The sequence below is a fragment of the Danio rerio genome, chromosome 9 (assembly GCF_052040795.2).
Source record: "Danio rerio strain M-AB ecotype USA chromosome 9, GRCz13ab, whole genome shotgun sequence".
Taxonomy (NCBI): domain Eukaryota; kingdom Metazoa; phylum Chordata; class Actinopteri; order Cypriniformes; family Danionidae; genus Danio; species Danio rerio.
In genome coordinates, this window is record NC_141029.1 from 11,544,472 (window position 1) to 11,827,584 (window position 283,113).

The 283,113-nt window shown below is 35.3% G+C and overlaps 2 protein-coding genes and 2 long non-coding RNA genes across 5 annotated transcripts; 2 read left to right on the forward strand and 2 right to left on the reverse strand.

Annotated features, from left to right (window-relative positions):
• Positions 1 to 44,626: 44,626 nt before the first annotated feature.
• asic4a (acid sensing ion channel subunit family member 4a) lies at positions 44,627 to 233,858 on the forward strand. The gene is given in 10 exon segments (NM_214787.2): positions 44,627 to 45,437; positions 210,536 to 210,680; positions 210,932 to 211,059; positions 215,673 to 215,826; positions 219,174 to 219,227; positions 222,498 to 222,651; positions 223,107 to 223,198; positions 225,992 to 226,071; positions 226,295 to 226,414; positions 233,340 to 233,858. Coding segments are annotated over 10 exon segments (1,620 nt in total). The 5' UTR covers positions 44,627 to 44,861; the 3' UTR covers positions 233,457 to 233,858.
• Positions 107,060 to 118,858, forward strand: LOC147835252 (uncharacterized). Its single transcript, XR_015499221.1, has 5 exons — positions 107,060 to 108,449; positions 115,011 to 116,722; positions 116,908 to 117,088; positions 117,549 to 117,790; positions 117,837 to 118,858. It is a non-coding gene; the product is annotated as an uncharacterized LOC147835252 (long non-coding RNA).
• On the reverse strand, positions 146,208 to 150,667 carry LOC147835253 (uncharacterized). The gene is made up of 3 exons (XR_015500152.1): positions 149,668 to 150,667; positions 149,536 to 149,597; positions 146,208 to 148,321 (listed from the first exon to the last, which is right to left on the reverse strand). It is a non-coding gene; the product is annotated as an uncharacterized LOC147835253 (long non-coding RNA).
• A 12,709-nt stretch (positions 233,859 to 246,567) lies between the features above and the next one.
• chpfa (chondroitin polymerizing factor a) lies at positions 246,568 to 267,706 on the reverse strand. 2 transcript variants are annotated; one of them, XR_015499218.1, is made up of 5 exons: positions 267,244 to 267,706; positions 262,736 to 263,300; positions 252,005 to 252,187; positions 250,048 to 251,722; positions 246,568 to 247,830 (listed from the first exon to the last, which is right to left on the reverse strand). XR_015499218.1 is itself a non-coding variant. In XM_087267535.1 (4 exons), the coding sequence occupies exons 1-4, from the start codon at positions 267,537 to 267,539 to the stop codon at positions 250,460 to 250,462; spliced, it is 2,307 nt and encodes a 768-aa protein (XP_087123661.1). In that variant the 5' UTR covers positions 267,540 to 267,706; the 3' UTR covers positions 246,568 to 250,459. The 2 variants fall into 2 exon arrangements, 1 of the variants encoding a protein (XP_087123661.1); XM_087267535.1 differs by having other exon boundaries at positions 246,568 to 251,722.
• Between the last annotated feature and the right edge of the window lie 15,407 nt (positions 267,707 to 283,113).

A 283,113-nucleotide genomic window follows, 5' to 3' on the forward strand; every position in this document is an offset into this window, starting at 1 on the left:
GTGTAACCCCTTAATAAAAACACGCATAAGATTTTACTTTATAGTTTTAAGTTTATAGTTGTCATCTTCTATATGTTGTAACCTACACTGAAAATCAAAACCCTTAGCTTTACCACACAGACCTATTGTTAAATGAATGTAATTTTTGATTATTATTTATATCAAATATTATTCATTGAGCAATAATGTGTAACAACAATAGCCAAGATAAAAGTTGCAAAGGGATTCAGTCAAAAGTACAAAATTATTTTGAAACTTCTTTTGATCCAGCATGTTGAAATATAATTTGATCTTAACTTTGCCCTCGGCCTGCATTATATGCTATAGAACAAACCATAGACCACAGATGGCCCATTAATGTCAATTCTGCACAGATAGACAACCGCAAATGTGGGCAATCATCAGGTAACCTCACATCACTTCTCAGACATTTACCAAAATGATGAGCATCGATTCAGCATGAGATCTGACAGATATTTTCTATAACAAAAAGACATTAATGTAAGCAGCAAGCTTGAGAAGAGCAAGAAGTGTTATGTTTTGCCCTTTAAAAAAGTCCTCTCAATTCTGTGACACAACAGTAGTAGTTTTTGTAAATAATAGTAGCTTTGGTCCTTCGTCAGGACACTCGCTGTGAGAAATGCTGCAGGTGAAGTGATACAAACTGTGAAGCAGTTCCTGTGGCGATACTGATATTACATGGCTGGAAAAACCTCTCAGCCAATCAGATTCTTGAACCAGAACAAACTGTTTACTTGTGTAATTACGAATAATTATCAGGTGCCTGGTGAAAACCATGAGGTGGCAAGTACTATGCTTTGAAATCTCTTTCGCTAGAAGCTTTCTTTTTCACTACTTTCTTTGTGATTGTGTAAAAAAAATAGCCATTAGTATGTGACGTCTGTATTAGGCTGTATTTCAGACTGTCACGGTCTACATTTTGGGCTTTGTGCTTTTAGATCAATAAGGCTGGTGCAGTAAATGAAAAGGAAAGGGAAGGAAAAACATGCCTGGTGACAGATGTCATCCCAACTGTATTTGATAGATGAGCGATCATATTTGTCGCTGTAGGCCCACTGATCTGTTCTTCAGGGGCTCACCGCCTGGTGCTTTCACAGCACGACTGGAGAAGCCATGAAAGCCATCTTTAAAAAAAAAAAAAAATGCAGTGCGGAAATAAACACGCAGTCTGGAGATAAAGCCATATGCAATTACATAAAACGCTCTTTAAGGTTTGTTTGAAAAGCGAGAACGAAACCCAGTCTTGAGGCTGGATCGCTGTATATGTGGGGTTATAATCCCTGCTGCTTTTTGGATGGTTCACCCCTGTCGTTTCTTGTACTCGAATTCTATTCAGGTCCAAGCATTTGTAAGCCACTGTGAAGTTTCAGAAAAATCTTCCGCACTCCTGCAGCGCATTCAATGTTTCTTTGTACGTCTCTGAAAGACGGAGAGACAGGGGCAGCCCTAGAAGTCCAGGACCATCATCTGCCCCCTGGTAACTCACTCACCTCTGAATGCACCATCATTCCCACCCTGCTGAAAGCGCTGGATGTGAGCAGAAAGCGTCCTGCTGGGTGGGTGAGTGAGTAGGCAATAGAGTGGACATGATTGACTCTCCTGCACTCTCTCGTCCCCTGCTGCCGGCCCCAAAGACAAGGAGAGACCTCTTTCTGCATTCCCCACTCCTGTGCTAATTAAGGACCATTATACGACACAGCGGGCTCTACCTGAAAGATAATTGTCCACAGCGACAACTAAATGTCCCAATCTGGAGGCTAAAGCGCTGATGGTGGTAAAGGTCATCTGGTATTATATAGTGCACTCATCTAATTAAAGCAAGCAGTTGCCGGAAGGCACGTGTTAATTCAGAATCAGAGTTTTTCGGTTAATTTGTTAAGGTTTTTGAATTGCTAATGACACAAATGCCTTTTTTCCCCACGTTTTGAACCTTTTTATACTGTTTGGCCAAAGGTTAAAGGATAGTTCACTCGAAAATGAAAATTCTTTCATTATTTACTCACCAATTAGTTGTTTCATTTTTTTTTTCTTTGAACACAAAAAAAGAAAGTTGGATGTGGCTATTGGCATCCAAAGTAGAAATAAACTACTATGGAAGTCAATGGATTGTTCAACATAAAAATAAATAAATAAATAAATAAATAAATAAATAAATAAATAAATAAATAAATAAATAAATAAATAAATAAATAAATAAATAAATAAATAAAATAATAAAAATAAACTCTTAATAGTTTGGAACCCTTTAAAGGCTAACATAATTTATATATATATCCATGTATCCATATTATGTATATGCATAGTACTGTCATTCTATGTTCTATTTTATACAACAGTTCTGTCTGGTTCTTGAATCTGATCAGTTGATTGTCATGCGATATTCTGCAAATAACAGCACTCATCCAGCCTTTTCACCCTTGTGTATTACTCTGCCCACAAAAATGTCTTTATAAGGATATAAAAAGTTTCTTTTGGAAATCCAACTTTTATCATGAAAATATTGTGAACTATATTTAATGTGTGAATGTTCAGCGTATAAAAGTAAAAAATAAAACATACAGAATATAATATTACATAGACATACACAAGATCAGAAAATCATATTACTGTTACACAAAAACATATAATATAGTCATTATTCTATACCAACAAGTCCTTGTTCCAATTAATTTATTGTTATTAATTTATTAACTTCATAATCCATATGAATCATGTTCTTTATTATATTAAAAGAATTTATCCTTGTGTAATTTGCCAGAGATAAATAGATTAAATGCCAGAGTTCGCTGTTGTGTCTTCAGAAGCATAGGCTTCAATTAAGTATTCATTCATTCATTCATTCATTCATTCATTCATTCATTCATTCATTCATTCATTCATTCATTCATTTATTCATACATTGTAAAAAAATGCTGGGTTCAGCACAATTCATTCATGTTGTCCTGACACAAATTGATTAGGTTAACTAAATTATTTTATTTATTTATTTAATTAATTAATTAATTTTTTTTTGCAATTTTAAGTGCATTGAACATGAAACAATTAAGTTTTTACCCCGAAGAACTCAAGAATTTTGTTGACTCATTTCATTTGAAACAAGTTGTCGAAACAAGAAGCAAAAAACATTTATGAGTGTTCATTCATTCATTTGTTCATTCATTATTTTTGTAGGGTTGTATATTTGTGTAAATTCAAAGGATGCCAAGTTCAAATACATGTGCTGATGTTTATTAAAACCGCTAAACAAATCAGAATCAGAAGCCTGTAAGAAACAGGTTAACACATCATACGTCTGGTAAACAATGAAAATGGAAATATTGCTTGGTAAGGCAGGTAAACTGGTAATACTTCAAACTGAGCATTTGACATGATCAATGCTGACCAAGCAGGTCCCTTGCTTGACAGGAAGTGCTCATAGAAGCTGCTGGAAATCAATGTTCTGGGGATAGCACCCTCTACTGGTGTGGCATTACAGATTGTCTATAGGCTACTGTAGAAGTATGAGATAATGTAAATGTACTCAGCAGTATCACAACACTGCGGTATTTATAGTGCCATGCTTATTTCGGTAACAGCAAACACAACATCTACAATCATTTAAAGGAACACTACCCTTCTGTTGAAAATAAACTCATTTTACCACTCCCTTAGAACTCCCCTCTTAAACACTTGAGCTTTACCATTTCTGAATCCATTAAGCCGATCTCCAGGTCTTTTATTATCATTATTATTTTATTATCATGATTATTTATTACTGTTATTTATTGTTATTTTTGTTGTTGTTGTATTATTCCTTTAATTCTTGCTCAGTTTAAACTCCAGATATTCATGCAGGGATTGTTCCAATTCAGGATATTGTGCCATAAGTTTTGGAAGAAAGCTTAAGGACTATAATCGAGGTGTTTAAGTAAAGAATAAGTGCTTAATAATACAGAGAATAACTGCATGTTCAAACGGCAACCTTACACTAAAGGTAGTGGAAAGTAACAAGCATGTTAGACCCCTTCAACATCTGACATTTTTCTTGCCTTTCTTATATTTTTAAGAGAAGCATTTAGTTAACTATATTTCTTAACCTATCATCTTATATATTACTTTTCTTTACAATGTACCTAGAGCTGCAATAAGGCAAATGACAGAATGAGCTTTTGCCAGACCTAGAACAGAGTACGCTATTCATCTATTTGATTTATTTTTCAAGTAATGAAAGACAAAGTCCTCACCCACTGTGCTTTTAGAACAAAAGCAGTCATTGTCTCCTTGTCCATAAAGAAACAACCTAATATGTGTCTCATATAGCAGTGTCTTCTCTTAGCTCAACTAATATATGCAGCATTCAGATTGAAATGGGAGTGGTGCCAGTTTTTTTTCTTTATAAATACTATAAAAAACTTTTTATAGCAGTCATATAGCATTTATAAATACTAAGACAACTACTACTACTACTAATAATAATAATAATATATATATATATATATATATATATATATATATATATATATATATATATATATATATATATATATATATATACTATGGGCGACTCGGTGGCGCAGTAGGTAGTGCTGTCATCTGAGAGCAAGAAGGGCGCTGGTTCGAGCCTTGTGGAGTTTACATGCGAGTTCCATGTGGAGTTTACATGCTCTCCCTACATTTGTGTGGGTTTCCTTTGGGTGCTTTTTTTCTGTGGATGCTCCTTTTTCCCCCACAATCCAAAGAAATGCAAACTGGTGATTTGGGTAGGCTAAATTGTCCGTAGTGTATGAGTGTGAATGAGCGTGTATGGATGTTTCCTCGAGATGGGATGCAGCTGGAAGGACATCCACTGGATAACATATTCTGGATAAGTTGGCGGTTCATTCTGCTGGAGATAAACACATACTACAGACAATTTAGCTTACCCAATTTTTTGGAATGTATAGGGGAAACTGGAGCACCTAAAGGAAACCCACAAGAACCAATGCCAACTAGTCCAGCCGGGACTCAATCTTGCTGTGAGGCGTCAGTGCTAACAACTGCACCACCATGGTGCCTATATATGTATATAAACTAATATTTGAATTATTATAATTATTTATTACATTTTTCTTTCAATTTCTTTATCTAGCTTAAACAATATATTACAAAAAAAAAGAACTGTCTAAAACAGTTTGATTACTAACATTTGTAATATGTAAAATGATATTAAACTAGTTAATTTTATTTAATTTAATTGTATTTTATTTTATTTTATTTTATTTTATTTTATTTTATTTTATTTTATTTTATTTTATTTTATTTTATTTTATTTTATTGTTGGTGGTTTCATTCAAAATGTGGACACATTCAAAAATCAGATTCTTTCAGAATGAAAATACTGCGGTTTGTCCATTGGAGAAGTTCTGTGTTTTTGCTGTGGCTTTATAGGTAACTTTCTTTTTTTGCAAAACAGACCTATAACAGACTATAATGTGTCATAAATAAATAAATAAATAAATACATACATACATAAAGTTGAAGTCAGAATAATTTGCCCCTATTTTCCCCAATTTCGTTTAACAGAAATAATATACTTTTCATCACATTTCTAAAGATAATAGTTTTAAAACTAATTTCTAATAACTGAAATTTTTATCTTCGCCATGATGACAGTACAAAATATTTTACTTTATAGTTTTCAAGGTACTGTACTAGTATTCAGCTTAAAATACATTATAAAGACTTAACAAGGTTAATAAGTTTAACTAGGCAGGTTAGGGTAATTTGTCTTCGTTCAACAATGGTTTGTTCTGTAGACCATGAAAAAAAAAATTGCTTAAGGGGACTAATAATTTTGACATTAAACAGTTAAACAGTTTTTTTTATTATTTTTATGAAAAACTGCTTTTATTCTAGATGAAATAAAACAAATAAGACTTTCTCCAGAATAAAAAAAAAAGAAAATACCACAAAAAAAAATCCCTTGCTCTGTGAAACACCATAAGGGAGATATTTGAAAAAGAAAATCACAGGAAGGCTAAAATTAATACATAATGCGTAATTATTATGTAAAAGTTCTTCAATAAACCGATGACAATAATGAATCAATGTTTTTAACAGTGCATATGAACTCATGTAGGCGAGGCAGTGGCGCAGTAGGTAGTGCTGTCTGAATGAATGAACTCATGTAAATCAGGACAATAACAGCCCTCAAGTAATAATGGACTTGTTGTCTGTGTGCCGTTTTGGTTTGTATCTGTATAAGAGGCTCATGTGTATCATGTAGAATCATGTAGTGGTACAGATCGTTCTTTTCATAAACCTCTGGAAACTCATTTGATCTAATAGACGTGGTGTAATGTGTTTGGCCATACTGTGAAGCACTCACTCCCTCATGTTAATGTGCTCCAGGTGCCTTTTCTCTTCTCTCTCTGCGATATCATGAGTTGAGACAGACTTATTGATCTGGCAAGATTGATCTGGACATAGATGATACAGCAACATTACATGATTTATTCAAGGTCTAATATCTCGCGACAGGCAAGTCCCACCAGACGCTCTTGCAAAGGCATGTCGTTCTTTAATCATAGAGGATATCAGAGGATTGCTAAAAAGTGCAAACTCTTCTGGTTTTGTTATCAAAAGGTAGCCATTGTACATTTCAATTAGACTAATGTGCTTATCCGATGTCAGCACGCATTTAAAATTCAACAATGTGGTAAATTATGCATATGTAGTTATTGTGCACATATCCTACCATCTCTGCATATGCAAAATAAAAAAAAAGATTTCTTTGGATTTATTGGATTTATTAAGTGTGTTAGTATTCGCTGTGTTCTATAAAGGTCTGTTAATAATTTTTCCAAATTGCAAATAAAATATTGTAATTTAGACAATGTTATTTTTTTCCCCATTAGATGACAGATTATTGAAAATCAGGGTTATTCTACTTAATATTGAGTGTTTAATTTTTCTAAAGTTAAAACATTGGTATTGAGTTGTCTAAAAATTTATATAAATATTTTTATGTTATAGGGAATAAATAAAAATAAATACAAATAAATACAAATAAATACAAATAAATAAATAAATAAATAATTAAATAAATAAATAAATAAATAAATAAATAAATAAATAAATAAATAAATAAATAAATAAATAAATAAATAAATTTCAGCTTAGTGCATTTACTAATATGGGGTCGCCACAGCGGAATGAACCCAATACCCATCCAGCACATGTTCAACGCAGCAGATGCCCTTCCAGCTGCAAACCATCACTGGGAAACATCCATATACACTTACTCACACTCATACACTACGGACAATTTAGCCTACCCAGTTCACTTATACCACATGTCTTTGGACTGTAGGGGAAACCGGAGCACCTGGAGGAAACCCACGCAAACATGCAAACTCCACACAGAAATACCAACTAAGCCAGCTGAGGCTCGAACCAGCGACCTTCTTGCTGTGAGGCGAGATCACTACCTACTGCACCACCCCGTCACCCTAAATAATAATATTAATACTATGTACTATTATTATTGTTATTATTATTATAATTACTTTTATTATTATTATTATTATTATTATTATTATTATTATTATTATTATTATTTATTTATTTATTTATTTATTTATTTATTTATTTATTATTTTATTATTATTATTATTTGGAAGAACTGTCACCGGTTTAAAGTATAAAACAAAAATAACATTTTGGGCCCTATCATAAACCCAAGAAGAAGTGTTTGGCGTGATTTCTTGCTATTTTCAGACCAGCGCAACACAAATTTTTGCGTTTTGCACCACGTTGTTTAAATAGCAAATCCATTTGGACCACTTTGAAGAGTCATGAGTGTTCGGGTCTAAAAAGAAGATTTGTTAAGGTGCATTGTTGGTGCATTGCTATTTTGATAGGTTGTGCAGTTGACCAACTGAAAGCTGGTCTAAATTTCAGCATAGAGTGCATTAGTTATGTGTCTATGCGGATCCAAAATGCATACCCATTCCTTAATACACGCAGGATGCACAGCAATACACAAATATCTTTACATGAGAAAAAATAACAGATTAAAATGTTGCAAAATATAGTTTTTATAAATAAATATAAAACTAAAATTAAAAAAAAAAAAAATATATATATATATATATATATATATATATATATATATATATATATATATATATATATATATATATATATATATATATATAATGAAATATAATGCCTCCATGCCTTCCTCATGCACTGAAAAAAATTATTAGAAGATTAGTCCTTGGATTTACACTTTTTTATTTTTTTTTAAATGTAAGTTTTTTTAAGTTTACATTTTTTAAGCAGTTGTGAACAATCTATTTGGGCTGAATTTAAACCAACCAAAAAATAATAATTAAGTTGAACATCAATAAATCGGGGTTTCATTTTTTAATTAATTCATTTTTTATTTATTTTTTTACTATTCATGACAATTTGCATTTGTATAATGATATTATTATCAGCTGCTTTATTTTTTATGTACATTAGATTTGTTTTAATAAAAACATGTTTAGATTTGTCCACTTTTCGGGTTTTAGAGACCCATGCATCACTATATAGGGCATAAGAAAAGGATGTGTGTTTGAATATAACTCAGTTTATTGACCACACTTCATTATTATTGTTCATTTATTTGTTTGCTGGAAATTTAAACTGAATTTTGAAATAGTTTTGAACAAACTTTTGCGCTTAAACTAAATTAAATATGTAGACCAATGGATGTCTTCAGTGGAAGACCGCTTCACTATGTACAAAAGTAAAGGAGTAAAGAGTAAAAGTAAAGTAAAGAAAAAGTAAAGAGGTCAAATGGAAGATGAATATTCTTTATCCTCATGCTGCAGATGGTTTGTTTAACTGTTTTCTCGCTAAGAAAGTGTTCGGTTTTTCTATTTACAAAGTCTGCCATGTAAATAGCAAATGTGCCATGGCGCAATGAAACACAAATGGAAGATGAGACTCTAATTAGTTTAATGCACGTAATGCTCAAAGCACACCCAAAAATAATAAGCATAACTCTGTTAAACCATGCGCCAGGGGGCGCAATGCGTATTTTCCGTCCTTAAAATAGCAAAAGTGGATTTGGACATGTCTTTTAATGCTTTTGCGCCATGCACTTAAGACTTAGCCTAGATTTTTAAAATAAAGCCCTTTATCTCAAACACATGACTATTCATAATAATAAGTCTGTATTTTATTATTATTTATTTACAAAGCTGTATATTTAATCCAGCATGTCAGTATATTTTTCTGTGTATTTGTTTTTGTCTCCAAACTCTATTGCCAAATCGCACATCTCACTGATATACTTTTCAAAGAGCAACTCTTTATAGCATCTGGCATTTTGGACAGGAGCATCTGATCAGCCCTGTTCCTCCAGCAGGACATTCAGCAGCTGCTCTCTGTGCAGTGATTGAGAGATTGCTCAAACTGAGCTGTTTCCATTGCTCTGGTCCAAAACCTAGTGAGCTGCCTACGGAGACGGCATTTTAAGGCATCGTAGGTATTGCCGCAGCACGAAAGATGTTGCAGAAGGTTGGCAACTTAATTAAGCTGCCATCTAAGATGGCTCATTTTAGACCAATTTTATTTATGTCTTTTTTTATATACTTTTTATTGTGTCTTACAAATCAATAGAAATCTCATTACATTCTGTTTACAGTGCATTCCATTCTTTTCCATCGACACAATGTGCTTTGCTGTTGTTTTGTTGTGTTTTTAACAATATATGTGAAAGTTCTTTTTACTTTTTTGTTTAAACATGATTAAAACATAAATTGATTTATTGATTGATTAATTGATTGATTGATTGATTCATTCATTCATTAATTCATCCATTCATTCATTCATTTATTCCCAGAAGGAACAAAACAAGCTTCAAAGAAACATATTCACGTAATGTTTAACCTACAGTAAAATGTTTAAGCTCAGTAAAATGAAAACTCAACATGGTCTTGGATTTTAGAAAGTTTTGCATAAAGTAAAAAATAAGCGGGCCAGTCTTAAATCTGCCCAGTGCCTCTAAGCTGCATTTCCATTTTTCACCACATTGGAAAATTGTGGGACGCTGTTGAGCTGGGCAGAGACTCAGACACCCTCTGCCCAGCTTAGTGTGATATGATTCCTGCCTGCTGAAGCCATGCTGGGAATTTTAAAATATCCAGCTCACCTCACATTAAAAATAGTCTGGAAACACCTACAAATATTTAGTGCAGAATGTTAAAGACATTTCCAAATTATTTTTGCAAACGCAGAATATGTGATTCTGATTTGTTGTGTTATTGTGTGCTTTAACACAAGCCCTTTTAGTAACTGAAGTCAACACTATATACTTTCTAGAAACTGTTATTTCCTTGTTGAAGCTTTTGTGTGGTGAGCAAATAAAATATAACTCTAAATATGTACAGTTATTTAATTACTGTAGGTCATCCAGGTAGCCTAAATTCATTCTCTGATCTTATACAAATGCAGCTGCTGTCATCTTGTATATCTGTTATACAGTGGTTACAGACATTGAAAATGAAGGAATTCAGTATTAATATTACTGCAGGATAACTGCTGTGTTTGCCTTCTTGCTAGGCGGTTTCACTTAAATATTTGTCTAGTTTGAACTTGACACGTTCTAGCAGCTGCTTTCTTTGCAGAACCTTTATTTTCATTGAGCTAATAAAATATTTAGACTTCATTTTCCAACCCAAAATGAACCACATCAGGGAGACTAAGTTTCACAACCTACAGTGTAGTACTATTAAAACAAGAAATAAATATTATTAAACCAGCGCTAGGATCAACACAGCTGACGGGAAAGTTAAATCTACACTGTGTGAATGAGATCTGCATTTAAATTCCATACTTCCTACTGCATACGTGGACATCATGTGAGTGCAAACATTTTGATTTCAAGATGAGCACTAGCAACACATGCTGGAAGCTATGGCCTTTAACACTTTTGTTAGTGTGCCCACCTTCCATGCCCAAATCACTAGATGGAATCCTCATTGGTGGAGGTCAAGGAAAATCCAGAGAGGTTACTTTCGTCCTGCACTGGACATCCAGCTAAACCTCACTCTCCTAATCTCAATAGGTGCACTAGTGACATGATATGAATGTAGAGAAAAGGGAGTGGGCAGAGAAGAACCGGAGGGGTTATACTGATGCCAAGACCTAAAGCGTAGTGAAGTTTAGGGGGATGAGTGTAACAATGGTTAACCAGCATAAGCTGGTAAACTTTACTTTCCTGATTTTGAGAAGTGCACTAGCAATTGACAATATAGGCTTAGATTACAGCTGGGAGCAGTGTGCAATAAGAACTAGACGGGTCATGTGCAAAACAAAGAAATATACCTGGCCCTCGGAGTGAGTCAACCTGGTGCCATGCCCTGCATGGGAGTGAGCTTCAATGGGGTAATTCTTAACTGATTCCAGCTAGTGAGAACTGTTTGACTAAACGTCACTCCATAGATTTCTATGGTACATTAGCTAAAAGCATTAGATGCTGTGCTCTTTAGCCTTGCCCACTGCTTCAAATCCCACTCAATGGTGTTTCCCAAAAGCATCCTTAGCCAACAAAGATTACAAGTTCTGTGATTACAAACATTGTTTGGTGATTATGTATTTCTCAAATCATTGTTTAAATCAACATTCACAAACCTGTTATTAGAAGCAGAGATCCTATTGCAGTTGTGTTCTGTTCAGAGTTATCCTCCCTATATGCCCTAGTCCTGTCAAACACTTCACCATCCTGTCTGAATGATTTTGAAAACTTGTCTTGCTCACATCTTATGTAATTTGCTCTTAAAATTATTTTCAGTATAGTTGGGATGTTCTTCAGATTGACAAGTGTGCTTCCTTTTTAGTGCACTTTGAAAACATTGACATTTTGAATGCAGCCATGACTGGTGAAGACCGATATCTGTATGTATATGCAAAAAAAAAAAATAAATAAATAATATATAATATATATATATATATATATATATATATATATATATATATATATATATATATATATATATATATATATATATATATTAAGGGTGTAACGATATGCGTATTCGTATTGAACCGTTCGTTACAAGACTTTCGGTTCAGTACGCATTACGAACCGAACAATTCGTTTCAGACTAATATCTAATAAGTTAAAGAGAATGAGTACAAATTATAATGTTTTCAGTGCAGCAACCCTCAACATGGCATTCCAAATGATGTGACAGACAACATGCTGCCTTATCCGCTGTCATGTTAAACAGTAGAACATCGCTTTTGAACTCAGAAAATCACTTTATTAAAGCATGCATTCATTAGCAGTCTTGCTGTCTTCTGTGCCAGCCTGCTTGTGCTGGCTCCGCCCCAGTTGCTCCAGCAACCCTGGACACTGACACAAAACAGCCAATCTCAATAACCTGTTAACATATCACTACACCCGCCCACCTCCTAACACTACTCCAGTCAGGCACGCACTACACTAGCTTGCAAAATGGCTAGTAACGTTAATGTAATCCCAGACATCCCAAGTATCCTGGGAATCTCCCGCAAACGCAGAGTCTCTTGGATGCCCGCAAACGAATGATAATGTTCCAGAAATTGCGCATCTCCCCCCTGGTCCTTAAAAACGTCGCACACCCCTCTAAACTTCATCCCTCCCAGCTCTTCAGGTATACGTTGGATACTCACCCCCGCCACTACATTGCACGCACACGCCTCCACCACTCTTCAGATATGTATCTGGAACTGGAACAGCATTCAGACAGGCAAGTTCTACTGATTCAATTAGATTTCGGTCATGATGTCAGGTGACCAGTATTCAATGTCTAGCCAGCCTCCAAGCACAAAGTTTTTGTGACGTCCAATAACTAATTTAACATCCAACGTCTGATAGATGTCATAGTGGTAACGTCCACATAACATCAATGTGTAACATGATTAGGCGTTAATATTTGGTTGATTTTAGCTGGGTCAATAGACATTGACGTCGGCCTGATGTTGGGTTCTGACATCAACCCAATTTTCATTTCAAAACAAAATTCAACGTCCCCACGATGTTGATGTACAACGTAAATATGCATGGGACAGTGAAAATGTGCAAATAAATGAATAAATAAATAAATAAATAAATAAATAAATAATAATAAAAATAAAAATCAGATAGCACTTTTTTGTTTAACTTTGATGAAATTATCAATTAATATACAAAAAAAATGTATAAACATTCATAAAATGTTTTTATTTCATTATAATGTGTATTACTTTATGTACCACGGCAGCTCTGAGGTTCTTGAACAGAGCTTTTGTCTCTAAATGACAATGCCATTACAATTTTATCAAGGTTTTTTTCTTGTGAAAATAATAACAGTCTGGGATTGAGGGTGTTGGCTGCTTGTTCTGTTGATGGTCAGTGGTTCCTCCCCGGCTGCGTCTGCAAACCCATCTGTCCAGGCATTGACAGCCAGCGAGCACTGGAGCAACACAGCAGCTGTCCGATAATGAGCCCACCCCACTCCGCATCAAGACATCAAACACAAACACAGAGATAATTGAACCAGGGGAAGAGATGTGAAATTAGCCTTTTAAGGTGCTTTTTTTAGTGGACGTGTCTGTTGGCATGCACCGTTAATAGAACCCTCTCATCTTCATCATCATGTGGTTACATGCATAAATAAATACTTGCGTTTTGGTCGTTTTGTCAATATATTATTGACGGAATAAAATGTGTCTGCTTAAAAAAAAAAAAAAAAAACTCTTGGTGGCACCTGACCTATTTGTTTGTGTGTTGTCTTTGTGCTGTCCTGCCTGGTTGGAGAAGAATTGATATTATTACCGCAGGAGGCAAAGTGAAGGGACACAAACAAAGGGCCCTGGCCTTACTCCCAGAGGGATGCCGACTACAACCACTTCAGTTCACACTGGGACACAATGACTTCCAGTCAACCCAGGATAGAAAAGGACTTTGTATTAAGAAGCACTTCTAAAGAGAAATGCATTTATTATTTACAGGGAGTTGTGTGTTGTAAAATGTGCATGAATGAGTTTTCTTTGTGCAAAAAAAAAAATAAGGAAAAGAAAATCAGCCCGTGACATTTAGGTTTTGTTCCAGTCGAGAGTGCCTTTCTTTCCCATTTGAGGTCTAGGAAGGACAAAGTGAAATGAAATGAAACAAAGGGAAAAAAAATAATTCCTACTATCGGAGGGCCGAGGAAGAAAGGTTACTCTCCGATTTGCTTTGGTCTTGCTGTGCGCTTGTGGAAAATAGAACTCAGATTTGATCACAGCAATATAGGTCAAAGTAGAGAATGCTCTTATTAATTGTTGAGAGCAGAATAGTTTTAGACTTCTGCAATAAATTACAATTTTATTGGAAAAAAATACAGTTTTTTGGAATTATAAAGGATATCTTTTTCAAATAAAAACACATCTAATGTAACTTCATGCCTGTGTTGTATCTTCTTGCTTATGAAACAGCTTATTAATTAAATAAAAAATACAAAGATCTGATGTATGTGTTTGAATTTAAACTATATTCATCTTAACTTCAGATGATCTTAAAGCTGCCTTAAAAAGAACCTAGCAACAACAAAAACATTGTGACAATTGAACAGCAATAATATGGGAATAATTTCAATATTAAACGCACGTGTAATGTTGTAGAGTAATTAAATTTTATTATGTAACACTTTATTTTGATGGTCAATTTGAGTATTAGTAGACGGTCTGTTCAATATCTGTTGATACTGCCCCTTTAACAAACATTTAACTGTCTATAAGAAACTTTGCAAGTACATGTCAACGTACACTAACCCCAACCCCAATTCCAAGCTAACAGTCTACTTATAATCTAATGAGAATTAGTTGCAATGTAACTTATATTCAACAAATGGACCATCAAAATAAAGTGTGACCATTTCAACTTACATCAAACTGACTAAAAATATTAAATGAAACTTTGTAAAACTTAATGTTTTAGTTGAAACCTGATTAACTTAATATAAATAAAGCAAATTAAGATAAATATTTTTAAAATAATATATATATATATATATATATATATATATATATATATATATATATATATATATATATATATATATATATATATGTAGCGCCCTCTTATCTCACAGAATTAGTTACTGTGCGTTTAGGGCACTCCCAGGTTCTAATTAGGTTGTCTCTCGACAAAATAACTGGTGGAACCCTGTTTTATAACCACAGAATTTTAAATGACACAAAGAGCTTTATGTTGAGAAATTTACAAAACGTATGCCAATTTAATAACCCAGAAAAAGAGATTGTTTAAATTAAATCACTTGTAGTATTTATTTAACAAATAAAATTAAATATGAAAACATAAATTCACATATGACAGTGTTAGTTAGTGGTTTACAAAGATTTAACCAAACAAAAAGAAATACAATAATATAAAATAATGCGGCACCTTAGGGGTTAATTCCCCAAAGAAATCCCTCCAATGAAATTATATATCCACTCTATACAAATTAACTAAAAATTATACTATAAATGGTCCTTAAATGTGTATTTTCTGTATATATATTATTATTTTTTCCCAAAATGCAATAAACTGTAACACAAACCTCCTTATTAAATATTGCAGAACTTTCAATGTGACCAATCACCGCTCTTAGTTCACGTGGGCCCACTCATGCACGCACACACACACACATACAGTTCCCCATTCCCGTTGCAGGCCTGTACCGTTGCTGGCGATCGTTGTGGCCTCAAAAGCAAATCAATAATTGGCCGCTTCACTCCGAAGAGCCAAATAAAATAAAATAAATATTGGTACCTTTAATCCACTGAGCTCTCCTGATCTAGGGCACTCGATTGGGTGTGTAGACAGCCTCTGACACCCACGGCAGGTACACAGCAGCAAATCCTCTGTATTTAGGAACCCCCGAACCCCTCGGCAGGTCCAAACAGTATATATGCTTCAAAAGCGGGAAATCCTCTCTATCGTCGTTATCCGCGTCGATGAAAAGTTCGTTCACAGTATCTACTGTCTCCCGATCTGCTAATCAATCACTTATGCACGTTTTTCTCACACACTTTTGTTAACATGTTGTTATCTCTCTACTTTGTTGACCTCTAAGAAGGTTATCCGGGTTACAAATGAGAGAGCGCGCAGGGGGCGCGCAGGGGCGGGGTTGATGAGGGAAAGAGTTCAGTTGAAGATGTCTCGTGTGTGTGCGAGGAGGGAATGAACAAAATAAAGTGTGCTTACTAAATAAACGTCGTGTTTATTCAACTTTACATGGTAGCAGAGGATGGTTGAATGATGGCAGCCAGTTATAAAGTTCCGCCGAAGTTTGACGAAACAAGACCGTACGAGTGCTGGAAAAATGAAGTTAATATCTGGACGCGGGTCACTGAACTCGATAAAAAGAAACAAGCCCTCGCTGTTGCATTGGGGCTTGAAGGCAGAGCCCGTGAGACAGCGATGGAAATATCTGCGGAGGATTTAGACAGTGATACAGGTATGACAACGCTGATGGCTAAGCTGGATGATGTGTTCTTAAAAGAGGAGAAGGATCGCGCGTATGAAGCGTATTCTTATTTTGATGGAATAACTAAGGACAGTTCGGTTTCCATGGCGGACTACATAATTGATTTTGAACAGCGATATAATAGAATGAAAAGGTATAATATGACGCTTCCTGACGCTGTACTAGCGTTTAAGCTATTGGATACGGCATGTCTCGACGACAAAAACAGACAGCTAGCACTGACAGCCTGCACAGAGTTAAAATTTTCATCTATGAAGTCGGCTCTAAAACGGATATTCGGAGGAAAAGCAGCAGGCTCGTCAAACGGGATACAAGTGAACCAGGATGTTGCGTTTTTCACCGAACAAAGACCACAAAGAAGGGAAAAACGGAATGAAATGTGGCAAAGTGGACATTCAAAGCAGCCATTACCAGGGACTAATCCACTAGATAAGTACGGTAAGAGATCCAGATGTGCTATTTGCCAGTCTACATTTCATTGGGCTAAAGACTGTCCACACAAGAAAACTGAACATGTTAAAATAACTGAAAATGCAAACATTGAGGAATGTAACATAACATTATTTACCAAAGCCTCAATGTCAGATGCAGAAATATTCATGACTGAATCACTGGGATCAGCGATTATTGACACTGCTTGCACCCGTACTGTGTGTGGCGAGAAATGGCTGGAAAATTATATTGATGATCTCACTCAAGACCAAGTAAACCAGCTGATGCAAACAGAAACTCGTAGTTGCAGACCATTTCGGTTTGGTGATGGGAACTTGGTATATTCCACAAAAAATGTGAAATTACCAGCTAAAATAGGACTGACAAAATGCCTAATCGACACAGAAGTCGTCAAAGTTGACATTCCCCTCCTGCTGAGTAAAACGTCACTAAAGACGGCAGGGACCATTTTAGACATGGAAAAGGACAGTGCAGTGATGTTCAAACAATCCATTCCTCTTGAATTTACTAGTTCTGGACATTACGGTGTAGATATCAGAGACAAAGACAATGAAAAAGATCAAACTGAGGAGAAAGTTCTAACAGTGACAGAAAGCATGTCTCCCGAGGAGAAACACAAAGTCCTTCTGAAACTCCATAAACAGTTTGGCCACGCGTCGGCAGACAGGCTACAGAGGCTCATGCACAGTTCAGGAAATAAGGACAAAGAGTGTTTTGCTATTCTACAACAAATAGTAGATGACTGTGAAATATGCAAAAAATACAAAAGGACAAAACCAAAGCCTGCTGTGGGATTGCCCATGGCTTCTGAATATAACGAGACCGTGGCGGTGGATCTGCACGAGTTAGAACCAAGTATATGGTACCTTCACATCATCGACCACTTCACACGTTTCAGCGCCGGAAGTATTGTTAAAACAAAGAAGTCTTCTGAAATTGTCAACTCCTTCATTCACACTTGGATAAGTGTTCATGGCGCCCCCCAAAAACTGTACAGTGACAATGGTGGAGAATTCAACAACCAAGAAATCAGAGACATGGCTGAAAACTTTAACATCGAGATAAGAACAACAGCTGGATACAGTCCTTGGAGCAACGGACTACTAGAGAGACATAACCAAACACTCACCGAGATCATCCTGAAGGTGAAACGAGAAAACGGATGTGACTGGCACACTGCTCTTGACTGGGCCCTCATGGCCAAGAACAGTATGTTGAATGTTCATGGCTACAGTCCATACCAATTAGTCTTTGGACAGAATCCTAACCTTCCTTCTGTTTTAGTTGATAAATTACCTGCTTTAGAGGGTACCACTGTAAGCGCTAAAGTAGGGAAACACATTTCTGCTCTACACGCTTCTAGAAAAGCATTCACTGAAGCAGAGTCTTCTGAACGTATAAGAAGGGCACTACGTAAGCAGCTTAGGCCCACAGATGACATGTATGTGACAGGTGACAAGGTATTTTACAAAAGGGCAGATTGTCCAGAGTGGAAGGGACCAGGGGTCGTTATTGGTCAAGATGGAGCTGTTGTTTTTATAAGACATGGTGGGACTCTTGTAAGAGTACATCAATCCAGGCTCTGTAAAGCAAATACACAGAATCAGGAATCTCAAGATAAGCAAAATGAACAAGCTAACAGTCAGAAAGTAACCAAAAAGGGTAGCTTAAACAGTGTAGCAGATAGCTCAGATAGTGAAGTCACAGACAGTGACCAAGAAAACATCAGTAACGGGGAATTGTGTACAGGAGAAGTGGCTTATCCTAGAATAACACAAGCTGAAACGGATCATGTTGTGTGTGGTGATCCTGTCTCTTTTGCTGATGTAAAGCTAAAGACAGGACAGACCATAACATTTAACAAACAGAATAGTGATGGTCTACATAGAGCCAAAGTTTTAGGCAGAGCAGGCAAAGCCTCTGGAAAATATAAAAACTGGTTTAATCTGCAACATATTAAACATGATGGGAGTGATGGGCAAAAGGAGTCAGTGGATATGTCAGGTGTGGACAATCTTCACATTGAATCAACCGATAGAGAGGCTGATGTGCTTATTACAAAAGATATTTCATTTGATGCTGCTAAACAGGCGGAAATATTTAACTGGTACAAAAACAATGTTTTTGAGGAAGTTGAGGATGCAGGTCAAAAGTTTGTATCTACCAGATGGGTCTGTAGTCTTAAAGAGACTCAGAACGGGATTGTGCCCAAAGCTAGACTTGTAGCCAGAGGTTTTGAAGAGCTTAACATTCATGAGTTGCAGAAAGATTCTCCAACCTGTGCTTCTGATTCTCTCAGGCTATTATTAGCTGTAATCTGTCAAAACAAGTGGCAAGTCCATTCTATGGACATCAAATCTGCTTTCTTGCAGGGTATGCAGCTGTCCAGAGAAATCTATGTCCGCCCCCCTCCTGAAGTAGGAAAGGAAAATGTTTTGTGGAAACTAAACAAGTGTGTTTATGGCCTTGCAGATGCATCATTGTATTGGTACAACAAAGTGAAAGAAATCATGTTGAGTACAGGTAGTAAAATGTCTAAAGTAGATCCAGCAGTATTCTACTGGTTGGATGAACAGTGTAAGGTTACTGGAGTACTCGCATGTCATGTAGATGATTTTCTTTGGGCAGGCTCACAGAACTTCTCAACTAATGTAATACCTATACTAAAGTCTGCATTAAATGTTGGACGTGAGGAGCATGAACATTTCTGCTATGTAGGAATGGACTTTGTTACTATTAATGGTGTAGTTCATGTACATCAACATAGTTACATTGAAAACCTACAGCCCATTCACCTGCAAGCAGCACGTGCAGTGCAGAGGGACACCTCCCTTAATGAGACTGAAAGAGAGCAGCTAAGGTCAAAAATAGGACAAATACTGTGGGTTGCAAAACAAACCAGACCAGACATTATGTTTGATGTAAGCAGTTTAGCATCAAATATAAAGCATGCTACAGTTCAGTCTATTCATGACACAAACAAGGTCATTAGAAAGCTTAAATCTGAAAAGGTGAGTCTCAAGTTTCAACATTTGGGAAACAGTGATGCTCTGAACTTTGTTGTTTTTAGTGATGCTTCCCTTGGGAATCTCCCTGATGGTGGCACACAAGGGGGTACGCTGATCGGTCTCATGGGAGAAGGAGGGAAGTTTTCTCCTCTCTGTTGGCAATCTAAGAAAATTAGACGTGTAGTGAGGAGTACTCTGGCGGGGGAAACGCTGGCCCTGTCAGATGGAATAGATAATGCCATTTTTCTGACTACTCTATTTTCTGAACTTACCACTGGAAATGCTGAACTGAATACACCGCCGTTGATCTGTGTAACAGACAATCATTCTTTGTTTGATGCCCTTAAGTCAACAAAACAGGTCTCTGAAAAACGTCTTCGACTGGAAATAAGCAGCATAAAGGAGCTTATGCAGAGTAAAAAGATCAAGAAGGTACTTTGGTCAGACACAAAAACTCAACTTGCGGACTGTCTTACAAAAAAAGGGGCGTCAGCCCTTATGTTATTGAAAGTACTCAGTGAAGGATTATGGTGCTATTGAAAGCACCAAGTTAAGGACTGAGGACACTTTAAAAAAAAAAAAAAAAAAAAAAAGAAGGGTGAATGTGTTCATTCAAAACTTTCATTTAAATATAATACTTTGTTTCTTTTAATATGGGAACTGTAATATATATTTTTTTATGTATTTTTTTTTTTTTTGTTTAAAGTATAGGGAGATTGTTAACATGTTGTTATCTCTCTACTTTGTTGACCTCTAAGAAGGTTATCCGGGTTACAAATGAGAGAGCGCGCAGGGGCGGGGTTGATGAGGGAAAGAGTTCAGTTGAAGATGTCTCGTGTGTGTGCGAGGAGGGAATGAACAAAATAAAGTGTGCTTACTAAATAAACGTCGTGTTTATTCAACTTTACACTTTAACTGATGCTGGGAGCATTTTAAAAACAACAAACATTACACAGTGATCTACTAAATATCTTATTTGTTGTTACTCACTCCCTAAACACAATAAATCTTTAAATCAAACCTGTCCGGCTTAATTGCTTAAGTTTGCTCTGCTACACGAGGCGCAGTCTCCTTTCAGTTTCGCATTCACGTTCTCTCTCTCTCTCCCGTGCAGGATCTTAGCTCCTCCCCCAAATTCCCGTGAACCAATAATGTACACTTTACCTCGAAAGTAGGAGGGTTTTATACAGCTATCAGTCTAGGTATTATACAAAATACCATCACACATATACATCTTTTAAACAACAACAAATGAACTTTTTACAATAAATGAAATATATAAACTGCTGGTAAAACTAAATTATTTATTTATTTATGCTCTAATGAAAGCACTGTGCTACACTCTCCCCTCTCTAAAATTCTCATGTCCTCATGAGACTATCCTGAAATGTATCATTAGCTTTGTATAGTGGCTAAAGTAGCTACATTAAAGTTTGTTTGAGTACATCTAGCACACTTGGCTAGAGGATGACACCAAAGTGTATTACAACATCTGTTCCTCTTAGAGGAGTTCCCAATTTGTATGACCATACCTTTGTATACAATGGTCAAAGGTTTGTCTGATGGTCTGCCGAGATCATCATAACTAAGTTTAATGACTGGCTTCACTGTTCTCTTCGGACGGCTTTCAGTAAATGCTTTCTCCCTTGTTTGAGCATTACTGACTTGATTTACTGTCTCATCTGATATTTGGTGTATCCGGCTTTCCTCTGTTACGCTCTCTTGATTAGTTTGATGTCTATCATAACTGTGTTTCAGTTTTTCCCCCAAAGGTTTAGGAGACCATGTATCCAGCGGTTGGGTTTGTATTCGGTTTCGTTCAGGTAAGTAATATTCCAGCTCATCATCGCTATCAGAGGTAGTTTGGATGTTTTCTGCTTTCTCTGACTGTTTTTTCAGTGCCGATTGAGCTCTTGTTATTGGAGGTCTCATTTTGTCTTCCCTAGCATACGGAGCGGGGATTCTGACATTGTCTCCAATTGACAATAGGTGATCTCTATGCAGTGTCCTTATCCGTCCAGTTCCTGTTTCTGGTTGTAGCTTATACACAGGTAAGTTCTTTAGCTTCTCTGTCACAATGTAAGGCACCGTATTCCACCTGTCCTCCAATTTATGTTTTCCTGTTTGTGCTAGGTTTTTAATGAAAACTCGATCTCCTTGTCCAAGCGTCTGGGCTTTTACTCTCTTGTCATAGCGTTGCTTATTTCTTAGATGATTCTTCATAGAGGCTTCTTCTGCCAATCTGTAAGCTTCTTGAAGTTCTCTTTGCATTTTGTTCACATACTGCAAGTATGTTACTTCTGGTTTTCCGTCAGGAGAAGTGCCAAAGCAAAGATCTATAGGTAGGCGAGCTTCTCGTCCAAACAAGAGATAGTATGGCGAGTAACCAGTTGCCTCATTTTTCGAACAATTGTAAGCATGGACCAATTGACTAATATATTGGCTCCATTTAGCTTTCTTTGCTGGGTCAAGGGTCCCTAACATTGAAAGGAGAGTGCGATTGAACCGCTCTGGTTGTGGGTCACCCTGTGGATGATATGGTGACGTGCGAGATTTTCGAATCCCCAAAATCCCAAGGAGCTCTTTGATGAGACGGCTCTCGAAATCTCTCCCTTGATCAGAATGTATTCGTGCAGGAAGCCCGTAGTGAACAAAGAATTTTTCACATAGAACCTTGACAACTGTCAACGCTTTTTGGTCCTTTGTAGGGAAGGCTTGTGCGTACCTCGTAAAATGATCTGTTATGACCAGTACATTCGCAATCCCTTTGGCATCTGGTTCTATAGAAAGGAAATCAATACACACAAGGTCTAATGGCCCACTGCTTGTAATGTTATTCAATGGGGCAGACCTCTGTGGCAACGTTTTTCTGGCAATACACCTTCCACAAGTCTTCACATACTGTTCTACTTTTTTAACCATTTTGGGCCAGTAAAATCTGTCTCTAAGTAGTTCAACTGTCCGTTCAACTCCCAAGTGGCCAGCATCATCATGTAAGGATTTCATTACCTCAAGATGGTAGGTTTCAGGTAAAACCAACTGACTTCTTTCTCCTGCATCTTGATGTTTGGTTACCCTATACAGAAGATTGTCTCTGATTACTAATTTCTGGCCTTGTCGTTGTAAAAGAGCCACATCTGGATTTGAACTCTTAGGCATCAAAGTCACTTTGTTCAAAGCTACTTCTTTTTTTACAGGAGCAATGACTGGATCTTGGTCCTGTGCCAATCTTATTTCGTCTTTTGTCCTCCACTCCATTTGACCTGTGTCCAGTTGAGTAGGACATGTGTACAGTGTAGGAACACTTTGTGGGGAAATGCAGAGTTGGTCTATCAACCTCGAAGAAGATTCACCATCCTGAGTTGAGCTTGTTAGATGACAAACAGCTTTCACTGCTGAATCTGAGATTTCTGTCCATTCCTCTTCAACATTCACAGGATATCGCGACAGAACATCTGCATCCACATTTTGTTTTCCTGGTTTATATTGTATACTGAAGTCGTATGTGGCTAAGGTGGCTAGCCATCGATGTCCAGTAGCATTCAGTTTGGCACTGGTTAAGACATACGTTAGTGGGTTATTATCTGTTCTTACAACAAACTTAACACCATACAGGTAGTCATGAAACTTATCAGATATGGCCCACTTGAGAGCCAAGAACTCAAGTTGATGGGTTGGATAGCGCTGTTCCGTAGCACTTAGCTTTCGGCTTGCATATGCCACAGGACGTAGCCCCTCTGGGTATTCCTGATTCAGAACTGCACCTAAACCATTGAGACTGGCATCAACGTGGAGCACATATGGTTTAGTTGAATCCGCAAATGCTAATACTGGAGCATTAGTGAGGCAGTGAATAATGCTCTGGAAAGCCTCTGAACATGCTGCACTCCAACGTTCTCCAAACGGTTCAGATTCCTTAAAGTATTTCCCTGTTGAGAATGAATCCTTTCTCCCTTTCACTGGAGGATAACCCTTGGTAAGATCTGTCAGTGGTTTCACAATTGCAGAATAGTTTTTGATAAAGCGCCTATAAAATCCACAAAAGCCCAAGAATGACCGTAAGGACTTTAGATCTGTTGGCCTCTTCCAGCGTGTTACAGCTTCCACCTTCTCTGGGTCTGGAGCTACTCCAGAGGCAGATACAATATGTCCCACATATTTGACTTTCTCCTGACAGAACTGACATTTATCTATGGACACTTTTAATCCAAATTCTTCAAGCCGATCCAGCACTTTCAAAAGTCTCTCCTCATGTTCCTCCAAAGTTCGGCCAAACACAATCAAATCGTCCAGATAAACGATGACTTGCAGTAAATGCATATCTCCTACTGCCTTTTCCATAAGCCGCTGGAACGTTGCTGGCGCTCCAGTGACTCCTTGTGGCATACGCTCGAATTGATAAAATCCAAGTGGACAGATGAATGCCGTTTTTTCCTTGCTTTCGGCTGCCATTTCAACCTGATAGTAACCACTTCGCAAATCTAACACTGAAAACCATCTGCTCCCCGACAAGCAATCCAATGCATCATCTATTCTTGGTGTTGTGTATTGGTCTGGTACAGTTCGACTATTAAGGGTTCGATAGTCAATGCACATTCGCACACTCCCATTTTTCTTTCTAGCAATCACAATTGGGGATGCATATGGACTCCGAGACTCTTTGATTATGCCAGCTGCCAGTAAGTCTTTTATATGACGACGCACATCATCAATGTCAGCTGGAGCAATGCGACGAGACCTTTCTCTAAATGGTCTAGGATCATTCAATTGAATATGATGTTCCACTCCCTTTGCCAATCCAACATCCCACTCCTCAAGAGAGAACACATTAATCCTTTCGGATAGTTTCTGTCGTAATCTTACTTCCCATTCAGGAGGAATAGCTGAAGTACCAAAGCTGAACAAATTTGGATCTATCCTCTTTGCTTTGTCCCTCTCTCTACGAGGCTCAGTGATGATATCAGTTGGAAAAAGGTGTGCAAGATACATACCAGGAGGCACTGCTATCTCTTTGTCAGTTTCATTATGCACAGGCAATTGAAAGGTGTCCATATTTATCGCTGATGAAGGCAATATCACAGGCGGTATGAATAGACCCACAGGTAACTGATCATCTGCTGAAGACTCTACTACAAAGATATCCTTCTCCAAGGGATCTTCAGACTCCATTGTACAGTTTACATACAGCTCACCTCTTGGCGGAACAACAAGAGCGTGTGATCCACTCCATTTAACTCTGGTTGGTTTTTCAGACTTTACAGGTATGCAGGCATCAGAGTAACTGCACTGAATCCTCAAAGAACTCAACATGTTGGGAGTGTTGGAATCTCCACTCAATGCAGCTAACCGGCCAAAGAAACTTGCATTTGTGCCAATTATTACGGGGACTTGCTTAAACCCTTGAGGCTCTGGGCAGACCAAGGCTAAAATAGAGATTGACTCCTCCACCCCAGTGAGAGTGGCAGGAAAGCAGGCATCGATCACAATATACCCCTTATAAGGGTAGCTTGAGGAGCTCAGACCCCAAATAGAAAGCCCTTCAAGAGACTGCAAAGGCACATCAGACAGATATTTGGAATACCATGAGTCAAAGACAATTGTAACTTGGGATCCGCTGTCTAGCAGCGCTTTGCATGGATGTCCATTTATCCTAATGGAAACCGTAGAGGAAGGACCAACCAGTCCCTTTGGAAGACAGTTATTTTCTGTGACATCAACTTGACTTCTCGCTGAATGAAAATCATGAGTTCCAGATATGGGACTGTCTCTAGATGCATCCTTACTCTTCTTCAGTGATCGAATCAGCTTCTGGATAACCAAAGGAAGATTTTCCTTAGCTGTACATTTTGTGGCTATATGTCTCTCTTCTCCACAGCGGTAACAAAAGTAATTGTCACGATCAGGTGTGTATCGTAGTTTTGACTGCGCAGAAACAGGTTTGGATTGCTGTTGTGGCTGTTCCACTTGTGCACTATAGTTCACTTTCATTACTCCTATTTGCTGCTGCAACTGAAGTATTTGTTGTTTCAGAGCGTCTACTTCAGGATCTCTCTGTTTTTCAATGGTTTGCTTAGAAAGCTTTGCTTTTGACTCTACCCTCTGTGAAGGAGCTGAATTCTTAACAGAGTTGTCATTTAGTTTCGCTTTTAATTCCTGGATTTCTGCTCTTAACTCACTTACAACTGCAAAACTTAACTTTTGTTCTTGATATTTTTGTGACTTCACAGTAGTTTTGATTTTCTGCCTGGCAGCTTCACTTTCTTCTGCTTCTCGAATCTCATTTAGCAAAGCTAAAAATTTAGGAGGCTGTATTTTTCTCTCTCTCAATCGAAGTTGAAGAAGCATCATGTCACTCTATCTACCATCTGTAAAGACAATCCACCTTTTTGTACTACTTTACTTAATGATTTCTCCACTCTACGAAGGAAATCAGAGAGTGCTTCACCTGGATGCTGGCGGAGAAGACGGAAAGCAAAGTACAAATCCTCACCAGATTCTGAGGTTCCGAACGTACTTTCTAATGCCTCTATGTACTGTTGCGCATTAGCATCTGGACTTGAAAGTCTAACAGCTTTCACAATATCAAGAGCAGGTCCTTTCAAGCTCTCTACAATTCTCCTTCTCTTCTCCTTCTCAGAGCACTCACACTCTGTGATCATCATACGTGCTTGGTCCATCCAGTTTTCCATCGTCTCTTCTCCTGAAGGTGTAGGAAGAGAACCAGAAAAGGTACGTAATCTTCTATATGCACTACTATCAGTGGTTTGTCTGCCAGTTTTGTCTAACAGGTCTCCCACAGCTCGAATTATTGATTCTGGTGAACCAGCCTCAGCACCAGGCTGAGCAAACAGAGCTTGCAACTCCAGCATCGACTTTCCTTCATTTGCAAGAAATACCGATAATTTCTCGGCAAACTCATCAGATGAAGTGTCATCCTCTGCCACTATTAAAACCTTCCATGGCTCCCCACCCTCCTCAGGTAGCAATACAGGCGGGACAGACTCAGGTTTAATAGTTTCTCTACACTCGCATAATACATTTAACATTTCCGGGCTAGCTCCCTCTTTAGTAGCTCTCACCCGTACTCTTCCCCAGACTTTCACCTTTTGTGCTACATTTTCAATTTGGGCTACATCAACCTCTACAGGCACCCCTACTAGCAAAATGGCATGCTTTTCATCTACTAGTTCTTCTTTGCACCATGAAATAAGCTCAGCTTGTAACTCAGGAGTTCCACTTAAATCCATAATAATAGTGCTATTCAAAATACATATAATTAAATGAAATGGTCACAAAAATAAAAAGACAATAATCCCGGACGAGCCCCCACTTTATGTAGCGCCCTCTTATCTCACAGAATTAGTTACTGTGCGTTTAGGGCACTCCCAGGTTCTAATTAGGTTGTCTCTCGACAAAATAACTTGTGGAACCCTGTTTTATAACCACAGAATTTTAAATGACACAAAGAGCTTTATGTTGAGAAATTTACAAAACGTATGCCAATTTAATAACCCAGAAAAAGAGATTGTTTAAATTAAATCACTTGTAGTATTTATTTAACAAATAAAATTAAATATGAAAACATAAATTCACATATGACAGTGTTAGTTAGTGGTTTACAAAGATTTAACCAAACAAAAAGAAATACAATAATATAAAATAATGCGGCACCTTAGGGGTTAATTCCCCAAAGAAATCCCTCCAATGAAATTATATATCCACTCTATACAAATTAACTAAAAATTATACTATAAATGGTCCTTAAATGTGTATTTTCTGTATATATATTATTATTTTTTCCCAAAATGCAATAAACTGTAACACAAACCTCCTTATTAAATATTGCAGAACTTTCAATGTGACCAATCACCGCTCTTAGTTCACGTGGGCCCACTCATGCACGCACACACACACACATACAGTTCCCCATTCCCGTTGCAGGCCTGTACCGTTGCTGGCGATCGTTGTGGCCTCAAAAGCAAAACAATAATTGGCCGCTTCACTCCGAAGAGCCAAATAAAATAAAATAAATATTGGTACCTTTAATCCACTGAGCTCTCCTGATCTAGGGCACTCGATTGGGTGTGTAGACAGCCTCTGACACCCACGGCAGGTACACAGCAGCAAATCCTCTGTATTTAGGAACCCCCGAACCCCTCGGCAGGTCCAAACAGTATATATGCTTCAAAAGCGGGAAATCCTCTCTATCGTCGTTATCCGCGTCGATGAAAAGTTCGTTCACAGTATCTACTGTCTCCCGATCTGCTAATCAATCACTTATGCACGTTTTTCTCACACACTTTAACTGATGCTGGGAGCATTTTAAAAACAACAAACATTACACAGTGATCTACTAAATATCTTATTTGTTGTTACTCACTCCCTAAACACAATAAATCTTTAAATCAAACCTGTCCGGCTTAATTGCTTAAGTTTGCTCTGCTACACGAGGCGCAGTCTCCTTTCAGTTTCGCATTCACGTTCTCTCTCTCTCTCCCGTGCAGGATCTTAGCTCCTCCCCCAAATTCCCGTGAACCAATAATGTACACTTTACCTCGAAAGTAGGAGGGTTTTTTACAGCTATCAGTCTAGGTATTATACAAAATACCATCACACATATACATCTTTTAAACAACAACAAATGAACTTTTTACAATAAATGAAATATATAAACTGCTGGTAAAACTAAATTATTTATTTATTTATGCTCTAATGAAAGCACTGTGCTACATATATATATATATATATATATATATATATATATATTTATTTATTTTTTTTTTTCAGTTGCAAATATATTATGACTTGGTTTGGATCCTTCATTTCAATATATTTTGATCACACTGTAAACCCTGCTGTTGTCATTACTAAAGATATTAAGTTAAAATAACTTAAAAATACCCATTTTGGCATCAAAACTTAAACAGGTGTTTAACTTACTCATTGGGCAGCAAAAAAAAAAAATAAAATAAATAAATAAATAAATAAATAATAAAAAAAAAAAAAAAAAAAAAAAAATATATATATATATATATATATATATATATATATATATATATATTTTTTTTTTTTTTTTTTTTCTAAATTGATATACACACAGGGGTGACAAGGTGGCGCAGTGGTTAGCCCTGTCACCTAACAGCAAGAAGGTCGCTGGTTCGAGCCTCAGCTGGGTCAGTTGGCATTAAGTAGGCTAAATTGACCATAGTGTATAAGTGTGTATGAATGTTTCCTAGAGATGGGTTGCAGCTGGAAGGGCATCTGCTGCGTAAAACAAATGCTGGATAAGTTCATTCCGCTGTGGCGACCCCAGATTAATAAACAGAGTAGGTCGAAAAAAAAGAATAAAAATGAATAAATGATATACAAACAGGGGTGACAAGGTGGCGCAGTGGTTAGCGCTGTCACCTCACAGCAAGAAGGTCGCTGGTTCGAGCCTCGGCTAGGTCAGTTGGCGTTTCTGTTTGGAAATTGTATGTTCTCCCAGTGTTTGAGTGGTTTTCCTCCAGGTCATTCAGTTTCCCCCACAAGTCCAAAAACAGGCGCGGCCATATTGTATGTGGGTATGTCCTGGTCCTCCAGGTTAAACGTTGGGCTAACGACCCATCTCATAAAAATGTGATGTTACAAAATACCAACATATAAACAGCCCTGGGAGTAAGCAAATAATATAAAAGCTGAAAAAAAATATGGAAGTTTAGTCTATTAACCATTTTAAGTTATCTGTACTTAAACATTTATTTTAATCCAATAAAGAGACCACATTTGGTCAACTCAATTATTAAGTTGCTGATTTCCCACTAGTCAAACAAACTGAGGGAATCACTTTCCTCAAATCATTTGAGTAGTCTCAAATTGTTAGGGTTTACAGTGCATTAAACACTTGTGTAAAGGATATTTCTCTTCTTCTTGCCAAGCCCAAGTTGTTTTAAAGCAAGTTTCTGTGAGTTGAGGTAATGTAAACATAATCTAAGATGACATAAATGTCTATTCAGGATTTTTGTATAGCTTTTTCCTGATAGGACCACCACCCATCTTTAAGACTGTTTTCTTTACATGACTGCATTACCTCTCCTCTTTAGATGACTTCCAGTGAGATAATGATACAATCCTTGGCTATATTTCAAGGGCCACTCCAAGCTTTTCCAGCTCACTGACCTTTCACCTCCCCGCCATCACAAATCAAACGAGCCGGAAAGCGTGAAAGAACCAAATGAAGTTGTTCTGGACCATCTGCCGTACATGAAACACTAATCAGATTTTGATACATTGAGTGGTTTCTGTATACTTCAATAAAACATTATTCTGAGGGTCAGAAGGGTCCCAGCGGGGGTAAAAAAATGAACCTTGACCCTTTCTCTGAAGTTCACAGAGCGAGTCCGTTTGTCAGTCTGCTGAAGCTCTCGCTGCTCTTCAGGGCAATGCATTTACACATGGTCTAAAGTGAGTTTCCAAATATTTGATGTGAAAACGGGCTCAGCCTGTCAATGAAAGCTCTTATTATGCATTGAAACCTCAGAAGATCGTGCAAGGTTACAGCACCAGAGCAGAATGTGAGCATGCCTGAAGTGAACTGATGTACCTCTCAAATCTCCCACATCCGCTTATCAAAAGTATTGGGAACAAGCAACTTCATCTGAATATGAAATAATAAAAAAGCAGTTTTTAAGTTTTAAACGAGAGATCTGTCTGCTTGCACATCAAATGATCATTAGGTTTAGGATAGTGCTACACAGAGATGAGGCGATCTTCTGTCCCCTTTTTGCTGATCTATTATGTGTGTTTACCAGTTAAAAGGCAGTTCTGGGTTGGAAAAAAACACCTTGAATATTTGTGCGTGGAACCAGTTCTTGCACACCCTATAACACTGCTAATAAAATTGTGTATTTGATGAAAAATATGCAGCTTTTTTTATGTTCTGATCCATCATGGAAGCAACAATGCATCATATCTAAAAATATACTTCATAATTTCTTCATCTTAATGACTGCAGTGTACTAGAGCTGTCATGTATTTATTTGGAATTTTGTTGCTGACACTTATTTGGCAAAGATTGTTGTGTTGTAAAATCTGGAATGTTATTTTTGGGTTGAGGTGACAGTGACTTGATTTTTCATTCTGACTTAGTGTTTCATCTGTTGTTGGTTGTTGTTTAATTAATTGATTTAGCATTTCACCAGTGCTACAGACAAAAGGTCAGCATCACCAAGAGGTTATATACTTAGATTAGGCATGGGACGATAACCGGTTAACTGCGGTTTCGAAAAGTAAGACTAAAACTGCTACAATTTTCTGTTATACCACCATTCCTACAGTTTTCACCTTATTCTCCCCCGACGAGTGGGTGCTGCCATTTGAATCTTTTTGGCTTGAGACTTCCGGTCTCATTCACCTCCATTCATTTTTTTACGTTAAAGCAGCTCGTTACGCTGCTTGATGTTGCAATTTGATATTTTCTTATTATATAATTCTACTTGGTCTGTATAGTCATGCAAACATTTGTTTGTAGAGCAAGTAGCTTGACCGTTTTCTGCCGTTTATTATCCCTAGTCATTTCTCCCATAGGCGACTGAATCGGAAGTTGTAAGACAATCGCGAAAACAGGCGCACTTCCGCATTTTAGAATAAGGTCAATATGTATATATTTCTGTGTGTGTGTTTGTGTGTGTTTGTGTGTGTGTGTGTGTGTGTGTGTGTGTGTGTGTGTGTGTGTGTGTGTGTGTGTGTTTTGAAATTACTCTTTTATTTAGTTTTTTATTAGGGCGACAGTATGTCTACATCAAAATCTACTACTCAGCCCAACATTTAGGAAACATCTGGAAAACAAATTGCTTATACACCAACATCCAACTCTAGATCTGAACAGTGCAGTAGCTTTACTTTATATCTAAAGGAAAGAAAGATATCCAAAGATGCCTTTTTAAGTTGTAAAAATTTTTTTAAACTAATAAAGACAGCAGAAGTCAATGATTTATTTAGATTATTTAGCCTGGCGTGTTTACCGCTCCAAAATATTTGAAATGTTTCTTAAATAAGTTATAATGTGTTTGATGGATAAAAAAAATGTTTTTTTTTTTTTTTTTTTTTTTACCCAGACATTTAAACAGACATGTTTTGGAGCAGTAATCACAATACTGCAAAAACTTTTTACCCAAGGTTATCATATCATCAGAATCTTTTACCGGCCCAGCTTAACTTGCGTCTGCTCATAAATACTTGTGTCCATTATTGAATGAACCAGCCTTTATGAACAAACCTCTTAAACAAATGATTTAATGACTACATAAAGATTGGTTTGCTTCAACCAGCCTTTTTGAATGCATTGCTTAAATGACTAATGATGTTTAACTACTGGATAAATTCCTGTTTTTGAATAAATCACTTAAATGAATGATTTTTTGCCTAGTTTATAAAGACTTCACTTGCTTCATTATTGAAGCATTCAATAGTCCCTTTCATGCATACGGACTTTTCCGGAACATTTCCAGCAAACTTTCTGGAAAGGGACCATGTGTGAATAGGCCCTTTGTGAAAGAAAAAAAAAAAAAAACAGTAAATTTCTTCTGGCAATTTTCCTGAAAGAGAAATTTTAACATTACCAGTAATTTGCCGAAATGCTGCGATGTGTAAACGCAAAAGGAAAATTGCCAGAAAGAGTGTGTTCATAACTAAAACAGGCTGATGTGAGACATGAACGTCCGGCCAATCAGAACATTCAGATGCATTCACATCCACCCTGCTTATGAAAACAAAAGCCTTTGAATATTTTTCCAGACATATTTAGCTGCTAGATGTTAGTCAAATAATGCTTCTTTGTTCCTTCTTAATGCTAACTGTGGAAACAGTTATAGATAAAATGCTTATAATAAACCGCTGTGAGTTTAGCTGCCCACCTTGTGTTCAGAGATGTGGCACTCATGCTACAGTGAGGGCTAGCACACAAACAAATGTACTTCTCCACATGCGAAAGTGTTCCTCCATATATTTCCATTGTTGTTGTTTAAAGTACTTATCCATCCACAGAATTTATAAAGTCGTCAAATGTGTAAACATTCAGCTGCAGTTGGTGCTTCTGCCTTTGGATGTCTCTAAGACAAAAGTAGCAGCATGAATACTAAAGCTTTAAATAAAAGTGAAACTATCAATAAAAGGCTGACCCCTATCATGCTTACAAATACAAGCACGGCCGTTTAGAGATTTTGGTTAATAATGTCAGAATTTACCAGTGTTTTAGAATGGATGTGTGATTTTTTATTTTTTTTTTTTTTATTTTATTTTTTTTTCTGGAAAAAAACTCTGGAACGTCCTTAAATGTGTGAACAGCGCTTACTTGAATTTACAGGTAAAGTCAGTCCGGAAATTTTCCAGATATTTACCGGTATCACTGTTTGGAAGGGGCTATTGTTTTGACAGATCTCTTGAGTTTTAGATTTAAGGACTTATATGAACTCATAAATGCACTTTCTTCATCACTGGGGCTGGATAATGTTAAAAACCTTGAATACTTGAACATATATTGGTACTTTAAATTTGATACCGATTCCTCATCGATACTTTTTTCAATACCTATTTTCTAAAATTGCTTTTAACAAGATTAAATTATAAATCTCTCTTTTTAAAATAATCAATCCAATTAAGCTAGATTTCACTTACCATGAATAATGAACAATGTCAGTGTGTGAGGTTCACTGCTGCATCCTTAAAGTTCTTAATAACTTTGTAAATCTTCTCAAAAAGATGGATGTAAACATGTTGCTCTGAAGACAGAGAATTCTGATATCAGAAAGGCTTTTTTGTCTAATAAAGCAAATAAAGATTCCTTATTTTTTTTATTTCTATTGAGCTTAATCAAGACTACTAGGGATGTCCTAGTCAGTTTTTTTTGCCCTCAAGTCCGAGTCTGAATCACTTGATTTTGAGTATCTGCTTATACCGAAACCCAATCCAATACTTCTAAAATGCATAAAAAAAGAATAAAGAAGATCACAGAAACAGATCCAAGATGTCCCTTAACTTTTATTGAATTCACCTTATTTTAACATTCAACAACTCTGTTAACAAAAACAGAGCACTTCTGTGAGGGAGCTTGAACAATCAAGTAATAAAATAACATAAATTCTTCACTTTTGGATTTTAGTGCAATAGTAAATATATATAAAAAAAAAATCGAACATAAAAACTAATAAAACCTCAACTTAAAATACCTGCCAGGCAATCCGCAAGATTATATACTTAATCCGCATGATCAGGCCCGATTTCTGATCATAAGATCAGATCTGGACATCCCTACTTACTACTGTTTCACATTTTTAACATGCATTTTTTTTTTCTCCTAATCAAATTTGACATATTTTAGAACATTCTGCCTCATACATTTTTTTTTGCCTCCAATACAAGATTATCAATGTCGACAAAGTTTAAATCTGTGGTCAACATGCTTCAACAGCCCATCTCATTAATGATTAGCTCAGTAGGCGGAAGGCAGACAGTGTTTCTCGGCTGTTTGAACGCATTCAATCACAGTTGGGTCCACACTATAGAGCAATCCAATAGAATACTTTTTCAACCACCTCTGACAGACTGGTCAGTCCCACAGTTGGCAAAAACAAACAAGCAAAAAAACAAAAACAAAAGCATCTCAGCAGGTGAACGGAGATCGAGCACACGCACTGAGAGACTCATTCTTGCTGATTCAAACTTGTGTTTCACACACACTGGAGATGGGCAGTGTACATGGGGGTTTTGCTTGAACAGACTTTTGCTTCTATGTGTACATCGTATCCTCTCACAAGTAATTAACCTAGTGTGCCAGCATCAGTTTATTTATTTTTAGATTTCTTGTCAAACACACGTGGTTCACTAACACAGACGTGATTTATCCATATCAAAATTTAGTACTGAATTACAAGATATTTTTTGATATTTCGATTGTTATTCAAGAGTTCACACTTAGCTGATGATTGATTATACAGCTTGTTTGGCATGCTGTCCCGGCAGAGAGCCCTGAGCTCATAAGATCTGGGGCCCCCTCCTGTTTGCAAGGAAAGAGGGGAGTTTGAGCTCAGGTAGATCTTGAGAACTCTCCAAGACGCCTTAATAAGCTCGGGACAGTAGCCGCATATTGAAGAACCCCCCAAAAGGCAATAAGTAACAAAGCAATAACCAACTGCTAAATGGAAAGTGTTATAAAGATGGTACCAAGAGACGGTTTGCAGGGGCAAAGATTGAACCGATGCAGAGTGTGAAAGGTTTAGGTTAGAATGATCACTACAACTGAAGTGGTGTATTGGCAGCTGGAGTTACAAATGGTATTTGTGCTCCTGTAGCAGTGTTTAACTGCTGGGACCGAAAGGGAGCATGAGACAGATGTAATAATTTGAACGCAGGATATATGAGCTTTGCTAGAGAGACACTTAAAATGACAGTAATGAAATGTCAGGATACGCTTAGCGGAGCGTCTCTGCTCCTGCAGATGTGCAATAGAAGTCACTATCAAAGAACTCTTACGCAAGTGTTTTAACAGCTGTGTCTGCTGGGGAGTGTAATGGTGTAAGTAAATGGAATTGTGTGTGAGCTCAGGCAGAGCGTCCCTGCTGGGGCAGTGGTTCAGAGGAGAATTTAATCTAAGCAGAGCATCTCTACAGTTGCAGAGGTGCAAAAATGGCAGTGGTACAAAGGAGAATTTAAGCTTAGCAGAGCATCTCTACAGTTGCAGAGGTGCAATGGAAGTCAGTGGTGCAGAGGAGAATTTAAGCTAAGCGGAACATTTCTAAAGCTGCAGAGATGCAATGGAAGTCAGTGGTGCAAAGGTGCAAAGAACATTTTAAGCTAAGCAGAGCGTCTCTACAGTTGCAGAGGTGCAATGGACATCAGTGGTGCAGAGAATTTAAGCTAAACGGGGCATCTCTGCAGTTGCAGAGGTGCAGTGAAAGTCAATAATAACAGGTAAATACGCTTCTGCGGAGGCGCTTAAACTGTTGTGTCAGTGCTGGAAATGTGTCAGTAGTGGTAAGTTAAATGGAAGTGTATGTGAGCTTAGGACAAGCATCACTGCTGCGGTACTGGTGTAAAGGGGAAATTAAGCTCAGCGGAGCTTCTCTGGAGTTGCAGAGGTTCAATGGAAGTCAGTGTGGCAGAGGAGAATTTAAGCTTAGCGGTGCATCTCTACAGTTGCTGAGGTTCAAAGGAAGTCAGTGGTGCAGAGGAGAATTTTAGCTAAGCGGAGCATCTCTATAGTTGCAGAGGTGCAATGGAAGGCAGTGGTGCAGAGGAAAATTAAAGCTAAGCGGAACATCTCTATAGTTGCAGAGGTGCAATGGAAGTCCGTGGTGCAGAGGAGAATTTAAGCTAAGCGGAACATTTCTACAGCTGCAGAGGTGCAATGGAAGTCCGTGGTGCAGAGGAGAATTTAAGCTTAGTGGAGCAACTCTATAGTTGCTGAGGTGCAATGGAAGTCAGTGGTGCAGAGGAGGGTTTAAGCTTAGAGGAGCATCTCTACAGTTGCAGAGGTGCAATGGAAGTCAGTGGTGCAGAGGAGAATTTTAAGCTGAGCGAAGCATCTCCACAGTTGCAGAGGTGCAATGGAAGTCCGTGGTGCAGAGGAGAATTTAAGCTTAGTGGTGCAACTCTATAGGTGCTGAGGTGCAATGGAAGTCAGTGGTGCAGAAGAGAATTTTAAGCTGAACGAAGCATCTCTACAGTTGCAGAGGTGCAATGGAAGTCCGTGGTGCAGAGGAGAATTTAAGCTTAGTGGAGCAACTCTACAGTTGCTGAGGTGCAAAGGAAGTCAGTGGTGCAGAGGAGGGTTTAAGCTTAGAGGAGCATCTCTACAGTTGCAGAGGTGCAATGGAAGTCAGTGGTGCAGAGGAGAATTTAAGCTTAGTGGAGCAACTCTACAGTTGCTGAGGTGCAAAGGAAGTCAGTGGTCCAGAGGGGGTTTTAAGCTTAGAGGAGCATCTCTACAGTTGCAGAGGTGCAATGGAAGTCCGTGGTGCAGAGGAGAATTTAAGCTTAGTGGAGCAACTTTACAGTTGCTGAGGTGCAAAGGAAGTCAGTGGTGCAGAGGAGGGTTTAAGCTTAGAGGAGCATCTCTACAGTTGCAGAGGTGCAATGGAAGTCAGTGGTGCAGAGGAGAATTTAAGCTAAGCAGAGCATCTCTACAGTTGCAGAGGTGTAGTGGAAGGCAATGGTTCAAAGGAGAATTTAAGCTTAGAGGAGCATCTCTTCAGTTGTAGAGGTGCAATGGAAGTTAATAGTAACAGGTAAATACGCTTCCGTGGAGGCGTTAAAACTGCTGTGGCAGTGCTGGGAATGTGTCAGTAGTGGTATGTTAAATTGAAGTGTATGTGAGCTCAGGGAGAGTGTCACTGCTGAGGCAGTGATGCAGAGGCCAAAAGAAGCACAGCGGAGCTTCTCTGCTGTTGCAGAGGTGCGGTGGAAGTCAATATTGAAAGGCAAGTACGCTTCTGCTGAGGCATTTTAACTGCTTTGGCAGTGCTGGGGAGTGTGTCGGTAGTGAATGGCTAAATGAAGATGTGTGTAAGCTCAGGCAGAGGATCATTGCTGCGACCCCTAAATGGGTCTTAGCTGTGGTGAATGAGAGTGAATAGAAGTATGGAATAGTTTAGGTTTAGAGGGGAAAAGTTAAAGAAATAAAAAGCGAAGGAGCTCTTATGTTAATAGGAGGGTGGATAGGAAGAAATGGCAGAGTCGTGCTTATACCTAGAAATGCATATGGGATGGAAGTCGGCTGGAGATGATCAGCTGGGCTTCCCTGAGGTGGTATTACTCTCCTGTGGTGTAAGAATGCTTAAAGGGTTTGGAATGGGTGTGTGTGTGTGTGGGGGGGGGGGGATATTAAAAATTTATTTAAAATGTTCTTTGCAAAATTGATCTGTTTGCTTTGCTTAAAAAAGAAAGATAGTTTCTTTATCTTGCAAAGTTAGACCAGATATGGTGAGGTGGATTGTGGGATTAAATTTGATGTTAGTTCAGAACTTCTCAAAAACTAAATATGGCATCAAGGGTGTGGGCTATGTGAGTGGAAATGTATCCTTTGCGTGTGAATGTATTTGGAATGGATGTGGAGTGTAATAGGTTGGATGAAGGTCAGCTTCTGGAGTCGGCTGTCATGATCTCTAAAATGAGAAATAAGAGAGAATCAGAAATGAAATATTTTGCAACGTGGGACATGTACGGCAGATATAATAGTTAGCTTTAGCTGATATCCATGCTAGGCGTCTTAATAAGGGCATGGGCAACTATAAGTGGAAGTGCCTTTTGTTAATGCATAGTACAATCGCTTCTTTGTCGCAATGTGCAAGGATGGTTGAGGTGGGCATTCGTCCTCCCACAGGGTGGCAGATGGATGGAGAGCTGGTGGTCTGGTGGTCCTGGATGTACCTCTTAAAGACTGAGTAGGTGAGGTGATAGTTGAGTGGAGTTTAAACCCTTTAGTGATATAGAAATTTGTTTAAAATGTAAATGTATCTAACGCTGTGTCAATAGAGGAAACATTACTCCATTTGTCAGAAATGTCTTTTTCATAGTAGTCAAGTGGGAAGTCTGTTTCTTTGCCATTTTGACATTCAACAGACTTGCCATTATGACACTTCGTTGATGGACATATGAGGTCGGAACCATCTAAAGTTTGTTAGAGCTCATTGGGTGGTCATGATTCTCCTTTTAGCAATTGGCTCAAAGGAGTGTTAATCAAAAGTGCAAAAGGCCAGTGGCCATTTGTTTGACCAAAATTACTAGTGTTATGACTGAAGACACCACTCTACTGAACGCAGTTCAGCGACTAGTTTGGATGATAACAGTGCATTCCATGGATGTAAATCCACATTTAAATATGTTGTGGACTATTGTATGTTTTACGGATTGAATTGCCTTCACCCTTGCAGTCGAATTACTTCATGCAATTAGAATGATATGGGTCTGTGGACACGCAGGAGGCTTGAGAGGTGACTTTCCTTGGTAGAAATCATTCTATTCACACTAGTCTTGTCTTTCAAAAGATTTATAAAATGTTTAGTCTTTGTTCAAGTGTAGTTATTTTTGCGAGGCTTCCCCTTAAAGTGTGCTATATATGTTACTGTGAGTGTACTGCTAGGAGAACGGTGAGAGTTCAGCTTCATTGCAATGGCTTGGATCGCCAACGTCTTGAGAGTTTAGACAGAGTTTGTGAACGGTGACCAAGTTTGGACTGTGATCTTGCTGGAGAATTCAGTTGAAAATGCAGCAAATGCGTTGTGTGAAGCAGTTTGAAGTGAAAGATGAAGTGGAGATGTGATTATTGTTGTTGTAATTATTGTTGTTGTTGTTTTTTAAGTAGTTGTTGTTGTTGTTATTATTGTTGTTGTTGTTGTTGAAGTAGCAGTAGCTGGCTGATGCAGAGCGGTCTTCAAAACGAAGATGGCTGTTATAAGGAACCTAGGGTATTTATAGTGGCTTAGGAATCGTCTGATTGGTGAATCATAAATTGAATAATGCGGGACCGGCTGCAAGCAACCATAAGCATGTGATCCTCTTGAAATTATTTTTTAAATAAACTTCACGTGTTGAAAAAATGTGGTCGGTATTAATCTCTATACCCAGCCCTATTTATAACTGAATGAAGCAACATTTTTGAACATATTTTCTTGTATTAATTATTCAATAAATCACTTATAAAGAAATCACTTGATTCATCACTGAATGGATCATCATATTTGAATAAATGTTTCTAAGGAATTTTTCAATGTCTCACTCAGAAATATTTTACTTGATTATTTACTTGGTTAATCAAAGTCTTCACTGTATTCACTGTTGAATGAAGCCGTGTTTTGAGCAAATCTCTTGAATGAATGAATCAATGACTAACTTAATTTATTTTTCTCTATTTTTCTCTATCTTTATCAAACCCTATAAGATTGAAATCCTTATAAAGCAGAAATATGTCAGTCAATATAATAAGGTAAGCAAAGACAGAAGTGCTATTCAGGAGGTATTTCTGACACTTCCTGAATGAATATCCCTCACTGTAGAATTATATTCTCTTCCTTACGTTGCACCTGATACAATCTGAAAATATCTCACCTTAACATCCTGCTGCAGAATAGAAATGCTCAAGCAATTTTTTTTTGTTATAAAAACAACACGTGTAAAATAAATGGCAAACACAACTGAATACAGCTATATTAGCTATATTTTATCCAATAGTATCCACTGCCCAGTCATATATTTCAGCCGATGTCTGTTATTTTGACTTTAAACCCTAAAATTGAATCCCACAGAATTTACAATAAATATAGCTGAGTTGCAAACAAATAACTGCAAATCTTTCGGTGAAGTAAACAGTTCTCACTGGCACATCAGGTCCATGTCCATGTTTTGTACCAGGGGCAGTATAACTCGGTTTAGGAGATTTCCTATGCCATATGACAGATGTGTCCTCTGAGCATGTTGCTGTCTCATATCACTGGAACAAGGTTAGGATTCATTCCTCACCCTGTCCTCCCTCCCCCCGCAGTGCATCCATCAGAACAACACGATGAAGCCCCATTTTGCTTCCAACATGCGACTGAAAACAGTCTCCTCTGGGAAAGACTTTTTAAAAACAACAAATTCTCAAACATGAGGTCGAAAATGGAAACTGTGTTGGCTTATGTGCTATATGCAGCGAGTTTGTCATTATATCGACTTTAGTTTGAACATTTAGCTGTGAACATCTCATGTTTGACTGACTGCAGCATTAGGAGGCAGATAGATACATAAATAATGTTTGGCGCTCAAGGGGAAAGGAAATCCCAGAGGCTCAATCAAGCTCTAGAGGCTCACCATCGTGTAAAGTGTTGCATAGATAAGTACGCATTAAAAACTAAACTAAATGCCATATTGTGTCGAAATGTGTCAGAAGCAGGGGTGATGTCATTGTGGGTTTGATATTCAGAGCTTAATCCAGAACTCTGTGCATGTGTAATTGTGGCATCTATTGAAGCGTAATGTTAAAATATGATAAACGTTTTTAAAAAAAACAACAACAGTGAAATATTACCAGTCAAGATTTTTTTTTTTTCAGAACAAAATCTGTCAATGTTACTGGAGCTAAAAATAAAAAGGTCCTACTAACACTTCTGAGAAAAACTGACCTGGCATGGAAACTGAAAAACAGAAGACTGGAGAGAAATGTAGCATAAAAAAGAGCTTCTCAGCTTTCTCTTGCATTGCTTAGATGTGGGAAAAAGACACATGTAATTAATGCAAATGTTCAACATGCATTATATATCCATGTCTTTATACTGTACCATAATGTCTTTATTATCACAATAAGGTCCTTTGAAAGTACCTGGGGCTATCAGTTATTTATATTAAAATTATTTTTCAGAGTAATGAATCTTTAAACTCATTCTGAAACACAGCCAGGTGTAAATGTAAGGTCAGGTAAACTTGTTTATTTATGGATGTTTTCACAGTTATAGGTGCCCTTGCACTCATACAGAGACTGTAAATATAAAGGTTGGAGAGTTTCAGTATTAAGAAAATAACAGGGAGACTTACACAAATGTCTTGCTTGTATAATTAACTTCTAGATGATTTCAAATGATTTTTACACACTGATGAGTATAAAAATTACATTTTTGTTTTCAGAATTAAAATTCTGTATATGTTGTTACAACCCCAAATCAGAAAATGTTGTGAAAATGCAAATAAAAAAGAAAAGTAGTAGTTTCTAAATTTACTTTTATTTCCATGTAGACAATAAAACAAATATTATTCCATGCGTTCCTCATGATTATATATATTTATATATATGTTTTTTTTTCTTTCTTTTTTTAATAAACATGCATTTTGGTTTTTGCAATACATAAAAAAAAAAAAAAAAGACATTTTCCACTTTGAAATTTTGCCATTCCTTTTCACAACACTTAAAATATGCTTAGGGACTCCAAGTGATGAAGTGTTTTAGGTGTAATTTGTCCCTTTCTTCCTTCAAACAAAATCTTCAAAATCTCTACTGTACTTTTCAGCATTAATGGTGCCATCACAGTAGTGCAAGTTATCTTTGCCAAGAGCACTTGACCATTTGAACTTGTTGCTGGTAACAGTCTAGATCAGAGATGTCAAACTCAATTCCTGGAGAGCCACAGCCCTGCACAGTTTAGTTCCAACCCTGCTCCAACACACTTACCTGTAGGTTTCAAACAAGCCTGAAGGATTCAATTATTTTTATCGTGTGTTTAATTAGGGTTGGAACTAAACTTTGCAGGGCTGCGGCTCTCGAGGAATTGAGTTTGAAATCCCTGGTCTAGATGATCCTTTTCTTTTTTGGTCCAGGTCACACAGTGTCCAATTCTCCCAAAAATACCTGATATACAAATTAATCTGACTACAGTACACGTTTCCACTATGTGATGGTCCATTCTAAATGGCTCTGGGCAAAGAGATTAATTTTTGGACACTGTTAACATAGGGCTTCCTTTTGGCACAGTTTTAACTGGCATTTGTGGATGTAAGTACATATTGTGGTACTTAACAAAGGTTTGCCAAGTAGTCAAGAGTGGTGATATCACTTATAGAGGAATGGGGATTATTGATACAGTGACGTATGAGGGATTAGAGATAACAGTAGTTTAGCTTGGGCTTGCACACTTGTCCTTTATGTACTAAAATTCCTCCACATTCCTTAAATCTTTTAATTATGTCATGCACTCTTGAAGGTGGAATATCCAAATGTCTTCTTATCTTTTTTTGAGAAATATTGTTTTTAAAGATTTCAATAATTTCCTCATATATTTGTTAGAAAATTGGTGATCCTTGCCCAGTCCTTCTAAAGGACTAGACCATTCTTGGATGCTGCTTTTGTACTATATCATAATTATGATCACATGTTGACATCACCTCAGCACATCATTATTTAACTAATTTACCTGATTACTAGCCCTAAATGGCTCCTGAGCCAACTTTCTTAAAATGTGTTGCAATAACTAAATTGGAATATGTGTTTATTTGGGACAAACAAAACAACAACAAATTTTAAAATATGCAATGAAATACAAGTCAAAGTAAATTTAGAAATCCCAACTTTTTCTGATTGGGGCTTGTATATTGTTCCAAAAGATAATGAACCATTTAGACTGTGTGGAGTGTATAAAATAAAACATCTATTGAAATATATGTTATGCTCCACAAAAGAAAGACTTGGAAACCTATTAGGGTGAATAAATACACAGAATTTTCTGTTTTGTCTGAACTTACCTTTCAAATAGCAACAGGATTTAGTGAGCTCTAGGTTGTATTTGGAATTGACAACATTTTGTGATTGATTGTATTTTCCACGACTGGTTGTCAGAGTTCTAGATGCTTAACATTGATTGTGGCAACCAAGAAATTCAGATCGTCAGAACGGCATATTTTATGTCTAGACTGATTTTTATTTTTTGCCAATTTAATTGACTTTAGTATTAACTTTTTGTTTTGCAGTGACGGATGAATGCAAAACAAATCTCCATTAAAAAATAAATAAAATCATATCTTGATGTACATGCTTGAATAATTGCCTTACTGTGAGAAAGATTAAAAAAGTTTGTTTTAGGTCTTGAATTTTTAAAGCCTTTCGATTAGCCTTAAAGCGCAGCTTTTCTCCCAATGTTTCATCCCGCAGAGATGTGACCTGTAAAGCTAATTGCATTTATAGAAGAAAACTATGCATTAGGGAGATGCATTTTACATAATTTTGTTTGGCAATAGCAAAAGGCTATTAACAGCATGAGAGTGCTCGCCTATGAAAGAAGCTAAACAGTGTGAAAGTAGGGTCAAGATCAATACGTTATTTCTGCGTCTTCGGTGTCATCCGATCCTGGATTGGGAGACAGGCACTAATTTAAATTCGTGCTGGAGCTTGGTGATGCTACCATTAATTCCTGATAAGAAAAGACCGTTGTACTGCTTTCCTTAATCTTTGACTGATGCTTCTGCACAATCGATATCCTTTCTTTCTCTATTTCCCTTTTTCTTTGCTTTTTTTTCCACTTGAAGATTGATCGTTCAGAGTTGTGAGCTGTTTAAGATCACTCCTCACGCCTCATTATTGTCGCAATTAGGATGTCTTCTGGGAATAAAATGGGTGTAAATAGGCTCCTGGGAGTAAAGGGGGAGCTGAGGGCTTAAAATCTACTGACCCCCCCTCATGATGTCCTCATCTAGTCCAGGATGTTCAGCGAAGCAGTTTTTGACGACAATTTATTGTGGTCAAGGGGTAAGAAAGCGCTTCAAACAAGTGGATTAAGTGAGAGAGAGCGAATGAGGGGGGGATGTTTGTAAGTACGCGTGTGTGTAAGAGTGAGAGAGAGAGAGAGAGAGAGAGAGCGGGAGATCGAGAGAGAGAAAGCGATAGGACGGAGCGCGTGGGGGGTGTTTGAGTTGCCGCTGCTTGTGCCGGTGAAGAGGAAATAATCACAGTGTTGCTTCCTCATGAATTATTAAGAAGCCCCCCAGCCTCTTGAAGCTTGAGTCAAAATGCTGCATTTTCATCTGTGGCTTTGAAGCAAAGAGAAGCTTCGCTGTATGTTTTTTTTTATTATTATTTTTTTTTTGGTTCTCACAGCTGGTAAGCAGGACTCGTAAGCGTGCCGAACAAGTGTTCAGATGAGCAGTCCGAGCGCAGCACCAGGAGCATCAGTGCTGGAGAGCTGAAACTGAGAGACAGAGGCAGTTCTCTTCACAGCACACGACAGCAGCGGCCGCTCTCGCTCTCACTCTACATGCCTTTTTTTCTCTTCTTTTCTTTCTGGAGTTGAGGTCTTGTTCGTCAGAGCAACGGGAGTTAGTGGAAACTGGGGCTCCAAGCTGTTATCCAAACATCCCAAACGCAGACCTGGCTGCCCACATGCCGATCGAATTTGTTTGCAAAATCAAATTTGCAGAGGAGGATGAGAAGCAGAAAGGCAACCAGGATGGGGACAAGGAGAGCCTGATTGAGGAGAGCTGCAGCCCCCCAACCAAGGACTTGGCTGGCTTCGCCAGTGCCTCCTCGCTCCATGGGATTAACCACATTTTCGTGTCGGGCCGGCTGGGTGTCAGACAGACCCTCTGGGCTCTTGCGTTTCTGGTGTCCCTGGCTCTCTTTCTGTACCAGGCAGCAAAGTGTGCCATCTCCTACCTGGAGCATCCTCACGTCACGGCACTGAACGAGGAGGCCACCCCGGAGATGGTGTTCCCCGCCGTGACCATCTGCAACATCAACCGTTTCCGCTTTTCTGCTCTTACAGATGCCGACATCTACCACCTGGCCAACCTGACCGGCTTGCCCCCCAAAAACAAGGACGGCCACAAACCCACTGATTTGGAGTATCCGGCACCAGACATGCAGGACATCTTCAACCGGACGGGTCACCAGCTGGAAGAGATGCTGAAGAGCTGCAACTTCAGTGGGCAGAACTGCTCGGCTGAAGACTTTACTGTGGTAAGTTTGAAGAAAGTTTCTGTTCCGCAAACTTTTGTCTTGGAAAGTAAGTTTAGAGGTGAAGGGAATTGCTTTGATGTGGGCTGTTTATTAGTAGAATCAAGAACTTGATGGATGTGCAAAGAGCAATGAGTGTCTATGATTCTATATAGTTTGCTGGAATAGGGAGTTTATTTGCACTTTAGGACTGAATGTTCTGTTCTCAGTTAAAAACCGAGGAGTCTGCAGGTGTTGCAAACAAATTCAATTCATCATTACAAGAGAAAACAATTTCTTTCATCAGTGTAGTGGATAGATACACATTTGTTTTTCTCTGCTTTTCCTTGTAGTGACAATTCATTTGGACAAAGTCATTTTAAATAGGGTGCAGACCAGGTTTGCTACACTCATTGTGTTCACAGGAGAGGTCCTGTTTCCCTATACTCATGATTTCCTGTAATGTACCAGAAACAGCAGGGGGTTCAGCTGTTCTCCTCAAAGGAGTAGAGCAGGGCACATTTTTATATTTACTTTTCTGCTTTTTGATAGTGCCAGTAGTGTCAGCTGCTGAAAGAGTGCATGGCAACAGTATTGCTTTGTAAAAAACAATCTCTCTTGCTCACTTTTCACCTCTTTTAATTTAGGAGTTTTGTCAGTGTTGCATATCAATCTTGTCATTGTCGGAATTAATATTTTAAGTCTGAAATCATACATGAATTTTGCATTAGCTAAATTGGTTAAAACAAATAAAACTAATTCCATAATCTGCCCAAGTCAGCTCCGGAAGGTTTTATATGTGTCCATCATGCCAAGTTTATTGAACTTATAAGCTACTGCTGGATGAATGGGTATTGGTTTGGTAACAGCAAAGAGCATTTGTCAAGTCTGAACAGGAGGTGTTGGACATATGTAGCTTTACCTTCCCTAGGCGGAAGTTCTCGTTCTATCCTGACGATAACATGGACTGACCCTTTGATGTGTAGTAGAGCTTTTGTCTTCTCCTCTACCCAAGGGTTCAATCTTACGTAGATACATACAGTATTTTTGATCCTATCTTCCATTCGCATGGTTCAAGAAATTAGATGTGACGGCTGAGACTTTCTCAGCTTCTCTCTACCACTGTTACTTTCTTTCACCTCTTCAGTCTCTCTCCCCGTTGGCCACGGCAGGGAAAATGCCACGCTTCTGCGAAAAGATAAAAGCAAAGCTGAGAACAGAAAAGTGGTAAAAGATGTGACAGGTAAATGTGAAGTGTCGTTCGTTGTTTGCGCTTGCTGTTTGTTTGAAGAGTTCAAGTGGAACCAGTTATCTGCATCGCACATTAAAAGACAATTTACTCACCTTCATGTTGTTCCAAATGTGCCTTCATTCTATCCAATTGGAGAAAGTCTGAAAAATTTATTTCAAGGCAGTAACATTAAATTGGGAGAGGAGCTTTCAAGGTTCAAAGAGACTGAAAAAGCATCATGAAAGTGTCACAAAAGTAGTGACTTATGCATTTATACATGTGAGCCTTCTGGAGCCACATAATAGCATGAGATGAATGAGCAAACTAATATTGAAGTTTTTACTGAATGAGAATCATCTGCCCTTGGTTTCACCGACATATTCTTGGGAGCAAATTAGAGATGTTTTCTTTTCGGCTTAGTCCCTTTATTAATCTGGGGTCGGTACAGCACCAACTTTTCCAGCATATGTTTTACGCAGCGGATGCCCTTCCAGCTGCAACCCATCACTGGGAAACATACATACACACTCATTCAAACACATACACTACGGACAATTTCAGCTTACCCAATTCACCTGTACCACATGTTTTTTTTGGACTTGTGGGGGAAACCAGAAAACCCGGACAGAAAATACAAGCTCCACACAGAAATGCCAACTGACCCAGCCAGGGCTCGAACCAGTGACCTTCTTGCTGTGAGGTATTTGTGCTCCCCACTGCACCACTGTGCTGCTCTACTTTCATTATGCACTAGTGATTAGCACTACTTTTTATGATCCTTTAATTTGCTTTGGCATCATTTTTTGTAGCTTGAAATCATCAGTTCCTGTTCAGCATCTTCACTTTTCACTGCAAATATAAAGTCAAGAAAGTTTGGAACAGTGTAAAGAAATAATAACAAAGACTTCTCTTTTTTATAAGTATTAGTTTTAGATGAAAAGATGGGCTATCCCATGTCGGGCACAGGCCTCTCGCGAGCCCCAGAAAGACTCCTATATGAATTAATCTGCTTGGAAAGTTCCCTGCTCCGCCGTTCTCTCCCATCAGCCCTGTGATCTGTGTCTGAGAGGCTGTCAGTTAGATTAGTTACAGGCATCTTGCTGTCTCCACGCATGACGAGACACTTCCTCCATCCCACGGGCTGTGCAAGCCGGGCAGAAAAACAAGGAGCGATTTTGAGAAGCATCTCTTTAGCCTTTCCAGTGTGACTAGATTGCAGATGTAAGAGCAAAAGGGATCGCCGCGACTATCCCGGAAGCCTTGTATTATCAGCAGACAGACTGATATTTTTAGCATGAAGTGTGAGAGATGACCTTAACTGAGCTGGCTGGCCTCTGGGTGCGTGCGGATCACTAGCCTGAGGAAAAGAGCACACGGCGTGATCATGTCTCAGCCATTCCAGATGCTGTGTTTATTTAATGACTGCATCAGCAGGGAAGTGGTATATTTTCAATATCAATCACATCCCTGGCATTTAGCCCTACTACTTGGTTTCAGCAACTGCACTTGTAATATGAACTGTGCATTTATCATTCCCATGCGCCATGTCCTATTGCTCTTCTCGTTCAGAAACAAACCAGCAATAATTATAACACCAAAAGAGATGAGGTACTTTACAGTTTTTGCATTGTAGATCATCAAACTGGTTTATAATCAAGCAAAAAGGAAGAAAAAAAAAGAAAAAAAAAAACGTCCATATCCATTTCATGTTCCTAAGCACAAATGTTTAATTTATGGTCTTTGAGTTATGCTGATGTTATTAAAAATAACATTTCCATTTCGCCTCATAGAGGTAAATGAATTATGTAACTGCAGTCAGTTTAATGTAGCATTTTGTCTCACTTGTGGATACGAGAATATCCTCTTTCTAGAAAGCACTAGACATGCATGGCATGTATTTAAAATTGAACGAACAGCAGCATCGGTCTGAAGTGTTCATGAAATTTGTATTTATTCAAATGAACTACTTACATTGTAAGAGGTTAAAAGAGGTCCCAATCATGTTTGAAGGTAGGACTGCACAATTAGTCACAATCTTGATCACAATTTTAACTGCTTTCTTTTAAAAATAGTCATCTAATGTACAGTCGCAGGACAGTTTATTAGGTATACCTGTCCAACTGCTTGTTAATGCAAATTTTTAACTCAATGCATTTAGGCATGTAGACATGGCCAAGAAGAATCCCTGTAGTTCAAATCAAGCATCAGAATGGGAAAGAAAGGTGATTTAAGTGACTTTGAATGTGACATGGTCTTTGGTGCCAGACCGGCTGGTCTGAGTATTTCAGAAACTGCTGATCTACTGGGATTTTCATGCACAACCATCTCTAGGGATTACAGAGAATGGTAAAAAAAGAAAAAAAAAATGTAGTCAGTGGCAGTTCTGTGGGTGAAAATGCCTTGTTGATTTCCAGAGGTCAAAGGAGAATGACCAGACTGGTTTGAGCTGATAAAAAGGCATCAGTAACTCAAATAACCACTCGTTACAACCGTGGTATGTAGAGCAAAATTACAAGAAATTACAGAAATTTTCTTGAATTAAATTGTCTGGTAAATTCCTGTAATTTAACGGATGTTATTTTACATTCTTTCCAGCATTCCTGCTGCCTGAAAAAAAGTATAATAATAAAAAAAAAACTTATAATACCATTTTTTTTTTTACAGTGTACTTGTACATCAAGGTAGCATTTAGATAAAACAGAACACTTGCGAAAATACTCGATACAGAGGAAAATAACATAATGCACTGCCAGCTATCGTTTTGGAGGTGTTATTGTAGAGCGACACAAACAAGCATAAGTATAAATGCACAAGTCATGCGCTGTGGATTATGACGATCTCTCGATGCAGAAGTATAAACTAGCCTTCATTAATGTCTACACCTACCACTTACAGTTATGTAACAACAATAATTATTCATGTACAGCCCCACAAAAAATATACTATATTAATGTGCACATGCTAAGTGGCCACAGCTGTAAACATTGTTACCTTAACCCAACCTACTTGATGCATAAGACCCTCTGAGGTCTCCTGGCTGCAGCAATATACTGTATACCTGGAGTCGGCCTACAGTTTTATTCAGTCTTCCGTACCTGGAAACTATGCTCTCTCTATCTCTCTCTCTCTCTATCCCCCCCCCCTCTCTCTCTCTCTCTCTCTCTCTTTCTCTCTCTCTTTCTATCGACTGCAAAAATTGCTGATGATCAGAATACATAAACATGTATATGTTGAAGCTTAGCAATCTCCACTGTGATATTCAGCTCAAATGAAAGTGTCAAAGAGCCGTGTGTTCCTCACAAAGCTATATACTGTAGCTATATCTGCAAGCAAACCTACTCAGTGACAAACTGTAATACATTCCACCATAAATCCCAACCCTACTGCTTTAGCAACCCCTGTACAATACAAGGTGTTTTGGTCACACTTTACAGTTTGGGTTTAGTAATATGCAGTAATTCATGTTTAACTAATGCATAGATAATCTGGGCGAATGACTCATGAAGAACTAATAATATAATTACCCCATAAATGACTCATAAAAGTCCATTAATTAATACATTAATTGCTATGCATTATGTATTTATTTAGCATATGCGTATAATACTAAGTATTGTGTAAATGAAGGTTTTAATTAGTGCAATGGGTCAAAGCTGTGCTTTTACTCTTCATGCTGTCTACTTTAATGATTAGCTAATGATTTGCAAAGATATTATGTTATGACTTGTCGAGGGACATGATGGCATTTAATTAATGGCAATTCATAGTATACTTACTGTAGTTATAGATATATTCTTTATCAGCTGCTGATAAGAGTAATTATACATAAAGGATTTATTTATTTTTTAAGAAAAAAAAATATAGAAAATAAATTGTGTTATGATTTAAGCATTTTTTGTATGAAAATATGTACAAAATATGAAAAAAAAAATTACTGAACAGGGGCATGCTAATATAAAAAAAGTCAGCGGGTTTCCAATTCATAAGTGTAAAATATTGAAAAAAGATAAATTAGGAAGCGTAAAAATGCATTTAAAGGGGGGGGGGGGGGTCCACCTAGATATCATATTTTAAACTTTAGTTAATGTGTAATGTAGCTGTGTGAACATAAACAACATCTCTGAATGTAAGATACTTAAAGTTCAATGCAAAGGGAGACAATGGTTTTTACAGAGTTAGCAAAGCCTACAGCGAAAGGACTCAACACAAAAACAGAAGTGCTTACAGTTTAATTTAATTATGTTCCAGACATTTATAAAATATAAATCATCACCTTAGAATTATAAGGTTCTATTTGCGTTCTGAATGATTGTGAGATATTGAGCTTCAATTTTTTTCCATTCCATAGCAAACAGTATGTAACAGTTGTTGTAGTTGTTTTTTTTAAAGTATTAAAACAACCTATAAAAAACATCCCATAATAAAAATAAGTAGTCATTTAATAACAATGTCAATAACTAAATTTTGACGAAAACTTTAGATAGAACCTTATAATTCTAAGGAGAGGATATAGCTAGCATTTGACAAAGGACAGCTTCCAGAAACTCTCCCTGTTCAGTGCTGGATTCGGCTAAAAACTCCTCCAACCGACGAAGCTGTGGATTGTGAGCCACAACTTGTAAGTATTTTCATTTGTTAAAATTGATCAACTACATGCACAGTATCTAGGGTTAATGCTATGTTGTTTGTTGCTAGGACGTAAACAAGGAGGTAAACCACGGAAAATGCTGTTTGACGCAGCTAAGTTTTACTATAATTCATATTTATTAGTGAAACCGCAGTAAACATCCACAACCTTCAGCTGCTCTGACGACTGTTTACAGAGTGCAAAAGCATGCACTTGTAGGGGCGTGATGGGGTGATGTGGAGCCAATACACAAATCAATTTATTATGTTAGCTGACTAATCAGAGCCTCTTGAGGGCGGATCTTTTAAAGGTTGTTTTCATGTTAGCTGACTAGCTGTATATAATCAAATTAAGATATGTGAAAAAAATTACATGATTTTCTACAAGTAAAGCAAGAGCATATGTTTCTTTGTATCTAATAACCACAACTAAGCCTTAAACATACACTGTGGACCACCTCTTTAAGCTTTCGAGTAAAGCATTTTACATAGGGTATGGATTCTGTTTATGTAAACAGAGCATGACACTACAGCAAATAGGCTGAACCTTTTTAGATGAAATTAACTTAATTTGTGCTTCCATAAAAGTGTTTAATTCAGTTTGAACATAACAATACATTTGGAAACAGAGTTTTAAGGAATAACTTTAATTCAATTTGATAAAAAATTTTAGGCCTTGTTGTTAAAACATCTAGAATCATATTGGAATATACCAAATGTCCCAGCAAGGGGGTTTGACATCAGCTTAATTACTAAATGCTGCTTAATAATTGAATAAAACATTAAAACAAAAAAATAAATATATAGTCCAAATATTTCAGTGAATTACTTTTACAGTTCAAGGTTTAGAAAACATCTTTAGTTCAGCATGAAAACAAGTCTTTGTAAACTGCTCATCATGATAGAAAAACATTGAGTGTGTGTGCGCGTGTTTGCAGCATTATTTGTTTTCTGTTCCCCTCGACATGGGGTATAATTAAAACACTCAGCTGTTATTGACTCACGGTAATTGCTCACAATAGATATCATAATAAGATGTTTAGACAATTGAATATAAATAGCTGTGCTTTAGTTTGCCTTTCCACCTAACTGTCAGCTCGCGGTGCTGAAGGGGATTGTGAGTGTTTTAGTGAGTCCAGCACGTCCGTGGAGGTCTTTGCTTCTTTTAACCTGCTCCACCAGTGTGTGTGTTTGCTTTCCTGCTTGCTCTGTTTGCGGATGCATTTTCCGATTTGGTTTTAAACAAGGACAGATCCCTTGTGCATATATTCCTACAGATAACCGAGTGACACTGACCCAGATTGATCTAAAGTCCAGGCTGAGGACAGACCAGACATTATTTAGAAGGCCACTGTTAGCATTTCCTATGTCCTTTTTGAACTGAGGCACACACTTTATTATATTAAAAGGCATAGCTCACATAAAACTTTAAACTCTGTGATCATTTACTGTCCACTTCTTCGAAACTAGTGTTGTTTAATGATTAATCGCGACTAATCACATAAAAAAAGTTTGTAATTACATTATAGCATACATGTGCTCTATGTATGTATGTGTGTATATATGTTTGTATGCAATAATGCACACATACACTATATATATATATATATATATATATATATATATATATATATATATATATATATATATATATATATATATACACACTTTAGTATATTAGTTCTGAGCAAAGATTTAATCGCGATAACCGCTTCCAAAATAAAATGTGTGTAGCGTGTAAGTTCGAACATCATGCCATGGAACAGCTTAGAACCCTATTGTCCAATTACATTTGGACCCTTAACAAGTGGGAAGCACATATGCAAACTGTTTTAAGTCTTACACCTTCACCTGATTTGGATGTAAATACCCTTAAATGAAACCTGATAGTCTGCAGTTAAAGCGCATCTTCAAATACATTGTCTTGGTGTATAGAGCCAAAAATGTTACAATTGTGTCAATGTCCAAATATTTTTGGACCTAACTGTATGTATATATATATATATATATATATATATATATATATATATATATATATATATATATATATATATATATATATATATATATATATATATATATATATATATATATATATAAACAGGGGTGTCCAAACTCAATGTCCTACAACGTTTACAACCCCAATCAGGCACACCTGGGCTAGCTAATCTACAGTAGCTCTTACTAGGCTTTCTATAAACATCATTGCAGGTGTGTTGAGGCAAGTTGAACTTAAAATCTGCAGGACACCTATAATGTAAATCCCTGATGTAGACTGACACATGCATGCATATTTTTTAGAAAATATTTATATTTAGATTTTAAATATATATATATATATATATATATATATATATATATATATATATATATATATATATATATATATATATATATATATATATATATATATAAAAAAAAAAAAAAAAAAAAAAAAAAAATATATATATATATATATATATATATATATATATATATATATATATATATATATATATATACATACATATATATATATATATATATATATATATATATATATATATATATATATATATATATATATATATATATATATATATATATATATATATATATATATATATATATTTCGGGGATGACAGGTTTCTTGTCTAGTGTGTTTTATAGCATTTCTGCTTTATTATGGAGTACATTTTTAGCAAAAGTTGTCTTTTTTTTCCTGTGGTTGGTGCTGTTAGCACATATGCTTCAGACCAAGAAGTCAAGATTTTAACTGGTTAACATGTGCTGGTTAGATGCCACAACTACCCTCCACCATCTGGAAGCAAAAAGCATTTTCATTTATTTAATTTAGTATTTTTTTTCAAGAGTCTCTAATGTCTTCAGATGCTGGATTTACATTAGTTAGCTCTATACAGTATAACAAATAGCATTTATTGTGTCGGTTTTCATTCTATTTAAATACTTATAATTTATACTGCAAAGGTGTGCTTCCAAAAAAAAAAAAAAAAAAAAAACTAAATGATAGGCACCACAATGATTTACCTACTTTAGTTAAACAGCATAATATATTTCTTATATATTAAGAAAAAAAATATATAGTCAAAAATAATAAAATTACCAGATAATGCCCTTGAGATTTAAAGATTGACCAACAGTTAGCCTTTTCCACTATTTATCTAAATTTTAAAGCATTTGTCCATATCAAAGAGTTATTAGTTTGTAATTACAAATAAATGGTGCTATGTATTTGTTTGCTTGTGGAAACATTTGCATTATGATAACAAAGCATAATAATAAACATAGACATTTTGCTTTAATACTGTGGAAATGAATAATAAAATATAATATACTAAAATATGATACAATATTGCAATTTTGGAATTCATATATTTGTTTTAGGATACTTTGAAAATGAATTTTATTTGAAATTGAATTCCTCTGTAACTGTAAATATAGACTGCATAGTTAATTTATAGTGTGTACTGAAGGGAAAATGTTATATTACATTAGCCATTTTTGGAGGGCTCCTAAAAGTGTGAAATATTTGTTGTCTTCCATATCTAGATTCTCGCTAATGAAGGGTTTAGCAGATTTCAAATAGTGTGCAGTCAATGCCAACCGTGCAAATGTCACTGAGATTAACAGCCATGTTCATGAAAACATTTGAAAGCAGATAAATAAAAATAAACAAGTAAATAAATTAATCTGCAAATGATGCTGGCAAGAAATAAGCATTTCCTTCCACCAAAATATTAAATATTTGTCATATATGCAACATGTACTTCAAAATATTGCAAACATGGACCATTGAAATTGAAAATATGTTCATATATCATGAAACATGTTACCAATATATCTACTATATATTTGTTCCAAAGGTTGAAGAAATTATGTAAATGGCTGTTTTTGATAGTTTTTTAATTACATGCTGTGTCATGTTTATTAGCCCTCATAAGAGATTACATAGAGAATATACATTTTCAAAGTATTTTCAAACATAATAGTTTTTTAACTAATTTCTAATAACTAATTTATTTTGTCTTTGCCATGATGACAGTACATAATATTTGGCTAGTTGTTTTGCAATATGCAATATCCATTGCGTAAAACATATGCTAGAATAGTTGGTGGACCCCTTATAAATAAGGACCTAAGCAGAAGAAAAATGAATAAATTTATATTTGTTCCAGTGGCTGAAGAAATACACGTAAATGGCCATTTTTGCTGGATTTTGAAATTTATGTTGCAAATATAACATACAGCTGAAGTCACATTTATTAGCCCTCCTGTGAAATATTTATTCTTTTAAAAATATTCCCCAAATGCTCTTTAACAGAGATAATACATTTAAAAATAATTTTAAACAATAGTTTTATTGACTAATTTCTAATAACTAATTTATTTTGTCGTTGTCACGATGACAGAATGTAATATTGTATTAGCTATTTTTGCAACATGCTAATATTCAGCTTAAAGTGCAGTTTAAATGCTTAATTGGGTTAACTAGGCAGGTCACTGGACAACAGGACATCTGGACAACTTGTATGTATCGCAGTGTATCAGATTTCTACATAGGTTGTTTTCTTAGAGACCATTGTTTTATACAGCTTTCACTAAAATTGTAGACTTTTTTTTCCCCAAAAATACATTAAGCTTTGGTTTCAACTCCAGCTCCCATCATGTCATGCTCTCAAAATGTCTACTTTACTAGGATATCAAAAAATAAATACTGTTCATGCTTTAAGCAAAAAAAGTGCTGTACTAGTAACAGTACAGTATCTGCAGAAGCAGCCAAAAGTTGTGGAGACTGAGCGTTGTCGTGTCTGCTTGAGGTACGAGACATGTGAGGGTTTTTGGCAGTAACAGGTGTTTCACATTGTGTTAGCGTGGTGCTGGCACTCGCGGCTCCTGAGGTAGGATGTCTTTCTCTCCGAGAGCTGTGTGAGTGACATCAGGTCCCCCTGCGGGCTCAACGTCTGGCTCTTCTCCGCGCGTTCCCCCTCTCTTCTCCTTCCTCCGTCTTCCTGACAGAAACACAGGACTGAGGGAGCGTGAAAGTGACCGTGCTCCTGCAGCTCTGTCCAAACAGCCCGTCAATTAGCCGCCCAGTTCCGCTGTCGCAGGTCTCCACAGATTATTGAACCGCTGAACTACCGATACATAAAAAGCCTCAGCCTTCAACAGTTTATCTCTCCTTCAGCACAGAGACGCAAAGCTACAAAAGCTGGAAGGCGAGACACTTTAGTCAAAAATACAGTGCTTTTCTTGTAAACACCAGTTTATTTTGATGTTTTGGGATTTTTTAAAGTGTTTTATTTCTGTCCATTGTAAAGAAAACATTTAGAATACTACCTAAAACAGTTTAAAAATGTATTTTTGTTTGCATATTTTAAGTGGTTGTATGGTTGTGCCTGTTTTCTTTAAATTATTTTCTTCTCTGCACTGAGCCACTCGAGCAACACTTACATACACTTATTAACTTCACAGTTTTATTCATAACTATAATCTGAGGGATTTTAAAGAGGTATATGTTCATACATAATTTGCCTGATTTATTAAATGCAACATGTTATTTTACAAATTTATTTATTTATGGTTGCTTGTGGTATTTGCATTAATATTCATGCAGTAGGCATGTTCTTTTATCTAAAATGACCTCCAGTGCATTTTAGGTACATATTTTATTTACTTATTCGTTCATTTTTCTGTTTTTGCTTTCACTGGGAATAAACCCAAAACCTTGGTATTACTTTTTGAGAATTTGAACCACAGGAAAGATTTATGGAGTGACTAGAAGAGATGGCTGCAAACCACTTTATAAAAACCTTTGACTCTAAAATAAATGTGGAATCTGAGGATTTAAAAACAAAAAATAATTATTGAGAAAACCTAAGTTAATATCTTAATATATATCAACACAAAAATATCTACACGCACATACACACACACACACACACACACACAAGAACTTGTTCCTATATCCTGGGGGCGATCTTATAGACCAGCCTGATCTAGAAACAGTTAGTTCGTCGAGTTCAGTCGTACGAAAATGTATAATTTTAAAAAGGAGCCGTGGTACCCAATCATGGCCCTAAACCCAACTGTCATTGGGGGATGAGCAAATCGTAATAAATTTTATGAAATGAGATTGTATGAATTCATAATAATTAGCCACAAATGTATGTGATTTAGCCACAAATTCATAAGATTTAGCCACTAAAGCAAAAGTTACGAATTGCCGTGAGTTCAGTTATACAAACATGTACGATTTTAAAAAGATGTGGCCCTCAACCCTGTCCCTAAACCCAACCATCATTGGGGGATGGACAAATCATAATAAATTTTATGAAATTCAAATTCAAATTCCTACGATTCAGCCATGAAATCTTACGATTTAGGCACTAAATCAAAAAGTGAAAAACTGCCATGATTTCAGCAAATTCAGTCATAAAAGTATGATTTTAAAAAGGAGGTGTGGCACCCAACCCCGCCCCTAAACAAATCGTACTAAATTGTACAAATGAGATTGTACAAATTCATACAAATTAGCCACTAAGTAAAAAAGTTAGGAATTGCTATGAGATTCGATATAAGATATATAAATGTCGTATAGGCATAATGAGTTTTTACTATACAAATGTATAATCTGTCCCCTTTTCCCCTAAACCTAAGCTTATGGGAAACAATCTGTATTTTTACATCTTCAAAATCTAAATTTTGGTTGCCACGCTGTCGCATGTCCCCGTGAGTCTGTGTACGTTGAAGTTTAAGTCCACACCGGCACATGTGCCCGTGAGTCTGTGTGCATTCATGTTTAAGTCCCCACTGGGATATAAACAAGCATGCATACACACACACACACACACACACACACACACACACACACACACACACACACAAACAAACTTGTAATACAAGTGAAAATGTTTGCCATTTTTGATGCAGTCAATGAACTGGGGACACATTTTGAAAAGAAATGTCTTGCTGTAAATACATGCATAGCTACCTTTTGCTATTTTTGTTTATGGTAGTATGAAGGTGACAAGGACAAGCAAAATGCACGCAAACACACACACACACAACCCAATCACAGCATAGCTGTTTAAATCCCTAGCAAATAGATCAGCGGTTTTTACGCTAAACAAATCATCAGCAGCAGCAGCTTCCCATAAGACAAACCACACCTGAGACCAGTCTCTGTGTTACCAATGCACTCGAAGGGATTACCCATTCCTCTCATCATCCTGTGATTTAGCCAGCCGACTGCATCCAGAAAGTCTACAGCTCAAGGGATAGCTTTAAACATAGGCAAAAAAAGTAGGGCCTCTAATGTTTGGACGCTGTAAACTCCCCCTAGAGTCCCCCGAAACATTAGTTCCCACTTACATTTGTCTCTTTCTGACAAGCTGTCCGGCGAGCTGTTGGAACGAGTGTATGTGAGCGAGCGGCGGGTACGTGCTTCATCATATACTGATAGACTTGGAGGAGAAGATTGATAGTAACCCCTAACTTAGGCTGTTTGCTTCACCCTCCCTCCTAAATCAATATATTCCTCTGTCAGATTGCTTCCCAGGCCTTTGCACGGCATGACTAATTATCTGGTTCCTTCGGTTTTGGCGGGAAGTCTGCTGTGGTTGATAATGAGGAAAACCTCAGTCGTATGGATACATTTGGACCTCTGCGTAAATGCAAGTGTGCCAATGAAATAAGCTAATGCTGTGCGCTTTTCTAATGCTGTAAGATGGATATACTCTTTGGCGCGCTGTTTACATATGCCGTAAGAAATTCAGTTTGGGCTTATTTTTCATTCAGAACTTCCTCTTCCCCGTGGCTTAGAGGCAATAAGAAAGCGATAAGCCCTGAAGAGGAGCACAGCGGTCGTCTGTCTTTAGTATCTGACTGGATTTTAATCGCGCCGCGCGACGAGTTTCCAGTTTCCGAGGCACACATCAAATACGTCAACACAAATCATAGCTGTCGCTGCAGGTCACATTTAGGGGCGGTTTTGCAACATGACTTTCATCTCAGCCTCTGCAAACACATTGGAATATCTGGAGCTTTTAAATAATGACAGATTGTATGCAATAGTTTTATAATACATTTTGAAAGATTAAATAATTTAAATCTGTTACTTTTATTCAGCAGGGATGTATAAAATGTGTCAAAAGTAGCAGTCAGGTTTTTTACTGTGTCGTATGTTTTCAGATAATTTCAAATACACTGTAAAAACCAATAAGTTACAGTAATTCACACCATTTGAGGAAACCGATTACAACAAACCATTTAAGTTCAAAAACTAATCTTAATGAGTACTGTGAACTTAATACATTTGAGTAAATAAGCAATTTGGCACAGTAAAACATGGTAAATAAAGATAACTCAAACCAGCTGAGTACTGTAAAACCCAATAAGTTAAGGCAACTCAAACCGTTTGAGGAAACAGATTGCAACAAACCATTTGAGCTAAAAACAATAAATGTATATGAGTATTGTGAACTTACTCCATTTAAGTTCAAGTAATGAGGTATTCAATTCACTCATTACCTTTAACACTGAGTTTAAAACTTTTTTCAAATGAGTAGAATTAACTTTCAGTAAATTTTGAGTTAACTACACTCATTTGATAAAGTTGACATTTGGGTTTTACAGTGTAAATTATATTTTTTTTCTGAACTTTATATCAAAATGCCAGAGATTCCAATGTAATAGAGCATTTAACAATAACAAATTTCCCCTGATGCTAATCTTGAGCATAACCCGAGAGAAAAACAATTTATTTTAACATTTACTTTCCTTTAATAGTGAGAAGCAAAGCAAGCTAGAAACTACAACTCAGCTCAAACTCCTTATGTTTGAGTTCTGCTAAAGATAATCAGTTATTCAGTTTAAATTAAAAAAAAAAAATTGTTCTGTTAAGTGCAATAAACTTTAAGTAATATTTAAGTAATATTTGTTTTATCTTGTTTCATTTTATACATCTCACTGTTTCACAAAAATGCGAAGCAGCTAACCAGTTTTCAAGTTTGAAAATAATAATGAATGTTTCTTGAGCTTCAATATATCACAATACAATTATTTATGAAGGATCATGTGACAATGAAGGCAGTGTTAATGATGCTGAAACTTCAAACAAAACATTGAAAAACGTTTCAACATTGAAAAAGCAATTAAATCCTTTAACGAAAAAACTTAATTTTGGTGGTTTTTGATCAAATAAGATAATGAGTTTATTGATGGGAATAACAACTATATAAATAAACAGCGATACTAACGGCAATATTTTGTTTAGTAACGAGTAATCAAATCAATTACTTTTTCCCCCTATTACAATGCCATTACTGACAATAACATGCATGTTACTCTAATTGAAAACACTGAAGCAGTTTTCATGTAAGCAGCGCCTTTCTCAGCCATAGGACCACAAGCTGGGGCAGGACACATAACCAACCAGTGATGATGATGATGATGATAATTGGAGTGTCTGTGAACGTGGTGTAACTGAGAATGTTATGTTTGGCTTAAACAGAGCACATTTCCATCGTTTGCCAATCTGAGGCAGAGTAGTGCAGGTGTTCACACACAAGCACACACCCAGTCAGTCGCACACACCAACGACCAGGAGTCAGAACAACGGCAAATCCAACAAGTTCAAAGATAGCTTTCACATGGAAATAAAAGCACTACTTTCTTCTTGTTAAGGTGAAAGGCAAGAATGTTTATGTTAATATTTATAATGATATGTTGAATTTGATAGCTGTTTCTCACATTGTCCCACAACAACATTAAAATAGTCCTGATAAGTGTACAATGTTTTATCTTTATTTTTTTTGTCATTTGACAAATAGATGTTTTTAAAGTAACACACTAGTTACATTCTGTGGTAATAAGTTACTTTTTTTAATTATGTAACTCTGTTACTATTTGTATGGAGTTACTAGTAACTATAACTAATTAAACTTTTAAAGGAACGTGCCCAACACTGATTGAGATACATACAGATCTAGACGTCTCTCTCAGCAGCATGGACTTCTAAATGTGTCAAAATCTAGAAATTTGTAAATATGCGGAAAATATATTTCCAATGTATTTCAACATCTCATCAGAAGACAAAACAATACTTTACAGACAGTAAATATAGAGGTCTTGAATTACATTCAGATGCCATTTATACTAGTGTGATTTCATTTTAAAATTGTGATTTAGAATGAAAACACTGCTCATCCAGGCTGGCATTTTCAGCCCATCTACACTGCCCTTTCCAGTACTAAAACTGGGTCTTTAGCATTCTCAAAATGTTTATTTTTTTGTGGGGGTGAAGATGCTAGAGTACACTGTAAAACATAATACCCTATATCTACTAAATAAAATCGGGGTAACATATTACAAGCAATTTTACTAAATGTATTTAGCAAATATGGATTAACAATTGATTGAATAAGCTTATTTAAAAATAGTCATCTAAAATGAGTAAGCGCAAACAGAACTTAAAAAAAGCTAATCTAAACAAAATTATTTATTTAATTGAACAGAAAAACCAACATATTTTAATGAAAATCTACACAATAGGGTGCCATGGTGGTGCAGTGGGTAACACGACCGCCTCACAGCAAGCAGGTCACTGGTTTGAGCCTCGGCTGGATCACTTGGCATTTCTGTGTGGAGTTTGAATGTTCTCCCTGTGTTCACATGGATTTCCTCCGGGTGCTCTGGTTTCCACCACAAGTCAAGACACGTGGTATAGGTGAATTGCAGGCTAAGTTAAATTGGCCATAGTGTATGTGTATGAATGAGTGGGTATGGATGTTTCCCAGTGATGTGTTGCAGCTGGAAGTTCATCCGCTGCGTAAAACAAATGCTGGAAAAGTTGGGGGTTCATTCCACTGTGGTGACCCCTGATTAATGAGGGGACTAAGCCGAATAAAAAAAAGAATGAATGAATGAATCAATAATAAAATTGGCAATAAAATTGAGGTAACAGATAACAAGCAATAATATTATTTTAATTCAACAAGTACAGATTGAATAAAAAATGTATTAAATTTAGCTCAAATTAGTGGAGCCTGTTCAACAGTGTGGAGCCACAAAACAGATCAACAGCAATCTCATAATAGACAACATGTCATATAATACACAATTAACTTATTAACTCACAATCTTAAAAATGACTTTGATTATCTTTTTTTTTTTAAACAGCATAGTTTCAAACAACTGACATTAAACAATAAACAATTTTGTTTATAAACAATATTTTAAAGTGAAATTTACGTGATTACTTTTTGTTTGACAATATCCAGATCTTAGGCAATGTATTATTATTATTATTATTTAATATCAAATGTATTATTTGCCAGAATAATGCAGATTCATTGAATCAAAGAGGACACATCAGTTCCTGGGAATGTAGATGCCAGTCATAACCATAACAAAACATGCGTTTTAAAACAAAACTTCTCTAATGTAAATGACACCATTACAGCCACAGTATTTGACATATTATTTTAGGGGATAGTTCATCCAAAAAAAATGAAAATTTAATCACCTTCTGCCCACCTTTAGGTGGTATCAAACCTTTATGTGTTTCTTTCTTTTGTTGTACACAATAAAATATATTATAAAGAAAGCTGAAAACCAGTAACCATTGACTTCCGTAGTAGGAAATATTTTGGTCTATAGTTAAACCAATGGTTAAAGATGTCCTTTTTTCCCCTTTGTGTTCAACAAAAGAAATACTCATAAAGGTTTGATACATGTAAAGGATGAGTATTTTTTTTATTTATTTTTTTTGTAATGTGAAATCTCCCTATTATCTCCTTAATATTAACAAGGATTCCTGATTTCAACACAAATCCCTTTTTAAATGTTTTCAAAACTAGTTTAACACATTTTTTGCAACAAAACCCCTACCATTTCTGATTGATACCAAACTGAGATGTTTTCATTTTGTGAGACTCACACTCAGGTAGAGGCTAAAAATCCTCTTAAACTGGAATAATGTAATCCAACCAGCTACAAATGCATGTTAAAAAAAATGAATCAGGCTTTGTGAACTGGCTTGTCCAGGTAATGGATGTTCATTTGTTCTCTGCCTTTGCCGTCATGATTTAATTACTGTGTGGAAAAAAGCAGCATATGTTTAAATATCAAATGAATCGCACAAGTGAAAATCTTTGTTCTGCTTAGTTCATGGAAATGTCAGAGCAGAGAGGGTAAAGCAATATTAAAGCGTAAAATAAAAGAACATAAATGTCACTCAGTGTATTCTGGTCTACCGTCAGCCGAGCATGAAGGGCTGGCATGTCTGCTTGGTTGGACGATTTACCTTGTGCTCTGAATTATGTCGAATGTCACACACTTGGCACTGCCTTTTGCTGATCTTTGGGGTTTGTTTGTACACATTAAGAAGCAGAGCGTACAGTTTCATGAAATTTAGGTTGGTGTTTGCAAGTCCTTTTTATGACAGGACTAATAGAAATAGCTAATTTAAAAGGAGCATCACAAATCTGACTTGACTGCAAAGACAACAATAATTCAGAGTATTATTCATTTGTTTGTTTGTTTGTTCGGTCACACATTTATTCATTCAAAACGTCTGTTCATCAAATTTCTGTTCATCAAACTGTCCTGAAAGTGATGGCTTCCACAATAAAATAACATAACATATTTTTTTTAACATAATATAAAAAATGTAATCATGACAAATATTTCTGTAGCATAAAATCAGCATATTTAAATGTTTTTTTTTTTTCTTTTCATATTAAAAGGACGATGTTAAACTGAAGACCATACCTACCAACATGCCAACATTTGTGTCTGAAATTCCAGGAGACTGGGGTGAGGAATGTTATGCAGTTGAGAATTGGAGAGGCTGGGTCGGTTGTGTTTGCTTTGTTAGAAACTGTACCATGGGTGGTGGTTGTGATCAGATACTATACTAAAGTTGAAGTTGATGACCGGAGGGTTTTACAGACACTGCAAAAAAAGATGAGGGGGTGAAATTACAGGAGTTTTTTTCAGGAGAAGTAATAAAATGGGAGGGTGGCGGAATATGGGTCTGAAATACAGGAGACCCAGGAAAAACAGGAGTGTTGGCAGGTATGCATTAAAATAATACAAAACAATGTGCCCATGGTAAACAATATTATTTACAACAGTCTATTTATATTGTTTTATATTATCTACTTATTAATTTAAGTTATTTTTTATCTTTACTGGTAACTTGTTTATTTATTTATTTATTTATTTATTAATAAATTAATTAATTCGTTTATATATGTTTGTTTGATTGTTTGTTTGTTTGTTTGTTTGTTTGTTTGTTTGTTTGTTTGCCCTCAGCATTGTGGGTTTGGTTCAAAATTGTCAGATATAAACTCACAATTTCTAATATTATTATTATTATTATTATTATTATTATTATTATTTATTTTTATTTTTTTTTAATTATTATTATTATTATTAATTCATTCAATTTCCTTTGGCTTAGTCTCTTGTCTATCAGGGGTCACCACAGTGGAATGAACTACCAACAATTCTGGCATATGTTTTATGCAGCGGATGCCCTTTCAGCTGCAACTCAGTACTGGGAAATACTCATGCACTCTCACATTCACATGCCTACTCATACACTACAGCAAATTTTGTTCATCCAATTCATCTGTACCACATGTCTTTAGACTGTGGGCGAAACTGGAGCACTTGGAGAAAACCTACGCCAACAAGGGGAGAATATGCAAACTCCACATAGAAATGCCAACTGGCCCAGCCCAGACTCAAATCAGCGACATTTTTGCTATAAGGCAAAAGTGCTAATCACTGAGCCACCGTGCCGCCCCTATTTATTTAATTTATTTATTTTGATTGTTTCATCCGCTTGTTAAGTGGTGACGTGCTTGTGACGTATGTAATACTGTTTCCGGGTCCAAGCCACCATTCATTTGAGTGGAGAAATCATTAGTTTATGATCACGTTTTATTCCTATCACACATTAAAGTTAATTATATATAAAATCATAGTGTACACAACAATCTCTGGGCTTGCTGCATAACAAATACCAAAAATTTTACAATTTATAAAAAAAATAATCACTTTCTGGCCATCGGATATTAGGCATGGACATAAATATTGCAATCGTGATCTTCGAAAGTATTAAATCGCTTTTTAAACGTTCATTATTACCATTTCATGAGTCTCCCCATTCAGTTGAATAGAGTGCTTGGACCCGGAAGCCGATTCGCTTGACGTCACACTTAACAAGCGGATTCTTTCTTTACTACATAAACAGAATTGTGAAAACTTTTAACTAAAATAGAAATGTGTAATTCTGAAGAAGCAGTCTGAATCATGAGATTTAACTTGCAATTGCAAGAAAAAAAGTCAAAATGATCATATTTTATAATATTATTTTAAAATATTAATTTATTTCATTGTTTAAAATTTGATCATAATGTCATTTTTTTTTTTTACTCACAAACAGCCCTTATTCATCTGTCCTTCTCAGCTTCCTGTCAGTCATCTCTCTGAAATGAACATGCTGCTGCTTTTACTCAGTGGTTTTCTTCATTACAATACATGTAAATAAAATCATCTGCTACAAAACTGCGAACACACTATCAACAGTTCAGAATCGAAAAGCTGCAGCATTGCCTGTGTACAATGAATCTAAATTTTGCCATCTAACAGACCGTGAGCCTTTTTGCCTCATGCTTGCACAATGAATCTAAATCTTCCTAGTCAAACAAAGAGCGAATATGTTCATCTCTGTTTTGAGCAACAAGCCCCTTTCCTTTAATCCTTCCCTCCGGAGATGAATGCAGAATGAATCTCTCTTCAACACAAGCTTCCAGAGGGGAGTCTGTTTTTTTATTTATTTATTTATTTATTTATTTATTTATTTATTTATTTATTTATTTATTTATTGTTTATTTATTTATTTATTATATTTTCCTTCGAGTATCATTGTATTAACGGATCATACTTTCAGCTAAGCTGCATCAATTTATACTTAATGACACTTTATTGGTCAATTGGTAGAACTGTTAACTGGCAATTTAACTGTTGAATTGTAAATGCAGGCACGTTTGTTTGATGCGTGTATTGTGAGTTTACTTGTATCCGGCTTGCTGAAAATAATCTCCAATAACTCTCTTGTAATTTTATTCAGTCTGTTTATTTGTTAGAACTAATAAGCCGCATTGCGTGTGCTAAATGATACTGAAAATGGTCCTGTGCGACTGTAATTATCTGGCAACAAGTGAGTCTTAATGAGGAGCTTAGAATGGGCCACTTTGGACAACTAACTATCTATAAAGGCCCCAGGCACACATCAACACACTCAAAATGATTCTTTCCCAAAATTAAACAAACTCAGCAGTTTAAATGTAACAAATTAGAGCTTTAACGCTAAACAAAGAAAAAAATATGGCCCAGCACCTCTGAGTTAGGTTTATCTTGTTATTTGTTTGAATGTTTTTTTTTTTTTTCACTGTTTATTTGTTTAAACAGTTGTTTACCAAATTGTTGAAACCTGTTTCCGCCATAAGCAGAATAAATAAAATAAATAAAATAAATAAAATAAATAAAATAAATAAAATAAATAAAATAAATAAATAAATAAATAACCAAATAAATAAATAAACAAATAAATAATAAAAAAACAAACAAGAATAAATAATTAATTAAATAATTAAATAATTAAATAAATAAAAAAATAAATAAATAAATAAATAAATAAATAAATAAATAAATAAATAAATAAATTTTATTAATTAACATTTTACCATTTTATTAATATTATCATTTATTCATTCTGTGGCAACAAACAAGCTTCTGTATTAAATGAATATAGTATTTTAGCATCTGACAACAAAACAGTAGTTTTTGATGCTGTTGTTACATTTCCTTTGGTGGAAACAATCTTTCATACTAAAGGATTTCTGCATCTGGCAACAATATACAGTGCTATAGGTTATGATGTCGTTAGTTAGGATATTTGAACTACTACTCTTTGAAGTAAAAGTATGATAAATATGCATTTACTGTAGTCTGCAAAGCTTACGGTAGACTCTCGTGTTGCTTGCACAATCTATATCAGTTTTTGATGTTGTTTGAAGCGCTTTAATTAAAGAAAGTCTCATTTATTATCTCATGCTGGATAATAATCTTATCCATCTGCTCCTTTTTTTTAGGTGTATTTGATATAAACTTAATTAGGTGTGAATACAGCATTACAACACATTGTATATGGACTAAATGTATACAAACTTCTTTGTACATTTCCTATTCAGTGTACTATGGCGTAACAATGACGTTCGTAGCGAGGTACGCAGCACATTAGCCAGTCATTCATCTCAAGGTTTCACCGATGTTGACAAACCACTCGACCTTCAGATGCATGGAAATGTCATCTAATTCATCAAGCTCTGCTTGATTTGCCACCCCTCATTTTCCCAACCAAGTACATTTCGGTTATGAAGTGTCCTGAAGAACACATTAGACTGTAATGAAGCCACTAGAAAGGACAAAATTACTTTGCATCATGCCGCACAGTGAAATGTAATGCAGCCTCTATTTATTCAGCTGTGTTCTTCAAAGCCCATAGCATGAAAAATGTACAGGAATGACCTTGTGAAGCACCAATTTTGCAGAATAAACAAAGTTAGGTGTTTATGCAAAGCCTTAAGCCTACTTGTTTTATGTTTGCAATAAAGCTATTAAATTAAATTAAAGCTGTAGTGTGAAACTTTCTTGAACCAAAAATCAAACTTCAAAACCAGCTAGTGTTTAAATATCTGATTAAATTTCATTTCCATTTTTTTCCACTTAGTCCTCTATTTATCAGAGGTCACCACAGCGGAATGAACTGCCAACTATTCTGGCATATGTTATATGCAATGGATGCTCTTCTAGCTGCAACCTAGCACTGGGAAACACCCATACATTCTCTCTCACACAGACACACACACACACACACACACACACACACAGACACACACACACACACACACACACACACACACACAGACTTATACAGGAACTATTTTTTCGTTCACAATAGGTCATGGTGATTCAGATTTTTAGTCAGGAAAAAATCAGGGAATTCAATATTTGGCTTAAATAGGAACCCTGATTCCAGCATATTTTAGGCGTGCAGGACAGTAGTGGTAGAATGATGGTTTAGTTTTAATTAAATTAAAACTGATTAAGTTCAGTTTAATACAAATGTAACATCTCTGCCAGCCCCAACTCAGCAATCCAGTGACGACAATGGAAAGGAATCATAACTCCACCAATTTTCTGAAATCTAGTATCCACCACAGTCTGACTGACAGGCACAAAAAAACTCCTCAAGACATTAGATTCATCGGCGCTAGGGATTTGCACCAATGCACAACCCTTGTAAACATGATGATTCCACAAACGACTGCAATTACAGCCTTCAAACAGAGATGGAGACAGAGAGGCCAAACTCACAGACTGCAGCTTTGAAATGACTGGTGGTGTGAAGCACCTGCAGGAGAAATTTGACCGAGTTTACAGCAGCCGGCAGGATTTCAGTGTTTATAATCAGGGTGCTGACATTCTGAGTGAAATTTTTCTGACACCTTTGGAGCTCTAATGGCTGAGGCTGTTTACTACAGTAAGCTGAACTCACACATACACGCACACACAGACACATGCTGTAGGCTAAAGCTGTTTGTGGTCACAGAACCAGCCAAAACACAACCCTGATGCGAATTTGTAAATCATAAGTGTGGCTCAAGCTACCCTGTCCCATTTTCACCCGAGTTTGAAGGACAGAAAGAAAATTGAGCCTTTTTTGTGTTACCAGATGGCTTTTTGTAATGCATTTTTACTCACTGACAGGATATGTGTGTTTCTCTGTCTTCTTTTAAAAAGGTTTTCCACATTCTCCCTCAGCTCTGAGAGTAGCGTCGGTAGTTCAGCGCTGGTGTCTGAAGTCTGTTGCTTTTGATGTGAAATTTGCTGTGTGTGATTCAAGGCCATGGTGGACGTTTGTGGTGTAAGAACTGCTGGCAGCAGCTGGGAGCCACTAAACGGCCACCCAGTGTTTTTGACACGTTCACAGGAAACACAATTCTGAGTTCGATATTCAGCTATAGTCTCTGCTGGACATTTTTTAGGTCCCAATTTTTAAGCAATCGGGGTCTGAGGCCACCAGAGGAAATGTTGAAATTTCACAGTTGTGTACTTTAATACTGCTATATTTCATTTTAAAGGGCACCTATGGTAAAAAAGATCTATTTTTCAAGTTGTTTGGACAGATCTGTGTGTTGTTATAGTGTATAGACCGTCATACTGGGGTGATATGAACACACCAAGTCCTTTTTTTTAAATTTAACTACCAAAAAAGGGTCGGCCAATTGGAGCTGTTTTCAAATCGATCGCACCATTACGTAGGTGTGCGATCTCCCCGCCCACCGAATTGATTGACAGCTGCGCGCATTAACATGTTCCGGTAGTCACGTGTTTATGTCAACAAGACCAGGCAGACATACGCAAAGCAACCGGGAATAAAAGGTCTGTTCTGTTCGCTAGGATCAGCAATCATCATCAAATGTGATTAAGAGTAAGTTTCACATGTTGAAAGTGTTTTAAAACAGAGTATGTGTGTAATTAATTACAGCGTTTTACTTCAGCTTTACTTCATCAGCACAGCCGCGTGTCAGAACAATTATAAAGGAAGACGCTTCAATCCCGGTTTGTGGAAGTTAAATCAGGTTTATTTTGTACATTAGCATAACAGATCCACACAGTACTTGAGGTTAGCCTTAACTAAGCTAAGCGCACTCTGTCTGTCTGCCTGCCTGCCTGCCTGCCTGCCTGCCTGCCTGCCTGTGTGTGTGTGTGTGTCATCTGCGGTGTGCGCGTCTGTGTGTGTGTGTGTGTGTGTGTGTGTGTGTGTGTGTGAGCGCGCGTTAACTTTGTAACGATATTGTGTGTGACTCATCAATGCAACTTCACAATACTGATTAGTAAAGGTTAGTTCTTACTGTAGTATCTCACAAACGCTACGTGAGACCTTCTTCCTTTAAGTCTGTCTGTTGTCTGTTGCAGCTGAGGGAGGAGGCATGTAGAAACAGTGGGCGGCCAGAACTCGTCTTAAAGGCGCAGTACGACAAAACCACCCCCTGCTGGAAATCAGTATAAAACAGCATCTTGTAAAAGGTATAATGAAAAATCTGATGAGTATTTTGATCTGAAACTTTATATACACATTCTAGAGACCAAAAGACTTATATTAAATCTGAAAATAGGGGTATCCTAGGTGCCCTTTAATATAGTATATTTTTGTTTAAATATTTTTTGTTGGCAGTAAGAAATATTTCCTATAGTTTGGGCCTAGAAAGAGCGTACTTGTTCACCTCAATATTAAATTGTTCGCCTAAAAATTAAACACAATTTGTAATATTTTAAAACAAAATATTGAGGTAACTTAAATTTATAACAAAATGCAATTGTTTGTTAACATTCAACTCAATTAGCATGGCCCTTAACCAAAAATGTTTGCGCTAAAAACAGTTTTTTATTAATTATTTAAATTCATTTATTTATTTATTTATTATTTTACTTATTTTTCACATTTGAAATTTGCTGAAAGTTTATCTAAATAACATTTATTTGATAAAAATACTAAAAAAAATATATTAATAAATCATGAGAAACATTTAATAGAATTCAACAAATAAGAATCAGTTTGTCATTAATTAAAAACACAATTTATTTAAAAATAAAACAATGTTTCTTAGTACATTTTTTAAATATATTTTTTGTTTAGCACCCCTTCTTCAAGAGAACATTTCTGATTATTCTTTGTGAAAGTATCAATGATTTTACTGTAAAACTAATCTTCAGCAGCTTTCTGAAGTGCACAAATTAAGCTGTAAGTTGGCAGGACCGACTGTTGCCATCTTGTAAACACGTCACAAAACCGATGTCATCTCACTAAAGGGTAAATAGGCAAGAAAAATGGGCAAATATGCATGGTGTGGGTAAACTGCAAGATGTCTGATTACTTTTTAACTTATGACTTTTTTTTTGAGTGAAATGCTTAACACTTAACATTAAGAGCAAGATGTTTTAGATGAATATTTTATAGCCTAGAGCTTATCAATCTGTCATTTTCTGAAGTGCATAAGTAAAATTATTAATATTACATTTCTTTTTCTAAATAGGATAAATCCATTTATAAATAAAATTCTAAGGCAAGAAGCTGGGTCAATTGGAGTTTCTGTGTGGAGTTTGCATGTTCTCCCCTTATTTGCATGTGTGTGCTCAGGTTTCCCCACAGTCCAAAGCCATGCGGTATAGGTAAATTGGGAAGGCTAAGTTGTCCATAGTGTATGTGTGTGAATGAGTCTGTATGGATGTTTCCAGAGATGGGTTGCTGCTGGAAGGGCATCATAAAACATGTGCTGGGTAAGTTGGCGGTTCATTCCGCTGTGGCAAGCCCGGATTAATAAAGGGACTAAGCTGAAAAGAAAATGAATGAATGAATAAAATTCTCTCAGAATATCACTAATTGGAAAAATGGAGAATAGCCTTGAATAGTCAGTGAGCACAATTAAGTGCACCTCATGCCATACTATTTGATAGATGTAAGAAATATTCCCAAAAAGCAATAGATTATGTAAAGCCACATAAAACTAAAACGTAAATACAGTATATATGCGAAGTTCAGCATCTAGAATTAACTGAGATGACCTGACAACGAGCAGCAGAGATCTGTCTCTCAAGTGGCCACACTTTTAATTATGCATTATTTTCAAGGCTTCATTCAAATTAAATAGATGAGTTATAAAATGAATCACCCTCTCAAAGATGTCATGAAGGGTAATATTATGTATAGTCCAACACCATTTTTTTTAATGTTCCAGTCTGTAAACACGTTTTTCTTGCTGTTAAGTTGAGCATTTTAACATGACAGTCTATGAGATTTGCTTCCTTTTGGTGCTCGCCTCTTGTGGTCAGTTGATGAACTGCAGTTTCAGTTACTTCCGTATTAGCTTTAACAAGGGAAAATGAGGCTTGAACTTGGCAACTGATCTATTCAATTAGGTATTTATAGTGTTAAAATATACTGTGGAACATAAAAAAAAAAATCATTATGTAGTATACTTTGTGACGTTTTTGTTTGTTTGTTTAAAATTGTAAAACATGTAATAGATTTTTAATTCCAGATTTTCATTGAGAGCTCATACTTTTGGATCTGGAACTTGGTATTGGAATTATTTCCACTTGATTGTATTTTTAACAAAAAAGAAAGCTAAAAATGCAATTATTAATATTACTATTATTGTTGTTATTATTATTATTATTATTATTATTAATAATAATAATAATAATAATACCAAACTCACGATAAAATTCAGTAGCGTATCTTCCTGCAGGCCAGGTTGTGACCTGTTTCAATCATAGCGTTGTCCCTTCACCTGACAGTGGCCCCAAAGATTAATTCTGTTTGTCCTAATGTATGGTAATGAGAAAGTTGTGTGGATTTGATTGTCAATAGCTTGAAATACGGCCCTGCTCCCTAAATGCTTGTGCCGTTCAATAACCTATTAAAGTTGAATCACAGATAAGTTGGCGTGCATCAGGAAAGCAATCTGAAATTTGTGCTGACATTGATCCAGCAGGAAAGGACCTGATGGCTCCGATTAACACTTGTGTCCCGGGAGAGGCAAAGAGAGATAGAGCGAGAGAGAGAGAGCAATGTCGACCTGTTAATATCGTGTCGTGTCTCTGCCTTTCCTCCTCAGAATGAGCTCTGTTTATGAGCTCCATATAAAATGTAAAAGCAAACAATTGTGTGACTCACCACTGAATTGTAAGAGGAATATGTCGCCGCTTTCTGTGGCAGGAAGCAGAACAAACAGATTGATTTCTGTTTGGCAAGTGTTGTATGCAGAGTACACTTGTTCATTTAAACGGGAAATCATTTTGAACAAAAGAAGAAAATTGCTCATTAATTAATATCAAATTAGCTACATAAGCCATTAGAGATCTGATTTTAAGAATGCTCTGCATTTGAAGAGAATTTTGCATACATAAAATCCTCTAACCCTAACATTTAATGTTGTTTTTGATTTAATTAATTTAGTTTCAATAACTCAATATGTAATCTATTTATTTGCTTCATTTAAAGGGACCTATAATGCAAAATCTACTTTTGGAAGCTGTATGTATAGTGTGTCGACACTATACATACTGTTATTTTGGAGTAATATAAACACTTTTTTAACTTATTAAACTTCTTATTAAAAATTTTCTGATGTTGAAATATGATTTAAATCCCAGTGATTTTGTGGCCCACCACAATGTGATGTAACAGTGCAGTTTTCCCCACCCACGGATGTTGATATTGATGATGTTGCATTTGCAACTGTGGGTCTCTGTTCCATCATATCTGAGTTCTGTCTGTCATTTTTCTGTGTTAATTCTGAAATCCAATCCTGGTTATTCTGCTCTGAAGAGACATGTTCTAAGAGTGGGTGGGAAGAAGCAGCTCATTTTCATTTAAAGGCACATGCGCAAAAACAGCTACAATTCCCTCTAATCCAAAATTTGACATTTCCTACAGGGTATAATAAATGATCTGATGGACAATTTGACCTGAAACTTCACAGAAACATTCTAGAGACACAAAAGACTTATTTTACATATTGTAAAAAGCCCCCATATTGGAGCTCTTCAAATTATTAAAGCAATTTAGGACAAAGGCTATTATTTTCTAAGTCCGTAACAACAGATAGGACAGCCTGATCTCATGAGGAAACATAACTATTTAACGTTTTGTCAGTTTAGTGGCTTATTAGTACAAGTTCAGTCATACAAAAATTTATGACTTGAGGCATGACATCCAACACCACCTCTAAACCTAACCATTGATGGGGAATGAACTGATCATACTACAGATGAGATCATACAAATTCATACAAATTATAGCCACTAAATCTAAAAGTTACAAATTCATGTGCGATAGCGTTGGATAGGAAGATGGTATTGCAAAAACATTCTAACTTAAAAAAAGGGGGGGCAATTTAACAGCTGTCCTAACTTTAAAAATAATTTGAAAGCTATGTGAAAAAAAAAAAAAAAACTTCTCAGTGAAAAATTGCTTAACTACAGTAGTCAACATTTGAAGTGGATCAAAATATTTTCTAAATTGTCCTACAACAGGCATGAGTGTGTTCAAAAGTATTAGTTATATACTTGAATTGACTTGCATTTTTTTTCTAAACAGAAAGAATACAATAAAATGTAAAATAAAAATCCCAAAATAGTGTACATACTGCAAATAAATTAACAAACAGCTTAGCCTATTAAACTAAAGAGCTATTATAAAGAAATTAAATCAAGTTACAAAATCTTATTAATATTTTCTTTACTGTATAAATGATTAAAGAGCAGCAAATGAAGCTCTCATTTAGATTTTTTTTTTCATTATATTAACTAACAGTAGTGTCACTTTAAAACTGCGCAGATCTATAATGACAGCATAACATTTTTATGCTAATTTAAGACAAAATTAGTTGTATTTAAAAGAAAACCCACCAAGAAAGACATTATTATTATTATTATTATTAATTTTATTATTATTTTTACATGTATATGTCTGTTCAAACGCACACCCAAAGCCCAGTGTGTCCACTTTCGCTCTGCTTCAAATCACATGTCATCTGTTTGGGAAACAGAGTCTATTTATCACTATGCAGCGCTTCTGACAGTCATGCACATGAACTGACTGTTTTGAGGATTGCATAGGAGGAGTGAAAGCGCCTTTAATGGTAAGGAAGAAGATCCCACTGTTTTCATATTCATTTCAAAGTGTATTTAAAAGTATTTTCAAGCCTAAATAAAATTAAAGAACAGAATAGATTTACATTTAAGAGGAAGGACGTGTCCTCTGGTGGTTCAGCAGTATGGCCTTCATAAAAAGATAAAAAAAATTTGGGAGAAAACGATAATATAAAAATACCTTTATGGGATGATAGCAGGATCAAATTTTAAAATACGGGAGAATCCTGAAAAAAAAAAAAAAAAACGAAGGGTTGACAGGTATCATCATATTCAGTGTGCAATGTTTTCTGCATTACAAATTTTATGATGGAAAAAAAAAATGACTATGACACTTTTGGACTTTACATAAAAAGCTTGTGCTGATATAAGTTTCTGTGGATTTAGCATAAGTAGCAACATAATGTGGCCAGAACAAACCTCACCTTTATCCTTGTATCATCTCAAAAGGTACATTACCAAAATAGCAAAATGTCAATGAGAGCTCCAAAACCGAAAATGACATCTCATCCCTTCTTTGTATTTTTGTTCGCTTTGTTATGTGGCAAACGATAAGGGCGTCATTTAGAGTAAATGCGTCTGTTAATGAGAGACCAGAAGCGTGGCTCGTGTTTACAATTGCCCTTGACATTCTAGTTGGGATTAAAGAAGAACTAATGGAGGAGCACCTCAGGAAGGATCCGTTAAAACCAGGAATAAATGTCACAGCCGTTCAGTCACAAATCATGGTGCAATTTCTCCTCTCTCTTTTCATCCTTCTTGACCTTCATGCCCTGTTCTTGGCAAAATGAAGAACATGTTAACATTTCGTTTATATGCATAAGACCCTTGAAAGGAGCCTAGAATCCCATTTGCCGAGTAGAGAGTGAATGTGTGTTGTGTGAAGGTGATACAGTATTATGGAGCAAACGTCATACTCCTCACTGTAAGTGAACGGTGAACGGAGGTTCTTGTCATAAAATCTTGACTAAAGGTGCTGGGTAAGGACTTTTAAAACTATAGTTTACTACTGCTTGTGATTTATAAGGTTGTACTATAATCAAAAGACAATCTTCAAAGTACTAGCTGCACTTTAGACAAATTCTTAACCAGTGTTGCTTAAATTATTTTAAAAAGTAATAGATTACAAATTACTGACTACTACTGGAAAAAAAAGATACTAGGGCCAGTCAGAATTTGCAGACATTTTTCGCTATTTCTGACATAATTTTTAAATAAATCTGCAGATTTATGCAGAATTATTTTGGGAGTATCATAACTATAAACATGAAATTGATTAATTTATGAAATAAATAAATATATATAATAAATAAAATATAACAAAAATAAATAAAATAATATTAATAATAAAAATATATAACTTTACAAGTTTTTTTTTTTATAATTAAATAAATATACATTTACAAACATTTACATAAGTACATACTGTAAATAGACTTAATGATGGGGAAAAAATCTCCAGAAATCTGCACGCACAGATTCTGTGTGGGCCTTCTAATTACTTCATGTAAAAATATTAATAATTACTTTACTTTAAAGTTACTTTTAAAACATACAAAACATAAAAAAATACAAAACAAATCGCAGCTCTTTCAGTAATTTTATATTCACTGAAAAACATTACACAGAGTTGATCACGACACCTTCACATATTCAAAAGACTTAAAGAGTTCACCCAAGACATAAAATTCTCTCATTATTCACTTGTTTCAAACCTGTTAGAAGAAAACTGGATACCTGTAACCGTTAACATCCATAGTATGAAGGCACTGCAGTGTGTGAGTGTTCTGTGTTTGTCTGAAGTAATTAGTCTACCGAAGTATGTATATTCCAAACTTATTTTGAAGCTGATTGGACAGTTCTTGTTACGTGACAAGTATGGGCAATATGCGCTCCCAATATGTGCACGAAAAAAGCGCAGCTCTATCAAAAATGACGAACTTGCACACACAAAAGACACTATCTGAACAATCCCATACTGTAAGCATCTACGTTTCTCTTCACATTCAGACTCCCGATCCTGCACAAATATCCAATTTAGACTATTTAGTTGAGCCACTGTGTTTTAGCTGAGCCATTTCTCCTTGGAGACAAGTATTGTACTAGAATGTTTTCTGTTCAAGTGCTTGAACAAGTTGCTGGTCAAGTCAAATGCAGTTAAAAGTTCTTTAGAGACTGGACATAAACTGTATTTCACAGCAATATTTTTGTTTTTACGGTTAATAAAATCAAAGTAATGTCTGTATTTACACTTGAAGAAGCAACCACACTCATCAGGAACCATTTCAGCTTGCGTCCACCTGCTGTTTAAAAGCGAATGCTTAATAACTGACATTGCAACAAAAAATGTGAAAAAAATAAAAATAAAAAAATAAGCATTTTTTCTTTAAAAAACTATATTTGTAATCTAAGTAATAGAATTACACTGACTTTAGAAACTGTAAACAAATTACACAAATCTCTAAAAATGTATGTAGAATATATACGTGTTATTTTGAAACACATTACACCCATAAGCAAATAAAATTATAAAAAAAATATTGTTATTATTATTATTTTTCTAGATGTTTTTTTATAAACCAATACATGTCTTTCTTTTTTCTATCTTGTCAATATAAAATTAAATCTAAACAATTTAAGTAGAAATCAAGTTAAACTTGATATATTTAAATATATAAATAAAGTATAGGAAAATAAATTGCAATTTGAAATAAATTAATAATAAATTAACTGCATTTAAAATGGAGTTAAAATACATTTTATTAAAATTAAATTAAAATCCTGAACAAAATTGGTGCCAAATTAATAATATAATATAATATAATATAATATAATATAATATAATATAATATAATATAATATAATATAATATAATATAAGGTCTGAACTAAACTGGAGCTGGCATATGCTAAAAATCCTGCTGCTTGAAGTTAGTACTGCCTAACAGTGACATTTAAAATCTTCAATTCTCAGTGAGATTTCTAATTGTTCATCTTAAACCCATCTCATCTCAGCTCAACAGTGGGTGCAGCTCACATAATCCTCTCCTCATTTCATCTGTAATTGCGTTGAACCCAAGGCTGATGCCAAGCATTTATTTACCTCAAGGCCACTGCATATTTCAGGCCGCCTTTACATATGAAGGCACGGCAGCGCTCGCAGTCCCTCTTTGACAACATTTGAGCGAATAATGAAACCACATAGAAATGAGTCTGTGAAACTGAGTGGAAAGCTTTAGATTATACATGAAAAGGCACCAGCACAGCAGGTGTAATGAAGCTCACGACGAGGTCACCTTTCTCTCTCTCTCTTTCTCTCTGTCTGTTTCTCGCTTTCTCTTTATCTTTTTTTATGAATGCAGCTCTTGGAGTGTGGCTTGATCTCTGTAGACAGAACATGTACTTGGAGGTTGCATAAATAAAAGCATTTCCAACCCAAACAGTGGAATAACTTGCCTGGGATTAGCATTTCATTAAAACAGAAAGTGTGAGGGTTCGCAGACAAAAGGTGTGAAGCACGAAGCAAGAGTGGGACCACGTCGCTCGGCCTGCTCAGAATATGTAAGAGCCGCTGAACTCTGCTTTCAAAAGCTCACCATGAATTAAACATGCGGCGTCTTTACCTTACACTGAACAGAAACAACTTCTTGTACGCTTGGGGATGTCCACAAGGTTGTCGAATCACAAATTAACTTTACATCACAAGCTCATTCTGCACTTTTTATTTATTTATTGGACACTTTGTTGTGCATGTTTTTAGTTATTGCTCTGCCTTATGCTTATCTTCATTTTTGAATATCTATTTGTATGTTTTGTATGCTTTTTGGTGGACTTCCAAAATGCACAAGCTATTTTCCTTTTGGTTTTTAGTTCATGTACGTTTATGTTCCACTTTCATTCCATGTTCTTGGGTTTATGGGTTAAAGCCATGTGGAACACAATTTCTATTATTAATGCTAAGGGTTTTGCTTAAATTGACATACTTTTTAATAATACCAAGTTACATCAAAGTGAAGTTTTTTTTCCTTCTTTTTTATTTTTTAAATGGTGCTACGCCGTTACAGTTTTCTATTAAGAAAGTTTTTGTTCTCTTTACAGGGCTCAACACTTATGATGTTGCTTAGGGCCCTGCCAAAAAATAAAATAAAATAGTTTTATATACGTGCTTTTATATACAGTTGAATTCAAAGTTATTATTATTATTATTATTATTATTATTATTGTTATTATTATCTTTTTTAAATATTTACCAAATTATATTTAACAGAGCAAGAAAATTTTCACAGTATTTCCGATAATATTCTTTATTCTGGAAAAAGTCAGTTGTTTTATTTTGATTGGAAAGATTCTTAGCTATATATATATATATATATATATATATATATATATATATATATATATATATATATATATATATATGTATGGGGTGTAACAGTTTACAAAAATCACGGTTCGGCTCGATACGACACAGTGGTGTCACAGTTCGGTGTGTTTTCAATACAGCTAAAAAAGAAAAAAGCCAGAGGATTTCTGTTAATTTAATTTACCGGCCCTATTATTAGTTAACAATAATAACTGTGCTGTGTTCTCACGGGTGGTGTCTGATATTGCACAGATGATATTAACATATAACTTATTATTTGCATATGTCATCTTAATAGCAGTAACGGTTTTTTCATGAGCTGCAATATTCGTTTCATCTCAGTGAATGCAAGCTTTTTAGCGATGGTGAACGCAGTATCAATCGCACAATTGACAGCATCGTGATGATTAAATGAAGGATTAAATAACGTTAGAACATCTCGTGGTTAAAATGTGTAGATTCAGTGGCAAACACTGTTACCTGAAAACTCTGTCCCACTGGCTTTATGGTGAATGCTTTAGCCATTTTTATAGCGGACTTTAACCACTGGAAGTCTTTTATCCACTCTTCGAAAAGTGTAAATGCTGGATTGACATTCATTACATGATCACTAATTAGATGTGCAATTATTTGTAACTTTAGGTGGTTTCTAAAACAAAATCTGGTAGTGTTGTTTTCATTCTTTTGTATCCAGCCCTTTACATTTTCGCAGCTGTAGCTCCCTGTCATTAGAACTGAGTGATTGACAGCGGATATTAACCAATCCATTTGCATTCTGTTCTAGCACAGTCGGCCAATAAGAAGAGCTTGAAGGCGGGGGAAGCATTGCAGCCTTTGCTTACTGCAGCAAGTTAACATGTTAACATGTTTTAAACCATTCCTGAGTGCTGCGTTTGGCGTTTTAGGTGCAAAGATGCTTAATACTTGAGTGCCTCCTAATTTCACGCATGTGGTGAACATTTTGCTGTGAAAAATATTCGCATCTGCACTCCCAAAATTTATATATATATATATATATATATATATATATATATATATATATATATATATATATATATATATATATATATATATATATATAAATTTAAATTTAAGTTTAATATATATATTATTGTTTTTTTGTTTTTTTTTGGTCAAGAACAGGGTTGTCCAAAGTCGGTTCTAAAAGGACCAGTGACCTGCATTGTTTATCTCCAACTTCTTTCAACACACTTGCCTGGAAGTTTTATTATTCCTAGAAAGAGCTAGATTAGCTGGTTCAGGTGTGTTTAAGTGGGGTTGTAAATTAAATATGCAGGACACCCAGATTTTTTACGGATGGTTTAATGTAATCAGATTGTCCAGCATTTGATTCAGTGTAGCTGCAGTCCTTAATCTTTAGACCTCTCTTTATTTTAATTGTTCCTTTTCAATATTTATTTTATATTGTATACAGTAGGTAACATTGTAAATACATGCCAGCTAACTCTCGTTAGACTATTAGTCAAGTATAGGCTGTTAGTTTGATGTTGACATGTTCCTAAAAAGCAGTCGGTAGATTTTCTATTGAGTGACCATCAAAACAAATCTATTTCTTCTATCTTTTTGCAAACCATTAGTCATTAAATTCTTAATAAAAGCTGCAATTGTCCTGAAGGTCTCAGGCATGGAGGGAATTAAATTTTCCAAACTAAGTGGTTCCTAAAACCCAGCGCTCTCACAAATCATCATTTTAAGGTCATTTCAATTCAGGATGATGAACAAATGGGACAGTTGTTTACTTTATATAAGAAACTGTGAGTGTTTCAGGTGTTATTTTGTCCCATTCTTCCTCTAAATAAGTCTTAAGGTGGGTAACAATACAGAGTCCTTGCTGTCACAATTTGCGCTTTAAAATGACATTACAGTACAGTTTTAACTGGCATTTGTGGATGTAACTATGTATTAAGGTACTTGACTGGTTTGCCAAAGTAGTACTGAGCGCATGTGGTGATATGGCTAATAGATGAATGAGGATTCTTGATGCAGTGCCACCTGAGGAATCGAAGATCGTGATATTTCAACTTAGGCTTGTGTCCTTGTCCTTTATGCACTAAAATTCCTCCAGATTTCCTGAATCGTTCAATTATGTTGTGCACTGTTAAAGGTGAAATATCCACACTTTCTTTGAAGAACATTGTTTTTAAACTTTTTAATAATTTTCTCACATATTTGTTGGCAAACTGGTGATCCTTGGCCCATCTTTGCTCCTAAAGGAATAGACCTTTTTTGATGGTGCTTTTATATCAAATCATAATTACAATCCCATTTCATTATTTAACCAATTACCCTGATTTATAGCCCTTAATTACTCCTGTCCCAACTTTTTTTAGAATGTGTTGGAGGTCTGAATGACAGGAAAGGATGCATGTTTGCAAATAAAATGACGTTGACCAGAAAGATCATGAAATATTTTGTGTTCAAATTGTCTGCAATGAAATAATAGTCGGAGTAAATTCGTAAATCACTACTTTTTTTTTTTGTTTTGTTTTTTTTGTATTTTTTATACTGTCTCAACTTTTTTCTGATTTAGGGTTGTAATTATTTTGCATTTAATAATTAGGTAACACTTTATTTTGGTAGCCCATTTGAGTATTAGTAGACTGTCTGCTTAATATCGGTTGATGAGGCTCCTTCAACAGACATTTGACTATAAGAAACTTTGCAAGTACATGTCGACTTACACTAACCCCAACCCTAACCTCAATTTAACAGTCTACGTATAATCTAATGAGAATAATGAGTTGCAATGTAACTTAAATTTAACTAATGGACCAATAATTTTTAACTATTTATTTTACATTCGTTACTTGAAATAGATGAACATAGTTTCAGCTAAAATTTTACCCATTCAGACCATTTTCAGCACCTTTTAAAAATGATACATTTTGAGAGGACCTCATTTACGCGACACCCTCAGATCTCTATTAGAGCATAATGAGCTCTGTTACTATTGGACCAAGTGTTTTACTCATGATCTCATAATTTATAATATTTATTTTGTTTTTACTGTTACTGCACTGTTGATTATTTACTCATTCAAATAATTTTGAGCACGCAATGTGTTCCTTTCAGAGAAAATGCGCTTGGCAGGTACAAAACGGAGAGAGATTGTGAGGGGAAGAAGACAAAGATTTGTATTAAATTGTACACACAGAGCAGGGAAAATCGCTTTCTAACGGGATGTTTAACAGAGCAAGTTGGAAGCAGACTGTTAGCGGGATAATTTGGCGAAAGGAAGGAGTCTCCCGCTGTCTGGTAGTCGGCGTTTTCTGTGGCATGAACATGCAATTATCCTTGATTTCATTTCTCGCAGATAAGTGTCCCTGCTCACCGGAGCAGCAAACAAAAGGAGTCAAGGGGCTTGTTGACAGCAGGGCTTGTACAATCACAAGAATCAAATAACCTGCCCATCATTAGGGCACAGAACCTACAGTAATAGAGCAGATTTTGGAGACGTGGCGCTTCTTTCACTCTCTCAGCGTTGGGTGGAATTAGTGCCGTTTCTCCAGATGAAGTGAATGTTAGTCCAGCCCAGTCTCTAGTGGTTTTCATGTCACGCTAGCCCCCCCCAGTGAGCCTGCTCTGAGCGGACTCTCCATGGGGCCTGCAGGGAGAGTAAAGCTGGATATGAGATTGGCCCAGCGGTATCAGCTCTTTGACTCTGATAACACAACTCGGCTGTCCAGGGTGTGTGGAAAAAAATCATACTGCAAGCGTAGACGATGTTGCAAACAAGCTTTGAAGTGCTTTGATTTGACCAAGTAAGGCATATTTCTCACCTTTCTCATTAGCAGAAAACCTATAATTGAGAGAAGATGTCTGGTTCAGTTATGCTGTGTTATCTGAGAGCTTCATTGGCCAAAAGTATAGCCTCCAAAGAGAGTGAATACTCTTTCCATGTGTTTAATAATATCGGAGAGTTTTTCCTTTTTTTATGATCGACCTCCTTGACAACAAGCCGTAAAAGCAAATGTGTTTTGGTTACAGTAAGTTTTAGCCTTTTGAACTAAACCTATATCCTCTTAAAAATAAAAGTTCAAAAATGGATTTTACAGCCATAGATTAACCATTTTCTTTAGAATCTTTCTTAAAATAACTTTTTGTATAAAGAGTATAAATAACCATTTGTATTGTAAAGAACTGTTTATTTGTTATGTTTTTTTCATATGTAAATAAATATTTAAAAAAAATACCACAATTGATGTACACTGTAACAATTTTTTGTAAATGAAACGGTATTTAACTAATATGAACTGTATTTAAGATATGCAGTATGTTGCCCTGTTTTAAAGTTGCATTGTGAAAATTACTGTATATTTTACAGTAGAGATTTAGAATACTGTAAATACATATGGAGAAAGGTCAATGGTTTTGTAAATGAATATACAGTATTTTTTCTTTAATTGATTTAGAGTAAGTTATTGGCAAACTGGACTGTAATATGAACAGTATTTTGCTGTAGGACAGTTTTGCATTATGTTACTGTATTTTACAGTTGGGTTGTGAGAATTACTGTATATTTTACAGTAAAAATATACAATACTGTAAATACATATAGAGCAAGTTTAAGGGGGCTGTAAATATAAATGCAGCATTTTTTCTTTAATTGATTTACAGTAAGTTACTGGCGAAATGGACTGTAATATGAACTGTATTTTCTGTAGGATAGTTATGCAATATGTTATTGTATTTTGCAGTCACACTGTGAAAATTTTTGTATATTTTACAGTTAATATATGCAATACTGTAAATACACATACAGCAAGGTAAATGGTGTTGTAAATGTAAGTACAGTATTTTTAATGTTACTAATTTACAGTAACTTACTGGTAAACTGCTGCCAGTAAGTTACTTTAGATTCTACAGGAAATTGCTAACAGTGCATATAATCATGATACATGAGCTGTTGTATTAGTGTTACATGTGAGATTATTTTTAGTATACTTAAAATATTATGTTCCATTACACTAATAGCCCATGTTTTATTATCTGATATAAATAATGATTTGTTCATTTAATTTAAATAATTTTTTCTTGCAGATTTTTTTTTTCTTGAAGAAGTAGTACATTGATTGTTTAAAATGTATGATCTTTACATATTAGATTGTAATAATAGTATACTTTAAATAGGTTCTAAACTTTAAATTGGTTTCTTTTAATATCATTTGCATACATTAGAAATGTTAAAATATGTATACTAAATGTAAATATAAAGTAAACACCTGCTGCTTAGAAATTGTATGCAAAATTTTACAAAAACTAACTCTACCAGCTAATGGAATGCAAATAAGGTGAATAAAAAGTACGCCAACTGGTAAAATGATCCATGTTTGGGATTTATTTATTTATTTTATTATTATTATTATTATTTATTTAATTATTTATTTAATTTTATTTTAATTTTTTTGCATGTCTAATTTTGTATGATCCTTTACAGCAAATTACTTTAATTGACTAGTTAATATGATTTGTCCTTCATAACTGGCTAGTTCCCTGTTTAAACAGTGATAATCATCCTGTGATAATGTTGTCAGAGTTGCATGGAAACACATCATCCCAAATTTTAAAAGCATCTTGCAAAAGTAAAATCATTATATAATTATTATATAATTATATAGTTAATATAAATAAATGGGTTGGTAGTTGAGTTTTTTCCACATAATTTTGTAATAAAAACTCTAGCCTTCTTCAGTAAACAAAGCCTTTAATTTAACAGATTTAATCTGGTCTTACTGTAGTCTAAAATGTATCAATATAGCAGGTGCATTTGGAGTACAGAGTTATTATTCATACAGCCTATTTTCAATTGATTACATTTCTGATTATTTTAATGATTGGTCTGTAACTGAAGGAAGCTTTTACAGAGGAGCGAATCCCAATACAGATTTATTCAACATTAGTCAGACTGGCAACAGTAAACACAGGAGCAATTAGGTTAATACAGATGATCCAGAAGTCTTCGTTGATGAACAGGCAAATGGTCAAAACCGGAGAAAGGTAAAATAAACTAGGAACAAGGCTAGGAGTAGATAACATAAAACACAAGAATTAAAGAACACGGCTAGACAAGGAAATGAAAATGCTACGTAAAGTTACAAGTTAATTTATTTAACACAACAAACAAACAAATAACACTCAGCAATGTCAGTGAGCAAATGTGGGGTATAATTAGTCTGTGTAATGAGTCCTTGAAAAGCTTCAGCTGTGTTTACAATCTGATGAGATTAGGAACCGGTGTGTGTGCGTAGTGCATGCTGTGATTTGTAGTCCATTTCCATAAATAGTAGTTTTTAAATTGTTTAAAAATAACATCCATCTGATAATAAGTCCATAAATCATAAGATGTAATAACCACATTATTAAAGTAAAACTAAAACGATATAACGATATATGCATAATTTCATTAGTGTCATGTCATTTACATTTTTGCTATTATGTTAAAAAAATTGTTACTTATGTTTGAAAAGCACAACATTTTTCAGATATGTTTTCAATAAGATGCTGCAAAGAATTTTGTTAGGCACACATTTTTTCCTTGACTTTTTTTATTATTCTAAATGTACCTTTATTATAGAATCACAATATTGTAGCACAGTTTGTGCTGAATACAGCATCATTAGACTTTATCCTTTAATATAATATACTGAAACAATCACAAATGTCAGAGCATACCAAAACTTCTTCAAAACTCCCTCAGACCCCAGAGGGTTTTCTCATGGCCTCTGGCTAGCCTCTATCCATTATCGGCTCTATCATCTATCTGCTTGCAGTATATACTTGGGATTCTTCTTATATACTTAATCTTCCTGATCACAACAGGTGCGGGAGCCGTCAGGCCCTGTGAGAGGCTGGAAAGGGGTGGGAAAGGGTGGGTTGGGGTTTTTGCGCACTGACAGGGGAACGGTATTAATTCCTGCCCTCTGAGAAATTAGACTCTGTGTTCCTTTCCTCACTCCTGGTGCTTTGATCAAGCCCTCGCCTGATTAGAGACTGACCCTGACATGACAGGGCCCAGAACTTGTAAAAGAAGCATGAGAAAGTGGGAGGGGGGTGTGTGTGAAAAAAAGCGAAAACTTTCTCTGATGTACCCAGGGACGTCGGAAGAGAATAGAGCGGCAGTTATTCTGAAGCTGTCGCTCCACCCCTGCTCGGTGTCTGGTGGGTAATAAAGATTTCATGTATTCATTTTACTCAGGCAAAAATTGCAATCTATAATGACCTGACATTTCTTTTTTAAAACTAGCCAGAAGCCTCATGATTTGAATGTTAAGCAGTGTCCCGACTGACTCCCAGCTCGCCTGGAATCTGCTTTGAATTCTGTCGGCTCACCTGTTAGCAGATCGGAGACTCCTGCGAGAGGCTACATGAATGTTATGGTGAAGCCACGCTAAAGGGAGTATCCTTTTCCAATCGTTATATAGAGACGAGCAAGCCAGTCTGCCTATTTGTAGATTGCCCTGTTTGGTAAATAAAAATTGGATGTGGAGAGGGAGCTCAGAGAGTGGGATCTGTTGATCAAGACAGCCCTGTAATATATCTATCTGATTGGTGTGCTCCCATCGGAGTTTGACTTAAATTCCTCATGTCACCCCAGACACTCCGTCTGGGGAAAAGAGATGTGCCCAAACTTCAGAGGCTGGCTCGATCCTAGCCCTGTGTATTAAAGAGAAATCTAATACAATTTATCAGCTTTAGCGTGGAGAGTCATGGAGATTATGGAGTGCGCGCAGGCCTGATCATTTCACATTCTCTGTAGGTTCGCAAAAACCATGCCTGGAGTTGCTTAAAATGCTTTAAAGCCTGTCAGAGGAGCTTTAATATCAAGGTTTGCTTAATCACAGCACCTCGGCTGTTTTAGCTTTATATGCAGTCTATATCATAAAAAAAAACTCAAATGAAAAGGTATTGTTTAGTTCAAGTGCCTTTTATAAAGGACTGAGATAAAATATGCACAGTTCCACTGTTGCAACACTCAACTTCTATGCAAAAACAATTAATTGAGTAGTATTTTATCGTCACAAATAACTGCTTAAAGCACAGTTAAGTGTGTTTATGCAAAAATAAGGAAATAATTATGTCATGTGTATTTTATTTTATTAATAATATACTTTATTCCATGGTGTCCTTGTTACAGTGTACCTTCACAATAAAGTGAAAAGTAATATTGATTAAGTCGACACTGTGGTGCAGTGGGTATTACAGTCACCTCACAGCAAGAAGCTCACTGGTTCGAGCCCCGTCTGGGTCAGTTGACATTTCAGTGTGGAGTTTGCATGTTCTCCCTGTGTTCGAGTGGGTTTCCTCCTGGTGCTCCAGTTTGCCCCACAATCCTAAGGCATGCGGTACAGGTTTATTAGTGTGTCTGAGTGTGGTTTCCTAGTGATGGGTTGCAGCTGGAAGGGCATCTGCTTTGTAAAACATATTCTGGATAAGTTGGCGGTTCATTCTGCTGTGGTGACCCCTTATGAACAAAAAGGACTAAGCCAAAGGAAAATGAATGAATAATATTAATAAACTCCATTCGTCTTATGATTGGGTGATTATGGTTTAGGGTATAGATTAAGTTTAGAGTTTTTGATTATGCACAATTTAATGTTAGTACTATTCAAGCACACTGTTGTACAATGCTCTGTTGTTATTAAAAATGGATAGAATTTTGCCCCTTGGATTACACAGATTTCTCTCAACAAATTAATGCATAAACCTGCTTTCTACTTGCTTATTATAGTGGAATTTACAATTTTATACTCTTATATGATGCCAATTTGTAGCTTTTTGATTTAGTTATTAATTTGTATGAATTCATACAATCTCATTCGCACATTTTAGTATGATTTGCTTATGATTCCCAGTGATGGCTGAATTTTGCAGTGGGGTTTGGAGTCATGCCTCCTTTTAAAAATTGTACATTCTCATACAACTGAACTTGTAGGAATCAAATGAATTAGTCACTAATTGACAAAACATAAATAGTTAACTTTTCCTCATTTGAAGGCTGGAATATATGTAATGTGTAATGTGTTTTGAGATTAACTTAATCTCACATTTTAAATTAGAAAAGCATTATTTTAATTGCACTTATAAACAAATTTTAAGGAAAATAACACTGGTGTAAGCAACATTTTTTTTTTAATTTGCAGATTATAAAATTGTATAATTTTCACAATAATCGCAATATTCACACAAGAGTACTTTTAAAAGGGCTACTTTCTTTTACTTTTTACCCATGCTTTAAGTAGTATTTAGAACAGATATTTTTACTCTCCTTGCACTACTAGTGTTGTAATGGCAAGTAATGGTACTTTTAAGGACTCTTTACACCACTAACAATCAAAATGCCTTAATGCTGCCATTATAATAGGTATAAATAAATATTTATGGTCACAGTTTATTTTGATAGTCCATTTGTTGAATTGAAGTAGATACAAATTATGTTTAACAGACCAAGGACATGTTCCCTGCACTGTTAGACCTTACCAGATTTTTTTACAGTAGAATACTGGCAACACTGTTGCCAGCTACTCACTGTAAAAGTTTGGTTACAGTAAGTAACTGGCAACAGTGTTGCCAGTTAATTACTGTAACTGAACCATTACAGTGAGTGGCTGGCAACAGTGTTGCCAGTTAATTACTGTAATAGAGCAGTAGTGGTAACTAACTGGAAACTGTGTACAGTTAATTACTGTACTGTAGTGTTACAAATGACAGAAATATACTGCATACACATTAATAGTATGTCATATATAGTTATTGTAGTGTTACTTAAATGAATCAGTATTCTTAGCTGTTATTTAAAAATAGAAGGCATAAAAATTTTTCAGACAAATTTATTTTATTGTTTTGGCACCAAACAAATAAATAACAGAAAATGTATAACAAAATTAAGAAATCAGCAGATATAGTATAAATATTGTCTTACATATTACAGGTCTGCACAGTTAGGCTGCGGTCACACTAACGTTTGATCATGCAAAATTCTGTCATACAGCTCTGCGAAAAGGAGTGGAATTAAAGAAAACAATTAATGATTGAAAAAGCAAGCCAGAGAGGTCATATTTTGACCTTTGATTGGTCTCAAGCAATCACATGATGTGATTTCGCAGGTCAGAGTTCTCCAAGCTTGAACTTTCCAATGCTGTGAACTATGAAATTTGTCGCATAAGCATGCATTCCAGGTCTGCAGTATTCACATGCGTATGAATGGAAGTCTATAGGGAGAAAAGTGCAGTGTGACCAGGACTTTAAGCTGTAACTCTAATTAAACACACCTGATCAAACTAATTTAGGCTTGTTAGAAATCTACAGGTAATGATGAAGCAGGGTGGGAACTAAACTATGCTGCGCTGCACACACACACACACACACACTGTACAGCAAAAAACAAAATAATTATTTTAAATGTTAAAGTTTTAAATAATTAAAAACTGTGTCAATTCTCAATAAAAAAGTTTTAAATAATTATAAAAAACTAAAATAAAGTCAGCAAAACAGAAAAACCAAAGGATCCAATCTTTCATTGTTAAAATTATTTTTTACTTTAAAAAAATCTCATGACAACAAACTTTTCTATTGTTTCTAATATAAATTCATAGGTGGCAACACAGCTCTGAAAAATACTAAGCAACAAACTCACAACCTGGCACCTGACAGTGGAGCTTTTGTGTGTGGATGGCTATGTGTATCATATGATTTTGTGATTCCCTGTGATAATTTCTGTGCACATGTTACCTTACTGAGGCAATGGAATTTAATTTTGGCTTAGTTGCCAGAAAGATACATACAACTGTTAGCATCTGTACATTATGGCAGTATGCAATATCCAATAAATACATATACTTAAACAAAAGTAATGTAAGAAGTTATATGAGGAGAGGCTAACTAGCTAACAATGTAGCTTTAAGTACACAGTTCAAGATAACAACAATATAACTCAAAACACAGCCTTATTTTAGAAACCCTCAAAACATTTGAACACATTTTACTTATTGTAGATTCTTATTTAAAGCCTAATACATATCAGACTCAACATCTGAATTGATAGACAGAGAATAGAGCACACTCAGCAGTAAACAAATCAAACACCTGACTCCCTTAAAGGGCCAGCATTTTCTGAAAACTCTTTCTAACACCTTTGTGTTTAGAATAAGACGGACAGCCTGTGGGAGTGTGTGGTGATGCCTAAATCATTATTTTCTGCCTTTAAAATGCACGTCTCTATAAATAGCAACATAAACCATCAGAGTAGATGGGACAGTAATTGTTTAACAGTAATTTGCTATTTATTGTCAAAGTTACTATCTGTAATGAGTACATAAAGTAAATCACTGTAATTTATTCTTTGCACTACACAGTTTCATACAAAGTCTACTCCTTTTACAGTAAAATACTGTTTCCTTTTATTACAGCAAAACACTGGCCATTTTACAGTTATTTACTGCACAATCTACAGGGTAACAGTGCAGTTATACTAATAAAACAAACCTGATCAAACTAAATCTAAAGGTAGTGTGTTGAAGCAGGGCTGGAACTAAATTCTGCTGGGCTGCGGCCCAGAAAAATGCACATTTCATTGAATAAAAACAATAAAAATATAAAAACTTCATCCAAAGCAAAAAAATAAAATAAAAAAATAATAATAAATAATCAGATCCTCATGTTGTTCCAAACCTGCAGTAATGAAAAAAATAAAATAAAATAAAATAACCTGATTAATACATTTATTTAGGAAAGCCTTTATACTATACTATAATGCCACTCTTACTTCATTTGAAGTTTTCCAGACAAATTCATTGAGTCTCTGCAAAAATGTATGTACGTGCTGTTTAAGATATTTTTTAAATAACACATTTTTACTAGTTATTTAGCAAAATACTAATATTCAGCATAAAGTGCAATTTAAAAGCTTAACTATCGGTCAAACTAGGCAAGTTAGATTAATTATAAAAAAGTAAACAAAGTTATAAAAATTATTGTGATAATTTCGTTGCTCTGTGTGAATATTTTGCCTTTAAATGCATCTCGTCGATATCTTTACATTTTAATTAGCTCTGTGACATTGGTTGACTCCTGATACTCAATGCTAAAAACATAAAAGGAACCAAAAAAAAAAACACAGAGAAGGCTGCAGAGAAATTTAGCATGTCATCAATGCATTGTCTCACTTTCTCCTCAATACCAAAACTGAACAGTATATATATATATATATATATATATATATATATATATATATATATATATATATATATAGCAACATAAAGCATCAGAGTAGATGGGGCAGTAATGGTTGAGCAGTAATTTACCATTTATTATCACAGTAACTATCTATAATGGGTAAATAAAGTAAATTACTTAAATTTATTCTTTGCACTACAAAATTTTATACAAATCCTGCTCCTTTTACAGTAAAATACTGTTTCCTTTTATTACAGCAAAACACTGGCTAATTTACAGTTATTTACAGCATAATCTACAGTAAGGGTTAACAGTGTGTAATTACTACTATATTTGTTTAGTCACACTACATTTTGATGGTCTGTTTTTTAATTGAAGTTACATTGCATTTACACGCCAACTAATTCGCATTAGATCATAAGTAGACTGTTAGGTTGGGGTTGGGGTTAAAGTTAGTGTAGGTTGACATGTGCTTGCAAAGTTTCTTATAGTCAGTTAAATGTCTTTTGAAGAGGCAGTATCAACAGAAATTAAGTACACAGTCTACTAATACTCAAATGGACCATCAAAATAAAGTGTCACCATATTTATTGACAGTTTTATTGACAATGTTGTGGATAATGTTGAATAATCATTTCAGGCCTTTAGTTTTTGTTTTCATGCCTTTGACCTGATAGAAATGTATTTTGTTTGTTTGTTTCAGTCATTTATGCTTTGCATTCCATGCACAACGGCACAGGAGGGATGTAGAATAGAAGATAAAATAGAGTATTGAAAATTTCTTCCTAATAGTTTTTAAGATTCGAGCTTTAAGTGATCCATATGGAGAAGCTTGTTTGTTGAACCACAAAGTCCATAAATGTGAAAAGCTAAACCCTTGTAACGGCGATCTGCTGAAGTCCATGACGCATGCTATTGATGTGCCGTACAAAAGGCCTTTCAACAAATTAACAAGCACTTCATATCTTCATTTCCTGACCCAAGCATTTTGTTATTGAATTGCCTGAAATTGATTTTTCACCAAACTTGTTTAAAAGATGAATGGAATTATATGAGCCAGTGCTGCATGTACGTGCATCAGATGGGGAAACCCATCTGTTACCCCTACTAGCCAAGGCACAAGTCCCCAGACAGAGCTCTGGCCAGAACACAAAGATCTCTCCATAAAGGACGAGGCTGCTCTCTGGCTAATCGCATCTATTTCAGACCTGGTGGAACCCATCTGTTGCAGAATGCATCCACATAGGTATCGTATCAATTACAAAATCTTGTTTCAGGCATATGTTAGCGTGTATGGCATAAGCAGAAAACAATCAAGCACTGAGGCGCAGACTGCTTCTTCTACATGCAGTGAATTAAATTTAGGTTAATTTGACATCTTTTGATTAGAATTTTAACCAGGTTGCATTCTATTAAAACCACTGTTCATACTTTTGGTACTCACTGATACTTATTTTTGTATTTATGAAATTTAGTATAGCTGCAATGATGATCTGTTGCTTAAAGCGATAGTTCACCTAAAACAAAAAAAAATCATCATTTACTAACCCTTTACTTTTCACAAACTCGTTTGAGTTTCTTCCATTGAAAACAAATAGGTTATTTTGAAAAACATTGGAGACTGGTGGTGTTTATAGTAATTGTTTTGCTACAATGAAAGTCAGTGGTTATAGATTTAGAACTTTTTTATTGACCTCATCTGCAGTGGTAAAATTTTAATTTGTCATTAAAATCTTAATAAATATAGTGATGCTGTTATAAATGTATTTGTCACAGACTATTAACACATTTAATTTAAAATTGTAATGACAAATTTTGCTTGTTCCACTGAGAAAAAAAGTGGTCAGAAAAAAAATATCCCTGACACAATTTTAATGTCCTCATGTGATCATGTTTATGACAGATTTATTACAAGTTAGGTTGCACAATAAGGTGCAATACGTGTGTATGGCACAATTTGTTGCTCTTTTAGGACCAGCGCAATTCTAATTTTCACGTTTTGCGCTGCGTTTTTAAATAGCAAATTAATTTGCGTCACTTTTTGGACTCATGGGTGTTTAAGTCTAAAAAAGGGGGTGTGTTAAGATGCATTGCTGGTGCGTTGCTATCTTGAGGAACTAAAATAGACCTCGCCATTGACCAACTAAAAGCTGGTCTAAAGTCCAGCGCAGAGCGCGTTAGTAACCTATGCAGGTCCAAAGGCTTACACATTGCACAGCAATACACAAATATCTTTACATATGAAAAATTAAAGGATTAAAATGTTAAAGGATTAAAAATATATATTATTTTCTACATAATTATATATATAAAAAAACACTGCCTCCATGCCTTCTTAGTTTTGGTGAGGAGGGCTTTTTTCAGTTTATTCATGCCAATTTGCATTTGTATGTTATTATTGGCAGTATTATTTATCATACACATATTTATATATATATATATATATATATATATATATATATATATATATATATATATATATATATATATATATATATATATATATATATATATAAAATTAGATTAGATTAGTTTAGATTTGTCACCTGTTGGGTTTTGGAGACTTATTCATCACTATATGGGGCATAAGAATAGTATGTGTGTTTGGATATAACTTTTTTGACCACACTTCATTATTATTGTTAATTTATAGCGTTGCTAGAAATTTGAACTGAATTTAGTTCAACAGTTTTGAAATAATTTTTTGCACTCAACAAATTCAATTAAATATGTAAGCTAATGGATGTCTTCAGTCGAGTGCGTATAACATATATTCCTTATTCATAAAAGTGAAGGAGTAAAATAAAGAGTAAAAGTAAAAAAAAAAGGAAAAGTAAAGAGGTCAAAATTAAGATGCTTATTCTTTATCCTCATGCTGCAGATGGTCTGTTTAACTGTTTTTTTTTTTTTCACTAGTGAAGCATTCAGTTTTTCCACTTACAGTACTTTTCAAGTAAAGTGTTACCTAATTGATTTACTCTTTAATCAAATGCAAAGCTTGCAGAAAGGAAAAAAATGTGGCCAAAAACATCCCACACTAACCAATGAAATATTCATTTACAAAATGGTGCCAAACAGTCAAGAACAGTAGCATGATAGATAGATATAGAAATATGTGTTCTCACTAATTATAAAAATGATTTGTAATACCTGTTGTGATCTTTCTTTCTTTCTTTTTTTCTTTCTTTCTTTGGGCTCACCTTATATGGTCACATCATGTTGTGATGTGTTGAGATGTATGTGTATATACTGTACATTTCATTTACATGTTCTGTATTTTTTCTAGAATAAACATTTGATCACACACGCACGCAAACACACACAAAAAGGAATAAATGTACCGGTTTCATTTTTTGGTTAAACCAAGCAAGCATACCAAACTACAAGTGTGTACATCCTAAAAAGTAATGTACTCCCTTGAGATATGACTACAGCAGTTTACAACAACAGTCCACTGTCCTCCCATATCCTCAGGTACTGAAGATATCACACTGATGTAAATGGATATGAACGTTTGTATTTGTTGTTTACCTCCCACTGAACATTCACTTGCACTCTGAAGTACTTCACATTACCCAAGCTAAATGTGTTGTGGATGCTGTTGTTTGTTGTTTTTAAAGACTAATATTGTTATAAAGGAAAGAAAGATAGGGGACGAGAGCTAAATTTCAACTCCTAGCAGGGGCTTCTTTTGTGTTTTCCCACATTTATATTGACCGGCAAATAATAAACGCGCTTTTCTTAATCTCTTCGGAAATTATTTCTCTCATCATCAAACTCCCTTGGTTTCCTTCAAGCGGTGCTGTAAACCATCAATGTTCAGGCCAAACACAGTTTATCCCTGGTGGAAAGTCAATCAAAGTGTCTCCGCAGTGCACCTTTGCTTCAGCGTTTCAAACTGATCATTTCCCCTCGCACATCCCCGACTGTGCCACACCGAGGCTTATCAAAGCCACTGCAAATGGAAGACTGCCCCGTCCATCCGCCAGCAGCAGGACGGCACCAAAAAAAAAAAAAAAAAACAACCCCAACTGATGCCATCGGAGGAAATCTGAAGATGGGAGGCGTGTAAATTGGCAGGCCTCTTTTTTTTTCCTTCCTCTTCTTTGGTGGCAAATGAATTAGCAATTCAAAGTGCAGCCCGGGGGTGGCGAGTGTTTATGTGTGTGCCCAGAGTGATGAAGGCTCACATTTGTATCTTGTCACCAGGCTGTCAGTCACCGCACGCGGGCAGCAGGCGACTTTAACCACAGCTTCTGATGTATTTACTCAGACGCCACTCTTGAGTATGCTGTGTCAAACAATGAGGAGAGTCAGAAGCCCATTCACAAGACTCTGATTTTGACCAGGGGTTATAGTGGGGTGGAAATAATAGATTGCTTTTTGTCAATTTATTGCTTTTCTTGTATGCCCTGTTTCATTCAATATGCGTACTCTTAAAGGCACACTTAAAGGTATGTTTTTATGCTAGTTTTATACACTTTTCTGACTTATGTACTTGCATTGTATGTACTTGCATTATACCAATAGTTGTGAAAAAAAAGTCCAGAGAAATAAGCAAGTTTAACTAGTGAAACGGACAGTACTTCTGCAATTGCTTTACAGAAAACTGCGTTATGAACTGTTTTATAGAAAGCTGGGAAACACTGAAGACACTTTAATATGTTGTGCATTTTATTAGCCTGCAAAGAGCAGCATTATAATATACAGTAAGTAGTGCTGTCAATCGATTAAAAAAAAAAAAAAAAAAACTAATTAATCGCACCTTTTTTTAATTAATCGTGATCAATCACATTTAAAAGACTGAAATTTGTAACTTTGGCTATTAGAAAATACAGGCATTGCAGAAATGGAAAATGGAAAGTAATAATCACAATAAAGTATGAAATACAAACAATTGCACAAATTGTAAAGTTGTATTGCTGTGAGTTGAGAACGTTAATTATAAAGTAGAAACAATTTTACTCAGTCCTCCTTTACATTCAGTCAGTTGTTTAAACAGTCTAGTCTGTTGACATTATCGGGGTGCAATGTGGACCTTTTCTTTTGAATGATGTGAGCTGAGAGTGCAACGCAATCTCACGGCAATTCGTAACTTTTTGATTTAGTGGCTACTGACGTTTATGCAGGTTTGTTGCACACACACACACACACGCACACACCGCGGACAAGACAGCGCAGCCGGAGCGACTACCTTCAGATTCAACATGCATAATCGCGTTCATCAAGTTTGCTTAAACTAAGCGTTCTAAAGTATGGCTGTATTTCACAAGGATTCTGACACAACACGGTGAAGCAGACACTATGTGTGTAAGGGGGAAACACGTCAAACTTAATGACACATTTGAGGGTGCATGCTGAAAGGCAGACGAATGAGCTGTCTGACAGCTCGCAACATCATCTGTCACTTTCTGAATACATTTACATAAGACACCAATACTCCGATTTTAATATGATTAAGATAATACTCTTATTAAGAGTCTACCATGTAAGGAGCGATTTTTGATTACCTTAAAGGACCACCAAGTCACAAAATGTGGAGGTTTTTCTTTGCGTTCGCCATGTGGTATCAAATTCCATTAAAACAGAAGTCGAAAGTTAAAAATTAAACACCCGAAATTGCATGAAACTCTAGAGAAAACGCTGGAGAGCCTGGTGATGCGACATTAATTGTTTTATACTGAAACTTGCCTTCAAAAAGCGCTTTCTTGGTCTTATCCATATTTCTTTGCATGTTAAACACACGTCGACCACAACAGGAAACAAAAAATAAACCTGCAACTGCGTTAATTGCATATTTTTTTTAACTCGCTAATTACTTTAAATTAATTGTCAAATTAATGTGTTGATTAAACACAGTGTCACACTAGTTGCAGTGCGATGCAGCTGTATATCACACTGCTACTCATACTCATTGCTCAAATACAGTTGAAGTCAGAATTAGCCGCCCTGACTTATTAGCCACCCTGTTTATTTTTTCCCCAATTTCTGTTTAACAGGGAGAATAATTTTTCAACACATTAATAAACATAATAGTTTTAATAACTTATTTCTAAAAACTAGTTTGTTTTATCTTTTGCCATGAGAACAGAACATAATATTTAATTCAATTTACTTTTATTGGTATAGCGCTTTTACTATGTATGTTGTGTCAAAGCAGCTTTACATAGAGGATCATAGTAAATTGAAACAGTGTCATACCAGTTTTTAGTGTTTCAGTTAATAATCACTGCTCAGAGTCCAAACACTGAAAAGCAAATCCACAGATGTACAGCTCTTCAGATCCCTAACCACGCAAACCAGTGGCAACAGCGGCAAGGAAAAAACTTCACCAACTGGTGAAAGTAGAGGAAAAAGTCTAGGCGCCAGAGGCTGGAGAATGCTAGACCTTGGCGAAAACTTGTCTGTTCCAGGAGTGTCGCATGAATCAGTCTCATGCTCTCCACTTCTCCATGACCACCACAGCAGCTGCTCGGGATAAGGCCTGGTCCAAGATTATGGTAACCGTGGGATCATCTCACTACTGTTCTTGGATCGAATCAGGGGCGCTGCATAATCTGAGGGCCTTGGGATGAGTATCCCCAGGTGGAAATGGAAAATAAAGAGAATAAATAGCGTAGCTGCTGTTCAAAGTGTATTTAAACGAAATGCAAAAACCTGCGTGGGGCACGTTCATGTATTATACCGCTAAGTGATGCACTGAGTGTATGCTTTACTAAAAAGATAGGTCTTTAATCTAGTTTTGAACTGAGAGAGTGTGTCTGAGCCTCGGACAGTATCAGGAAGTCTATTCCACAGTTTAGGAGCCATAAATGAGAAGGCTCGACCTCCTTCACTCAACTTTGCTATTCTAGGTACCAGAAGCCCTAAGTTTTGAGATCTTAAAGAGCGGGTTAGATTGTAGAGAGACAGAAGGTTGGTTAGAAAAACAGGAGCTAGATTATTTAAAGCTTTATAGGTAAGAAGAAGAATATTTGACTAGATATTTTTCAAGACACGTCTATACAGCTTAAAGTGTCACTTAAGGGCTTTAATAGGTAAATTAGGTTAACTAGACAGTTTATGGTAATTAGTCAAGTTATTGTATAACGTTGGTATGTTCTGTAGATTTTCGAAATAATATATAGCTTAAATGGTCTAATAGTTTTGACCTTAAAATTGTTTTTAAATACTGCTTTTATTCTAGCCAATTTAAAACAAATATAATCTATATTTTTATATATTTTATAGGGGATAATACTTATGATATATATATATATATATATATATATATATATATATATATATATATATATATATATATATATATATATATATATATATATATATGAGAGAGCGAGAGCGAGAGAGAGAGAGAGAGAGAGAGAGAGAGAGAGAGAGAGAGAAACACTTTCCAAAACACCCAAGTCTGTCTCCCACTTCTGTCTCACTTCGCCTCTCAAATCTGCATCTTAAAACATTCCCTTGCTGTGTTAAAACAAGATATCACAATAGCATCTACCATATTATTTTAGCATGTGTCTATTTTTAAAAACAGGAATAGCCTCTTTGATGCTGATTGTGTTGGAGGTGTGGAATCTGGATGCACATGAAGATGTCAGTGTCAGAAAGGATAGAAGAGTTTGCTCTGATACTTCTGTTTTATGACAGTGTCTGCAGCAGAAAGAAACAGTATTGGCATTTCATAGCAGTAAAGAGACCTCACTGCAGTGCTGTTTTTGTTTGTAGCTTTTTTATGGTCCATGGAATCAAATGAAGACCTCCACAAGAAAAACAAAAAGCAGTTTACACAGTAAAACAGCTTTGTTGTTACTGTCATGTATAAAATCACAGGGGTCTCCAAAGACTGGTGACAAAAAAACTAATATAGCATCTCAACTGCGGAAAGATGGGGGAAAAACTACACTGGAACATGGAATGTGTTGTTTTTTTCAGTAAGAGGGTTGTTATTGGTAACTATATAGAGGTTAACGTTGGAAAGAAAAGGTCCTTTGTGACTCCTTGTTCTTCAAAAATAGAAAAGAGCCACATATTTGCAAGCACTATGTTTGCAACATGACCTAATTAGCAATTTAATTATAGGTATTTTATTTATTTCCATATGTTCATGCAAGCATCATTTACAGTTCAGCCACATTTACACATATTTACCTTTAGAAACATGAAGTGTTTACTGTATGAATATGGTAACACTGTAGAGTAATGTTCCATTTGTTAGTCAACTTGAAAACATTTCTGAATAATAATTGTTAGTTAACATTAATTTTAACTTTAACAAATACAGCTTTCGACCATAGTTAACAATGCATTAGGGCTGACACATTCATTTACACTGAATGTGTCTTTGCTTCTAAAAATTTGAGACGCAACTGTTCAGAATCTTTTAACTTGACATGGAGTAAAAAAACAACACAAAAAACAATTTGCTGCTTGTTCAGACTACTTATTTAAAATGAGATGAATCAACACACTTTTTTTAGGTGGGGGCTTAATAGTTAATGTTCAATCCACTCAAATTTGTTAAAACAATTTTGTTAACTTAATTGATTTGTGTCGAGACAACAAGAAGGAATAGTGTGGGTCCCAGCATTTTTAGAGTGCAGAGCATATGCTTCAAAACACATGAGTGTAACGGACACACACTTTTGTCAAGTGAGTGATCACGTTAAAAACTAATAGAAAAACGCCTTCTGCGTGAGCGACCTGAACAATTCTTTGCCTCTGAAAATGTGAGATGCAACGGTTTGAAATGGTTTAAAAAAAGCACAGCATAAAGCATGAGGGTCTCCGGACACAATCACAGAACGTTTGTAAACTGAAATATGGAACGGTTGCTCCATCTTCGTGCTTTTCTAATTGGTCCACTGAGCTGCACTGCATGTGAAAGTTGAAGATTTTTTTAACTTGAAATGGCATATAAAAAATGTGGCACTCAAGCTTCTAATCAAATGAGATGTGAGTGCAATGGTCACTCACATTTGTGGAGCACCTGTTTACATTTTTTTTTTTTTTTTTTTTTTTTAGAAAATGAGCACATTGGAAAAAAAATCCTGTTCTGTGTCAACAGCTCCCTACACCGTAATATTAAAAAACATCTGTAAAATAACAGAAAGGACAACTCATTGCCACCTTAATTTACATATAGCCAACCAAGACAATATATCTTATGTGTAGTTTACAACTTTTACTAAACTGCTAAAATGTCAGCAATAGAATAAAATATATATTGAAAAGCAACCGTGCAAAGTCAAGGTTTCAACATCAAACCTTGCTAGAGCATAGATTAAGACATAATGTGCCATAATGCAAATTAAAAGAGATATAGTTATAATTATAATAATAATAATAATAATGAAAATAATAATTGCTAGTTTAAGTACTTTTTTAAGTAGAATGAAATTAGCTTTGCAAGTCAAATCAGGCTCATTCTGAAAACGTACCTCTATATACATTTCTAAAGAATGCCAAATACCTGCCAGGGGGTGTTATTTTGCAGCTTTTGTTTGCACTAGTCCATGAGAAGCTGCTGTGTAAGCTTTTTGAGATGTCAAATTTCTCTTGCGAGTGCCATTTCACCTGCTGTTTGACTGACTGAACGACTGACAAATCGACTGATCCACCCTCCCCCTTCCCTAAACCCAAGCAATAGTGTTTTAAAAAGCACAGATTGACCCACCCTCACACCCACTTTACTAAACCCAACCAACACATTTAAAAAGCAAGTCAGAAAAAGAAAAGCCTTCATTTTTACCATGTTTTACCGCATTCTCACCTTGTTATTTACTAGTTTATTTTATTTTTTTTAATTCTGTTTTTGTCTTACTTGCTAGTTTTTGTCTAGACTCAAACCGCGTTGTCGTGGTCATCTCCTCTCTGCATTTAAAGTCCACCGACGTACATAGCGAGCTAACTGGAAAACTGGAAACAGCCGGAAAGCTGTCCATATGGAGGTAAGCGGTCGGCAGGAAAGCCCGTAAAGGAACGGCTTCATACCGCCCCGTAGCGTTCATTTAAAAAATTAAATGCAGCCATACCTACATCTGGCTACATAATTCATGATCTCCAGAAATGTATATAGGGCTATGTTTTTAGCATGAGCCTATGTTGTTGCAAGTAATTTCAACTTATTTTACATACTGACTCAAAGTATCAAGCTAAATATCATTTACAGGAAAAAAATAAAATAATAAAATAATAAATAAATAAATAATAATGAAATTGGTTAACTTATTTTAAGTTCAATTATCATAAATTGTTGTAAATGTTGTCATTACTGATACAATAATTGTTAAAAAGCAATTTCTGTTAAAATACATTCAACTTTAGATTCACAAAATATTGAAGTAATATAAACGAATAGTAATAGAGGTGTGGAGATTACCCTCAAACATTTGTACAATAATAGAGAAGTCCATTATTAAAAAAGTGATCCTAATGTATTGGATTTGTAAAGTCAAGACAAGGACTGAAGATCAACTCAGGCTCATTGAAAATATGTGTCTATATTTACAATCTTCTTCTTCTTCACTGGGTCAGCTCTTTGGAACAAATCCAATTTTAGACTTGTCCATATGATAATGATTTTTTTTTACTCATTCCGGCCGATCTGTCACCCCCATACACTATGGACAATTTAGTCTACCCAGTTCACCTGCAGCATTTGGACTGAGGGGGTAACAGGAGCACCCGGAGGAAACCCACACGAACGCAGGGAGAACATGCAAACTCCTCACAGAAATGCCAACTGAGCCGAGGTTCGAACCAGCGACCCAGCAACCTTCTTGCTGTGAGGCGACAGCACTACCTACTGCGCCACTGCTTCGCCCATGTGTCTATATTTATATTAATATTTCTAATTTAAAAACCCCTGTAATATTTCTAATTTAAAAACCCCTGTAAACACAAAAGCGGTAAAAAGCATGTACATTGTTTTTCATATGTTTTGAGTGCAATAATTAATTTCAGCCAAACAAAGAGTGCAGCTTTTTGTTAGTCCCACCTGGATTTCATTTATAAATAAATATGGGATTTGTCTGAGTAAACTGGGTCACCGATGGCAGTGCCCTCGCAAACATTTCCCCATTTTATTTCTGTCTAGTCCTCAGAGGCTCCATAAACATTTTTACGTTATTTAAAGTCTCAGATGGTATAGACAAGGTTCTGTTGAGCATTTCAGAAATGTGTAAAAATTGTGTACCTGCACATATGAACAAAATCATCCTGCTTGTAATTTTACAGCAAAGCCATTTGACATGTTGACCCTTGTTTAATTTTGGTTTAAAAAAAAAAATAAATAAAATAAATTTATATATATTCATATGAATATATTATTTAAATATATATATATATATATATATATATATATATATATATATATATATATATATATATATATATACTGTGTGGCATTCATACAGTATTAAGATGTTGTAGTTTCATAAACATTCATTGATTCATTTTCTTTTATGGCTAAGTCCCTTTATTAATCCAAGGTCGCCACAGCAGAATGAACCGCCAGTTCCATAAACAGTTGTACATTATTATCTTATTTTAAATATGTTGCTTTTTGGTGCCTAACCAAATCTACTGTTCAAATATGAGGTGCACATTAATGTTTAGTAATCTTCAAGCATGTATCTGAATGAAATAGTTCTGCTTGCAATTTTCTGAGAACGCCATTTGACATTTTGGCCTTCTTCACGATTTTTAATTTAATGTTGAGGCATTCTTATTAACCTCGGACTGTTCTGTGATTTCAGTTTCTTGTGATACACGCTTGAGAGAATAACAGTGGAACACAAGATACAGGAGGCTTCACAAGCACCTAATGAAAGCAAAAAATCTCAAAGCTATTCTTCAAAGATCAGCAGTCATAAAGGTAGATCTTTCAAACGGGAGAGGGGAAAAAAGGAGAGGGGGAAAGCCTTAGAGCAATCTTGAAGTGCAAACAATCTTTATGCTACATTTGTTCTGTTCTTGTTTTGATATATTTGTCCATAATTATGTATAAGCCCTGGCAGTGGGTGTTAACTAATGATATGTGGTGTGAAATAGACTGATGGGTTGCCAGTGTGAGAATGATACCTCTTATAGGTGTTGGTGGGTGGTTTGGTTTCATAATCATAATACACGTGAAGCTGCTAATTATTAGCTGTTGGATGTTTTTTGCCGTGATGCAGAGAAACATGATTCGACCATATTACTGTGGTCAAAGTTTGCATTTGTTTTCACTGGTGCTAATATTTTGAGTACCTGAGTCCTGAATACATTTGATTAAAGACCTCAGGTCCTCGAGGAGCGTCTGACCTTTAGAGTTTAATAGTATTGACACAATGGTGAGAAAGGGCTGGTGGCTGAACTGATCTACTTTCTACACTTTTGTGGAGGTGTCTGGAGAACAAGTATATTACTAGCTGAAATTAAACACTTCTCCTGCTATATTAGTATGTTATTGATATATAGAAGTTGAAATATCAAAATGTGGTCCATCTGTTTTTATTGACCGAGGTTTTTAGGCTCCAGTCTGTTGATTTTTGTGGACTGGTAGCCATATAACTGCATGATAAATTTATATTTAGTTTTATTTAGCAGTTAAATGGGTTGTAAACTGCATTTTTTATTCATTAATTTATTTTTTTTGTTAGCATCAAAAACCATAATTTAGAAGTAATTGGCTATTTCATATCCTGCTTTTGAACTTCTCTCTAAACACTTCATTTTGATAAGTGTGCCGCATTTAAGATTTATGAAGTAAATTAAAAATTAAAAGTAATAGATGGATTCTGCAGTGATCTACTCTAAAAACAATATATGAGTCATTTTGATTAAAGATTTATGTATATGCGTAACTACAAAACGATATATAACTGACACGGCAATGGTGACACATCATAAAATATAAAATTCATACTTGTCTGTTGCAACATCATTCAAACATAGTCAGCATTCATACTTCAACTTTTAGTTGCAGTCTGTCTGAAAAGCCTGCATCAATGCATATACTGTTTAAAATTGAATGTGCAGTAGAGGTAAAGCTAACAATTGAAAATTGTCTAACTGGAACCTTTTTTTTTTTTTTTTTAAGTTGATATACATTATATTGAATGTGAGTGGTGTGACTAAACGACAGAACAGCATTAAGTTTATATAAAAGGGCATCTATGATGAAAATATTTTTTAAGCTGTTTGGACAGAACTGTGTTTAGGTATAGTGTGTCCACAGTCATATTGGAGTAATAGAAACACATTTATTTTATCATGAAATTTATTTGTTATTATTATTTTTTTACAGACAATGAAATTGTGTGGTTCCAGAAGTGGATATTAACGTGAACACATTTGTGTAAAAACAAAGTTAAACAAAGTTAAACAAAGTTAAACGTGCACGCTGTGTGTGTCTGTGTGTTCGCTGTGTGTGTTTGTGTCAATGTGTGCATGAACTTTGTAACGACATTGTGTGTGACTCATAAAAAGGCTTGAATAAACTCCACAACAAATACATCAAATAATCATTGGGAAAGTTCATCCTGTCAGTTTATATAAAAGAGCATAACGTCATCTATATACATTTATATATATAGAAATGGGGAAAGCAATAATTTTCTGTTAAAAACACAAGGTCATGTGACCATCTGGAAGAATGCAGCATCTCATTCCTCACAGGACGTGTTCTGTTTTCTCACAGTCTCCCGAGTTTGTTCTTTCAGCGTAACCTTGTAAGAACACTCCTATGAGAACGCAAGTCCGTTCTCTGCGTTCTTGGGAATTGAGAAACAGCCATATTCTAGGTTACATATTTCAAATTCACAAAATTGTAGACAGAGTCCTCTAGTGCATTAGTCATCTCAAATGTGTAACGAAACACACATACGTATACGTAATGTACATTTCGCAAAAATGTAGATTGAGGCACATATTTTCGGTGAGCCTAGGTTGAGCTTTAGTCCATGTCTTGACTTTACGAATCAAACACATAAGGATCACTCTTTTTAATAAAGAACTTTTCAATGAAGCATTATTGTACAATTGTTTTTGGTTAATCTCCACACCTCGGTGATCAGATTTGACCAGTATCATAGATGATGTGTATCAGCGTGTATTTAAGCGGTGAAAGTGCATGTTGCATATTCTTTCTTTGCCCCATGCATTTTAATGCAACATTTTTGCTGGATGTTTTTGTCAGCGTATGACCCTAATTATGCAAATATTTTGTTAATCCCTCAAAATCCCTGGGATTGTTGTGCTGGATGGGGGTCATAGAGAGGCTAATCATTGGATAAGTGGTTGAGGTAGTTATCATTGCACGCTGATCTAGTTTTGGTGAGCTGTTGTCTTGACCGCGGCGCCCTGTAATTACAGCTCGTCCTCTGTTTGTTAAATGATCTCTTTGTGTTTGCATAGGTCAACCGCATTCTAGTTGTCCACCTCTTAAGCCATAACAGAATTTAACATAACTGCAAACACAATAGCTTGAATTGCAGCTAAAATAGCTGAGCAGACCAAAACCAATTACTTTTGTATTGATATTTTTTAAAATCTTGTCTTAACTCTCAGGGGCTGCTTTCACATTTTGAGCTTTGAATTGACTCACAGGCCATAAACAAGACTTGGAATCCATTTCTCATTGATGAGATAAGATTTTGGGAAATTACTCCCATAGCCATGGAGCAGTTGTTATTTTAGAAATCTCATATACAGTGGGACAATATATGCACATTTAATATGACATAACAAGTTGATATTTGGATTTCACATATTATTATTATTAACAAATAATGTGCACGTGTTCAAATATATTAACAAAATTTTCATCTACACACACACACACACACACACACACACACACACACACACACACACACACACAGTTGAATTTGTTTTTCAAATGATGTTTGAGCAAGGAATTTCTCACAGTTTTTCCTATATTTCTTTTTTTCTTCTAGAGAAAGTCCTATTTGTTTTACTTTGGCTAGAATAAAAGGATATTTAATATTTTAAGCCATTGCTAGGTCAATTAATAATATTAGCCCTCTATTCTTTAGCTACAGAACAAACCATTGAATTACAATGACTTGCCTATTTGCCCTAACTTGCCTAGATAACCTAATTAAGCCTTTAAATTGCACTTTAAAATGCATACTAGTATCTTGAATAATATCTAGTAAAATATTATGTACTGTCATCGTGACGAAGAGAAAAGAATATAGACAGTTGAGATCAGAATTATTAGCTCCCTCTAATTTTTTTTTTTTACTTTTTTTTTTTAATATTCCCCGAATGATGTTTAACAGAGCAAGGAAATTGTCACAGTGTGTCCGATAATAAATAAATATATATATATATATATATATATATATATATATATATATATATATATATATATATATATATATATATATATATATATATATATATATATATATATACTTTTTTTTCTTAAGAAAGTCTTATTTGTTTTATTACAGCTCTAATAAAAGCAGTTTTACATTTTTTAAACACTATTTTAAGGACAAAATTATTAACCCCTTTAAGCTATTTTTTACGATAGTCTACAGAAGAAACCATCGTTTTAAAATAACGTGCCTAATTACCCTAACCTGCTTAGTTAACCTAATTAACCTAGTTAAGCCTTTAAATGTCACTTTAAGCTGTATAGAAGTGTCTTGAAAAAACATCTAGTAAAATATTATTTTCTGTCATCATGGCAGAGATCAAATAAATCAGTTATTAGAAAATAGTTATTAAAAATATTATGTTTAGAAATGTGTTGAAAAAATCAATTCTCTGTTAAACAGAAATTGGGAAAAAAATAAATGGGGGGGATAATTCAGGGGGGCTAATAATTCTGGCTTCAATTGTATATGAAAATATACATGTTTGCAATTCTTTTAAAAATGTACAGTATTTTGCGTATACATTTTATAAGTGCAAAATCTGAAATATGAACTTGTATGTCATATTTGTTGCATGTATTTCCACGTATCAGATTTCTCTGTGGCTTCTTGAGTTTTAAATTTTAGGTGTAATTCAGTTAGATATGATGATGGCATATCGAGCCCATTTTCATGGTTTACAAGATATGATTTTGCTGCTGTTTGCTACTGATCAGTCTAGAATTAGAACACTGGGTGCCTCTGTAACTGCTATGTACCAACTGAATTTTGGTGCCACTTAAACGCCCGAGCTGTTGATTGAAATCAAGGGCACAGTAAGTAAAGGACTACAAATGTGCTTATTTTATGAGGATAACAATAGGGTGTATTTAATCAGTAACCTATAAGTATTATACCTGTAATGTGTAATTATTTTTCCTAACTGTGCATGACATGCATCATACTGTGTGGCAGCTTGCATGTGTACTTTGAAATGCTTTTGCACTTCTTTTTTTCAGATATCCAGAAGAAACTAAACCAATATGTTGTTTGTTACAGAGCTGGAAAAGAATAATCTTTAGGCTTGCAGGTCAGGGCACGTATTAAGGTGTTTTACTGTCGTTGTTGTTTTGCCAGGTATGTAGTATACCAAGAAATACTGAACACATTAATGCATAACACTTTATTTTGATGGTTCATTTGAGCATTAGTAGATTGTCTACTTTTGTTTAGACTGCTTCTTCAACAGACATTTAACTGACTATAAGAAACTTTGCAAGTACATGTCAACTTACACTAACCCCTTACTCCAACCTGACAATCTACTCATAATCTAATGATGAATTACTTAACATGTTCATATAATGTAACTTCAATTCAACAAATGGACCAGAAGAATAAAGTGTGACCCGTTACTGTAATTAGTCAATTATTGTAGTTTAGTGGTTTTGCATTTAAGTGAAGTTTATTCATAAACTAATTTCGAGAGGATCACGTGCTTATGATTTATCACGTCCAGTCTCGCATTTGCTAATCACTAATCTTCCAATCATATGAGCCCTAAGGCACCATAAATAGTCTAAGTTTCCAGTTCACTTTATCTTCGTTTGGAAGAAGCAGCTTCACCGTAGCTAGCTCCGTTGAAGAACCAACTCTAAACCAGCATGGACAACTAAAGCAGCAACAAGCTACAATCTTCAGGATCTTCATTTGGAAGAACGCTCTGCTCTGCTCATCAACTACAAAAGCTACAAGTGCTACAAGCTACAAAAGCTTCAAGCTACAATCTACAATATACAATCTAAAAGCTTCAATCTACAAGCTACAATATACAAGCTACAGCAACAACAACAACAACTACTATTGCTACCATTTCAAACAACTACAACTCCAACAATTTCATCAACAGCTTAAACAACAACACCAAAACCTCCCACTTCAAAGAGCCTCCACAACGCATCTGCTGTGTCTTCAACCTTATTTCCCAGCAAGATATAAGCCAAACTCCAAAGCTATTGCAATAAAACGGAACCCTCACCTTCTCCTAGCAGTACACATGCTATCCATCGTTTAACAGATTGTTTGCTGGAATGTGTTCAGCAGAGCAGCAGCTCCAGCCACAAACAATGTTGAATTTGATCAACAAAATGGCCGCCAGGCTTTTTGCACCTTTTGCATGGCCTGACTGAAACTCCTTAAGCCAATAGCTGTAAAGATAAGCGTCTCCATCCAATGAGCTAAAAGACTGGAGATGGTCCCGCCCTCTCTCTTGACTCTGTTGCAAAGACCTTATGAATGAATAGGCCAGACACGCTTGTAAATTTAGTTAAAAAAAAAAAAAAAAAAAAAAAAAAAAAAAAAAAAAATTCCATTTGACATTTAACTTCTGAAAAGATTATTACCCAACCAGTAAATATTAACAAGCTATTGAAAAACATTATGCCATCAAGCACAGAAGTCCAATTGTAATACGCCAGCGACTCATGTGTTGATTTACAAGCGTCATATAAGATTATATAGCAAGTCAGTCGGATGTGAAAACGGCAAAGAAACAAACTTCCCACTTGACTGTTGTAAATACAAATTTAAACTTCACTATCACTTCACATGCTCAGTCTTCAAGGGGTACCAGTTTTCCAGGACCACCAGACTAGCCATATCCCATGTCCTCAGCTCTCCATTCATCTGTCATCCCGTTAGGAGACGAACACCCACCCCTACCATCCTTGCACATCGTATCAATGAAGTCATCGGACCATGCATTATCAAAAGCGCTTCCATTTACAGCCGCCCATGCCCTTATTAAGATGCCTCGCATGGATATAAACTAAAACAATTTTCATGTCTGCCATACTTGTATTATTTTGCAAAGATTTAATTTCTGATTCTCTTTGTTTTTTCTATTTTAGAGATCATGACTGCTGGCTCCAGAAGCTGACCCTCATCCAACCTATTACACTCCACATCCTCTTCACAAAGGATACATTCCATTTTTCACTTTATCCAATCTGTCCTAACCTGCAGTCTGCAACCTCCGAACCTGAAACCGTCGATTATCTTATTAAAAAGAAATCGACAACAACTTCATGATTGGAACTCCAAGGCTCCTCCTTTTAATATCTCGCGCATTAGCCCCATTGGTGTCGCTACTCAAAAATGTTCTGGCAAAAACGCCTTGTAGTCGACCTTTCGTCCCAACACAATTGCTCCTTTCCTAGCATTAACAGCACTATTCCATTGGACGAATATTTACTTAACTACTACGACATTGATCAAGAGATCTCTCTCATAAAGATAGCCAGTCGTAACACCTGGCTAGCCAAAGAAGACATTACCCCTACCTTTAAAATCATGCCAATCCACCCAGACTTCTGGCACCTTTTGGCATTTATTGGCGAAATCAATTCTATTTTTCGGATGCAAAAGCAGCCCAAAAAATATTTGACATAATGTCAGAAGCTTTATGCTGGATTCTGTCTAATATTTACGAAATACCATACCTCATTCACCTTCTAGACGATTTTCTTATTTCCCCCCCGTCATCTCCTCCAGCCAAACACCTAACGATCACCCAGCAGGTTTTCGCTGATCTCGGAAGGACCCAGTACTTCAATCGAATTTCTGGGTATTAATCTAGACTCGCATAAATTCCAAGCATCCCTTCCTAAAGAGAAAATCAATCGAATAATTTCTCTATCCCAAATTTTCCTTGAAAAACAGATGTGCACACAACGAGAACTCCTACCAATTCTCGGCCATCTAAATTTCGCTATGCGCATTATTCCTTTCATTTCCCACCTCCATCAATTATCCACCACAGTTCATGGTTTAGAAGAAACAATTTTTCTCTCCAAACCCAGTCGCGATGAACTTTGCTTATGGATCTCTTTCCTTAAGCAATGGAACGGCTGTTCCTTTTTCTACAGCGACTTGATTGCATCCCCTATTGACATCAACACATACACAGACGCTGCCCCTCCAATAGGTTACAGTGGCTAATATAAAGGACACTGGTTTGTCTCAACACGGCCAACCCAATTGTAATTCCATTCCAAAGACCAATGTTTTTCAGCCCTCTTCAAATTCTACCCTATCATCGCAGCAGCCATCCTGTGGGGGGACGAATGGTCTACATCTAGCATTCTCTTTCACTGCGATAACGAAGCTACAGTGCATTGCATTAACAAAGGACGCTCCCACTCCCAATCGCTTATGCCATTTTTAAGACACCTTATCTGGATATCTGCTAAAAAAAAAAAAAAAAACAATTTATCATGATTGCTGAACATGTACCTGGTTGCAAAAACCAAATCGCTGACTCTCTCTCTCTCTCATTTCTCTTTGCAGATATTCTGGCAACTAGCCCCGGAAGCAGACCCTCACCCAACGCCGGTCCCTCCTTATTCAGTAACGATATTTCCATAAACCACCCACTTCATAATCTTCATCAAACTTCTCTATCTCTTATCCTACAAGCAATAGCTCCCAGAACCCTCAATGCCTACCTCACAGCATGGAATTCGTTCAAACAATTCCATACCATGCTAGACAACCCATTACACTCAAAATCCTTACCTCATGCATCTACACCCTCTGTAAAGGTTACATTTCCTCCCATACAGCCCGCACCTTAGATGCTATGTTCAATCTAGCATTTTTTGGGGGGTTTCTTAAATGTTCTGAATTAACAGTTACATCCAAATTTAACCCTCTACTCCACCCCACCATCTCAGATCTAGCTTTGCAAGACAGGGAAACTATCTCTTTCCTTATCAAACAAAGCAAAACAGATTAATTCCAGAGAGGACACTCTATCCTCATTTTCAATATTCCTTCACCTACACGCCCATTCCAAACCCTCTTAGCCTAGAAAATCTCAAGAGGCTAACCCACTGGCCCCGCTTTTTACTGATGACGCTAACCGTCCAGTATCTCGATTCTGGTTTCAAAAACACCTTAAAGAAATCTTTCGCCTATCAGGTTTTTTCCCAGAGCCCTTTTCCAGCCACTCATTCAGGATTGGCGCAGCCACTACAACGGGCTCTCACACCATCAGATCCAGACCCTTGGTCGCTGGTCTTCTGAAGTTTTCAAATCTTATATACGTCTCAGTAAATACCACCTCAAGAAAGCCCAACAGGCTTTAACCAACCCCCAAGCACCTCCTCACACGGCTCCAACTCAAAAAGGTGTCTAACAGAGCCTCGACTCTCGCAAGAGTCATCCAAACCAAACCCCGCAGAAGCCCAATTGTCCACCCATGGCACCCTTTCATGTTTGCCAAGGACTCCCTCAAGGGCCATTGCAGTTAGCATCTTCTGCAATCACCAATAGCTATTTACAGATGCAGACGTTTGTATCCACATGTTCTTTGCGCATTTACTGCGTTTGTACATATGTATTATATTTGTGCTTGTTCCCTTCTTCCAACTTTTCCAAATCTTTTATCCTTATAACCCTACTTTTCAGCCTCTCGTTCCTTTCTTCTCTACACTCCACTCCCAACTAATCTATTTTACACTCTACCTCTAATGATCTTGTTTCTACTGTCTAGACTCTTCAGACACCCGAAGGGGCCCCCTTGAGCTCCAACTCTCGCAGGATTCGGCCATAGCGGCCACAGTCCTTTCTTCTTCACGATGTTACCTATTCTTTTTCCGCCTAGACTCTTTCTCCAAGCTCCAAACCCCGCAGGGGTCCGCTCAAGCTAAAACTTCTTCACTCTACTTCAACTACCTCTCTTCTCCTTATGACTCACCCTCTAGCTCTGACCCCCACAGGGGTCGCTCCGAGCCCCAATCTCTCGCAAGAGTTATCCAAATCCTCTTTCCCACTCACTGATATCTATCTCCTCCTATCCGCAATCTACCCTCAAGCTCTGACCTCCACAAAGGTCGCTCAGAGCTCCAACTCTCACAAGAGTTACTCTCTTCCACTCACTGCTACCTATCTCCCCCTATCTACACTCTACCCCCAAGCTCTGACCTCCACAGAGGTCGCTTCAAGCTCCAACTCTCACAAGAGTTACTCTCTTCCACTCATTGCTCCTCCCAGCTACACTCTACCCTCAAGCTCAAACCTCCGCAGAGGTCACTCCTATCTACACCCTACCCTCAAGCTCAAACCTCCGCAGAGGTCACTCCTATCTACACCCTACCTTCAAGCTCAAACCTCCGCAGAGGTCGCTCCTAGCTACACTCTACCCTCAAGCTCAAACCTCCGCAGAGGTCACTCCTATCTACACTCTACCCTCAAGCTCAAACCTCCGCAGAGGTCACTCCTATCTACACCCTACCCTCAAGCTCAAACCTCCGCAGAGGTCACTCCTATCTACACCCTACCTTCAAGCTCAAACCTCCGCAGAGGTCGCTCCTATCTACACCCTACCCTCAAGCTCAAACCTCCGCAGAGGTCACTCCTATCTACACCCTACCTTCAAGCTCAAACCTCCGCAGAGGTCGCTCCTATCTACTCTCTACCCTCAAGCTCTAACCTCCGCAGAGGTCACTCCTATCTACACCCTATCCTCAAGCTCAAACCTCCGCAGAGGTCACTCCTATCTACACCCTACTTTCAAGCTCAAACCTCCGCAGAGGTCGCTCCTATCTACTCCCTACCCTCAAGCTCTAACCTCCGCAGAGGTCACTCCTATCTACACCCTATCCTCAAGCTCAAACCTCCGCAGAGGTCACTCCTATCTACACCCTACCTTCAAGCTCAAACCTCCGCAGAGGTCGCTCCTATCTACACCCTACCTTCAAGCTCAAACCTCCGCAGAGGTCGCTCCTATCTACTCCCTACCCTCAAGCTCTAACCTCCGCAGAGGTCACTCCTATCTACACCCTACCCTCAAGCTCTAACCTCCGCAGAGGCTGCTCTAAACTCAAACTCTCACAAAGCTCCATCTTTCGTAAGAGCTACTCTCCTCCACTCTCTGCTCCATACCTTCACTCTACTCTGGCCCCCGCAGGGGTCACTTAGAGCTCCAACTCCCACAAGATTCACTCAAAGTTCTCTTTCACTGCTTCAAACCACCTATTCTCCCCTTCTTCTTAACCCCGAAAACCATGACCCCCACAGGGGTTCCTTCAAACTCTAACTCCAGCAAGAGTTATTAGAATCCTCTTTTCACCCTTATTAATCCTATCTAATTAATGCCCATGCATTTAACCTCTTTTCTTCTATTATATCCAGCAGCCGGATATAGCTCTAAATTTCCTGCCTTTTGGGGGGTTTTTTCTTCGAATACGCGGCTGCTGTCCCGAGCGATTAATTCTGCATTTTGGGGAGTTCTGAGATCCACCGAGCTCAGGCTCCCTTCTTGCTCTGCCAACGGGAGGAAGCCCCGGGCTCGAGGAGCCCTTGAGCTCGGGGCTCTCTCCCGGGACAGCATGCCAAATAAGCTTTGTAAATCATCAGCTAAGTGTGAACTCTTGAAGTGAAGTTTATTCATAAACTAATTTCGAGAGGATCACGTGCTTATGATTTATCACGTCCAGTCTCGCATTTGCTAATCACTAATCTTCCAATCATATGAGCCCTAAGGCACCATAAATAGTCTAAGTTTCCAGTTCACTTTATCTTCGTTTGGAAGAAACCCCCCTCCTCCCCTATTCTCCTCCTTTACCTGTAATTGGGCGGCACGGCGGTCCAGTGGTTAGCACTGTGAACCACACAGCAAGAATACTGCCGGTCCTAGTTCAATAGGACCGGTGAGTGTTTCTGTGGGGAGTTTGTATGTCCTTCCCGTGTCCGCGTGGGTTTTCCCCGGGCTCTCCGGTTTCCTCCCACCATCCAAAGACATTCAACATACTTAACAATCAAGCTGGTCTAATTCCTTACGTTCCCTTAGCTACAGCGGCAGGGGAGTTCTGAGATCCACCGAGCTCAGGCTCCCTTCTTGCTCTGCCAACGGGAGGAAGCCCCGGGCTCGAGGAGCCCTTGAGCTCGGGGCTCTCTCCCGGGACAGCATGCCAAATAAGCTTTGTAAATCATCAGCTAAGTGTGAACTCTTGAAAGGGAATTTATGTAAATTTAGACGCATTTTTATTTATATTTTAAACTTTTAAAATGATGTTTGTTTTCATTTAAAGTGAAGTAATATATTTACATTTTTCAAATATTGAATTGGTCTTGAGATCATAAAAAAAAAGTTGAAAAAAAAATCTCAATCCCAGTTGAGTCATAAATAAACGTGCACATTAAACTGAAAAAAAAAAAAAAAAAAAAAAAAAAAAACATCAATCCAGGGTCTCTCTTGATTTAACACACAAATTTGCATAAAATTTTAGTGTTAATGGATCATCTATGTCCAAGATTGAAACTGAGTCTAAAGCCGTTATGTCACTTGTGTTGGTCTAAACGTGGGTCCAAACGTTTGGATATAACTTCATTTTAGGACCACATTTCATTGTTATTATTTATTGTTTAGCTAGAAATTAGAACTGAATTTAGAAATAGTTTTGAAACAAATCTTTGCACTTAACAAACAACATTAAATTTGTAGTCTTCCTTTGCTTTTGTAATCTTACTTTCCTTATCCATGAAAGTAAAGGAGTAAAGTAAAGAGTAAAAGTAAAGAGAAAATAAAGGAGGAGGCTCGTTCTTTATCCTCGCGCTGCAGATGGTCTACTTAACTGTTTTCTCACTAGTGAAGCATTCAGTTTTTCCACTTACAAAGTCCACCATGTAAATAGCCAATGTGCCATGGCAATGCAACTAAATCTTAAAGGCAATGGGAGCTGAGACTCTGATCAGTTTAATGCACGTTATATTTAAAACACATCTATAACTCATTAAGAGAATAGGCACAACCCTGTTAGAGCTTGCGTTGGGGCACAGAGTGTGTTTTTCCATCCGGAAACACCCTTAATGCTTTTGCTCCATGCGCTTTAGACTTTGAGCCTAGATCGTAAAAATAGAGCCCTGAGAATTGAGGTTAAAACATTCTATAGGTGAAAGCATGGCTCTTGCTTATTCATAAAATGCAAGTCAGTGTCTACTGACATTTTGAAATCAAAACAACAAATTCAACCAGCACAAAACTAATACCAATGAGGTTTAAAGAGAAGTAAAAGAATCTGTCTATGCAAGAAATATGAGCATTACTTCATGATTACCTTAAGTTCTCATCCATGGCAAACAATTCTGAGCTCTTCTATGAATCCCAATGTTTCATCAGCAGCATGCCAATAATGTTTTGTCTGTATATGTTTTTTTATTTTTTTTTTATTTTAATATTTTTGTCTCTCAAAGGAGTGTTAATCCACATCTTAGATAGCTTGACGTTGTATAAATTCACAACAGATTTTCATTTTGTGCAAACTATCCCTCTAATACAGCCATTCAACCTTTCCGCCCTTGGGATATCCTGTCTTATAAACACACCCTGTGCATTAAAACAGGGATCATGTTAATGTAACCCACTCATGATGCTGTCGGTTGCAGGTCTCGTGGCCCGGCTGGTTTATCAGCTGTAATTCGCAGCAGGCAGCAGCGTGTGACTGGGCATAAGCAAGGTGGCAACATCATCTGTAGCACAGAACACAGGCCTCCTGGGCGCACTTGATATTGTCATGAGCATAATGAGGTAATTTAAGAAAAGCCGGCCTGTGAGACAGATAAAGAGCACATCACAAACATGCCTGACCTTTACTGGTACGGTAGAGCAGATCACTATACTTCAAACCTGGAGCAGCTGCATGTGCCTCAGCCACGTGATGGCCATTTTAGTGCTTGTTTTCTGAGTAGATGTGCTCTCCTGCGTGGCTTATATTGGACGATATGGATTCTGGTCAAGGTTAGTCCTTATAGGAGGCTGTTGCTAGTTTAAAAGCAGCTGATGGTGTATGTTGTTGTGGCAAGCGTGCATCTTGTTTGATACAGTAAGGATGATGCTGAGGGTGATCTTTGCCAGTTGTTTGTTTGTTTATTTGTCTATCCATCCATTCGTCCATTTTATTTTTATTTTTTAAAATTTAGTATTTATTACTACTATTTTAGGGCAGCACGGTGGCGCAGTGAGTAGCACAATCGCCTCACAGCAAGAAGGTCGCTGGTTCGAGCCCCGGCTGGGTCAGTTGGTGTTTCTGTGTTGAGTATGCATTTTCTCCCCGTGTTTGGGTGGGTTTCCTCCGGGTGCTCTGGTTTCCCCCAGTCCAAAGACATGTGCTATAGGTGAATTGGGTGAGCCAAATTGTCCATAGTGTATGTGTGTGAATGAGAGTGTATGGATGTTTCCCAGTGATGGGTTGCAGTTGGAAGGGCATCTGCTGTGTTAAACATATACTGGATAAGTTGGCGTTTCATTCCACTATGGCGACCCCAGATTAATAAAGGGAGTAAGCCGAAAAGAAAATGAATGAATGAATATTACTATTTTTTTTGTTTAATTTATATACATATTTTAATTTTTTATTATTTTTTTTTAATTTAGACTTAATTTAAATTGTATCAACACTTTTTATTTTTATTATTTTTTTTTATTTATTTTAATTGACTTAATTTGACTTTAGCTATAGTAAAGTTTTTGATCATTGACTCACACGGTCCATTCAGAGTGAATCTGCAATGAATAATTCACTGATTCAGATAGTCTGTTCAGAGTGAATCTGCAGGTAATGATTATTTAATGAAAATAATCTGTTCAGAGTAAATCTGCAGTTAATGATTCTCTGATTCAAATGGTCTGTTTATAACAAATCTACATTTAATGATTCTCTGATTCAGATGATCCATTCAGATTAAAACTGCAGTTAATGATTCTCTGATTCAGATGATCTGTTCAGATTAAATCTGCAGTTATAATTCTCTGATTCAGATGATCTGTTCAGATTAAATCTGCAGTTAATGATTCTCTGATTCAGATGATCTGTTCAGATTAAATCTGCAGTTAATGATTCTCTGATTCAGATGATCCGTTCAGATTAAATCTGCAGTTAATGATTTCCTGATTCAGATGGTCTGTTCAGAGTGAAGCTGCAGTTAATGATTCACTAATTCAGAAAATCTGTTCAAAGCAAATGTGTTAAAATGTAAGGTCAAATGTTCGTAACTACACTCTAAACAACAGAGTAACAACGATTTTAGAGGAAATCCATAACAAATGTAAAAAAAAAAAATGCTTATTTTTGTTTTTTTCTGAAAGAAAAAATATTATTTTCAAAATATAATTATTTGACACTTTTAAAAAAAAATATCCAGTATGTGTTTTGCTAAAAACATGCATTTGTTTTCCTTGCAAAACTTCACATCACATAAAACATTTGATTTTATTAATCCTATATTTCTTTTGCAGACATTATTGAGAATATTCCATATTCTATTTTAAAACATAATAAAACATTTTATAAATCATGCATTCACTATTTTAAAGCATAGCGGGTTTCCTTGTAAGAACAGTATTTTAAATGTGTACCAATTTCTTATCTTTAGTCATGCCCTTTGCTAAGGTTTGTTGGCCCTTTTAAGTTATAATATTATTGAAGAAATGGTACTTCATAAAGAGTCACACATTGTACAGTGATATTTCATCAAAGGAAATCCCCTTAAAACTTGTCCAAATCCCTGGACCATCACTCACCCTATATAGGACAGCCCGTGATGAGTATCCGGATGAGTCCAGTGTGTGTCAGAACTGCAGCAGATGTATCTTCATGGCCTAATACAGGATATGTGTATAGTGGCAGTACTCAGTGTGACTCTGAGCACGGTAAAAGTGTAAATGACTTTCATGTTGAGCCCCAAGGGAGCTCAAGTGTGCCCGGCCTCCATGTAACAGCATGAACCTAAAACAGCACAGTCGCCCTCTTGATCTTAGCGTGCACACGTGAGCCATGACATCCTCTACAACACACACAGCAAGTGCCTCAAATTAGCCATCTGCTCCCTCTGATGACTAACTGGCCAAAAAGGAATCCGGAGTGCTTAAAGGTGTACAGCATTAAATAGCGAGCTTGGCTTGTGTTCGCAGTGTGGAGTTTTTTTAGCTCTATTTTTATAGAATTTTGAACAATATCTCGTAAAATATTATGTACTGTCATCATGGCAATATTATTAGTATTATTATACTATTATTGTACTATTATACAGCTGAGTTTAGCACTATTTGGAGAGCATTTAATTCTCATGGGGGCGTCTGCAAGTCTTTATAGTATCGCATTGATTAAATACATTCTTTCAGATGAAAACATCAGATTTTATTAATCTGAACTATTTTAATAAAACAATATTTGAGTTTTTTTTATTAATATAGCTACTGTAAATGTGACCATGGACCACAAAGTCTGTCATAAATGTCAATTTATTTCAAACATTTTTTTCATTACATGATATCTGTAAATAAAATTTACATTAATGTATGGTTTGTTATGATTGTATGATAATTAGCTGAGGTACAACTATTGAAAAAAATTGAAATACTGAGAAAATTGCTTTTAAAGTTGTACACAGGTAAAGGGTAATATATATATATATATATATATATATATATATATATATATATATATATATATATATATATAAATATATATATATATATATATATATATATATATATATATATATATATATAATTTTTTTTTGGTCCCACTTTATATTAAGTGTCCTTACCTACTATGTACTTACATTAAAAAAATAAAAATAAATAAATACAATGTACTTACTGTGTTTATAATGTATTTGAGAACACGTGGTGCTTTTGAGTTGGGATAGAAGTTGGGTTATGGACAGGTTTGGTGGCATGGGTAGGTTTAAGGGTGGGTTAAGGTGTAAGGGATGGTCAACAGTGTATTTACAAATGCAATTACAAAAGTTTATTACCAATGTAATTACTTACATGTATTTAATCAAGCTTTAAGTATACAGTAAATACATGTATTTACACAATTAGTACATTGAAAAAAAACTATTAATACCTGTGTAAGTACATATTAATTATGGCCACTTAATATAAAGTGGGTGTTTTGTTTTGTTTTGTTTTGTTTTGTTTTAATGCATGCTTATGACAAATGGCATTAAGTGTCATCTGCTATGCCATTTAAATGCAAAGAGTCATTATCTAAGATGTATTGATGGCAATTTGACATGAAGAAAAACATCAACACCTGTCTTTGTCTTTGTCATGATAACTTAACATTAGCAGGACAAGATCATAAATCTGTCATGAACATGATTGTCATGAGATTATTATAGATTTATAATTGTCTCTCATGCAATAGTTTTGAGTCATACAACCAAAAATATACCCATGCAAATCTTACAGATTTCGTTTTCCATGGTCGCAAATATAAAATAAGAGGTAATAAAACGTTATCGGCTTAAATTGCGTTTCTGTGCTCTCAAAATTTTAAATGCCTTTTTTAAAAACATGGAAATGAAATCAGACAATGCAACCTGATTTTTATATTATTTTTTATGGTAATATATTTAAATTACATATGAGTTTTTTTTTTTTTTTTTTTTTAATGTATACTTCATCCCATACCTGTTGCTTCCATGATAATTTCCCTTTTAACATGTTTTCATGTGTTTCTTCCTTGTCATCGTCTTTTTAATAACTCAGAGTTGCTGAAAATGCTTTTTAGCACATGGGTAATGTAAATGTTCATTTTTAATGCATGAGGTGCCTCTTCTAATGCAAATTACAGAATAAAGCAACCGTACGCTGTTTTGCATCTCAGTGGTCAAAAAGGATTTACAAAACAACTTTTGAATTGATCTTTTTTTTTTTTTTTAGAAAGCAAGAGATATGGATTCAGACAGCAATTAACTCACCACACGACCTTGGTGTTTGTCAGAAAAACAGGTAATTCAGCTGGGGATTGTTATGCTGTGGTGAGAGAGAAATAAAAAATAAATAAATAAAAACACCAACGTTTTGGATTCGAACGGCGATAAAATCACCAACTACAGGTGTACTCTGTAGATGGTGGAAATCCCTCACGTCCCCCTGAGAAACAATTACTGTGCGAAAAGGGCTTTTTAGACATGTTCCTGGTTCACTGTGTGTTAACATTGGAACATCATTCTTCCAAAATTTTTAATGCAAACTGTAGGTTATATCTAAAATCACATGGAAGTAATAACAATAGAAGCACAGTGGCGTAGCGCAAAATGCAGAGGCCCCCCTGCAGGGATCGCTGATGGGCCCCCTGATGAAGGGGGGGTAGGGGGTGGGGGGTACGTCATACGTCATTTTGCGTATCACTGACGTCATCAAGTTCTACCGCTTCTGTTTGTTTAACAGCCTATGATTAATAAAGGGGTATTTATAATTGCACTACACTTTATATAAGCATGTTTATTTAACTAAATTTATTGCTGTTTGAATACAGTATGTCATTATAGATGTGTAGTGAATGTGCAGTTATCTCTCATATGTAATAAACTCAGACAAGTTCACAAACTGTCACTAAAATATCTGTGATTGTGAACAAGAAAAGAATAAACGGTCCAATTAAATTGTTAAAATAAAGTAGAAGTAGATCGGTTTGACTGTACAAGGGAATTACCTTCACACTGCCTGTGCTAAATCATTTGTCGTCAGTACGCAGAGGGGTGATCTGCTCTCGGGCTGCAGGTGGGAGAGGCTGCTGTTGAGTACTGACTGGGCCGCCTGTCAGTGCTGTGAGGCGGGGGAGGGGCCGGAGGCATCACACGCAGCTCGTTGAGAAGAGTAGGGACGGTACAGTATGGACAAATGACAGTCTAAAAAAACTCCAATAACACACAAAAAAGTCGCTAGATTTGTCGCTAGGGGGGTCTGAAAAGTCGCTAAATCTACTGACAAAGTCACTAAGTGGGCAACATTGGCGGCAAGCAATCAGAATGAAGTAGTCCACCGCTTGAGAGGTGTTCAGAGAACACAGACGTGTGAACTTTGGTTCCGACCACAGTTGTTCCCAAGAGTTTATTGAAAATCGCGCGGGGCCCCCCCGCGGTGCGTGCCCTGCGGGCCCGTCCGCTACGCCACTGTAGAAGCACCTAACCTTGATTGTAAGTCTAAATTTGGACTGTAAACATGTCCCTCAAATCTGATCGGTTAATTGAAATGTTCTCTTATAAATGACAAAGACATGGAATCCAGGAACACAATCCGCGTGGCAATATGAGGTACAGCCTTTTTTTATATAGCAAAAAAGCTGAAACTAACCGAAGATTAAGGTAAATCTTTATAGACAAAATGAACTTTCATGCACTTTAAAGCTAATGAGCAGGTTTGCTCCGTGAAAGCATCTAATTTCTACACCTTGTTGTTCATTCATGCAAGTATGCAATTATTAAATTAAACCTTACAAGGTTGATTAAACAGACTAAAATAAATGCATAAGCGTGAACCCTGTCACGAAAATGAAATGAAAGTGAAATTAATTGACCCAAAGTGTGTAAGCTGTTATTAAAGGCCATTTCACTCCTCTTTAGGTACATACTTTCAGGAAACATGGCTTTTTGCCATGGCTGATTTCTCTAACTTTCATCCATAGCATTTGTTTTCATGATCTTTGAAAAAAAAAAGATGAAAAAGGTAAACATGATAAATATTTGTTTGATTAAATACTGTCAGCAGTCTTTTTATTAATATTTTATCATGTCTGGTTACTGTAGACTTTTTTTTATGTCACTTTCTAAATGAAAAGTATTTCAAATGACAAATCTGCAGGACAGAGTATACTGAAATAAACTGAAAATATAAATAAAAGATTTAAAATAAATTAATCCAAATTAAAGCAAATTAATGACTTTAATAATTTTCCTTACATTTTATATAGCACTTTTGGAGGAAATCCACTGATCCACCCCCAATGTGCAGCATCCACCTGGATGACACGATGGCAGCCATACTGCACCAGACCGCACATCATACACCAGCTGATTGGTGGAGAGGACAGAGTGATGAAGCTAATTATGATATGGGGATGGTTAGGAGGCCATGATGGACAGAGGCCAGTGAGCAAATTTGACCAGGATGGTGGGGTTTAAAAGACTTATTTTTAACAACCACAAAGAGTCAGAACCTCAGTTTAACATCTCATGGTACTCACTGAGCAGTACAGAATCCCCATCAATATACTGGGGCGTTAGTACCCGCACAGACCACAGGTTGAGCACCCCCTGCTGGTCTCGCTAACAGCACTTCCGTCAGCAACCAAGCTTTCCCAAGTGGTTTCCAATCCAGGTTCCTCTCGGGCGCAGCCCTACTTGACTTCAGTGGGTGACCATGTAAGAGGTACAGAGAGCTAGCTGCCCACATACATACATACATTTTTACCATGATTTACAGAAGATATCCACTGTCATTCAGTGCTACAATAAAATAGTTTATATTCAAATACAGTATATAGAAATTATAGTGCAACAATATACATAAACACATGGAAAGCAAAATTATTAGGCATAATGTGGAATTTTTATTAATTTTGAAATATTTCCAAATTGTTAATTAATTAAGAGATTATTAAATATAATAGTTATTACATCTAATTCCTAATAGCTATTTTTTTTCTAGATATTATTTTTACCATGATGACAGTCCATAATACTTTACTAGTTGCACGATATCGCCATTCATCTTAAATTGCAATTTAAAGGTTTAACTGGGTTAATTAGGATAACTTGGCAAGTTGAATTAATTTGATAAGTCACTGGACAACGGTGGCTTGTTCTGTCGCCAACTGGAAAAAAAAAATATCTCAAAGGAGCTACTAAAATTGACTATTTTTTTTTTTTTAAATAAGATTTTTTTATTTATTTATTTTTTTAGCAAAAATACATGTTATAGTCATTTACTGTAAAGAGTTTCTTGCAAAATATCACTTAGGAAATAATTAAAACAATAAATAAATAAACAAATCACAAAAATGCTAATACATTTATTTTTAATTGCATGTTACAATGAATAACGAAGGAATAATATTTAACCCCTATTTGTGAAATTCTATATTTGAAAATGGCCTGTTTCCACTGAGTGGTACCATTGGTACCCTCTGTATGACAGAAAGTTTCAGTCGACGTCATTCTCGCTTAAGAAATTGTCAAAGTAATGCTGTACATGTCGTTTATATATCATTTGAGAAGCACTTCTCACAAAACAGATGCTTTATACACATAAATAATTAAATGTTTATAACTAACCTTTCTGTGAACAGGATTTGATTAAAACTGCAGATCAATGATAGGGCAAAATAGCCTACTGTGACATTTGCAATTATACAACAACAACAACAACAACAACATAAATAAATAAATAAATAAATAAATAAATAAATAAATGAATAAAAATGAACACAAACAAACCTTTACAGTCTCCGATATCTTACCAATTGCTGTAAAACTACACACAGCATACATTTAGTCGTTATTTAGGTTCAATAACAACATGAAACAAATAACCCAGTCAGGGCAAACCCCTCATAAATGTATTTAATCTTCACCAGCACATGTAACCTCTTGTTAGAAAGTAATTCATGATAGTCCAAAGGGCGATTATAATAATTAAACATGGCAGTTTGTTCATGGCAGTTTGTTCTGGAACAATCATTTGTTCCTTTTGTTTTTCACGCTTCACTCTTGCATTTGTCCGTTTCTGAAAGGATTGAGTGTTAGAAGCACTTCAAAAATCATGTGCACTTTATTATCATCAGCTCAAGAAGTTATTTTTTTTTCAAACATAGACTTCTGAAAGGGTTCCCAAAAAGTGGTATGGTGGGGTTCACTTTTAGGTACTTTTTGACAGTGGAAAAGTGTTTACATTTTATTTCATGTAAATGATCACAGTAAAAATAAATGAATACATAAATCACTCAATCGAATATGCCAATTGTTATCTAACAGAGAATATGAAATCCAGACTTGACAGAGGTGGAGTAATAGGAGCAGTTTTTTAGATTAAAAAAAGGGCATTTGACACAGTAAATCATGAGGAACTCTTCTCAAAGCTCTCTCTTTTTAACTTTTCGTCAGAGGCTATTATGTGGATGACTTCATATCTAACGAGTAAGAAACAATGTGTGCGCCTTGGTAATAGTCAATCAATACACAGAATTAGTAATTGGAGTTGCTCAGGGATCCATTTTTGCCCTATCCTGTTTAGCCTGTATATAAATGACCTCCCACTAGACTGTCCTACTATTAATATTCATATGTATGCTGATGATTCTATATGAAACAAATCTATATGTGCACGCGAAAAACAAACCACTGGCAGCAAATTATTTAATCAGGATTGATACTGATTTTAAATATTTAGGTCTTAATTTTAGATTCACAATTGACATTCTAAATGCACGTCAAAATTATTAAATTTAATCTGGCCAACGTCAGGCATATTCAATATTACTTGATGCAATATTACTATGCTCCACCTCTATAATATGACTTTGTGACACACAATAATAATAATAATGGTCAAGCAACACAATCTATTACCAGAGGAGACATAACCGTGCAGTTTAGGCGTACAATTTTTGCACGATCAGTCTTCTCAGTTAGAGCCATTAATTTTTGGAACACACTTTCTATGGATTTAAGGGGTGTTACAAATTGTTCAGCATTTAAATGCAAGTTTGTAATCATGTGTAATTCTTTTGTTTAACATTTTAAGACATTCTTATTAAATGTTTAATCCCTTTGTCATATGTTACTTTACTGTTATTGTATGTGTGATGATGTGTTTTTGTTTTATTTTAAGTTGCTTTTTAGGCTCTGGCAGAGGGCAACAGGTGAAAGTTAGCCCTTGTGGCTAACTCTGGCTTATTTAAGTCCCTTAAATAAAAATAAATTTCAAATAAAAAGTTATCTGTAAACTTTGTAAAGTGAACTGTAAGATTTCCTCCCGCTTGGCAGAGATGCTCCAGCAGATGAGTCAGATGAGCCTCTGTATTATAATGCTCATAAGTTACGAGCTGCTCAGATTTATGTTTTATATGGCATGATGTAGACTGCTGTAGATCATCCCACCTGGCTTGAGGCTGCAGATTAGAAATGTCATTTTCAGAAGTCTGACTGTGTTTGTGGATATATGGGCCGTGATTGGGCCAGTGTGCGCAGCCGTTACAGGGAGAGAGAAACGAGTGGACGAGCTGAATATAAAGCATAGCTGTTTTGGCTGCCATTGACATGGTAATAAACCGCCACCCCCACCTCTGTCAGCAGACGGACATCTTTAAAAAACGTTAGCACGACTAGCCGACACTCGCCTTTGTCTCTTTACCCCAGATGATTTTGAAACATTGCATCACATCAGAGGAATATTTGCCCCTCTTTGGTGAGGCGTAACAAATGTCATGATGATGAAGGTGGAGACGATAATACTGCATAATCTCTGCCCTCCTGTTCGCCTGCTATTGAACGAGAGTGATGCCTGATTAATGACGCGCTCCGGAGTAAAGACTCTCACCTGGTTTAGGATTTTTTCTGCTGAAGAAAGAAGGCTGTATGTGATCCTGTTTACAGATGCTGCTCTGACTCTGTAGAGAGTGTTCATTTCATTCATTACAGATATCATAAAATGATGTTAATTCAAAATGAAGAGATGGGGTAATGTGAAAGCAGGGGTGTATGAACAGTGGTGTAAAGTAACAAATTCAAATACTCAAACTACCGCAATTGAGTAGTTTGTCTCAGGAATTGTAATTTACCAAGTAGCTTTAAAAATGTGTACTTTTACTTTGCCTTGTGTACATTTTTATTGCTGTATTACTACTTTCACTCCATTATTTTCCTTCAACCTACAGTCACAACTTTATTTTTTCTTGTCTATGGGAAGTTAAAAAAATACCTGATGTGATTCCTGGCCAATCAAATTGCACATAGAAACTAAATTGCATCATACTGAACCGCCTCAAAAAATGGGTGCAATATGAATGCAGCTAACCATTTGAAAATTTTAAAAGTTTCCAAGAAGACGTCCATAATCGTCACACACAATGACTCAGAGACTGTTTAAAGTGGATGATGGATGTATAATGTCTGAAATGGCCTTAAACAGTCACAAAATGCAGAATGTTATGTTTTCACACAAATACACACACAAATTGCATATACAGTAAATGCATTAGTCTTTTCCAGCTAATACTCACTACTCGCAACTCAGTACCTCTAAAAGGGTTACTTTTTACTCATACTTTGAGTAATATAGATTTTAAATTAAATATAAATTTACAATAGATACTTTTACTCTACTTGCTTTACATTTTTGAGCAAGTAATGGTACTTTTACTTGAGATTTTTTAGTACTCTTTCCAGCACTAAGTATGAATTACATAATCAAGTACTTGACACAAGTACACTCTCAGAATTAAAGGTACAAGAGCTGTCACTGGGGTGGTACCTTTTCAAAAGGTACAAATTTGTACCTAAAAGGTCCATATTAATACCTCAAGGGTAGCACCTTAAAAGTACAACAGTGTTCCTGATTTATTTATTTATTTATTTATTTATTTATTTATTTATTTATTTATTTATTTATTTATTTATTTATTTATTTATTTTTTTATTTATTTATTTATTTATTTTTTGTTCTAATATATACATTTGAGGTACCAATATGTACCCTTTAAGTACAAACGTACCTTCTGAAAATGTACCACCCCAGTGAAAGCTCACGTTCATTTATTTTTGAGAGTGTACAGACAGGCTGGTAAGATATTACTTCACACTATAAAAAGATAATTCTGTAAATTAGCAGTTTTCCATGTTTTTCTTTTTTATTTATGCTTTTTAATTATGGGACTTTGATCATTCTTCCAAGGACTTTTGATGTTGAAATCTTTAAAAGGGGGCTTTTATTGACATTTTAATAGTTTAAGGTGATATATTGTCTGGATTGATTATGCGAATTATGGTCCAATAACTTGCAAATAAACTGACAACAAACTTTCATGCCATGTACTATTTCACAATATTAAAATGTCAATAAAAGTCACTCTGTTAAACTGCACTGTTGAATTTTTAACATAAAAAGTAACAGAGGAGAGATCAAGTTCAAAATAATGCAATTGTGAATAAACAAACTGTCATGACTGTCAGTGACCACCTGAGGGCGCTGTAGTTCAATGGACACTGAGTAAAACTACAGCGCCCAAAAAGACTACATTTCCATACATTCTTTCGTGCACACACCCGGTCTGTCATCTACACTGATTTCAACCACAGATGTCTCCAATCTCCGTTGATTACCTGGACTATATATTACCATTCCACCTCTGTTTGTGACTGCGTCGTTTGTCTATCTTGTCAGCTCTGGTATGTTGTTCTTGATCTCGCTCTTGTATCTTGCTTAAGTCTAGTTCATGTTTAATCTGTTTTAGTTTCTTGTTTTGTTGTTTGTATGTTATTTTGTTACTTTTGCACTTTGGATTTTGTTCACTGTTACCGCACTATTTAATATTAAATCTGCACTTGGATCCATACCCTTTTTGTTCCTGTTTTTGTTCTGTTTTTATCACGCTTAACGTGACACAAACACCTGTCAATCTCGAAATACATTAACTGTAATTTAAGTTACTAACTTACTCCCAGAGCTATTTATATTGAAGTTGATATTTAGCCACACTATATTGGTGCTTCGTAACATCTAGTTTTTATGGGGTGAGTTGTTAACCCAACGCTCGACCCCCAGCCTGGAGGACGAGGACATACACTACATAGCTTATCCAGTTCACCTATGCAGCACATGTCTTGGGACTGTGGGGGAACACCCGGAGGAAACCCACATGAACATGGGAAGAACATACAACTGAACATTTAAATTAAATTTGTAAAGGAATCAGACTTTAAAAAAGCAAATACTGTCCCTTGACAGATAGAGGACAATGCAGAAGACCTCATCGAGCAAGGGCAAAAGCAGAGGCAGCTCGATTCGTGTATTCAGCATTGAACTCCATTGTGTTATAAATGGGATTGTTTATGTTTTTACAGTAGTAAGTTCATTATAAAATGTTTATACTGCATTAGTTAATATGATTTACCAATGTATTCTAGTTATTTTTAAATATTAGGAAACAAATTAGGCAAAATTAATGTAATATGGTTTGTATTTTTACCTTCGCCCACAGCCTTCAATCAAGTTTGACTTTTTGTCCTTAAGAATAAGTTTGGGCACCCTAGGCTAGAATAAAAGCGTATGTTTGTTTGTTTGTTTGTTTTCTGTAAGGTCAATATTATTAGCCCCCTTAAAACATTATTAGATTTTATTTGAATAGCTCCAGAACTCAACTCTGTTGTCAAATGAGTAACTATAAATAACGTAAATTGCGTAGTTAACCTGATTCACATATTTAAGCAATTGAATTGCAATTTAAGCTTGATACTATAGTATCATGAAAAATAACTATACAAAATATTATGTATTGTCATCAAAATACATTATAAATTAGTTATTTAAAATAATAAAGCAATAATGTTGAAAATTGGGTTGAAAAAATCTTCACTTCGTTAAACATCTCTTGGGAAATATTCTAAAAATAATTACAATTTAATAATTGTGTTTTTTGCTGTAAGTAACCCAGTTGACAGATAGAAATCTTGTTAATGTAGTAGCTTGCAAGTGTTAAGACCCAGATCGCTTGGTAAAACAAATAAATACATTACAGCGTTTGGTTTTGCCTCAATCTGTGCTGATTTTGAACACCTGTTTCTCTGCGGATCTAATTTTGTTGTGCCTCTAAAGCAGGTGGGATGATCTTATCATAATGGAGCTGAGGGTATCACACACACACACACACACACACACAAACACACACAAACAAACAAACAAAAGCAGAGATTACTGAGCCTGATTTGGAGATGCCACACTTTTGATTTTAAGCCGCGAGAGAGATTTCCAAAGGTCGGCTAAATGTAGAATATAAAATTGCCATTTTGATTTATCTCGGAGAAGTGTTTTGTCGCCAAATTTCTAAAATAAAACATAAGTGTAGACTCGTAGCTCACAACACCGAGAGATCATCTAAAGGACTTGTGTGAAGCTCTAATAGCCAGGTGCCATATGGCTTTTGCGAGTTTTGCTAATTGGACAGCACAATTCTGGTGTGGCTCACTAGATCATTACTAACTCGTAAACTTGGGAGGAAAGTTCCTGTGTCACAAAGCAGAAGAAATAATAATGTAATACATTGACCTTTTCCGCGGCCCCTTTTAAAGGCAAGGCTCTGCTGACAAGCGCTAATTAACATTTGCTTCCACTGGCTGCTGTGTTCAGCCAAGGGATCTGTGAACAGCGAGAGAGCCATTGAAATGCCTTGAGAGTACAACCGCAAACGACATCACGAGTCCCCAACCCCCCTTTAAAACACTGTCCAGCTGCTTCATCGGGAAATATAAATAGTCTGCTTTTTTCCTAATGTAACCCTAAGAGGATTCTTTCTTGTCTCCCACTGTTAGTAGTTTCCTTTCAAACGAAGCTCAGATCTAGGGCCACCCTGAAAAAAATCAATATCTTTAGTTGGGGTTTGGCCTTTTGCCTAAGACCAGCCTTACACCAAGAGTAATATTTGTCAAATCTTTCACTGTATTCAAGTGTGTGTCAAATTTAAAGTTGACACTGTACATCTGATCATTTTCTTTATCATCTGTTTGTCGTCTCAAAATGCTTTCCCAATGTCAAGTGAACGTATCCACGGACAGTGAAGATGATTCGAAGCACCATGATGAGCTTGTTTTATTTGTTTAGAGGTAGTTATATGGGAATAACATACTTTGAAATGCTGTGACTGACCAATCAGAATCAAGCATTCTAGAGAGCAATGTGATGAATAAATATATAGATACAGTGGGTACAGAATGAATTCAGACCCCCTTAAATGTTTCACTCTTTGTCATATTGCAGACATTTGCTAAACGTATTTAAGTTTCCCCTCATTAATGTGCAAGCAGGACCCCATATTGACAGAAAAACACAGAATTGTTGACATTTTTTGCAGATTTATTAAAAAAATAAAAACTGAAAAATTCACATGGTCCTAATTATTCAGAGCATTTGCTAAGTATTTAGTAGAAGCACTCTTTTGATCTAAAACAGTCTTGAGTCATGAGTGAAAGATACAACAGGTTTTTCACACCTGAATTTGAAAACCTTCTGCCATTACTCTATATGCTGCATTCACACCAGACGCTGAAGAAGCATAAAAGTGCAAATGATTTACATGTTAAGTCAATGCAAAGGCGCCAATAAGATATCCTGCGGCGCAATACGTGTGAATGAGGCGGCGCGAGTTGAGCGTTTTGGCCGATTGACACGTTCCTCCGCGGTAACCAATTAGGAGCATTGTCTTGTAGGGGCGTGCTTATGACGTACCGGCTGTTGTTGGTGTCCCTGGGGGGAAATCCTTGTGACGGCACTGGACAACAGTTCATCAAACTGGGCTTGGTTCAGTCGGAAGCACCGCTGAAAGCTTCCATCATTCATTATCCAGGTACAGTTTCAAGAAGAGTTTATGAACTCACAGAGCTGGGTGCACCTCTGAAAGGATCTAGTGGACTCTAGTGGACTCCAAACGAATCAACGCTGTTTTTCAGCTTTCATAAAGCCTTCATAAAGCACACAAACACAGCTGTTCTCTCAATAAAATCCATGTTAGTCATTTAACAATGAAGCTACAGTCACCAGGCAGACAGAAGCCATGCCCATGACACGACAACGTGGATTTGAAGCGTGAATAAAGCAGATTTGGCACACGAATAATGCAAGTAAACTCAAAATGTTCACGCATCTGTGAAATAGCACAATTTATCCGAGCATTCCGCGTCTGGTGCGAACACAGCATTGCAGATCCTTTTCAGTTCTGTCAGGTTGGATGGTAAATGTTGGTGGAGAGCCATTTTCAGGTCTCTCCAGAGATGCTCAATTGGATTTAAGTCAGGGCTCTGGTTGGGCCATTCAAGAACAGTGAGGAAGTTGTTGTGAAGCCTCTCCTTTGTTATATTTGCTGTGTGCTTAGGGTCATTGTCTTGTTGGAAGGTAAACCTTCAGCCCAGTCTGAGGTCCTGTGCACTCTGGAGAATTTCATCCAGGATATCCCTCTTCTTGGCCGCATTCATCTTTCCCTCCATGTTGTAGTGTCTGTGCAGCTGAAAAACACCCCCACAGCATAATGCTGCCACCAGCATGCTTTACTGTTGGGACTGTATTGGACAGGTGATGAGCAGTGCCTGGTGTTCTCCACACATACCACTTAAAATGAAGGCCAAAAGTTCTATCTTGGTCTCATAAGACCGGAGAATCGCATTTCTCACCATCTTAGAGGCCTTCAGGTGTTTTTTTTAAGCAAACTCCATGCTGTCTTTCATGTGTCTGGCCACTCTACCATAAAGCCCCAACTGGTGGAGGTAGCAGTGATGGACGACTTTCTACAACTTTCTCCTGACTGCATTTCTGGAGCTCAGTCACAGTGATCATTGGGTTCTTCTTTACCTCTCTTGACAAGGTTTTTCTCCTCGGTAGCTCAGTTTAGCCAGACGGCAAGCTCTAGGAAGAGTTTGGTCATCCCAAACGTACTCCATTTAAGGATTATGGAGGCCACTGTGCTCTTAGAAACCATAAGTGCAGAACAAAAATAAATAAATAAATAAATAAATAATAATAAAAAAATAATAAAAATAGTACCCTTGGCCAGATCTGTGCCTGGCCACAGTTGTGTCTCCGAGCTCTTCAGGCAGATCCTTTGACCTCATGGTTCTGATTGCATTGTAAGCTGTAAGGTCTTTTATAGACAGGTGTGTGGCTTTCCTAATCAAGTCCAGTTAGTATAATCAAACACAGTTGAACTCAAATAAAGGTGTAGAACCATCTCAGGAAGAAATGGACAGCACCTGAGTTAAATATATAAGTGTCACAGCAAAGGGGCTGAATACTTAGTGGCTGTTTCTCAATTCCAAGAACGCAGAGAACGGACTTGTGTTCTTGTGGAGACCGGTCTTGCCAGGTGTCCTCGGAAGAACAAACTCAGGAGACCCCGAGGGCAGAGAATGCGTCCTTTGAGAATTGAGATGCTGCGTTCTTCCTGATGGTCACATGACCTTCACGTGTTTTAAATGGTAAATTATTTAAACATTACAGCCTTCATACAACGATTTATTGTTTTTCCCCTTTTTAAAATATATACTTTGCATAAAAAACATTATAAATATATGTTGCACAATATAAATAAAACAGATTTTAATACGAATTTCAGCAAACAAACACCCTTAATGTGTTTATTCCTTTATTAAGATGTCCATGGTAATGTTTACTTTCACAGTTTCATTTAGGGAAACTCCTGAGGTAAATAATTCATATCTATAAACTTTAATAAAAAATCTAGATAAAATGCAGCGCTTCCCACCTCCAGTCGCAATGACTTCTGGGATTTCCAAAGCGAATTCGGTGCTCATGTCTGCATCGGTGTGTCCTCGATATCAAGATCACATCCGGGAAGTTTCACGCGTCCTCCGTACTTGCGGTCTTGAGTATTGGAACTGAACTTAGGCAGCTGATGATGACGTTTCATGAGAACACGAGAATGCAAGACCGCTGAAGAACGCATATTGAGAAACAGCCAGTGTTCTGAATATGATTAAAAATGGTACATGGGTTTGAGTTATTTTTTTATTTATTTATTTTTCTTTTTAACGTAATTGTTATTTTAATCCCCTAATAACCAAAATTCCTGCCCTCCATCATTGTAAACAATTTACCGCATCTCCATTATGTAACAAATAAATAAAATGTGGCATACGATGTTTTACAAATTCTTCCCAGGAGAGCATTTTCTGTCTTTTGTGCACACGCATGTGTTAAATCTATATTTTATCTCACAATTGTCAAGAGAACACATAATCAGAAGCCCCTGCGCTTGTGTACATTCTCCGATCCCTCTGCCTGCTGTTTATGATTGTAAAATCAATAATAATTTATCAGCTACAGCAGCAGCGCTCGTTCCTCCACATCATCAACTCATAGTTTTTACCTTGCGCAAAAATTAATCCCAAAACATATCATAACATGAAGCAGCTGACTCGGAGAGAAAGCTCCATCCAGCCTGGAAATGCTTTCAGTCAGACTGCTGGGTTTGCTAATGTTAGTGTTAGGATTGGTCGCTTTCTGCTGACAAGAGCAAGGTGTTGTTAACGCCGTTGCTTTTTATAGTCGAGACCGTGACCAGTTTTGCCTTGATCTCCACATCTTCAGGGCATCATCAGTGTCACCTGAGTGGTCATAGCAGGTGCATAGGTAAGCTAAAACTGTCTACGGGGAATTTCACATTGACTTGACAGGTGCTTTGTTGTTCGGGTGCATAATTTATCAGTCAGAACAATTTGAGACTTCAGATATGAGCGTACGCATTGTTCTGCAGGCACATCACTTTGGTGTTTGCATTACATGAGTGTAATTTTCAGAAGGTCAGTTAAAGACTAAGAAGGATTAAAGGAATAGGTCACCCAGAAAAAAAAAAAATTGCTGTTCCTCCACTTCTAATATTTGGGTTACTTTTTTCTTTTGTAGTACATTAAAGAAAGTGTTTGGCTAAAACTTTGGTGAAACTGTGATGTGTTGGCACTTTGAGTGCTATTGTGTATTGCTATATTAGTCTAGTGGGTAGATTAAATTCCATTCCATAAAATAAAAAATAAATAAAAATAATAATAATAATTAATGAAACAAAATAAATTTCAATAAAAAATAATAAAATAAAATAAATAATAATATAAAATAATAATAAAACAATTATTATTATTATTATTATTAATATTATTATTATTATTATTTAGTATTATTATTTATTATTATTGTATTATTTTTTTTACAATTTAAAATAATCAGGAATGTTCTACTAAAGAAAAAATAAATAACCAACCTGCACATTTTAAAGATTGACTAAATTAACAGCAAATTCCTTTAACTATCCCTTTAACACTGAATTTATGAACGTTTCTCACTGGTGTGAGTTCATGGCTTTTTTTATTGCATGGCATGGGTCATACATTCTTGCAGTGACTTGCTCATGAAAGTTGTCTCTAGACCCATTATGTCTCATTAAGTGTGAGTGAATAACTGCTGCTTTTTAAAATTCAGATGAAATTTGATAAAGGTTTTACTTGCTTGGATCATAACTTAAAGTATGGCCACCCTCATGCCATTCCAAACCCTGTAAAATAATGTAAAATATGAAACAAATAGTTTAAATAATGGTCCAAGAGGTTGTATTTTTATTAACATATGATCACATATGACCAATGGTCACCAAAAATGGTAAACAAAAGCCTAAACATGTTTTAATTACCATAACTGTAGTGTATTTGTTTTGTTTCTACACAGTATAACCCGATAAGTAAAGTTAACTCAAACTGTTTGAGGAAACCAACTGCAGCAAACCATTTAAGTTTTGAAACAATATGGTTTGAGTACTGTAAACTATATGACTATTACTATATATAGAGTCTTATTCACATATATTATTTGTGTTGATCATTTGTGTTGTCAAACGTTTAGAGTATTAGTAACTTAAACATTTCAAGTTCAACAAATTAAATCCAAACAACTTTATGGCTTCTCAAATGGTTTGATATTGCTTCTAGTTTTAAAAGAAATATCATATATCTATTCATAACTCATTCATTTTGAGTTCTGCTTAATATAATCCGTTCATGAGTTACAATAACTCTTTTTCATTGAGTCAAAGTAACCTTTTAAAAACTTCTAAGTTAAACTTCCAAGTTGAACTTACTTATTTTATTTAGTGATGTTGACTCAGGTTTTACAATGTGGTTGGTAATTCTTTATTATTATTTTCTATGTTTTCCTCCAGTAGATTTTAATTATGTGATTTAAATTTTGGTTACATTGCCATTATTTTGTAAATTGATAAAAAAATTATAAATGAAAAATATAACTTTATTCTGTTCCAGAGATGAATGGAAAGTCCTAATGGGCCCACAATACCTTAGGGAAATAAGAAAAGGTATCACTTGGGTGGTATATATAACATCAAGGCACCAATATGCACCTTTTATATTAGTTCCATTGCGCAGTTAAGAAACTGCATCACTATTTGATCTATATTACTGCATTTTTAGCATCAGAAGTAGGGTCTGGTAAATCCTTGTTCTCCTGTTTATCTCAAATTGTACTATAGCTGTTCACCTTATTCTTCAAGAGTGTGACACTTCTATGGAGAGGAGCCAGTCAATGGCTATTTTGTACAAGAGTTCTATCAGAGAGGTCAGAGAAGTGGGCATGATAGAGATGAAGGCAGAGGGCAGGAAACCATCGTGTCAAATGAAATCCAGGTCGTAACTGTCCATCATGTTATAAACAGAGGTCTTAGCATGGCAAAGGCCACCAAATTACTGGAAATCGAGCCAGTCAACAAAGGTCAACTGCAGTATCAGAGCATTCATTCAATGCAGTAAGAACATATGTTCAAGGCTATACGCAGGACTGTACAAAACTTGAAACTTGCATAAAAATAATATTTTTTATCCATAAAGCAAGTGTTTAAATAATTATCAGCAAGCAATACATACATTTTTAATACTTCTTACATTTAAAAATAAGCAACCCAGCATGTGTTCTCTCCAATATTTACCCATCACTAAGTTGTCAAATGAGTTGTTAATCTAGTTATTATTACCCAGTTTATGCGTTGTCTACAAAGTTAGGTTGTTTACTTTATTTTAAGGTGTCATTGTTACAGTGTAATTATTTATTATGATAGGACTAGAATGCAAGTTCAGTTTTTGTTTACAACAAAACATTAACACCGAATTTTCTCTATCACTGTCTTTTCACTCCACCTATAGCAGGAAGACGCGGAAGAAGCATCAAGCATGAGTGATTTGCATGTTAAGTCATTGCAAAGACACAAATAAACATCCTGTACGATTCACGTGAATAAGGCGGCACGAATGACGCGATTCGTGTAAATAAATCAAAGGGAGTTGAGCATTTTGTGCGAGTTAGAAAATCTGAACTTCAGCAGGCATTCGCACCGCGTTAATCAATCAGGAGCTTGCTCTTGTAGGGGCATAATTATGACGTAGTTCCTGTTGTTGCTGTTTCAAGGGGAAATCCTCTTGCCAACACCGGAAAACAGTTGCTGGGCTTAGTCTGAAGTATCGCTGAAAGCTTCCATCATTCAGGTACAGTTTCTGCAGGAGTTGATGAATGCACAAAGCTGGGTGCACCTCTGAAATGATCTAGTCGACTCAGACTTTATGCCGAACGAAAATACGCTGATTTTCAGCCCTCCTAAAGCACGTAAACACAGTTATTGGCTCAATAAAATCTATGTTAGCTATTTAGCAATGAAGCTAGAGTCACCGGGCATACAGAAGTCTCACTCATGACACGAATCTATTGTGAAGTGAATTTGATGTGCGAATAAAGAGAGTAAATTCAAAAAGTTCCCACGTCTACATGCTAATAGCATGATTTATTCACGCGTGCCGCATCTAGTGTGAACACAGCATAAGAACTCATGCACAGCAATAGGAAATGACCAACATTAAGATAGGCATTTAAAATGAGCAACTTCAGTACAGAAAGAGCTGAGATTAGCATGAATCAGTGAGAATGAAGGAAAGTTATTCTGCAGGGTTTAGATGAAAAAGTAAATCAAAACAAAGTAAGTTACAATTCTTTGTTTATTTTGTTATGGAATTTGTGTTTAATGTAAATGAATGTGTTTTTGGAGAATATGTGCTTTAACACCACGGTTCCCAACAGGGGGTCCCGGCCTCATATTTTAAAAATTTCTTAGCAGTGGACAATTAGAAGAAATATCATATTGCCTTAGTTCATTTTATCAATTGGTACTGGGCCACGCAAAAAAATCATTAATTAGTTTTATTTATTTTCTAAGAGTTTCTAAGAGTCGTCAAGTTTATTATCAGACGTCTTTGGAAAGTTCCTTTGCTAAGGAGAAAAGGCCCAGTGAAAAACCCAGGAACTGCCAAGGTATGGATTCGCAAACCATTTGTCAACAAAACAGGTGAATCCACCATGGCTGTGGAAGAATAACAACAGATGGAGATTGCAAATGACGGCGGCCTTTTAAGGGCCGTTCGCATATCGCGTATTTAAGTTTATACAACTTTGTTGTTTCCAATGGAGGTGTGCGACTTGCGTGCCAGTGAACCCCTGCGAACCCACCGCAAGTCACGTGACAAGAATTGACCGACCAGCTTCAGCTTGTATGGAATATTCACATTTCGGTAGACAAACACAGAACTCCTAAACACTGCAGTGCTTTGTAATTTTCTCCATGAATAAAACTTGTGTCAGAGCTACAGCGATGTTTTGTCAGCTTGTTATTCTCTGAGAAAATAGTTGATGGTCACCTATGAAACACAGAACACCCACTCGGTCTGTGGTATAATCCGCGGTAATAAAAAGGTTGAGGACCACTGCCCTAGCTGACCAAAAATGGAGAAATGGGATATCCTCCATCCTCCACAAAAAAGTAATTCTCACACTAATAGATAGAGCATAACAAATAACATGCAAGTATTAAATTGTAATAGCCTATATTTTATTGTCCCTCATACACCAGTTTGAAAATGGATATTTTTGTTATTGAATTTCAAATACGACCAATGGGCCCAAAGGCTTACGTTTTACAGTTACAAATGGCCTACTGATGTTTTGCTTTTTATATTTTACATTAGGCTATCTGCTTGTTAAGTGTGACGTCACGCGAAGCGGCTTCCGGGTCTAAGCGCTCTATTCAACTGAATGGGGAGACCAATGAAATGGTAATTATAAACATTTACAAAGCGATTTAATGCTTTCGAAAATCACGATCGCAATATATATGTCCATGCCTAATATCCGATGGCTAGAAAGAGATTAATTTCTTTATAAATTGTAAAAATGTTGGTATTTGTTATGCAGCAAGCCCAGAGATTGTTGTGTACACTATGACTTTATGTAAAATTAACTTTAATGTGTGAAAGGAATAAAACGTGATCATAAACGAATGATTTCTCAACTTAAATGAATGGACCCGGTCCCTTGGACCCGGAAACAGTATTACATATGTCACCACTTAACAAGCGGATTATTTGTGCATAAACATATCTAGATATAGTAATAAACATACCGTTTGTTTGAAAACAGCATGTTTTGTCATCATTACTGCAAACTCATATGAACGATAATATTAACTGTGGAGAGGGGCCTTACAATATTTTCCAGGAGAAAAGGGGCAAAAAAAGATTGGGAATCACTGCTTTATTAACACATACAGTATTGTCGTCGTTATATGTTAAATGCTGCTAAAATCCTCTGTATTTGTTGATTTTTATGACCATGTTTGATTTTAATTGGAGCATTATACAGTATATAATATAGGCCATAGTGTACATTATAAATCTATGACTGTATCAGCACAGCCTATAATTGTAAGAGGGCGTATACAGTACAGAAATGAACAGCATATGACCAGCACATGATTCAAATCAGTGGGTTCAGAAAGATCTGACAATAAGATAAACCAGCTGAACACTGGTGAGTTGCCATGGATGCCGCATCAAAACCATGCTTCCCATCTTCATCGTGCATGGCGACATTTGACCATGACACATTAATCAGCAGCTCTGATGACTCTCTTGGAGATTAGTAGCCAGCCGGCCAATTACGCTAAAGCTTTCAATCTGACAATTACACTAATGGTGTGGGCAGCTTTGTCTGTCTGCTAGCAGCGGCAGCGGCGACACAAAATCTCCCCGCTAAGGGTTTGATGGATTCAGGGTGCGATCTGAGGGCTATTTTCACACTCTCTAATCATCAAGGGACTGATTGTTTTGGCTTAGTCCAGTGGCAGCACCCCCTTCCCTCCTCCCCCCATTAGCTGGGAGACTTGCATTGAGGCGCTCTCGCACTGACTGACCTTCTCCTACTTCCTACATGATGTGATACGATGTGACATGCAAGTATGTCCCCTGGACAGAGCCTGTGCTCCGAGTGCTGTTGGGTGCGCTTCTATGTCGAGCACTTGTCAAGAGATTGACCCAGCACTCCACACGTCTTATGGTGTCCACTCCATCCGACAGCTCCGGGAGGTTGAAGGGCATCGTTTCATTGACAGGAAAAGATATTAGAACACCAAGAAAGGTCGAAGCTCCTTCACACTCAGGCGTCTGATTTTCCTGAGGTGGTCTGTGGGATATTTTTGATATCAGACAGCGTGTAACGGTTGAATTAAACACATTTTGTAGCCCTCTCGCTTGAGCTGTGTACAGTTGCGGCATATCTGAGTGCAATGGAGTGTGTTGGGAGTGAATGTTAAAATTTCCCTGCCCCGGCTCTGGCCAACAGACATGAGTCACCCTATTGGAAATCAATGAAACCACTGGCATTTAAAATGAGGCTTGATGAAATGTGTGAAGTGGCCAAGAAAAAGGAAATGAATTGATCCAGGAAAGTAAGCATATTGACAGCTGAAAGTCACAAGATGTGCTCCTCGTATGGCTGTCTGAACGGCTTCTGTCTGCCTCTGAATCCCCGCTGGTGCGGAGCAGGTCTCTCTAACAGATACTAATGGCAAATGAGTCAGAAAAATGCTGCTTTGGCCTGAAATGCAGCCAGTTTTGCTGTTGGGAGGTATAAAAAGCATTGATTATGAGATTTAATAATCGATTATGATGGGTGTAATAATACTTATGTGTGTAATAGCAACAATGTTGTATCACACAAGCATGGAAAATGCAAGCTTGAGGAAACAAATAGACTTTAAATTAAAGAAAATCATCCTGTGGAGTTTGGATCTCTGCACCATTATTCGTAATTTCATGCATCTGTTTAAGCAAAGTAAGTTAACTGTTCCTCTTGCATTTATTACAGATATTGCAGTGTATGCAATATTATTTATTTTTCTTCTGCTTAGTCCCTTTATTCTTCAGGGCTCGCCACAGCAGAATGAAGCGCCAACTTATCCAGCATGTTTTACACAGCGGATGCCCTTCCAGCTGCAACCCAGGGCTGGGAAACACCCATACACTTCCGCATGCACACACATACACTACGGCCAACTCAGTTATTCAATAGCTCATGAATGGACTGTGTGGGAAACCGGAGCATCCAGAGAAAACGCATGCGAACATGGGGAAAGCATGCAAACTCCACATAGAAATGCTGGTCCAGCAGAGACTCAAACCAGCGGCCTTTATGCTGTGAGGCAATTGTGCTAACCACTGAGTGACTGTGCCACCTTATGCAATATTAGATTTTGTTTTTGTTTGAGAACGTGTGCTTTAAGATATCTTAACTTGTAATAATTGTCAGTTCATGCTGTTAATATGTTGGATATCTATGGATTGGTATAAAGGAATAGTTCATTCAAAAATTTAAAATACTGTCATCATTTACTCACCCTTGATTTGTTTTTGTTGTTGTTTTTATTCTATAAAACACAAAAGATGACAATTTGAAGAAGGTTGAAAACCTGTAACCATTGACATTCATAGCAGGGAAAGCACATATTGTGGAAGTCAATGGTTACAGGTTTCTTCAAAGTATCTTCCTTTGTTTTCAAGAGAAGAAAAGTCAGGTTTAAAACAAGCCAAGGGTGAATAAATGACAACCCAGGCTCATTCTGAAAATGTTCCTCTGTATACATTTCTGGAGAGCGCCAAATACTTTCCAGGAGCTACATTTTAATTGCAGTTTTTGTTTTTGCAAATTCACCAGAAACCACTGTGTATGCTTTTTCAGATCTTAAATTTCTCTCATGAGTGCCTGCTGTTCTCACGTAAATCCACCATAAGCCACCGTCGCCTGACCCACCCTCTTCCTTTCCTAAACCCAACCAATAGTGTTTTTAAAAAAATTCCAGAAAATGAAAAGCCCTCGCCTGATTTTTACTACGTCCTCAGTTTTTGCCACACTCTCACCCTGTTATTTACTTGTTTACGTATTTGTTTTTTTATTTTGTTTTTGTCTTACTGCTCTTCATCGGATTTGAACCCCGTCATTGTAGTACTCCCTGAGTCTCAAGTCCACCATTGTACATGGCAAGCTAACTGTATAAACTGATAACAGCAGGAAAGCTGTGCATACTTAGCGGTCAGCTGGTAAGTGTGAAAAGCATCAAACCTCCCCGTAGTGTTCGTTTTAAAAAAACAAAATGCAGCCATGTCGGCTCCAAAAGCCTAGTGGTAAAGTGTGCCAACATATAGCACTAAGGTGCTCAAGGCGACCCGAGTTCGATTCCTGGCTCGAGGTCTTTTGCCGATCCTTCCCCTCTCTCTCTGCTGCCCATGTATTCCTGTCTCAACTCCACTGTTCTATGAAATAAAGGGGGAAACGCCTAAAATATAATTATTAAAAAACAAAATGCAGCCATGCGTACTTCTGCCTACATAATTCACAGTCTCCAGAATTGTATTTAAGGCTATTTTCAGAATTAGCCCATGTTATTAAATGATGATAAAATTGTGATTATTGGAGTGAATTGTTTCTTAAAATAAGGACATACAATATTAATTTACAGTTTACAAAACTGACTTAATTTCATTTATTTTTATTGTTATAGGGAAATTATCAATTTACGCATTATGCAATCCTTTTGGTGTCAGTTTTATTTTTATGTTTTTTAAATGAAGACTTTAATTGATGAGGATTTTAATTAATAAAAAGAGAAAGACATTTAAAATTTTACAAAATAATGATATTTCAAGTACATATTCAATTCAATTCAACTCGCCTTTATTTATATAGCACTTTTACAATGTATATTGTGTTAAAGCAGCTTCACATAGAAGATCATAGTAAATTGAAACAGTGTAGTTCAGTTTTCAGAGGTTAAGTTCAGTTCAGTTTAGCTCAGTTCAGTGTGGTTTAATAGTCACTACTGAAAGTCCAATACTGTCCTGTTGAATATTTTCTTCATCTAAGAATCCTAAAGTATCCTTGTTACACAATTATCAGGCAGGACAACTGCTTCCAGCATCTATAATAAGAGTAGCAAATGAGCATAATCAAAGTTCTAGATACTGTATGAAAAGGCAAGCATTACCACAGCTGAATGAAATGTCTCCGATCTCAGACATTTACCATTCAGAAGTTTTGAAGACTGTGGAATTGCGCGATGGGTAGTGATCAGCGAGAGACAGTAATCCAGCAAGCTCTTAGTAGGGGGTGCTGAACTTACACTATGTGGGTGTGTGATCACTTTGAGTCTCTTCATCTGAAGCCCTTTGAGATGCAGGAAGAGTTTTCTGTCACAGGAGGAGACAGGAACAAGTGCTCGGTTGCCAGTAGATGTTCGCCGCCACCATCCATCTAAACTCACCGTTTAACACTAATGATTCTCATTTTAGCATCTGTTTTAGTTCCACGGCCTCTATAGCTTACTACATTCTCTAACTTCGACTACTTCTGTCAAAAAAAAAAAAAAAAAAAAAAATTCATGTGAAAGTTTAACCTAATGGAATTTTTAGTAGTTCATTTTATTTCAAACAAGAAGCGATGCTTTGTTCTATTGGTATTCATTTAGAAAAATGGGGGGAAACTGAAAAGAGTTGGTCTTGGAGGTTCACAGCCATCTCGCGGATTGGCAAGATGACAGCTGCTCAGGCTATTTTCAGCTGCTCATTTTAAATAGATGATCTCTCCAAGTGTTTGAGACTTAATGGCCATTAAAAGCTTATGATCACTTAATATGTCAGCCATTAGCCTTTGTGGGTGTGTTAACTGCTATAAATTGCCTAGGACTCTTGAAGAATGCAGAAGAATTTTAGAGACCAGCTTTAAAACTCCAACTGGGCGACCGCTGTGAAAAACACAGCATGTTAATGGCACATGTGGTGTGTATTGTCAGTCATATGCACATAATAGGTACATAAATCTTTCATTGCTTTGATAAAGAGAGTAGTGACCCTACTGAATATTTGTAATTTAAATGGGGAGGAATTCTGTTTTTATTTTTATTTTTTTTAGCTTTAGGTCAGGGTTCCCATATGGGTAAGGCGAAGATTTTATTGTTCCTTGTTGTAGCGAGAATTGATTCAGGGAACATTTCCCATTTGGATTTAACACTGTGCCATTTTGGCGTTACTGGGAACAATCTTCTCAACCCATTTAAATTGAGCTACTGAGCATAGCCAGTAATTCATTATCAAAATTCATTAGCATCCAACCAAATCCAAACATGATTTACCAGCCGTTTGCTTTTTTCACAAAGCAGGTGGCTTGCTTGGAACCCCTCAGTATTCTTCCTCACTTTATTTGTTGGGGTTTTGTATGCAGATTTCGAATTTGCACTTAAATGCTTGATTTGTTGCACAAACTATTAAAATTCACATTAAAGTTTAAAGTGGACCTTCCAAACTTTTGTTTGTGCACCTAGAGGCTTCCTAAAGATAATAAGCATTGATATTTCACATTTGGAAGGAAACCCAACAGTTAAAAGGTATCCAGTGTTTAGGATGGTTTAAATGTTGGATAACAAATATTTTATGGATTCATAGATTTATGGAAACTGCAAGTTAGTAACAAAAGCTGATTCTTGTAATTACAATTGAATTGATTATAAATTCTAATGTATTTTTTTATAAGTAAAATACCTAAATAAGATTTGTATGTACAGATGTATTATTTATTTATTTTTATAATTTATTATTATTATTTTTTTTTTTGGTATTTTCAAATCATGTGCTATGTTAAAAATACCAAAAATTCAATAAAATTATCTAAATTGTGTTATTCTATATTATATAAAGTTTATACTTTTATGCATTAATAAATTAGTATTGTATATGATTTTAACTTGAAAGGGCATCTATGATGAAAATGTCAGTATAGTTTGTCCACAATTATAGTAGGTTGTTATAAACACAGTAAGCCTCTTTTTTTAAATTTCCTGACATTAAAATAGGTTCCAAATCCCTCTCATTTTTGAGGTCGACTGCAACGTGACCCATCGAATTGATTGACAGCCTTGTATTAACATGTCTCTGTAGTAACGCGTATAATCAAAAAGACTGGCAATGCGCAAAACAACTGGAATTAAAAGATCTGCTCAGCTCTCTGCGATCATCAATCATCATCAAATTTGACCAAGAATGAGTTTAACAAGTTTAAAACATTTTTAAAAGAGTGAACTTTGTAACAACATTGTATGTGTCTCATCATTCTCATTATCGCATTAACTCCACAACATATAAATCAAATAATCATTAAGAAATTTCTTACTGTAGTATTTCTCACAAATGTTACGTGAGATCTGCTTCCTACATTTCTGTCACTGTGCTGTTTATCTGACGCAGCGGAGGTGGGGAACAGGCATGTTGGAACGATGGGCGGGGAGAACTAGCATTAAAGGTACAGGCAACTAAAACAGCTTCATAGTGTTCTGAGCAGAAATTCCAATATTCTGAAAGCTGTAACAAATAATCTGATGGGTGTTTTGAGCTGAAACTTTACAGACATATTCTAGAGAAATAGAAGACTTATCTTAAATCTTGAAAAGGGGGGAAAATAGGTGCCCTTTAAATGCCTTAACCTTAACCCTAAATCTATACATTGCATAACCGTCTTACTTTAATCAGTTTAGATTACTTTCCAAGGGTAATCAGTTTTTGTTCAAGATAGAGTAAATGAGGTCAGGTTAAAAAAAAGTCAGAGCATATTTTGTAAACAGATTTATAAACCATGCTTGTGTCTTTTCTATGAACAGAGCTGCTCCAAAATACCAGCAACGGATTCATTTTCTACACCTTAAAACGTAATATTTTGTATTCATATCTCTATACAAACCAGTTTTTGCAATTTGATAAGCACACTTAACCATAACCTGTCACCTGTCAGGTCTGGTTAGAATTACTACTACTACTACTACTACTACTACTACTACTACTACTACTACTACTACTACTACTAATAATAATAATAATAATAATAATAAAAGTTCCTTTCTAAATTAAAACACTCTTTCTTCTACTATTTATTTCACTAATGCCATTTCATTTACGTTGACACATTGACATTACTTGCATTTAGAGTGTTAATTATGTCATCTCTGTTTATATACATTTACTCTATCCTGAAAAGCAGCATTTATTTCCAATTAGATGTCTTTAAAGGCATTAATCTATGAGTTTCCAATATAAGGTCAAGTGGAAAAACACCAACAAAGACAGTTTTAAAAATCATACATTGGTAATAAGCAGATGGCCTAGACTTTTTTCAGAGAAAGCTGATGTGACATTTCTTCCTTGGGCAAAATGCAGCATTAACCTGATGAGAGAAGCAAGTGCACTTTTTTTCAATCTCCTTCTCATTTCTTCCTTTTCTTCTTCCAAACCCCCCTCTTGCTCATCTGTGCGCTCATATTTCATGCTCATCCACTAATCAGAGTTGTAAGGTTAATGTCAGCGTGGAACGCTGGCCTTATATGAAAACAAATGAACAGGTACACAGCGCATACAGGCTCATTTTTCCACCCACTGAGTATTTCCTTTCCAACACAAACTTTTTTTTTTTTTTTTTTATCTCACAGAGGAAATGAATGCATCCTGCAGCACCTGTTCCAGAATAAAAGGCAAAGAATAAAACCCTTTTGTGTGCATTACCATTAACACTTTGAACAGGGAGGTTCATTAGAGGCCATGAAGCATCTTTAAATAGATGAGCTGAAAGTGACATTCTGGACGCTTTAAATCGACAAGCTGCACATTTCTGTTTTAGAAAGCACTCACTTTATTTTCTAGTGGCAGGTGCTTATTTCTTTGCTTTGATTTGTGTGTGTTCGAGCCCATATATAAGTGAGCTGATGGCGAGTCTTCTGCCTCTAGAGGTGCTCCCTCATCATTCCTACTAAAAAAAACAAGCAGCCCGAGGGAGAAAGCCATGCTTTTAGCCTGCAGGGCAGTCGATAGCATCAGCGGTGTGGTTGTTGGTGTCGGGGTCTGGGGCTTGGCTGAGGCGGAGGCTCTATCATGAGGGTTGGCAGTCAGTCCTCCCCTGCCCCTCTGCTGAGTGATCTCGGCCAGTCAGCCGCGCTGAGCAGAAAGTGTGTGACGGCAGCAGAAAGACTGAGATAAGAGCTTCCCATACCCTTACAGATTAAACAGGGGATTAACCTCTCCTTCCTCCACCAGTGCTTATCTGCACCCAACCTCTCTGTCTCCACCAACATTTGCCACCATACATTTTAAAAGATGTCATGATGGGTGTAATGATGCTTGGAATTGAAAAAGAAAGGGGAAAAAACACTTTATTTTACAATGTCCTGGTTGCATACATAAAAGTCCTACCATTAAAAAATTGTTTTGAAGATGTAAATAATATAAAAATATACTATGTACAGTAGCCTACTTATGTTAAAATAATTTGGTATTGTAAGAGTTTGTGCTGGATAGCGAAACAATTTTGTTGTTATTAAAGGTCCATCTGTAGTGTCTTGAAACATGACACATTATTTATTAGCTGCATTTGAAATCACACACTACTCAAGTAGGTAACAAATCTGGATTTGAAATAACTACACCATGGTTAGAAAAGTATGTTCTATGTCGGTGGTGTCCAAACTTGGTCCTGGAGGGCCGGTGTCCTGCAAAGTTTAGTTCCAACCCCAATCAGACACACCTGGGCTAGCTAATCTCGAGTTGGACTCGCCTGTTCTATGTAAACATGGAGTGGATTTTACCAGTAAGCTAGTTAAGTGATCGCTTAAGGCCCCAGGAAATCTGAGACCCCCAAATAAATACTTAGAAGTATAAACGATACTTATAATTATAAATTATATATCACATTGTTTCTATCATATTTTGTATGGTGAGGGTCCAGTAAAGATTTATTTTATAAACAACATTGTTCATTTATTATTTTTAATTGTGAATTCGCCTTAAGAAATCAAATATATTTATAAATTATGCTTTACATGTTACTATTATTTTGCATTATGATAAAATGTAGAAAAGGAGATTGAATGATGTAAGAAAAAACAGCTAAATATTAACTTAGAATTTAAGTAAAAAAAAGGTGCTTTTTAAAACTTTTGGCCCCATGGCTAGTGTTGCTTAGTGCCACAAAATCACTAAAATCACTAAAATATGAGTTGTGACAATGTAATTAAAATACTTTATCCACCATTAGTCATTATCACATGACCTACCCACGTCAGTTGTGTTGCTTCACTCCCAATCATGAATTATCTTGTGTGGCATCTTGGGATGGTAAAAGGTCCATTGGATGCACATTTCTAGGAAATAATAGATCTATTAATAATTCCTTTTTACATACTATATTGTTGGGAAGTATGTGGTTTTGAACACAGCTAGTGTGTTATTATACAGCATTATGCAAAGTGCTATTTCAGCTGGATGAAGACAGGGCATGACACATCAAGAAGCTCCTTTTTGAAGGGCCATGAAACCCCCTCGTTTCAGCAGGGTGTTTCGACACCTCTACTTTAGAAAAAGTCAGAAAAGTGGGCGTGTCCAGCTCTGTTTAGGGGGAGTGTCGGAGGAAGAAAAGTGGGATGGTGTGGGAGTGTCTATTTGGGCACGCGCGAGTTTCAGAGTCAAAATACACACACATACACACACACATGGTAGAAAGTGATGGTGTTTAACCTACATGGACATCTGTAGTCGAATTATTTGCCAAATTATTAAATGGTGGACTTTAACTGCAGTTTGTCTCTTTCAGGGAATTCCTTCATGTCCCTCGCGACAAACAAGATATTTGATTCGAGGAACTGCTGTAAGCGTGTATTTTTCATGCAATGTTTCATACCGCACGGCGAATGAGAGAAAAAAAACTCTGCATTTCCCGGAAACTTTATTCCGGTCACTAAATGCGGTGAAAACCCTACACGAGGTTAAAGTTTGGTTGTGGTGCTAACATGTTTACACTCGGTGCAATGGTTAACTTAGTTCGATATGAACAATTTGAATAAACAAAGAGCACTGGTGGCTCACTTACCAAATCTGTAGAGACAGGACAATCACCAGCAACTAGAGCCGCGTCTTTATGAAGAGAATACTACAAGCGAATCCGGATCTCAGCGTTTGCAGATGAGAACAGCTCTCAGATAAACAATAATCCTCCTTAGACACGTAAGTTATTGTTGTCAAGCGTCGCGTACACTGTTAATCCACACGTGACTCCAGATGAGCTCTCACAGAGAGAAAATGAAAACGAAACTTAACTGCAGCAAACTATAAAAGCAACACTTCATGCTTGTTTTGCCTATACAACGTGGTGTGAGTGTCGTCTAAACACTGTGACAGTAATGAATATTAATGAAGTTGCACAATAGAGCGCGCTGATTGGTTTGAACCAAGCCTTACTCATGCATTAATGCATCACACTGTAAGACGTAATAAGACACACTCTGGCACAGACGTCCAGTCTGCACGCTGGAATACAACGCTATTATGTCATGAACGTGACGCAGCTTCAAAAATTCATTTCAAACCGGAAGTGCGAATTTGCTTGAAATAATGCAAAAAGATCCAATTTACACTTTTTAGTGAAATATAGGTGTCCTAATAGTGTTTTTAGCAGTGTGGGACACATATATGACTGTCAACAGCTCAAAAATGTGTTTTGGTGTTTCGTAACCCTTTAAATATATCTAATAGTGTTTTGTTCTATACAGGCTCATTGCAAATACTTACTTTAGCCTGAAACCTCAAAAATGTACTTAAAAATAGCTCTGACTGCAGTTTTTAGACAAAATTAACGTTCCGGAGCAGTATGATGGCAACAACTTTTGTTCCTTTTCACAAAAATTACATTTACGGGGATATATTTTGAATGAAAAAAAAAAATATATATATTATTTTCATGCAGTTCTTTGCACAACACCAAATAAATACCATAAAACTACTTATCGGTGTCTGCAATCTGCAACTAAATATTTTTTGGCGGATGATAAATTTGGTGGATCTTGGGATGGGGGGGGCTGCTAGGCGACCATCATTTCTCAGATGATGACAAACTGACAAAACATTGCTTGCTACGCTGACACAAGTTTTATTAAATAGAACTGCAGTGTTTGTCTGAGATAATTAGTCTACCGAAATGTGTATATTCCATGCAAAACATGAACTTGATTGGTCAGTTCTTGTCACATGACTTGCGATGCACCTGCGGCATCCTGATGATATCTGATGATGTTTTTACCTTGTTTTTATGGGTTGCAGATTCATTCCTTGTCTGTTTATGGGTCCTTTACTGGGCCTTTTCCTCTTCGCAAAGAAAATGATGTCTGTTTCTTACTCATTTTGCTAGCTTATGGGTTAAATTTTGGCACTCAAGAGACCGAGATGTAACCAAGAGAATGGTTATTTTTCAAAATAAAAGATTTTTTCAAAATAAAAAATCAATTGGACTCAGATAATAAAAAAAAACTGAAATAATAAATGATTTCATTTCATGTGTGGCCCAGTACTAATTTAAAGAGAGATAAAAGCAATGTAAAATCAAGGTAAACCTATGTGCAAATGCAGTTTTCTTTTCTGTTTGCTTTTGAAAACACTATTGGTTTGTTTTATGGAAGAATTTAGTATATGGTTCACTAGGTGATCTGTACAACAAGCCCTGCAAAAAGTGTACAAAAAGTACGTACCATAAAAAAACGCACCCTGTAACATATTTCAGATTCACAAAAATGTAGACCATGCCCTTTGCTGGATCTGTCATCTAAAACATGCAACAAAACGTAACTAAAGTAATGTATTTTACGTTTTGCAAAAAAATAAAATAAAATAATAATAATAATTGTAGCCTGTGGCACGTGTTTCAAATGAGCCTGGGTTTGTTTTTGTTTATAAACTGTCACCCGGAGACAGTGAAATTGGTAAAGCCACATTTGTCAGTTTATGACAGTCACAGTCTAACAGTAAAGCTGAGCCTGTTTAGCTGATTTTATCCTAATCTCTTCCACATCACTTTAAAATACAGCAGTCTGTGAAAAATTCAAACGAATCTAAAAGGTTTCCTGGATTTTATCTGTAATTTGTGTGAACAGATTGTGTGAACACTGCAGCAGTTCACGTGACACTAACACAAAACCATATGTTATTCACCCCAAAGGGAAAACATATTTACACTGAATCATGTATACCCTATATAGTGCATTGTGTGCTATTTACAAATATTTACCATCATACTGTGACTCTGAAAGGATAAAGTGATGTAAGTAAAATTGTTGATCCATACTGGTGGAGCTTTGCATATAGATAAAAGCTATGAAAATTTACATTTTGATTTTATAGTGACTTTAATGTGGGATACAGTAGTGTAATGGGTTAGAGCCATGGTTTAATCATAGATATAAAAATTGATGAATAAACTACATTAATTTATTACATGCAAGAGTTTTTTAAATATACAGGTAGGAACAATATAAAACCATGTATGTACATAATCGATGCAATTGTTTTAAATGATTAATTTAAATACATAGTAGTTACTTACTCTTACTCCCATGGCCACTTATATCAAAGTTGATATTTAGCCTCACCATACTGGTGTTTCGTAGCATCTAGTTTTTATGAGGTGAGTTGTTAACCCAATGCTCAACCCGCAATCTAGAGGACCAGGACATATACCCACATACACTTCGGACAATTTAGCTTACCCAATTCACCTATACTGTAGCACATGTCTTTGGACTGTGGGGAATTTCTTAATGTGAGGCAACAGCGCTACTCACTGTGCCACTGTATAGCCACATAGTAGTTAGGGACATTTTATATAAATGTGATGTGGGTGACAAGAACAGGGATAATGGCAGATTTACATTAAGAGTCAGCTCAAGGACAGTGACTGAAAACCTTGAAAAAGTATTGAAATATTTAATGTTCAGACACTTTTACAGGTTCTTGTTCAGAGTTAATTTTTAGTAAAGTATTTTTTTAAATGACTGAATTACATTCTAGATTGCACTTTTTTTCTCCATCTTTTTTAGAGTGCTTTCTAGTCCACATATTTACACTGCCTGTCAAAAGTTAGGGGTCAGTAGGATTTTTAAATGTTTAAAATAAGCTTCTCCTGCTCACTAAGGCGGCATTTATTCATCAAAAATACAGTGAAAAATTTTACAATTATTGTACTATACAACAACTGTTTAAAAGTAGTTTATAATTTAATTTAATATTTTTTTCCAGTGATTTTAACCATAATTTTTCAGCTTCATTACTCTAGTCTTTAGTCACATGATCCTTTAGAAATTACTCTAATATTAATTATTATTGTTATTATTCATTCATTCATTTTCTTGTCAGTTTAGTCCCTTTATTAATCCGGGGTCACCAAAGCAGAATGAACCGGCAACTTATCCAGTTTTTACCCAGCAGATGCCCTTCCAGCCACAACCCATCTCTGGGAAACATCCACACACACACTCATACACTACAGACAATTTGTGGGGGAAACTGGAGCACCCGGAGGAAACCCAGAGAGAACATGCAAACTCCACACAGAAACGCCAGCTGAGCCAAGGTTCGAACCAGCGACACAGCGACCTTCTTGCGCCTACCTACTGCGCCACTGCCTCGCATTGTTATTATTATTAAAATAGTAATGGTAATAGTAATAAAAGCAATGATGACTGGAGTAATAATTTCCTTTGAAACTACATGCAATAAGTTATTTAAAATTTTAATAAATATTTAACAAATTTACTTGTTTTTTTTACATTTAATAAATGCCACCTTGCTGAACAGAATAATTTTCTTTAAAAAGTAATGTAAACTGTAATTTGAAATGACATATATAGGTGCACAGTTACATTTTTTTGGGAAAAACTATTGAATCAAAATGATTGTTTTTTAAAATTTTTTTATTACAAAAAAACTAAATACTGTAGTATTAAAAGTAAAGATCATCTCATCAAAGACATCTTGTACATTTCAATAACTTCAACAAAGTATAACCTTTAGATTCCAAATATTATAGCCCATTTTACACATATGTTACAGACAAGTTTTGAGATCCATGGTCTGAAATGGTTTCTTGTTTTGCATTAATTTAACTTAATTCTTCTTTTTAAAAAAATGTATCGGGGACAAAATAAATATGCATGATGTGAGTAAAAAAAAAAAAAAACTAGAATATAGCATTTAACAAATTGTATTAATGAAATTTTATTTTTTTTAAGTGAATCAAAAACTTAAGTGTTAAACATTAGCATGCAAATACAACACTATCAGTGCTTTCCTTAGCAAATAATTGTTCTAATATATCTAATGGATCATTTAAAGTGGTTCTTCTTAGTGAACCGATTGATCCAGTTCAGTAAATCCAACTGATTCTTTTAAAATAGTTTGCATTTCCAGTAAACACTAATCAACATTTTACTTAAAGTTACTTACCTTTCAACTTGCCTTCTGACATGGGGAAAAAGTTATCCTCTAACTAAAATAAATCATCAAGTCAGGAATCAGTTGCAGTGCTTTATTTCGAACAATACAGAAAACCTATCTTTCAGAGCGATCTAAAAACCGATGAGCTGATAATGCGCATGCATATAATATAATATATAACAAGCGGTTATGTATTTAACAAAAACCAGCTAGAGTCATTTGACTCAAGTCCAAGTCAAGTCTCAGGTCATGACAGTCAAGTCCAAGTCAAATCGAGTCTTTTTGGATATTTGTCAAGCAAGTCTTAAGCGAATCTCAAGTCCTAGATTTTGTGACTTAAGTCAAATTATGTGACTCGAGTTCCCCATCTCTGTCAAATACACTGTAAAGAAGAGTGGGTTCCACACAATCAATATATGTTGGAACAACATGAAATAATTAAGTTAACTTATAAGTTTTTACCAATGTACGTAGATCAAACATAAAATAGTTCAGTAGTCTACAAAAAACTTAAGAAATGTGTTGCATTTAAGTACTACAGTATAAGTTATTTGTACAAACAGCAAATATCGCTTTTTGAGTGTACCAATACTCTATCCAAACAAATCCAAAAGTTTAAACAGTGATCATAACATAATTATAACAAGATACATTTGTAATGTATGCATTTCTGTAAATATCAAAACACAAAAAAAACAAAAATTTTTTTCCCTTTTTTTAACATTTAGGAAACATAAACTGACTACAAGCAGAATAACTGGACATTGGATGTGTCTAAAACGACACATTTACTGAATTGCAATAGCTGTATCTACTTTTTTCTCCCATATTCATAAAATGCAATAACTTTGAGGATTCCGATGCACATTTGAGTTATTCATGTTTGAAGTAATGAAGGTGCCGGCAGCTCCAGTAAATTGAGAATGTTATAACACTGTCCTCAGCTGTACCACCCTGAAGCTACTCCATTGAAATGATTTGTAGATATTTATTTATTTCACAGCCTCAAGGTGCTCTGCCATACCCTCAACCAAAGAGTCTGACTGCCCTTTAAAAAAAAAAAAAAAAAAAAAAAAAACTCTCATGTCTGCTATGCAAAATTGTATCTGAAGTGAATTCACTGAAATGAAGTTATTGTTATTTACTTAGCTGAGTTTATGATGTAGCCTGAAGTGATGTGTTCTACTGTTATGAGGAGCGGCAGCTGTGTGTGTTGGGTGTGACTGTACAAGAATAAAATTAAATGTTTGGATACTTTAAGATGAAATTAGGGATCTCATGTTTCATTTAGTTCATTGAATTAATCATAATAAATGTTTAGTGAAGTGATTTATTTATTTGCTTATTATTTATTTATTTATTTATTTATTTATTTATTTATTCATTTATTCATTCATTTCACTTTTTCAGTTTAAAACTGCTAAAGGGTAAATGATGTCTGGCTCATTGTGTACTGCATATGTACTCATAGTCAACCATTCCTTTACTGAAAAAAAATATTTAAAGATTCCATGAATTTACTTTTTTTTTTTTTTTTACATTTAGTGGTTGTAAACAATTTATTTGGGATGAATTTAAACAAACAAAATATGTTGAACATTAATAAATTTATATTGTTTGTTTAAATTCAACACATGTAAATTGTTTGCAAAAATAATGCAGCCATCATTTTTCAGTGTTCCCAGTCTGTTTTAAAACAAAATAACAAAAGAAATATATTTAAAAACATTTTTTATATATATTTATAAAGCTACATCAAATCTGTTTTCATTTTTTCCCAGTACAATAAAGTCAACAGTGTCTATTGTTGCATTGTTTCCGTGGCACATTTTGTTAAAAGTAATTATTTTGTGTTTCACATAGCCACCACACAGACTTTAATACTTGATACATGAAACGCAACAAACAATGGTAACAATGCACTAATGGAACATTTTAATTAGGAACAAGCTCGTCCTGACTTCCCCAGACAATAATTTACCAAAGGTTATGACTTAAAATGGTGTAAACTGACAAATGGTCTAACAATGCAGCGTATGTATTATTACAGTCTCAGTGAATGCAGGGACGAGAGCAAATAAGGACAAAACAGTAAGCACATTTTGCTTTGGTTACTCAAAGAATAATTCTTTATGCAAGTTAGTAATTCAACTAAATAGTAAGTAAATGAAAAATAATGGAGCTTGGACCCTTTTTACAAGAGTGTTATGCTGCATTTAACTGCATCATTATATTAAGTCCTTGAAAGTTTTTAATGTTTTGTTTTTTAAAAGAATTTATGAACATTTATATGTATATATGAGTGTATTACAGGCCCGGATTGGCTAATCGGGAGGACCGGGAGAATTCTCGGTGGGCCGGTCCGTTTTTTTGGCCGCTAGGGCTGGTGTCCCTAGCTCCAGAATCTGTTGCTCTCAGCAGTCACACTTTAAATTAATTTAGTTATTTACTTGACCACAGTCTTCTTATTCATTATTTTACCGCAGCTCTGCTCTTTTTATATATTACCAGCCTGCAGGTTAATAATGATATAAGTCACTTTTCACTGTATACAACCGTTGTGGTCCAGTGGTTAGCACGTTAGATTACAACGTTGTCGACTTTTGAACATTTGAAGTTCTAAAGCAGCTGTAAAAAGACGTGATAGTGTAATTAGAAACTGAATTGGAAATGATCTTATTTTAATATAGTCAGTCGTGAACTGAGGTGGGCCGGTCTGAGGCTTGAAACTCCAGGGCTGAAAAGGAGTCCCACTACGGCCCTGGTGTATTATATCATCTATGTGAGGTGTTTGCCATGGAGCTTCTGTAGGGCTGAGAGTAAATTTAACGTTGTTCTCTCTTCTGGTTGCCGTCATCAGTCTCAAACTATTTTTCCTCTTTTTCTGAAAGTCTTGATAACATCATCGGGGCATTTTCTTTTATTATTTCAGTATGTAAATAAAAGGCTTAAAACTATTTAGATTTAAAAATTATAATGTAGTCATTAAAAAACTTATGTAACCTTAAACCCAGGGCTTAATTTGTGCTCGAATACGCCAGATCCGGCACCTTATTTTACCGATCCCCTAACTTCCCTGTGCGCTGTGTACTTTGACTTTGTTCCGCAACTCCCCAACTTTCTTCACTTTCGTCTGCCACAATCAACCTCTGCCTTGGCTCGTAACTTACGTCCGCGACACCACTCTGCTATCCAACGCTCTGCTATCCTCCAGCCATCATGCACCACCCCTCTCCTTGCTCTCAATTTTTGTGCTCGACACTTGCCTGTGTCGACTAGCATGCCGGATCCATTACCCCGATCGGTTCCGGGACCTCACGATTCACAAATTAAGCACTGTTTGAACCCAACTACAAAACTGATGAAAAATTAAAAGCTAAAAAAATAATTATTTTAAGAAATGGGAATGTAAATACAATTACTTACCTCATACAGTAAGGAAACATACTGTATTTAGTATGTAAATGTTGATCATTGAACATGTTTTGTCGTAGAATTTTTACAGTAAATTACTGTTAGCTATCAATACTAGTAAAGAACCTTTAAATTAAAGAATGTAGCTAAATTAAATGTAATAATTTATTGTTTATGTATTTACTATATTCTTATTTTCAATATATGTGTTTTTTTTTATAATTAATGCTACCTAGACATCTGCTGTTACTGTATATGGTAATGAGTCATTTCTAAATGGGGTTGTTCTCCATCTTACTCTGCAGGTTTATTTTAATCAGCTTGCATAGCTTCACAACACTTCTAAACACTTCTAATGAGAGAATCAATCAGACATTTTTCAGTGCTGCTTCTGTGCTAAGTTATTTTAACAGACAGCTTAATTCCACAAAATGATTCTGTAATGTTAATGTATAATTACTTCCAAAACAGCAATCACAGAAACCGAAAATCAGATCACATGCAGCTGTGAATAACACTGAACAAAATGACTCGAGCTGTTTGCAGAAATTAACTCTCATGAGCAAGATTTTTTTTTTTCCGAGCACCATTTATTAAAAAAAAAAAAACTTCTACTCCTTTCGAATCAGGACAATTTGTGCTGCGCTAAATACACTGCACTTCACCATCCAAACGTCAGCTATTAGCATAGGCACGCTCTCTTGCAGCCACCTGCGATAAGAGGGCCAGTGACCAAGCCAACTATGACATTCCATTGATCCAGAAAATTGCTGCGGAGCCAGCCTTGAAATTAGTTTAAATTGCTGAATCAAAAAATGTTATCCCTGATTTTGGCAAGGCCAGCGTAAACCCCTCTTCCTTAATCCCCGGCTGATGTGAAAAGTTGTCGGGGATCGTGTTTTCTGCCACCCAGCTGATGGGGGAATTTGGATTGCCTGTGACAGAGAGACACACAAGCAGGCGAGCGAGATTTGACGTCGAATTGCACTTAGGGCTCGACGGGGTCGTGACTTGCTTGCAAATTTGCAGGCTCTGAGGAGTTTTGAATGCGATCTGCAGAGGCTTGGTGCTTTTCCATTCAATTATATGCCATCTCTCGCCTCAGATCTGCTGTTAGTCCTGCATTGAGCCCCGGTTGGTGTGCTCTGGCAAAATAATTCAGCGTCACTTATGCTCTTTTATTTTTCCGCCCATTTCGGGTCTCCTAAAATAGAAGGGAAATGGAGGTGCCGGTGAGCTGGGCTTCCTGGGCTGAAAACAGGGCTAATGTGGCATAAGTGCTCCTAAGAGGATTACTGATGCAAACTGAGTGGGGTGTAATGCCCAACTCAAGCCACATCCATCTAGGAAAAAAAACCTAGCTTTTCATCATCCCCTGTCCATTACTGAGTACACTCAGAGAAATGACATTTTTAGACACGTTTTTAGCCTCTTTTTTTTTTTTACTACCCAACAATATCACGGCCCACTCGCCTCATGTTTTCCTTGAGAAATGCTCCACATTACGGTTTAATGTAATAAAAGCTGCTGAGAAGTTGAGCTATAGATGTACAACAGCCTTCTTGTACCAATATAAGAACAGTATTAAGAGTAGAGGTACTTGTTCGGGTAATATAAATGTGTCATTTTTTTGTGTTGTGTGTTTTAGCCATAAAAGTACAAAACCAGACATACAGCTGAGCAAATAGGCTGTCTGTTGGTGATTTGTTTGGATAGGACACTATATGACAGAAAGTAGTCCTGAGCCCATGTGTTAATATGGCTTATAGAAGAATGAAGATTCTTGATGCAGTGCCGCCTGAGGAAACGTAGATCACGGTCGTTCAGCTTAAGCTTGCGCTCTTGTCCTTTACGCACTGAAATTCCTGCAGAATCCTTAAACCTTTTAATTATGTTGCGCAATTTTGAAGGTGAAATATCCTAATGTTGTCCTATCTTTCTTTGAGGAACATTGTTTTTAAACATTTCAATATTTATTTACGTATTTGTTGGCAAACTGGCCATCCTCGGCCTATCTTTGCTCCTAAAGGACTAGACGTTTCTTGAACGCTGCTTTTGTGCCAAATCATAATTACAATCCCCTGTTGACATCGCCTGTTCAAATCACACCATTATTTAACCAATTTACCCGACTACTAATGGTGGGCAAAGCGAGTCTTCATAAAACAATCGAAGCAAATGTGTCGAACCTTCAAAACATTTCTCTCTAAACATTTCATCTCTACTATGGCACCTAGTGGTCATTTCTTATGCATTGCTCTGGAACAGCTTCAGCAATGAAAGAGTTAAGCAAATTGATGTATTGAACCCCACATTGGAGAGTTGAAGTTCCAAGGGATTTAGTGAAGCAATGAGTGTTCCTCACTAGCATACAGAGATAATGGGTTTGAATCCAGGGTGATGCAGCTATATATGTTTGTTTGTTTGTTTGTTTGTAAATGCTCTGTTCTTGTTACATGTTTTATTTTAACAACAATAATATATTCCTTACATTTATATATTGCTTTTCTGGACTCTCAAAGTCCTTTACAATTTTTTTGGGGGAACCTCCTGATCTACAGTGTGCAGCATCCACCTGGATGTCACGATGGCAGCCATATTGCACACCAGCTGATTGGTGGAGAGTAGACAGTGATTAAGGCAATTATTATATGGGGATGTTAGAAGGCAATAACGGGCTAATTTGGCCAGGATGCTGGGGTTAGCACTTTTGTCAACTGTGTTGTTTTAAAGTGCTTTGTAAATAAATTGAAGTGAATTGAATTGAAACCCCTACTCTTTTTTTGAAGGACATCCTGGGATTTTCAACAACCACAGAGATTCATCTCATTCAAAAGACAACTCTCACTAAACTGTATAGAGTACCAATCAATATACTGGAGCCACACAGACCGCAGGTTAAGCGCCCTCCCTGCTGGCCTCACTAACACCACTTCCGGCAGCAACCTAGCTTTCCCGTGTGGGATGCCCATTCAGGGACTGACCAGGTGCAGCCCTGCTTAGCTTCACTGGGCAACCATATGAGAGTTGCAAAGAGCTAGCTGCCGGCTACAATGGTCTACAGTGGTCTGCAATGGTTTAAGATCCAAACAAACACTTAGAGAATAAATATCTATTTTTTTGGTCATAAAAAAGTAACAATATTAAAATACATCGTCATAATTTCAGAATATTTGTACAAGTCAGGATTCAAACTCCAGACTTTTGCAGCACTGTTACTCTGAGCACATGAACAGTCCACTAGGTTTTATGAGATCTCAAAATGCTTCTGAATTGAATGATGCTTTCAGTTGCTAGTCATGTGACCTGGTGTTTCGAACTACTTTAGTCACATGACCTGGGTGTTTTGAATCACCTTAGTCATGTGACCTGGGTGTTTCGGATCAAAATTCATTGTAGTGTTAGAAACACTTGCGCTTCGGGATCCCTACACTATGTTGAAATGTCAGTTTTACGTCAGCCATCCCTGCTGATAACTAGACCTAAACTGCTTCTGTTCCAACTCTTTTTTTTTTTTTTTGAATGTGTCTCAGGTCTGAATGACAGCAAAGGATGTATATTTACAAATGAAATTATTTTGACCAGACAACACATCAACTTTTTTGTGTTCATGTTGTCTGCAATTAAATACAAGTCAAAGTATATTTGGAAATCACTACTTTCTTTATTTATTTGTGTTGTCCATACTTGGGTTTGGGGTTGTAAAATGTCTTCATGAAACATGATCTTCACAAATAGTCATATTATTTCGTCACTAAAAGAAAATCAATCATTTTCACCCATACCATGCGTTTCTGACTATTGCCAAACAACTGTCACAATTAATATTAAATTCAAATCCTTTATTGGAGTGACATGGTGGCTCAGTGGTTAGCATTGTCCACTTACAGCAAAAAGGTCGCTGGTTTAGGTCCCAGCTGGGTCAGTTGCCATTTCTGTGTGAAGTTTGCATGTTCTCCCTGTGTTTTTTTCTGGTTTCCCCCACAGTACAAAGACATGCGTTATAGGTGAATATGTGTGTGAATGAGTGTGTATGGATTCAGTTAAAAGGGCATCTGCTGTGTAAAACATAAGGTGGATAAGTTGGTGGTTCATTCCGCTGTGACAACCCCTGATAAATAAAGGGACTATGCTGAAGGAAAATGAATGAAGGAATACTTTATTGTTTGATAATATTACATTGATACCAAATGTTGATTTCCAGTGACAGTTCAGTTGCATATTGACAGTTTATGTATTACACATATATTAGTTATACTGAGGCCAGAATTAAAGACAGATGTTTTGTTTATTCCACTTCTCCAGCAGATGCATTCAGGTACACAGCAGTAGTTCAACACCCAGTGAATGATTTTTACATATTCACAACTGGAGAAATATCAGCAATAAGTTTAACAGATGGCTTTCATCTGCAGGTTTGACACACTGTAAAAGATTGGTGCAATAGTTACTTTACAAAGCTATTTCCACTTGATCTAATCCAGGAAAATGATTTGTGTCTCTGCAATCTATTTTAGGGAAGTTGATTCAATCATGTTAATTTAACAAGTCTGACTTAAACATTAAAAAAAAATGTTTTGTTACCACAGAAAGTCTGGTTTCATGTTACCTAACTCTCTATCGCTCTCTTTTCTAATACTGTACGGCAGCTTTTTTCCCCTCACTACCTATTACTATTTGGCTTTATGTTGTTTTCGTAAATGTCACTGGACTGTCTTGTTTTTCTCCAGATCGTCTCGTAGAGTCCAGGGCTCTAAATATATCACTTAATCCCTCTTTACCGCTGATGGCAGTGAGATGTCCACACTATTGGCACTCAGAACACGGCAATGAGTAGCAAACCGGAGGGATAAAAGATGCCCTCACTGGATATTTAAGGATTAAAATGTCCTATAAGAGCCTATTGATTAGTGCCATCGCTAACAGCATGCAGTGTATTACACATAGATTAAGACATTATCTGCCAACGACTACATTTAAAACCAGCGACTTCAGGATTTATTATTTGTTTAGGCTTCCTTTGTAAGGAATTTAACCAATGCCGAGGTTCACTAGTAATCAATTCAGGTTTACATATTCAAAAAACATGTAGAAATAAGTTCAAAAACAGCTGGAAGAAACATATCAAGTTATTGGCTCAAAACACTCTAAGAACAGTATGAGTTTTTATGCAGCTGCCAAAGATGTCCATCTGTATGGGTATGGCTGGTGGTTAGTAGATGCGATTAATTATATATACAGCTGGCATGGGTTTTATCACATAAACTGTCTAACAGCTAAAGCACAGCATGCGATTAAAGCAGCACAAGCCATAAATAAATAAAACGTAATATCACTTAGATCAGATTCAGTGGAAGTAAATTGTTCTCTGTTATTTTGAGTTACAAAATTAATTGTGCCATTAAAAAAAATAATAATAAATTAGACGTTAGTATTGTTCGTTTTAATCATATCTATAAGCAAGTGTGCACCAAAACAGACAAAATTTGCATTTATGAAACTGATATAAACATGAAAAGCTTGTAGTTTCTCTATTCTGCCTATTAGATTCACCTTATTAAATCTTTGCCAATCAAATGCTCTCTAGTATCTGACAAGCTCCGCCCCCTTCAAGATGCTTCACATTTGATTTGCTTGAGCTTAACCCCTCTCACTGGTAGAGTAGCATGGCAAACAATATAGGGAGTGCGTCACAGGTTGTCATTGTTCAAAAATGAACCAATGTGAATATAAAACCAACTTCAGCTCAGTAAAGCAGGCTGTGCGGAATATCGCTGTTTACTGATGTTTTGTTGTTAAACTAATGGCCTATTTGCTGCTGTTTTTTCTAGCTTCTCCTTTGTTTTTTTACACTTCACTCTTACGTTTGTCTGTTTCTGAAAGGATCGAATATCAGAGCACTTCAATGATCACTCACACGTTAGTATTTTGAGCTAAAAAAGTTTGTTATTTCAAATATAGACACGCGGCGATCTCTCTGGAGAAAGTGAAACCGCTTGCACTTTAAGATGGGCTCATAAAACAACATCAGGACCAAACCTGCCAACATTTGTCCCTGAAAATCTGGAAGACCGGTGTTAGATTAAGGGGTAAGGTGTCTGAATAACACTGTTAAGGACCATGTACTGTATACTGTGGTGTTACTAACTGTGATGGTTGAAATTACAAGGGTTTTTCGGGAGAAATAGCAAAATGGGACGGCAGAAGATGAGTCTGAAATAAGGGAGACTCCCTTGAAAAACGGGAGTGTTGGCAGGAATGAACAGGACAGAGCAGATTTTGTTCTTCTTGGCTTTGTGGCTGTTCATCATGACGACAACAAGATTTGTTTGAGCTCAGATCGACCATGGCTTGTTATTATATGTATATATTAATACAGTGTAATGTCTCAGCTGTGTTTTTAAAAATGGCGGTTCCTTTGTTTTCATTCTTCTACTTGTGTATGCGCGAGCGATGCTTCTCTGTAGCTCCACCTTTTGGTCCCCTTTTGTCCTGCTTAGGTATCCTTTGCAAAGAGTGGTTCAGGATTTTTTAAAGTTTTGTTTCTGCATTTGGTTTAAGCGCTGTGTCTCGTGTACACATGAATGAACAGCATGCATGCACACGCCAATGTACATGCATGTACACGCCAATGGCAAATCTACATAAGCAGAGATATGCCATTGTACAAATCTACATTTACTGACAGACAGTTTGGGCTACTTATCAGAATTATGGGAATTGTTGGCCCGACAGATTTTAATTGGACAAAATTTTTTTTAGTTAAATACATTTAGATCATTTACTTTAATCATTACTATTGGAATAAGAAGAAACTTTCAACTAGCACAACAAAAATTGTTTCAGAAGACAATCACCTACTGCACCTTTAATGAAAAGTTTAAAACAGCTAACTGAGCAAAACTAGATTCATCAAGTTAAGAAGAAGTATTTTATTAAATATATATTTTTGTTCTCCCAGAAATAAAAAGGTCTTATTATTTATGAAAAAAAAAACAGAATTTTTACTTTTTGGGGCAAACTATTCCCCACAGTCCAAAGACATGCGGTCAGGGTAATTGGGTAAGCTAAATTGTCCGTAGGGTATGACTGTAAATGAGTGTGTGTGGATGTTTCCCAGAGATGGGTTGCGGCTGGAAGGGCATCCGCGGTGTAAAAACATGCTGGATAAGTTGGCGGTTCATTACACTTTGGTGACCCCTAATTAATAAAGGGAATAAGCTGAAAAGAAAATGAATGAATGAATGATGAATGTCTTTATACTTAAGTATATTTAAACCTATAACAGAAAACCTCCAAATCAAAAATTAATACCATTAAAATAGCAACAGATACAGTTTAAAATATGTAATTTCAACCAATGTTATTGGAACATTTTCTTTCAAAAAGTGATAGCACATCACCTCTTGAATGTTTTGCAGCAATTTCAGAGTAAAATGTCTAGTGACTTCTCCTAAAAAGCATTTTAATTCTTTGAGAAACAGATAAATTTGACAATGGCAATGGTTTATTATCTTCATTCATGCACATGACAGACTAAAAGACTAATGCTTCTCTTTTGAAAATAATCTATCAGCTACATTAAACTAACCATCAGTGTTACTAAGATGCAATAGATATGCATGTTTGAAGTGTACCAGGTGAACTGCTGAGCAAGTTTACTACAGTTTGTCGGAGAAGCTAAAATTTATAAGGTTTCAAATCATTTGTTGTGTGTCATGCACAAGAGAGTCTTCATTATTTGATAATCTGTCATCTAATCATGTTAAGAAATTGTGATGTATTTCAGCAAAAAAATGCTGTGGATTGTCAGTATTGGTACATTTATGGTGTTTTGTAAAATTTTGCAACAGTTTTTTTTTTTTTTTTTTTGGTTGGGGTTCCATTCAGCCTGAATAATGTCATTCACTATTGGTTTGCATTTTAGACCACAACTGTAAAGAAAGTTCCTGCTGCTCAAATAAAACTTCCCCCCAGGTTCTTTTTTTACATTTATGTATTTCTTTTTCAAAATAAATCTTACATATTTTGTAATGTAAGATCTTTCAGTTTGTATTTTCTGTTAGATATTGCTTTAATCCCCTGATCTCTTCAGAGAGATCCATACTGAGGTGGTGAATTGCATGAAATCTTCTTCTGTATATGCTGTTTGTCAATAGAATAGAAAGTCTCGGTCGGAACACAAGCTGCATGAAAAGCACAGATTTGCTGTGGCTAAGCTTTCCTCTGTGAATTGCATGAATTTCAGCTTGTATACATATCATTCACACATCTCAGACCTCAATCCCCAGATGAATTCTTCAATCAGCTCTATGTATGGAAAGCTGTTTGCATTTGACACAAGTCTTGTGATCGATTTAGTGTGATATTTGCTTCCGTGCATTAATAAAAAATGTGCCAAGCTGGGGCCTTTCGTAATTGACCGTTCTGTTCTACAGCAGCAACGCAAAGCCCAGAGGAGTCAAACACTCTTCATGAAATGCATGCATCAAGCAAAGAGCTCCAGCCACTCAGAGTAAAACAATATTTCTCCTGAAGGGCCGATATTGTGTTCCCTAAAACCAGATGTTCTTCTCGTGAAGATAGATTTTGAATTTGTGCATACAACTCTAAATGACCCTCTTCCCTTGAGCACTAGTTCATTTTCTCCACACAGAAGAGCTCATTCAAAATGCAGTCATTGTACAGGTTGAACGATATTAGTTACGGGGATTTTAGCTTTTTTTATGCCACATTTACATTAAGAAGATCACATCACTTTAGCTGCTTCTCCTATTTCTGATAAAAGCTAGACTGAATGTTACTTAATGTCAGACTTTTTGTCATTATTAATAGAGAATCAGAATATGTAGGAAGAGATTTGAACAAATTATTCACCATTTAGGGAATATTGAAATAATGTTAATTTAATACTATTAATACTGTTTTATTGATTTAAACAAAGTCAAAGTTAATTTGGTTTCAACCAATTGTGTTTCCTGGATGAATGAGCATTTTTAAACAAACTGGGTGGCCAAATAATTCAAATGACTCATTTAAAAAGGCAATCACTAGTTTTGTTTGTTATAAAACGAGCATTTTGGAAAGGAATGGTTTTGTGAATAATACAAATGACTTACTTGAATATTTTTTTTGTAAGTCATATTGTTTTGTTACTGAATGAATAAGCATTTTTACACCAAAATAATTAAGCAAAAATTCAGTGACTCTTTTTTTTTTCTTTTTTTCTGAGTTTTGAATAAATTAAATGAATTAATATGAATAAATACATTTTGATAAATTGGGTAAATAAAGTAATTAATAAATAAGTTATTAATTAATACAATTTAATAAATGACTCACTTGTAAAGTTTCCGAATGAATTAGAATGTTTGAACAAAACTAAATAATTATATTTCTAAAATACAAAACTAATTAAAGTTACTTTTTCCTTTATAAACTCCTCAGCATTTTTCAACAAACTTGATGAAAGAATAATTTGAATGACTTAATTGTTGAAAAATGCTAATGTATTGAGTGGGAAAGTAAATATTTAGTATTGCGCAATCAGAATTATTGAGTTAATTATTCAAAACAAGTGACAGTCTTTAAAAGTCTTTAAGAGTCAACTGATTTGTTAAAAAAATGTTCATAAGCTTTAAGCAAATTATTTGAATAAATGTTTCTAATTACTCTTAAAGATTTGTTTATTTTTGAATAAACCAATATTTTTGACCAAATTATTTGAGTTAATCAAATAAATGACTCACTTGTAAAATAATGAATTTTTAATCCGGTCCTGAAATTTATAAATTGACTCCCTCTAAAAAAAAGAAAGTCAACATTTATTTATTTATTATTATTATTATTATTATTATTATTATTATTATTATTATTATTATTATTATTATTGTTATTATTATTATTTTTAATATCTTTATTTTTGGGTGGAAATGTAAAATTCTAATGACTTGCTTGTTAAGAGAGTCAGTTGTTTTGTTTCTGGATGAATCAGTGTTTTTGAATAAATCAGTTGAGTAAATAGTTCATAATACACACTCTTAAAGACTACCACTTGTTTATTTTTGAGCAAACTATTAGTTTTGACCAAATTAGTTGAGTAAATCAAATAAGTGACTTACTTGTAAAATAGTGATTAATTGAACTAGTTGATGAAATTTTTTCAATTGACTCAAAAAAAGTCAACAGTTTTTTTTTTTTTTTTTTTAATAACTGTACTTTTGGAGGGAAATTTATAAATCTAAGGAATTGCTTCTAAAGAGTGTCAGTTGGTAACACTTTATTTTGATGGTTCTTTTGAATATTAGTAGACTGTCTGCTTAATATCTTGTGATATGCTCATTTAACAGACATTAAACTGACTATAAGAAACTTTGCAAATACAACTTAACACTAACCCCAACCCTAACCTAACAGTCTACTTGTAATAAAATGAGAATTAGTTGGCGTGTAGATGCAATGTAACTTCAATTCAACAAACGGACCATCAAAATAAAGTGTGACCTGTCAGTTTTGTTTGTTTGTTTGTTTGTTTTTTCTGGATGAAATTGCATTTTTGAACAAATCGGTTGAGTAAACAGTTCATATTACTCACTTTTAAAGACATCCACTTGTTTACTAATGAATAAACCAAAATTTTTGACCAAATTATTTGAGTTAATTAATTGTTGTAAAATAGCGATTAATTAATTTGGTCTGAACAACTAGATGATGAAATTTTTCAAATAACCCTCAAAGAGTCAACATTTTTGGGCAACGCGGTGGCGCAGGTAGTGCTGTCACCTCACAGCAAGAAGATCGCTGGTTCGAGCCTCGGCTGGGCCAGTTAGTGTTTCTGTGTAGAGTTTGCAAGATCTCCACACCTTCGCGTGGGTTTCCTCCAGGTGCTCTGGTTTCCCCCACCAGTCCAAAGACATGCGGTACAGGTGAATTGGGTAAGATAAATTGTCTAGTGTATGTGTATGAATGAGTATGTATGGATGTTTCCCATTATTGGGTTGCAGCTGGAAGGGTATCCGCTGTGTAAAAACATTTGCTGAATAAGTTGGGGGTTCATTCCGCTGTGGGGACCCCAGATTAATAAAGGAACTAAGCCGAAAAGAAAATGAATGAATGAATGAGTCAACTTTTTTTTTTACTAACAGTATTTTTGGGGTAAAATGTATTATTGGACTTGCTTGTCAAGAGAGTCAGTTGTTTCTGGATGAATCAGCATTTTTTGAATAAACTTGAATATCTTGAATAAACCAATATTTTGACAAAATTGGTTGAGTTAATCATATGAATGACTCACTTGTAAAGTAGGGATTAATTAATCTGGAAATGACTCTCGAAAAATTCAACAGTTTTTTTTTTTTTTATAAAAGTGTTTTTTATATCACAAATTTTGGGGGAAAGTTCTAATTGCTTGTAAAGACTTGTTTGTAAAGAGAGTCTATTACAAAATTTAGACAGACCACTTGATATAAAGTCTGTAAAAAGTCAACATGTGCACACACACACACACACACACACACACACACACACACACACACACACACACACACACACACACACACACACACACACACACACACATTTAAGAGAAAATGAAAAAGTAAAGACAAGTAAACACAAATTTGCCATGACATGAGCCAAAGATAAGTGACACTGGAAAATCCCCCAGTTACCAGAAATAGCAGAGCTAGGAAAGCACAGAGGCACTAATCACAAGCGCTCAACGCCAAATCAATAGTGACAGGGGTCTACAACACTACAAAAGACCCCAGACTGTGGAAGAAATCCCCTGAGAGAGTCCAACATGAAGTCAGATGCAGGGGGAAACAACATTTACAGTGAACAGCACAAACAATCGCTGGCATACGTCAGTGCTGAACACTTGCTCAAAACTTAAGTCCAAACTGACAAGGCTGAGATCCGGTGGGATGTAAACATTCAGTCACAAGCAAGTATTAACAACCCAACCCCACAGAGGGATCACAGATAAGAGCAGGACATAGATGTTAGTTTCAGTCAACTGACAGTGACACTGAAGAGATGTTTGAAAAGTTAAGCTCTGTTTACACCAGACATTAAGATTTTTTTTGTTGATCAAATCACAAGTGGAAGATGCTAAATAAAAACAGGGTAAAATTAGCTTCAATCCAGAGGCAGTTGGTATTTGAACATTTTGCTTTTGTGGTGTACAATAGATATCCATGTAGTAAAATCTCTTTTCGTAGGTTTTATTTGTTGTCTGAAATGTAAGTTCGGTTAAGCAACAGAAGATGTTGCTCTCCATACAGTTTTTTTGGTTGTTTACTTTTAAGTTCATTTACAGTAAAAGGAAATTATTATTATATTATATTATTTAAATATTAAAATATATTATATTATATTAAATACCCCAGTATTCACAGTATTGCAGCTGGAAGGGTATCCGTTGCGTAAAAACATGTGCTTAATAAGTTGGCGGTTCATTCCGCTGTGGTGACCCCAGATTAAAAAAGGGACTAAGCCGAAAAGAAAAATTTCCAAATAAATGAATCAACATTTTTTTATTAACTGTAATTTTGGAGGAAAATGTATACTTGGACTTGCTTGTTAAGAGAGTCAGTTGTTTTTGGATGAATCAACATTTTTTGAATGAACTTGAATATCTTGAATAAACCAATCTTTTTTGACAAAATTAGTTGAGTTAATCAGATTAATGACTCACTTGTAAATAGGGATTAATTAATCTGTAAATGATAGTAAAATAATAAATACATTTGCTCCATTAATAAAATCTCTAAATATTACTTAAATTGTGGAGAAAAAGTATATATATATATATATATATATATATATATATATATATATATATATATATATATATATATATATATATAATATTTATTTCACAAACACAAAGTATAGTATTTGACTACAATTAGGGATGTCCCAATCATATCATGTTTTTTTTTTGCCCTCGAGTCATTTTGAGTATCTACCGATACTGAAACCCTGAAAGACCTGATACTTCTATAGTAGATAAAAAAGAATAAAGAAGAGCAAAGAAAGAGATCCAGGATGTTCCTTATTTTTAATTTAATTCACCTTATTTTAACATTCAACAACTCTGTTAACAAACAAAACTCTCCAGAGATGTAGCTTGAACAATCAAGTAATAAATAACATCAATTCTTTACTTGAGATGGACTTAGGTGCAACAGTAAATATAACAAAAATCCAATTAAAAACACATAACCCCTCAACTTAAAATACCCAGCAGGCAATCCCAAGTTTACATATCTCACAGTTTGCTTTGGCAATGTTGTCGTCATCAACTTTGATACCTCCAGACCACAGACCTACTCTCACTTTTTGCTTCAAGCTGCTTCTGAGTTCTACTCTGCCAGCGTTTAACCAATAGCATCTCTGCAACAAAATTATGTCATGCTGCACATGTTGCTGTTTCTGTTTGAAGTTAAGAAAGAGGTCTAACTCTGTGCCACCACATAAATATTGCATAACTATATACATACTGTATATATTCAAGTTCTGATCAGGAGGGAACATCCAATTCCGATCAAGTCTGAAACCGCATGATCGAATTTCATAATAAAATAGGGATGGCCAGACAGCTGCTCTTGTGGCACCTGTGAATTGGTGCATTTTAACTCACTTAATAATTTTGCTTGTAAAGACACTGTAGATGTAGTGATTTAGGGGCCCTCAGCAATTCCAGGTATGGGGCCCTAGCATTTTTGAAAAATAAACTGCACTGTTCTGCCTTTGAGTGCTCTGAGGTGGGGGAGAGACCGACGGCATCACCCGCAGCTCTGTTGCAAAGAGTAACAGAACGGTACAGCACAGGCACATGATAGTCTCTTAAAAATCTCTAATAACACCTAAAAACATTCGCTAGTTGCTTTTCTGAAAATTTGGCGCTGGTGGGGGTCTAAAAAGTTGCTAAATTGGCAACACTGGCTGGTAGTGTTTTTGATTAGGCGCTCACACCTCACGCATGTGCAGTACAGAAGGAACGTTCAATTATTCATAGGGGAGGTTTTAAAAATGAGTTATAACATTCAAATATTAACTGTTATAGACTGATTTTACAACATATAATAGAAAATATATAAACAAGCTAAATAATTGATGCAGACTTTTTGGCAATGGTCAGAGGCCCCATATTCCCTGAGGCCCTAAGTTGCGGATTACATCGTTTATTGGTTAAGTCCACCCCTACCTCTGTGCCTACTCTTAAACTAGTGTCTATCGTTTCTTACATTGGTTTTCTGGCAATATAGAAATTAATATATTAAGTGACATCTGAGTATAATCCTCATTTTGCAAATTAAATAAATTGCAATATGTGTTAATCCGAAAGTAGGAATGATCACCAGAGAAGAGAACAGTGAATGGTGCCATTTTAAAATTCAAGTTCAACCAAATTGTTGTGTATGGGTGCTATGCACACAATAGTAATTCCAAATACAGCTATATTATGAGAATGGTCAATCAGACAGGGGTCAAATATCAGCAAAAATAGTGTAGTTGACAATCCAGAACCAAATCCAAAAACAGGTGAAAGGTTTAGGGCAGGCAGCAAAGGGTTAAAAACACAATAAACAGTCTAAGCAAAAAAAAAAAAAAAAAAAACAGGAAAACAGGAAAGAGGAAACAAAGCGAACCGCTTACGTAAAGACAGCAACAGCTGAACAATACTCAGTAACGTGTGTGTGGAATAGAGGGGTTTAAATAGTCTAAATAATCAGTGTGTGAGCAGCATCAGCTGTGAGAGTGTAATCAGTCTGGATCTGGAACCGCTTGTGTGTGTGTGGCATGACTGGGTGTTGTAGTCCATAACATGGCAGATTTGTAGTTCATGTGAGTATGAATGTTTTCCAGCGATTTCTGGTGGTTAGATCGCTGGTAATCATGACACAAATAATCTACACATTTGATTAAAGAAAGTGAAGTACAAGTATACTGAATTAAGCCCATTTATTAAAGAACAAAACTCAGTTTAGATGCTGAATAACGGCAAATATGGTGTTTTTAAATAAGCCTATACTCTTAAAAAAACTGATATGTATAAATAAGCACATATTTCATTTAATGCTGAAAACAAGTTAAACCAGATTTATTTATTATCATACCTCTCCCATAACACTAATTTTTTATTACTTATAACATCCTTGACCTGCAAATCAGTGCCACCCAGGCTCTAATGTAACCTCACCATATTTTTTTTAAAAATTAAATAAAAAAAACAAACAACAATGTACATCATGTTTTTTTTTATTCTTCTTTAATTATCAGTTTATTTATTGAGTGTTCAGAATATAAATTATTTCACTATATTAATCCAAAAGGTCGGAAAAAGCTTATACAAACACCCACCCATAGATCCTCCCTCATCAGATAAGTGGTCGAACGCAGACAAAAGATACCGATTTAAATGCCAGGTGTGAATGGGAATGTGTCTCCCATCTGATCAATCTGATTGATCCAATCGACCAAAACGCATCGTAGTACCATGTGTAAACATAGCCTCTGGTTATGTAAGATTATGTCCAAGCAGATCCAGTGCTGACTTTGACCCCCCAACAGGAGGAACACATTTTGCAGATTCCATGTACAAACAATACGATTTTGATCCAAAAAATGAATAAATAAATAAAAAAATAAGCTGTACAACCCAAAGAACAGTGCTTTGCCAAGTCCTGAAGCCCTTAAGCCTCTAGTAGAGGAGATTGAGGAAACAATGCCACCCACAATATAAATAATACTCATATATTTATATATTTATTTCTGGAGCTTGTTCTGCATGCTTCTATTGCATACAAAACCAACTGAGCCTATTCCCTCAGCACCAAATCTCACTCAATCTCTGACTGCAAAGCTCTTCAAAGGATCCATTGTGCTTGATGTGCAAAGCCTTGCTGTACAGTTTATGCATTCGCAAGGAACCCGTTTCACCAAACCTGTGTCGCATTTTCCCACATAAATACTATATTCACTCTGACCACGTAGGGGTTGGTTTGGTGTACTATGTGGGTGATTCCAGCAGCATTAGCATATTTGCACACCTCGCATATATTACAAGGCAAAACAGATTGATTTTGTACACTGTGCCCAATACCAAAGGGTCCCTTTATATTAGAGTCAGGACAAGGTTTGTATTTGTACCAAAGAGTTTGCTCGGGTGTCATGAAAAGTGCAGTACTGCAGTAAAATACCGAGATGGCTCTCAGGTGACGCTGGGGCGGAAAAACACCTTACCTTTTGCTTACACACTGTGAGCTTGTCCCTCCCATTGTTAAATACTTGCTATGCTCAGAGTCTCAAGGGAAATTAAACTGTATTGTTGCAAACTGTTTCCCACTGACTGGAGGACTCTCTGGGGAGAACAAGTTTAATTTTTTATTTTTTTTCATTGTGATATTTTTTTTAATAAAGGAGACCTTGAATTGCAGTTTGACAGACTGGGTTTTAATTAAAGTGGGATTTTGAAAGGGACAGGGTTGAGTTTGTTGATCTGTTTATGGTAAGTAAGTTAATGTTTAGGGTTAGAGGTCACTGCAAAATGAACAGTATGCTAGATCTGATGCGTGTACATTTTGAGTGGGCTGGAAGGGAAAAATCTTGAACAGCAGAACGCAATCTGTTATATTCGGTGTAAATTGCCAAAATACAAAATGCTTTAAAGAATCAACCCTATCAAATGTTATATATATATATATATATATATATATATATATATATATATATATATATATATATATATATATATATATATAATTTTTGCTTTATTAGTTACTCCTTACTAGTACCGTGTTGGACCCCTTTTGCCTTTAGAACTGCCTTAATATTATGTGGCATAGATTTATTAAGGTACTAGAAATTATCCTCAGAGATTTTGGTCCATATTGCCATGATAGCATCACACAGTTGCAGCAGATTTATCGGCTGCAAATCTTGATGCAAATCTCCCGTTCAAATCACCACATCCCAAAGGTGCACTATTGGATTGAGGTCTGGTGACTGTGGAGGCCATTTGAGTACAGTGAACTCATTGTGATATTCAAGAAACCTTCTTGTGATTTGCACTTTATGAAATAGTGCATTATCCTGCTAGAAGTAGCCATCATGAGATGGGTACACAGAGGTCATAAAGGAATGGACATGGTCGGCGACAATATTCAGGTAGGCTGTGGCATTGACATATTTATATATATATACACACACACAATGAGTCACAATAGGCTTAGCAAATGTAAAATAAAGAAATTAAATAATTTAGATAGAAATTAAAATAAATTAAAATTGAGGGAAGGAAAAAAAATGTGAGAAACGAATAAACAACGGACAAACTCTAAATATTACGTTTTGATCCATTTGTTTTTATATATGTCAGCACTGACTGCCAAAAAAGATACAATTTTTGACTACAACTCTTTGTGTAGTACCGAATCTTCTCCATTGTAAGACGGTAATTAAGGTCCCTAATCCAAATGATTGGATTGTTTAGGTTTTTACCTAAGTGGGTCAATTCAGCCTGATCCCACGAAGAAACGTAAGTATTTTTTGGTTATCTGTTTAGTGGCTAATATGAATTCGTACGATTTTTTTAGTCGTACGAAAATGTACGATTTTAATAAAGAGGCGTGGCACCCAACCCTACCCCTAACCCCAATCTTCATTAGGGGATGAGCAAATTGTACTAAATTTTACGAATTTCATAATTCATACGAATTAGCCACTAAATCAAAAAGTTACAAATTGCCATGAGATTGCATTGGTCAAATTCATGTCAGCAGCTCCTTTAGAAATACAGTATATACCAGCAAATGTTGTGACGTGTTCAATACGTATTTTACCCACTGTATATTTGGTGTTGTATATGTTCTGAAGTGATAATGAGATTCATGGTTCACCTTCGCTGTGTCTAAAGCGGACAAAGGAGACACAAAGGATCAGGCTGTCCAATATCTTTGATCCAATTTGCCTTTCACATTCTTTGATATCCTACAGGGAACTTCGAGACATACAAAAGAAGAAGGAAACTGGAACGCACCTGTCCCACCTCTTTTGTAAATTAATTTTCTGTCTGGAGATTTCCCTGCAAGGGTCAAACTTCATTTCAATTTTGAGCAGGACTGATGCAACTCTTTCTGTGGCTTGTACAATAAAAGGTGTGAGGTGTAGATTGGAACTGATTTATGGTGGTGTGTTTTGAAAAGAAAGACAAGTATTTCATCTAGTAGTACCATGAGCAATGTTTTTAAGTCAGTAATGTTCATAATGTTAACTTTTTTTTTGTTTTAGATATATTTGGCCTGTTTTTGTGTCCTTACTGTGTAAAAATTTGTTAATTGATTATTTGGTTACTCTTTATTCATTCGTTCATTTTCTTTTCGGCTTAGTCCCTTTATTAATAAGCGGTCACAGATTGAACTGACAACTTATCCAGCATATGTATAATGCCGTTGATGCCCTTCCATGCTGCAACTCAGTACAGCAAGACATCCACACTCATTCACAAACATACACTATGGCCAATTTAGTTTATTTAATCCACCTGCACCACATGTCTTTGGAATGTGGAGGAAACTGGAGCACCCAGAGAAAACCCATGCGAACACAGGTAGAACATGCAAATTTCACACAGAAATGCCAACTGACCCAGCCTGGGGCTCTAAACAGCGACTTTCTTGCTGTGAGTTGATCATGCTACCCACTGTGTCTTCTTGATTACTCTTTATTTAAATGTAAAATGTTTGCTATTAATAAACTACTAACTATATGTCTTTGCCTTAATTAACTATAATTTGCTGCTTATTAATATGGTAGTAGTTAGATTTATGCGGCACGGTTTCTCAGTGGTTATTGCTGTTATCACACAGCAAGAAGGTCGCTGGTTCGAGTACCGGCTGTGTCAGTTGGCATTTCTGTGTGGAGTGTCCAAAGATATGAGGCAAAGATGAACTGAATAAACGAAATTGTCTGCAGTGTATGAGTGTGTATGTGAGGGTGTATGGGTGTTTCACCAGTACTGGGTTGTGACTGTGTAAAACATATGCCGGAATAGTTGGCAGTTCATTTCTCTGTGACAACCTCTGAAATAGAGGCTACACTGTTTAAAAAAATCAGTAATTTTTCAGTTTTTTTATTTATTTTTGTTAATTTATGTTTATTTACAGAAATTTACTGTAAAATATAAGACATTAAATTACAGAAATTTGCCATAATTCAATTCAGCAAGATGTTTCTTCATTGAATGTCCGTTATTTACAGTAAATGTCTGTTATTTAAAGGCCTTAATTTTATTTTATTTTTTCCCAGTACTTCAGTAAGCATGAATGAATGAATGAATGAATGAATGAATGAATGAATGAATGAGTGAATGAATGAATGAATGAATGAATGAATGAATGAATGAATGAATGAATGAATGAATGAATGAATGAATAGTTAGGTTTATGTATGAGGTAGGGCAAGGGATGCAGAATAAGATCATGTAGACTATGTTTTTCGTAAGTATGAATAAACAGTCACAGTCAACATCTTAATTATAGAAAGGCAGTAATTAAGGGTACTTAAACTAAAGTCTTACTAAAATTAAATGACTAAATTAACAAATTTAATTTCTAAGTTAACAAATTAATAACATTGCATGCAATTACAGTACATCTATGTATATCTTTAATTTCAGTGTTGGCTATAGTCCTTAACATGTTCTTAAAGTGTACATATAGAAAATACTAAAATGCATAAGATTAAGATTAAGTGGACAGGTAGTTAATTTAATTACCCTGTTTATGTAATGACTGTGATAAATACATTGTATCTATATGAAAAAAGTATATCTTGTAAAATAAAGTGTATTTTTTTTCTCTTAAACATATTTCAGCTGATTTATTTTCTAATTAAATTGGCTAACAGCATAGCATGTATTAAGTTAATCCAAACTGAGATTTAGTGCTTTATCCTGAAGTGACGTTGTTTATTAATAATATTATAACTAAATAATTAATCATTAGAGGGCAACACAGTGGCTGAGTGGTTACCACTATTTCCTCACAACAAGAAGATCGCTAGTTTGAACCCCAGCTGGGTCAGTTGGCATCTCTGTGTGGAGTTTGCATGTTCTCCCCATGTTTGCGTGGGTTTACACGTCACAGGTGAATTGAATAAGCTAAATTGTATGAGTGCATGTGTGAATGAGTGTGTTTCCTAGTAATGGATTGTGGCTGGACGGGCATCCGCTCAATAAGCATAGGCTGGATAAGTCGGGGGTTAATTCTGCTGTGGTGACCCCTGATTAATAAAGGGACTAAGCAAAAAGAAAATGAATGAATGAATGAATGAATGAATGAATGAATGAATGAATGAATGAATGAATGAATGAATGAATGAATGAATGAATGAATGAATGAAATTGTCTGTAGAGTATGTGCGTAAATGTTTATGGGTGTTTCCCAATACTTGGAAGTGCAATCACAATACTTCGCTGTTGTGATCTCCGAAATAGAGACTAAGCCGAAGGATATTGAATGAATAAATGATTAATAATTAAATACTTATTATATAAATGTATAATTACACGGTCAAATAAAGTGTAGCCCAAGTCTTTCAGCAAGAATAACTAAACAAACCATTATTAAACAGAATTTTATTATTCACGATCACAAAGCAACCTTTAAAGCATGTAGATTTATGTTTTGTCTGTTTTTAAATTGAATTCAGAAAACAAAAACTCCGTCATCTGAGAGGGTAATGGATAAATGCTAATGAAGATAAACTTTAACATGTCAGTTAAGCGCTTTTAGATTTATTGCTAAAACCGGAAAATGTGGGAATGATAGATGAACAAACAGCAGTCTGGCTGGTGTTTTTTTTGGGCCCTGCTGTGTTTAAAAATGAGCCATCAAGTAAAGCGGAGGGTGGCTGCTGGTGGTGGACTGGGGGAGGTGGACATGGCGGAATGAGGAATCTTTCAGCTCTTGCACAGCACAAACTCCTCCATATCAATATCAGATGTCTGACTTTAACCCCCTGAGCCTGAGTTTGCACCCCAGCACAAAGCATTACCACCAGACAAAGAGCAGCTGAGGGAATCTGACCTCATTGATCTAGATATTCAGTGTCCCCATACCAGCTTCAACCTCAACACACACAAACACATCAATAGAGCTGTGTGTATGTGTGTGGGTGCATGTGGGTGTATGTGTGTGTGTGTGTGGCTCAAGGTATAGCCTGGACCTTGAAGAATCATTGAGTTAGATTGATTGCTGTGCATTTCACCTCAGGGATGCCATGACTGTCTAGATGATTGTCAGGTTTAAAGGTGTAGTTTCTGAACCGCTTGCTTTTGCAAGTAAAATTGGAAATATAATGATTGTTTTCAAACAAGTTTCACAAATGCTTAAAATGAAGAAAATATCTCAAATAGAATTTTGGATTGGTGCTTTTGTTTAATTTATTTTATGGTTTGTGTTTTCAGCTTAGTTTTTAGATTTTTTTTACTGTCTAACAGTTTAGTTTTAGCTTTTTACTATAAATAATTATTATTTTAAGAATTCTAAATACAAATAATCACATTTTAATTGAATTACTGTAACAGTCAAATAAAATTTTAATTTTAAATTAAAATCTTTAAAAATGTTACAAAATGCTGCCTCAGGAATGAAAATAAACTTTATTTAAGCTAAAGCTATAAAATAAATAGACTGTAAAAACAGATAATTAACAGTTGTCTTGGCATTCATGGGATCTCTTCTCAATGTTGAAAATGTAACTCTACAATCATTGCAACTGGCAGTTTTAGCTTAAAACGATTTATTGTATACAAATTTAAATTAATTCTTGACATTTCATTGGGATGACTTAATTTTTAAATCTTTAATCCACACAAATTTGTTAAAAGTTAAGTTGACTTAATGGATTTGTGTTGGGACAACATGAATGAATTGTGTGGAACCCTGCATTTTTACAGTGAAGAATACATTTTATGGATCACAAAAGCTAAAGTCTTGCAAATGAATAGTTTTGGACACTCAAAATTATTATTAATATGATTATTATTATTCATTTTCTTGTCAGCTTAGTCCCTTCATTAATCCAGGGGCACCACAGCAGAATGAACCGCCAACTTATCTAGCAAGTTTTACACAGCAGATGTCCTTCCAGCCGCAACCCATCTCTGGGAAACATACACACACCCACACACACAACGGACAATTTAGCCTACCCAATTCACCTGTACCACGTCTTTGGACTGTGGGGGAAACCCACATGAACACAGGGAGAACATGCAAACTCCACACAGAAACACCAACTGAGCCAAGGATCGAACCAGCAACCCAGCGACCTTCTTGCTGTTAGGCGAACGTGCTACCCACTGCGCCCCTGTGTCGCCTTATTATTACTTTATTTTATCTTTATTTTTTTTGTTTTTTGTTCAAACTGCTTATTTAAAAAAGAGCTGAAACAACACAATTCTTGACATTTTATTTGACGACTTAATTTTTAAATGTTCAATCCACACAAATTTGTTAAAAGTGTTAAGTTGACTTAATGGATTTGTGTTGGGACAACATGAATGAATTGTGTGGAACCCTGCATTTTTACAGTGAAGAATACATTTTACGGATCAAAATTCATTCATTCATTCATTCATTCATTCATTCATTCATTTATTCATTCATTCAGTCATTTATTCATTCATTCATTCATTTTTCTTTAGTTTAGTCCCTTATTTATTAGGGGATTGAACTACCAATTATTCCAGCATATGTTTTACACAGTGTATGTACTTCCAAGAGCAACCCAGTAGTGGAAAACACCCATACACTCTCACATTCACACACACTATGGCCAACTTAGTACATCCAATTCACTTATACACATGTTTTTGAACTTGGGAGGTAAACTGGAGCAAACATCTCATAGAAATGTCAACTGGCCCATAATAATGATCCAGCGATTAACTACATTTATTATGGAGCAATTGAGTTACATAAACATTGTAGTTAATCGATTGGTTATTATTTATTACTTTTAATTATAATTATTTTTATTATATTTTAAATATTTATTTTAGAATTTTTGTTTAAATTGTTATTGTTATTATTTTTTTTTAATTACCTATTATCTATTATCTATTTATCTATCTTTCTATCTATCTATATTTTTTTTCTTATTTTTTTATTTTTTTATTTTAGGTTTTGTTTGTGCATTTGATAATAAGTGTTGATCTTTATTGTTTTAAGTGTGTCATTCTTTTTTATATGTAAAGCAACACCAACCAGAATGACTACACATATATACACATATATCTGTCCAAACAGCTTGAAAAGTTGATTTTACACCATAGGTGCCCTTTAAACTAAACTAACTAATTGTCCTATAACAAAATATACAACAATGGAAAACTTGTTTATTCACATTACAGATGTGAATAACAAAAAAGTGGAAGCTCATTAATTACCTATAATATACATGAACAGCTAATAAAACTGTATTTCAAACTACTTAAAATTTCTATCAAGAGCACTTTATTATTTGTCAAACATTAATGTCCCATAATGCTGTGTAAGAGCATGAATAAATGAGAAACAATAAAGGAAAGGGTTTATTAAAAAAGATTTTTACCATTTAAAAATAAAATAAATTTGATGTGAAATGTAAATATTGTACATAACACAGCTGCATCACTGAAAATAAGCACAGTGACTAAAACAAATAGAAATGAGAGAACTCGTGTAGGTTACACATATGACTCAACTGAATGACTTTTCAAATCAATTATTTACCAAATGGTAAAACATGCAAGGTGAACTTAAGGACTCTTCCTGAATTTAACATTACAGTATACTAGACCTCATGATTAATTCTGCTGTTCATCCAAGCCGCCAAACAGTCACATAAAATTCTGCCAGCTCCTCTTTTACGGGACAGTACGTCCACATCAAGAGACAAAGATAGACAGCGAGAGAGAGACGAGCTGGCATCTCTCTGACAGCCTGCTCATTTATTTTGTCTCGCATCCTAAATCAAATTGTTATGGATATCCGGACCTCTGTCCTTTGTTTATTCACTGTGGAAATTGATTAAGGTTATTACCCGAAATAAATTCCTCAGAGACTAATTGATACAGTTAAAATGATCAAATCCTCTCAGACTTATACGCAATTATACCCTTCCTGTTTACAAACAATGGACCTGTGTATTAAAATGGCAATCTTCAAGGCAATTCAGTGTGGCCAAATCACTTTTCTTTCCCCATACACCTTTCAGTCTGTGGATTGTTTTTTGTGTTTTTGGCATAATGTATGCAAAACATGCAAAACACAATTTTAAATGTTTCTGTTGTCACACTTTATAAATTGCTGTCTGTAAGTTTCAATTACAATTTCTATTTTTAAGGCCGGTTTTCTCAAAATGTGTATTTCTCACACACTGAGCCATAAAGCTTCACTTTAGCGACATTTCCAGCTAACTCCACATATTTATTCAAATTTATATTTTATTAGTTTTTAACTCTGGGATTTATTGAACATATTTTGCTTGTTATACTTTTATTAAAACTAATTTAATTATATTTTACACTAAACTGTGGGAATGTATTGTTTTTTTTTTCTGTTTTGTTTTGTTTTATACACTCCCAAAATTCTGTCTATAAAAAAATAGTGTTGAGGGAAGTTTCACAAACTAATTTCCAGAGGAGCATGTGATATGATTGATTGTGGTTGGCCTCCCTTCCATAATCCTTAGTAATCGGATTAATCCAAACTAACTATAAATAGTCCATCTAGTATTACTCCCTTATCTTTGTTTTTTGAGGAATCCCCCCATCCACCCTATGTCCCCCTTTTCCTCCTTTACCAGAGTAAGTTATCGAGAACTACCTGATCTCATACCCCCTTATATGCTTATCGACCAGGCGGGAGCTCAATTATCTTCGAGCTCAGGGTTCTCTCCTGGGACAGCATGCCAAACCTATTAATATTATCATGCAATATCTAAGCCAAACTCTTAAAAAATAGAAAAGAAAAGGAAAGGAAAAAAATAAACAATTATACGGAACTTGACTTTACCCAATGTTTAGATATTTGTGCTGAAGGTGTATGCAATGAAATGCAGAAGGCAAAATAATTAGCCCTCCTGTGAAAACTATTTTACAGTATTTCCTATAACATTCTTCAGTAAAAAAATAATTAGTTTTAATTTGGTTGCAATAATATGTTTTAAGATCAATATTATTAGTCCCCTTAAGAATATATATATATATATATATATATATATATATATATATATATATATATATATATATATATATATATATATATATATATATATATATATATATATATATTTGAATATTAATATAAAATGTATGCTTTAGTTACAAAACAAACCACTCGTCCAGTGACTGGGCTATTTAACCTAATGTCAATAACCTAGTTTAGCCTAGTTAAGTTTGAACTTTAAAACAAATACTAGCATATGGCAAAATAACTAGTAAAATATTATGTACTGACATTACGACAAAGACAAAAGAAATTAGTAATTAGAAATTGTTCGGGGGCTGAGAGAGCTTAACATGCTGTAATTAAAGAAAACACATGCAATTGCAAAAAAACGCCAGCATATTAAGAAAATATCTTTATTCGTTTGACAGCACACGTGTTGCAAATCCTCACAATGCAAACAGATAAAAAACATGCTGCATTTTCTCACAATGCAAACAAATTAAGAAAATCCGCTGCATTGTCTCACACTTGTAAACAATGGAAATGTTGTAACAGGCTATTTTTTTCTTTCAGATGCATATTATTTGACACCCTTTTGATTATAAATAGTATAGAAGTATTGATGCATGTTACTAATGCATGAATTCGCTGTTGGAGAGACAGTCAAAAAAGGTATCAGGACCAATTCTCACTATTAACTATTGACTTTATTACCTGCCTTTTATATTTATTTAATATTATCTAATAACATAACAGGTGACGCAGTGGCCCAGTAGGTAGTGCTGTCGCCTCACAGCAAGAAGGTTGGTGGGTCACTGGTTCGAACCTCGGCTCAGCTAGGCTCAGTTAGCGTTTCTGTGTGGAGTTTGCATGTTCTCCCTGCGTTTGCGTGGGTTTCCTACGGGTGCTCCGGTTTCCCCCACAGTCCAAAGACATTTGGTACAGGTTAATTGCGTTGGCTAAATTGTCCATAGTGTATGAGTTTGTGTATGAATGATTGTGTGGATGTTTCCCAGAGATGGGTTGCGGCTGGAAGGGCATCCGTTGCGTAAAAATGATCTGGATAAGTTGGCATTCCGCTGTGGTGACCCCGGATTAATAAAGGGACTAAGCTGACAAGAAAATGAATGAATGAACATAACATAAAATTATTTAGACTTTATTTACATGTTTCTAATGATGAAGTCAATATTCAGTATAGAACTTTAATATTGAATAGCATTCTATACTGTTCAAATTAGAAAATGTGTAATTTTATATGCCAACTATTGCAACTATAAGCATTTTAATTTACACTTGTTAAAACAATAGAAATGTTTTAAGGGGGTCCAAAAACATCACAGACACTGCTGTGCCATGCCTATTGCTCAGTGAAGTTGTAGGTGATCTTTGAAAGGTGAGTTTTTTATTTGTTTATTTTAACATCCTGATTCTCTTATCTTTAGCATTTATTAGCCTAAATAACCATAACCTAAATAGTCAGGTCCGTCACATTTTAGGGTCCCCTTGAAACATTTGCGTTGTTTTGTGCTATTTGAAAGTGTTGTGAGAAAATGCAGCGCACTTTATTAATTTGTTTGTGTTGTGAGAAAATGCAGCAAGTTTTTTAAAAATGAGTATGCGCTGTGAGAATTTGCAACACTTGTGCTGTCCAACAGATGAAGATCTTTCCTCAATTTGCTGAAGTTTTTTTGTAATTGCACATTTTCTTAAATTGCAGCATGTTAAGCTCTCTCTCTGTTTTAAAAATGTGATAGAAAAACGATAATCTCTGCGTTAAACTAGCTCTTTGGAAATTTTGAAAAAAAGAACACAGATTTCACAGGAGGGCTAATATTATTTTGCCCTCAACTGTATGTGCATAATGCATTAAACAATGCCTCATTTGCATATTTAAGCAAAACATTTTAGTTAACTTGTAATGCCAAAACTGATTGCGGTTTAATGTAATCAATCAGCCATAGGGAAGTATGGGGATAAATAGTTCATTTGTATACCCCCACAGTTCACCAGTGTCTTGCCTTAAGTCGCAGCATTTTGTTATCTCACCGCCAACACGCTCGGCTGTTTACATATATAATGCGCGCTTTTGGGAAATTGTTAATGCATTCAGTGATGAAACGCAATATTTTGTATTCTGCTGTGATTAGGTTCAGCTGCGCGACTAGGTGGAGTGAAAAATCTGTCAGCTGCTCTTGCCGCCAACAGATACATTTCCATTTCTCTGGTCCCTGTTTCACGACCTTGAGATTTGATTGCGAAAATAATCAAAACAAGATCAAACTCTCCCGGAATTCACAATGCTCGACTCTCACCCATGCTCTGAGTTCACATCTCCATTATGAATTTGAGTGGCGCATCAGATTAATTTAGGGAGAAAAAAACTTAATTTCATTCAGTGGAAATGAAAGATATTGAAGCTTGTTGCTCGGCTCGCTCAACTCTGAGGCTCATAAGGTGAATCAATCAATTAACTTCTCTCTCATGTCGGCCATTGCAGGTAAAAAATAATAATAATTCCATGGATGAGGTTTATGTTATCAATGAGGGCATTCGTGTCACATTCAACCCTTCAGATTGCATCGGACACCGGTAGAATCAGAACTGTAACCAGCATGGGATTAATGTGTCATTGCGACTGTGTATGCATAAAGAACCTTTAGAAAATGAAAAATTCAAATGATGTTTGTGCTGAATGCAAATGCCAAGCAACAGGCTATTTTTTCAGATGCATATTATTTGACACCCTCCTGGCTATAAATAGTTCAGAGGTATTGATGCATGTTACTAAAGCATTAATTTGCTGGAAGAGAGACTGTAAAAAAAGGTATAGGGACCAGTTCTCACTCTTATTTACTGACTTTATTACCTGCCTATTATTAAAATGTTATATAATAACATAACCTAAAAGTTACTATTGAGTTATTAGAAGGCTTTAATATTGAATAGCACACTAATTATTAACACACACATTAGAAAATTTGTGATTTAATATGTCAACTACTTGCAACTATTATAGTATTTTTAGGATTTAAAAGAGTCAAGAATTTACATACAGCACCTTTAAAGATGCAAAACCTTGTAATGTAGAAAATGTTAAACAAACAGACACTGGTCACAGCTACATACTGAATTAAATACTAATAAGCAATTAAATGTTTATTAGTATTTAACTGTGCATTACATGTTCTGCATGATTTTATTCTATTCTATTATTAGGGAGAACATCCAAAATCCACACAGAAACGCCAACTGAGCCAAGGATCGAACTAGCGACCTTCTTGCTGTGAAGCGATAGCACTACCTACTGCGCCACCGCTTCACCCCCTCCCTAATCCTACACTAAAAAAAAATCTGTTAATTAGCAGATTCTGTATTTTGTGATTTACAAATGTTTATTTATATTTATGAATTGTATAATGAGATGTTGAGCTCTTTTCTGTTAACTTATGAAAATTCAACACTGCTGTTTAGCGAAGTGAGTAATACAAAAATTGTAGTTGTTTGAAACAATATATTGTATAATAAATAACATATAGAGAATTAAAAAGTCTGTAAAAAGTTCTGCCAATTTATTACCAGGTTTTTGTATCATGGTTTACAACATCGAGCCAAACAATATATAACCTCAAACTATTTAAAATATTGATAAAAGTCACTTTTTTCTAACTAAGATTACACTCCTTTCAAAACAGAAAAAAAATTATATATATATATATATATATATATATATATATATATATATATATATATATATATATATATATATATATATATATATGCAAACGTTTAATCAGAAAAACAGAGTGGAGCAAATCCATTACTCCAGCCAGATGTTATTTTTATGTTTGGAGCAAGAAACACATAAGACAGGGAATTTTGAAAAACATATTTTAGACGTCTGTTCTGCTTCCAGGACTCACTTGTAAGCTTATAAGAGGCTCTGATGTTGAGGCTTGTACTTTTGCCATACAATGCATCCCAAGAACATCTGTCACTCATTCAGCAGGGGATGAGGAAGAAAAAAAAAAAACATGTAAGACATGTTTGCCAGATAAACTTGCAAATCAAGCAGCTGCAAGTCAGCAGTGTGAAACTTTTGCAGTCGTGTATTTGAAAGAGCTAAGCTTATTAGTTGCTCTTTATAGGAGTGGAATATTGACCATCCACTCGGCCTTGATTCTGAGGATTCAGACCAGCCTCGCTGGAGTATCTTGCCATCCCATGATCGCAATTTGGCAGCCATGGAGTCCACATGTCGAACATCTGCGAGGATGGCCCTTCTCCACACCGCTAATAGCACAGCAGCAGTTCTAGATACATCTCTTCATTTACAAGGGAGACAGAAATGCAGGCAGACTCCACATAGTTGTTAAAGATCTGGATGGACAGTTGGATGTTCATATTTTTAAACCTCCACTGTAATAAAAATCAGGTTTTAAATCTTAATTATATGTCTCTAATATGTTTGAAACAAACCCTTATCATTTGATTCTCCAACATTTACTATTCTCTGCAAAACCTGTTATTTTCTATGCAATCTATTTGTGTGCTCTTCATTTGTTTAAAGGTGCACTATATAGGTTGAACTATTTATTGTGGTACAAATTCAAAATATTAGATAGGGCTTTTTTCATCCGGGTCCTCCTGGACAAATCGTCCGGCAATCATTCGAATGGACAGTTGACTTTATTGTGGATATTGCTATCAAAATAAAAACCCATTTATGTTTAAGCAGGGTAACAAGATCAAAGTTTAAGACATTAGATTCATAAATATGCACATTCACCTTTCTTTATACAAAATTAAACTTTATTGACTAATCTAATAAAAACTAACATCTAACACAAACACACATTCATACAAGTGTAGAGAAGAGTAAAGAAAGTAACGCTAGAGGTTCAGAAAATGCAATGATAGAAAACCTTGGATTTTGTAAAAGCAAATCAAGCTAAACAAAAACAACCAATTGTACCCTTCTACGGTCTCTTTAGGGTTTAGGGTTGCAACCCTGAAGAGTTCAGAGATGGAAGTTGTTACTTGCATTCCTTCAGGATGTGAAGAAGCTCCCTTTGTTGAGCACGGGACTGGCTTGTTGTCCTTTTGTCCTCGCGAGGCTAGGAGTGGGGTGGAGTCAGTCGTTTTAAGTTTGAGGCGGTGACGACCAGTCGTGATGACAACTGGTTTGCGACGCACTAGACTCTCGATGGAAAATAAAGAAAAGATGGTATAAGAGATATAATTGTCTGAGCTGTGCGATTCCTCTGGGTTCAAGCCTTTCTCTGGCCTGAGGTTTCTGAGTCTCTGCTTTCTTGGAGGTTTCTCTGCTTAGGTCTCTTTCTTTGTCCTAGGTTTCTCTTTTTGTCTTGACTTAGCTTAAGGCAGTGGCCTTGGACACAAGCTTTATAAGGATGGTTTGTATCCTCCCTCCAGGGCCTTCCCTGAGACATGTTTTTATGACTCTTTGTTCCAAAGTATAGGGATTTGCAAGTATTTTGATGTAAACTGAGGCAGAATTGTTCAAGTCTCTTGAAATGTTTATATGTTGCACTTGTATTAGCATAAAATGTAAACAATTGTTCAGTACACCAAATTAACTTCAAAACGACTCCAAAATGAACTATTTATAAGCTTGTTTAGCTTTGGTAGAGTTAAAAATTGATTGCTGAAGTATTAAACCCATAATATTAATACAGGAGCAAGGGAAACATTGCAAAGTTTACATTAAAACATCTTACGCAAGGAGCTTATAGAAGTTCTGACCACGTCTTTGTCCAGTGCTATGGGCACATTCCTTTCAGATTACAACTGATCATTCAGTCTTTTCATGGGCAGAAGTTGGTGTTGGTTGACGCATTTGTTGAATGAAAGCAAAATAATGATGTCTAATCGGCCATTTTCATTACATTATGGTTTTTTCAAGCTTTAGAAGAGTCAAAAATTTACAGTAAGCAACATTTGAATACTGTTGCTGTTCTGGTGATTTGGCTTGACTTCTATTTGCCTCATTTTGTAAGTCGCTTTGGAGAAAAGTGTCTGCTGAATGAATAAATGTAAATTTACACCATTCCTGAACATTTGCACCTTAAAGGTCATAGGCTCCCAGACTCTCAGGGTGATTTAAAATCTTGCACTGTCACTCCTATTGTTATCCATTAAATATGTAAAAGTAAAGGCTGTAACAGAACATGTTTCATGTTAAATTACGGATCTGAGAAGGTATCCCATTTTGTGGACCAAATCAACTTTTGTTAAACTTTGGTTTGCCTTAAAATATCTTATTAATATCTTATTATTAGCCATACAACTTGAAAATAAAGCTTATTGATATATTGACAAACAATATGCAGTTGAAGATGAATGCTAATTATTTTTCAAATAGATTTTATCTTTTTAAATAATATTTTAAGATTCCAGCCAAAATAAAATATTAATGTGTAATAATTATTTTCTAGAATTTCTAGAAGACAAATATATTAGGAATTACTGTGAAATAAATCCTTGAACATTTTCATTGTATTTATATCTATATTCCTAAATCTTTTTCAGCAGTTATAATATTTTGAGTTTGTTTTTTATTATGGTCCCCTGGCTGGTTTAGGCCAGTATGGTTTAAAATAAAAGGACTAAAAAATTCCCTAAGTCAGTCCTAAATAATAATAATAATAATAAAAAACATTAAATAGCATACTGTCTGAGATTGCACCACATTTGAATTTAAACTTGCCTCGCGACTATTTAAAAAAAAGTATGTTCTAACATATAAAAAGCTCTAATGGAAAAGCCTCTAAATACTGATTTTTTTATTTATTTTTCTATGATCATTTTTCTTAGAATCCTTTGTGTAGGTTTGGTAATTTCACTTTTATGGTGATGCATGTGCTGTCTCATGAATGGTGAACTTAATATTTTGATGGCAAAAACAGAGAACATTGTGTTTGGTTTCCTAAGATAGTTTTTTAATCAGTTGTATGAAATCAATTCATGTTATCTTGCTGGTAAAACTCCCTTCTTGCTAATGTGATACTTAGCTATACAGTATTAGAAAAATATTAATCGAACAGCCCATAGAAGGCTTATCTTGAATTATAGGATCATTCTAATTAATGTTTGTGGACTGGATGTTTATCTTGCTTGGACATTGTTAAAACAACAATTAAAATATCACAGGAGACATTATTGTTGCAAGTATTATGACTTATTTCATGGTCTGTTGTATTTCTTGATTCTGATTGGCTGGAAGGTTTGTAATAAAATCATTTAATACAGATGGATCACAGTTCAAAATAAATGCACTCCATTTGCCTCTGTGTAAAATCCTTTATTGCTCATATCTTATTTATTTTATAATAATTTATAATAATATACTGTAGCTAATACATGCTATTTACTCTTCAAAATAGTATATTTTGTTTATTTCTATTATTGTTCATAATGTTGTCAAATCTCCTCAGGGTATACTAGACAGCTTTGTTTGTTGTATTTGGCCTGCTGGTCATATTAGTTTCAACACTGTATGCTATATATATATATATATATATATATATATATATATATATATATATATATATATATATATATATATATATATATACAACAGTTCTGTCTGGTTCTCAAATCTAATTGGCTGATAGCCATGCGATGGCATGTGCCACTGCGGCCTCGTGCCACTGCACGCTTCCCACCAGTGCCGATATATATATATATATATATATATATATATATATATATATATATATATATATATATATATATATATATATATATATATATATATAATAATTCCTGCTACATACTGCATTTAGTGATATAATCTAATGTGTATTATATTTTTGGCTTACGTGTTATACTTTTATTATTATTATTTATATATATAAATAATAATAATAATAATTCCTGCTACATACTGTATTTAGAGCTATAATACAATCTAATGTGTGTTATACTTTTGGCGTGCGGCAACCTTAAGACTAAAGGTTAACAGAGATTATAAAATGTGGTTTGAAGCAGCGCTTAATGTTTCCTACAGTACCATCATTCTGTACTTGTACATAACCAATCATCCACTTGTAGGATAGAGCTTTTTATGTTATTACCTCCCTAATATCTTAGGTTGTTCCAGCCATTTCTATTTCTGAGTGTCTGTTTAAATCAAGCTTTCCATTGATGCATGTGTTGTTAAATAAGAAAATATGACACATTTTGGCTTTGATACAACCTACTCAGGCTCATTCTGAAAATGTACTGCTATATACATTTCTGGCAAGCACCAAAAATGTCCCAGGACCTATGTTTTTTTGCAGTTTTTGTTTTCGCGAATCCACTAGAGTCTGCTACACTTTTTTAGATCTGAAATTTCTCTTGCGAGTGCCATTCGCACCTGCTGTTCTCACGGAAATCCACCAGAGGCCGCTGACTGACTGACTGACTGACTGACTGACCTAATTGGACAAACTGGTTACAATGTGAAAGCTGTCCATAGGAAGGTAACTGGTAAGCTGGTAAGCGCAAAAAGGAATGGTGTCATATTGACCCGTGTCGTTCATCTCGAAGAAAAAATGCAGCTATTTCCAATTTCCAGAAATGTATATAGGGCTACGTTTTCAGAATGAGCCTATGTTGGATACAACTATTTGAAAATCTAGAATCTGACGGTTTTAAAAAAAAATATATAGGCTAATTAAAAAAAATATTAGAATAAGAAAATTGCTGTTAAAGTTGTCTAAATTAAGCTAAAAAAAAAAAAAAAAAGCTTTAATACATTGATACAAAATGCACTAAGTATCTAATTGGGTCACATGTAAGAAATATACTTAATCTGAGCTTTCCAATTATCACTGGGTCAGATTTTCTACAAGAGTTAAGTTAGTAAATGTGAAGGCAGGTCCTATATAATGTGATTAGGTGGAGCAGGGCCCTGAAAAGCATGAGACTTTACACTAAATTAAATATATAAATACTTAATCAGCTAAATTCAAGCTCTTTTAATAAATATTCACTAAAAAGGAGAAAGCATTTAAATATGTAACTTTGTCTATTATATATAAGCTACAGTATGATTTTCACACTTGGTGTCACATCAAGTCAATCTTTCAAGTTTTCTAATTATGCTCAAACCTTTTTAACGTGAATTTTTTATGGTTTTTCACTTTTTTCAATATGATATGTTGTGGCTATTGCACCACCTTGTGAATAAATCAGACGCTGCACGGCTTATTTACATGAGCAAAGCAATATTCATCAGTCTGTCACACACACTTTGCCCTCTGAGCGCTTTTTAAAACATTATAAACTTGTTTGTTATACTATCTAATTCCAGAGGCTGTAAAAACACGGATAGCAGGGTACTTAATTCACTTATATTTTTCTACCAGTTTAATGAGGACATGGTGTCATGCTGATAAGCTCTTGCGGAAGTTATTTTGCTTTCCTTTTTGGCTGTGTCACAATAAAGAGCACAGGAGTGCGCAGAGGAAAAGAGCTGTTTTCTGTGGTGTCAGTCAGGTTGAGCTCCGCTGAGGTGCTGCTTGTCCACTGAGAGAAATTGAAAGCAGTAGAAATGCAGGCTTATGTTAATACGAACGGCACCTTAATTAAAACTGAAGGAAACAAAGTGCGTCTCAAAAACACCGGCGACAGTTAGACTAATGCAGCTGGCAGGGATTGTTGCTTATTTGCAGACGTGGTCAACAATCACTGAGCGCCAAATTAAAAACGTGGAGAAAAGGGGACAAATGAATCCAAAAGTGGCCCATATGGCAGATGGTTAATAAAAAAATAATTCGTAAGGTCTGCAGAGCCACACAAACAGCACAGCTGCAAAATCCCCCCACTCAGCTGAGCTCCAGTCCAGGCTATCAGAGTTCAAGTCAGAGAGTCAGACGGTTTATCTAAGCACCCTCAGGCAGAGAGTGTATCATCAGGTCTAAAAAAATACTTACTGCTGTGCTGTGTGTAAAGTAAACAGATGACATATGTGATAGGAATATAATATTTAATACCCCTGTAATATTTGGAAAGAAATAAAATAAATAGTTATTGTTATATGAAACAATTCTCTCTCTGAAATTGCTGGCAGTGTTGGGGTAACACATTTGCTTGTTTTGAATGGCACATTCATTCAAGCTAAAATATTTTATTTTAATATAAAATAGTAATAGTTAATGAGCAAATTTATTACCTGTACCAAAAAAAAAAAAAAAAGTTAATTCCACCTACACATCCCATTAGTAATTTCAGCAAGAAGTTGGTAGCAAATGGTAGCATAACAATAAACATTTTGTCACCTTGGAATTATAAGGTTCTATTTGCATTCTGAATGATTTTGAGATATTGAGCTTTAAAGTTTTCGCATTCCATAGCAAACGTATGTGTAAAATTATAATAAAAAAAAAAGTCTTAAAATGTAAACAACTCATAAAAACATCCCATAATGTAAATAAGTTGTCATTCAATAAGAAAATGTCTATTTTGACAAAAATGTCAGATAGAACCTTATAATTCTAAAGTGACGATTTAGGCAGCAGGGTATTTACATTTTTAAGTTGTCTCAACAGATTGTCTTTTACAGTGTAGTTTTGTGTATTTCAAAATAATTGTATTAACAACTGCATGTTATAAGCATAAACAATCATTGGAATGTTTAGACTTTTATTTGTTTGCTTGATTGCTTTTTTTTGTTAGTTTGTTTAATATTCATTTTAATAAAAAATAATAATATGCTAAATAAATTGCATTTATTTGATTAAAAAATATAGGTACATTTTTGAATATTCATTTTAAAGAGCTCCTATTTTTCATTATAAAATGTCATATTTTGGTTTTGGGGGTCTCCAACAACAGGCTGATCTGCATTCAAATTGAAAAAAAAAAAAACACTTTCTTTGTCTTATAATATGCATTTATTTATACCTAATTATCCCAACGACTTCTATATGATTTGTTCAGTGACTCATTTGTTCATTCTCATTCTGTTGTGATTGGTCAACTGGTTTGTGAGAGCGCAATGAAGGAATGCAAAAAATCAATGCAGTTAAGCACCAGCATATTACTCTATTCATAAACCTAACCCCAAATACTAACAATGACACACATTCTGTAATAATCCACACAGTGGCAAAAGTTGAACTATTTTAAAAATCGACTGTGCCGTGCATGTGAGAAACAGCTGATGGTGGCCAAATGTAGAAACATAAGTTGCATAAGTTTAAAAGTTGCACTTTCAACGTGGTTTTGAACGCAATATGCGGGCAGCCCCATAAAGATTAACCTAAGAGATGTAATACAAGCACTGATCCATAATAGAGGGTGGTTTGCGCGACGACGTATGGTGCAGTAGCACGTCATGGCGTCTCGAGTTCGAATCCCTGCTTGAGGACATTTCCCTACCCCTCTCTCTCTCCAACTTCGCTACCTGTCTCAATATTGTCCCATCTAATAAAGACAAATAGGCCAAAAATAAATCTTAAAATAAATAAATACATCATTTGCAAACTACAGAAAACGAGGCAACAATTAATTACACTTACATGTTATGATCTAGAGCAGGGGTCTCAAACTCAATTTACCTGGGGGCCGCAGGAGGCAAAGTCTGGGTGAGGCTGGGCCGCATAAGGGATTTCACAAAAAAAAAGTCCTCAAATGTCATTATTAACAGTTTTAATTATTTCTTCTGAACATGAAGTGTCCTGAACATTAATAGAACATTGAGTGAAGATTATGAACAGTTCTTCTGAACATGGCATCTTTTGCCTACTTCTTGCTGCCAGAGATTTGACAGCGCTTCTTCTCACAAATCTTATATATGTATATATGTATATATATGTATAAATAAAACACCCCCACCCCACTCCAGTCACATCAGTCTGTACCAGTCTGTATCTACCTATAATATATATAAGATGCAGGCTGTAGCTAGGTAGGTGGGCGGCTGCAGATAGGTAGCTAAGTGGCAGGCAGGGACGGGAACAGCTTCTGGCCGGCGCGAGTTCCCTCCTAACACTTCCCGCCCGTCACAGCGTCTAACAAAGGGGCGGGGTGCGTGGTGACGTCACCGGCATCCCCGCCCCTTTGTTTACACGGCGGGTGGGGAATGCCAGTGACCGCTGTGAACGGATAGAATCAGCAGAGCGGGGAGCGCTCTTTCTCCCCGCTCCGCTGATTCTGTCAGTGTACAGCGGTCGACACGGGCCACAAAATATTGCACTGAGGGCCGCAAATGGCCCACGGGCCGGGAGTTTGAGACCCCTGACCCCTAGAGGAAAAAAAAACTGGTCCATGTGAACTGCAACAGTTACTGACAAAGTCCCTGTCAAACAAAGTCTTATACATAATAGTCTCTGCTGCTCCTTTCTTCAATACCAAACAGTCAGCAAATCCCATGTTGTGTAGGTTATTGTATCAATCTTAAAAACAATGACTAGAACAAACACAGCTGTAGGATGGCTATACTGTGGTATTGTTGTAAAAAATAACTTTAACCCTTTATTCCCCTCAGCCTAATCTCCATCTGTAAGTGATCATCATCTTCATGTCATGATCAGTGCCGTGATCCCCTGCCCCTGCCAGTGTCTGAAAGGAAAGTGCGTTCACATTTTATCGGATCCAGTACTACAGATTTGGTGATGTACCGGATCGATGTTGATGCGTATAAGCAAAAGATATGAACCTTACATGATTCATTTATTCGACAATTTTGTTAAAGAATCGATAGTTTTAATCATGGTGCACTTTTAGATTTAAACCTCAGCTGAATGTTTTCATTCACTTAGAGCTGTGTTACACACTGCATGGAAGCTCATTTTTAAAAACCCGTAGAGGCTCTTTAAACAATGAATTAATTAAACCTTTTGAACCCAAACTTTTGATCAGTAGTGTAGGCCTACAATATGTAGTTCGGTGGATTTGGAAAGAGCGGTTGTTGAGTTTATATTTGTGGTTTGGGGTCAAGAGGGCTGAGACAATCCAGAGTTCGATTACAAACTGACATGCTCTGACATGTAGAAAGAAGAAGGCAGGAAGGAGGAAAGCTTACTTGAAGTCCCTGGAGATTATCAGTGTGCTTTTAATGTTGCGGCAGCACAGAGGGACACTTCAGCGTTTCATCCTTTCCGCTTTCAGTCTCTCTGGAGCTCTGAGGGATAGAGCTGAGGAGCACAGCCACAGTTTGAGTATAAGCCACAGTGACATCCCACCTTGAAGAAGAGTCTAGGAGTCAAACACATCAACACATCTAAATCTACAAAAACATGTCTGCAGTGCTTTACTTGGGATCTATATTTACCACAAGAAATACAATTGTTAAAGCAGTAGTTCATCCAAAAAAATAATAATAATTATGTTGATTTACTCATTCTTATCTTGTTCCAAATCTGTGAGTTTATTATTTTTTTTTTTTTATGCTGAACACAAAATAAGACATTCTGAATGATGTTGGAAACCGGTAGCCATTGACTTCCACTATAGATGCAAGTAGTTAATGGTCTCCAGCATTTTTTTAAATATCTTCTTTTGTGTTCCACAGAACAAAGAAACCCCTTATGGATTTGGAACTACTATGATGATGAAATAAATTCAAAAATATTAATTTTAAGGTAAACTATCCTTTTAAAAATGAAACAAATATGAGATTAGCCCATTTTTTTTCTTTCCTGGTTTGCACGTACATACAGTATCAAGTACATATCATAGTTTTTGCAAAAAATGGAATATCCGAACATAACAATAACCAATGTACCCATTTTACCTTAAATAACCAAACACTTTCTTTTTTATGCAATAAGTAGACTACCCATACTGTAAAATAACGTGTAACCATGATTAAACTCTTCAAACATTAGCATCATATTCAGGTCAAGTCATTTAAATGTTGATTAAGTACAGTTCAATATCTGTGTAAAATAATTAAATGATTATGCAGGTTTCATGTCAAAACATTATATTTACACAAAGTATAACAACGAACAAAAAATAAATAAATAATAAACAAATACAATGTTTTGGAAAATGACTCAAAACATGTTGCTTGTCATACCAGTAGCAGGCGATAACCCCTATTATCTTGAACAGCACAAACACAATTTCTGTCATTCACCATTGTTGTTTTGGTTGTCAGATTTCTTGCACATACCTGTAGACTGAACACATATAATACCAGTTTTGCAAAATAATAATAATAATAATAATAAAACATTTCATTTATAACATGCTTTTCTAAGAACCATAGCACTTACAAAAAAGCAACAAAGCACACTAAAACAATAAAAAATACAATAAAAAAACAGTAAGAATAAAAGATATATCACAAATTTAAAATGATGAGTTTGAAGTAGCTTCTTAAAACAGTCCAATTGCATTTATAAACCCGTTTTCAAAAGCATACATATTTCCAGGCCCCAAAGCCCAGTTGTTGTGTAAATAGAAGCAAAAATGCAGAAAAAAGCTTTTTTTAGCATTAATTGAGTACCAAATGATGTTAACAGCCACCAAATTCACTGCTGGATCCCTTAAGATTTTTTAAAAGGGCTTTTACAGTAAGTATACCTGACAAAAGGCTTGTCGTCAATCCCAGTAGTAAGAGGAACAAATAATAACTTGCTAATTGATCACCTGGAAAAGTGGCAGAAGGCAAATTTTTCCTATGATAAACTGCATTTCTGAACTGATTTCCTCTGTTAAACTGCATCCCAATCATCACAAATACTGCAAAAGACCTATTGGAACCCACATAGACCCAAGATTCTAACAGAATTCTCATAGAATCTTGATAAACTTCATGTGCTTGAACTTGATGAACTCTGGTCATGAGTCCTGCAACAACGCTTTCTTTGCCATTACAGATGACTTAATAAGTTATTTGAGTCATAGCAGACATGTATAGATGTATTCCTCAAAGCTCATGGGAGTCATACACATTATATTTTTTTCCACTGCACCATGACTTTTCTATTCTATACTGTATATTAATCCTGTTAAGTGACAAGACTTTAGTCTAAGCAAAGTCAAACCTTACTGCCCTAATCAAATAATTAAAAATCATGGCATGATCATAGTTTACTCTAGTCAAAAAAGCGTAATCTAGAGCCCTTTGCCTTTTATATTAGCCACTTTTGATACCAAAATGATCAACTAGAAGTCAAGTTATTATTTGCTGCTCCTAAAACTTGGATAAGAGACAAGACTTTTGTCAGGTAGTGAAGGCATAAAATAAGTTATGTTGTAAACTTAGAATTTTGCAATGAACTAGAACAAATGTTCACTCCACTCATTAATTCATTTTCTTATCGGCTTAGTCCCTCCACTAATCCAGGGTCGCCACAGCGGAATGAACCACCAACCCATCCAGCACGTTTTTACACAGCGGATGTTCTTCCAGCTGCAACCCATCCCTGGGAAACATCCACACACACTCATTAACACTCATACACCATGGACAAATTAGCTTACCCAATTCACCTGTACCACATGTCTTTTGACTGTGGGGGAAACCGGAGCACCCGGAAGAAACCCACGCGGACGCAGGGAGAACATGCAAACTCTACACAGAAACAGCCAACTGACCCAGCCGAGGCTCAAACCAGCAACCTTCTTGCTTTGAAGCGACAGCACTACCTACTGCGCCACTGTGTCACCGACTTCACTCTTATATATCCACTTATTTAAAAAAAAATGCTTTTTAAATCCACTTTTTCATTTTAAATGTTTAATTGTTTAATTAACATTTCCACACCCTGTCCAAGTAACAATTTTACTCTTGAATGTAAAAAATAAAATATGATTATAAAAAAAAATAAAAGATTATTGAGGAAACCATTGACAAATTAAACTTCTAGGCTTTGACATCAAGTCTGCAGGACTCGATAGTGTCATATCAGTGTTGAGCTTAGTAACAGTGTCAGTTTTGTGAACATTATTCATTCAGCCATAACACAGCTTTACTGAAGACAAGCTCAGATCCTGTCCACACACCTGGGGCCTCATGTACGAAGACTTGCGTGGAAATCTTACTAAAACATTGCGTACGCACAAAGCTGTAAATGCGCGTACGCAGAAAAAAATTCAGATGTATGAAACACTGCGTACGCCGAATCTCACGCATATTCTTTTGTACATCTGAATGAACGTGAAACTGAGCGCAACATGCACGAGCACAAAACCCCTCCCTGCCTCCTCCCCCGTATGAATATGCTAATGACTATGCTAATGGCAAAACCCAACGAAAAAGCAACGGCAAAATCAAGCAAAAAGAGAAACTTTGAACAGAATGTGAATTGGAGGTGCTGCTTTCGGAGGTAGACCGGAGAAAAGCGGTGTTATTTGCAAGTTTGTTCTCCGGAATTAACAACAAAAGAAAAAAATAGAGTGGGAGAGTTTAGCTGATACGGTTAACACAGTTGGGTCTGAACATCGCACTGAGTGCATTTAAAACAGAAATAGTGTGATTTATAACTGAAAAATGTTGCAGTATCCTTAGCAGTCTCAGTGGCGCACCTCATAAGAAGCATGTGATCATGTACTGACATGTTCGAGCATTAACTCGGCTCGAATCCAGCGTCTAATGTATTCTTTATTTTTTCCCCGCTACATATCAGATTTTGCCCACTATTTATCAAGAGAAAGACAAGTAGGAATTATCAATAAGTTTGTGCAACATTTTTTTTTTGCACATTTATTGAATGGAAATGTTTCTGATTCACGCATGCAAATTCATCTTCAGATGGTGTCTTTATAGCAATGTGCGTGCAGTAGATCGCTCAGATTACATTGGGAAAACAGGCGACCGCTGCAAATTGTGCTTTAATGTTTAGCTGGTCAACTGTATGGTATGGAAATCTTACATACCTACTATATGAACCCGTCTCATACAGCTGCCTTTGCAAGGATCAGACACTTTGTAGAGAAGAATTTAACACAACTGCCTCTAGGAGTCGCCAATGGAAATAAAACAGACACGCACAAAAAATGTGCGTACGCCTGCCAGAAAGCTGCCGTGAACCTGCGCAAATTCCCACGTTCAGTTCATTGTTAGTAAATCCAAACGTGAGCGATTCTGAGCGTGAAACCTGGCGTACGCAAAGTTTTTGTGCGTACGCAGCGTTGATACATGAGGCCCCTGGACTTAAGACCTCAAGTGGACAACATTAAATGCTAACATTGATGTAGTTGAATGTGCTCAAACAGCCAACAGCCACCTACTCTATATATTGACTTAACAAGTGATTATTTTGGGATTATTTTATTTGCAATCTATTCTATTTATTATTTAATTGCTTTACAGGTAATTGAAAGACACATACGCTATGGGTTTATTCAATAGAGCTCCTGATTGAATAACATAGTCCATCAGAGAGGAACTTAATACTACATGTAAAAGCATACCAACTGTGATCAGCTTCAGTTAGAAAACATATTCAAGTACATTATTGTACACTGATTCTTGTTTTCACAAGCTGAGGTGAAAAGTGAGAATGTTTGCCTGAGGTAATGGACATCATGTCACTGATGTTATCGATGGAGCTTAACTTGTTTTGAACCCAAAATATTCCTTTAAGGCGGACCAATGTCTTCTGCCAATATTCTCAGTTTGTTGCCATGTAATGGGAGGCTTTGATGCTATCTTGAAGGGATTTCATGATTTTATTCTTATCACACTCCCATGCTCCCTTAGACCCTGAAAATTTTGACTGATAGTCCTCTTTTCTGTGATTACTTGATGTATTTTTCAGGTTACGAACAATCACAATAGAGGGGCTCTTCTCACTGGAGAGGGACACACTTTTGTACTAATACGTCCCACTTTGGTGTCGAACCTGTGAACATTTCTATCTCAGATTGATGCTGGAAGATAAAGCACTGTGATAATCCTCTCAGAACAAGTGTAAAACGGTGCAGATGAGTCCTCGAGACGTGGCCCATTTTTCTGCATGTGTGCATGAGGGATAAGCTGCTTAGGAATAGATACTGCCAGTCAGTTGTTTAATGAAGTTAAGAATTGATACAATAAATGTAATGCGTTTGATAGCCTGCCAAAGAGACACCATACGTGGATTCTGGAGTTGAGCGGCTGCCCACGAGAGCTGAACTAATGGAGCATAACACCGTGCGGCACTTTCTGGCTCAACTGTTTAGTCTGGCTGTTTAAAAGTCTCCCCCGTTTACTCGGAAGATTTTGATATGTTAGGTTTGAGGAGGACTAGTGCTCTTTTGCTGGTGAGCTGCCTATAGGGGCGGTATTTTAAGACTTACATTAACACAACCCCTTTTTTAGGGTTAAAAGGGATTTAGTGAAAAACTTTTACAATCGAAAGGAATTTAGTCCATTTGGATTAGGACAAAAGGGGTTAAATGGCTATTTAATACACTTTTTTTCAGTAATGGTCCAAAAGGCTTTAGCTTTTACTACTTTACTAGCAAGACATCTCATCCAGTTAAAGTAGAAACATGTCTTTCCACCCTCATTTGATGCATGGATAAAAAAAAAAAAACTGTTCACTTGCATTAAACTGGAAAAAAAATAGACTAACACTTATTGGTTTTTTAAAGACCTTTGACAAGTTGTGGTGCCCATTTTAAGTTAATTGGCTAATTCTCTTAGTTCTTAAACTGAGGAAAAACTTTGGGGTGCTGGAAAAAAACAAACAAACGTAAATTAAGCTGTTAAATTACAGAAATTTACCATAAATAAAAAAATATTAAATTACAGAAATTTACCATAAATAAAAAACATTAAATTACAGAAATTTCCGGTAAATTTCTTTAATTTGACATCTGTTATTTTACAGTACAATTCTGTGATTTGACATCTGTTATTTTACAGTAAATTTCTGTGATTTGACATCAGTTATTTTACAGTAAATTTCTGTAATTTGATAGTCATTTTTTATTATTATTTTTTTCCCTTTTTAGATTATCTGCTGGATAACTCTCTTGATTGTTAAGCTGAGCAATAATGTATTAATACATTATATAAAAATTTGTAATTTATTTTTTTTTTATTTTAAAAAAATCTATTTATCTTTATTTATTTATTATTATTATTATTATTATTATTATTATTATTTACCTTTATTTAGCTTTTTTGATGGGAAGTTATAGGCTGATGAGTGAGGGAAGTGTTTATTTGGGGTATTGTTAACAACAACATGGAAAGATAATTATGAAATGAATGTTGTAATTGATATTCCATGTAAAAAACCTAGTAAAAAATAAATAAATAATGCACATTTGTTTTTTTTGTTTTTTTTTTCCTCGCCACTGTTGCCACTGGCTTGCATAGTTCGGGACTTGTAGAGCTCCCAGGAGTGAATATTGGTGTGCCGAGAAAAAAAAGGTAACATAACAGCCGTTAAATTTCTGGAATTTACTGTAAAATAACAGCTTGTTAAACTACAGAAATTTACCACAAGATTACATATGTTAAATTACTGGAATTTACTTTAAAATAACATTTATTAAATTACAAAAATTTACCGGAAATTTATATTTAAGGAAACTTCTGTAATTTAACATCTGATAATTAAATTTTCTGTAATTTAACATCCATTATCTTGCAGTAAATTTCTGTAATTTAACATCCGGTATTTTATGGTAAATATTTGTAATTTAACAGCCGTTATTTTTATTATTATTTTTTGGCACCCCAGCTGCCGGAAAAAAAAAAAAAGTAATGAAACTGATTTTTTTTTTTTTTTTTCAGAGAATGAGAATGTGCTCGATAGTGACTGGAAGAACATCTGCTTTGTAAAACATATGTGATTGGTGACTGACGACTCCTGATTGATCGGGGACTAAACCAAAGGATAGTGTTATAGTGAATTAATGTGGTAATTAGGAGAAAAACATCAGACAATGCCACCTTGAGGAATACATTTGAATGACATATTTAAGTCTTCAAGTACTGTAAACATGTAAACTAATGTTGAGCAGGAAAAATATACTGGCAGATTACATATAGGTCTTTATTGACCCTATATCAGAGGTGGGCAAACTCAGTCCTGGAGGCCCGGTGTCCTGCACAGTTTAGCTCCTATTGTAATCACACACACCTGCTTATAGATTTCTAGTGATCTTGAAGACACAGAGTAGCATGTTCAGGTGTGTTTGATTAGTGTTGGAGCTAAACTATGCAGGACACCGGTCCTCCAGGACTGAGTTTGCCCACCCCTGCCCTATATGCTTTCATTTTACAAATAAATAAATACAAAGTTATGTTTAAGGGATAACATCCCAATTTACTGCTAGTAAATACCTGTATGAACAACTGCATAACTAGCATACTTCAATAGGTACTAAGGATACATGAACCTTTTTTATTTGATTTGGCTGCTCTTTTACAAACATATTTTTCATGGGCAGAAAATGCAAACTTTTGAACTTTCAAGGTGCACATTTTTGAAAATGAATTTTTTTTAATGAATTAATGGTCCAATCTCCGTTAGTAAAAACACCACGTTTACCAGAACCAGGGAACGACTGATAAATTTTACATTCCCAAGCACTCTGATCCTTACAAATTTCTTATGAGGCAGTTAGCTCAAATCCATCAAACACCAGTGCTGAATTTAAACTATTTTATACTTCACCAACTCACATCCTGCATGTTAAGAAACTGAAGTTCTCATGTGTCTTCTCTGGATAATTGAAGAACAGCGAGTGCTGGAGTCTGTCAGATGCCTGCCATACATGAGAAGCTTTCGCCTTTACTTCATCTTCGTGCAGACATTCAGTGAGCGAAAGAAAGACTGTAAAGACACATCAAACTGAGTGGAAGGAAAAGGGAATGAAGCAATTTAGAGGGGAAATACTAGCTGAGGACAGTTAATGGCCAGACATTAAGCCCAATTAACTTGGGTGTTTCTGGAAAGGGAAGATTTATGCAAATGCTGTGCAGTCAGGCGTTTCTTAACCAAAGGTTGCGACTGAAAGCTTGTATGTTAGTAAAGAGGTTTCAAAAGTGAGCAGGTGTGTTTCTCACAATAAAATTATCCTCTCATCCTGCAGGAATCTATAGTCTGTGCAATTTCATTACATTTGCATACTGAAATTTTTGCTTCCAAAATTCAATATTTACTTATTATTTGTGATTTTGTGGTGTATCTTGTGTGATATATTTTTACATTTAGGAACAATAACTCACAAACCTTTTATTTATACAGATATTTAATAAGATTATTTAGAGCCCTCCCATATCCTGTACAACATTGTTTAATTTCTTGTAAAAGTACTTGTATAGCCTGTCTTATGTGTACACTGTAAAAAAAAAAAAATAAAAAAATCTGTTTTGTTTTTCTCCGTCAGCTGGGGTACCACAAAAAAAAAAAAAAAAACTAAATAACGGCCGTTAATTAAAAAAAAAAAAATTACATTAAAATAACAGACATTAAATTACAGAAATTTACAGTAAAATAACATGTTAAACTACAGAAATTGACAGTAAAATAACAGACGTTAAATTACGAAAATTTACGGTAAATTAACAGACGTAAAATCACGAAAATTTTGCATAAAATATTGTTAAATTACAGAAATTTACAGTAAAATAACAGATGTTAAATTTGCTAAAATTTAATGAAAAATCTTTAATTTACGGTAAATGTCTCTAATTTAACAGCCATTATTTACCCTTTTTTCCAGCACCCCGGCTGCCGAAAAAAAAAAAAAAACATAATATAACGGATTTGTTTAGTGTATAGTTCGGTATCTTATAGCATATGTTATTTATTTGTAGTTTTTTAAAATAGCTCATATGTCCAGTGTTGTGTTTATATTTATGATTCATTTATGTAGCACCGTTGTCCTGGAAGACACAACATTTCATTCCTCTGTATGTCCACACGTGTAGCGAAATGACAATAAAGCTTAACTTGACTTGATATGAAAACAATTTACTTGCCCTCCTCCATTGACATTTTGTTTTATGTATTCTGTATTAATCAATTCAAGAAAAACTTTTAAACAGCACTGTTACACTGTTAACAACACTTGCTTAATAATGCAATAATAATTGCATAATAATTCAAATTTATTAAATAATGAATAATAAAGTTAATTTAATAAAAAAATGTTTTTAGTGTTTAATTGAATTCATTTCATATTTTTGCTCGTTAAGAATTAAATTTTGAAACTTTTTCAATAAAAAAAATTATTCAAAGATGATTTCTTGAATTTACTATTTTCTTTTTAAGTTAAGTGGTTGTAAACAATTGATCTGGACTGAATTTAGACTAACAAATTAAGTTGAACATCACTACATTTAATTTGTTTGTTTAAATTCAACACTTATAAATTGATTGCAACAGTATACAGTACAACTGTATTTTTTTTCGCAAAAAGGTTACATTATACAACATTTACAATAGATGCTTAACATATATTCAAATATAGATTTTAAAATATATTATTGTTAATGTGGGTCTTAACAACTAGTAAAATAACAAATATTAGATAAAGAACATTTAGATATGCAAAATAATAATCCAAATCCCTTTGTGTCATGGGCTAGTGTGAAGTGTGCAGCTGGAGGATTCAGTAATGCTGCTCTGGATGGCTGTTTCTGGCAGAAGACAGAAGCTGGACTGTTTACCTTTGCTGACTTTGGGCGAGATGTTAGCAGACAGAATGGTCCATCAATCACAGGTGCTCTGGGCTCTAAAGCAGAGAAATGAGGCACAGGAGACTGTGCCAGCAGCCATTTCCACTGCTGCATGATGGGGAAGCTTCCTCTGCCCTCCTAAAAACCATTTGTGAACACAAAGTGGACCGTCCCCTGAAAACTGAAGTTTCTGAGCTGAGGTGTGGGGCGAGAAGTCTCTGCTTTCCCTTTATACAGTGTTTCTGGGTTTCCCTGGAGTAGAGCAGCAGTGGAAAGCTGTTTTGCTGGATCTCCTTTTCCACTTCTGTGCCTTCTTTTATAAACAGCTCATGTCATTTTGCACACTATTGTAGGAATAATAATTATCGTATGCATTTGTTTAAATGGTAAAATATGTTTGTTTGCTTTTTCACCAAGAAGGTCCAAACTGATTCCAAAGACAGAGACTGATAAGATCAGGGACTGGTTTGTGGACTTTGGGGGTTTTACGATGTGGTCACATGTTGATTAGTCAGTTTGAATGTCTCAGTATTTGGGCTTTGGTCACATGGTCAAGAAAGAGACAAAATAGCTGGTCAACTTTGCTCTGTCTCTTTTCTTGCTCTGCTCCTGTCCTGCTCTGCTCCTCATCTTCTCTGACTCTATTGCCAATAGGCTCTTTTTGAGGCCTACTTACTGCTCTTTGTCTCTCTATCTCTTTCTTAGATAACTTTATTTTACATTTAAGCTGGGTACAATTAGTATCATATGTTTATATCATTTAATGTTTTATCATTTAATACAGGTTTTTTTTTTTTTAGTAATTAATTCAGTTTTTACCATATATAATTATTGTCATTAAATCATTTTATTTTCAAGTATTTGTGATTTATTTTTTGATTTTACATCAACACTTAATTGCTCCATAGTGAAATACAATACAATCGCAACGCTCTCCCACATTTTTAGCTATTAATATTGCTCTTATTTTCTGTTTTTGGTATAAGATTGGAGAAGGATGGTTTAAATAGAAATGTTGAGTTTTTTTACCATCATACTGATAACTTTTTTTCTGGAGTTCAGTTTCTGGAGACCGAGAAATACGTCCCAGGAGGTACGTTTGGCTGCATTTAAATTTTTTAAGCGAACGCTACGGGGCGGTGTGACGCCATTCCCTTTCGCACTTGCCGGCTGACCGCTTACCTCCATGTGGAGGGCTTTCCCGCTGCAGTCAGTTTGTCTGGTCAGCTTATCGCGTCGGCGGACTTCAGATGCAGAGAGGAAAGGCATCCGGGTTCGAGTCCAGGTAATCCAGGTAAGACAAAAAAAGAATCCAAAAAATAAAGTGAACGAGTTCATAACAGGGTGAGAACGTGGTGAAATCCGAAAACGTGGTAAAAAAAACAAAAAAAAAACAGACGATGGTTTTTCTTTTTCTAGACGGCTATTCTAAATGGTTGCTCGGGTTTAGCGGGCGGGCGGGTTAATCAGTAAAACTGGTTGGGTTCAGGGAAGGAGGAGGGTGGGTCAGCCGATTAGCCGGTTGCGCAGTCAATCATTCGGTCAGTCAGACAGCGGCCTTTGGTGGGTTGACGCGAGAACAGCACAGGTGCGAACGGCACTCGCGAGAGACGTTCGAGATACGAAAAAGCGTACACAGCGGCCTCTCACGGATTCACGAAAACAAAAACTGCACAAATACGTACATCCCGGGACGTATTTTGCGGCCTCCAGAAACGTCCGGTGGACTTCGTTTTCAGAATGAGCCTGGGTTGTTTTTTTATCTCATATTTTGCAAATTACACAAGATGTCACAAATATTGTGCTTGTAATTTTGTAAATATTGTAATTTTATTTAATTTTATTTATAATAGGAATGTATTTAATAGAGACATTTAGCAATTGTTTTTTTTTTTTCGAGTTATTTTTTGTTGTAAATTTTTTTGTGTCTGTGTTTCCTCATTGTTGTTACACATTTTTACTGACTAATATTTAATTACTCATTTATTTTTTCTTTGTTAATTAGGCTAATTAGGTTAACAAGGCAAGTTAGGGTAATTAGGCAATTCATTGGATAACAGTGTTTTAATCTTAAGACAATAAAAATAAAAATCTAAGTGGGCTAATAATATTGTGCCTAATGTTTTTTTTTTTTTTTTTTTACTTATTTTAAAATGTAAAACTGTTTTTTACTCCAGTAAAAATAAAGAAAATAAATCTTTCCCTAAAAGAAAAAAATGTAACTCTTTATTCTGATGGTCTATTTGAGTATTAGACTGTCTGCCTCATGTCTGTTGATATACTCCTTCAACATACATTTAACTAACTTTAAGAAACTTTGCGAGTACAAGTCAGGTATTACAATAACCCTAACCCTAACACCGAACCTAACAGTCTACTTATAATCTAATGAGAATTAGTTGGCATGTGGATGCAATGTAACTTAATTTAACAAACTGACCATAAAATAAAGTGTGACCAAAAATATAATAGTAACTACAGGGAACATTTCCTTGGTGTGTTAAACATAATTTGAAAAATATATATTTAAAAAATAATAATTTCTACTCCAAGTCTAACATAACTTGAACTTTTTTTTGTTTTTAATAATTTTTTTTTTTCAAGTAACAAACATTATTGTAGTTTTATGGTGTCAGCTTTGGTTTTAGCTAAGTGTAGTTGTGTATTTTATATGTATTATACAGCACAGCTACTGTATGGTGGTGTTTGTGTGTTGTCTGTTTGCAGTCTGATTATTTAAAATGGTGTTTATATCTGTGTTCTTTTATGGCTTTTGATTGTCGTCTGCTTGTGAAAATACTGGCTGTCTGCAGCTTTAATTACAGCTGTGTGCTGTGCAGCTGCTCCGAGAGCTCAGCTTTTATTCAGCATTCGGCCAGCTGAGATCAGACTGCTCTGCTCATTCAACAGCCATGTGCTATGTACAAGTGATGCTTCTAAAGCTTCTTCCTCATCAGTACAGGCCCCGCTAATGGAGAATTTTTAAGCATTTTTAAAGTCAGCCGTTGATGAAAAAAAAGTCTTATATGAGCATTATGTTGATGCATCATCATATATTGGTGCTTATTAATTTTATGACAGCTTAATTACTACTTAATTAATAAAACTACATATAGATGATCATGTAGATCATGTGGATCATAGATAATACTACATGGACATGATAATTTGTACTTGGGTTCTGATGTTTCCATTAGTCTGATCAGACATGCACCAGAAGGTTTAAATAATATCCAGAACTGAGAATCTGTTTTTTTTTTTTTTTTTTTTTACCATTACAGCTACCTGAATTGATTTTTTGATAAACTGTTAGTGGAACAAAACTAGCTTATACTGCTATTGTAGTTCCAAATGCATTTCCTATTCCTAACTCAAGTTCAATAGATCTTATTGTGTTGCATTATACACTGCAATTACATTTATTTATTTATTTATTTATTTATTTATTTATTTATTTATTTATTTATTTATTTATTTATTTATTTATTTATTTATTTGTTTGTTTGTTTGTTTGTTTGTTTGTTTGTTTGTTTGTTTGTTTGTTTATCAGTTCAATTCAATATCTGCTTTAAATGTATTGCCAAAGCAATAATAAAGTTTATATATATATATATATATATATATATATATATATATATATATATATATATATATATATGAACATAGTAAACATAGTAAGTAGTAGTAGTAGTTAAATTTGTATTATTATTATTATTATTATTATTATTATTATTATTATTATCAATACTATTATTAATAGGCTGTTCATTCCGCTGTGGCAACCCAAGATTAAAAAAGGGACTAAGCCGAAAAGAAAATAAATGAACAACAACAACAACAACAACAACAACAATAATAATAATAAAAATAATAATAATAATAATAATAATAATGGGCTGCACGGTGGCGCAGTTGGTAGCATGTTCGCCTCACAGCAAGAAGGTCACTGGTTCAAGCTTCGGCTTGGTCAGTTGGATTTTCTGTGTGGAGTTTGCATGTTCTTCCTGTGTTCGGTTTCCTCCGGTTACTCCGGTTTCCCCCACAAGTCCAAAAATAGTGGAATTGGGTAGGCTAAATTGTCCGTAGTGTATGACTGTAAATGAGTTTGTATGGGTGTTTCCCTGAGATGGGTTGTGGCTGGACGGGAATCCGCTGCGTAGAACATGCTAAGTTGGCTGTTCTTCATTTCGCTGTGGCAACCCCAGATTAATAAAGGGACTGCTGAAAAGAAAATAAATGAATTAATACATTATAATAAAATTAAAAGTACAAATTAAAAATACAAATAAAATAAATCAGAATAAACTGTAAATTTAACAATCAACATTTATGGATGAAATTGTAATAATATATAATAATCAGTATGTTTACAATGATTCATTTCAAATAAAATCTCTCTCTCTTTCTCTCTCTCTCTCTCTTTCTCTCTCTCTCTCTATCTATCTATCTCCGGTGTCTGTGGTTTATGGAAGGATATTGCGTCCAGTCTCAACAGTTATTGGTTTTGATTTTGTTTACTCTTATCAATATTATCCGTGGTGAGCAATTATTTTAATGTGATGATTTCATTATAGAGGCATATATGTTTCTGAAGATGCGGACAATTCATTTTCCTCTTGTTTGAGGAACGCATTGCATGATAATGCAGTACAGATTGCTGAACTGCCTCGCTCCCTTGTCAAGATGAATATGACGGCAATGAGACAGAGAAAACATTGTTTGTTGTGCCACCGAATACAAATGCCCACTGACAGAATGATGCATGGTGAAATTTTTAATAAATGTCTCTTTGGGTTTTCCATGTGAGCTGGAAAACTGCCTTCTATAAAGATTGTAATGCCTCAAAACTTTTGATGTTCAAAGTGACCTTTCCCTGATTAATCATACATTTTGAAAGGCATATCTTTGGGGGATCAAAGGGTTAATTTTTTAGGTATTAAATCCTGCAGAAACAAAGGTTATTTCTTGCAAAAATTGTAGTTTGTTCGTTGTCGTGGCCTTCACGATCCTAGAATATGAATGTTTAGCTATTGGCTTGACAAAGCCAGCAGGCTTAAAATCTATTAATCATACTTATCTTTTGTTTTAAACATAAGTCCACCCGAATCAAAAACTTTATACGTTCATCCAGTTAGCTATCATTAGCTTAGCAAACAGCCTGCAGAACGACTTGCTAGTAAACATGCTAATTCAGGCTAACAACTGCAACAAGCTAAGCATAGATGCATGGTGATAAAAACATTGAAGATGATTCTAAGTGCCCAAATGAGCCTGTGTTATTAGTTACAAAGGTTGTTAGAGAGTGACCCAGAATAATCAGAATCAAGAATTCAAGAGAACTATGTAACAATTTAGGATAGCAAAATGATAAACATCCTAAAAACATAAGTCAAAAATGTTCAAATTTCCATTTAGCTATTATTGGCTAAGCAAACAGCCTACAGAATGACATGCTAGTAAACATGCTAATTCATGCTAACAACTGCAACAGGCTAAGCATAAAAGCATGGTGTAGCTAAATTAGGTAAAGTGTACATCTAGCCAGCTGTTCTTGCAGAATCAAACTCTGTTTCTAATATTGAAGGGCTTTATTCTATGTAAGCAACTACATCTACACGCAATACTAAACAGTTAAACACAAAACATTTCTTTGAGATGTGATCATTTCTTAATTATTTAATTAAATGTAAAGCTATCAAATGGGTCAAGAGTGGCAGCATCAAAGATAAGCATATAAATATGGATATCAGTGTAACATTCAAGATGATTCTTGTCTTGCATTATTAGTTTCTGCAGTTGTTATAGCAGATAATAACTCAGAATAAATAATCAGAATCATGTATTCAAAGGAACTGTGTAATAATTTAGGATAGCAAAATTATATCATTCTAAAAATATGTTATTAGTGCAACTTTAACCTTTAAAACATTTGAATTCTCAGGTTTGGATGTGTAAAGCCATCATGAGAGTTTGTCTTCAAAGTTTTCTCATTGGTGTTTTTTTCCTTTATTTTTTCCTCACAGGTCTATACAAGATATGGAAAATGCTATACTTTCAATGGAAACAAGACAACCTCCAGGAAGACAAAGCAAGGTGGGATGGGAAACGGACTGGAGATCATGTTGGATATCCAGCAGGATGATTATCTGCCTATCTGGAAGGAGACGAGTGAGTTATAGTGTCACACAGAAATGATTTCTGCTCTGAAAGTTGCCGAGTCATCTCATATTTTCTGCTTTTCACAAGTGTGTCTGCACAATCTGTTAAGATAAACCTGTTTAAATTCAAGCTTTATTTGTGATGTTGTTTTTCCCATTTGTATTGATAGAAGGATATCTGAGGCTTATCTTTGCGTTCTTGCTCATTCTGGCTGTTCTGCTCTCTTACCCTTGCTCAGTATCGCTCTTTTTTTTTCGTAGATGAAACATCTTTAGAGGCAGGAATTCGTGTTCAGATCCACAGTCAGGATGAGCCGCCCTACATCCATCAGCTGGGCTTTGGAGTCTCTCCGGGTTTCCAGACCTTTGTATCCTGTCAAGAGCAAAGGGTATAACCCTTTTCTTAATTTCTCAAATGAAACAACACATATGATGAAATCAGGCTTTGTACAGTAGCCTACCTGCTGTTCATCTCCATATTTTTTTAAATGCTTAATGGTCTAAAACTTTGTCAGTATTTACGCACCGTCATGTTATTCCAAACCATATGCTGTTTATTTCTGAAAACAAAAGCTGATTTTTTTTAATTGTCACACAGCTCTTGCCAAAAAAACAACATTCCAGAAAGCATGCTGTTTCTTGTTAGATTGAAGTGAAGAAATAAACACAAATAGAGGCAATTAGTGGAGGAGGATTTCTTTGCAAGTGTGAAACACACATTTAGAGTTGAGAAAGTGACTGGCAGTTGAAGGGCTAACATGCTTGTGAAAGTTGAAACACAAATTGTGCCTGAGCTACCATAGCTAGATTCAAACCCAAAGTATATTTCAGTTTTTAAAACTAAACTTGTACTCATTTAAAGAGTTATTGATACCTTTGAAACAGGGCTGGGCGATTCATTGACTTTAAATCGCAAACACAATTGAGCTAAGCTATGATTGTCATGTACATCTTCTTAAAGAAACACGGTCTGATTTTCTTTTGAAGAAACCCTGTCCAAATACACAAAGAACCAGTAAAAATTCCGAGAAAAAAAGCAGTTGTTGAATAAACATGTGATTTAATTGCCTTCAAAGATTCAGCATGATTGATAAACACATAATCTCTGAGAAGGGTTTATTTCAAAGACTCGACTGTTATTTTGAGGTGAAGTTAAAGCAAAAATGCTTTCATTTTCTTTTCAGCTTAGTCCCTTTATTAATTTGGGGTTGCCAAAGTGGAATGAACCGCCAACTTATCCAGCATATGTTTTAAGCAGTGGATGCCCTTCCAGCCACAACCTAATATTGGGAAACACCCATACACACTCTTTCACACACATACACTACAGCCAATTTAGGCTAAGCTCGCGTTCGAGCAGGCGCAGCCATTTAAATCTTTTTGGCTCAGGACTTTCTGTCGCATTCACTTCCATTCATTTTTAGATGTTAAAAACAGCTAGAATTACTGCTTGATGTTGCAAACTGACATTTTCTTATTATATTATTCTATTTTGTATGTATAGTCATGCAAACACTTGTTTGTAGAGCAAGAAGTTTGACGGTTTTCTGCCATTTATTATTTCTAGTCATGACTCTCATAGGCGACTGAATCAGAAGTTCTAAAACAATCGCAAATACGACCGTACTTTCGCATTAAAGAATAAGGTCAATAGCGGAAGCACCCAGAGGAAATCCACATAAACTAGCATGTTCTCCTCTTGTTTGCATGGGTTTCCTCTGCGTGCTCCCGTTTCTCTCACAGTCCAAAGACATGCGATATAGGTGAATTGGGTAAGCAAATTTAGCCGCTGTGTATGAGTGTGTGTATGAACTTGAGAGTGTATGGGTGTTTCCCAGTTATGGGTAGTGGTTGGAAGGGCATCCACTGCGTAAAACTTATGCTGGATAAATTGGCGGTTTGTTCCGATGTGGTGACCCCAGATAAATAAAAAACAAAGCTAAAGAAAAATTCATTATTATTATTATTATTATTATTATTATTATTATTATTATTATTATTATTATTATTATTATTATTATTGGTATGCATATTTAGTCTTTAATTCATGCTCCCAATGAATTAGAAAATGTCTAAAATCCAGTGAAGTTATTCATTAGTTCATCTTTACAAAACACCCTTATTACAAAATGGATTAAATTGATTTATTTCCTCAAAATTCTACACACAATACTCAATAATAACAATGTGAAAAAAATATTTTTAGAAATTTTAGCAAATGTATTAAAAATAAAAAAGCTGAAAAATCACATGTACATAAGTTTTCACAGCCTTTGCCGTGAAGTTCTAAATTGAGCTCAGGTACATTCTGTTTCCACTGATCGCTGTTGAGATATTTCAGCTTCATTGGAGTTCACCTGTGGTAAATTCAATTGATTGGACATGATTTGAAAAGGCATATACCTGTCTATATAAGGTCCCAGGGTTGACAGTGCATGTCAAAGCACAAATTAAGCATGAAGACAAAGGAATTGTTTGTAGACCTCAGAGACAGGATTGTCTCAAGGCACAAGGCTGGGGAAGGTTACAAAAAATGTCTGCTGCTCTGAAAGTTCTAATAAGCACAGTGGCCTCCATCATCTGTAAGTCGAAAATGTTTTCCTAGAGCTGGCCGACCATCTAAGCTGAGTGATCGGGGAGAAGGGCCTTAGTCAGGGAGGTGATCATTAATCCAAAAAAACCTTACTGAAGGACAACCATTTGTGCAGCAATCCAACAAAACGGACTGTATAGTATATTCGCCAGACGGAAGCCACTCCCCTCCTGGAATTTGCTAAAAGGCATCTGAAGGACTCTCAGACCATAAGAAACTAAATTCTCTGTTCTGATAAGACTAAAATTGAACTTTTTGGAGTGAATGCCAGGCATTACGTTTGAGAAATCCAAGCACCAATCATCACCAGAATAATATCATCCCTACAGTGAAGCATGGTGGTGGCAGCATCAAACTGTGGGGATGTTTTTCAGCAGCAGGAACTGGAAGACTAGTCAAGATAGAGGGAAAGATGAATGCAGCAATGTACAGAGACATCCTGAATGAAAACCTGCTTCAGAGTGCTCTTGACCTCCGACTGGGATGACGGTTGATCTTCAAGCAGGACAATGACCCAAAGCACATCGCCAAAATATCAATGGAGTGGCTTCACAACAACTTGGTGAATTTCCTTGAGTGGCCCAGCCAGAGCCCAGACCTAAGTTCTATTAAACATCTCTGGAGAGATGTGAAAATGGCTGTACAGCGTCCCTTCCCATCCAACCTGATAAGCTTGAGAGGTTCTGCAAAGAGGAATGGGCAAAAATTCCCAAACACGTGTGCCAAGCTTGTGGCATCAAATTAAAAAAGACTTAAGGCTGTTATTGCTGACAAAGGTGCATCAACAAAGTATTGAGCACTTATGCACATGTGCATAATAATTTAATTAACATTGAATACTTATGCACATGTGATTTTTCAGGTTTTTTTTTTTTTTTTTAATTTGCAACAATTAATTTTTTTTTTCACATTGTCATTATGAGGTAATGTGTGTAGAATTTTGAGGAAATAAATTAATTTAATCTATTTTTGGAATAAAGGCAGTAACATTAAAAAATAGCACACAAAGGAAACCCACGTGAACACACTAAAAACATACAAACTTCACACAGAAATGCCAACTGACCCAGCCAGAGGCTCGAACCAGCAACCTTTTTGCTTTAAGATGACAGTGCTTACCACTGAGCCACCTTGTCGCCTATTAAATCCAGTGGAGTGTGAAATCAATTCCTGCCATATATTTGTTTTCCATTCCAGAATTCATTCAGGTGTATTTCGCAATAAAGAAAATGATGACTGTGATTGTTGGACAAATATGATTGGATAAATGGACTAACTAGCACACCAGTCTCAATCACCATAATCATCTGTAATTCTAAATGTCTCTGAGTGAAAGTCCATCATCAAAATCATTTTGTATAATTAACATAAATGTGTTCCAAACCCCCAGGCATCTACATCAAAACTTAAGCTATAACATGGCAGTGTTTGTTTGTTTTTGCATGGCATCTGCCTCTCTGGGAGCAACGCAATGGGGCAATAGTTAGTGCTGTCGCCTCACAGCAAAAAGGCTGCTGGTTGGAGCCTTGGCTGGGTCAGTTGGCGTTTCTGTGTGAAGTTTGCATGTTCTCCATGTGTTCGCGTGGGTTTCCTCAGGGTGCTCCGGTTTCCCCCACAAGTCCAAAGACATGCGGTACAGGTGAATTGGGTAGGTTAAATTGTCCGTAGTGTATGAGTGTGTATGGATGTTTCCCAGAAATGGGTTGCAGCTGGAAAGGCATCTGCTGTGTAAAACAGGTGCGGGAAGTTGATGGTTCATTCTGCTGTGGTGACCCCAGATTAATAAAGAGACTAAGCTGAAAAGAAAATGAATGAATATGCCTCTCTGAGGTACAATCCATTTATTGTTGGAGGAATTGTAGGATCTTTAAATTGTATCTTTGTATTTTTTTTTTATGATGATGATGAACACGTGGAATAGTTGCTATCACAAAAACTTAAATGATTAGAGTGAAAGATTTTGAGTTTAATGAACATTTCTGAGATTACAAAGAAAATCCAAGGTTAAATATTTCACAATAACAATAAATACAATGCATTGAGAAAATAGAAGTGCATTTACACAATCATGAAACACAAACCTGCCTAAAAGCAGCTAGAACTCTGTCAAACTGCATACATGATGAATCTAATGCTTGAAAAAGAATGCTGAATGCACTATTTATTTTGGAGGCTCATCACTTATTAAGCTTGCCTTCTACAAATCAAGCCTTGTACAAATAAGTTCTTGTTCTTTTGTCAGTCACTTCATATTTCATGCTTTCTAAAACCATTTCGCAGCTTGAGAATTCTGCTTATTTGCATACCTGTTTTGAATTTACCGTGTCTGTCTCTTTTGCTCTCTTGTTCTTACAATCTGTCTCCCTCTTGCCTTCTCTCTCTCTCATGGCTCTTCTTTTCTGTTTGTAGTTGACCTACCTGCCCCAGCCTTGGGGGAACTGCCGCTCTACCAGTGAGCAGATGATCCCGGGTTACGATACCTACAGTATCAGCGCCTGCCGCCTGCGCTGCGAGACTCTGGAGGTTCTGCGTGAGTGCAAATGCAGGATGGTGCACATGCCGGGTAACGCTACACCGCTGCTTTCATTTCCCACTCAACCTAATCAGCGTGCTAATGTATTCTGCTAATTGCTAAAATACTAAATGAATAAACTCGTCTCATCTAATTTGCTCCAAGCAGTGGAGCCGAAAGCTTAATGCAAGTCTCCAAATTAGCTTACTGTCTAGTCACACAATACAACGACTTTGGCAGTTCATTTGATGATTGGAGAAAAAAAAAATCTAGATTTTAACAATGATAATAACAGACTTGCTGATTTGTTTTGTTCTGTTTAATGCAGTTGAGATGAAAATAGAGATCAAGGCATGAAGACTTTCTTATAAAAATGGGAATTTTAGAACTGTGTTTTACAAAATAACAAAGACACTAACAAAAGTCCATTATTTTATGATCAAAATTAGAAAACAGAATGATTGTATTACAACAAACACCTTTTGCTAAATATCTTCCACTGTTTAGTGACAGTTGTGTTTCTTTTTTTCAGCCAATATCACTGTTATCACTTGATTTAAAGGTGTTATCAGTGGTTATCAGCTGATAGATATAGGCCAATAGGGCCTTCTGTGCCTACTGGTAGGCTCAAAAGACTGTTAGCATCCATCTACATGGTTAATCAGCTATAGATCACATATAGCAGTGGTCAGAAGTTAACAAGAATTAGTAGTAATTAAATGTTCCCATTTATTGATTTTTATTAACCCCTACCCCAACTCTTAACCCAACCGTCACAGTAATGTAAAAACAGATCTGGATCTGGAGTCTTCTCTATTAGTATAGCTGATTAACCATGTGGATTGATGATAACAGCCTTCTGAGCCTACTAGTGGCCCATACTGTATCTATCAGCTGATAACCACTGATAACGCCCATTCAATCGAATGATAACATTCGAATCGGATGATTTCTTAGCCATAAATGTATGAACTTATACTATTTATGGATCTTCTAGAGATTTTCAGTTGGGTTTACATCAGGAATTCAGGCTGGCCATTTCATTATTTGTTTATTTTCAGTTTCAAGAACTGCTTTAACCAATTTGCTTTTATTTATATTTATGTATCTTCTAGAGAAATTCAGCCGGGATTACATCTGTGCTTGGCTGGCCATTATATTATATCTTTTTTCAGTTTCAAGTAACTTTTTTTCCATTATTTTGTGTAACAAGGAGCAACATTGTGGTCAGAAATGTGGTCTGAGTGAACAATCAATACAGAAATGTGGTAAAATCTTTGATTTTGGAATGGCCAGCTTTTCTATTGCTTCACTAAGGCTGAAATGGTCGTCCCTTTGACCTTCTGTCTGGAAATTTCAGTCATTTTAGAATTGCTCACTTTTTTGCAAAGTCAGTGAAAACTGTAAAAGTTAGACTCAAGTTAAATAAGGGTAGTCAGATAGCTAAGAAATTTGCATCAGGTGCAAGATTAAGTGAAAATGTTCTTTAATGTTCACCAATGTTCTGTTTTAAATATCTTATTTAAGTTTAATATTATTTAGAACAGGTCTTGTTCACGCTTACACTTTGCATGCTGTAAATGGCAGATGATACTCTTAGCAGCATGAAGAACAAACGTATTAAAATTGTTAAGCAAAAAGCTCTCCAATTTCAATGAAAGGAGCTGTCCTCACATCAGCGAGGTCACAGAGTTTACACTCCTGTTACAATAATGAAAGCTGGCTGATCTACGTTGTGATCCTCATACTAACATTGTATGATTTTTTTTTTTTTTTTTTTTTTGTAAGACAGCAGCTTTGTACAGACCCTAAGAAAAACACACTATGTAAATAAATAAGTATATGTATCAATTTATGTAATATATACTATCGGTCTAATGAAAAACTAAATATTAGAATATTATAGTGGCCTATATTTAATATATATTCAATGCCTTTGCTCAGTTTAATACTCAGTTAAAGTGTAAATGCATTTTTTTAATGTGTTAATTCACATTTTACACATTTATTTAAATGATCATGTTTATTATTATCATTATTAATATTCTTTTAATGGAACACGAACACGCCAGACTTGGTAATAAACATAATTTTTAATTCAGAAAAACTGAGGAATTTTTTTTTAAATAAAGTGTTCTTGTGCAATTGATTGTATGTAGTTTAAATGTGGCCTTACTCAAATGTAACGTGAGTACCCCTGCTGTAGAACAGCTCAGGATTAGGCCCACACTGAATCTGCATGCACAGAAATCCACAGATTTTTAGCCCATCATTGAGTCTATGTATTTACTTGTGTAAATGTGTGTTCACTTATATTTACTTGGTTTTGAAATTAATTTCACTAATATTATTGTGATATAATAACAATATTAAAGAGTTCATATAATTTAATTAACAATACAGTTTGTAAAGTCATATTTTCTTTCTTTTAGTAGATATATTATATCAGAGACTTGCTTTGTTCACCAAATAAGTTGATCTAATTGGATTTACATTGTAAACATTAAATAAAACCAAAAAATGTATTATTATTATTTTATATTTGAAGTTTTTAGTTATGATACTCCACAAATCATGCCGCATAAATCCACAGTTTTTTTTTTTATTTTGTTTTACAAAATTCTCTGCACAAATAGCAAAAAAATGTCCAAAGATTCTCCTACTCATGTGCTTTAAATAAACACAAGATAAGTTCAAATATACTAAGCCGTGACCTTGAAATGAAAGATGTCCTGTAGGTTGTTCTCCAATTTTGATCTCCACTGCTTAAGCTAATACGCTTGTTTGCTCTTTTGAAAACCAGTGATGTATGGACCGGAGGACTTTCTTTTGTCCCCGAGAAACCTCTTTTCTAATTAACTCCACCACACCTGAGTTGTTATCAGAGTGGCAATTCAGAGAGCGTTTGACTGTTGGTGGCCGGGCTCTAATGGAAGCTCTGCTTTTCTACTTTAATGTACTCAAATCAATCTCCCATAATGCAAATTGAAAACAGAGACTGTTCCAAAAAGCATTAACTCAAAGGCCATTTTCTTTTAGGTGCCATACATATTTACTCCGACCGATGGATGCATGGCAAGTTGGACCTCCTGTGGTATTGTGTGTCGATGGAGATTGGGTTTTAAAGACTTTATAAATATACCTTTGGCAAGGGATTTGAATCAGCGTATTTTGGGTGCAATTAGGTGTAGACTGATGGTCATGAGGGAGGCGTGGTGAAAACCAACCCATCTTCCTCAATAACACGCTGTCTTCCATCATTTTAGGATGAATAACAAAGCAGAGGCATGCTGTCTCTTTCTTAACTGCTCGTGCTTTTTCTTCCTTGGCTGGCGGGGAAATAACTGCGATCATTTTGCTTGTGATTGATCAGAGTCATTATGTATTTTGTTTCTCAGGAGATGCCAATATCTGTACACCCAGCGATATCAAATGTGTGGACAAAGCACTTGGTAAGCAAGCATTTCTCATTTTTTTTTCTGCTAGCGCCCTGGAGTGTAATATCTCTGGAGGTAGTGGGCACAATAATTAAATCCCAGATAAACAGACGTGGTGCACGTGGTTTGTGGTGGGATACACGGGATTTACTCATTCAATCCATGAAGGAGAATGTTCTCCAGCGTTTTAACGTCCTTTAAAGGGCCGTGTTAAACTGGAGTTCCCTGCAGTGCATTAGCCTCTGATACCCTCGCGGCGTTATCGCTCTCTGTAGGTGTCTTGTTCCACTGATTTTATGACACTCGTAAATGGAGCGTCTCATGAAAAGTTGATGATGAGAGATGTATCGGTACAATTATGATAGTCCTTATCTAATAAGCCAGAAATTTAATTATCTCCGCAGTCAAAAGGAAACTCGACCCCATTTAACGGTTAGTTGAACTAAATCCTGATATATTTGTTCTCTCATTCACTGGATTGACCTATTCAGATATTCTGGTCGAAATCTCTACTTTGATTTGAATACGTTTTTGTTGTTTTCTCATCCAGAAATGTATTCATTAACTTATTGTAGGTATATTCCAATACCCCATTCGAACCCTGTGTCCATTACAATGGATCTCATGTCAGACCATGTTTTTGAGGCTCCTAAGCATTTCATCTAATTTAAAGCCTACAGTCCATGAGAGTGCGTGATTGTCATCCAATCAAACGGTGCTGAGTCTCGGCATGTTGTAATTTGAAAAACACCCACTACACTGAATAGCAGCATGGCGTCATTTCACTCCAAACACAGACGTAAGCCACTTTTACAATGTTTTTATTCAGATTTATTGATTTGTTTGCTATTATTTCATAAATTGTATGTAAAAAAGGAGGGTTTTTCCTTACTAATTAAAGACTAAAATCTTTTGTAACATTGCAAGCTTTAGATCAGGATTTTTATTTATTTATTTATTTATTTTTTATATCTGTCCATTACAATATGGCCAATGGATTCAAGGTGTGTTTATGACATTATATCTCCATGATGATTGAGCTTTTTTATGAAACAATTTCATATGGTGAATATACAGATCTTGCGTATAGCAGATGGGAATATCTCAGATGTGGACATTATGTGGAGTGATGAGGAAGATGAAGATAAAATTTATTATAAACTAGGTGCAATCTATTCAACAAAAACCTCAAATTTATATATATATATACATATATATATATATATATATATATATATATATATATATATATATATATATATATATATATATATATATATATATATATATATATATATTTGAGGTTTTTGTTGGGGCCTCAAGAACTGTGAAAACATACTTTTACAATTTTCTGAAACTTGGAACATAATTTGGATCTGTAGAGGCTATAGAGAAGAACATTTTCAAATGGGGTTTTGCAGTGGTAGTATTTTTTTCCCCTATGGTTCCTATAATCCTTGGTGAAAGGACCCAATTCCTGGCATGTTCCAATCAAAAAATAATTCTATGGATTGTGACACTAAAGTCTTGAGTAATCACAGAAATAATTTATGCCACCGTAGAAATATAATTTTTTTAAATTGATAATTTATTTTAAAATTTTAACTTTAAAAAAAAAAATTAAATATATTAAAATAGATTTGAACTATTGTGATAAAAGTTAATAATACTGTTTTATTGTTTCCGATGCAAATAACACACAATTAATTCATGTTACTTTAATTGTTTTTTTTGTTTTGTTTTTTACAAATTTAGAGGATTGAACAATAAACACCTAAGTTGTCCCAAAAAAAAAAAAAAAAAAACTCTAGAATTGTGTTGATTCAGATCATTTTAAATATTTAGTTTTGCATGACATGTAAATGGCTGTACTATGTGAAATATCACACACTGTAAAAAAAAAAAAAAAAAGTTCTCTAAAGTAAACATAAAATAACGACGAAAAATAAAGGATGTTAAATTGCAGATATTTACCATAAAATAAAGGATGTTAAATAGCAGATATTTACCGTAAAATAATGGAGGTTAAATTACAGACATTTACCATAAAAAAATGACATTCAATTACAGACATTTACCATAAAATAATGGACGTTAAATTACAGACATTTATGGAAAAAAAAAACAAAAAAAAAACAGACATTCAATTACAGACATTAACTGTTAAATAATGGCTGTTAAATGACAGACATTTAGTGTAAAATAACGGCTGTTAAATTACAGATATTTACCGTAAAATAACGGCTGTTAAATTACAGACATTTACTCTAAAATAACAAATGTTAAACTCCAGAAATTTACCAAAAAAAAAAAGCGGAGATTAAATTACAAACATTTTTCATAAAATAATGGACATTACATTACATACATTTACCATAAAAAACTGACATTAAATTACAGAAAATTTCCTTACACTTCGAATTCTGGTAAATGTCTGTAATTTAACATATGTTATTTTACAGTAAGTGTCTGTGATTTAACATCTGCTATTTTACAGTAAAAGTCTGTAATTCTCTATTTGTTATTTTTTCAGTCAATGTCTGTAATTAACCATCTGTTATTCTACAGTAATTGTCTGTAATTTAACGGCTGTAATGTTTAATAACAGATTTTTTACACTGTAGTTATACAGCTTTTTGCCATTTTACATTAATTTAGTGTAGGCAGCTAGCCTGTTGCTTAGCTAGGGATTTATTTATTTTTATTTTTTATTTTTTTTCTAGTATAGCTTGACTGTAGTTCAGATACTATAAATTAGGGGAGATTGTAAGTTTTTAAGTAGCTTCCCCAGTTCCGTAACATTGGCACATAATAATATAAATCAAATAGGCAGTGTCAAAGCATGTTACTAAATTTTATTCTAAAAGGAAAGCCCTGATTACCAAAAAATTTTTAAGCATGACATTCACAATGCTTCCTCTCAAGGAGGTCGAGTGTGTGTGAGTGTACGATGTTCCGGATGCCCTTCAGAAACCCAATTAAATCTGAACAACATGCTGAGTGTGTTTCAAGCATCTCATGGATGATTATTTAGCGCTGGTGTTATCTCTCCACATTAGTTTGATGAATGAAGAAAGTGTGTGTGTGTGTGTGTGTGTGTGTGTGTGTGTGCAGGTGTGCAGGTGTGGAATGGAGCACCTGGTCTTTCTCTCTCTCTCTCTCTCTCTCTCTCTCTCTCTCTCTCTCTCTCTCTCTCTCTCTCTCTCACACACACACACACACACACACACATACACACACACACCTGTCTCCTGCTCCCAACTGACATGTGTGTGTTATTTGCAGCACTGTTGCAGAAAAGTTCAGGTGACACATGTTTCTGTGAGACTCCCTGTAACCTGACACGATATGGTAAAGAGCTGTCCATGGTTAAAATCCCCAGCAAGGGCTCGGCTCGCTACTTATCTAGAAAATACGACAAGTCCGAAGACTACATCAGGTGTGGTTACCAATCTGCCTTTTGAAGTTTTAAACCAATATGTGAATATGTGGACCACAAAACCAGTCTGTATGTTGAAAAGGCAATACCCTAAAAACACATTGAATGGGTCATAATTGTTGTAAGAAACCAGAGCTTAATTTGGACAACTTAAAAGGCTGTTTTCTCAGCATTTCAATTTTTTTTTTTTTTTACCCTCAGATTCCCGATTTTTAAATAGTTATCTCGATTAAATATCTCAACCAAATATCACCCAAACCTTTCATCAACTGAAATTTATTTATTCCGCTTTGAGTGTAAAAATCTCTATTTAAAAAAAAAAAAAAAAAAAAAATGACTGTAAAACAAAAATGTTTTGCGGTCCAGGGTCTCATTTTTTACTGTATTGATTCTGAATGTTTAATAAATATATCTTATTTACACTTAAATCTAATGCTGTTTTCCTTTTGTTTCAGAGACAACTTCCTTGTTTTGGACATTTTCTTTGAAGCACTTAATTATGAGACAATAGAACAGAAAAAAGCATACGATGTTGCAGGATTATTAGGTGAGTCTCTTTATTGTCCACTTTAGAAACTGCAAATCGTAAATTAAATGAATTGTATTTTTAAAGGGTTAATTTATCATAAAATTAAAACTCTATTATTAATTATTCACATGTTAAGACTTTTGTTTATGTTTAGATCTCAAACTACTCAAACTTATTTTTTAATCAAATCTGAGAGATTCATTTTCATTCCACACACTCTGACACTTCATAACAATCGTAGGAGATAACAAAATAACCCCTCTCAAGAGACTCAAATTTTTGGTAAAATGAACTAATGAATGAATTAACCTTGGTAAAATGAACAAATGAGCGACTGAATTTAGGTTTTTGTTTACAAATAAACATTTGATACAGCTTTCAGATTCGATCAGAGAAACTCTAATGGCTCTATTTTGACGATCCATGCGCAAAGTCTAAAGCACAGGGCAGAAAAGCAATAAGGGCTTGTCCGAATCCACTTTTGCTATTGTAAGGATGGAAAAATCAGCTTTTATACAGTATACAGTATATTGTCAAAATGTCATTAAAAAACTAAAAAAGCCCCCCGAGATGAAGAAGGCATGGAGGCGGTGGTTTTTATATTTATGTAGACTAAAAAATATTAATTTTTGTAAGATTTTAATCCTTTAATTATTTTTAATTCGTAAAGATATTTGCGTATTGCTGTACATCCTGAGTGTATTAAGCAATGTTTAACCAAGGCACACAACTAATGAGCTCTGCGCTGGACTTTAGACCAGCTTTGATCTGGTTTATTGTGCAGTCTATTATAGTTCATCCAAATAGCAAAGCGTCAGCAATGCGCCTTAACACGCCTCTTTTAGACCAGAACGCCTATGGTTACACATATGAGCGCAAATACATTGGCTATTTAAACAGCGTGTTGCAAAACCTCAAAACGACTATCACGCCAAGCTGAAACAAGTAAACAACAATTGCATTGCGCCTTGCGCAGCATTGCACCAGGTGTATGACAGAGCCCTAAGGGTGAATTCTCACTTGGTTCAATTGTCTGGTCCAAACCCAAGTTTGACTTTCCCTCCTTGCCACCTTCTTGGCTGGTTTGTGTTAACAACTTCTTTTTTTCCTCCTGAACCCCAGTATGCTTGCGCCATTGAGCTGCTGTTGTGAGTACAGCTGTTGATAGGCGACGGCTACAGAAGCCAAGGCGCCAAAATGGAAAGACATATACACACTGGTCTTTCAGATTTTACTTTTTTTTTTTTTTTTTGGTTTTGGTAACATACAGAGAGCAACTTGCGTCTATCTGCCGCAAAAATATCTAAAACGTAAAATACCAAAACATACACACACAAATTAATGTTTTGAAGTCGAAACATTGTTATGCATTTGGAGGCTCACTTCATTTATTTGAACCAGACTAGAGTTCATGCGAACCATACCCCAGACCACTTCTTTCAGGCGAACTCAGGCACAGTTCGTAGATGCGCACTTGAGTTTAGAAGACAGCATTCTAGCTAAATGTACCATACTTTAATATCAAATGAACCAAGGTGCAGACCAAAAGTGCTAGTGTGAAAATACCTTTCATCTTTTTCACCTTTGCATCATATTTGAGTCTCTGCTAGGACCAATGAAATTTTATTTTATGTGTCAAGTAGTTATTACAGTTTTTTTCAGTGATCAATGTCTATACGTGAAAAAATATTGATAATAATCTCTTGATCATATAAAGTGATTATACCTCATCTAAAGATTCAGAATTCATATGTTTTTTTACTTCTACTCCCTCTTTTTCTCACTCACTCTTTCTTTCTTTGAACATTTTGAAGCATAAGAGGCAGAAATTTCTCAGACTTGATTAAAAGTTTGTTCATTTGTTTTCTGAAGATTAAGAAAATCATTTCAGGCTGATGAATGTTCCTGGTCTTATTTTTAGCTATTCATTAATAAACATTGTACCTAAGAAGAATAATTTGTCTTAATTTCGTGTCATCTGATAATTATAATAACTCTTGAACTTTAACTTGAACTTGAACTCTAATTGAACTTTATTCAGTCAATTTCATTTTATAAACAGTTACACTACCTGACAAAAGTCTTGCTGTCGAACCCAGTTGTAAGAGCAACAAATAATAACTTGACTTCTTGATCATTTGAATAAGTGGCAGAAGGTAGATTTTTCTGATGAATCATCTGTTGAACTGCATCATAATCATCACAAATACTGCAGAAGACCTATTGTAGCCAACATTGACACAAGATTATCAAAGAAATCAGTCAAATTTAATGAAGGAAAAATCTTGGTTTGGGGTTACATTCAGTATAGGGGTGTATGAGAGATTTGCAGAGTAGATGGCAACATCAACAGCCTGAGGTATCAAGACATTTGTGCTGCCCATTACGTTACAAACTCTTAAGCAGGATAGCGCTCCTCATACTTTAGCCTCCACATCAAAGTCCCTGATAGCAAAGAAGGTCAAGGTGCTCCAGGATTGGCCAGCCCAGTCACCAGACATGATCATTATTGAGCATGTCTGGGGTAAGATGAAGGAGGCATCTAAGATGATTGATTTTTCTGCCGCACCATGACTTTATATTTTATACTGTAAATTATTTCTGTTAAGTGACAAGACTTTGGTCTAAATAAACGTAATCTAGAGGCATTTGACTTTCACATTAGCCACTTCTGAAACCAAATGATCAACTAGAAGTCAAGTTATTATTTATTGTTCCTAAAAATGGATAGGTGACAAGACTTTTATTTAGAAATACGTAAAAAACAGCATTCACCTATGCAGATTGTCTCTGTCCATCTTTTATTTTCAGGGGACATTGGTGGGCAAATGGGTCTTTTTATAGGAGCCAGCGTCCTCACCATCTTGGAAATTCTGGATTATGTATATGAGGTAGGCGCTCATTGTTTTGGCCCTCTGCCTGTTCCACATCCATTCATTTTCGAGCCATAGCTGTTCTCCTACACGGTGAGCAGTATTTCCCATAAGAGCAGATAAGACCGGACCTCTGAGCTGAGCAGCAGAAACGCTGGTGCTGCAAAACTATGTTTATAGCCCTCATTTGTCCTACTTTCCCTGTTGCCCTCTTCACCCTCGCTCCCCCTCGCTTTCCTAGGTGATCAAACACAGGTTGGAGCGTTTGCTGAGGCCACAAAGAGATGACAAAAAGCAAACCCAGCAGCAGCAACAGGCCAGCACAGTCGCCACAGTGAACCTGGAGGAAATGAAAGCTAAGGTGAGCCACATGCTAATCTTTGAGCGCTAGTGTTAGGATGCAGCACAGATCAACTCTGGGAATAGGAACAAAGCCCGGAGGGAAATACAACATCGGCAGCAGGATATTGAGCTGTGATTGGGATGCCAGGCAGTCTGCTTAGACCAGGATTGAATCAAATCTCCCTGGTTCTCATTGCAATCCGATCTTCTGTTCTTGGAAGAGGAACATAGATGTTGGCAGAGCACACTATATTCATGAGAAGCACAATATGACTCAAGCTAATTCAGATCAGCATGAGGCCAGTAGGTCCTGATCTAACATCATTATATAAACTGATAGTTCTGCTTCTAAATCTGAAACCATGGCCTTTATACTGTATGTACTGTATAGGCACCACTGGTAAAAAACCCAAAAGAGGGCTGTAAATACTCTTTATTGTTTAACCTTTACATCTTTTGCTCAAAATATTACAGAGCATCTATGATGAAAATCATCTTTTGTTAAATCAGATTTACTATGTACATTAACATAACAGATATACATACAGCAGTGGATATTAACATGTATCCTGTCACATTTGCCATGCAAAAAACATTGCAAAGTTAAACACTCACACTATGTGTGTGTCTCTGTGTGTTTGTGTGTGAACTTTGTAATGACCTTGTGTGTGACTCATCGTTGCAGAAAGGCTTGAATAAACTCCACAACAAATACATCAAATAATCATTGGGAAAGTTCTTACTGTAGTATTTATCACAAATGTTACTTCATGCCTGTCATTTTGCTGTTTATCTGATGCAGCTGAGGCAGAGATTGAGGCACACTCTGGCAGGCACGTGGGAACTATGGGCGGGGAGAACTAGCATTAAAGACAACTAAAACAGCTACATTGTGTTCAGAAAGGAAAATTAGTTATAATGACGCTCTAAACGAGGTGAAGTAACGACTTCTTTAAAGAAAATCCCCATAACATTTTTGTGCAAATTAATTTAAATGCGCTGGGTCGCTGGTTCGAACCTCGGCTCAGTTGGCGTTTCTGTGTGGAGTTTGCTTGTTCTCCCTGCATTTGCGTGGGTTTCCTCCAGGTGCTTCGGAGTTCCCCATGGTATAAAGACATGCGGTACAGGTGAATTGGGCAGACTAAATTGTCTGTAGTGTAATAGTGTGTGTGTATGTTTCCCAGAGATGGGTTGCGGCTGAAATGACATCCGCTGCGTAAAAACGTGCTGGATAAGTTGGCAGTTCATTCCACTGTGGCGACCCCGGATTAATAAAGGGACTAAGCTGACAAGAAATGAATGAATGAATGTTTTACACGCACATGCATTTTAAAAAATACATTAGTTTTAGTAAAAACATGCACTCGTTTTCCATATTCATTGCAATATATGTAAATGGCCCATCCTGTAGTGCCTATGTTTCTATTCTAAAACATAAAACCACTTACAAAAAGCTAACACATATTCTAATCTCAAGTCAAGTTATTTGTTTTGTTTTGGCTAGAATACAAGCAGTTTTAAATTTTGTAAACACCATTTTAACGTAAATATTATTAGCCCTTTTAGGCTATATATTTTCAATAGTCTACAGAACAAACCATTGCTACACAATAACTTGCCTAATTACCCTAATCTGCCTAGTTAACCTAATTTACATAGTTAAGCCTTTAAATGTCACTTTAAGCTGTATAGAAGTGTCTTGAAAAATATCTAGTCAAATATTATTTACTGTAATCATGGCAAAGATAAAATAAATCAGTTATTAGAAATTAGTTATTAAAACTATTATGTTTAGAAATGTGTTGGAAAATCTCTCCGTTAAACAGAAATTGGTTACAAAAATAAACAAGGGGACTAATAATTTTGTATAATAATTATATATATATATATATATATATATATTTTTTTTTTTTTTTTTTTTTTTTTACAAGCTTTGGAGACATAACGTAGATTCCGCTTTCCATAGTCACCTATAGCTTTCTTTCGTCATGAGACATGGTTCCATTCAAAATTACATAAATGATTTTAAAGTGCATTACAAAGAGAGCGCAATTGTCAATATAAAGATTGCTCAAACTGAACTGTAAAAAATACTTGCATAAGACAGATGACTTTTATCAATTTTTTTTTATCAGAGATGTGTATTGACTTGTAACTACCTTGCCTGATGTGCTGAACGGTCTTTCAGAGGGTGTGTTAGTGGCAGGCAAACAAAGAAACTTTTGTAATAAATCGCTCATTAATCGTAAACCATTGGAACATATTACGATATTAATGTCAGTGATATTTCAGTAATTTAATCACATTGCACAACCTTTCTTCTTACCTTTAGTACATTTTGTTGCTGTTTGAGCATGAAAAATATTTGCAAAATAACAAAGCCCAGCGCACACATTACACTTAAAAGAAAAAGTGAGTTCAGATAAGACATAAACCAAGTTACCGATCATTAAACTCCTATGGCATCATTAACATTAATAATAATAATAATAATAATAATAATAATAGTTATAATAATAATAATAATAAGTTTCTGTGTGGCGTTTGCATGTTCTCCCTGCGTTCGCGTGGGTTTTCTCTGGGTGCTCCGGTTTCCCCCACAGTCCAAAGACATGCGGTGCAGGTGAATTGGGTAGGCTAAACTGTCCATAGTGTATGAGCGTGTGTGTGTGTATCAGTGTGTGTGTGTGTATCAGTGTGTGTGTGTGTGTGTGTGTGTGTGTGTGTGTGTGTGTGTGTGTGTGTGTGTGTGTGTGTGTGTTTGTGTGTGTGTGTGTGTGTGGATGTTTCCCAGTGGTTGCGGCTGGAAGGGCTGGATAAGTTGGTGGTTCATTCCGCTGTGCCAACCCCGGATTAATAAAGGGACTAAGTGAATGAATGAATGAATGAATAATAATAATTATTATTATTATTATTATTATTATTATTATTATTATTATAGAAACATTAATAAAATTTTAATAAAATGTTAAAATGTTGCATTGAGAATTGTGGCTCTGATTTTATGGTCACTGTAAGAAAATAAATCTGAATTCTTAATGTTACAATCCTAATGTTTCTGTTTGCTCAAATATGTACAGGTATACTACTTAAAAATTAGTAGATAAACCTTTCTACAAGTTGCCGTCCCTAATGTGGTAGACAAACATTCCTGTATATCAGTTTAAACCCTATTTTATTTCAGTATATGTTCTATATATTATGTCAGTAAAGTGCAGTGCATAACCTCAAATACTGTACATGAATGTAATATACAGTAAAATATGAACTAAATATAGATTCCCTGTCCACAGTTTTAAAGGAAAACATTCTAAAACTCTATGAATTATAGATGAAGAAAAACATACGCTCAATCGAAAAGGCCAAACATAATGTTCTGCAGCAACATACACACATTCAGGGCACAATCTTACTGTCATAGATTTTTTTTTTTTCTATACAATTTTTATACAATACTATATTTTAATTTATTTACTTATTTATTTATTTGTTTGTTTATTTATTTATTTATTTTAAACCAATTAAACACCATTTCTGTGAGCATATTTGAAATTTGAAGGTAATTTTTTTTGCTGCTACGCGTTTACTGAAAAGTCATTATAAACAAAATTTATTGTACAAAGATTAATGACGGATATTCATCATACTGTACAGACTATCTTCAGGTATTTGCAATTAAATTATTGTCTGCTAAAGTATTCTATTTTCATTTGTTTACCTAATTTAACTTAATTAAATTTTGTAGAATGTCACAATTGCTATCTGTCATTTTTTTGTGTCCGGTAGGCTGGACAGGGAAGCAAGCCATGCTCCAAGCCAATCAGAAATGTTCTCCTAATATGACCTATTTTGCAAGTTTGGATTGGCTGACTCGTAAAACTGCCTAATCCAACAAATAATCTATTATGCAGTGTAACATCAAAAAGCCCTTTCTGAAATTGTAGTTTACCATAAATTTACCATAAATACCTTAATTCTGACTTCAACTGTATTATATATATATAATACTATAAATATGCAAGATTTTAAAAGATAAATCAATGTTCTGTCTCTATAGGTTATATTCAGTAACAGTTTACTTGAAGAGAGTGTTCATAATACTGTCAAGACACATTTATAATCATGACATGACACATTATGAATATAGAGATTTTATGCATGCTTATATGCAGTCATTAAGTGTCATTCACTTAGTTATCATTTAAAAATTAAAGGTGATTTTTTTTATTAGGCCATTATAAATCTTATTTTCTTAGTCAAAGTATCAATTCTGTGCTAAATTATTTAAAAACATATTTAGATACAGTGGTCCCTTAATAATTGTGGAAGGTAATTTCATTCAGCTTGCCAAATTTACACAAATCTTTGAGTGCTAGCAGTGTGGCTCTGAAGTGCTATACTATGTTTGCATAAGATGAAATCTGCAAAGTAGTACGCTTTATTTTTTACAAATATTATAGATGTTTTAAGACTGTAAAACAAGACAATTTCTCAGGTATTAAAGTATTAACGTAAGTGTTTTCACACTTTTCTCTCTTGTTTATATACTCGTGTATCTTCTATCTTACTTTAGCATGTCCAGAAGTCCAATTTTAAGTGCGATGGTTAGCATCTTCCTCTGCCTTTAACGGTGCAGAATGTTTCGTCAGCATTGTGGAGAGAAAACTTGCAAACATATAATATAGCACTGTAGAGCAACACTGCTAGTGTAAATTTGACCAGCTAAATTAATTCTGTACTGTACAGGTGACACAGCACGGAGGAAATTGATTGACAATGGTCCACAGCCAATTAGAATGCACAACACAATGTGCTAATCAGGAGGCAGAATACAATCGCTGGCGGAAAAAGGCATGTTAAATTGCACACAAAAAAAAATCTGCGAAACTGCGAGACCATGAAAAGTTATTGCTAGGGACCACTGTATGTAAGGTTGATGGCAGAGATATTAGCCCCCCTTTGATTTTTTTTTTTTTTTAATTTCCCAAATGATGTTTAAAAGAAAATTTCACAATATGTCTGATAATATTTTTTCTTCTGAAAAAAAAGTCTTATTTGTTTTATTTTGAATAGAATAAAAGCAGTTTTAAATTTTTTAAACACCATTTTAAGATCAAAATTATTAGCCCCTTTATGCTATATATTTTTTCGATAGTCTACAGAACATCTTTATACAATAACTTGCCTAATTACCCTATCCTGCCTAGTTAACCTAGTTAAGCCTTTAAATGTCACTTTAAGCTGTATAGAAAAAAAAATATCTAATCAAATATTATATACTGTCATCATGGCAAAGATAAAATAAATTAGTTGTTAGAAATGAGTTATTAAAACTATTATGTTTAGAAATGTGTTATATTTAAAAATCTCTCCGTTAAACAGAAATTGGGGAAAAAATAAACGGAGACTAATAATTCTGACTTCAACTGCATATTTTAGAACAGAATCATTAATATTAAATGACATTTAATAACAAATTTGATTTGTACAACTGTTGTCATGGTCAAGAAAAATATTATTGACACATAAAACTTATGACACAATTACAATGCTCTCATGTCAATTATGTTTATGACAAGATTTATGACAAGTTATATTGTCTTGATAATGTCAAGTTGTCATGACAAAGACTTCTGAGACAATATCTACTTTCCATCCAATTGTTATGCACATTTTAGATATGCGAAAAAAAAGTGGTTGATGGAAACGACACAATGCACATGTTTTGAAAATGGACATAAAAAACCTATGTGCATAACTGAGTAGGATAAACTTTATTTGATTAGAAAAAGGCATGTTAACTACAATGGATATGAACAAATTATTATTTAAAAATTCAAGAGATTTTCTTATAAGAGATTGTGCGATGATAAAAATGTGTGTAAATGGACAAACCAGCATGCTGAGCACATTGTAAAACATCTGAAATGTTATTTTGGTCTTTCTAAAATGCCGAAGCCATTTTAGTATTAGTGTTATCATACTATTAGTTATCCCCCCGGAGGACCTAGAGGAACTATCTGGGGAGAGGGAAGTCTGGGGTTCTCTCCTAAGACTGCTGCCTCCGCGAACCAGCCCCGGAAAAGCGGCAGAAAATGAATGAATGAATGAAGATTCAAAGTGCTTCTCCTACCGCAGTAAATTCCGATTTTACTGTTGATGTTTGGCACTAGTCAGGGTCGGAGCAAGCTGAACTGCCGCTCTAGGCAAAGGACGGTCACGCCGCCCTCAACCCCAACCCTCTCTATTCTGCCGCCCTAGACGCCGATATAATGGAGGGCAGTGTGGTGAGGGTAGTGTCGGGGACACCGCCCTCTCTATTCTATCGCACTAGACGTGGATATAGCCTAACTGAGGGAGCGGGTGGTGAGGGTAGTGTCAGGGACGCCGCCCTCTCTATTCTTCCGCCCTAGGCGGCCGCCTAGGTTGCCTCTATGGACGCGCCGGCCCTGGCACCAGTTAATCAGGAAGTGATGATTTTGTTCTTCTTGACTCATTGGATGGAATTTCTGCTTTATTTTCACATCTTTTATGCAATAATCCAGTTTTTCACATAAATTTATTTTGCATCCTTGGATGGAAACATTGCTAATGTCACCTTTGCATTTAAAATGGCATAACTGACCAAATGGCACTTAATAACAATTGTCTAAACTCTCCTTCATATTCATAAGGTGTTATGTCTTGATAATAATACAGATTTTATAAACACTCCCAAGTAGTGTTACCAGATGTTCTATAAAGCTCACAAATCAGTAAGTTTACCGAGTTTTAACATTGATAAACCACTGTAATGCTCAGCCCCAAGTGGCTTTTCGCTTTATCACTCTACAGATGAAACAATGAGTCACAGCATTAGTCCAGGCAGGTTATTCACAATGGAATGAACATGGGTGTTAAAGTATCTTCACCGAATCTGAAATGACATTCTCTGTTCCACTCAGGATTCTAGTGAGATGAGCCGGAGCCACTCAGAAGGAGCTTACGCCAACACCGTCCTCCCGAATCACCATCACCACCACCGCACCCACCACCGAGTGTTCGAAGACTTCGCCTGCTAGGAAGGTCTTGCCGCTGTTGACGTCTGCAGAAGGAGCGCTGAAGGTGGGCTCGATGAAAGACCCTCAGATCTCAGCGTTAATCTCTCTCTCTCGCTGTCACCAGTTAAAGCTACAGCCAAAGTCGAACTCTTAAACCCTCGCTTCTAACCGAACGGACATACACGGATCGGACGCTGCGGTCCAGCAGGAGACCCTACGAAATCCTGCCCTTTCCCAATTCCTTTCGCAGGACTCTACGATTTCTACACCGGGGACCTTGGTGTTACATCAAGGCATAGACTGCATGACATCTAGAGCCACTTTATACTCCAGGTCATTGCGTTCTTACTTTCTATTTTGTCAGCTGTTAGAGTTTTATTCGGTGAGTTCTCATCTTGTGAAATATATTAATTCTACCAATGTAAATGATGTATTTGAATCATGGCTATCAACCCCCCGTAGGATCCAGACTCTGGAATTTCACCGAAATCATGGGGACGGTGTAGAATAGTTTAGGTGTTTCAGAAAAGTAACATGTATCCATCTCTATTGGATATTTCTGGTAAATGTTTCCTTTATCTCAAATGGCTTACGATTAATTTAACTTAAAGTATATCGAATAATCCACCAATTTTTTTCTAATGTTATTTATAGAGATGTATCGTGTGAGTGGTAATGGGTGTCATTAGCAGTAACAACATGATCTTCTTGTGAGGTTATTTCCCAATGGAGAGCCGAATGATGTGTGTACAGTAAAGCCCAAGAAGAAGCCGCTGCCGTAGCCATATGGAAAAGGTTTGTTTCATCCATCTATCAGCTGATGGATCCACTCTCTCCCAAACCTCCCAAAAGTGTTTAATAAAACAGACCTTATGTTCCTAGTTTCGCTTTTGAATGAGACTGAGTGCATCGGTTCCAGGAGAATGATAAAGTGGGTTTGCTCAGCACATTCGCAAAACTATGAGTAATCTGGTGCACCACAGCGTACGGCTGGATGTTTAAAAGTGGTTCGATGAGTTTTTCTCAGGGTTCCGAGTGGTGAAATGTCTAGCACTCTCTTTTGACAAAAGACCAGATGTGCAAAGCATTTCAATCAGAATCCACCAACTCTTCTTTGGATAAATTTACTGGATTGGATAAAGTTCTGACATACAATGACAATTCAAAGAGTACAAACGTTTCCCTTTTTTACCGTCCGAAGATTATATATGCAGGTATTGATTTCCTGCATGGTGGTTACAAAATTGCTAATATTATTACTGTAAGTCAACCATGTAGCTCCCCAAATTTTTCTTTAAAATAATGAATAATAATGATTATTATTTAATTGCTTTTCAAATGTAATACTTTGTAATATTCTAAAGGTATTCAAATTTTATTTGGGGTAATGGATGTTATTATATTACAACATATAATGTTAGTATAATGTTTTAATTTACAATATTGTGTGAAAATGTTATATAATGTAATACCCATATGGGTCCTTTTATTTTTTTTTTTATTTTGGAGCAAATCAAATAATGAGCATCATGCCTTTTAACAAGATTTACAGAACCCACACAACACAATGTCATTCAGTGTAACAATAGTTTCTATACCAAATAAAACTCTTGTGAGACATATTTAAAACAACTACCTGTTTTTTGACTGTTAATGAATTTTTTCACACTGCATTCCTTAAATTGTACATCTACAGTTGAAGTCAGAATTATTAGCCCCCCCTTTGATTTATTTATTTTTTTTAATTTAATTAAAGCAGTTTTTTTTTTTTAAACCAGTTTAAAGTCAAAATTATTAGCCCCTTTAACCTACTTTTTTTTTTTTCGATAGTCTACAGAACAAACTATCATTATACAATAACTTGCCTAATTACTCTAACCTGCCTAGTTAACCTAATTAACCTAGTTAAGTCTTTAAATGTCACTTTAAGCTGTATAGGAGTGTCTTGAAAAAATATCTAGTCAAATATTATTTTCAGTCATCATGGCAAAGATAAAATAAATCAGCTATTAGAAGTGAGTTATTAAAATTATTATGTTTAGAAATGTGTTGAAGAAATCTCTCTGTTAAACAGAAACTGGGGAAAAAATAAACAGGAGACTAATAATTCTGACTTCAACTGTATATAATTTGCTGTTCTCCTTCAATTCACTATATCTTTTACCCATTTGTAATAGTGTGCAGAGATTGGATGGAAGCAGTTCTTTCTCATAAATTAATGCACAAAAAAACACTGAAAACCTAATGATGTCAATTTGTATTTGAGGCCATTCAACACCCAGAATTTGCACATTTCCCCAATGGCTGTGACGTTGCTTCAAAGCTTGTTTTTAAACCTGAAGAACTAATTTGCTCTAAACAATGTGAAAATAACCAATTTTCACTCATTACTGAAATGTAGTTGTTCTAATAGAGTTTTTATCAAATGCCACACACTTATATATGCACTCAAAGGCCTCTTTATTAGGTACACTTGTCCAACTAATCAGTTAATCCCATGGAAGCAACTCAATGCATTTAGGCATGTAGACATGGTCAAGATGAACTGCTGCAGCTCAAATAAAGCATCAGAATGGGGAAAAAAAAGGGATTTAAGTGACTTTAAACGTGGCATGGTTGTTGGTGCCAGAAAGGCTGGTGTGAGAAATTCGAGCTGATAGAATGGTAACAGTAACTCAAATTACCACTTGTTACATACGTTATAAACAGAAGAGCATCTCTGAACGCACAACACATCAAACCTTAAGGCAGATGGGCTACAGCAGCAGAGGACCACACACAGGGTCACACCTGTCAGCAAAGAATAGGAAACTGAAGCTACAATTGGCACAGGCTCACCACTATCAGACACTAGAAGATTGAAAAACGTTGACTGGTCTGATAAGTCTCGATTTCTGCTACAACATTCGGACGGTTGGGTCAGAACATGAAAACATGGATCCATCCTGCCTTATATCTACAGTTCAGGCTGGTGGTGGTGATTTAATGGTGTGGGGGATATTTTCGTGTCACATTTTGGGACTGTTAGTACCAATTGAGCATCGTATCAATGCCACAGCCTATCTGAGTATTGTTGCAGACCATGTCCATTCCTTTATGACCACAGTGTACCCATCTTCTGATGGCTACTTCTAGCAGGATAACGCTCTATGTCATAAAGAGTGAATCATCTTAGACTGGTTTCCTGAACATCACAATGAGTTCACTGTACTCAAATGGCCTCCGCAGTCACCAGATCATAATCTAACAGAGCACCTTTGGCATGTGGTGGAATGGATGTGCAGCTGACAAATCTGCAGCAACTGTGTGATGCTAGCATGTCAATATGGACCAAAATCTCTGTGGAATCTACCTTGTTGAATCTATGCCACAAAGGATTAAGGCAGTTCTGAAGGCAAAATGGGGTCCAACCCAGAACTAGTAAGATGTACCTAATAAAGTGGCTGGTGAGTGTATATGTCAATATATATATATATATATATATATATATATATATATATATATATATATATATATATATATATATATATATATATATATATATATATATAAATGTGTTTTAGGGTTTCATGACATTTAACATCTAAATTTAAAAACATTTAGCTTGTAGGTCAGTATGCTGTTTCATTTTTACACACACACACACACACACACACACACACACACACACACACACACACACACACACACACACACACACACACACACACACACACACACACACACACACACATAAATAGATGTATACATGATGTTAATCTGAATGATGACAAAATTAATTCTACATTTTATTTTCAGAATGCAGAATGTAACACCTCACATTTGACCAAAATATACAGTATATTTCACTGATTCCATAAAGATATTTTCAGGAATGCATCTCATATCTGGCTGCCATACCGAAAACATGAAGCAAATAGTCCATCCATAGAAAAGTAATCATGGCTATTATGGGCTTTTAATATTCATAAAACTGTATCACAGTGGCATTTTAAAGGTTCCCACTCAGAGTCTTGATGGCACACTGAGCCAGTTATGCATAGTAATACAGTTTACTGTCATAAATAACTGTGCTGTCAGCATTGAAAGCAGAAGAGCTGGCATACCATGGAGCGCATGTCCAAGAACTGCAGTGGAACAAATCACTCAGATTTGATTTGGCATTATCTGTCAACCTCATGCACTTGTACAGCTGTATATTTCGGCATTTGTGGCCTATCTTACCTGTGCAGAAGGAACTGCTCCAAAATGTTAAAATGCAATTGCGCGCATGACTCACAGGTCTTCATAAAAAGGCAAATCGTTCATAGTCCGTGTTATTAGTGTGGAAACTTTTTTTCAATAGAGCGATTTCAGCAGATCTGCATCAGAAGGAGGATGTCGATATACTTGAACACAAATTAGACATTTCTTTCTGCTGAGGTCAATGTTACGGCAGGTAACGCAGCTATTATTTCTGAAACAGATTGAAGCTGTTCGTGATTTCATACAAATTACATCATTTTCTGGAAACAGTACAGGTGAAAGAGATGATGGAAGAGAAATAGGAGAGGACGTAGGAAGAGGAGAGGGAAAAGAAACTAATAGCGGAGGCACAGCAGGAACAACCGGAGCAACTTGTGGTTTGGGACAATGTCCAATTCCTCCATGTAGCGTCGGTGCGTGAGTAGACTGAAAATCACCCACATTTTGTTAGAGTGTTTCTTGTGGACATTTCTCCTATCCTAAATTCACTTGTGAAGTGCTTTGTCAGAAGTTAAACACTATTCACCCTCAGACTCAGTAACTGGACCTAAATGCAATGTAAAAAACAATTAGTTGACTTTTTTTAAGAGAAGTAAACCTGTGGCTTTTAAAGTGATTATTCGACTTTACTTAAACAAATGAGTAAACTCGTTACTTTAAAATCAAGTAAATGGACTATTATGTAAAAATAACTTAAGTCGAATTGACAGCTTTAAAGTTCCTTTAAGGCAAGTCATTTCACTCGCCAGCTATCTTTAAAATGCCTCTCGGGCAATATGCTTGGGCATTCTGTTTGAATGGGGAAACATCAAATTCCCCAAAACTGTTTGCCAAGTTTCCAATTACATGACATATTTGGAATCACCAATAAAATTAAACAACAACTCTCTCATAAGTTTTGTTTCTAAAGCTAAGCTAATGCATATGCGCACTCGATAGGAACAAGATCACGACATCAACCTTGTTTATGGCCATTCTACACATAAACCTCCTTTGAATAATGATTATCTGATTATGCTGGTTTTCTGAATTATTAACAACTTGGTCTTGATGGTGAATCTCCTCCAGAAATGACAATGACTCCTTATTTACAAGTTTGTGAGCATTTGAGTTGTTTCCGTCATGTGATGTGCGTTTGACAGGACAGACTGTACATCAAATTCATTTCATATAGATTGCAGAATCAAAACACTTTTGTTTTCGAGTGTAGTTGCTTCATCAAGTCCAGATGTTACGTTTTATTTTGGATATATTTCTTATGTCTGTGAAGCAAGTATTCGCTGAGATTCCCGTGTGTTTGTAGACCACAAAACTGTCGTAAAAGCACACGTCTGGTCCAAGCTTTTCCCCTAAAAAAACATAAGCCTATAGCGATCGATAATTGGCTCCTGTACTAGGAAGCGGGGGGTTATTCACCATATTGACCATTACACTATTTTCATTCAAAACTATACAAGTGACATATCTTGTGTGGTCTTTGACAATTCTGTAAAAAAGTGAGTTAATGCATTTCCTCATTTCCAAGTTGACTTTAAAAAAAAAAAAAAAGAGTAAACCCATTGAAACTAGTAATTGCTAAGTTGACTTGACTTAACTTTTAGAATTGTGCACATAGTTTATTTACTTAATTTCAAAGAAACAGGTTTACTCTCACTAGTTCATATGAAATATTTATCCTCAAGAATGATCACTTGGAAGTAAGCAAGGAAGGAAGGCTGCAGGCGACTAAAAAAAGCAACAATAACAAATAATTTAAAATACAAGTAAGCGATAACTTAAAAGGTTTTAATTGTAGTTTTTAGCAGAGTTTAACATAAGTTTCTCTGGGGGTGGATCCTTACTAAGTGAGTAACCAGTTGCCTTACACTATTTTTTTTATTTAATTTAATTAATTTATTTATTCATTTTTTGCTTGTTCAAACTACTTATTTAAAATGAGCTGAAACGACTTAATTCTTGAGATTTTGTTAGGACAACTTAATTGTTTTATTTTCAATCCACTTAAATTTGTAAAAATTATTAAGTTAACTAACTTTCTTCATGTTGTCCCAACACAAATAAATTGGGTGAAAAATTACATTGTTTAAACGACTTATTTAAAATGAGCTGAAATAACACAATTCTTAAAATTTTTGGGGACAATTAAACTGTTATACAGTTGAAGTCAGAATTATTAGCTCCCCTGATTTATTAGCCGCCTGTTTATTTTTTCCCTAATTTCTGTTTAACAGAGATATTTTTTTCAACACATTTCTAAACATAACAGTTTTAATAACTCATTTCTAATAACTGATTTATTTTATCTTTGCCATGATGACAGTAAATAAAATTTCAATAGATATTTTTCAAGACACTTCTATACAGCTTAAAGTGATATTTAAAGGTTTAACTAGGTTAATTAGGTTAACTAGGCAAGTTAGGGGAATTAGGCAAGTTATTGTATAATGACAGATTGTTCTGTAGACTATCTGGAAAAAAATATAGTATAAGGGGCTAATACTTTTGTGCTTAAAATGTTTTTTTTTTTTTAACAGCTTTTATTTTAACTAAAATAAAAGAAACAACACTTTCTCTAGTCAAGAAGGTAAAATATTATCAGACATACTATGAAAATTTCCTTGCTCTGTTAAAAATAATTTTGGTAAATATTTAAAAAAGAACAAAATATTCAAGGGGGGCTAATAAGTCTGACTTCAACTGTTTGTTCAATCCGCTTAATTAGTAAAAACTAAAAAGTAAGTTTATTTGTTTAAGTTGTCTCAACACAAATTGCTTGGGTAGAACCCAGCATGTTTTACAGTGTAGACTACTTAAAAAAGAAAGAACCCCATTGTAAATTTGAACTGTTAACTGTGAACTGTTTGTGCCCCTAAATTGTTTTATTTTTTTTATTTATTTATTTTTTTGATTCAGCTCATTTTCAATAAGTAGTTCAAACAAGCAGCAACAATCAGTTTCTGTATATAGCTTTTATTTATTAATCATGTCAGAGGATTTATCCTAAAGACATATTCAGCATTAGGTAAAGTTCATTTTAAAAGTAGCCTATTACAATCTCTTTAATTAAATAGACAGCATACTTTCACATTACTGTCCTTGAAAAAAGTTAAACATTCTTAAGTGACTTAAAATTGTAATATATTCAAAGCTTTACCCAACGTATTTCAGGAGGACAATGTCAATACTGATCAGGCTCAGACTGAACCCCATTAAACGTCATTGGGATGTGCTGGATTAGACAGCAGACTGGATCATTATTGAAAATTAAACGCTTCATCAGGGTTACAAGAACTGATGTTAAAATCTAACCATTCAAATCATTCATTTAGCTGTGTTCAGATCCTCTGGATTGTTTCCTTTTTTCTTTACAATTTGCTCTACAACAGCACAGTGGTCTCCTCTATCTTCAAATCAGGTGCACCTAGTTTTGCAGTTTTCTCTCCTTTTTTAATTTCTACTTTGGAATTGCATTACCTTGGTCTGTCTCCAACAACTTGGAGGTTGAAAAGTTTAATAATGGGACTTTTATAAACAACAGATAATGAGCTTTATTCTAATGAGCTTTATATCAACATCAAAAAAATCGTAATGAGCTGACTTTTTGCTGCTTTTTTAGCCTAGTTTATTATACAAAGTACTAAAAAGTCCATTTTAGTCACATAAATTGTTAAACTGTTCAGTTGTCAACATTAAAACCGGTTGGAGCAGAGAATCACAAAATATGTTAACTGTTAATTAACATATCCCCCAATAAACAAAAGCTTTTGTAAATGATTAATATTTGGCTCTCTAAACATGCATTAGCAGTCCAAATGACTGTTCACTACAGCAGCTCAAAGCAACAATGGAAAAAGCTGGATTTTGAGCATAGTTCGAAGAAATACGCAACACTTATCTGGAAAACTTCATCTGACAGGATTTCATCTCCATACGTCAGGCTGATTGAGGCCGTGTGTATTTTTAAATCTGCGCTACGCCACTTTAACTTTGACATGCTGTTCTCTTCCCCTCGCTTTTGCCAGCCTGACCACCATTTAGCTGTGAGAGAGGGCCATAAAACGAGGCACTGAAGCAGCATATATAGCGCAAACAGACTGTTGAGATTTCCACACGATTAAAGGCATCAAGACTAATCAGGCTAATTACCCATTACACTTCACAACCTAATGGACTGTATACCAGACGACAGAGAACACACAATACAGTATAGAGGTCTGCTGTTATGACTGTGGTTTCTCTTAGAACACATTTTATAACTGTAATGATGGTACATACTGCAGTCCAGTAATAAAATCTTGAGAAATTAATTGCTCTGCTTCTGTTCGCTGAAAAATAAGCGCTACACCATGTATGAAAGTATTACTGGGGCAAATCTCCCAAGCAGCTGTAAAAGTGTAATTTGTAGTTGTAAAGAATAGCCACAAATGTGTATGATTAAATTTGTACTTGCAAAGCAAATTTGCAAATGTGTATCAGTAAATTTGTACTTGCAGAGCAAATTTGCAAGTGTGTAGATATTTTTTGTCTCCAACAAACACAACGCAACATTTACACCTGTTTAACTCCTTCAGTACATGTACACAAATCCTATCGGACGAATCACAAATACAGAAACTTATCCGCTCATGTTGTTTGCTTCTATTGTTGCAGTGCATATGGTGCAAAACACATTCACAAAGCTGCATCCAGAAATGTGAAGTCACAGACAAAACTTGCACATCTGTAGAGTAGAATGTGTATCCATGCAAATAGAGTTGAATGCGTGTAGAAAGTTTTCTCTTAAATATTTATTTCGTGGATATATTTTTTCTGAGCACAAAAACAACTACGTTACTACAACGGCTCGAATCTGCTGATATGGGTCTCAAGTGCTGTTTTTTTACGTGCAAATTCACGTGCTCTTTTGCACCCAAACGTCACTCTGATATTTGGTGCAAAAGGCATTCGTGCATCTGCAAGCGCCACGGCGGGCTCTGCCTATTACCAGTGAACATAATGTTGACTTGTCTTTCAGTCTATAACTGCAAGAACTACTTTTGGATTAAGCAGACTACAAAATGCCACAGAGACAAATCTACAACTCGAATAGGCTATCACACGTTCATGGTGTTTGCAATCCATTTTTTATGAGAAGGATTTTTTTAAGGCAGCAATTTTATGTAGATGTATTCATTCAGAAATGTATGATTTTCAAAGAAAATTTTTAGAGAAACATTTTAAGAAAAAGGTCCATTAGAGTATTAATGAGTTAAGTATTAATAAGCTGTCAGCTTACTATGCATTTACAATATGTTGTTGGTGTCTCAGACCAAAAATGAGTTTTTATTTATTACAAATCTACTAACCCATACCTAACCATCTACTATTCTAGTAATGTAATGAGCAATACAATTACAGTAAAGTGGTCAACAGAAAGTCTAAACAGGACCAATCAAAATAAAGTGAGATCCAGCTCTAAACCCAACATTAGGTGAGGTTAAAGATATATATATATATATATATATATATATATATATATATATATATATATATATATATATATATATATATATATATTTTTTTTTTTTTTTTTTTTTTTTTCATAATTTTACGCACACACAAGCGGATATAACACATATCTATTACATATGTTGAACACAAAACAACATTTTCTGAGGAATTCTGAAAATCAGCAGCCATTGACATCCATAGCAGGAATAAAAAATACTAGGAAATCTTCCAGTATACTTCATTCATTCATTTTCTTTTCGGCTTAGTCCCTTTAATAATATGGGGTCGCCACAGCAGAATGAACCGCCAACCTATCCAGCACTTTTACTCAGCGGATGCCCTTACGGCTGCAACCCATCACTGGTAAACACCCATACACTCTCATTAACACACATACACTACAGACAATTTTAGCTAACCCATTTCACCTGTACCGCATGTTTTTGGAAACCGCAGCACCCGGAGGAAACCCACACAAGCACGGGGAGAACATGCAAACTCCACACAGAAATGCCATCTGACCCAGCCGAGGCTTGAACCAGCAACCTTCTTGGTGTAAGGCGACAGCACTGCCTACTGCACCACTGCATCACCCCAGTATACTTCAGAATAATGTAAATAATTAAAATTTTCATTTCTGGCTAAACTGTGCCTTTAAAGAGATTGTATGCAACAAAAGAAAGAAAATGCTCTTCAATTAAATGATTTAGCCACAACTACACCAAAACGTAAAATAGTTTTGAAAGTGTGTAGGTTAACCAACACCTGAGTTGTAAACAAACTAACAAAAAAAAAGTACAAACTTTACTGTCCACAATGTTATCCTCATATTAACAATGTAAGCAAATTAGTCACACTTTTTGTTTTCACAAACTAAGATGTTACAAATGCTGTCAATGGAGCCAGATGATGGAGAAACATCTTAAATCCTAAAGAAAAACAAAAGGTACACTATTTTTATAACACTATTTTATAAGGTATATTTTTATTCTGATTCTAATATATTAATAATGTATCAACCACACAAGTGGACATTTTAAGCATTAGTTAAAGGAATAGTTAACCTAAAATGTTATAATTAACTTGTACATTTTTCACTCAATTTCTCCCCTGTAGGGAGAAATTTTATTTTGAAGAATGTTGAAAAAGAGCAACAACGAAAAAAAAAGTAAAATTATCATATTTCATGTTCCACATAAGAAAGTTTTGTATATTAAAAAAAAAAAAAAACATGGTTGATTTATTTATTTATTTATTTTTTCTGTGAACTGCACCTTTAACCCTTGTGCACCATGGTGAAAATCTTATTTTGACACATATTTTCAGAATATTCTTTGAATAATAATAAAAAAAAAAACCCTCAACAATACACTCTGGGCAAATTAACTACCCTTTTGTTATGTTCGGGATGACAATATCCACTGAATTAAACTGCTGTAAAAGTGCATAAGATAAATATTTTTTTCACTTTTTTGCAGAAATATGTTAATCAACCTCAATCCTGATCAAAACTACTAAATTGTTTAGAAAATTACAGAATTTTAACTCCTTTTTTGCCAATTTCATAAATGATGTCACTGATTTGGTGGGAAAAGAAAAACACACAAAATAACATATATTGTCAATATAAAAAGTAATTGTGGACTGAACCTTTTGTCGCGGACATGTAAGATTAGGAACAACATTGGCTTTGATGGATTGTTAGATTTTCACCTTTTCACTTTTCACTCCCTAATTTACTGTTGGTGGCAGTTTTTGCCACATTGACTTCCGTTATAACCACATTTGAGGGTGCATAAATACACAGTCTTTGATTTTGTTTACTCCATGTAGTTCTAAGAGCTGAGATGAATATTTTGATTTTCTCAAACACATCAAGGTAAGTGCATAAAGAACACTCTCACAGACACACACTTTAATTTGCTGTTACACTCCATAAAATGTTTTTTTTAAAAATCGGGAAACTTAGCTTTTTTGGCACAGGCCTATCTAAAGGGTTAATGGTGCCAACTGATGATCAACAATAAACATTACTAATTTTACCTCCTCCCAACAGGGAAAACCTTCAACAATCAAAAATGCATGATTATATAATGAATATAATTAAAGTCAATAGGGGAAAAACAGCCACCAATAGAAAATTAGGGAGAAAATTAAAATGAATAAAAAAAACAATGCATCAAAGACAATGTTTTCACATGTTTTCTCAAAAATGTAAAAATCCAGTCCACAATTGCTTTTTTTATTGAAAATACGTCATTTTGTGTGTTGTTGTTTTTTTTTCTACCAAATCAGTGACATCATTTATGAATGCAAAAAAAATGATGCTATTTTGCAGAAAATTAAGACACAAAATCATCCCAAAGTGGATGAAAACATCCCCAACAGTACATGAGGGTTAAAAACCATTTGCCGTCCATTTAAAAGGTCTGTCACACAATTAATCATCTGATCATGGTTATTTCATCTAAAGGACAAAACTAATGCCGATTAATAATAGATATTTGATATTGCACAATATTTACTGCTAACTTGCATACCATGGTAAAGATAGTTAATAATTATATATTATAATAGATAATATAATATAATATAATATAATATAATATAATATAATATAATATAATATAATATAATATAATATAATATATATAAATCACTTGGTTGCAGCAAGAATGTAAAAATGACCAAGTTGTATATAGAGAACATTTTGAATACATTTTTATTTTAAATGTGTAATCGTTTACAAATATAAAAAGTAAAACATATTTCTTAAAAATATATTTAAAAGAAGCCGATTAAATCATTAAATAAACAATTATTGTTTGACAGTTAATAACCTGCACAGCATATGTACAGTAAGAATATCATCTGCAGTAATTAGGAAACCCTTCTAGCATACATGAAACCAGGCATCACTCTCATTCATCAGAAAGTCTGTATAGTGACCAATTTGCAAGTCATTGTTTGCTGCAAATCATTTAAATGTCATTCAGGATATATACAGTATATGGAAGAAATTATAGAATAGAGAGAAAGGCCAGCATTAAATGAGTTCTAAGTATAATTAGATACTGCTGACTTCAGCTGCCCACTGCTTCTATGGGTTCACTGTGTGCCCAAAGCCAATGTGTGTGGTTAAAGGCTCAGGGGAAAAAAAGAGAGGGCATATAAATAGAGGTGAAAATTTTACAGCATCTCATTAAACCATATCTTTAAGGTCTTAGTTTGTAACCTTTGATTTATATGCAACGGTAATAGTCACAGAGAGAAAAAAAAAAAAAAAAAACACATCCACTTAATTATCTTATAGCTTGCTTTGGTATGAGAATATGACCTGAAAAGAAAATCAAATGCAATTTAAACAGGTTCATAAAAACAGAGACAAACACTAATATTTATCTGAACCCTAAAATAAAGGTTTTATTAAACACTTTGTACAATAATATTTAAAACAATATACAATAGATTTATAGAGAATATTTATAGCAAAAAGGATAAGAAAGAGTCTGGAGAAAGAATGGAAATCCGAGAGCAGCTGTAATCCCACAATCCTCTGCTGACCCCTAAAGGCCAACAGCGGCTTCAGTCTGCGCTCATTCTGTGCTATTCATGTCGTGCATGTGTCATTTACAAAACCGATTCCACCACTGTGTCAGTGTACTGCATTTACATTTATGATGTCTTAAATAAAAAATAATCTTAAACACAACACTTATACAGTAAACACAGGTACCAGGAAATACTTCTGAAGGATGAAAGGGGACCAAGAAAAACAAACAAGCAAACAAACAAACAAACAAACAAATCTGAATGATCTTATTTAACCCACAGAAACACATTATGATTATTGAACGGTTTTGAATGGAGGCTCTCTGTGGTGTGTTTAACTCATCTGGAATGTTTCCATCAGCAGGCTGAATTGTATTGCACTAGTATTGCACTCCACAAACGAACTAACTGACCCTATAATTTTTCTCGAACAAAATGAAATGCTTTGACAGGCGTATTGTGCATCTGATATACAAGGCAGAGTTTCAACGATTTATTAGTGCAAAAACCTTAAAGTGTTTATTTCTTTCATCTGGAAAATCTCTTTAGAGGCGGTTTCAATGGTACAAATATTTAAATGACTTTAAATCCAAGTGTGGATTATACAAGCAACTGTGTTCTGCTGTTCAAAGTTCAAGAATAAATTACTGGTTGAAATGCTTTAGATAAAATAGTGATGGAAAATTCTTAAAGGGATAGTTAAACATGTACTCTCCCTCAACTGCTTCCAAACCTTTATGATTTTTTTTTTCTGTTGTACACACACACACACACACACACACACATAAAATAAATAAATAAAATATGAAATGAAAAAATATATAAATATTGGATAGAATGTTGGAAACCGGTAGCCATTAACATTAATATTAGGAGGAAAAAATTAACTCAAATATGTTTGGAACAAGTAGAAGCTGGGTAAATCATGACAGGATTTGCAGTTTTGGATGAACTATCCCTTGATCTGTTATTTGGCACTAATAGTAAAACAACAACAACAAAAATATGTCAGCCTAATATTTAAGTACATTTAAGTGTGGACTGACTGACAAAAATTAAAAACTTTTTAACATTAATAAACTCTGAGTAACACTAAAATAACTACACACTATGAATAACGTATTAAACATTAGAAAATAGTGAATTTGTTATCTGTTAAGCATTAACTCTACATTAACAGATGTTAGTAAGCAGTTTATAACTGCAGATACAAATGCTCTGTTTTTGACTTCTAAGCACACATAAAATGTGCTTAATGATTAGACTTTCATATGTTTGTTTATTATATTTTCATTTTAAATTACATTTTAAATGCTTTACAAACCAATTATTTGAGAGAAGTTGCTGGTTTTTAAAGATAATTCAGAATGAGTTAGTAGATGATTAATAAACTATTCAAATTAACATTTATACATCTTATTATTCAGGCATAATATTTAATTTTTATGTTAATAAATGTTTTATTAACTTAACTTCATTCAACTTTGTCACCTAATCAAAAGTGGGGGCTATTTATGCTTTATAAATCCCTTATAAACTACAGTTAAAGGCTCAGTTATATTACAAACAGGAAAAAAAGAAAATAAAACACTTTATTCATTTCTGTTCATTTGAAGATACACAAATGAAACTGTATCAAATCAAAAATAAATCTTTGCAAGTTAAACTACTGTGCATTTGAAACTTTGCTAAATGACATTGAAATGTTGTATCATAATACAATTGATTCTGGAGTATCTGTTGTATCATAATACAATTGATTTTGGTGATTCCAAAAGAATACCACAACTTAGAAAATCGAGAGCTCTACAAAGAAGAAAAGGAGATTTAACGAAGCTCTGAAGTTTCACATTAAGGAATTAAAAGAGGGAATAACTGCAGCTATCCAAACTGTCACGCCTGAGATGCTACAGAGAGTGTGGAGCGAGTTCGAGTATCAGGCTGATGTCACTCGAGTGTCTGGACGGGGTCGTATTGAACATTTATGAACTTGTACTTAAAAAAAAAAAACTTTAAGTACTCTTCACATTGATTAATTACCCAAATTTCCATCATGTTTCTTTAATTAAATACAGATTTGCACCCTGTATATTGTTAAATGATTATATTGTTGTTGTTTTATCCAATTTGATGTCATATTTTGACACTCCTGTTATTCAGCAATGTTTAAACTTTACAGTAATTTTGCTTTTAGATAACATTGCAAAAATGTATTGTTCATTTGATCCTGAGCCTTTAATTGTCATTTATTGGGATTTATAGATTAGGCACTTATTATCATACAAACTACCCATTAGTATATGCCTGAATAATAATATATAATATAAACATTTACTAACTCATTCTGATTGATAAAAAAAATTAAATAAAAAAAACATTTACTCTTAAATAAAAATGATTTGTAATATTATGCCATGACTGTTGCTCAGGGAAGTGATTGGTAGTCTTTAAAAGGGGAGTATTTTTTTCCGTTTATTTTAATATTCGTAATATTCCATTATACATATCTTAGCACGGTCCATCATGGTTTTGGGTCCCCTTGAAACATTCTGTTGTGTTACGTGGATATTCGCAAGTGTCATGACTAAATGCTGCGCGTTTCTTAAGTTGTTTGTGTTGTGACCAATTTGCTGTGCGTTTTTTCAGTTTTTTTGTGTTGTGAGAATTTGGAACACGTATGCTGTCAAATTGATGAAGATCGTTTCTTTATATGCTGGTTTTTATTGTAATGGCATGTGCTTTCTTAAATTGCATTGCGTTCAGCTCTCTCAGCCACCGTAGATACTGTATTTAATCATAAAAAAATTAATCCGTAACAAAGTATGAATGTAGACCTGGGCGATTAATCAAAAAGTAATCAAATTTTACGATGATTTGCCCTATGTGTCTGTGGCCACTTTGCAGCCATACCTGATCTCTGGTCAAGTAGGATAATGGACTTATTCTTGAGCCTTACTTTGCACTACATTGATGATGATTGGAAGCTGCGCCAAAAATGCCTTTAGACGGCATATAAAACTTTTCAGTGAACTATGAAGACAAAAAAATATAATAAATAAAATGGTTATTCATTGATAATAATCAAGTTATAATGTGCAATTAATCAAGATTTTAGGCCAAATTGCCCAGCCCTATATAAAAGTGCTATTATTAAGCACATTTTAAGTGACCTAACAAGTCACAAATAAAGCATTTGTAAAATTTGTAAACTGCTTACTAACGTCTGTTAATGTAGAGTTTATGCTTATGAACTATTTACTAATGCTTAATAGATGATTCATAGTGTGTAGTTATTATAAAGTGTTACCACCCACTGCTAGAACACAGAATCTGCATAAAGTTCCTTCATACTATAAAAAAAAAAAAGTTAAACATTAAAACCCTTTAAAACAAATCAGCTTGAGCAAAAGTGTCTGTGATGACAAAAGTATTGTGAAAGGACAGCATATTTTTGAAGGCACGTTGATTCAGATATGTTACGCTAGTGATCGTTTCAACAGCTAACAGCTGCTTTGTTTAAGAGCCAACATAGACCAATCTGCTGAAACAAGAAAGATAGTAAATCACAAATCCCCAGTTGTCACAAGTCTGCTATCTATAAATAGATTTCTAATGTTTATAGTCTTCTTTTTGGTACCAACAGCATTTTTGATTCTTTCAGCATTGCGACTTCAATGGTTTTAAAAAGAAAAGTGTTTATCGCCTTTTGGTCATCTCTCAATCTTCAGGGTTTGGTTTTAAGTACTGTTGCCCTGTTCCTGTTCAAACAGCAGCATGGCGAGCTGAGAGCGTGATCCAAGGCTATCCAGGGTGCTTTGTACACACCTCTGGTAGATTTCTTCACTAAGGCGAGGATTACACGTTTGGTAGCTGTATTTCTGATGCAGGGCCGGCTCCACTGCTCGGAAAACATGGAGGCCAGAGTATTTGACGAACATGTCATAGATATCAAGGTTCTCCAGGATCTCCTCATTCTCCAGCACATCCGATGACATCCGGGTACGGGTCGCCATGTAGTCCGAGTTGTAGAAGCAAGCTTCGGTGAAGGAGCTGCGATCGAAAAGACCAGCCTCTTTGACCAAATCCAACGCACTGGGAAGAGGCTGGTTGTGATAAGCGATGTCAGGATTGTAGTACTGGAAGTGGATTGGAAAGAACACCTGCCAGTTGTTGATGGAGTTCATCCGACAGCGATTGAGGAACTCTGAACTGATGCTTGTTTTTACCGTCGCAATGAAGAACAACGTGTCAACCGGGTGCTTCTTGGAGATGATGTCCATGAATTTGATTTGAGACGGACTTTCGCTTTTAACACTAATCCAGGGGATTTTGACTGCAGGATATCGATGTTCGTACGTACTGATTTGTGCTTTGATGCTGGAGAAGATGTCATTCTGGTTGACTTGTTGGGCCTCTATTGGATCGTAGATGAAGAGGAACGTCAAGATCGCATTCTCGCTGGTTTCGAATGCATTTGTGGCATACACTTCTAAAAACTGATGAACGTAATCTCGATCTTGAAGAGTAACGGGTAAGATGATATGAACTCTAGTTGCTTCTGTAACGTAAGGCATAGGGATGATCTCGATGCGACTGAGAGGTCTTACTAAGTGGACCCTCTTGGTAATAGAGCGACTGTGTCCTTTTTGGTTAACTACCTCCAATTGTAGGTCCAGGGTGTACTCCATACCTCTGGTGGGGTCAAAACGTCTGTATCCATTGATTAGCTGTTGCTTCTTTAGGTACAACACAGGCTTGTACTTTTTATTCAGTTCACCCATTGCTGTCTCAATGACATCGGCTACGTCTAGCTTGTCAACTCCACGAAGCTCGCATTTCGGAGAGCCATCGATGCAAGAGTAAACCTGATCCTCAGTGAAGTAATCCCACCGCAGGACCTCGAATCGTGTTTTGGGCTCAAAGGGTGGATTGATTCCAACTGGCCACAAAGCACTGCGGTTGCCCTCAAAAGCCACTACACTGACATTTCTAATTTCCGCCTGTAAAAGAAAGGGAGAGAACAAGGTGTGAGAAACCATTAAACATTTTAAGAAAGGTTTGATGAGTAGGTTATTACCTCCATTTAGAAAAAAAAAAATGTTAATGCTGCACATTACCAGAACACTTCTTTGAAAACGAAGAAAGGAAAAAAGTGCTAGCAATTTTACACACCCTTTCAAAAAGCATGTAATGAATCATCGCATTCAAAAGGTCAACAGAAAGCACCATTTTGTCTCAGTTTGGCATTGCTATGAGTCAGCACAGGTTTAGCAAGAGGGTACCTGCAGTTTTTCGATCTCCTCGTATGTCTTCCGCAGCTCAATCTCGGTGAAGTGTTTGTGGAGTCTGTACATCTGCTCAGGATCAGACACTGGATGGACGGTCAGTGCATTCTTGAACTGCACGTTATCTTCTTTACTAGGGTCGGAATTTTTGCCCATTTCATAATAATAATACTGCTGTCCCTGAAAAACATCAGATAAAATAAAAAAAAAATGATTAGCGAGGCTTACTTCAGTCATCATTTAGTGTGTGTGTGTGTGTGTGTTTTATTACTATTATTATTTAATTGTGAACGTAATTGCTCCTGTTTGGATTACATTTGTAGTCATCTAAGGTTCCCTTTAAAGGTAAGTTGACCCAAAAATTTTACATCTGTCATCATTTGCTCACCCTTTACTCTTTATTTAAGTTTACTCTTTTGTTCATGGAGAAGAACTTAAAGAGTCACGAAACACCAAAACACTTTTTTGAGATGTTGATGGTCATATGTGTCCCATGCTGCTAAAAACACTATTAGGACACTATTAGTTTCACAAAAAAAAAAAAAAAAAAAATTGGTTGTTTTTTCGTTATTTCGAGCAAATTCGTACTTCCGGTTTGAAAATAAATTTAGAAGCTACGTCAAAACGATTAGATCCTTCTGTAATTTCCAGAATGGAGACTAGATGTCTGTACTGGCAGGTACAACATGACGTCTTTGAGTTTTCATATTTAATTCAAGAGAAAGACTTGGTTCGAACCAATCAGGGTGCTCTAATGTGTTTGACGTGCAACTTCATTAATATGCATGTTAGATTCGAAGACTTTCTGTTACAATGTTCAGACAGCAGAGACAGAACGTTGTGTTACCAACCGTAAGTGGAAGAAGAATAATTATTTGGAGACATGGGAAAGTCAATGTTGCGTTTATAAATGTGCTACAGCAAAGTTTTTATTTTCATTTCCCTGTGATGAGAGCACAGCTGGACTCATGTGCCGATTGCAGTGGTCTGCTAACACATAACAAAAATACATTTGTAAGGAACATTTTTCTTTTTACCAGAGATCTTTTTGCATCTGGAAATGGTGAAATCCAGATTTGCCATTTGTCTTTTAAAAAAACACGGGGTTCCAGTTTGTGTTGATTGTGCCGTCTCTACAGATTTGGTAAGTGTGTGATCAGTGTTCTTTGTTTATGTTTATTCAGATGGCAAAGTTAATTAGTATCATCAGCAGTATCAGTATCAGCAGTGTCAAAAACTCTTCGTTTTTGTAGACAAACCTTAGTCAAAATGATTTAGTTACTAAGTTTACAGTGTGTTAATATCACTACAATATGATGGACTGATAGATCCGCTGTTAATGCTGCTCTCAGAATGTACACATGTAAACTCCCTAATCAAACTGTTACCATCGTGTAAGAATTTCGCCACATTTTGTGACAGGATAGTCTATACACACATGGCTGTGTGACACTATTCGCTTTTAAGTGGTGACGTATTGGTGATGCATGAAATACTGTTTCCAGATCCAAGCCGTTACTCATTTAAATTGAGAAAATTTTTAGTTTTTGGCCCCTTTTTTAGTCTCATCACACATAAGTGAATTTTATATAAAATCAAAGTTTACACAATAGTTTACATACTTGCTGCATCACAAATACCAAAATGTTAACAATTTATAAAAAATTAATCACATTCTGCCCATCTAATAATTAGGCTTGGATGTATATATTGCGATCGGGATTTTTAGAAGTATTACAGTGCTTTTTAAACGTTTATTATTACCATTTGATGAGTCTCCCCATTCAGTTTGATATAGCACTTGGACCCAGAAGCCTCTTCACGTGACGTCACACTTAACAAGTGGATTTTTTTTTTTTTCTGCACCTACCGAGCATCTAAGTTACCGAGAAACACAGAGGTGTTTTTTCTCTCATGTGTGCGGTATAAAAAAATCCATTAAAACAACACTTTTCCAGCAGTTCCTCACATTCAATATCTTGTTTATCCCAGGGGCATGCATGAAATGTTTCTGAATGAAAGTGAAAGTGCTAAATTGCAGATAAAGTTGACAAAGTAAAAATGAAACACCCGTAATAACATAAAACTCTGGAGGAAAATGTTAATGGTGTGGTGAAACGATTACGTTAAGTGAATTTTGTGCTATAACTTAAAACGGGATCATGAAAGGAACATTCAAAAAGCACCTCATGTAAACAACCTTAACCATATTATTGTCTTATTTAGATTAAGGTAAAAAATAAAAGTCATAAAATTTAAAATACACCTTTATTAAAATAGATGTGTAGGAAAGCACTGTGGCAAAAATGTCAAATGTTCACAACTGAGCAACTCATTAATTTACATTACTATTGTTGTAATACTAAACAAATGACTTGATTACTGTGGTATTGTACATATCCGGTGTCACATTACAGCACAGGTGACTGTAGTAAAATTCAAGGTATTCAAAATAATTTAATGTTTATCATATTCCAACCAGTTCTACACCAACTCACTCGTTCAGAGCGGAGATCAAACCTGCAATTCCTGCATGGGAGGCGAATGCTCTAGAGGAGGAGGCTATGAGAGTGATACCTCATCCACACTAGCAGCGACTTTGTAGCTGATTGTCGCTCTGGGTGGCAACCTGCTGCAAACACAGGTCTGTCTAGGTCTACAACACAGAGAATACAACCAGCCTCTGAGCGAGCTGAGAGAGGGTCACGTCAGCTCTACTGGTGCTTCTATTGTCTGTCACTCAAGAAAGTTGCTCTTAATATGCATAAAGTTAAAGGATACTAAACTTTGTCGTACCGCTTGACACCCTCACCTAGTCACCAAAGGTTGCTGTCACTCGCAAAGATGGAGGTCATCGGAAGTCGCTTACTCTCTATTAAAATGAACAGCGGCTTGTCGCTTTGCAGCTGCGAGTTGCTCATAGTGTGAATGAGGCTTGAGGCTTTTTGCACTCACCAGCTGGCCTTCGTTACAAACTATACTACAATATGCAGTGGCTTTTATTTTTTTAAAAGTTGTAAATAATACACTAATACACTTTAGTATGGTTCAAATGCCTTTTGTTATAAATTACCATTGTATTTTAGTTTAATTACTGGTGCCGTGTGCGAATTACTGGACCGGTGCAGTGCTTTGAAACCGCAGAAATACATGAAATCTAATCTAGCTATACACTTTACTAACCCATGAGGCTGTTTAAACCTCATTCAAATCCAAATCCAAAGCAGTCATGTGGGTATAAACGAAAATGAAGCTTCGGACATCACTGATCACATGATGGCAAAACAAATCAAGCTCCGATACACTGCTTCACTGGGAGATCGTTTTTTTTTTTTATATGCAATTGAAGTCTATTATTATTAACCCCCTTTTGATTTATTTATTTTTTTAAATATTTGAAATATATACTTTTTCTTTTGGAAAAAGTCTTATTTGTATTATTTTGTCTAGATAAAAAGGCGTTTTTAATTTTTTAAACACCATTTTAAGGCCAAAATTATTATCCCCTTTAAGCTTTTTTTTTTTGATACAGAACAAACCATCGTTATACAATGACTTGCTTAATTACCCTAACCTACATAGTTAACCTAATACACCTAGTTAAGCCTTACAATATAGAGTTAAATATTATTTACTGTCATCATGGTAAAGATAAAATAAATCAGTTATTAGAAATGAATTATTAAAACTATTATGTTTAGAAATGTGTTGAAGAAATATTCTCACCGTTAAACAAAAATTGGGGGAAAAAATAAACAGATGGGCTAATAATTCTGACTTCAACTATATGTATACGTATACATATGTATACATTGTATGTTTCAAAACCTTGGTGCGAAGATAGTGAACATCATATCACTATCATTTACTCATCCTTCACTTGTTCCAAACCTGTTTAAGTTTGTTTTTTTTTTCTTTTGTTGAACACAAAGGAGGATAAACTAAAGAATGTTGGAAAAAACAGCCATTGACCTTCACAGTACTTGTTTTTCCTATTTGCTTTTTTTTCAGAATATATTTCATTGTGTTTAACAGATGCAATTCTTAAAAGTTAAGAACATGTGAGTGTGAGTAAATGATGAGTAAACTTTAATTTGTGGGTGAAGCTAAACACAACAGTCTCATCTGTATAGTTAATATTTAAATTATAGTGGATTTCTTTGGAAACCGTTGTTTAATGTAGGTACTCGATTCCTCTTGAACATTGGCTCAAGATTGCAACACACGATGTTTAAGCAAAGTAAACGCTTCTTCTTTTGGCCCTGAAGGAGCATTGCTCCATAAAAGGTTGTAGGAGGCATTACAATGATGTGTTGAGAGACAGGAGGTGCTTTGATGGTAACAGTGGAGGTGGATTTATAACTGGACAAAATGCCAAAATGGAGACAGTACATCATGTTTAGTGTGCCTGATTCACTGACTCTTCCTCCCCAGTAGCTCCACACTGACATCCAGCCATCCAATGCACCTCTGATGGATTAATAGAGGTCTCGGTACCGGTTTCAAGAACAAATTAACCGGAGGACCAAAGGCCCCTCCAAACAAAAGTATGACATATGGTTCAGTCTCTAAAGGTGAGCTTCAATTCTGTCTGGTCTAAAGGTGCTCAATAGGATGGTAAAAAATAATCTCTCTTTTTTATTTGTAACTTAAATTCTTATGACTGTCTTTAGTATGAGTCTGAAATGCATAACAGTAGAAACCTACTTTCAAGAGTTAAGTATAAATTTTATCAGGTGTTTATACAACCCAAATAAAAGACCACTGCTGAATTACAGAGAAAGCTAAATTACAGGGTATTTTTTTAGAACTACACAAACCACAAAAAAAGAGAAAGTGTGCGGTCTATGAAAGCCTGGCATTACAGATATTTAGTCCATGTCTAGGTAACTTGTTTTATATCTGGATCTGTAATTTATACATTTCATACAAACGCAGGTTAACTACACATTTCCTTTTCCTTGCACAGTACCATATTTCAGTTCTGTTTTTTAGTGTAGTTTTAGTTATTGAAGTTAAATTATGTGGCATTTCGTCTTTCCTAAAATGTCTTCATTGCTAAACGCTACAAGTTTCAGTGATTACTAAATGCTAAAATGCTAAATGCTACGTTTTCTGTCAAGTGAAAATAGCCTTCTCAAAATGTAGCCAATTATATTATAGATAGCCAATTATATAAAGAATATTAACATCTCACATTCGCATTTCCATATCGATCAACTTTCACTTAGTGAAGGTGGAATCCTGCCAATCTGGTGCCACTGTCATTGATCTAAGCAGGAGATCAAGTTGAATGCAAAAGTGATTTACAATAGTTTTATCAAGACATGATTCTGATCCTAGCAATATTTTTTGTTTAAATATGTCAGATTGATCCAACACATTTAAAATATATTGCCAATAAAAGTACAAAGCAACTTGGTGTATTTTTTGCATCATGCTTCATACATCCTGTAGAAATTTAACTTCAGTATGTTAAACAAAGCAAAGAGCAAAACAATGCTGAACACAATCTAGCTGCGCAGTGTCCAGTGGGATGCAGACATTAAGCACCAGAGCCGATTACAACACTCTCAGAGAAAAGTGAATCTAATCTGATCAAGCTATTAAAAGAACAAGAGAACACACTAAGCCACAATTTGCACTGATCTAAATGTAATGCAAGCACCTTAGCCAAGTCAACTCTGTTATGTTTAGATTACAGTATGGTTATCTACATGGTTTCAGCAAAAAAAAAAAAAAAAAGTTTTACTGCTGAAAAATATCACCTACATCTTCGAATGTCAAAGGTAGATTAAAGGAAATTTTACTTTATGGGTGGGACTATACCCTAATTTTCTCTTCTGACTGGAGAAAATCATTTACACACTAGACGTAGACACTTCTACTAGAAAACAACAACTGATAATGACAACAGATGAGAAACACTCACAGCAAAAGACAAGCCTTTGAGAATGTGTCATGCTTTGGAACTTCGTTATCAATGTTATTTTTATAAAAGCTTGTTTACATTTCAGACAAGAAATCTTGCTCTCTCTTAGAGAGCTTTGCCGAATTCCCAGACAGTCTCAGGGCAAACAATGATCAGTGGATACAAAACTGACTTGCACTGCTCAAACCATGAGAGAAATACAAGAGAACTGAAAGTGGAGCTTAGAGATTCTACGTTTACAGAAGTAAATAAAAGACAATCTTTAAAGTGTAATGGTTATTTCAGGTGAGAAAAGCCACGGTGGCTCATCATTTCCAGTTAAATATTGTATTTTACTTGAAGATGGTAGAAAGAGCAACTAGGGGTCTGTTTACACGACAATGTTTTCAGCCTAAAACGTGAAATTTTAATCCACTGTGCCTGTTCCTTCACATGGCAATAGCATTCTTGGAATGAAACTGTATCTGAAAACGGGTATAAGTTTTTGAAAATGAGCGTCTTTAAAAACTATGATGTTAGGGCTGCAAAATATATCATTTCAGCATCGAATTTGCATCGTGCACGTACGCAAAAGTCACATAGCAAAGATTTGCAATGTTGAGCCTGAAATACAGTTGACCAGGAGCTACCGAATCTTATTTAATTACTGTATTTGTAAGGAATTTATATGGATTTATGCAAAAAATAAATAAATAAATAAAAATAGGTTTCTTACTTTTTGTCTGGAATTTTTGCCTTGTTTCTAGTCCAAATAACTACATTTCCAAGCAAAAACAAGATTATTTCAAGATTATTATAAGAAAAGCTTTTAATTTTCACTTCTTCTGACGGTGAAACCTACTAGGTCTAAGACTTTTATGACATTTGGACTTGAAATGTGACAAAATAAAGTAAGAAAAGCATTTTTTGCATTCTGATTGTTCAATTATTGTAGCTGAATACTGTTGGACTCCACAGAAAAATGAGAGAAAAATAAAATATCACAATATCAGATTTTTACAAAATCGTGCTGACTGGATGATGTAATGCATGTGCATGGTGCATGCTTAGTGGAGTGCAGATTAACGCCAAGCACTAACAAACATACAAAAATGGAGTATATGCTAGTGTTTTTGTTGCTAAAAAGTTTTCTAACAATCCATCAGCAAAGTGTGGATTAACTTTACATTCACACATGCCTAATTCTACATACACACCAGCTGTCGACAGGATGTCATCACTTCCTTACAGGTACTGTTTACTAACAAGGTGACAGTGCTAATTACTTGCCTGACACGTAATACAGCTTTTACATATGAAATCCTTGTAGTGTACTTGTGATTTTTTTGTTTAACAGAGGGTAAAACTTTTTCATTTTTGCTTATTGCTGTCATGTAAATGTAGTCTAGAACGTCTCTAGCCTAGAATTTAATTCCAGCAGTTACTGGCAGTGAGAGTAAAGTCCTGAAGAAAGGTGAAACCTCAGTTGTTGCACTGACTGACAGACCAAAGATGTAGACTGGAGACCTTCTCGTCTGCTGAGAACAGCAGCATATTTCAAAGAAGAAATCTGAATCTTGTCTTCGGTTGTAGCCTAAGTTTGCTGGGGAGTAAAAAGGGCTTGATATTTAGTTTCAACAAGAATAAGGCCCTGTTGGGTCCTTCTCCCAAGACACACTACTAGAATAAAGATTTCTGTCATCAAACACTGCAGCTTTACCACACTAACTCTATTTCAATCAAGGCCACAGAGATGATAATTACAGATGCTGAAAGCTCATTCAAATAATGTGGGCTTAAAATATGCCAAGTATTTCTTTTTTCTACACACAAGCATTTCAAGTAATGCCAAGGTCTAGTATCTCAACAGACATTTCGCTACCAAACATAATTATGTGTGGAACTAAAACAATGCTACTACTTATTATAGAATTAGATTCATCTGCGGCTTCTTAACTTGTGGATTCCCGCTAAACACCAGCCATATAATTTTACTATTGGCAAATGGGCATAAAGTAATGTGTACAAAATTGATGCTATGAATCCTTAAATCTGAGTGAAATCATACCAGCTTTTTGTGAAGTCTGACTAACAGTGCAGGATAATGCGATTGTAAGCTTGACTTCATCCAGCATGTAAACACATTAACTGACCTCAGCATTGTGTGCGTGCACTGAAAATCAGAGGTGACGTGCACAGTGCTTTTAATCCTGTTAATTTATTTGATTACGCCAAGTGTCATGTATTTTTGGACAAAGACAGGAAGGCTGAAGCTCAATAGTTGTAGCTTGATTATAGGTGAACGTAAACGTATTCAACATAGAATTTAGTAAGCTTTGTTATTAGCAACACTGCTGTGCGTTAGAGAACTGCAGTCAGCAAACTTTTGCTTGTGCTTGCAATCATGCACATGTAATGCAAAAGAAACTGAACATGATTTAAATACACCCATTTAAAGTTCTTATATAGCGTGTGTGTGTTTTGTATCTGAGATAGCAAAGCTTGTTCTATTTACAAGCATTTCTCAAAAATGCATTTAACATACACTGCAAGTATGTGCAGAAAGGCTGAAATGTCAATGAGGAGGCGTCCAAAATCAAGTAGTCAAGTAGGTACTACATTTAAATTTGAATATTATACATGACAGTTCAAAAAAGTATGTGGTATGATTGCAAGTAATATGATTTGAATTACACTACATACACTTCACTCCTATTCATGAGTTCTCTAGCGTTGCGTCATGGGATAACATAGCATTCATTGGATGCACGCTTCAGAATCTCGTCAGAAGTAGTAGGTCATCTGGGTACTTCTCCTACTGTTTGATTTGGATGATTTTGGACGATTTTCATGAGTGATGATACATGTAACCTTTCTCGTTTTTGGATTCAAATGGAACTGTGATGACCTCTAGTTCAAGCGTCACATCCTTTAGATTTTTTTTTTTTTTCATGACAAACATCCCAAAACATTTAAATAAAAAATCATTCTACAGGTTTTCATAGACAAGGAAGGTCTTAAAAAAAATTAAATTAAATATATATATATATATATATATATATATATATATATATATATATATATATATATATATATATATATATATATATATATATATATATATATATATATATATATATATATATATATATATATAGCCTCTTTGGCACTCATAGTAATTTGAAAGTTATGACAAAACAGGAACTGCCAAGAGAACAGGACCGGACATTATGCAAGATGGACTTGAACTTAAGTCGCCCACATGAGCTTAACATGTCAAACCATGTTAACTGTTTCTTAACACACATCATCTTGACACAGTTTCATGATTTATGCAAGGTCAAATGTCTGAAGTTACACTAACACCAAAAATTAGAGCTAGGATGGGTTTAGGATTAGTTGCATATAATTATACAGTGTATCCGGAAAGTATTCATAGCGCTTCACTTTATCCACATTTATTTATTTATTTATTTTTGTTACAGCCTTATTTCAAAATGGATTAAATGTTTTATTTCCTCAAAATTCTACACACAATACCCCATAATGACAATGTGAAAAAAATTATTTTTTGAAATATTTGCAAATTTATTAAAATGTAAAAAAAAAAAACTGAAAAATCACATGTGCATAAGTATTCACAGCCTTTGCTAAATACTTTGATGCACCGTTGGCAGAAATTTCAGCCTTAAATCTTTTTAAACATAATGTTAGAAGTTTGGCACACCTGTCTTTGGGAATTTTTGCCCATTCCTCTTTGCAGTACCTCTCAAGCTCTATCAGGTTGGATGGGAAGCAATAGGATTTAGTTTTGGGCTCTGGCTAGGCCACTCAAGTACATTCATCGAGTTGTTGTAAAGCCACTCCACTGAAATTTTGACGGTGTGCTTTGGGTCATTGTCATGCTGGAAGATGAACCGTCACCCTAATCTGAGATCAAGAGCACTCTGAAACCGGTTTTCATTCAGGATGTCTCTGTACATTGCTGCATTGAATTTTGTTTCTTATGGTTTGAGAGTCCTTTAAATGCAATTTGGCAAATTCCAGGTTGGGAGTGGCTTCCGTCTGGCCACTCTACCAAACAGGCCTGATTGGTGGATTGCTGCACAGATGGTTGTCCTTCAGTAAGGTTCTCCTCTCTCCACTGAAGAACGCTTGAGCTCACACAGCGTGACCATCGGGTTATTGATGATGGAGGCCACTGTGCTCATTGGAACTTTCAGAGCAGCAGACATTTTTCTATAACCTTCTTCAGCTTTATGCCTCGAGACAATCCTATCTCTGAGGTCTACAGACAATTCCCTTGTCTTCATGCGTGGTTTGCGCTTTCATGCACTGTCAACCCTTGGACCTTATATAGACAGGTGTATGCCTTTTCAAATCATGTCAAATCAACTGAATTTACCACAGGGGAACGCCAATGAAGCTGCTAAAAAATTTCAAGAATGATCAGTGGAAACAGAATGTACCTGAGCTCAATTTAGAGCTTCATGGCACAGGCTGTGAATACTTATGTACATGTGATTTTTCAGGTTTTTTATTTTTAATATTTTTTTTTTTTTCACATTGTCATTATGGGATATTGTGTGTAGAATTGATAAAAACAATGAATTTAATCCATTTAGGAAAAAGGCTGTAACATAAACAAATGTGGACAAAGTGAAGCGGTACGAATACTTTCCAGATGCACCATACATATTACTAGTAAGTTACAAAGACACTATAAATGGTTAACAGATTTTAGGGATTATCAACATGTAATTTTTCCTAGTAGCAGAGGTAAACTGTTTACATATCTGCAAAGTTTCAAATCTCACCTCAAATTCTTCCACGCAGTTGGTATTAGCATAATCGATGATGCAACGGCCAAGCCACTCGTCATGTCTGGCGCTGAGAATATCATTCCTGCAGTTTTCCAGGAAGGGCTGGAGCTTCAGCAGTAGACTGCGGGACAGCAGGTATCCAAACCCCCCATAGCAATACCGTCCCTGCATCTCACCTCCAATGAACTCCTCCGGACTACCCATATACAGCACCCGGTCCATGCTCAAGTGCCCCACAAGAGCCTTGATGCGGTCCGCCTGTGTATACGTGTCATCCTGGGTGAGGTAGAACCAGTCGTACTCAGTGATGTAATGTTCTAGAATGTACTTGATGGTCTGGAACATGTTCCAGATAAGCCGTTCATCGCCATGTGTCACCACATTCATCCCATGGGGTATCTTGCGGTTTCGGGTGCCAGTGAAGAACACGACATTGTCCAGATGATGGCCAATGGTGCGGTTGACAGCTACACCCAGGGTGTTGATGGTGTTTTTGGAGGTTATTATTCCCACGAAAAGATGCTCTCGGATTCCCAGCTCTGTGCTGATGTATTTCGCTCTGTGGAAACAGAGAAATTATTTTCATTTGTTACTTATCATGACTGCGCAACTCAAGACGCTTTTATTGCATTGTTTAACCACAGAATTACATAAAAGTGTTTCCACATCAGAAAAGGACCTGGTAATAAAAAGAAAGAAATTATAAGTTTTGGATATATAGTTTAAAACAAGGAATTTGGCCATATTTTGAGCTTAACATTTTTAGGATGCAACGAAAATTCCCTCAAAATTACAAAAAAATAACATTTAAAAAAAATGTTCACCAAAATTGTCTGAAGCTTGATTCACAGGTGTTTGTCCATTTATTTACACTTATTTACACTTATAGCATTATGACTTTGATATCTACTTTGGCAACAGGGTACAGCAATAAATAATTTGACGCTAAATTTGACCAAGTTTAAAAGTGACTTTAACTGACTATTGGGTGGTTTATAGTGTATTATTTTACCAATTTATATTGTACACTTCATTTTTTATTTTTATTTTTTGTTACCAAATTGAGGCTTGGTGAGAATTTTTCTTCTTTGTTTTTTTTTTTTTTAAATACCTACCAACTACAAACTTTTGAATAGAGTTAAAACTGAGATTTTAAGTTACAATTTAAGAAACGATCCAAAAACTGTAGTCAGAAAATGACACGTCTGTATGTGAGCAAGAAAACAGGAGTTTGGGATCATTTTGGCAGTCAATTATCAGGTTGCGTCTTGAGAACAAGTAAAAGAAGAGGTTAGTGTAAGGTCAACATGTCATGAACCTAACTTGATAACCAAAAACAACTGATCCTTTCATGTTATGGGACTATTTAACAACACCTCTGTCTTCAACCCTCCTAATTTACCTCCGAGTATAGTAAGTGATAACAGAAAAGAGGAAATGAGCACCATGGGAGACCCTCTTAAGGATTACAGTCCTCCCAGTAGGACGCATCAAGAGAAGGAGACTGTGGGGGGTGGGGGAACACAGTTATCAGTATAAACCCACCAGGCCTGTTTTTTCATCCAATTCCCATGAGACAATATTTAAACACCTCTTAGTGTTTGTGAAATGCCACTGAGTCATTGAGAGCCATGTCGTATAATTCTTTCAACAGCAAATGTAAATATTTGATTTAACAGAAGAGTACATGTTTGAGTCACTGAAAGTACAAACCAAACTCAAAGCTCAGCACAGTAACAAAGGGTGGTATTTTCTGTATTATCTCTGTCATGATATGAAAATAAACTTCAGGTTTAAGCTTGACTTTGTTGTACTCTGGATCTTGTAGAAATTATGCTAATATATATTATGCATTTATCAATGTTGTTGCATTTTTTTATCAATAAGTTAATGCAGACTTTTATTTATTTTCACTGAAATGGAATACTGAGCTCTCATCTTTCACTCACAGCAAACTAATGGTTGAAGGAATGTGACTACGCATATTTCTAACAAACCATCAAACTGACATCATCAGAGACTGTCTGCCATTCCAGAGCAGAAGAAAATGGTCAGATTTGATTAAAGATTACCTAAACAAAAAGGTTTTTGATTCTGCATGAACTTGCATTTGCTTGATCATTTTATGACTAAAAATGTTTGCTAGTAAAAGTTTCATTTGATGCAGGCTGATTTATACTTCTGCGTCAAGCACATTCGTATGCTACTGACGCATAGCCCTACGCCATGGCCGTCGCTGACGCGCACCTCTCAAAAAAAGTAACTACATGTCGCAACAACGCGTAGCACAAGCTCTGTGATTGGTCGGCTTGGTACCGCTGATGAGTCTGGGCAAGGCAGAGAGTTCCATGAAGGAGTTCCGAATAGAAAGTTTTTTTTTGTGGTTACCTTGTGATTAAAGTAGTTGCACGTCTGCCGGTTCTTGCCACAAAATGAGCAAGTTTGAGCCACTAGTACATTAAGGAAATGTTCAGAAAAAACAAAACACCAGCAAAGAAACTCGATACAGAGGAACTTAAACACTTCACTGCCAACTAGCGTTTTGGAAGTATTATTGCAGAACAACAGAGACAGAGTGCAGAAGTATAAATGCACAGCTACGCGCGTTACATGCGCCGTGGGTCACGCCGTTCACTTGACGCAGAAGTAAAAACCAGGCTTAACCAAAGATTAACTTTATAAAATAATTTTGTTCCAGCACAAGTAAACAACACAACAGGAGATGTTGCATTGAATTATGTTTTTTTAATCAAAGACTGGAGAAATTAAATCAAATCAAAGTTTATTTCTAGAGCACAGTTAATTACAACCGTTGGTCGACCAAGGTGCTGTACAGTAGCAGTTGCAGATAAAAACAGCAAATACACTAAAATAAAAACAACAATATAAAACAATAGTAACAACAGTACAAATTCCCGAGAAAGAATCAATGTAATCTAACCTGGAACGACCAATAGGGAAAGTTAAATGCACTCAAAAAAAAGAAGAATCTTTAGAAATAGATAGAGTATGTGCTACTCTGCTTTTTAATAGTAACTTATTCCATAGTTTTAGATCCACAACTGCAAAGGCTCTATCACCCCTGCATTTAAGATGAGCTCGAGGTATTTGCAATAAATGGCAGTGGAGTCGAGTCTATTTGATCAAAGCGATCGATTTAGGGCCTTAATAGTGATCAGATCGGAAACATGCGGTGGCGCTAGGTTATACAAAGTTTTATAAACGAAGAGTAAAATTTTATAATCTATTCAGAAAAGAACCGGCAACCAATGTAGTGATCGCAATATTGGTGTGATATGGTCATATTTGTGACTACTTGTGAGCAAACGGGCGGCCAAATTTTGGACCATTTGAAGACTAGAAATAAAAGATGAGGGTAGGCAAATACATAAAAAATTACAATGATCTACTGATCGCATGAAAATAAAGGACGGATAGCCATTTCAAAACCTTTCCTGCTTAGTAAGGGTTTCACTTGGCTAGTCGTCGTTAATGATAGAAACTTGAACTTACTAAAGAATACTTAGCCATATTCTCTCACAAGCAGAGAACAAAAAGAAGCTTGTATAAATTGTTTAATATGTGAACATCAAATGATACACAAGCAATTCCATGCAAAAAAATTTCAACAAAATAACAAAACCCTTTCTAGGTTTTTTTTTTATATTGACTTGTATTTTACAGTCCTGTAAAAATACTTAAAATGTCTCTGTAATGTTTTCAAACAATTATATTTGATTTACCAAAATCACACAAGTGGAAATTTCATATCTGTCACGTCCATAACGGAGAAAAGTCACATCCATAACAAAGCTTTACCCACATAAACGCAAAAAAAAAAAAAAAAAAAAAAAGTAAAATAAAATCAATCTTTTTTTTTTTTTTTTCTACAGAGAGCAACTCTTATCTTTTTGATTAGTATTGTTTCTTTTGGGTTGTGCGGTTTAATTCACAGAATTTCTATAAAGTATGTTGTACACTGTAAACTCGCAATTTATTTTTTTATTTTTTTGTCACATCCATAAGGCATGTTTATTTTCCTCATTTAAAATATAAAAAAAAAAGTTTACAGAAAAACATTTTTCTGATCCTATAACTCTGTGGTTAGTTCTTTTGGAAAATATAAAGAGATGTTTCAATCTAATGCTAACATATACCTTCTCTGTGTATTTATGTTTTGAGTTTTAACTGAACATGTCACATCCAGAACGCTGGAATTGCTCACATGTTCTCAATATGCCCCTAAAGGAAATTATTCATTTATTTTTGTTATATACACTATTGCCATGACATTTCGGCATACCTTTTGCTTAGAACAAGATACACTCTAGTTTCTTATGTAAATAGTTGTACTTTATACTATTGTTGTTTTGATAACCCATCCTCATCTTCGACCACTGCACGTAAGGTACACTACAGTGTTTTAAAACTAAACATCAAGCACCTCTAAAACTGTTACATCAACGGAATGGAGTCATTCCTTAGGTTTTATTATACTCTACCTGAAAAGTTTCTTGGGCTGAGTCTGTTTGACTGGTTTATACGGGATTATTCTGGGCTGGAAATCCTCCTTCTCCTCCTCCTCACCATCATTCCCAGTGGAAATAGAGTTTGGTCTTCGGGCTCCTTTCAGACTTCCATCCTGGTTTAAAGCGATTCCTTCGTCTCCTACGGCATTAACATCACAGCTCTCTTCAACCCAGCTCACACTCAGCAAACTCAGAGTAAATCCCAGCGAAATCCCGATAATAACCGGGCCGATCGGCCTTAACAGACTGATCAACATAGAGAACCTCATTGTACCCCTACTGCTGGTGCGACGCACACCTCCTTTAAGCGCGACCTTCTCGGCAGAGTAGCGAACATCAAGAAAGCGGTTCAAATACTAGCGGAAACGCATTGAATGTTATCCTTTCCTGAAACTGTATCACCTTCCTGCAAATTATTGAGGCATTCGTACGTGTCAGTGGCTCCTGTCGCTCCTCCCACAGAAAACAGAACGCCCCGCCTACAACCTCCATCGTCATTACAAAGAGCCTGGGCATTCCCGTTGTAGGCGGGGCTTGTTTGCTGTATGGACGGTGAAGAGCCACCCAGTGAAATGTACAGCTCAATGGTACAGCTACGGGCTCTTTGTTATGACGTTTGGTACTGAGAATAAAGCGGCCCCTTTGAGCAGTCCATGATGTGATGCCATAAACAGAAAGTAGGTAACAATGACACTTCTTCTTCATCATCATTTTTTGGTATAAGCAAAGATTTTATAGCTTTGTACTTTGCAAATTATTACAATATGATATATTTCCACCAGATGGCGATGTGTACTCATTACTATAAACAGAAACCAGTAAACATACAGCTACAGTAAAAGAGAGCACTTGAAAATCCTTCCTTTCCTTGGATTCAATAGGCAGAAAAAAGAAGTTACAATTGAGGTACAGTTTTGGACCTAAAATTGTAGACTTAAGGATCCCCAATAAGTCCTTTGGATAAAAATGTCTACCCAAAACAAGTATGTGGTTTAAATAATAGGTCAAACTCAATTCCTGGAGGGCTGCAGTTTAGTCAAACACAGTGGATCCAAATAATCTTGGAGATCAGAGGAGTCTTGAACACCTTGATAAGCTGCATAAGCTGTGTTTGATTAGGGTTGGAGCAAAACTGTAGACCTGCTGCCCTCCAGGAACTGAGTTTGAGGCCTATGGTTAAAATCAGGGGTGCCCAAACTTTTTTTTTTTAATTATTATTATTGTTTTTATGAAGGGCCAAAAAACTAAATTGACTGCGGGCTGTGGGCCGCAATATACCAAACTCTATTACATAAATATTCCATGAGTAAAGGGACGTTGTAAAACATTGGTATTGTGATGTCTAAAATAAATATAACATTTGAAAACATGCCCCGTTTTTATTTTATGCAAAGCAAAAATACTCTAAATTAGAAAAAAAAAAAAAAAACGTTCTTTTAAATTTAGAAGAACTATCATCAGTTCTTTTTGGAATAAAGAAATTATTTGTTTAGTAAAATTATTGGTTGAAGTTAAATTATTATTATTATTATTATTATTATTATTATTATTATTATTAATAATAATAATAATAATAATAAATTATTTTATTAATGACGTTTTCTTAAACTCAAAGTGCTACAAGATATACAACAACAAATTAAATTTGCAAAGAATGACAAGCTTGCATAAAATCTTATTAACAAGCTCGAAGTCACATGGCAATAATAAACAATAAAGAATAATACATAAGAAAAAATTTACAAATTGCGGTCCCACATTATATTTAGTGATCTTAATTAGTATCTACTTACACTGAAATTTATAATTCGTTAAAATATACAGTACATATTGTGTGAATACAGGTTTTTATATTGTACTCTTGCTTGATTAAATACCTGCATGTAATTACATCTTTAATTAATTTTTGTAATTACATATACAATTACACTGTTGGCCATCCCTTACACTTTAACCCTCACTTAAACGTACGTAACACCAAACCTGTCCCACCCAAATCCTACCTCAAGAACCACCAAGCACCAGAAGTGTTCTGCCTAGCCCTAACCCAACACTTTAAGTGCTTTGTATTTATATTTTGATGTAAGTACATAGTAGTTCAGGCCATTTAATATAAAGTGGGACTTAAATAGCATAAAAGTGACAGTGCTGATCACAAATTTAAGGCTTTGCTAAAAAGTTGTGTCTTAAAAAGCAGTCCAGAGAAATGGCATTCCTGATAATTGTGGGTAATGCATTCCATAATTTAGGTGCACAGTAAGAAAAAGCCCTACCTCCTATGGTTTTTAATCTACAGAGCAGCTTATACAAAGTAAGTCCACCTGCAGATCGAACACAGCGAGTAGGAGTAGAACAAGTTACCAGATCAAAAATGCAATCTGGAGATCCGAAATAACTCGGTAAAATAAAATACAATAAAATAAACTAAAGTATCAATTACATTTTACATAGCATTTTATAATACTTATTTTACTTAAACAAATAATTGTGGATTAAAAATCCAAAGAAACTATTAAATGTATAAAAATATTTTTTCCATGCCTGTGTAATAAAATTAAGAGTAAAACTAAATAACGTAGCCAAAGAGTTAAAGAGAAAAATAAGAATATGGATGAGGTATAACAATAACAAGAAAAAAAAGCAATGTCATGTTTAATTATAATAATTTGTGGTGCTTATCTAAATCCTGTAATATCTTGATGATATTTAAAAGCAATTACTGGACCTTTTTCAAGCAATATGAAATTTAATTGCGGAGCAACAAGTTATAACACTTATAATTTCCATAAATACTATGACATTTAAAGTTGTTAATAGGCACTTTAACACTTTCAAGAAAAGTTGTATACATTTTGACTAAGCAGATCTTCAACTCCAGCAACCTCTGCAGTCATTTAAGCTCTGTAACATTTGCTAAGTAAACCAAGAATGAGCATACAGTATATCGCATGTTCAGGGGAAAAATTTAAATACTTCAAATTCACACCTTGAATGACCATATACATAAGTCTTATTTACTTATCCAGTTCCGTTTTTTATATATAAAAAATCACTTTGGTTATTTTTATGTCTGAACTGTATGTTTACATTATGCATTCACATTATTTTCTTTATAATATTTATTGTGAAGATCTAATTTATTGTCTGCATACCACTGTACTTTATGTTGACATTTGCAGATATCCAAAGTTATTTAATTAATTAATTATTTTATTTATTTACTATTTTTATTTATTTAGTATAGTTGTATGGTGCCTTTTTGCATTTTCTTGTACAGTGCTCAGCATATATGCACACAGAAGTAAAGAGGTAAATTGCATCATAATGAACTACCTCAAGACATGGGTGATTTATATTTGCAGCAAACTGTTTGGAATCATTTAAAGCATCCAAAAAGATGTCCAAAATCTTTACACACATTCACCCAGAGACTGCATGGTTGCATGTTACTGATGAGAAGATGCTAAATGTTTACTGTATGATGGCTGAAAAGGCATTAAACACTCAGATTGACATTGCATCCCAATGTTTTGGAGACGTTGCATTTTGTTTGGAAAGGAAAATCGAGTTGATGTCAAAACTCAATGTACAGTAAGACCGACATCAATGTCCAACGTCTCACCTAAAATCAACCAAATATCATTGTCTAATGATGTTACAGCTCGACATTGTGTTTATGTTACCACTTTGACGTCAATCATATGTTGGATTTTGGTTGCCATACCTGACGAAAAAATGTCCATATTTGAGGTCAATGTGACGCTGATTTAGGATGTTGGCTTGACGTTGGATTTTGGTCACTTTCTAACAAAACCTAAAATCAACCTTAGACGCTTGCTAGACTTGAACCTGACATCACAGCCTAAATATAACCTAATATTAACGTCTCATGACATTGTGTGCCTGCTGGACGATAACTAAATGCACTATAGAATGTTACGTTTACACTTTAGCTTTCTACAGCGTAATACTCATTGTTCCTAAATACTTTTGAAAGGTCTACTTTTAATTATGCCTTAAATAAAATATATTTAAATTGAGCAAATATATTTACAACAGATACTTTTACTCTTGCACTACATTTTTAGGCAAGTAATGGTACTTGTACTTAAGTATGATTTTTCAGAACTCTTGTCACCATTGGTTCCTTTATTCATCAATGGTCGCCACCATAAAATGAACTGCCAACTTATCCAACATAAGTTTTACAAAGCGGATTTACACACTGATTTACACACACTACGGCCAATTTAGTTTATTCAGTTCATCTTCTTGCTGTGAGTCAAAAGTGCTAACTACTGAGCCACCTTGTCGTCTGAACCACAGTTATTTATTATATGATTCATGTAATATTTTTGCTTGTTTTTTGGCATGGTTGCATAGTTTACAAATTACTGAAAAACCTATTCGTTTATTGTCTTCACATCACTTTATTATAAGAAAACATTTTATATTAGTTAAATCATTTTACTAATAATAGGTTTGTTTGCTTCTTTATATATTCATTTACACTTTCCCTGACTATCTTATTGTGAAGAGCTCACATTTATTGTTTAGTAGTTCATTTATTTTCTGCGTACTCTAGCTGAATTCTGCATACTTAGCTGTCATCAAATCCATCCTCTGCACTCCAATCACTGTCTGGTTTGTCTCAGCTGCCAAAACTGACCTCTGTAGACTACAGCGAATTATCCGGACTGCTGAACAAATCCCTGGCACTACCTTTCCTAGACTTCAAGAACTGTACTCTTTCAGAGTAAGTAAAAGGGCTTGCAGAATCACTCTGGACGCCTCGCACCCAGCACACTACCTGTTCGAACTGTTACCATCTGGTCGGCGCTTCAGAGCACCAAGCACAAAAACAACCAGACAGAGGAAAATTTTCTTTCCTCAGGCCATCTACCTCATGAACAGTTAAATATCTCCCTACTGGGGAGTAAATATGTGCAATACTTTCCCATGCGCACTTGTACAAAGCACTTTAGCACCTTTTATTAATAAACAATGCAATACTTTCTCCATTCGCATTCGTACACAGCACCTTATAACCTGTATATTTATAACAAATCTGTACATACAATTCAACATCCAGATTTCTTGACTAACTTCATCTCTGTTTAATGTTTATCGTCTTTTTACATATTTATTTTGTGTTGACACTTGTCACTTTATGTACACTGGAAGCTTCTGTAGCCAAAATTCACTGTGTGTGTGTGAAGCACACTTGGCAGTAAAACTAATTCTGAATCCGATTCTCTATCTTAACATTAATTTAAACTGAGACTTCATTCATTCATTCATTCATTCATTCATTCATTCATTCATTCATTCATTCATTCATTCATTCATAAATTCATTCATTCATAAATTCATTAATTAATTCGTTCGTTCATTCATTCATTCATTTATTCATTCATTCATTCATTCATTCATTCATTCATTCATTCATCTATTCATTCTTTTTTTTTTCTTTTATTCATAGTACTTTAGGCAGACACAAAATATATTTAATTATTTAATTTGCTTGTTTATTTATATGTTTATTCAAAGCTCTCATTCCTATAAATCATTCACCTTCCACATGATTTTAGTTTTGATCTCCACAAGGACATAACATGAGTGAAAACATCTAACACCCATTCAAATCTCTCCAACCAACACATCAACACACAAACACACACATAAACACACTCAGTGGAAACAATTCCTTTACTGGCCACAAAAATACCCAGAGGGGCCGTTTCCCTCAGCAAGCTCTTTGTTCTAATAGATCGAGTCTCTGTGTTAGATGTTATCAAGCTAATTTGCATGTTTACCTAAAGATGACACACAAGTGGAGTTGGAAATCACAGGCCTTCACCTCATCCTGCCAATCCCAGAGGGAAACATGATCATGCTCACAATCCCAGATTAAACCTATCAAGTCTTTGTCAGAACACGTTGTGGTTTCTACTCTCGGGTTTTCTGTGGAACTTGGAAAGAGCTGGTTTAAGTGAATTTGCTTGATGTGTGTATTTTGGTGGAGAGATTTTTATCATTACAGAGACGGCAGGCCAATGATTTTTGTTGCAGAAGCCATGATCTGACAGTCACGATCTGTCATCGGGCATATTCTCGTCAAGCTTTTAAGATAAAGGCATGTGTGTGAGAGTTGACGTTTTCTTTCAACAAGTGTTTCTTGGCTAAATTTGATTGTTAATACTCCTGGAAGTGTTTGGCAGCTGGCACACAATGGCTGTGTGATTAAAATAAATCCATTCATATTGATGGTGTCATGTCAGAATCATCTAGCTGAATAGAATTGTAATAAAGTAGCACAAATTGGTTTGTTGTTGTTTTACTTACTCAGCTGTAGCCAGGTAAAGTGTGCTACTGCAAAAAAAAAATAGGCAGCAAAATCATAATGTTAGAAGCTACAAGCTAAATTTTGACGGGCTAAAATGTTTTTTTTTTTTTTTTTTTAAGTGTAAAGGAAAGAAAACATTCAAAACATTCAAAAACATTCACACTTGTTGTTTCTGTTCTTTAAATGTAAACAATTTGTGTCTGTAGTTATTAATGATGATAAATGTTTAAAGGCAGCTTTCTCTGAAAATGTATTTTTATTTGCCCTGTGTGAGTTACATATTCATACAAGATTATATAACCACGACAGTTCTGTCTGGTTCTTGAATGTGATTGGCTGATAGCCATGCAATATTCTTCAGATAACAGCACTTGTACAGCCTCTTCACCCTTGTGTATTACTCCACCCTACATACAGCGTCAAGCAGAGGATACTCTACAGTTATGTATTGGACAACCTAATGTACATTTAAGGATTTTTTTTTCTGGTGAAAATGTAGTTTATTTATAAGCATAGTGCCTATTTTTAAATATTTATAATTTTGTAGAATCGAATTCAGTGCATCGGCCATCATCAGCCTGTCTGATCAGATCAAAGAAAGTGACGGTTAACGTTTTGTGAGCAAAATGTGAGAAAAAATTACTTGTATATATATACTTATATATATATATATATATATATATATATATATATATATATATATATATATATATATATATATATATATATATATATATATAATTTATAATAATAATAATATATAATTTTGTGGGAAAACAGCCTTTATGGTTATGTAATCGATGTAATCGATTAAATATTATAAACATGTATTTGTTTATTGCATATTTTACAATTATACAGTATAATTATATTTAATTATATGTATAATTATATTTTATTAAACAGTTTTATACATATATACATTTGCTTTTGTTAAAAAATGTGTAAAACTATAGAGGTAAGTATACATAAAGTAGACACTAAACCACCTTCTGTAAAACATTTAACTACAGTAAGTCAATAATAAAAATAGAAAATAAAATATGCAAAAAAAAAAAAAAACATCTTTATTATATTTAATTAATTTGTGTCTGTAGATTTTAATACATAAGCTTAAAAGCTGTTTTTCCTCACAATAAGTTTTCTTTTTTCCCTGTGTGAGTTTTGTTTTCATGCATGATTTCATACATATTATTTATATCAATATTTCTGACTTCAAATGTGTTTAAAGAAATAGTTTGTCTTTGTTTGCATTAGTTTCTAAATCATGTATTAATAAATTTAGATACTAAACTCCCTCTATAAAAACCTTTGACTGCAACATGTCAATAATAAAAAGATAAAATAAAATATGCAATAAACAAATACATGTTTATCATATTTAATCGATTACATAACCATAAAGGCTGTTTTCTCTAAAAAATATATATATCCACACATATATATATATATATAGGAAACCTATGCGAACGCAGGGAGAACATGCAAACTCCACACAGAAATGCCAACTGACCCAGCCAAGGCTCGAACCAGTGACATTCTTTCTGTGAGGCGACCCATTCGAAGGGCATCCGCTGCGTAAAAACTTGCTGGATAAGTTGGCGGTTGATTCCGCTGTGGTGACCCCGAATTAATAAAGGGACTAAGCCGACAAGAAAATGATTGAAATAATGTATGCAAATTAGAGCATATTTTATTTAACAAAGCATGCTTTGAGTAATTACAGATGAAAGATTTAGACTAATAATGCAAACATTTTACTTTTTACGATTTTAATGTAAACAATCAACTGGAAAATCCTGTATTTGATAATAGTTCATTTTATTATATGATTGCATGATGATGGTAGTTCATTTTCACCTGCAGTTTCGTTCCTGAACGCGTAGTGGCGCTGTGTGTACGTATTTAGAGTTCAAAATTGTCTGAAATCCACGGCTTGATGAAAATCATATCCAGCTGTAGGATTTTCTCTGCTTCATACCACCATGTGCCTATAAAATAAATGGGATGTTTCAGGGAACCATCTGTTTCATCATCATACTATCTATCACTACCAAAACGTTCAGAATTGTTAAAATAGTTTTCCTCTTTTTTTAAACACTGTTGATTTTCCTTTTCCTTTTCCAGTTTATAAGCAGAGTAAACATGTGGACGGAGCGACAGAAAAGGTGCTGAGTCTGATTAGTGGAGAGCTTGTGATGCTGTGTGTGGCCCTGATCTCTGGCTCATCTCTACACAAATGTGAAGTTCAGCAGAAAGCTTGACTGCATTTTTTTCCATGCTGCATGGCTTCAGTGTTTCATTTTTATGACCGTGTTTAGATAAATTAATATAAATGATTAATGCCGATAAAAACACTGCAGATGAAAACATATATATATATATATATATATATATATATATATATATATATATATATATATATATATATATATATATATATATATAGTTGAAGTCAGAAATATTAGCCCCCAATTTCTATTTAACTCAGATATTTTTTCCAACACATTTCTAAACATAAAAGTTTTAATAACTCATTTCTAACAACTGATTTACAGTAAATAATATCTGACTAGATATTTTTCAGTTTTCAGCTTAAATGGCAATTTAATGGCTTAACTAGGTTAATTAGCTTAACTAGCTTAACCATTGTATAACAATGGTTTGTTCTGTACACATTTGAAAAAAAAAATGCTTAAATGTGCTAATAATTTTGACCTTAAAATGTTTTTTTTTTTTTTTTTTTTTTTTTTACTAAAAACTGCTTTTATTAAATAAAACAAATAATTTTTTGTTTCTTTCTCCAGAAGAAAAAAAAAATATCGAAAATACTATAAAAATTTCCTTGGTCTGTTAAACATCATTTAGGAAATATTTAAAAAAATAAAAGAAATAAATAACTCAAAGGGGGGCTAATAATTCTGAATTCAACTGTACATATATATGAAATGATATATATATATTTATATTTCAGTGCACAATATAATTGAGTACACCCCATTTTTAAAAAAGAATATTTTTATCAATTTCTCAGTAAATGAAGGTCATATATTTGGGTGCATTTTAAACAAAATATATTTATTTAACAGTTATATTCAGCTATATTCAAAATATATTTGTTCACCTAATATGTTTTGAAATATAAAAATAAATTTTAAATTCAATCTTAATATTTGAAACAAAAAAACAATAAAATTGTAATAAAAAAAAAAATTCTCTTGATTTTTCCATTTTATTAAAATGCTAATAATTTTCCTCCGAACATTAATTTGAGTGTACACATTTTTGGACTATATCTATGAAATATTTTGTTAGATCAAGTATTGACTAATCTGTATATGCACAAATATAATGCTGTATAGCATCCTATTGGAACTATTAGTTTAAAAGAGACATCTTTAAAGTCTGTACTCATTCATGCAGGGCGCTGTATAATACATTATATAGTTCATTCATTTATTTTCTTTTTCAGCTTAGTCCCTTTATTAATCCGGGGTCGCCACAGTGGAATGAACCCCTAACTTATCCAGCATATGTTTTACGCAGCAGATGCGCTTCTAGCTGCAACCCATCTCTGGGAAACATCCACACACACTCATTCACACTCACACACTATGAACAATTTAGCCTACCCAATTCACCTGCACCACATGTCTTTAGACTGTGGGGGTAACAGGAGCACCTGGAGGAAACCCACACGAACGCAGGGAGAACATACAAACTCCAACTGATCCAGCCGAGGCTCGAACTAGCAACCTTCTTGTTGTGAGGCGACAGCACTACTGCCTGAGCCACCGCATTACCTATATAGTTGAAATCCAAATTATTAAACTCCCTTTGAATTTTTTTCTTTTAAAAATATTTCCCAAATATAGCAAGGAAATTTTCACAGTATTTCTAATAATATTTGTTTTTCTGGAGAAACCCTTACCCCTACCTCCCTAGTTAACCTAAATAACCTAGTTAAGCCTTTAAATGTGACTTAAAGCTGTACAGAAGTGTCTTGAAAAATATCACGTAAAATATTATTCACTGCCATCATGACAAAAATAAAATAAATCAATTATTAAAACTATTATGTTTAGAAATGTTTTGAAACAATCTGCTCTCCATTAAACAGAAATATAAATAAACAGGAGCTAATAATTCAGCTGGGTTGATAATTCAGACTTCAACTGTGTATATATATTTTTTAACTGTTCTATAATTTTTTTGGTATTATTATTTATTTTTATTTATTTATTTATGTTGTCATATCTGTAACTATTAACCATTTAACAGTAATTGGTAATTCACACCTCTAAAAAGCTAATTGTTTCAACATTTGGGAAAAATATGGACAAACCCATCCTTGGTTTAAAAAAACTTTTTTTTTTTTTTCTTAAATCAAACTGAAGGTTTTTTTGGTTCAAGAACATAATTTATAGAAATTTTAGAGCAAAAAAAATATACAATTTCATAAATTGCAAAACTATTTTATCTTTTCATTTTTATGTAAATTAAATTGGCTAAATATAAATATTCTCATGACTTATTAAAAGTAACAGGTCCTAACTCTTTATATATATATATATATATATATATATATATATATATATATATATATATATATATATATATATATATATATATATATATATATATATATATATATATATATAATTTATAAATTAATTATATAATATATATATATATATATATATATATATATATATATATATATATATATATATATATATATATATATATATATATATATATATATATAATTCAAAATAAGTTTAATTATTTAAGAAAATTACAACAAAATCTAATTAAAGTTTTAGATTAATTTGTACTACAATCGGAATCTTTGAGGAAATTCCACCAAACCGGAAACGCTCCATCTCAGCACATTTGTGTGGTCGAAACGTATTAAATGAATCATCAGTGTTCGTGAGAAATTCCTCAAGCTGGTGGTAAATGAACCTGCTCAATATGCGCTTCCATCCATCCGCACTGTACGGCTGAAGACATCTCTCCTAAAACTCAACACCATCCATTCAGCCAAAGTTTACAAGAGATGCCTATTAAAAGTGACCCATTTGGAGGACGTGACTTGCCTTCTTCTGGAAAGAATTACTGATTGAGTGTGAACAGCTTGAGTTTGCAAAAAGAAAAAGAACAAAAATGGTTAAAATCTTGTGGTGAGCAACAGCTTTTCTTTTGTTATTGGAATAAATTATAATGCGCAAAACAGATTATTATAAAACACACTGTGATTATGCGTGTTTTACTTTGCCCTCATACTCAGAAGAGACACAATCTTACTCATCCGATGTGAGTTCCAGGAAACAGCATGTCTGAATCTCCTCCCAATCCTCTGTTGTTTAGGTCATGGCTTGACTTGACACTGTTCGCAGACACACAGAAGCGTGTGGCAATATTGACGTTTTACAACACAAACCCTGCTGCCAATGGAGAAGGAATTTCATGAAGTTGACTTCTCGTGGGGATTCCAGAAATGACTGCGGCTTGTTTATAAAGGTTATGGCACATAAGCGTCATGTGGTTTTGATTTGGACGCAATTTTTAACTATGCTTCAAAAATATTGTGTGCAATGGGATTTCTAATCGCGCTGGATGCTAACGTAACAGGGAGTTGTCCCACTCCCTGTTTGACATCAGAATGTTAAACAATAGAGGGGGGTGGAAAGGAGGACGATCATACTGGAATTAAAGAGATAGTTCACTCAAAACTGCACATTTACTCGCCATTTATTCACTCTCAAGTGGTTCCAGAAATTTATGAGTTTCTTTTTATTTCAGTCGAACACAAAAGAAGTTATTTTGAATATAGACACTGGTAACTATTGATATCTATAGTAAAAAAAAAAAAAAAAGTAATACAATGGAAGTTGAGGGCTACACCCTGAAATAGCTTCAAACTTTTATGAGTTTCTTACTTTTTTAACACAAAATAAGCTATTTTAAAGAATGCTGGAAATTGGTTGCAATTTATACTAATATTAGGTAAAGAACAACAATCCTGGAAGTCAATTCATTCTTTAAATGATGCGTTTAATATAAGAATCAAACTTTAAATTGGTTTGACTACTGTGTACTTACAAATAAAAGCAACGGAAATAAACGTACAATATGTAAAATTGCTACGTATTCTCACCAGATCAGTCTGGATATTGATAAGTTTAGTGACAACTTCGGTGGTATGTGTAGGTTAAGTAAGGGATGCATCAATAGTGTAAATGTAATTACATAAATTAATAACAGAAGTAATTATATTGAAATATTTTTTTTATATGTACACTGGCAAAAGTCTTGTTGTCAATCCCAGCTGTAAGAGCAACAAATAATAACTTGACTTCTAGTTGATCATTTGGAAAAGTGACAGGAGGTAGATTTTTCAGATGAGTCATCTGTTGATCTGCATCCTAATCATGACAAATACTACAGAATACCTATGGGAACCCGCATGGACCCATGATTCTCATGGAAATCAGTCAAGTTTGGTGAAGGAAAAATTATGGTTTGGGGTTACATTCAGTATGGGCGCATATGGGAGATCTGTAGAGTGGATGGCAACATCAACAGCCTGAGGTATCAAGACTTTTGTGCTGCCCATTACATTACAAACCACAGGAGAGGGCAAATTCTTCAGCAGGATAGCCCTCCTTCTCATACTTTGGCCTCCACACCAAAGCTCCTGAAAGCAAAGAAGGTCAATGTGCTCCAGGATTGGCTAGCCCAGTCACCAGCTTAGAACATTATTGAGCATATCTGGGGTAAAATGAAGGAGGAGGCATTGAAGATGAATCCAAAGAATCTTAACAAATTCTGGGAGTTCTGCAAGACACTTTCTATGCCATTCTTACATGACTTTATTAATGTTACTTGTCATTTCAGAGAATTCTGAAATTCATTTTTGCTGCACCATGACTTTATATTTTACACTGTACATTATTTCTGTTAAGTAACAAGACTTAACAGACCTTACTGTCCAAATTAAATTAGCAAAAATCAAGGCATGATCATAGTTTATTTTGGTAAAATAAGCATAATTTAGAGGCCCTTGCCTTTCTTATAAGCTACTTCAGAGATACCAAATGAACAACTACTTCACTTGTTCCAACCCTTTTTGACTTTCTTTCATCCATTAAACACAAAAGAAAATATTTTGATCAAAGCTGAAAACCTATAAACATTGACTATTCATGGTATTACCATAGTACTTGATATACATTTAGACCTAAAACTCTAAAGTAAATGAAAGCTAAAGTAAATGATGACAGAATTTTGATTTTTGGGTGAGCTATCACTATGATCATTGTTATTTAAGCACCTGACCGATTATAAAATTAGCGCTGAATAAACGAGAGACACTTTTACAATGGTGTTTATAAAGTGTACGAGTGTGGATGGGGATTTTTGCACGGTGTATGTCAGCTGAAGATATTCTTCTGGTCTTCAGAGGGCTGTTCCCAGGAACACTCAGCCAAGACCCCAGGCTCAACACCCTGCTGTACTTTGAAATGGGATCTTTATTGTCCATAAAGTTTAAGCCAAGTATGAAGAATCGCTCCTCCCAAACAAAACACACACACACACACGTATGAAGAGAGGAAGGGAGAAAGAGAGCACAGGCTGTTTTGTCAAAGCCATGTTTCCAATTATACAGCAGATTTATATTTATATATAGATGGGATTTTGATAAAGTAGTTTTCATAACTTTTTAAAAATATAAAGTAGGCTGTTCATCTTCTGTGGCTATAGGAATAACGTGAATATACCTGTCTTGATGCAATTAGATGCTATTTATTGAAGCAATTTTTGCTAACAGAGCTGGTCAGATTTGTTACTGTTTTTAAAAGAAATCTCCTCTGTTCAGCAAGACTGCATTTATTTCATTTAAACAAAAATGCAATCAATATAGTGAAATATTATTTCAATTTTTAAAAAAGTACTCTGTGTAATTATATTTTAAAAATTTATTCCTGTGAATCAAAGCTGAATTTTTGGCATCATTACAACATTCTGCAGTGTCATGTGATCCTTCAGAAATGGTTCTAATCACCACAATCAGTTATTGCTGGTCCTCAGATATTAATAATTTGCACTTTTTATTATGAATCTTGAATAATAAACTTATATTTGTGGAAATGTATGATACAGTTTACTTTTCAGGTTTCTTTGATGAATGGCAAGTTTAAAAAAAAAAAAAAAAAAAACATCATTTATTCAAAACAGATTTTTTTTCACATATGCAACTTTGATGTAGCGCAACTACTTTCAACATTAAAAGGAGAATTTTCCCAAAAAATTAAATGTTTGCCATCATTTACTCATCCTCCGCAAAATATTCTAATAGAATGTTGGAAAAATTGCCATTGACATCTATATTCTTTATTTGCTGTTGTTGTTCCTAAATTGCATGGCATTGTTTTCCAACATTATACACAATCTTGTTTTGTGTTCTACTGAAGAAAGACTTTTATAAAAGTTTATAACCACTTTTGTCTGAGTAAGTGGTGAGAAAATCTACATTTTTGGATGACATATCCCTTTAATTATAAAATACTTTTTAGTACACTGTGAAACCCAAAAAGTTAAGGTAACTCAAACCATGTGAGGAAACCGATTGCAACAAACCATTTGAGTTAAAAAAAATAAATAAATGATCCATACAAGTACTGTGAACTTACTCCATTTAAGTTGTAGTTATGAGGTATTTAATTAACTCATTACCTTCAACACTGAGCCATCTGTTTGTGACCTCAAGCTGAAGCAAATTTGGGTTCTGCAGCAAGGCAATGATCCAAAGCACACCAGCAAGTCCACTACTGAAAGGCTGAAAAAAATAAATAAATAAAATAAATAAATAAAGAAGACTGGAGTGACCTAGTCAAAATCCTGACCTGAATCCAATTGAGATGCTGTGACATGAGGCTATAAAAGGTGGTTCAAACCCAAAAAACTATATGAAGACGACTTTGGAGTGGCCTAGTCAAAATCCTGACCTGAATCCAATTGAGATGCTGTGACATGAGGCTATAAAAGGTGGTTCAAACCCAAAAAACTATATGAAGACGACTTTGAAGTGGCCTAGTCAAAATCCTGACCTGAATTCAATTGAGATGCTGTGACATGAAGCTATAAAAGGTGGTTCATACTCGAAAAACTAAATGAAGAAGACTTTGGAGAGGCCTAGTCAAAATCCTGAATTGATTCCAATTGAGATGCTGCGACATGAACCTTTAAAAGGTGGTTCATACTCGGAAAAACTAAATGAAGAAGACTTTAGAGTGGCCTAGTCAAAATCCTGACCTGAATCTAATTAGGATGCAGTGACAGGAACCTATAAAAAGTGGTTCATACTCAAAGAACCCTCTAATGTGGCTAAATTTCAATTCTGCAAAAAATGAGTCGACCAAAATTTCTCTATAGAGCTATAACAGTTTCATCACAAATTATCGAAAACACTTAATTACATTTGTTGCTGC

Bases quoted from the DNA above. Each gene is read 5' to 3' on its own strand.
- chpfa (XM_087267535.1), bottom strand. From the start codon at position 267,539: ATGAGGTTCTCTATGTTGATCAGTCTGTTAAGGCCGATCGGCCCGGTT. The intron at 263,301-267,243 runs GTAGAGTATAAT...CTGTTTCCACAG, and splicing joins CAGCCCAAGAAACTTTTCAG to AGCGAAATACATCAGCACAG. The intron at 251,723-252,004 runs GTACCCTCTTGC...TTTCTTTTACAG, and splicing joins AGGAGATCGAAAAACTGCAG to GCGGAAATTAGAAATGTCAG.